This window comes from Silurus aristotelis (assembly GCF_946808225.1).
Source record: "Silurus aristotelis genome assembly, chromosome: 12".
NCBI lineage: Eukaryota > Metazoa > Chordata > Actinopteri > Siluriformes > Siluridae > Silurus > Silurus aristotelis.
This window is the reverse complement of record NC_139585.1, coordinates 16,702,342-16,990,699: the sequence shown is the minus strand read 5'-3', so window position 1 is coordinate 16,990,699 and position 288,358 is coordinate 16,702,342. Positions and strand designations below refer to the sequence as shown.

Genomic DNA, 288,358 nt, shown 5'->3' with positions numbered 1-288,358 from the left:
AATTTTATGTACTGTGTACAGTATATGATCTAAAATATCTAAATATTTCACACAGATCTCACTCTCCACGTTCAAGTTCATGACCCTTCTTCCTCTCTTACAAGAAACAAAACCTGTGAAATATGAGTGGATATAAGGAAATGTGATGTAACTTCTAAGTGAATAGGATAAGAGAGAAAGCAGAGACTTGCTGTTTTCATCAAATTACCACTAAAAGAGGACAGGAAAAGTATAATGCAAAGTACCTTTAGTGTCACATCTCTGTTTATTCTTCTGCCACTGGCCTATAAACTCAGTGCAGGTTTAATGGCAGCAGGAAACGTCTTGATAATGTTACATTTTCTCAAGGATTTTTCCAACTGTGACACTTGTTTAGATTAATGGGACATGGTTCAACATTTTACAGGTACAAAACCTAGTATACTTTTTAAAGATTATTATTTATTGTAGGTTGAAGCATTTCATTGTAGTATGTTTTTTTAGTGCAAAAATGTGCTCTTGATTTTGTCAAAATGGATTGCAGAATACTCCAGAACTGGAAAAAAACATTGTAACAATTTTTTAAATTTTTAAATATCCTGTAAAATATTTTATCTTAAGCTCCTTTGATAAGTTCATTTCTATCAAAACACTGTCTTAGCCTTAGTATGTTAATTTTTTTAGATTTACAGCACATTTTTATAGGCTGTGTGAATTAACTTGCTTAACCCATTGTCTCTCTGTCTGAAAAGACATCTTAAATTGTCTGTAATCCATTCTGGGCCTTCTCTTAAGCCAACATTTCCTTGTCACCCTGGTCGGCATGGGAAAATAGGAGATAAAGTGCCCCCCCCCCCCCCCCTCTTTCTGTGATGCATGTGGGAGGGCTGTTAATTTCGTTGCAGTATTATAGTAAGAGTAGGCCTTTTCTCTCCTTACGTCCTAGACTGGTAATGTATAATTACCTGAGCTTAGGTTTCAGCCATGCCTGTTCAGTCAGGTCTGCACCCACGACAATCAACACATAAACAGCTATAAACACAGGCTGGGGCTCAGCTGGAAGAGCACAGCTGCTGCTGTTTACCCTGAGCGGCCTAGAAAAACATCCTGTACCGCACAGTCTGAGAGCTGTGGCTGCTCCCCTCCAATAATAAACAGCAGTGCAGTGCTGCTGCGCAGATCCAGGCCCCACGCATGTTAAGACTGCTCATGGTCCATTCCCTGACAAATCCATCTTAACACAAAATGGAAATGTTACTCTTTTAATGCCTGATAGGTATATAGATCTGATAGGTCTGACCATAAAAAGTACACTTACTTCAACAATGTTTAATACATTCTTTTTTCATAAAAGAGCGATTTCCCTCCTTTGCATCAATGTTTTCACTTTATTTTTCTGATGATATCATCATATTTAAGCAGCGTGTTTGAGATTACAGTGGGGGAAATAATTATTTGATCCCCTGCTGATTTTGTAAGTTTACCCCCTTACAAAGAAATGAACAGTTTAGAATTCCTATGGTAGGTTTATTTTAACAGAGAGACAGAAAAAAAAATCCAGAACAAAACATTAAAGACAGGTTATAAATTAAGTTGTATTTGATCGAGTGAAATAAGTGTTTGATCCCATTCCAAATTAGCAAGAATTCTGACTCCCACAAAGTACTCCTTATATCAACTGATTATGTGTATAAAAGACACCAGTCCCAGAATCAATCTTTTCCATTCAAACCTCCTCACCACCATGGGAACGACCAGAGAGCTGTCAAAGGACACCAACAACAAGATTGTAGACCTGCACAAGGCTGGAATGGGCTACAAGACCATCAGGTTGTTGCCTTGACCATATGTTTTTGCTCATTGTCATGCTGGAAGACCCATCCACGACCCATTTTCAGTGTTCTGGCTGAAGCCAGGAGGTTCTCAACCAAGATTCTGCAGTGCATAGCCCCGTTCATGTGGTAAAGTCCTCATGTACCCCAAAAGCAGAATGTTTCCTCCTCCGTGTTTGACAATGGAGCCGGTGCTCATGGGGTCATATTCAGCATTTCTCTGCCAACAAACACGGCAAGTCGAGTTGATGCCAAAGAGCTCAATTTGGTCTCATCTGACCACATTACATTTGATTGACATATTGTATTTCTTCCATTTTTGAATTATCACATTGGTCTCTTGCTTACCAAACTTTTGCTGATGGTCTTGTAGTCCATTCCAGACCCAAAGTCTATAATCTTTGACAGCTCTTTGGTCTTTGCCCTTGGTGGTGGAGAGGTTTGAATGGAAGAAGTTGATTTTGTGACAGATGTATTTTATACACATAATGAGTTGATATTAGGAGTTCTTTTTTAAAGGGACAGGAGTAATTTGGGTGTGTGGTGGTCAGAATTCTTGCTGGTTGGTAGGGGACCAAATACTTATTTCACTCGATCAAATACAAATTAATCTATATATAATAACCATCTATAAACTTTCTTTTCGGCTTCTCCCGTTAGGGGTCGCCACAGCGGATCCTCCGCACGTTTGATTTGGCACATGTTTTACGCTGGATGCCCTTCCTAACGCAACCCGGGTCGCAGCGGTGGGAGCGCTGCATCTTAACCACTAGACCACCAGGGGACCTATAATAACCATCTATAATTTTGTTATATTCTTTCTCTCTCTGTTAGAACAAACCCATCATAAAAATTCTAGACTGTTCATTTCTTTGTAAGGGGGTAAATTTACAAAATCAGCATGGGATCAAATAATTATTCCCCCCACTATAAAAGAATAATGTATTTGTTGACTGAGCTAAAGCAAATATTACTTTATACCACAATAATATACATTTAACACAAAAGAAGGTGCATTTTATGATTGGCCACATATACATGACATCACATGCTGAGTTCGGGATTGAGGAATCCTTCCCTGACTATCTGAATTTAAGTTTGTTTCTAAAATATGAGTTCTCAAGTTGCATTTTTTTTTATATTTCAGTTGGGTAAAACATTAATTAGCAGGATCTCAGATTTAAAGAGTGGGAATTATTTATGTAGATCCTGCACCACTGCAGTTTCTTCTTCGAATAAAAACACAGAATTTAATAAATGAACATTTAAAGTAGATATTAAGATATCATTCTTTGTCAATTATCTTACAAAAATACAGTCAGCATTTTCCCACAATAATCAATTGGTAATCATGGCATACATTGATTATCAAGCACTTGTATCAAACATAAATATTGTAAAAAAAATAAATAAATAAAAATAAACAACTGCACACACACACAAAAAAAAAAAATCATCTCTTTCTGTGCTGCTGTATGTGTATTTCTAAAAAAGAAAAAGACATGTATCTTCCACAGATAAGCTGAGCTGATTATGACAAATCACTGGAGGAGATGTATGTTACATAATTGCAGAATGACTAAGGAATTCTTTGTTTACTGATATCAGTGTTCTGGGCTAAATGTACATTGTGAGGTTGAGCATTCATTGTGAAGCTTAACAACATTTAATGGCTCACCTCACTTTCAATGTTCTAACCATGAACAAATGGTTGGCATAAAAATTGTCTATCACTAGAGTTTTGAGGACATGAAATATATAATCATCTGCTTGTGATGAAGAATGAAGATAAATGAATCAGGCAACACAAGGAGTGTCTGAGGTGTATTGATGGTCTTGGTATTTACCATGATGTAGGAATGAGAACCTAACCAGAAGTTGTGATGTATGTACGTGTGTCACATGTCTCCAGTCTTGTTTTGGTCCAAGGATTCATTGAACAAGTCTGGTATTTCCAGTGCAGACAAAAGTATTTGTTCTAGGGCTGCTCCTTGAGCTTAAGAGGGCTGCACTGGAATGTGGCTATATTAATGAACCTGCTTGTCTGTGTTGCAGCAGTGGCATTCCACAGCCCGCCGGTGAAGATTAAGAAGGAGCCTCAGAGCCCGGGCTCAGACCCCAGCCAGTCGTGCAGTCACAAGCAGAGCTTCAGCTATCCTAGTGGAGAGCAGTGCCTTTACGCCAGGTCAGCAGGCGTTCACAAGTTTAGACTGTGCTAAAGGAAGTACACTCTCAAATAGGCTAATGCCAGACAGCAGGATTATTGTATTGTATTCATGTGTTTGAATGGGGTTTAATGCTGCTTGTCTTAACAGTGCCTATGAACAAAAGAGAGCAGCAGCAGCAACATCAGCAGCAGGACCCAAAACCTCCTGCCCTGGCACTCCTATGTCTCCCATGCAGCATTACTCCCCAAAACCAATGGTGGGCACCCGTCCAGAAACGGGGTACATGAACTCTCCTTCTGCCAGTCAGTCACACCCCAGCCACGGCCAGACTTACCCCATGAATCCCAGGTAAAACCACCTCTATTTTGATTCATTCCTTACCTTCTGTTCAGAAAAAAAAAAAAAGAAAAAAAAAAAAAAAATATATATATATATATATATATATATATATATATATATATATATATATATATATATATATATATATATATATATATATATATATATACTTTAAAGGGCCTCTCTCTCTCTCTCTCTCTCTCTCTCTCTCTCTCTCTCTATATATATATATATATATATATATATATATATATATATATATATATATATATATATATATATATATATATATATATATATATTTATAGAAACTGACCTAAGTACATGAGCAAAGCATATACATTGGTGGGTTTGGATGAATAACTGTACCATACCATACAACATTGTTTGAATGCAAAGTACTGCTATTTATCTTTAGTGGGTAGCTCGACAAGTAAGGTTTTTTATTCAAGTTCCAGGATATGCATATTCTTATGTAACCCCAAAATACCAATTAATTATAACAATTAATGGTGATGTATATACTGTATAACTCTATGTCTGTATAACTCTTTCTTGGTTGATACTTTTTAGCTCTAGGTTTCCAACAGGCTCAGGAGAGATGTGTGCCCCATTTGGACCTCCAGGTCAAACTCTGCAGCGTATGCCCTCTAACCCTGCAGGAGGTGCAGGCACTGGGGGCAGCAGTGGGTACCATCGGCAGCACTCAGACCCCTGCATGCCCTACCTCCAGCAGAGCTTCAAGCAGGAATTTTTGGACCCACTGTATGAGCGAGCGGCCCACATGGGCACAGTGGCCCCTCAAAGGTTCCCACCAGCTCATTTGATGGTCAAGCAGGAACCTACTGACTACAATTATGAACCTGGTGAGTGTACATGTGGAACAAAATGAAAGCATGGGTATAACTCACAAAATGCATTATTGGAAGTAAAGCACAATGACTAGGAAGCCACAACTAAGAATTACTCATGCAGTAATCTTACCATGCTAAAATCCAATAAAAGGATTATGTATCTCATATGTTTATTTAAGTCTAAAGATGTTTGAGGCCACTACTGTAGCTGTAGCAATGAATTCAAATCCAATTTCCAAAACCAATCTGCTCTCTGTAACTTTTTATATTTTGTAAATTTCCTTTTTCTAAATCCATGACATTTTTTAAAGGTCTCAACTATATTTGTCAATTTATTATTTTCTTTGTCTTTTCTCCACCTCTCCTTTCTTCAACTTTGTGAAAAGCAGTAAGGCATAGGAATTTCATTGAGAAAATGGAGGGCACTGGAAAGACTAGAATCCCCATTGGAGTGCTTCAGGGTGTTGGGTTGCAGCAGCAGCTTCCTTTTTCTGCAGGCAGATGAACTCATAATGGAAAAACAAGCGTAGCGGTGGTAATGTGAGCTGTAGTGGTGGTGGGAAGGGGGCATAAATATGAGGCCAGGGGGCAGGGCAGAGTGAGGTAGATGCAGGAAGAAAAAGTCCATCCACTTTCAGCATTAGCACCCTGCAAGTGCAAGTCGGTGCAGTTTCTGTGCTGTGTCACTGACACTGCATGGGCAGACGTCTCATTCGGGACAGAGCACAGCCAGCAGATTTTGAGCTTCTTTGTTCTTCCCCAAAACACCACAGGGTGCAGTCAGACAAACAAAGTTACAGTCATAACTCATAATAGCAACTAAGGAACATCTGAATTGGGGTAATCATAGCTTTCTTCAGTATTTCTGTCTTTTAAGTATTTTGACTTTGACAAGTCATGATTTGAAACTTGATTGGAAGATTTCTGTCAAATTGGAAAGCATGAAGCATCATTAGGAGGATGTGCTATCTAGGATGACTCCCTACTGATAATCATTAGAAAAATAATTCCTGCTTTAGCCAGCTATTGTTCTTGCACTGCTACATGAATGTTTAGGAAGAGTAAAAAACCCGTTAGAAATCTGTTATATCAGGATTTTAAATTTAACCAATCAGTTGCCTTTATTCATATGAAAAATACAATATAGGAGCATATTCAGTAGCCATGCTTAGAGATCTTTAACCTCTAAAGCAGGAACACTGTTTTCCCCTGTGACATCTTATCTTGGCTTGTGCCACTGCATTCCCCAGGCATGAGTAACTATACAGACGCAAGGCTGCTCCACCTTACACCCTCCACAGTACTTATTTGCTCATGCTGAGACAGAGCTTGTTTTGATTGTTTGGTGACTTAATAGACTCTAAGTTTGGGAGGAAATCAATTGCTATAATAGCAATAATAATAAATTTGTCATTGTGCTTCTTTTGGTAATGACTTGAAAAGATTGTGGTTGACAGGTGATATGATAAATGCATCTTTTGTCCTTGGGGCATTCAGTGATAGATATTATTGCATCAGCAACTTCACAAACCTCATTCCAGCAGAATGAGAGTGGTGCAGATTTTATTTTGAGCTGAGCAGTATGAGGCCTAACATTGTAATTCAAGGCCATATTTCCGTTTTTTATACCTTACAGATGTGCCTGGGTGCACCTCTATGTACCACCACAACGAAGGCTATCCTAATACCCAGCACAACAATGAAGGTAATGTATGGCCATCACTGCTTATTATTGGAGAAATTTTAGTTCCTGTCTTCACTGTGGGCATAGACAAAATTTCAAGTTTAGAAATTGTGTTGCTCACACACATCAGTCATAGTTGGCTGGAATTGGCTAGGGCTGTGCGGTCATTGGCTAACCAAGTCAGCGGGTCGGTGTTTCCACTGGCACCAGCACACGTCTTTTTGCTGCTTGATGAAGTCCAGGATAAATATTACTACTGGACAAGGCCAGTATTTTTCCTGCAGCAAAGAAAAATAACCCACTTCTTTGCTCGCCCAGAACCATTTATCGCACAATTTTGAGTCATTTTAGTCACAAGCAAGTCCTTAATGACGGATTAATTATAGACATTTAGTCACTTCCTTCTCTGAAAGCGTAATACATTAAACATAATGATAATGTAATTACTCCATCTTTTGACATGCTTGAAAATGCCTGGTAGTGGTTGAATGGCTATGAAACTGTACAATTATGTCATTATCTTGCATGAATTTCGAAGGCAGACAAAAATAATTTCTTCTAATGATAGCCATTAATATTTAACATGTTCTGTTTAGCCTGTATTAAACCCTGTACTGATACAAAAAAATTATCAAGGCAATGAAGCCTGTGAACTTACATTCCTTTGTCTTGTTTTTAGGCTACATGTTTGAAAGTGATGCCCGTGTTGTTCCAGAGAAATTTGAAGGTATTTCAAGCACATGATCTTCACATTAATTTTAAACATATTTATTTGTGTTAACTTTCACAATGTCACTGAGATTTGCATTACAGTAAAAGCCAATGCAGACTACCATTATGGATAAAGAAATACAAGTCTTTACATGAACTTGAATCATTCCAGTTCTTTCTCTTTAACATCATCTACTGTTTAAAAGCATTACATTCTGTCCTACACAATAAGAAGTCTGTGTTATCTTGAGCTGGGTCTCTCTAGAGTTTCTCATGCATGATGATGTCCTAGGCTCTTGTGACGTGGTGAAGGAAACAGAGCTGCCAGTTCCCATGGTCTGGGTGATTGATGTGTCTCGAATAGCTGTAGATTATTTCACTGGCTGAACTGGTAGAAGCACCATGAAGTTGTCATTTAGTCTGCAAAGTTCTCACGGTCTAATTTTCTGTAAACATGATTGTTACTACCATAATGAAGCATGCATAAATATATATATATATATATATATATATATATATATATATATATATATATATATATATATATATATATATATATATATATATATAAAAAGCTCATTCAGAAAGGGCATTTCTGACAACCTTTTGTTTTCGCAGCTAAGGGCGTATATATATATATATATATATATATATATATATATATATATATATATATATATATATATATATATATATATATATATATATATATATATATATATATATGCGCCCTTAGCTGCAAAAACATTGTCATGTTAATGATTTGGTTTTTACTAGGAAAATAAAATGCAAGTGTTAATGAAAAAGATGCTGTTACTTATGGTGTTACTTAATATTATGTATGTTCAAGTAGTGTTTAACATGCACTGTATTAAACTATGTCAAGTGAGGAAGCTTAATTCAAAGTAAAAAGAAAATATTTACACTGAAATAGATATAAAAACTGGCACAGTATAAATAATTACAATTATATGATTTAATTCAGAAAAGAGCCTAAAAAATGTTAGGTGAGATTAGACAACTAACTTTAGGGTAAAAAATACATGGTGATAAACTCTGTTGTTGATGACTAATAAAATTAAATAGTATAAAAAAAAAAAAATTAGTAAAATATATAACATGAAATATATATCTCACAATTGTCTGCTAACTTAATGTGAAATATCTGTTTATGCATAGGTGAGGTGAAACAGGAAGGCAGCAGCGTGTTCCGTGACGGTGCCCCCTATCAGCGGCGTGGCTCTCTACAGCTCTGGCAATTTCTGGTCGCTCTTTTGGATGACCCTGGCAATGCACACTTTATTGCCTGGACTGGTCGTGGCATGGAGTTCAAACTCATAGAGCCAGAAGAGGTGAGGGCTTGCTGAATCACCTGTGCCTTCAATTTAATTTAAACAGTTTTTGGTGAAGCAAAGTGGTGCAGTGGGTAACAATGTTACCTCACAGCTCCATGATGCTTGCGTAGGTCCTCTATGTTCTGTGTTTTCCCCCTCACTGTTCATATAAGTTGGAGGATTAACTACTTTAAATTGCCCCAGGTGTGAACAAATGTGTGCAAGGTATTTCATTCAGGGTATTTGCCTTTTTCATGCCCAGTGTTTGTGATATAAGCTCTAAAAAACCACTCTGACCCTGGTAAAAATAAATCAGTTACTGAAGATGAATGAATAATAGGACTTACTGTTATTTCACAATGGAGAAATTGGAGATTATTTCACAATGTCTTTTAAAACTGTCAGGTCAACACTTCTGTATTTAAGGCAGTAAAATACATAAGGTGTTCTCTTCAAGATTATATAAATGTTTACCTTGGTATACATATAACTTTTTTTTTTATTAACCTATCACTGAGTTGTTGCACAGACATTTTATTAATGTTGTGTTTGTAAGTGAATTTTTGTACAGCTGTTCATCTAAAGATTTTTTTCTGTGATCAGCATGCTGCTCCCCAGGGCCTACCCACCCACACAAAGTCTGCCTCCATTAGTAGCCATGCATTATTTACTTCACTTAACGACAGAGGGAAACAAAATGGAGTGTGGCTCCATTACCAAATATTACAGACCTCCACTTTGGCCGAGTCAAAGCAAGCTGTTGTGGTTGAGGCATGAATGTTAACCTCCTATTGTCTGTGATCAGCAGACGGCTAAATAGCATGAGTCAGCAGACGGTCACAGAGAGATGCCTCCATCAGACTGGCTCTACTGTACAACATTAATCATTCATTAGTTCTGGGGTATTACTATTCCAATTAGACCTGGGAGCTCTCAGAAAGATCAGACAAAATCAGCATCTCTGGGACAGCCTCATAAGTCTCGAGTAGCATTTGTTGAACAGTTAAGACATGAGTATGTTTTACTAATTTATGAAGGGATAATTGTCAGATGCTTAAGTCTGCTACAGAATTGCACAAGCTTGCCTGTTTGTACAGAGAAAGTAAGAACTCTACTACAGTATCACATTTCTGATTAAAATGAAGAGAGAGAGAAAAAATCATATTGGAATGTTCAAACGTCTTTAGGATGTTAATAATAAAGTTTTAAACAGGACACAGCCAGTAATGCCCTCTAGTGACGGGATCATATTACATCATGTATCGTTGTGGCGTGTCTTGAAGCTTGCATATTTTTAATAATGCAATATGTAAACGTTATAGGAATGCATGCAAAGGAAATTATTAATTGCCATTTTGATTCATTTAAGCAGAAAAAAAAGACTTGGAATATCAGATTAATAAGAAATCCAGTAATAAATGGTTAACAGTGGTATGAGGCGTGGGTACTAGTGGTAGCATTTCTTGAACAGTTTATTAATATTGGAACCAATCATGGCTCATAAAGTTGTTTCTAATGTATTTTCTACAGACTGAGACTCCTTTTGTCTTTCAATTAGCAGTGAAAGACAATGTTCCTCAGAATTCTGTTTCTCACTGAAAAGACAAGAAGAAATGAGTGTTTGTAGTACATTTTACAGTAGAAGAAATTTCCATAGCAACTGCTTATATAAATCCTGTTTTTTTTGCTACTCTTTATTTTAGGTTGCCAGGCTCTGGGGGATGCAGAAGAATCGTCCAGCCATGAATTATGACAAATTAAGTCGCTCCCTGCGATACTACTATGAGAAAGGAATTATGCAAAAGGTATCAGCAGGACAAAAATAAATATTACTTACTTCTATACGCTATTTCCATCGAAGAACATTTTTTTAATAATAATTTTCTTGTGTTTAGGTGGCGGGTGAGCGCTACGTTTACAAATTCGTGTGTGAACCGGAGGCACTGATCTCCCTCGCATTCCCTGACAATCAGCGGCCTAGTGTGAAGGCCGAGTTTGAGCGCTATGTCAATGAGGAAGACACGGTGCCACTGTCTCACTTGGACGAAGGAGTGTCTTACCCCTCCGAAGCCGCTGCCACCAACTTGGGCCCTCAGCCCTACTCCAAAGGCTACATGTACTAATGCCACCTACAGCCCCGATATTCCCCCCATGCACCTATTGCACATGTTGGCCCCATCCACTTGTATATATAAGGCTATGGTGTTTTTTTTTTCTTGATTTGTTTAAATTAATATCATTAGGGATGTCCTCTCAGCTCTGCGGCCTATTCAATACAAACACGTGCCTGTGGTTCAGCAAAGTGCTTAATAAAAAGATCCAGTTATTATTCCTACCATTCCCAGAGACCAGATTGTTTTCCCACTTTGGTATTGAACATAAGCTTAATGATATGGGTGTTCAAGATACAAAGGTGAGGAAAATATGTATGATTTAGTTATGCAACCAGTGATCACTTAATCACAAAGGGCTCTTTTATGAACAAACATAATATGTAAACAAGCCATATTGCAAATCCTCTAATATATCAGCTCACCAAAATGTGAGTAGCATAAACTCTTCACTAAATACATCACTTTCACGCAAATATTTCCCAGTGTTCTTGAAATCTTCTTTGTTATAGACAGCTAAACCCAGAATTGCCTTCCAGGATGTAAATATTCCGGTCACATGACTACTCATTCAAAGAGCCGACTGACCTTTGACTCGTGACCTGAATGATGCGCTGGACCTGGAGTCCTGGAGGGCATTTCTCTAAACAGTAACATTATAATCCAAATAATCTGAATAAAACTATAAATAAATACTACAATTATGTTTATCAACCATACTCCAGTGTTTTCTTTTCAAATATTTTATACATATTTAAGATGTTAATGATACGATTACTGATTATTTCACTGAAATAAAACTCTTGGTTTTACAGGGATTTCTGCAAGTGATGATTTTTTACTTTAAGAGGGCTGGTTGTTTTCTTACAGTATATATTTACTGCTGGACATCTGGTTATAAGGAAACTTATAAGGACTTAAATGGAAATGATATTGATCTGGCCTTTTGAACTTAAGTTTAATATACAACACAGGGATCCTAAATGATGAAATACAACGGAGGATTGAAATAAAAACTTGGACAAATTTTTAACAACTTCCTGCCATGAAATGCAGATAAAACATAAATTTTGTGAAGACCATAATGGACGTAATGGGCCACAATGGTTAATTAATAAACAAACAAGAATGGTGTGAGGCATAAAAGAAACAAACCAAATCTATTTATTCCAATCTCCTTATTTTGTGAAACATTAATCACTGATGATCTAAAAACCAATCTTTCAATGGGAATGAACGACAGAACCAAATATACTCTCGGTACATTTTTTCCCCATCATTAATAGATCATGCCAGGAACTTAAACAAAAGGTGTTACATAATAGTACAATACAACAAAGTTGTACATCTATTAATTTGAAAATTATATATTTTTGTCTTTAAACTGACAAAAGGTCCCATGAGTTATACAGTTACAGATTTATGGAGGAACATTCCAAAGCCCAATAATAAGTACTTACAAAAAAAAAATAAAAAATAAAAATAATAATACAACAACAACAAAAAAAACCTTCAAGATCTGTCCAGATGTTATTAATGGGTCATCAGCAGCATAAAAGGACACCACAAGACCATAAGCACATTGTAAGTGCATCATTGTTCTAGCGTCTGCGGAAAGCTCTTGAAATTCTCCAGGCGTTGGGCTCCTCATAACGGTTATAGAGAGGCTCAAGTCGCTGCTGTTTCTTCTGCTTGCTGAGGCGAGTCGGGTCGGACACTTTGAAGAAGGCCGGAGCGAACTCCACCAGCCAACGTGGGTCGATTGTAGTTACCTCTCTCATGTACTCTTTGGTGGTTAGCACCAGTTCATGGTATACCACCCTGAAAGCAAATGAAGACGCGTGTTATCAGAGAACAGAGAGACAGAAAAGATAATTACAGAATGATTAATTGGTCAATGTTAACGCATACATACCACTCAGGCTGTCGGTTGAATAGGGCACTCGAGGGGTGAATGTAAACCACCTGCTGGTCTATAAGCGTCCTGTAGCCTTCCTGAGGGTCTTTCTTAGCAGCGTTACGGAAGAATCCACTGCAGATTGCCTTTTGCACACGCACTGTGGCCTTACCACATGATACCACATCCAATTTGTGCCTAGAAAAATATGAGAGATAAGGTGCCTCTTCAATACCTATTTTTTATGCACTCAAATCGTTTCAATGCACACCAAGTTTCCACAGAATAAACTAATTTCAAATTGTGTTTTGATGCAATATAATGTCCATAGAATTCCTTACCGGTCCATGATGCCCAACATCTGTTTGCGGATATCCTGTCCACGCCGTAAAGAGCGAGCCTGGATGAAGTTCTCGTAGCACCAGGGATTGGAGAACTTGTTGTTCTTCCAAGAGTTGTACACAGCCAGTAAAGTGAGGTGGTCTCCCTCAGGCTGGTGGAATTTAGCCTTCTTCTGGTCAGCTAGAGCCTGTTTGTCCTAAGATTCACCACACAGATATAAACAGTTATTTGTATTGCTTTAGAAATATAATACTTTTGTTCTTTCTCAGGGTGCTGATTATAACACTGACTATATCTAATAACCCTGAGCACAAGATAACCAGGGGTTGACCATGTGCATGCTGAACTCATGCAGCAAACCGATGATGTATGACAATATTTGCCATTAAATCCACCAGAAGACAATATTTACAATATTTACTTATTAACTTTAAAGATTTCTCACTGGATTCTTGGCAATGGTCCCAAAGGATCCCTGGCTTCAAAGAACAGTTACAGATTTCTTACCTTCTAAATGGCAATGGTGGAGAGAATCACCAGAGAATCTGGATAATGTAAGTGAATAGGGTCCTGAATGGCCTACTCCTTGTTGGAGAGTACATAGGGGCAAATCAATTAAATAACACAATATACTGAAGCCAGTGGACAGTGTGGAAGGCAAAGCTATTTTGCACAAATCCCAAAAACACTGGAAGGCAGAAAGAGAGAAAGTGCAGAAGGGTACAACTTTAATGCCTGTGCTTAAAAGACAAATATTAAGAATGTGTCCTAGAGTGATGTGGATATATAAAAAAAAAAAAAAAGGGTTGTGCATGATTCCTTAGCCTAACTTTTCCAAAGTAAAAAAATAAATAAAATAAAATAATGGATCTGTTGTGTGAAGGGAAAAAAACCCAGAAAACACAACTCCACTGCCAGAGCCACGAACTAATGGAAATCCAGTAGACTCCACAGTAAACAGTGTGCATGGTACGTTGTGGGAAAATGTATTAATCTAGCATTAAGTAGCCATGTCTACTCAGCTAGACAGCAGCAGGGAGACAGCCAACTAAACAGAGCCAGCAACACTACAGGCCTGCTAGTCAGCTATACAAATATTTGGGGATACCCCTGTAACTGAACAAACAGGGAGCATGAGAGCTAATAACAATAGCTTTGCCAACATAGCAGTGCTGGTTTAAAACTGAAAGGAGGTAGTATTAAATAAATAAAAATTAATTGTACATGTATTAGGGATGAACAATTCTTTAAGTAACGAGTAATTTCAATATAAAAAAGCACAGAGGGAAACTGTGTTTTGTTAAGTCCATTAGACTAAAAACATGGAGCAGTGCATATAAACATGGCTGGAAACGTGCGTACGCCACTTTCTGCAAAGGTTGAGCACACTCACTCTGTCGCCAATTCCCCTTCTCGTCTTCTGTGTTTCCACACTGTCCATACGCAGGGCACACTTTCTCCTGTCAAGTTTTATTTTTTAATAATCATAACCTTTTGTGCAATTGCAAGTGCGTGAGCCAGGAAAGTGCACGGGAAAAATGGTTGCATGTCTGAAGTATTTATGGCAAAAACTGACTTGAAATTCAATTAAACTTCTGTAAATCTTGGAACACACACTAAACCTTCATTTTACATGGTGAGCTATCCAAGACAGGGAAAAAGGAAATAGACAAATTAACACTGGCCCCCAGAATTAATCATTAATAAGTGTTATCAATGATTGTTACCTTTGGCCTATAGAAGACATTCTGCACTGAGAGCATGGACACTATGGTTAGCATCTCTTCACTGCAGCCCAGGTGGACAGACATGATGAGCATCTTACATAGCATGGGCTCTAGAGGAAACTCAGCCATCTGAAAGGAACAGAAAATGAGAAAATGCTTCAAAATACATTGTAGTGTTGTGTAATTAAACACCATTTCTTTTTTACATCCAATTCTTTTTTTAATTAACAGAACATACACACAATATTTGATAAGTCGTACCCTGCGTCCCAGACGAGTTAATAGTCCTTCATCGTCCAGAGCTCCTAATGTGTACAGCTGTTCCATTGCTGTGATCAGTGTCTCCATCGGAGGAGCGTCCATGAAGTCAAATGATAACAGGTCATTAATGCCCATAGCCTAAACAGGGACAAAAATTGATTAGTAAAAATAGCATGAAAAAAATACATATCTACACAAGATTCAAAAGTGTGCAAGCATATATTTAAACACATTTACTTTAAGGGAGAGCACAGTGCTGGCCAGGTTAGTTCTCTGGATCTCAGGCACATTGGTGGTAAGCATTTCATCTCTATAAGCACGTTCTGTGTACAGTCTGTAGCACTTGCCAGGCCCTGTCCTCCCTGCACGGCCTGCTCGCTGCTTAGCCTGAGCCTACAACACCACAACAATATAATTTAAGTCTTTACAGATCTATAGCATCTAACTGTTTTTGCTATGGGTATGTGCGTGTGTGCGTACCTGAGAGATGGGGGTCACCACAAGCTGGTCAATGCCGGTTTTTGAATTGTACACCTTTTGCTTAACAAACCCTGGATCTACCACATAATAGATTCCATCAATGGTAAGAGAAGTCTCAGCAATGTTTGTTGCAATGACCACCTAATAAGTAAATCATACAAGTGAGTCATAATTAAACAAATGCAATCGAGAGGTTGAAATATATAGCTACTACATGACAGAAACTGCTACCTTTCTGCTGCCAGGTGGAGCCGGGTCAAAGATCCTAGTCTGCATCTCACTGGGCAGTGCAGAGTACACGGGTAAGATGATCAGCTCTGGAACGTCGGGGCCTAGTGATTTCATTCGCTCATACAGGATCTCACAGGCTGTGTCGATCTCTTCTTGACCAGTCAAAAATACCAGAATATCACCTTTGGATTCAAACAAAAGTTACTGATGTGATAACTACTGACTTAATTCTCACTAATTAGATCAATGATCTTTCCACATATTTTATGTACATAATAGCAATAATATGAAGTCTTGATAAAAATAACACAAATTACTGTGTGTATGTTCAGTAAGGGTGACCACTCAAATATTCCTAGATAAAACACTTTTGCTTACCTGGTGGCTCAGTAAGGTGGATCTGCATGACCGTGATCAGACTGGCATCCAGGTAATCTGTCTCAGGCTCTTTAGTGTAAAGAACCTCGACTGGATAAGTACGACCTGGGATAGTGAAAATGGGCGCCTCGTAGAAATATTGTGAAAACTTTACCGCGTCCAGTGTAGCAGACGTCACAATCAGCTTCATGTCTGTTCGTTTCTGTACCGTCTGCACAAGATCACAATACAACCATATCAAACCAATATAGCCACATTAACATAATTAACATGAATTATGGTGCACATAATTCAGTAGCAATTTTATTAGCCTAGATGTTTTTATCTCAACTTTGCTGAACTAATTAGGTTCACAGAGTGTTCGAAAATCAATCATTTACAAAGTACATCATAATGGCTCTACCTTCTTGAGCAAGCCAAAGAGCACATCTGTGTGGATGGTCCGCTCGTGAGCCTCGTCCAGCATAATGATAGCATACTGGCCCAGATCAGGATCAATCAGACACTCTCTCAGCAGCATACCATCTGTCATGTACTTGATGACTGTGTCTGGACTTGTGCAGTCCTCAAAACGGATAGTGTAGCCCACCTGTGTAAACAGGAAGAAAGATGTTATGATTATATGAATATGACTCTATATCCCAGGCAGTACAAGGCTTAACTAAATAAAGGCAACAAATGGATTTGGCACGCAAGTGGGCTGGACATCTTAAACGCACAATAATAATATAGCTTCTTTACCTCCTGACCCAAACAACAACCATATTCTTCAGATACTCTCTTGGCCACAGACATGGCAGCCACTCTTCTGGGCTGTGTGCAGCCAATCTTCCCACGTGCTGTGTATCCAGCCTCAGCCAGATACTGAGTGATCTGTGTGGTCTTCCCTGATCCTGTCTCTCCAATCACAATCAGGATCTGGTTATCATGAACAGCCTGCAACAACACCAAAGCATAATAATTGTCACATGTTTCCAGTCCAAATGATGGAAGATAGTTGGAAGTTATAGACAAAGAATCTGCACACTCTAAACAAAGTTTTTTTATTATTATTATTATTATTATAACCATAAATCAGTTTTTAATTTAATAATTACACCATGAACATAAAACACAGACCTGAATGAGCTGCTCTTTAAGCTTGTAAATTGGAAGACTCTCTCGCTGCTCAATGATGGACAGCTGAGTCTTCTTTCCGTAGGAGGCCTTGTTCCCACCAAAAGCGTGCTTCTTCCACTCTGGGATGTCGTTGGGCATCATGCCAATGCCCCGCATGTTTGCGGCGATCTGCCTGCCGTCGACTATGGGGGTGTGGAGATAAACATGAGTGCATGGAGGAACAGAAGAGTGCACATTCTTTTTTGACAAGCAGAATAGTTGCCAGGCCACATGGCACGTCGTTATCTAAGTAAACTATAGATCAGCCTTCGTGCTCCCTTTTAACAGGCTGCAGGAAACCAGATGGCCATCAATCCTCATATTTAGTCACACAGAGTCACACAGAGGCTATTCTTGCTTGATAGGGGACGTGCTTAACATTACATAATGTCCAAATCATTTTATATGCTCGGTAGCTGCACTGAAAATGACAAAAAATACTCAGAAAACTAATACATTGGCCTACAGCAGTCTAAACACATATTCTTAAGAAGGAATATATTGATTATAAAACAGTATAGCTGTCCTGAATGATGTCACGCTATGCACTGCACTAAAAAAAACCCTAAGTGGCCTCCACCTAAGCAAAGCAACAGAGTCATACCATCCGGTAGGGGGTCAACCCAATGTTTGTTGAGGCCCATAGGAATAGAGTCCATCTCAGCCTCACGCTGAGCCTGTTTCACTTCCCGTCTCTCTTTAGCCAGAGCACTCTGCATCATGGCTGCCTGAGACAGCGAGCCATCAGGGTTCTTAAAACAAAATAATAATAATTTAATTCATTCATTAAAAAAGACAAAGCATTCGTTTCAGACACATCTTGTGATAATACATCATCTATTTAGAAGGTTTATTGACCTTCACTATTTTCACAGGGCTCATATCCATGCTCTGTTTTGTGTGTCCTCTTAGGAAAGGTGGCTCCTCTTCCACCAGTTCAATCTCCAGGTCCTCATCTGAAAGAGGGACAATTTAAAGAAAGCAAAAGGTACTGAATGTAAAATGACTGGTTATAGTGCTCAAGAAAGGAACAAAAATGTGTGTGAATAAATTCAGGTCACTCTAGCATACCCTCTTCATCGTCTACTTTAGGAAGGATCCCAGTCTCCTCATCAAAGTCTGGAAATTCTTCCTTGGAAAGCACATTGGCAGCAATCATCTGGAGACATTAATGAATCATGAATAAATACCCACACATTACTAACAAACCATTCAACAGATTTTTAGTGCAGTGGAACAATCTTTACTAGTGAGAATAATGCTGCCATCTACTGGACAAATACAAGAAAGAAGCTTAGCAGTAGTATAATGTTTTTAGCCAAACCATCTGTTCCAGAATGCATACTTGTTTAATCTCCCACTTTTCAGGATCAGAAATCTTGGTGAGTCTCTTGCGCTCTAGTGTGTCATCCTCCACCTCAGGAGCATGACCCAGGTTGAGGTTGGTGGGTCTATCGGGATTCCTCATAGCCGACTCCTCCTGACCCTCTCCACCAACATTCCTTCGTCTGTTTGGATTCAAGTCTTCACCTGTTTCCTGTTCAACATCCTGACAAATGGAAAAACAAATATAATCAAGTAAGCATATTAAGCAAAAGGTATTATGATTTTACTTATGATAAACAAAATATATATATTTGTTCAGATTTGACCACTATATATTCATATCATTTACACATATAAAGTTTGTCAGTAGTGGTGTCCTTCTAAGTTCAGAGTGACCATACATCTTTTTTGATAGCAAAAGAAATCATTCAGCATGGTGTGCGAGACATTGTGTCTATACTCATTTTCATAATGTTCAAAGTATTATGTTTATACAAATAATAATAATAAATAAAGAAATACAACTTATGTAAATTAAACTAGAGGTCTAGAGTATGAATGCAAACAGAAGATAATTTGTTTCTTTGGCTTATTACCTTCATGCTCAGGCTGGTCTTCGAGCCTGTGAAGGACAACACCTTGACTTTCACCCTCTGACCTTTGCTGACCACATCTGCCACATTTGCCACTCTGCCTTCTCTTCTAAGTTCAGAGATATGCACCAGGCCCTCCCAACGTTTCCTATATCCACATATAAATATAACCATTAAATGACAATATAAGATCTTTAAATTCATGTATGCAAAAACGTCCCGTAATAAAAAAAGAAAGATTCCATCAACATGTAAAAAAAAAAAAATATAATAATTATAATAATACTACATACAAACAAAAAAAAAAAAGGAACAATATTATTCATTCATCATTCAAATGCAGACACAAGGTAAAACACAGAAACCAACCTCAACCCTTCAAGCTGCACAAAACAACCGAACTGCATGATGCTGGTCACTTTGCCATTGTAGATGTCACCTACAGCAGGCTCCTCTGGGGGCGGCCGGTCCACATGTTTATCCCTCCAGCGGTCTGATCCTTTCTCTCGGTCAGCTCTGTCCCCTCGGCCTGGACTCTTGGACCTGCTGCGAGAATGCCAGCGAGTCTTGCGCTTTCTCCTTTCCCTGTCAGGAGAGCGAGATCTGGAACGCGAGCGAGAGCGATGGCGTCTCTTCCGGTCCCTGTCTCTGTCCCTGTCCCGACTTCGGCTGCGACTCCTACTTCTCCGGCTCTTCTTGCTGCTGCTGGCTTCAGATCTAAACAATGCAGAAATGAGAATTTATCCTTTTACAAATAAATATTTGGTTTTCAAAACATTAAAGCTCCTTTCTTTTCTGGAATAGTTTTACCAAGTATTGTTCTTTTATTTTAATTACAGTTACAGCTTATTACTTATTAAGAGTAGCAAACGCATAATGATCTGCTGCATTATTGAATGTTGTACTTTAGGAACATCTGGAGTATCAGATGTAATCCGAGTAAACAGTACACTTATATTTTATCTGATCTGAGTCTGATTTATTCAGTCATTACTAAATCTTCTCTTTTAAAACTAAAACGAACAAATTAGTCTATAAGAACAATAACACAAAAAAGACAAACATTAATAGAGCATAAATCACACCTCTTGCTGCTTTTAGACTCTGTGGCCTTGACACTGGGCATGAACATCTCCAGCTCCTTCATAGCATCATTTGCAACCTTCACATCATCTTCATCCAGCATGTTCTGGTCAACAAAAAAATTTCCGTTACCAGAAACACGGTTTAATTTTATATTCCGTTTTTATTGTTTTATAAACACATTTATATAAAAAGGAGAGGAAGAAGAAGGAGAGGAATGACTCACTCTGGTTTTAGGATTATCGGCTCTGCACAAGGCAGGAAACAGCTCCTTTAACCGTTCTTTTTCACACTTTTGATTGTCCACAGGCTCACTGCCTACAAAAACAAAATACATAAAGTATTAAAATAATTTGTCTTTTTAAATGTATTCATCTTCATTTTAAGGTCAAACTAATTCACTGTTTACCTTTACTTGTGGATGCTTTAGTGGGGGGTCGCATGGTCTGAATGAGACGGAGTAAATTGCTAACAAGTGAGTCCTGTAGAGAAAATCACATATGAACCATAACTATATCAGCCAATAGCTTTAATATGTATAGAATTTTTTTCTGAAGGATAAACTCTAATAAGCAATTATAATATATTTTAATATTTTAGCACCGACACATTGCTCTTAATAATATTGCAAAACATAGGGAAGAAAAAACCCTGCACTGTTATTATACATGTTATAGTTTTCAACCAATCATCATCATATTCATTTATTTTATAGACACAACCTCATATTCAACTCAAACTTGAAGCTTACATCAGCACCAAAACAAACTTAAAAATAAAAAGTAAATAAATACAACGACTTACTGTAAACTCTGCTCCATTTTTCATCAAGACTGACTTAAAACTTTCAAATGTTGGGTTCTTTTCTGCAAGGCTGATGACAAACTCCGCTGTAAACAACAAGCAAAAAAGTTATGAGTAAAAGACACAGAGAAAGTCACCTTCTAGCTTTTATTGATGCTGTCATAGCAAGTCTCGCTGGAGTCATTACCTGCAGCATAGACTACATTACAAAAAAAGACATCATAATGCATTTATTTTTCACTCTGTTTCCACCCCTATGTTGAGTTAAACATGCTTCTGAGATCCCAAAGATCTTGCCTCTTTCTTCTTTTCAGACCATGTTAGATTCATCCTGACAAACTGCCTATGGATCGAGTCCTTTTCAATCGGAGATGACTTGCTGCTGCTAAGGATGCTGCTGCATTAACAGATGCACAACGTTACCGTGGAGTTTAAACCTCAGAACTATGAAGCTGGATTTGGACTGTAGCAGTGTGTAGCAGTGTGCTGCAGTGGCTTAGATTTGCCATTAAAATGCCTTTTAAGCATCCATTACAGCTAAAAGCTGATAACCTCAACAATGATGGTACTATGATGAATGGACATTACAGGTAGTCGTCGAATTACGACCACGATTGGGACCGACCGGTCATAACACGAATTGGTTGTAAGTAGAGTAGGCTATATGTACAGTACTGTGAAATGATGCCGGAAGCTGGTACGCACTGTCGTTGCTAGCGAGTGTGGTCGTAAAGTCGACGACTACTTGTAGGTGCAAACAGGATGAAGATGGGTTCCCTTGTGTGTCTGGTTCCTCTCAAGGGTTCTGTCATACCATCTCATTTTAAGTCTTCTTGACTTGACTCAGGGAAAAATTCCTCGCTTATTAGGAAAAACTTTAAATGGATAAACTTATATAGACTGATTTATTTTTATTTAACAAAAATAAATCGATACATTTAAACGTCATATTCGTAATCTTTTGAACTCTGTTAAGCTGATTTGCAACAATATACATTGTTAAAAATGCTACACGCATAAAATATTAGAGTTAATAAGAACTCTTCTAATTAAGATAGACCATGGTGGTGAAAACATCTAACATGCAGAAAACGTTAACCATTACACCACCTGGAATAGATTTCTGGTGATTTGCAGTGATATACCTTAAAAAAATACTCTTACATTATCTAACATAACACATACATTATACACATATATATTGTATACATATAAACTAGCAAACCGACACATAATAAATCCTAAACGGCTGCTTACAAGCTGTACAACTACACTCTACCGAAATCAAACAATAATAATAATAATAATAATAATAATAATAATAATAATAATAATAATAATCTCTAAATCATACATAGTCGACTACATGTGCGACATGAAGCGATTTCATATTCGGTAGCCACCGCGGCTAAGTGGCTCAGTAGCTAGTGCACATCATTTAGGAAGAAACATCTCGTCGTTCTTAAATGTTGTTTTTTTTCCCCCTCACCAAGATCCTTGTCGCTGATTCCCAAGTGGTTGTCAAGCTCGGTGCACACTTTCGACACTAAAGACAAATATTCGAGCTTTTTGAGCTCATCATCTCCGAGATCCGCCATGTTGCACCGTCTAGTTTGTTGTTACCACGAGAAACAGGAAGTAAAAGCGTTCCATTTGCAACACCTTTACTTCCGGGTGTTTTGAGCGGGGATGTAATATGGCGCCTCCTTGTGGACAGGAACCATTATACGTTGCAATACAATAAATAAATAAATAAATAAATAAAAACGGACGCAGGTACACATCATGATATCCGAGTTGATTTACTCACAATGTTGATTTTTTTTATACGGTCATGTATCATCTTAATATCATCAATCATATTATATCATATTTAAGACACTGAAATTGGTGTATAGCGGTTATAGCGACCTCTTGTGGCCTATTTGCAAAGTTCAATTTGACAGTGCCGGATTTAAGATTCTCGGGCAAGTTGTGTTGTTTTTGCGGGCTTTATGATGCTCAGGTCATGCTGGATTCGCTCCCTGTCATCTGCTGCTCTACCCGCAAAGTCCAATCTGCTCTCTGGAGCTTTCTATAGCAAAGAGACCACTCTGAGTCTGAGTTCTGCACGGCGGGACTGCGGACACACACCTCCACACTACCATAGACTTCTTTACTGCACTGCGTCTCGGGATCGCTTCAGGTAACAAATATGTCGCAGGTGCAATCACCAAGATCTCAGTGTATAAGTGCAGTGTATTGGTACAGTACACGCTTTTTCATGCTGTATGTCCCAAAACCTGAAAGACACTGTGTCCCAGTGAGCAAACTACCTGCTTTTCCAGCTGTTGTATTTTGCATGCTCTCTAAGAGTTGTGATTACATCGAGGACACTGTCAGGAAACTCATTCAGCAAAAATCTGAAGTCACATCTTGTATAAATATTATATTATAAATGATCTTCCAGTGATAGATCAGCTCACCAACACAGTGGCCTCCTGGTCAGAAGAATGAGATCAAATCCCAGCAGCACCAAAAGCTTTACATGCAATGTATGTTTATGTAAACACTAATAATTAGCACCTAAATGTCTTGTCCTCAGACTGTCCCTTATTCTTTACATTAAAACAGCCTTACTAACATGTGCTGATCTAATGCTTCTAATGCAGTTTCTTTAACAAATAAATCCAACATTGTGACATGGAGCAAACAAGGTTGAACACTGGGGACACTTCTGGAAATACAGCGTTTTATATATATATATATATATATAATCCTGTATGTATGTATATATATATATATATATATATATATATATATATATATATATATATATATATATATATATATATATATATATTTAAGCAAAATTTATATTGGAGCCCCCCGGCCTCCTTCCTTCCACCTTTCAGGAAGAAATAAAAAGCACTTGAAATAAATTTTTATCTCCATTTTTTTTTTTTTTTTATATATACAAATCCTGTTATCAGTACTTTTATATATTTACTTAAATGTGTATATTAATTTAACCTCAACTAAGGTCCACATGAAAACATAAAAAAAAAAAGGAAAAGGTATGAAAGGTCATCTGGAACAGCTTCTTCTTCCTTGGCGATGTCATTATCTCGACTACACTGTAAAATAATTTGTTTTAATAATGTTTTTCTCATCACTTTAAAATCCTAACTTGAGTAGGTTTTAGATTATAATATTATTAAATATAACTCACATAGACACACTGACTAAATCACCCAGGACTAGTAATGAGTTCAGTCATTTATTTACGGTGACACACTGACCCACTATTTGGATTAATGAACATTTGATTGTAGCATCTAGATTCTGAAGTCGTCACGGCGCCCGCGCTGTTCTGAGCTCAGAGTAAACAGGCTGCAAGTAATAATCCATCTTTAAATGGCGCTGAACAAGTGTTTTGGTTTTGTTAGTGTTATGGAGGCAGTTGCCTACTCTGCCTTTAGCTAACGCCGGCCCTGCTCGTATAGATATTACCCATTTACATTCAAGTTGATAGCATTTGGCAGACACCCTTATCCAGAGAGACTTACATCTGAGCAGTTGAGAGTTAAGGGCCTTGCTCAAGGGCCCAGTAGTGGCAGCTTAATGATGCTGGGATTTGAACTTTTGACCTTCTGATCCAAAGTCCAATGTCTTAAACACTGAGCAACCACCTGCCCAAATGATCCCACACATGTCCACAGCGCAGTACGTTTACATTTGCGTTAATGGCATTTGGCAGATGCCAGAGCGAGATTTACAATTATCTCATTCATACAGCTGAGCAGCTATAGGGTTAAGGGCCTTCCTCAGAGGCCAAGGAGTGGCAGTTTGGTTTGTCTAAACTTGCGACCTTCGGATCCAAACTCCAATGCTTTAAGCACTAAGGTACCACCTCTCCCTTCATTAACAGTCTGAAGGCCTACCTCTGTTTGACCCTAGGCTTTGTGGAGCAGCCCATTTCAGTATGGCATCGGGAAGCGATGGACGAGAGCGTTTACGCCTGGCCAAACACACAAATCACCTGAGCAAAGAGAAATCCCCATACCTACAGCAGCATGCCCACAACCCTGTGGACTGGTGAGGAAATGCTTTTGAATGGATAAGAAACAAGTTTTATCTTTCTGTATATATTTTTATTGTATATTAAGCAGGGGTGACCCCCTACTTCACTAGGAGGAGCCTGATTAGACTACCAATCTCACAGTCGAATCCACGTAGAGGTGCTGTGGAAAGAGGATCATCCCATTTTGGTTATATGGGGGTGCTCAGTGTCGTGTTTCACACAGAAATACCAGTTTTCTTCCAATGAGTTAATATACAGCATATTATACCAATGTGGGAAATACAAATGTGAAAAGAGAAAAAAATAAATAAAATACAATAAAGAAAGAATACATATATATATATATGAATAAACCCAACCATCCCTGTGACAGATTTAAGTTTCACTTTCCATGAGCCGTGACCATCACAGGAGCATCTTGATGACAAGTATTTAAATATGTAACAATATCTATAAAGGTATATTCTGTTCTAATTTAATTCTGTAAATTTATATTTATTGTTTTTTGAGCAATCGATGTTGCACTGTACTTAGAGCCTGCTCGTCTGACACACACGATTTGACCAGATAGATCAGTCGACTATGGGCAAGACTTGGCTATTCTGATTTGTCTATGTAAATCCTTAGTCAGAGACACCCCTAATATTAAGTATGCGCACGTCTTTACGTAAAATTGTTTGTATGATCTTTTCAACTTTTAGGTTTCCCTGGGGTCAAGAGGCCTTCGACAAAGCAAAATGCGAAGATAAACCTATTTTTTTATCAGGTAAGCACACAATTATAAACCAGAACTCTTTTCTGTAAACTTGTCCATTTTCACATTCATATAAATGTATTTTTTTCAGTGGGCTACTCGACTTGTCACTGGTGTCACGTCATGCAGAGAGAGTCTTTCGAAGATGAGGAGGTTGGCAAGATCCTCAGCGACAATTTTGTCTGTATAAAGGTTGACCGGGAGGAAAGACCTGATGTTGACAAAGTCTACATGACATTTGTACAGGTTTGATTCAGTCTGGAAAAATCTGCCTTAAGTTACAGTGTAGCACAGCTGAGTAGTAGCAAACTTATACACTGACAAATGAAGCCACATGTTTCTTAATATATACATGCATTTTGTGACGTCAGCGTTACTCAAAGTATGTGCAGCTGATGGGATATAAATAAATATATAAATATAACATTTTTAAATAATCATTATTTTTTCGACATCTTTTATAAAACCTCTTATAAATGTTTTTACAGAAATATTAATAGGAGCTAACTTGTTTTCACAGACACTACATAACTGTAAATGGATAAAAAAAAAAGCAACATTATTTTGTAGTTAATGTAGAACATGTGTAATTGTTGCCAGATTGATGTATTTCAAGAAGAACACTTCAGTCCATTCTTTTAAAGGACGTTTAGCAATCTCAGAGTGCTAGCAGACTTCATTACCTTCTCTATAACAGCATGCTTTGATATGTTTATTCCTCACATAGTACTTCCTGTTGCTATCGTGTGGTTATTATGAGTAAGTAAAATACACATCAGAATTGTGTCAAGTGTCGTTTTTTCTCGTGTCATCACCAGGCAACTAGTGGAGGCGGTGGCTGGCCAATGAGTGTTTGGCTTACTCCAGATCTAAGACCATTTGTTGGGGGCACCTACTTCCCTCCAAGAGACCTTGGAAGAAGGCCTGGATTTAAAACCGTGCTTTTGCGTATTATTGAGCAGGTACAGAAAACGTTTGAATTTGTGAAGTACATTCTTGATGTGCTTCATTTTATGTTGTGTGAGCTGTTTGTGTTGTGTTCAATAGTTAGCTGAGATTAGGTCAGAAATAGAATATAGTGTATATATTTTTATCACTGTGTCTACATAGAGATATAAAGTACCATAATTTCCGGACTATTAAACGCACCCAATTATAAGCCGCACCCACTGAATTTGACAAGGATTTTTATTTTTAACATAAATAAGCCGCACCTGTCTATATTGAAACTAATGAACTTTACAACAGGTTTTAATGAAAGACAGTGTCTGTTACACGGCTTGTATCTAAACAGTAGACTACCAAGAAAGTCATTGTTCACTGTCTTCCTCCTTCCGTTCACAACATTTTCTCTAAAAAATTAATCTTTTGCCATCGTCGTGCGTTTAAAAATCACCATCGGTAAAGCTTTTCTCCCGATGCCAGGCAGTTCAGAACACAGGTGAAGTGCATTGTTTTCAGCGTGACGAATGATTCTCCTTTCCTGTTGACAGTCCGAGTGAGGGGCAGGTCAAACGTCAGAGGAACCTCATCCATATTTATGATGTGGTGCGGCCCGATTCAGTGGGAGCGCATCTGATTTAATATAAAAAGTTTCATTGGTTCATCTGAACCTGTTCTGCAATTTCATTGGTCTAATATTATGGGGTTCAGTTTTTTGGCTTGAAGCTTGCGAAACCGGAAAAAACCCAGGAAAAATCCATAAATTAGCCGCTTCATTGTTTAAGCCGCGGGGTTCAAAGCGTGGGAAAAAAGTAGCGGCTTATAGCCCTGAAAATACGGTACATGGGGAGGCATTATGACAGAACACAGATACAAATACAGGGCAACATGTACCAAGAACTACACAGAGGCCAAGTCACATAAGCGTAAAACCACAGATTATAAATATAGTATAATTAACTTATTACAAGCTGTGTTTATTTATTCTATAGTTATTTATGGTGTATTCACAGTAAAAAAAATGGTAAAACATTGTTCAGCATACTGCAGGGTGTACAATGAGTGCAGCAGAAGCAGCATTTGGGTTGAGTAAGGCCGTAAGGTTAAATTAAGGCTATAACTGCAAATCACTGATTATTATTTAAATCGCAGCAAAATAAGCATCCAGCATTAGTCTTATATATAGATTTAAATAAACATAACTAAGAAATAGTAGATTTTAGAGGTGAATGTTTTCTTGTCTGTTTTTCTCCTCTACACTCATACACGATTCAGTGGCAGAATAACCGAGAAGAGCTTGAGTCCAGTGGGGAACGGGTGATGGATGCTCTGCGGAAGGCCACAGCCATTTCCGCTCACTCAGAGCAAACTCTTCCCTCAGCTCTAGATGTGGCTCGCACATGTTTCCAACAGCTGGCCCACTCATATGAGGAGGAGTATGGAGGATTTAACAAAAGCCCCAAGTTCCCCACGCCAGGTAACCAGACGCTGGAATCTGAGAGAAACAGTTTCTAAGAGCTGCTGTTTCTAAAACTGGTTTTGGTATGCAGATGTATTGCGTTTACGCCCAACAAATCATCCAGCTGTGGTTTTTCGTCTTTGCTTTACTGAATGCATTTACATGCATAGTGGCACTAATTCTGCATTCTAGTAAACCTCATGTTCCTGATGTCATACTGGTGTGTAAATCGCACCTCCTTGGAGGGAGCAGAGGCACTGCAGATGACCCTTCACACCCTCAGAATGATGGCTTTAGGAGGAATTCATGACCATGTGGCTCAGGTAATTTACAGGCTTTGCCAAGACCTCTGGTGATAAATGTGGAAAAAACGAGACCATGAAACTGCATCAAGCTCTGTAATCTGTCTTCCTACCTCCTTCTGTCTGTCTCAGGGCTTTCATAGGTACTCTACAGACTCGTCTTGGCACGTGCCGCACTTTGAAAAGATGTTGTATGATCAGGCCCAGCTAGCTGTAGCTTACATTACTGCATATCAGGTGGGTCTGTGCGAATATATGTGTATGTATGTGTGTGTGTGTATATATATATATATATATATATATATATATATATATATATATATATATATATATATATATATATATATATATTCCTTTACATACTCCTTTTCCACCAGCACGTTTTTATTAACTGATCCGGATGGAGAGCAGTGCAAGTTGCAAGCTTGTTTTAATACAGCATGGCATTACTACATACTTCATTTCGTGTAACAGCTTGCACAGGACTTGTATAGCAGACAATTCACACAAGTGATTTTATAAACACCTAACTGTGATATTCTGTGAGGAGATATTTATTTTGTATGTATGTAGCATAAATTTGGTTTCAGTAGCAAAAGAAGTTGTGAAGAAGCCTTTTTCGTCCTACTGATTTTATGTCGGAGAGAAAAGAGAGGATGGTAAGGAAATTAATCAATGTTCATATGTTATTTCTTGGTTAAATAAAATGTTTAATATGTTTAAATTAGCTTTAGATTATGTCTTGTGTCTGCCATTAAAAGTCCCAGTGAACGAGCTGTTATAATGTGTTTTATATTTTTTCCATATCATGTTAAGTAGGTTTGTTATAACCTTTTAATAAAATAACCATTTAACTAATGTGCTGTGTTTGTTTGTTTGGTTACTTTTATAGATAATCCAGTTATAAAGGTATAATCCGGTTATAAAGCCTGGTACTCCGTTAAAACTAGGACTTGGCTCAGCACACAGATGATGTGGTACTGTTGCTGCTCTTTATTACAGGTGTCTGGTGAGCGCTTATTCGCAGATGTGTCCCGCGATGTGTTGCACTACGTCTCCAGAGACCTCAGCCACCAGGTGCGGCATCGTCCTTCTTCTTCGCTCTTACTTGCAATTGCCTTGCTGAGTTACAGTAAGACGATGCAGGGAAAAAATCATTACACATTTTATGCTCATACCTCGTTCATGCACTTGTAATGAAAAATGTTTTACTGTCAGTGAATGAAAGCCAATTAAATTCCTTTGAATTAGGGATATATATTTTTTTATATTTATGAAGTAATTAGATCTCCTCACCCTAATGTACCACGTGTTTTTATTATTATATATATTTTTTTTCCATGAGCTTTCGTGGCAGAGGTCAGATTTCATTCAGTTTCACTAAAAGGATTGAGGTTATATCACGTGGGTCAGCAAAAGCTTCAGTCTTGTAGGATCCATTTTAATAAGGTGTCCTGGGATTGTCTAAAGCTCTCAGAAGATCTATTTAAATAAATCCACATGTATGATGTCCTAACTACTTTTGAATAGAATAATATAATTATTATATTGTTTTTTTGTATTAGCATAAGTGTATTGCAAACGTGTATTTTATATATATATATATATATATATATATATATATATATATATATATATATATATATATATATACAGTGAGGAAAATAAGTATTTGAACACCCTGCTATTTTGCAAGTTCTCCCACTTAGAAATCATGGAGGGGTCTGAAATTGTCATCGTAGGTGCATGTCCACTGTGAGAGACATAATCTAAAAAAAAAAATCCAGAAATCACAATATATGATTTTTAAACTATTTATTTGTATGATACAGCTGCAAATAAGTATTTGAACACCTGTCTATTAGCTAGAATTCTGACCCTCAAAGACCTGTTAGTCCGCCTTTAAAATGTCCACCTCCACTACATTTATTATCCTAAATTAGATGCACCTGTTTGAGGTCGTTAGCTGCATAAAGACACCTGTCCACCCCATACAATCAGTAAGAATCCAACTACTAACATGGCCAAGACCAAAGAGCTGTCCAAAGACACTAGAGACAAAATTGTACACCTTCACAAGGCTGGAAAGGGCTACGGGGAAATTGCCAAGCAGCTTGGTGAAAAAAGGTCCACTGTTGGAGCAATCATTAGAAAATGGAAGAAGCTAAACATGACTGTCAATCTCCCTCGGACTGGGGCTCCATTAAGGATCTCACCTCGTGGGGTCTCAATGATCCTAAGGAAGGTGAGAAATCAGCCCAGAACTATACGGGAGGAGCTGGTCAATGACCTGAAAAGAGCTGGGACCACCGTTTCCAAGGTTACTGTTGGTAATACACTAAGACGTCATGGTTTGAAATTATGCATGGCACGGAAGGTTCCCCTGCTTAAACCCGCACATGTCCAGGCACGTCTTAAGTTTGCCAATGACCATTTGGATGATCCAGAGGAGTCATGGGAGAAAGTCATGTGGTCAGATGAGACCAAAATAGAACTTTTGGGTCATAATTCCACTAAACGTGTTTGGAGGAAGAAGAATGATGAGTACCATCCCAAGAACACCATCCCTACTGTGAAGCATGGGGGTGGTAGCATCATGCTTTGGGGGTGTTTTTCTGCACATGGGACAGGGCGACTGCACTGTATTAGGGAGAGGATGACCGGGGCCATGTATTGCGAGATTTTGGGGAACAACCTCCTTCCCTCAGTTAGAGCATTGAAGATGGGTCGAGGCTGGGTCTTCCAACATGACAATGACCCGAAGCACACAGCCAGGATAACCAAGGAGTGGCTCTGTAAGAAGCATATCAAGGTTCTGGCATGGCCTAGCCAGTCTCCAGACCTAAACCCAATAGAGAATCTTTGGAGGGAGCTCAAACTCCGTGTTTTTTCAGCGGCAGGCCAAAAACCTGACTGATCTAGAGAAGATCTATGTGGAGTAGTGGGCCAAAATCCCTCCTGCAGTGTGTGCAAACCTGGTGAAAAACTACAGGAAACGTTTGACCTCTGTAATTGCAAACAAAGGCTACTGTACCAAATATTAACTTTGACTTTCTCAGGTGTTCAAATACTTATTTGCAGCTGTATCATACAAATAAATAGTAAAAAAATCATACACTGTGATTTCTGGATAATTTTTTTTTTAGATTATGTCTCTCACAGTGGACATGCACCTACGAAGACAATTTCAGACCCCTCCATGATTTTTAAGTGGGAGAACTTGCAAAATAGCAGGGTGTTCAAATACTTATTTTCCTCACTGTATATAGTACAGACCAAACACACCTTGTGTGTCCAAACTTTTGGTCCGTACTGTATATATATTATATATACAGTATAGACCAAAAGTTTATATATATTATATATACAGTACAGACCAAAAGTTTGGACACACCTGCTCATTCAAAGAGTTTTCTTTATTTTCATGACTATGAAAATTGTAGAGTCACACTGAAGGCATCAAAACTATGAATTAACACATGTGAAACAACTGAAAATGTCATATTGTAGGTTCTTCAAAGTAGGCATCAAGAGAATGCCAAGAGTGTGCAAAGCAGTAATCTAAGCAAAAGGTGGCTACTTTGAAGAACCTACAATATGACATATTTTTAGTTGTTTCACACTTTTTTGTTATGTATATAATTCCACATGTGTTAATTCATAGTTTTGATGCCTTCAGTGTGACTCTACAATTTTCATAGTCATGAAAATAAAGAAAACTCTTTGAATGAGCAGGTGTGTCCAAACTTTTGGTCTGTACTGTATATATATATATATATATATATATATATATATATATATATATATATATATATATATATATATATATATATATATATATATATATAATGTAAATATGTAATAGTAAAATGTAAATATGTAATAGTAAAATGTTAATACAGTACAGTACTGTATAATAGCATTTTTGGGGTGGCGTCCGTTTATAGCGGTTTTTCGTTTATCGCAGGCGGGATTACTATATATATATATATATATATATATATATATATATATATATATATATATATATATATATATATATATATATATAATATAAACTATAAACGGATGCCACCCCAAAAGGGCTATTTTATGTATAAAGTACTGTACTGTATTAGTATTTTAGTTCATTTTTATAATTAATAATTATATTTTTATTAATACATTTCATTATTTCAAGATAAAACTCCAAAAAAACAATTCCCTATAAGTTTTCTGTTTTATCGTGCTATCCGCGAGAGACTTGGAAAATCAGCTAAACAAAATAGTTAAGGGGGGGAGGGTAACTGGTGATTACTGTATATGTAAAATAGCTGAATAAATGTTATTATCCTGTGCTGCCCCCTGCAGTCTGGTGGCTTCTGTAGCGCTGAGGATGCAGACTCTCTGCCCACGGCTGAGTCCAAAAAGAAAAGAGAGGGAGCGTTCTGTGTGTGGACAGCTGCAGAGATCAGGAAGCTGCTTTCAGACACGGTGCAGGAGGCAACTGGGGGTGCAACGCAAGCTGACATCTTTATGCATCATTATGGAGTTAAAGACCAAGGCAACGTACAGCCAGAGCAGGTCTGGTTTACTGACAATTAAATATAAAAGGTTCAGCAGCGTGCTGTGTGTTGAGAAAAAAATTATCCAAATACAGAAATAAAAATAAAATACAGTGAAATGAATACATGAGCACAATTTGCACATATACTCGCGTATTACACACAAGTACTTATATAGTGCAGCGACTTCAGATATAAAGACGCGAGTATTACACACAATTGTTTCACAATTGTCTTTTAAATGGTTTAATGGTTCATTAATTCATGGCTTGTTAATTGTGTAAAATTTTCATATGACCAAGCATTAGAACTCCACCTATAGAGGCGCAAGCAATTTTAATATCCATATAAGTTAATCAGTCATAGAGTTATATAGGTCATAACTCAATTATAAATGTGAGTGAAAAGTCGGTAAGCATTGGTGAAGTTCCTGAACAAACCAAGAAACCCCATGGATCTTTACTAGTCCCAGAATTCTGTGCAAAAGTCATGTGTCCATACTAATACATTTTGGAATATTAACAAAAACATTTGTCCTTTCGATAACATTTTTATTTATTTATTTTTTTTCAATAAACGTGAACTTTTTGTGTAACATCAAGAGCAGTCTAATTCTTTAATTAGATCATTCCTATTCTCACCCACTAGGCAGCTCAACCCTTTTTTGTGTGTAATGTAACATGCTTCCTCACCTGTCCATGCCCCTGCATCCACAACAGCATACCACATTTACTAAACTGCTACATTACAGGGCAGCATAACACACTCAAGGAAATCTCTTCCTCATACACACCTTTTGTTGTCTAGTGTCACTGTCTGAATCTATTCCACTCCATCCTGTGCTGAGGCAAAGTCAGAATTCACAATCTCCGGAATGCTTTTTTTGTTGTTCCATTTGGAAACCACCTTATACAAAACCTTAGGATTTGTTTGTATGTATATGCACACATCATCTGGACTTTTGTTCCTCTTTTGGTTTTGTGTGTACCTGTAGGATCCACATGGAGAACTGCAGGGTCAGAATGTGCTGATTGTGCGATATTCAGTGGAGCTCACTGCTGCACACTTTGGCCTGAGTGTGAACAAGCTGAGGGAAGTGCTGGCCAGCACCAGGGAGAAATTGGCCGATGTGCGAAGATCACGGCCTCCACCTCACCTGGACACTAAGATGTTGGCCTCGTGGAATGGTATGATCCAAAAGCTTCTTAATTTTTTTCTGTATTAGTCTTTTTACTGAGGCTTACGCAGCGATTAATGAAGGTAACCAGACTCAGTTAAGGCAATGGTCAAGTCAAGTCAAGTCAAGTTTATTTGTATAGCGCTTTTCACAACAGACATTGTCTCAAAGCAGCTTTACAGAAAACAACAGTGAAGGTGAATGGTGTGCGTTTGTCCCTGATGAGCAGCCGTGGCGACAGTGGCAAGGAAAAACTCCCTTAGATGATATGAGGAAGAAACCTTGAGAGGAACCAGACTCAAAGGGGAACCCATCCTCATATGGGTGACATCAAAAGTTTGGTCATAAATCTTTCAACAATGGTCCCCAACCCCCCCCCAATCAATTGTTACCGGGCTGCACAGAAAGAATACATAAATTACATTATTTCTGTTTCATTTATTATCTGATTCTGAACGAGGTTTTATTTTGGAAAATTACCAGATTCTCTTTGCCACATCTGTCTATGATTTACTCTTGATGCATGTCAAGATGCATGCGGTCACATGTCTTACCTCCATCCTCTACCTTCTTGAAGGGGCTGCTCCGGCAGGTAACACATAATACATTACTGCAAAACTGAAACCCCCAAGTTAGCAAAATGAACAAAAAAACAACACAGTGGATTCAGAAAATACCAGTTTTTATGCCGGTCATATCATTTTATTTTGTTGTATTTATCCACCACACCTTAAAGGCCGGCCCTTAAAATTATTGTCTGATATTAAACTGGTCCGTGGCGCAAAAAAGGTTGAGGACCACTGAGTTAAGGCACAACACTACAGGCACAACAACTTTAGTTGCGTGAATCCTTTTTCAGATAGTAATATGAGAAATACAAATATTAACAGTGTTTAATAATTTTCATCTGTTTGTGACCACTGTGTCATTTAAAACTCTTTAAGCCCCACCCATTTAAATCAAACACATCATATAATATATGGCTAAAAAGTTATCTTTCCTTTAAATCACAATTTTTAAAAACTCAATTATTAACCTTCATTTATTTAGCCATTTATGATTATTAAGCCAAAATACTTTATACTTATTTTATTTATTTACTTTATTTTTTCATTATATTCTATTTCTATTTTTAATGTTTACGGGTTGGACAGTCACAAAAAACATTTCACTACATGTCATACTTTGTATGAATGTGTATGTGACATGAAATTTGAATTTGAAATGACAACAGATTACAAATATCAAGAAAAAAATATGATCCTACAAGCTGTTCTGTAAGCGTCACTCTACTTGGCTTCATGTTGAAATGCACATTTTAATTCTAACATTTGAAATAAAAAAATAAAAAAAGATTTATCTCTATTAAGTATGCTAATTTATGGATTTGTGGATGTGGTAAAGGAAGACATGCAGGTAGTTGGGGTGAAGAGGCAGATGTAGATGGCAGGGGGGTATGGGGACGGATGATCCGCTGTGGCCCCTGATGAAAGAAGCCGAAAGAAGAAGTATGCTAATTTATGCAAATCTGATGACACGAAACATTTAAACAATTAGACAAAACATCAATAAAAAATACACTTGTAAGAAATTTAGTAGTTGATGAAGATTGTAATATCTATTGTTACTATTGTATTAAGTGCAATAGCACCACTATTGTGCACATTTTCTTGAGACTACTGCAGTGCCACTTTTTTCTTACAATGCATTCTGTTCTGTGCACATGCTGAGGTAATGAAAGGCTATCAACACCTTTATAGGGATCCTGGTCCTTTTAGGGCTCTGCATGTGATTTTGGCTCCTGTTGAGATTAATGAAGTGATTTTTGTTTTTTGAAGATATATTAGATATTGTTTAATTAATATTGTTTAGTCTTGGGTCCAATACATGCCATTACTTTTCTAATTCCCTAAGGTTGTATCTGTAGTTAAAAAAGGAACCTGCAGAAATCAAGGAAGACATGTTTTTTCACATATTACATCAGCTCTTAGCATTAGTGACAACTTTATAAACCTTGTGTTTACTATCATCTGTGTAAAAAACAGTTTTAATAAGCTTATCTGCAAGGCTGTCAGGGATTCCCCTGCCACGCCTCCCTCGGCCGCTGTCAGAGATTCCCCTGCCACGCCTCCCTCGGCCGCTGTCAGAGATTAACCCTGCCACGCCCCCCTCAGTAGCTGTCATGGTTCCTCCTTATACTTTGCCTGCCAGGATCACCGACAGCTGTGGCTCGTTAAGGACTAGACTATATAAACTCACGTTCTCGAGTCACAGGCTGTCGGTTCTTGAATTTTCATGCTGGTCATCTCCTGTTCCCGCGACCGCCAGCCTGCCCACTGGTTCTGTTTCCAGACTCTGTGTCCATGTGCGGATTACTCTTTGCTGTTGCAGTTTACTTTCGTTTTCGGACTCTAAGTTTTGTTTTGGATTACTCGTCTCAAGCGGATATTCTTTTTGTTTTCTCGCCACGGCAACTGTGAGTGTTTTTTGTTGAACTGACTGAATAAACCATGATTGAGTTATTTCCGCTTCCGCGTCCTGTCCATCAGCCTGACAGAAGAACCGACCGAAACCGAAAACGGAATCGCCCTCCCGCGATTTCGGCCACGATGGATCGGCAGCTGAACCCGGCTTCGGATTTCTCCCGGAAGTTCCATGCCGCTCCTCGCGGTTCACAGCCACTGACGCCGACTCATGCAAGCGTGGCTGCGCCACGCCCCTCGGCGAGCGCAAAGGATTTCCCGGCTCGTTTTTCCGGAGAGAGCAGCGAATTGGGCAGGTTCCTGAGGAGCATCGGCGAGTATGTGGAGGCAAATTCGTCCCAGTTTCCCTCCGAGCGAGCCAAGATCGCCTTCTGCGTCTCCTCCTGTCTGGTGACGCTCTCTCTGAAACCAGCAAATTATGGAGCGCCAAAGGGGGCAATTTTGGCTCACTCGCCGAATTTTGCGAGCTTCTTCTGGGGATGTGTGGGATGGAGGTGTCGGATCTCCACGAGAGTCCCCTTGAGGATGAAGAAGCTTCGTTCCGAGGTTCTGCAGAGCACTTGACTCCGATTCAAGGTCCACCAAGGCAAGCAGCTCTGGTTCAGGGGTTTTCAAGGTTTTCCTCGTCCCAAGGTTCTTCAGAGTGCGCGGCTCTGGTTCTGGATTCTCCATCCCAAGGTTCTTCAGAGCCGCCTCAGACCCGTCACGAGAGCGCCGAGCCGCCTCAGACCCGTCACGAGAGCGCCGGGCCGCCACAGAACCGTCACGAGAGCGCCGGGCCGCCACAGACCCGTCACGAGAGCGCCGGGCCGCCACAGACCCGTCACGAGAGCGCCGGGCCGCCACAGACCCGTCACGAGAGCGCCGGGCCGCCACAGACCCGTCACGAGGGCGCCGCTCAGCCACCGAGTTCCGCCGAGGGCGCCGCTCAGCCACCGAGTTCCGCCGAGGGCGCCGCTCAGCCACCGAGTTCCGCCGAGGGCGCCGCTCAGCCACCGAGGTCCGCCGAGGGCGCCGCTCAGCCACCAAAGTCCGCCGAGGGCGCCGCTCAGCCCCGTTCCAGAGTCCCCAAGAGAGCTCAGCCCCGTTCCAGAGTCCCCAAGAGAGCTCAGCCCCGTTCCAGAGTCCCCAAGAGAGCTCAGCCCCGTTCCAGAGTCCCCAAGAGAGCTCAGCCCCGTTCAAAGGCCGCGAAGGACGTCGCACGGCCGTGGACATCCACCGAGTTCTGCCGTGGACGTCGCACGGCCTCTGGTCTCCGACGAGGGCGCCGCTCAGCCACCGAGTTCCGACGAGGGCGCCGCTCAGCCACCGAGTTCCGCCGAGGGCGCCGCTCAGCCACCGAGTTCCGCCGAGGGCGCCGCTCAGCCACCGGGTTCCGCCGCGGGCGCCGCTTAGCCACCGAGTTCCGCCACGGGCGCCGCTCAGCCACAGAGTTCCACCGCGGGCGCCGCTCAGCCACAGAGTTCCACCGAGGGCGCGAAGAAGGGCCTCCAGGTTCCCCGCATGATGACGTCGGTCCTCCAGGCCCCTCTGACAACGGCAAAGCTCTCCAGAGGCCCTCCGAGGGTGTCGTTACGGTCCAACGTCCTGCCGTAGGTGCCCCTGTGTTCCTGGTCTCCGCCGTGGACGTCGCTCGGCCTCTGGTCTCCGCCGTGGACGTCGCACGGCCTCTGGTCTCCGCCGTAGACGTCGCACGGCTTCTGGTCTCTGCCGTGGACGTCGCACGGCCTCTGGTCTCCGCAGTGGACGTCGCTCGGCCTCCGGTCTCCGCCGTGGACGTCACTCGGCCTCCGGTCTCCGCCGTGGACGTCGCTCGGCCTCCGGCCTTCGTTGTGGACAGCGTATGGTTCAGGTTTGCCTTGGGACGCCGCTTTGCCTTTGGCCCCTTCCGATCTTCCCCTGTTCTGCTGCGATGCTCACAGGGCCTCCTTTGTCCCGGGTCGGTTGGAGAGGCCTTCCTCAGAGTGCCCCGGCCCGCCTGGCGTTTGTGGGTTTTGGGGCGTCAGGGATTCCCCTGCCACGCCTCCCTCGGCCGCTGTCAGAGATTCCCCTGCCACGCCTCCCTCCCTCGGCCGCTGTCAGAGATTCCCCTGCCACGCCTCCCTCGGCCGCTGTCAGAGATTCACCCTGCCACGCCCCCCTCAGTAGCTGTCATGGTTCCTCCTTATACTTTGCCTGCCAGGATCACCGACAGCTGTGGCTCGTTAAGGACTAGACTATATAAACTCACGTTCTCGAGTCACAGGCTGTCGGTTCTTGAATTGTCATGCTGGTCATCTCCTGTTCCCGCGCCCGCCAGCCTGCCCGCTGGTACTGTTTCCAGACTCTGTGTCCATGTGCGGATTACTCTTTGCTGTTGCAGTTTACTTTCGTTTTCGGACTCTAAGTTTCGTTTTGGATTACTCGTCTCGAGCGGATATTCTTTGTTTGTTTTCTCGCCACGGCAACTGTGAGTGTTTTTTTGTTGAACTGACTGAATAAACCATGATTGAGTTATTTCCGCTTCCGCGTCCTGTCCATCAGCCTGACAATGGCAAAGCTATGCCTTTTTTTTTTTTTTTGTTGAGGAAATAAGCAATTGATCAGAGTCTATAGGTAAGAAAGTGCAAAATTGGCATCAGGATTAAAGATGGGGGAATTTAAGAGATGAGCTAGTTCAGAGACGGGCTAAGCAAATGCTTAAGATTATTTTGGGCGTGTAGTCAAAATATGCATTCATCTGCCTTTAAGTGCCAGATTTTCTTGAGTGTATTAGGAGTAACATTAGTCTAGACCATTTCCTTTAATCATAAAATATGTCTGTAAAAGAAAATATTTACTGCAAATAAACAATTTTTTTTATGCTGTCAAATGTGATATGATGTAATTTACAAATAAAATGTTTAATATATGATGATATATAAATGAAAAGATAGCAACCATTCAAATGAATAAATCTTGTTTAAATGAAAAGTCTATTAGCTGTCCAGCATATTTCCAGTATATTGCTATGCTAATTGCTATGCTAATTGTTTTTGCTGTAATTCTCACAATATTTACTGTGAAAAAGCACTTGATCCAGCACTATTATTTAGTTTATTTATTAATTTGTTATGTGTTAGTTTGTTTGTTTGTTTTGGTAGACACTATGGTTTAACAATCAAGCTGATGAAATTCGAATGTTGGTTATAAACTATTATATCACACCATTAAGAAGATTTTCCGAGTTGTGGAATTATAAATTTTTTTGTGTGAATTCATATTAACGTGAAATGTGATTTTGAAATTGACAAAAAGCTGACTCAGCATTCATCTAAACAATTTATGGTTCACTTTTTTTTTTTTTTTTTTTTTTGTTAAATGAAAACCTTTTCTGGACTTTTGTAGTTTAGGGTCACTTAAATCTAAGTAATTATAACTAAAGTCTGAATAGCACTGTGTGAATTCTCTGTAATTAACCCTCACTGTGTGAGGTCAAATCTACACATGGCTGAGTGTGTTGAATAGGTGATTGACATTTAGCTTTCTATATTGTATTAGGGCTGATGCTGTCAGGATTTGCCCGTGTGGGGGCAGTATTAGGAGACCAGACTCTGCTTCAGAGAGCAGAACAGACTGCACAGTTTCTCCAAAGGCACCTGTGGGATGAAGAGGGCCAGCGCATGCTGCACTCATGTTACCGAGGTGACGACATGGAGGTCGAGCAAACGTAAGGGACATTCCTTTATTCTCCCCCAAGACTAGATTTCACACTTGCAGAGAAGAGCAGTAGATGCAAAAAAAAGCATTATCACTGTGTTATACACAAAGGTATGAGATGACGCTATCATTAAAGTGCTGTTTAATTTACTTAGTTTGTGAAATGTGTGTGTCTCACAATACACTCATTTTTATTCTAAAACTGTTTGATGCTCATTAGAAAGGGAAGGTTTTTGTATGGATCTGGTATGGTAGTATGTAGTGAGTCCAGACTGTTGCAGACAAAATGTGTTTTTGTTTATTGAAGAAAACTAGCACACATTCCATACTGTTTTCAATTGCACTCACTATTCATAATTGTCTTTGTAGAGGTAGAAATAACCCAGATTCAGTCAAAAACAAATGCACATGTCATTTTCAGTCTCTTTTCTTGTTTTTCTGTGCTTTCAGCTAAATGCTCATCAAAGCGTTATATAAGACTACCGACCTTGGTCCACAACAATTTCAGTCTTTTTGAATTTGTTATTAGGTTTGGCATCAGTGATGTGTGTGATGTCTTTGCTAAGTTTCATGTTAAAGTCCATCACAACCTTATGCCAGCGTTCATATCCAGCCATTACAAAGAACCCAATGAGTTCTTCTATTGTAAAGCTATTGTTAAAGGCTGTTGGAAATATACATATAATAAAGATAAAGTATGAAAATGTTGTAAGACATTTTCCTAAAAGAAATTAAATTTCTGCTATTCATGCAGACTTCTGGGACAGCCACAATTTGATTTGCCATTGTCTGAGATCAGGATCTGGACAACAACAGTCAATTCTATTTGAATTATTTATTGCGCTTCATTGTGTATGGAACAGCAGATCTTTTTTCTATACATAATAATGATGCTGCATTAAGAATAAAAATATATGTTTCTAGACGCAAGGCCCATAATGATTTTAGAACAAGAACTATGTATTTTGCACAGTTGGATCTTAACTCTAAATCTTGGTATACAACTGGCAATGCATTTCATTTACATGATACAAAATAGGCTTTCATTTTGGTTATTTCTGAGTATGATGTGTAGGGGAAAACACTAAGGAAATATAAAATACAAATAGTAAGGTTTTAGTTTACAAGTAAGATACATTTAACAGGGGACCTCTAAATACTACTACTATCTAAAGTAACAAGTCTACCATAATTTGACAAACACCCCTTTTGTTTGAACAAGTAAATCATCAGGAAAATAATAAAACAATGAAATAGTTTAATAGTTTAATATATTTAAGTCTTGTGGGTAAGCGTTTTTACAGTTTTCAACAGGAAGATGTGTCAGTCATTCAATTTAATGTTGATAGCTTTAAACTGTTGATGAGAAGTTTTTTTGTACATTTTTGTATTACTTTTCTTGTCCACTTTGCATTAGTGGACAAGAAGAATATATAATAGAATTTCCTGTTTCCAGCTTTTTCACAAATAGTTAATTATGGCAAAAATAAAAGCGCAAATGGTGGCTAAAGAAGTGCATTTGATGATTTTTCTGTGTAATGTTTTTTTTTTTTAATGATTTGTTATCATGGCCATTAAAGTATTAGTAGCAAGTATTTATTATTCTAGTATGCAAAGTAGCCAACACATCCCTTTATTCCTTTATTCCCCAAACACAAAATGCTTCATAACCTGTGGTTGAAATTAATTTTTGGCAAACACTCATCTTCTCGCCTATTTTTTTGCACTTATATGCACAGTGTGAAAGAAGAGGAAGATGCATAGTGGTTTTTTTTCTCAGGACAAAGAAAATGGTTTTGAGCAGTCGGTTTATCTCAGGGTTTCATGCCAATTAATAATGAATCAGCATATTTCTCTTCTTGTTCAGAGCAGCAACAGAGATTTTCTTGGCTGAGCACGCTATTATCTAACTAATTTACACCCTGAAGTCTGAAGATAAAACAGATTACAGTTAATAAACAATAGTATAAATGTACTACTCTGAAACATCTTGCAGCTCTCAGTGGTGAATATTTATTTTTCATATTCTGGAATTTACATAAGTGCCAGGCATATTTTGGAGCTTATGCAAGTAAACAAATTGATATTAATGGACACTGAGTGTCTGGTTATGAATATTCAACAATAGTGGGCATTCTCAGTGAAACAGGCTGAGTCCGAGAGGCCAAGTTTTCACAGTACATTCTGGATAGTGCCTGTCAAAAGTTTGAAAGCGCATAGTCTTTTATTGTTGTTGTGGCACATTCATGTTCCTTCTGTTTATATGCAACAAACTAGCTAAAAGACAAAAACACACAAAAGTTGTACAGTGAACGAAAGTTCTGTGAATGGATGAATCAAAATCTTTTTTTTACTCTAACAGAAGGACTAATGTAAGACAAAACAGGTGAAAAGATGTTACAAGACTGAATCATGCCCACACTCAAACATTTAGATAAATGCTTTATGGTTTTAAATTGTTTTGGAGCAGAGAAGTTTGGAAACTTATTTCAGGTTAAAGGAATACTGAACCAACATGGCTACCATTCCATACATCAACTGCATGCAATTTCGTCTGGAAAGTGGCTAATGGGAACCAACTTCACAAAACAACAAGACAAAACCTGAAGCATATGTGTCTATATTAGTAACAGCCTGCCCAGTCTCTGCACCTAAATCCTATTAAATTGCTATGGGATGAACTGGATTGCAAACTCAGACATAAATATCCAACTAGTAAAGAATAGCTTTGACAAGTTTTATAAGAGGCATGGCAAAGTATTTCAGCTAAATTAAACAATCTGTCCATATGCAGAGAGTTTGTAAAGCTTTTATTCATGCTAAGGGAGATTTTTTGTAATGAATATGAAGTTTAAAATGTGTTCAGTTTTAGTATATTTGTTTGGTCAACATGAATCTTAATACCATTAAATTACCCAGTTTGTTGCATACAAACTAAAATAACATGCATGTGTCTCTTGAAAATCCAAAAAAGACTTGTTGTTTCCAAACTATTGACTGGACAAAGTGTGAGCATGTTTTAGAGAGTAAATGTTCATAGATACATGAAAATATGCATTTATATTCTATTTTATAATGTTGTACTTATTTTAAGAGTATTCAAACAAGGAAGCCCCACACAAGGTTATATGCAAATAGGTAGCAAACGTTGCAAAAAATTAATATATGTAGATTTTTATTTCCAGTAAATTGTTGACACACATCCCGCCTTATGGTAGTTGAGTGTACTCAATTGTTAATATATAGACTCATTGTCCAATTTATTAGGAACATCTGTATACCTGCACAGATACAGGCCAAGAGCCTCAGGTAATGTTCACAATGAATATCAGAGTAAAAAAAAGTGTGATCACAGTGACTTTGATCGTGGCATGCATATGTCAGAACCAGAAACTGCTGATCTCCTGGGATTTTTAAACTGAACAGTCTCTAGAGTTTACACAAATTGTGAAAATACGAGGGGTCGTAGAAAATGACCAAATGGGTGGAAATACGAGGGGTCGTAGAAAATGACCAAATTGGTTTGAGCTGCCAGGAAGGATACAGTAACAAATATATTTACCCTTTACATCCATGGTTTGCAGAAAAGCATGCACAAAGCATTAAATCTTGTGGTAGACGAGCTGTAGAAGTGTAGAAGACCACATCAGGTTCTATCCCTGTGAGCCAATAACAAGAATCTGAGGGTATCATGCTTACATGGTTACCAAAACTGTGCAAAAAAATGACTCATTGTAAATTTGTGAGATTTTTTGACAAATATTTGTGGCATTATGTGAAGGTTTTATTTTGCCTATTCCAAAATTGGTATGCAGACTAATACCAGATTTGCCAGACTTTCAAATGATGAATTGTTATTTATTATGGAACTGGGAGCCACTCACACAGTTGTGCTTGTTTGTCCAAAACACACACACTGAGTTATTTGCTATTCAGACTTTAAATTTAAGTGGTGTTTTTTTTTTCACAGTATTCACTCTGGCTAAGAGCGCCAGTGTGCCATTTGAGGGTAATATTAAATTTACAAATATGACATTATGAAATATGAACTAAATAATAATATAAATTGTCCAAAAGCAGGCACAATGTTTCCATCTCCATAAATAGCTCACTGTCCCTGTCTGTGTGTTTACTAGAGACCTCAGAGGTGACCACATTTAATTCCTGATATGAAAATATCATTTATCTACATATAAAAATGATTTATCTTAGTGTCTTTTTTATGTTCTGGTACTGTATGTGGGAGTGAATGCCATATCACAAAATTGAGATAGATTTGTGGAGATGAATATAATTATCATGCCCATTAGAATTAACCATATTTTCCATGCTGTAGAATTTTGTGTCTTATTGCATATAGTATTCAAATCATCTGCACTCACGCACACACACACACACACACACACACACACACACACACACACACACACACACACACACACACACACACACACACACATCCATTTCACACCCTTTATCACCCTTCTATGTGTGTGTATGTATGCGTATATATATATATATATATATATATATATATATATATATATATATATATATATATATATATATATATATATATATATATATATATATATATATAGTGAGGAAAATAAGTATTTGAACACCCTGCTATTTTGCAAGTTCTCCCACTTAGAAATCATGGAGGGGTCTGAAAATGTCCACTGTGAGAGACATAATCTAAAAAAGAAAATCACAATGTATAATTTTTAACTATTTATTTGTATGATACAGCTGCAAATAAGAATTTGAACATCTGAGAAAGTCAATGTTAATATTTGGTACAGTAGCCTTTGTTTGCAATTACAGAGGTCAAACGTTTCCTGTAGTTTTTCACCAGGTTTGCACACACTGCAGGAGGGATTTTGGCCCACTCCTCCACACAGATCTTCTCTAGATCAGTCAGGTTTCTGGCCTGTCGCTGAGAAACACGGAGTTTGAGCTCCCTCCAAAGATTCTCTATTGGGTTTAGGTCTGGAGACTGGCTAGGCCATGCCAGAACCTTGATATGCTTCTTACAGAGCCACTCCTTGGTTATCCTGGCTGTGTGCTTCGGGTCATTGTCATGTTGGAAGACCCAGCCTCGACCCATCTTTAATGCTCTAACTGAGGGAAAGAGGTTGTTCCCCAAAATCTCGCAATACATGGTCATCCTCTCCTTAATACAGTGCAGTCGCCCTGTCCCATGTGCAGAAAAACACCCCCAAAGCATGATGTTACCACCCCCATGCTTCACAGTAGGGATGGTGTTCTTGGGATGGTACTCATCATTGTTCTTCCTCCAAACACGTTTAGTGGATTTATGACCCAAAAGTTCTATTTTGGTCTCATCTGACCACATGACTTTCTCCCATGACTCCTCTGGATCATCCAAATGGTCATTGGCAAACTTAAGACGTGCCTGGACATGTGCTGGTTTAAGCAGGGGAACCTTCCGTGCCATGCATGATTTCAAACCATGACGTCTTAGTCTATTACCAACATTAACCTTGGAAACGGTGGTCCGAGCTCTTTTCAGGTCATTGACCAGCTCCTCCCTTGTAGTTCTGGGCTGATTTCTCACCTTCCTTAGGATCATTGAGACCCCACGAGGTGAGATCTTGCATGGAGCCCCAGTCCGAGGGAGATTGACAGTCATGTTTAGCTTCTTCCATTTTCTAATGATTGCTCCAACAGTGGACCTTTTTCACCAAGCTGCTTGGCAATTTCCCCGTAGCCCTTTCCAGCCTTGTGGAGGTGTACAATTTTGTCTCTAGTGTCTTTGGACAGCTCTTTGGTCTTGGCCATGTTAGTAGTTGGATTCTTACTGATTGTATGGGGTGGACAGGTGTCTTTATGCAGCTAACGACCTCAAACAGGTGCATCTAATTTAGGATAATAAATGTAGTGGAGGTTGACATTTTAAAGGCAGACTAACAGGTCTTTGAGGGTCAGAATTCTAGCTGATAGACAGGTGTTCAAATACTTATTTGCAGCTGTATCATACAAATAAATAGTTTAAAAATCATATATTGTGATTTTTGGATTTTTTTTTTTTTAATTATGTCTCTCACAGTGGACATGCACCTACAATGACAATTTCAGACCCCTCTATGATTTCTAAGTGGGAGAACTTGCAAAATAGCAGGGTGTTCAAATACTTATTTTCCTCACTATATATATATATATATACACACATGCATACATACACACATATATGCATACATACAGAAGGGTAATATAAGGCTTGAAATGGATGCAATTGGAATCTTTTGCAGAAGGCGTTCTAATTAACAAAAATGTTTGCCAATCTCAAACGGAAGCAAGTAATTTTAATAATCTAAATGGGCAACCCAGAAAATCAGATTAAGCACCTGCGTAGGTCTGAATGTAGAGAATGTATCCTGCCTATCTATTAAATTATCTTTTAAATTTAATTGATCGATATAACTCTTAATACAGCCCTTGAGGTGCAATATGCTTTTGTATTGACTCTTTATTTTTTCATAGCAAATTTTCCTTCTGCAACACAGAAATCTAATGTATCGTCAGAATGTAAATATGGTTGAAAGAGCTGACTTGCTGTTGTGCTTTCGGGAGCCACTACACGCACTACTCTTTGTCTATAGTGGCAAGAAGCTGAAATTCTGCACATCAAGCTGCTCTTAATTTGCCCTGTTCTGCTGCTGGAGGACTTTTTCTTCTCTGAATCTGAAAGCAGAGGCAGACTGGTTGATTCGATTACATGAAAGACGACGCTGGAGCACGTCTGTCAATTGTGTAGCTGCTCCACTTGATTTCTTTCTTGAAAAAGAATAATTTCCTTTCTCTGCTTAACCTTCTGAATGTTCTACATGGCAAATCAAAGTCAATCCGTCAGAGTCACACTGGGGATTATTTGACAGGTGAGGAGACAGTTGAAAAAAAAAAGTAAATGGAAATCCTGTATGAGTGGAATGGAATTAGAGTCAGATTTTTGCTGTAATGTCTGAGTCAGATACTATGATGGGAAGTGTACAGGAAGTAAATAATTCCTTATATATCTGATTATTCTATGTAGCATGTGTGTTGCATCAAGAAGAAGTTAACACATGCCCTATGATATTTATTTTGCGTTTACATACCATACCTCAGACCTTGTGTAGAGACCATGTATACAGACTTTGAATTAATGGGTACACTCTCTACAGGAGAAAGATTTGTCTGCATTTTGAGGAAGTTACATCAACAGAGGCCGGAAAGGAATAGACAACAATCATAGCACTGACCGCTCATTTAAAGATTGACTGGATAGGTTTGATGTAATTTTACAAAGCTAAGGCGCAACATCCACTTTGGGCAAACTACAAAAACAGAAAGTATGGTTTCTGGGCTCTGCATAGAGCAAAGAAACCATTTTCCATTGCTGTGCAGCATGATGTTAAGATGGTTTCAGACAGTAATTAATATAAACAGTTTGCTACAATGGTTTAGGGCTACAATTGCCATGAACTGTTCTGCACTTACTGATGCACTTCAGTCCATCAGTAAACAGTTGATAACCTGAGCAGTGATGGCACTATAATGAATGGACATTTGGTGCCACCAAGATGAGGTGGGGTTGCTTTTTGAGTCTTGTTTCTCTCAAGGTTTTTTCCTTATACCATCTCAGGGAGATTTTCTTGCCACTTTTGCTACTGACTCACTAATTAAGAATAAAAGTATTGTGACTAATTTATGTCGCTTAAATGTATATTTGCAATCTATTTAATTCTGTAAAGTTGCTTTGGGACAGTGTTTATTGTTAAACATTATACAGAACAATTAAATTGAATTGTAGATGAGAATTAAATAGCAATTTGATTTTCAGTACTGGATGCAAAGACATGTCTCATGGCAACATCCTCTCTTATGATTTTCGTACATCGCTATACATAAAAGAAAAAAAATCTCAGTTTTTTTTTAAATGACTTCAATCAAGCTAAATGGAGGACACACCAAGCACCACAGCTCCTATTTACTTCCTCACAATAGAGTTTTATCTTCAGTTCTGTCTGTTTAATTTCTTGCACACTCACTTAGCTGCAACGCCACCTCAGTGGACATGCCTGGGAACTGCAGATGAAAGGTTCCTGATATATTCAGCTGAATTGACAAAGTACTTCAAAGATTGTTAATAGATATCGGGCTTTGTTATTAAAGTGCAGCTCTACAGCTTTTACCTTATCAAAGTCCTGTAGCTTGTGTATTTTTTCCTTGTGTATTTTTCTCCAAGAAATTCAGATTTTTAAGAAGAAATCAAATTCAATGTGAAGTTTATTTTCTTTGTGTATCTGAAATTTTTTTCTTGTTTTATAACAAAGGACTATAGCATAAGGATAAGGATAAATTCTATATTCAGACATGATGTTCTGGTAGGTTTGCCAGTGAATTGGAGTGGGAGGTTTGTTTCTGGAAACTAGTTGCAGGACTGAGGTTACTTTTCCACGTTTTCACAGTGTTAGTCCAACAACAACAAAAAAAAAAATTTAAGAGTCTAAAAATTGTCTTCTTTTTTATTTAAAATAAATTAGTCTATTTGTATATTCTATATGTATCAGTAGTAGATTGTACTGACAAAAGGTTTTACAGGTGGTAATAAGAAAGCAAAAAAAAAAATAATTTAAATCTTTTTTATATCATTTTTTGAGATGAGCAATATTAATCAAATATTCTGATATGATTTTTCATTATTTTTCTAAAATGAATTACATGCTACTGTAAAGGCTGCATTCAGCTTAATGAGTTTAAACACACTTAATAACATTTTTAAATACAATGCATAACTTAATATAAACAATATTTTTAAAACATAAAAGGTTTTCATAAGAGTTTTAGTCTAGAAAATGCTCTTTTCAAAATGATTTGCACACCCATAATTTATATTTTGCAATGAACCTTCCTATCAAGAACTCTCCAACAAAGTTTCATTAACGTGATTTAGAAATGATAGACCACTCCTTCAAGCAGAACTTATTAATCTCCTTTATTTGATTGTAACAGCATTGTCAGTAATCCCTCTTGCATTTTAGGTTTACACCCCAGTGAACATGATAACATCAACAGGGTTCCTAAAATCCTTATTTGCATTTCAGTTAAAAAAAATATTTAATTTATTCATTTAATTTATGGTGCTATTAATTATAGAGCTGTAAGACTAAATAGCAACTTTGAACACTGTATATCACACGTCGCACTTTTAGCACATTAGTATCAATGCAGACTGCACAGATGGTCCCAGAGAACAGCGTGTACACGAACAAAGAAGCTGTGAATTATCATGTGCATCAAAGATCCACTTTATCTTTACAGAGTTAAATGATTCAAACATTTTTCTTTCTAACAAGTGCTTTTAATTTAAACAAAACATAATGATATCTTTTGAATATGATATCAGAGTTATATTTAATTATTATACATTTTTATTTTACATTTTTCTTAATTTTTTATAAAATTGTTATAAAAACAATTTATGCCTAAAGTTATACTTCAGGATCTGACATTGAGATGTTAACTAAAAACATTAAGGCAAAAATCAATTATGGATTAAATAAGAAGTTCTTGAAACCTTATTACATTTTCCGCAGTACCACTGGAAAAGAACTAGTAGAAATGCAGCACTATCAACATGGCTGTCAACTCAAGTTCATAAATGATCAACTAGAAATGTTAATCACTTGAATTTAAATATTTGTTTGTATATATTTGGTTCAATTTTTCAAAATGTAAACAAACTAGTTAATAAAATATAGCACAGTAAGTCTGACCAGGCAGTTACTAACGATGAATGAATAAATAACTGCTGTAAATTCATTGCCTCATATTCATATTAAAGAATGTTTGTTTTAAAAGCTTCATATCTGATTACTGTCTCACAACCACATAACAGTACAAATATTGAGCAAATCTTTGGGTTTTGTCTTGTAAAATAAGAAGCTTTTAATAATATCGAAACCTTTTTGGAGACATGACATGTATTGGATATACAATTGGGTTATCTTATTAATGGATACAGATTAGTATATATTTGTTAACCTGTCTGCTACATGTTTGTAACTTTCTGGTACATGCTCTCTGTACTTTTTTTTAGCGCCTCAGCCATTGCTGGCTTTCTGGATGACTATGCTTTCGTTGTGAATGGTCTGCTGGACTTGTTTGAAGCTACCAACAGAGCTCGGTGGCTTCAGTGGGCTGAGGAGCTACAGCACAGGCAGGACCAGCTGTTCTGGGATGCTCAGGGAGGTGGCTACTTTTGTAGTGACCCTTCAGACCCCACCATTCTGCTGTCCCTTAAACAGGGTGAGACAATACGCAATTCCTCTTATAAATAAAGTGCACCATCCATGCAGCATAATGGATAGTAGAATGAAACAAACTGAGACAATTGTTAGTGATCATAAAAACATTTGCTTTACCCTCCTCAGCCCTGCACTTAGTTGTTATGAGCATTTATAATTTATCCGTTCTATTTGTAAATTGTAATATTACAGTGGGATTACTAGGTTCACATAAATCTTTTTTAATTGCATCTTTCTTGGGGATATGAGATTCATCTTTTAATAATGATGCACATGGTTTGTATAAAAATGTAGCAATATTGTAAGACCTTTGGTGATGACATTTCTTGCATAAAGTGTGTCTGTAATGCGGATGGACTGTGGTCTTTCAGATGGGCTGACTGCTGCGGGGGTGTGTGGGAATATGAGGGAGTGAGTCATTTGGACTGGGTGATGCAGATCCCCTGCTGTCACTCAGTGTTCAGCATCACTCCACTGCATAGCACTCCCATCATGCCACTGCTGATAGAATGCTAGCAAAGTCAGAGGAACCCTTCAGTACTCGGCTACCACCTTTTCTAATGCCCCTTCTCACATCTTATTTTGGCACACCCTCTCACTTTCATCTTTAAAAGCAAGCTGAATTGATATAATTGTTTCCTTCCTATTCCTTCAGTTACTTCTGGGCAATAAAAAAAAGAAAAGTGTTGCTGGGGGTTATTAGAGATTAGGTCTGATGTTCTTAATGACTCAGTTTCATAATCTGTCACAAAGAATTGGACGAACACGCTGACACTAACACACAGACATGCCACTGATCCTTGGCCTGCGACTAATGGCAGTGTGAAAATGACACTGACATTAAGCAGATATGGATGAAGGGGGTGGTGTCTGATGCTTTTGTTGCTGGTGCTGATAAATGAAATGGGACGTAAAACGGATTTGTCACATAATGGTGCAGTCTGAGTGACTGCACCATTATATAATGATTCCAGCATGTAAAGTTCCATTAGGAGCTGTGGGGAGCTGTAGTGTGTCAGGACATTGTTCCTCCACCACATTGTCACAGGAAGATGGATCACTTCACTGAGCACACGTCAGGCTCTATTTCATGCACTGTCCAAACACAGTCATGTAGAATCCCTCTGTTCCCTTTAGCAGCAGCATAACTTCAGTTCAGATTCAGTTTTGTTTTATTCCTGTGTATGGGTAGTATCTTGGTTGAGGGTTTCCATTTTGATCACAGTTACTAGTTACTCTCCTTGCAAAAAAAAAAATGCTAGTTAATACGCTATGCATGTAATGGATTTTTTTGGACAAAAACTAAGCTTTATCCCTAATTAGTCAAATTGTCGGTTGGTTCTCTACAGATACTTATTCCCTGAAAGTTAATTACATATAGACTACTGACTTAAAAGTTTAATGCATTCAACTACTTTACATTTATTATATAGAAAAATCTTTTTGGCTGCAAGAGTAGCCTGCATCATCATATTTTAAAGTGTGTAATAATAATATAATATGGGAGCACCTACTTGTGAACTTTGCCATGTAAAATATCAGTTATCACCTCAGTTCCAGGTGTCACTTGCTCATCCATAGACCTGTCTGCATGAAGTCAGAGCACAGAACACACACACACACACACACACACACACACACACACACACACACACACACACAATCACTCAAAGGAGATAAAACCATTCACACACCTGCGATATCAGACACTTTAAGCCCTGTCCAGCCTGATAAATAGGCAAAGGTCAAATAGATAATTTGAATAATGCATCATTGCAATGACACTTACTTTCCTGAAACAGGGACATTCATATCAGGCTGTGAAAATAGCCTGGTTGTTGTTGCATTTTGGGGTCCATAATGGTCACTATGTGTTTTTTCAGACCAGGATGGTGCAGAACCGAGTGCAAACTCCGCCTCTGCGATGAACCTGCTCCGCCTCTCCCACCTGACTGGCAGACAAGAGTGGGCACAGCGCTCTCAGCAACTTCTGACTGCCTTCTCTGACAGGCTTCTGAAGGTGCCAATTGCCCTGCCTGACATGGTCCGTGGCCTCATGGCACATCACTACACGTTCAAACAGGTAATTAGTGCTGAAACTGGTGTTGGATTGATTAGGCATGCATAAACCATCATAACATTATTTCCCACCAAGCAATAACGGCAGTTTCTATGTGCTAAGAAAAAAATAAAAAACATGCCTTGGAGTGTGCAAGGAAAGCCTAAGGCCAGTTGGTTCATTATGTCAATAAACCTTTAAATTCATAAGGCTCATTTAACACGGAAACAGTTTAACAATAAAGATCTAAGCATGAAACAGCTGTTTTGAGTGGCACAGTGGTGAAGTCAGTAATGTTGCTATCACACAGTTTCATTGTCCCTGGTTCGATCCTAAACATACTATCTGTGTTATCCTTTGATTTTCTCCTGGGTCTCTGGTTTTCTCATGCTGGCAGGTGGATTGCCTGCTCCAAAACAACCATACTGTTGTATCACCATTCTGTGATACTGGTTTCCTGTTCAGGGCATATTAATGCCTTGGACCCAGTGTTCCTTGTTTAGAAAGGAAGACAAAGAGATGTGGTGGTGGAATGAGGAAGTTCAGAAGAGCATAAGGAGAAAGAGGTTGGAAAAACAGAATTGGGATCGACAGAGTGATGAGAAAAGTAGGAAGGAGTACAAGCAGAAGCGGCAGCAGGTGAAGAGGGATGTGGCGAAAGCCAAGGAAAAAGGCATATGAGGAGCTGTATGAGAAGTTGGACACTAAGGAAGGAGAAAAGGATTTGTACAGATTGGCCAGGCAGAGGGACCAAGCTGGAAAGGATGTGCTGCAAATTAGAGCAATTAAGGATGGAGATGGAAATGTGTTGACTAGTGAGAAGAGTGTGTTGAGAAGATGGAGGGAGTATTTTGAGCAGCTGATGAAAATACTCCCTCCATCTTCTCAGAGAGAGAAGGTTGAATGGTGTGGAGATGATGAAGCAGGAAGTGAATAGGATAAGTAAGGAGGAAGTAAGAGCAGCTCTTAAGAGGATGAAGAGTGGAAAGTCTGTAGGACCCGATAACATACCGGTAGAAGCATGGAGATGTTTAGGAGAGATGGCAGTGGAGTTTTTAACAAACAGGATTTTGGAAGGTGTGAGGATGCCTGAGGAATGGAGAAGGAGTGTGCTGGTAACGTTTTTTAAGAATAAGGGAGATGTGCAGACCTGCAGCAACTACGGTTGAATAAAGTAAATCAGTCACACCATGAAGTTATGGAAAGAGTAGTGGAAGCCAGGCTGAGAGAAGGTGAAGGAGTTCAGGTACCTGGGATCAAAAGTGCAAAGAAATGGAGAGTGTGTCAGAGAAGTGAAGAAAAGAGTGCAGGCAGGGTGGAGTGGGTGGAGAAAAGTGGCAGGAGTGATTTGTGATAGAAAAGTATCTGCAAGAGTGAAGGGGAATTATTCAGATTTATTTTTATCAACATATTGAACAAAAATGTTCATTTAGGCAAGTTTACTTAGGGTTATATATAATGGAGTTAGTTAAACAGTTCTTTCTTTCTTTCTCTCTTTCTTTTTCAAATAAAATTATAACTATAATAATGTATAAATAATAATAATGTAAGGGTTTCTCTTTTTCACCACAGGCTTGTGACATGAGAGTTACCTGAAGTATAGTTACTGCATACCCTGGATCGGTGTCACCACATGATGAACGAGTGATGAAAAGGATTGAAAGAATTGAAAGTACATCCTGTCACTTTCCATGTCAAGTAGATCTTCCTAAATTCCCTCCTTTGGCCATTAGTTAAAACTTGTGAAGATGTTTCAATCCATCAGAGCTTACCTGGTCAGGAAAAGGTTATCTGCAGGACAGAAATAACAAACTGAAGATCCAGGGCAAGGGCAGTCTGAACCTCAGCATCGCCTACATCATTACTACAACAGAAAGACATAATCCCCTTTTCATTTTTTTTAGATTATCATCTGTGGCCAGCCTGATGCAGAGGACACAGCCAGTCTAATTGCCTGTGTCAACTCACTGTTTCTTCCCTATAAAGTAAGTCTTTTTTGGTTTTAATTTTTTTGTAAGGATGAGGAGAACAGAACAGAACAGAAGAGTTTTCCTAATCATCAACATCAAATGTAGTTGAATGAAATTGGATTAAAAACTGATTTTAGAAATGTAGTATTTTTCATATTATCCTGAGATCATTTAAATCTGACCAGGGTGGTCTATAGAGTCTGTGTAGAAAGAATAACAGGGGGATGGAGAGTATTTTATCGTTCAGGATTCTGGCTGGGTGCTTCTCATTTTATGCTCCAGACAGGACAGTTTTAACGCCACTTTAATTGAGTCCCAAGTGTCTGGAGGTTGCTGCTGCAGTAGGCTTTGTTAGGGTCAGAAGCTTGAACAACATCCCTCGACCATATAGGTTCATAATCATACTGAAAAAGGAGTGTCTTTTTAGTAGCCTTCATGCTTTCATTGCAGAGTTGCTGATTTGTCACTTTTTCAATTTGCTGAACTCACAATCTTGTGATGTGGTCATATGAGATCCTCCTTTTTTTTCTTTTTGAACCACACACAGATCAGAATTCCATGTGAATGAATGCATAGGCAGAGCACTTATGTAAAAGTATGAACAAAGGTAATTACGCACAAAGTTCAAGTTGTTGAATTACAGGCACACTGTGGAACATGGCAACTGAAGTCAAGTGGCTTTATTGCCTTTTTAACCATGCTGTACAGTTCACACTGAAATGAAGCGACGTATAAAACCAAACAGAACTGCACACACTACAAGATAAGACTATGCACCCAGGATTACATAAAGTACATGTTTGTGAACAGCACAAGGCAATAATGACTCAAAAAAACAGGACAGTAGGCACAACGAAGGACATGTAAACACCAATTTAGTGTGGCCTCAAATGTGTAATACAGAAAAAAAAAATTACATTATAATAATAAATCCTGGAGCTAAAAAAAGCATGCTTTAGCATTAGTTTGCAAAGTTTTCTTTACCAAATTGGCTAAATGATTTAGTAGTAATTGTAGGAAGCATTCAGAGGACTGACTTTGTGCTTTTTTTCTTTAATATAAAGGTCATCATGGCTCAGAGAGATCATTTTCACACATTTGCTGCCCTTTTCTTAGGCGCTCCGCATAAGGCCACTCACTCAATAGCTGTGACAAAGAGAGCAAACACATGCACACTCAGAGAATAAGCCTGGCCTTTGGGCTTTTACTGCTATTTAATGTACTCGTAGAGAATCCCCACCAGGGGTGTTCCTTTCTTCATTTATTTCTAATCTGTTTACCCTCCTCATGGGACTGAAGCCGGCTCGCCAGGGAAATCTAATATCGATATGGATGTGAGTAAAACTTTTAAGTAGACATTCATCCTCTTTATTAGCGAAGCGGAGAAGTTTAAGGGATATAGATAAAGCGGAGTGCATTATAGATATACAGGCAGCAGCTGCAGTGTTCTATTATCCATGACTGCTTTTGTGCTTCACTTTGATGTCTGAATGGCGTGTGTACAATCAGTGAGTATCCATGTCCCACTTTTTTTTTTTTCTTTTTTTTTTTGACGTAGTAATTTAACAGACGTCCTCATTTCATTTCCGGTCACTCAATCAAACGAGACTCCACGCCGATTTTAACGAGTGATCAGAAATTTCCCTTAGCATGACACATTGAAAATGACTGCTGTTTTGCCTTGTACTGAATTTAGTGTGTCCTCAGCTAGGAACTGGCTCCAGGTTGTTAACATCAGACCCTGGTTTTGACTCGACTCATAGCTGTCAGTGTTCACTATGTGGGACACAGAGTGTCAGCTCCTATAAGCTGATTGTGGTGTAGTGACAGTAGCACAGAGCTGTCCCCTGTTCCATTGTCCCGCTGCCGTCATTCTGATTAGACTCGTCTGTCTCTACTTGTCTTGTCACTACAAAATGCTCTGTAAGCTGGGAAAAAGTTGTTATTGTTTTCTTGTTCACATAACTTAAATGGTTACAAATAGCATGAAGACTACAACTCAACTTACCACAAAAGTGAGTTCTGAATGTGAAACAAAAACTTTTTTTTCTCTGCTAAAAATATATATTATTATAGAACATAAAATCAAGAGACAATTGTCTGTTAAATAAAACACAATGAAAGAAAAATCTAATAGATGAATAGTGTTCATAGTATTATCAATATATTTGTACATGGATTGTCTTAATTGGGTAGTGCTAGTCATATTTTTCACATTGGTCAACCAAATAGCACACTCACTTTTTGCGAACTTATAAAGTAACACTTGTTTTTAGCAAATTATAAATTTTTGTACACCAAAAACAATTACTGTAGTAGTGATTTTGTAAATCAAGTACATGCGATTTTAATGTGTGTTTGTGTTTATGTGTGGGATGGAGGTAATTTTATCACAAAACCATACCTGCAGTTTAAAGGATAAGCTGACTAAGCACTCTTCTGCAATGCAGTTCATTTTTTTTTTTTATGTTAAATCATAACTTTATCTGATAAAATGTCGGTCCCTAAGCAAGATCTCCAATTAAGATGTCATCTCCTCTAATGTCCTTTGTGTGTAAAACATAGGAAGTGGTAGCTCAGTGGTTAAGGCTCTGGGTTACTGATCAGTCAGTTGTTCAAGCCCCAGTATTGCCAAGCTTCCATTTTTGGCCCTTGAGCAAGGCCTTCAACACTCTGGGCTCCAAGGGCTATTGAGCAAGGCCCCTAACACACTGTGCTCCTGGGGCCTTGTATCATGACTGACACTGCACTCTGACTCTGAAATATTAGAAGAAGAAATGTTACTTTGCTGTAATGTATATGTGATAAGTAAAAAGCCTCTCAATTCTTTTAAATTTGTGATGCTATTAATTAAATGAGTGTTAATAGTGTTTATGTATTTCATGTTCATATACTTGTTTAAATGTTCAAATAACTTAATTTGCTAGTCTGAATACCGACGTGCCCTCCTCACTATTTCCGCATATGTGAGAACAGAAACTCAGAATAGATCTGTTCACCTGTTTTGGGAGCTTATGGACTTAAATAGATCTGTCATCTTCAAGAATACAGAGGTTTCTAAGATACAATTGGCCCCCAGGATATTTATAGATACAGACCACGAATACATTGTTGCGAAATGCAGAGAATTATATTTTGGCCTGAATTCAATTGTGCATTCTCATGTGCTCGGAATGTTAATAGGACTCACGGTTCCATTGGATTTGATAATGGGAAAACCTCAGACTGTTGCCTAGACACAGCTGAGCATATGGTTGTGGAAGCTGGCAGTAATGAGTTAGTGATGCTAGTTAAAAGGAGATTGAATAGAATTTCATCTGCCCAGGTGATGATAAAGAAATCAGGCAGCCCACATAGGTGCCTATTCTGCAGAGACTTAGCCTCAGATGGGCTCGGGCCTGAATTGTTTGTTTAATTGACTGAGATATGACCGCCAATCTCATCACCCTGCTGATTGACCCCTTTTGAAAAATAGATGACATTCTCTTATTGAGCTGAACCTGCAGGCAAATCATCATCCAAACCTTAAATCCTTTGGATATGGAGCTTTTCTGAGAGAACCAGGGAAAATGCTGTTATATTTTGGCATCAAGTTAACTGTTGGTGTAGCGCTGTTGCACGACATGATCCATGTAGTGCTTAATATTGTTGTTTTGGTTGAAATATATACAGAGACTTCTAGCATGACTGCATGCATACTGTATGTAAATGGAAACTGATGCCTAATCTAATTCCCTGTTACAGAAGAGTATATACAAGGAAAGATTATTAAAATTACTGATGCTTTTCATGTGCAGAGTCAGCACCAGAATCCAGTATAATGGAACTCATTGACTTTATCAAGGAATCGTGGGCTAATAGAGTTCTGTAGGTAGTGGCTGCAGTTTCTACAGTGCTAGAGCTATTCTCTAAACAATACCCTCAAATCACTCATTACTGTCATATATTTCCTCACAGATGAGTTATATGTCAAAATTCCAATATTTCTAAAAATCTACACACCTCTTAAAACTATTGAGTTCTACTTCCGTGTGCAAAATAGGAAATTAAATTTAAAAACCAGAAGCCTGAAGTAAATTATATTTTATTTTCACAAACTAAATTTCGGATTACCACTGGATTCTCCACCACACGAGCAGCTGGGCATTAGTGACCTGAGACCTTTTATATCAGACATTGTCCAAACTGTCATTGGGATTTATGTCCATGATGGACTAAACTTGAACACAATGGGCTGACTCCAGAAGCATCGAGGCAGAAAGATCATTGTTCAGTGGTAGAGCGAGCATCACATACTTTTGTGGAACTTGACCTCAAATATTTTTAAACTAGTATCCCATCTTCCCCTTTACCTTTTGTAAAGCCCTGCATTGACACACTTACATTAAAATATTAAACTTAAATAATATTCAGCATACACACCCATGCTCATTTCCAACACTAAAACATTTGGCCTAATTACCACCACAGACTTAATCAAGTTAGCATGGATAAGAGTGTAAAATTCTCTCTATGTGCTAATTGCTTGTTCAACCCCAGTGAACTCATGGCCCAAGTGTATTGAGGCTTTATAAATGGTAAACCTTTAGAGCACTGACTAAACGTTTTTCACAGAGAGAGCTAATAATGCATTTTGCTCGATACATTACCCAGCCATATTTGAGAATGCGTTTTAATTTAAATCTAATTGTACTCATCTGTTCATTCATTTTGAGACACAGGGTATAATTGCAAGGAATGATCTAAAGTACATGACACTCCTCAGCCTCTTTCATCTCATCTGTGCATATTGATTTAATTCAGAATTTCAGCAAGACCCCTGAATCCAGACCAAACCCCCTGCTAAATCAGTTTATCACAAATCACAGTGTAGAAAATTAAGATTGATTAAAATTGCCGGGACGAATCTCTCGGTGCTGTGATCAGGCTGAGTATACCGTGATTACATGGCCAAAGTCTCACGAGATGCACCGAATAAGCAGCATTCTGTCGCCCTGATAATGGTAGCCAGCTGTTGGCTGTTCTAATTTGACTTCTATGTCCAGAGACAGACAGGGCAAGCTTTCATTTATCACCTGATATTATAGTAACACATTTAAGTTATGCTTTTTGCCTTTGAAACGTTTAATTCATGAGGGTTTCAAATGTTTTGGAGCCAGTGGACCACTGTAACTGAAAATAAATGCCATGGACAACAGAATGTTAATATTATGTAAATATGGATGAATGTAAATATTTTGTGTAATTTATGAATGGAGCTTTATGTGACCCAACTCTCTACTAGCAGAGCACATTAGGTCTATGTTGACATGAATTGTTTTAGGGTTACTGAGGTTTGGATTTAACCTATTCAGTAAAGTGATGAGTCAAATAGGCTTGTTACTGTAAGAACTTGATCATAAATAACACTTTGTGAACCTCTCTTGGTTCCTGACCCCACTTTGAGAACTGTTGGCCCCAGACCCTACTTTCTGAGCTAAACCAATAGTGGCACAAAATTATCCATTATAACTATTTTGTTAGTACCTAATAGTTCAGAGCAGTCATAGGGTTTCACTATAAGACTATTGTTATTCTTTTTTATTTATGTTCCTACATTGGGCTTTAACCAGGCCCAGAGGACTTGACTTGCAGTCGTGACTTTTAAGGATTATAAGAGTGTTAAACTAAGTAATTATAGAGATGAATGGATGTGTTTCTCTAACAAGACCTTAGAGACATGACAGCAGGCAGAGAGGTTCAGGGTAAAATCTCAAGCAGCAGCCAGGGTTAGCAAGAGAAACGGTTGAGAGCAGGCAATCGGATTGTTTACGCAGGGCTTACAGACTCAACAACACAACAAAGATTTGCTAAAACAGAAAGCAATGCTGTTCATTTTCATTGATCTGATTAACAGGTAGTACTATACAGAATATAATACATTATTTGAATCTTATACTTAAAGACAAAGAATATCCATAAACTGTTTTATTTATATCATTCAATCTATTGTGTAATCCTCTAGTTTAAAACTCACAATCACACATTTAAAATTTACATTCCATGCTCACTGACAGGGAGTTAAATCTGATCAATCAGAAATTTGTAATGTCCTTCATATACATAACCCCATTAAAATACAGAAATAATTTATCCAGTTACTGTTTTTTTTTTTTTTTTTTTTTTGCAAGAACACCATTACCTATTTCACATTATTTAAACAATTGTCTACAGTGGAGGAGTTAAGACACTCTTCCTATTTAGGGAAATCTGATGAAACTGTGAAATATGATTGGTCTGCGGTTGTCTCGCTGCATTAAAACACTTCTGTGCCTAGGTGTCTGCTGATCTGTGAGGTATTCTGCTTAGCTCTGAATATTATTTCACTTTGTGTTTTTCAATTGTTAAAGCCACCATTACCAACAGTAAATGCTGAATATATAGCTTATACCTGTCTATCTATCTATCTATCTATCTATCTATCTATCTATCTATCTATCTATCTATCTATCTATCTATCTATCTATATATATATATACATACACTGTATATATATATATATATATATATATATATATATATATATATATATATATATATATATATATATATATATATATATATATATGATGCTTTATGCATCTTTATGTTTATTATTTGTGAAACCAGACTCAACATAGAGCATTAAGACAAAATAATCTTGTAAATGTTTTAAAGTAATTATGGTGTTTTAAATTATATAAATCATTAGGATACCAAACGGAACGTTGGCTATGTTTCCAACGGACGGTTTTGATTGCAAGAGTGTGCACCAAGGCAGATTTTGGTGCCTGATTTGAGATGTGGCGCATCAGTAAAATAAATGTTTAGTGATAAAAAAAAAACTTTTAGTGGAGTTAAAAAAAAATTCTTAGTCAAGAAAGGACGCCATGAATAAATGTGTGTTGTGTTCAAGGTTTTAATTTAAAGGGCTCAGCGCCAATCCTTGATGCAGTCCAATCGTCACCTTGAACCAGTCTGTCGTTCCTACTGCACATTTCACTGCTGTCCTACTGTCCTCATACATGTCCTGCACCACCCTCACAAACTTCTCTGACACCCCTGACTTCCTCAACTACCACAACTCCTCTCTCAGCACCCTGTCATACGCTTTATCTAAATCTACAAACACACAATGCAACTTCTTCTGACCTTCTCTATACTTCTCCATCAACATTCTCAAAGCAAATAATGCATCTGTGGTGCTCTTCCTCTGCATGAAACCATACTGTTGCTCACAGATGGTCACCGCTTCTCTCAGCCTCGCTGCTCCACATAATCCAACCTTCTCTCTCTCTTTCTCATCTCATATGATCTAATTAACTGTCCCAGTTATGTCAGCATAGTTTAACAAATGTCTTCATTCCTTCCATCCTTCATTTATTCACTCCTTCGATATTTGGAATTGTCAGGATTTTCTCCTTATCTATAGTGCAGGGGTCACTAACCTTTTTGAAACTGAGAGCTACTTCTTGGGTACCGATTAATGTGAAGCGCTACCAGTTTCATACACACTTCTGAAATAACAAATTTGCTCAATTTACCTTTAATTATATGTTATTCTTAATAATTAATGATATGCGTCTATGTAAAGACACTGATCATGTTAATGATTTCTCACAATAATTAAAATTGATTTAACAAGGTAGGAAACAGATAAATATCAATATGCAAAACTAGCAAAACAAAATCTACCGTAATTTCCGGACTATAAAGCGCACCCTTATATAAGCCGACTGAATTTTACAAATATTGTTATTTTTAACATAAATAAGCCGCAGCTGTGTATAAGCCTGTCTACACTGAAACTAATAACCTTTACACAGGCTTTACCGAAAGACAGTGTCTGTTACACGGTGTAACGGGTGAAATATGTTGTGGCTCCTTTAAGAGCAGAGCGGCATTTTGGGAATAGCAGGTCACTGCATTCTTCCGGTATTACTGCGTATTACTGCGCGTGCGCGTGCGTGGAGACTGAGGGTTATGTGCTCATTATTTTCTGATGCTCATTTCTAAGTTTCTTTGACTATCCCATAACGCTGTTGCCAAGAATAATAAAAAAGCACGAGTTTTGGAAACCTGTCTGTGCTTATATGATTTCATCTGCAACTGGAGTTTTAGTGAGCTCTCCCTTCACCCAGTCTTAACGCGCTACAACGGCTTGTATCTAAACAGTAGCCTACCAAGTAAGTCATTGTTCACTGTGTTCCTCCTTCCTTTCACAACTACTGTATTTCTCTGGGGAGTTTATCTTTTGGCATCGTCGTGCGTTTATAAATCAACACCGGTGAAAGTTTTTTCTCCCGATGCCGTGCAGCTCAGTACACAGGTGAGGTGCGTTTTTTCCGTTCGGATATTTTATTGGTCTAATGTTATGGGTTTCAGTTTTTTGGCTTGAAGTTTGTGAAACCGGGAAAAACACAGGAAAAATCTATAAATTAGCCGCTTCGTTGTTTAAGCCGCGGGGTTCAAAACGTTCAAAACGTGTAGCGGCTTATAGTCTGAACAATGTCTTTTTTATACACCGGCACTGCTGTGTATGTTTTCAAGTTAAATAATAAAAAATGCACACTATATATATATATATATATATATATATATATATATATATATATATATATATATATATATATATATATATATAAGTGCCATCTGCCCTTCCTTCTTCTCTTTTAATGTCGCTTCTGTCAGATTAAACAGGATCTTTGTTTTTGTTAATTATTGTCATAAAGATTGGCCTGCATTCTCCACCCACATATATTTAGAGCATCTCATGTCCTCAAGTGCCATCTATTTCTTTACTCTCTGGCATAAGAAAACAGGTGCAAGACTTCTGGAAAATGTATTTCTGCTTTTAGATATTTGTCTTAGAAATAGTTTGAGGTGTGTGTGATTTCTGCAGTCGATGTGAAGAATGGCAAATACTGAGTGAATAGCCACAGTGACACAACTATAGTTTTGAAAATTCAATAGTTAAAAAAAACCCAAAACATTATATTGCAGAAAACACACTGATTAAAATTAGAAAACAACAATGACTGTAGCATGGAAAAAGATTACAACAAAATTTTCTGAAGGTTACAACAGTCAGCAATTAGTAGGAAGTGTACAGGCCTCTGCTCTGAATGACTTCAGCACATCTGCGGCCACAGGACAGCACTAGTCTCTCACACTGCTCTGGTGTGATTTTGGTCCACTGTTCTTCCAGTCTTCTCCACAGTTCGGGGACTGTAGTGGGTTTCTTGACCATAACTTTGTCGCCAAGGATTTTCCAGAGGTTCTCAATTGGGTTGAGATCAGGACTCTGGGCAGGCCATGTCGTTATTTCAATGTTTTCAGTTTCAAGGAACTGCTTTACCCATTTTGCTGTGTGACATGGAGCGTTGTCCTGCATGAACGCTGCAGGCTGATTGGGTGATGAACGCAGGGAAGGAACCATATGTTGTTGAAGAAGGTTCTGATAAACATTTGCATTCATTCTGCCATGTAGCTGTATAAGAGGCCCCACTCCTGCTGCAGAACACATGCCCCAAACCATGACACTTCCTCCTCCACTTTTCACTGACTTCTTTACACACTTTGGGTTCAGTCTTTCTCCAGTTTGTCGCCGAACATAATGTTTCCCATCAGACCCAAATAAATTAAACTTGCTTTCATCACTGAAGTGAACTTTGGACCAGTCCTGTGTCCACACAACATGCTCCTTAGCAAAGCTTAGTCTAGCCTTTTGATTCTTTCTGCTAATGAGAGGTTTGGTCACTGCAGAGTGGGCTTTCAGTCCAAATGCTCTTAAACGTCGAGACACTGTATGACGAGACAGATCCTTACCCTGTTCAGCGCTGAACTGGTGAGCAATTCCAGCTGCAGTGTGGAAACGATTGCCCATTGAGCTCCTCCGCAGTATCCTGTCCTCTCTTGTATTTGTCTTTCGTTGACAACCAGCCTTCTTGGCGGACTTGAATGAGTTTACGATGTTGTAAAGATTAAATATTTTTGAAATCACAGATTTGGAACGACCAACTTGTCTTGCTATGGCTGATGGGGTCATCCCTTTGGCCTTCATCTGGACGACCTGCTGCCGGCGGCTTTCATTCAATTTAGAACGGCCCACCATCTTGCAGAGTCAGTGAAACTGGAAGTTAGGCTGCCATTTAAATAGGAGTTGACAGATAATCAAGGAAATTAGCACAATGTACCAGATTAACACCAATAACTGGGAGGTATCTGAACGTGTTCTCTAATGTTGATCAGTGTGTTTTCTGCAAAATAATGTTTTTTTTTTTTAAATGCCTTAGTTAATTTGTGGAAAAGGTGTTCACGTAGCATGGTATAGACAGGACAAAAACTCCTTCAACTTTTGAGCAGTGAAGATTACATTATTTCTTAATTGTTCAATTGTTTTTAAATTGTTCTCTAATTTTGATTGCCAGTGTGCATATATATGTGTGTGTGTGTGTCTGTGTGTGTGTATATATGTGTGTGTGTGTGTGTGTGTGTGTGTGTGTGTGTGTGTGTGTGTGTGTGTGTGTGTGTGTGTATATATATATATATATATATATATATATATATATATATATATATATATATATATATATACACACACACTCATCAATTTAATTTGACACAAATTTTACAAATGATTACTTTTTTGTTATAGACTCTCCTTAAATAAATGCTACACATCCTTTTTAAAATTATTTATGCTTCTATTACCACACTCTACTGAGTATTCTTATGTAATATTATATAGATTATGTAAATCATCTGCTACTCACTTTTCTCTAATATAAATACTATAAAAAGGCACTAATGTATTTGAAAAAGTGCATTAAAATAAACCATCATTTAAATTACATCTGACTGTCAGAGCTAAAAATGAATCAATGCCTTCTGAGCAGTAAGTTTCGGGAGTTCAACAGTGTTGTGGTATTAGATCCTGTTAGTCACTTTATTATCCATAAAACCTTTGAGTTGTAGACCTGCCACTTTGATTGTGAAAGGTCACCTCAGGAAGAAAAAACATCGAGCAGTTTGAGCTTTAACCCTGGATTCGTGAGAAAGCAATCATTATCCCCAACAGAGCATTCCCTCAAGTACTCCCTCTCAAAGGAAAAGGCCGTTTTTGCTGCAGTATGAAATCTAGTCAGCAGTTAAGAAGAAACCCTGGAGAGAGTTGAGTAGTAAAGAGCTAAAGTGGCTGCAAACATTGAAAAAGCAGCCAGGTCATGGACAGTCTTGTTTAAATATGTTGTGGTATGCTGTGTGCCACTGCAGGAAATCATTCAAAGAGTCCTAAATTATACACTTTTATGATTCCAGGCAGCATTAACTATGTAAAAAAAATAAATAGACAACCCATCATGTTTTGTGTTGCTTTTTAATTTTCACATGTTTATACTCCATGTGGATTTCAGTATAACTGTTTGGGTGAATAAAGAAAAGAAAAGAAAAGAAAAGAAAAGAAAAGAAAAGAAAAGAAAAGAAAAGAAAAAAAATCTTAGATCATTTTCTTTACCTGAGAAAATACCTAATATGATCTTTGTGACTGAGACCATGATATAGTTGTTGCCACCAGATGTATTAGTATTTATTAGAATTTCAGAAACTCAAATTTTAATTACAGAAACCGATCTGCTCTGATTTTCAGTTACAGCATTTTACAGAGTGCTGTGGAAACACAAACACATCCAGTGAACAACAGTTATGTGAGTGAAAATGCCTTATTGATTAGCTAGATCAGAAGAGATCCATCGAGCTGGTTTGAGCTGACAGAGAGTCAATAGTGAATCAAATAACTACTGTTTACAAATGCCCTAAACAGAAAAAGATTTCAGTACACACTAAGGCGGATGGTCAGCAGAAGAACACATCAGGTTACATTCTAATCAGCCAACAGCGGTGTACATCAGGCCTGACCAGATAGAGATTAGAAAATGTTGTTTCTTTTTTTTTTTTTTTTTAGATTCCCCTTTGTGATGTTTGATGTGAACCTTAGATAAAGCTCTTGACCCATCTGCATGATTTTATGCATTACACTGCATCCACATGAATGGTTGATTAGATAATTACATTAAATGCGGGTGAACAGGATATGGCTATTAAAGTATGCTGTGTTACTGCATTTTATATAATATGACATATGTGCTGCATCTACAGTATTTAAAAAAATATCAGGTTGCCTTTTATGATTACAGATCAGCCTTCTGTCTCTGGAGAGGTTAATGGAGACAGTGGGAAGAGGTTGACATGCGCCATGCCTCATGCACTCAGAAATAAACTAACAGCAGATAATGAAATGAGTAATGGCCATGTGCTCCACCTGTGTGTGCTGACAGCTTCAAGCTCTCTAAAGCAGTTCCAGTCTGCTAAGAGACAAACCTGATGAAATTCCCCAGACAAATTGACTGAGTTTGTGTGTGTGTGTGTGTGTGTGTGTGTGTGTGTGTGTGTGTGTGTGTGTGTGTGTGTGTGTGTGTGTGTGTGTGTGTGTGTGTGCGCACAAGAGAATGAGCTGACAGACTAGAAGATGGATATCACAGTGTGAGCGTAGTGATGGAAATCATGGCTTAGATAACTGAAGGGAATTGAGGAGCACTACTAGGTGTTGTGTGTGCAGATCCTGACAGCTTGGAGATGGGAATCACTTTTTCAAAGATAAGCATTAGTGAGAGGTTAGACAGGGAGTGAGGTGTAAGAATGGGTAGATTCCTGTTCTCCAAAAGTAATGGAAAATTTAATGAGTCATAAGACAATTCAATTGATGCCTCTAATTGCATTTGGTTGCTGGTCTTCTGGTTGGTAGAAGAACTGAGATTAAGAACAAATTGAATGATTTATATTTATGGTATTTCAAAATTGTTTCTTCTGATTCAAGTTCCCATAAATTCTTTATTAGAATTTGTTGAATTACAGTCAGAGAATCCTAAACCCAGCATATATTTTAACAAAGGCTTGTGTGAGATAATGTTTGACCGTCAAAGCAGAGTTATGCAGATCTCTGAGTAAACGGGCTTCTTTTAAAACTCGAGTATCTCCACACATTGTGTTTGTTCTGCATATTGGTTTTTTTTCATTTGCTGCCTTGGTGGGGTGTTATTACACTCCAAGTCTGGCTCCTGACAGCCCATGTGATGCCCACCCGTCTGACAGGAAGCTGCTCCAGGCTTCTAGTGAGGAGGTCATGAAGTAGAATTCTCCATGGCCTCAATATTGCAATAAAGTGAGAATCCTTAACACAAGGCACAAGCTTTGCTGCTTGGGTGACTTAAAAAAACAGCTTTTACAAGGTTGAGTTGCTACCATGACTGGCAAAAGATCACAAAATATAATTTTTTTTTCTTGGCCAAGAGAGGTAAAGAGAAAGCAAATAGATTTGTTGCTTTATGCCTGACTAGATGCTTCAGCTCACAAGGTTTTCTCTGCAGTAACCCCCTGTCATATTCTGCTATATGTTTCCACGGGTGGATCTTTTTTTGTGTGTATTTCCCTCCAGCCACTCTCTGCTCCTGGGTAGCTCAGACTTCCTTTCTGTGCCTAAGCATGCTTGTTTCCCTCCTGCTGCTTTTGTATTGGGTGGAAGGTGAATGCCAATAAGTTTTCTCTTCTGTTATTGGAGTAAATACTCAGTGTGACTACCCCACTGGCCATCCCTGCTGCTGTGCTAACTGGACCTGCAGCAATGCATTGACTGCCAGCCAGCCCCCTGATTGGCTTCATCCTTGATTGAGTTATTTTAGGCTTTTCTTTCTCAATCAAAATGGTGAGAAGTGAAGCCGCAGACAGAACCCAAACCTAGACAATCAATAAAACTGAATTATGAACAGTTGGCTTTTTTTTATTGTGTTGTTTATTACACCAATTCCACAAAGGCCACATTGTTATACATTGACTTTACATTGTATATACACTGTTGTACATTTACATTTACATTATGCATTGTTATACATTGTATATTGTCTAGAAAGTTGTCTGACCATTAGAGATGATCTACTAAAGCCTAATGCAGGGGTCTCCAATCTTGTCCAGAAAGGGCCAGTGTGGGTGCAGGTTTTTATTCCAACTAAGCAAGTCCACACCAAATTCCTCCTGTTCAAATCTAATGATCTTCATTTTCAATTAATATCATGTGTGACCATTGATTGGTTGGAATGAAAACCTGCACCCACACTGGCCCTTTCTGGAAAAGATTGGAGACCCCTGGCCTAATGCATGCTAAACTGTTAGTCACGAATTCCCAGTCATCGACTACCAGCTCAGTCCCAGGTCTTGCTTGGTGGAATGGCATAATTTTCAAGCGAATTTATTAAGTTAGAAGTGCAATAGCGTAAACCCTCTGTAACTAGTAGCAAGAACAGTGCTGAGGAAGAGCAAGTGAGAGTTCTATTCTGCTACTCTCATGTGTAGCACATTCCTGAATTGTAAAAACCATCGATTTATGTTGAGGTTTAAAGGCAAAACATAAGCATAATAATATTGTTTTATAAGTGTTAGGGGAAAAAAAAAAAAAAAAAATCATGAAGTGATTCCTTGCAATGGACAATATTAATACAATGATATATATATATATATAACAATAATACATTTAGTGTGGCTTTTTTTTTTTTTTTTTGTACTATACCACCAGTTGTTTTTAAGGACAGACAATCCACACTGCCAGCATCTCCCCTGACAGTCCTTCCTCCACATTTCTATCTCATTTCTCTTAAGCCACATGACAGACAGTTCTTGGGTTTATTCTTGTAAGAAAGAAGGATGTGATCATTCGTCTGCAAGACAATATAGTGTGTGAGCCTTGTGTGCAAGAGCCCGTGTTGTGTGCACAGCCCCACCTCCATCAAACATCTGATGGCAAGCAATTGAAATCAGATGGTGCATGTGGGTCAATGATTATGACATGAATGTGACATTTTGAAGGTCATGTAGCGTGCACTAGGTGTAATGGAACTGTCAGTGTGATTTCCCTCCTTTGCAATGTCTGTCATTGTTTATCACTAACCAGAGGCATATAAAGTTTACATAACAATCATTGTTATGTCTGTCCTGTCTTATTTCTATCTCCTGAATTCTTTGTTTAAACCCTTTCTTGGTGTTGTTTATCTTTTTTGCTCTTTCTCTAGGTTCTGATACTGGCAGACGGTATCACAGAAGGTTTCCTCTACCAGAAGCTGCCTTTCCTCTCATCGTTGATCCAGCAAGAGGGAAAAGCCACTGCATACGTGTGCCAGGACTTCACCTGTGCCTTGCCTGTCACATGCCCACAGGAGCTCCGGAGACTCCTGCTCGAGTAATGACTGATGTGCTGAAGTGACATTATAGGTTATCATATTTTTTTCAAGACAGTACGGATGGTAAGAGAACTGCAGGGTTGCATAACTGGACAGTGGTCAAGAAACTCTGATGAGGTACTGTGATTATAATGGAATTATGGGTTTATTAAAAAAGCTGCTCTGTATTGCCTTCTCACAAATAAACATAACCTTAACCCCAAAAATATTTACTTAATAAACCAACATGTTTTCATCATGTTTTCATTTCATCAGTACAATGACAGTGCTCCAGCGTTGGTTGTAACCCACGTTGCTTTTCTACATTAGATTTAAGACCAATATTTAGAGCTGTGAAATATATTGCGCCTGCATACGCTAAACTCTGGTTTGAAAGAATCCTGAAAAATCTCACTGAGCGGCTTTCGTCTAGCAAGCAGTCTGCCTTTTGTGTATGCCTGCTGCTTATTATCTATTGATGGATAGAATTGAACATGAACACATTTTCTTAGTATGGGTGGGATTCATAATTAAAAAGATGCTTCAGGAGTACAAGTCACATTACTCTAATAAAGCTCCAGTTTCTTTGCACTGACGCAAGCGTTGTGTAATACGGACAGACAAAAGTAAGTCGTTTGTTCAATCTCATTCTTTCTCTATATCAGGGTCATTCCCAAATCTCTTGTAATTTTTTCATCTCATGTCTGATCTGGACTTAATGTGATTAATTTGAGCTTTAGTGTGATGTGAATAGATAGATGGCAACACAGCTGTGAATAAACAAATGGGAACAAAAGCAAGGAATTAGAAAACAATGAATACAACTCTGGCACTGTGTCTGCCACAATCTTTTCACTATAGACACGGAACAAGAGGCAGGCAAAAAGTCTGCCCTACTCATGAATAATAGCAGACAACCCAGACAAATTCTCCATCAGTAGGCTCTGATTGTCACTGCCAACGCTTTCCCTGGCATCCCAGGATCTGCTGGGAGCCACATTACCCAGTAAATGTGAGCTGGCAAGCAAGCTTTCACAAAGAAACAGGTAAGGAGGGGCTTTGTTCCAGTTCTGTCCTGTCTTCTCATCAGTCAGCGCTTGTCAAGAATCAATTCATCTCAGCTTTACTCTCATCTTTCATGTCAGGTTGTTCCAGTTTTTCAGCCGATGGTATAAAACCATGTGTGCTTCAATGATGCCCATTTCATTAGAAGTCAATAAAACACTAAAATTTCAATCTTAGTAAACACAGCAGATCGGGGAACATAGTTTGCAATATTTTTTTATCCCAAACAATCTCCCTTTTTTCTTTTACAAAGCATTCGGTTTTCTTTTTTTTCTAATGGCATCATTATTATGGCATCAATGATACTATATTTGGTAAATTATTTTCTTTTATTTCATTTTTAATAATAAAAAAAATTAAATGTATTTTTATTTTATTTAAATTTAATTATATATTTTCTCTTCGTCTCAAGTCACTAAGCAACAATTCCTAATCATATTTATCTATGTTTATGCATAGATTGAACTAATAAACAGCATTTTAATAGTCACGTTGTATCATGGTTTAATATAGTAATCTATTTCTATTATGACTCATCCACATGTTTCTCATGCTGTCTTGGGAGATAGTTCCCGCTTGTAGTGTGTGTATAGCAAAGAAAAAAATAAAAAATAGCATTGTGTTTACCACTAGTATCTGTTTTTACTAGCGATCTTAGTTTTCTAATAATGCATTCACCCTATTTTATTGAATGGCTATTTTCCAGAAATGGACACTAATTGTACTATAACAAATTACTGTGTAAGGCAATTACAGAATTGACAGACACAGGCTTCACATGTAAGATTAGAAAATAATTTAACAATTATCATCATTCATATTTTTATTGACCTGATGCCTTGATTTGGCTTTTCTTTATCCTCAAGCTTGAGTCAAGTGTGACTTCGGTCAATGTCCCTAACGCAAGAACCATCACTATGTATAAACTCTAAGATCCTTGATCTCCCACCCAGGCTTGGAGCTGTGGAAGTGTAGGTCTCCTTGGAGATAATTACCTTGAGTGGGTTTTAGATCAGTGCCTCCTTATCTTTAGCCGCTGCTTGTGTAATAAGGCCACACGAGGCACTGTGTACTGAACTGGGTTCATTCCTCCATCCAAATGTGGAAATGCAGCATCAATGAGAGACTGAGCATGGAATGTCTGTGTATTTCTTTGAGCTTCTGTAATAGTATATGAAGTTCCACAGCTTTGAAAAAAATAGTCAGTGGAATAGAGATTGTGCAATAATTTACAATTCATACATATTTTATATGTAGTATAATAAATTGGTCATTTGTATTCGTTCACTCACGCATGCTTGTACTTTCATTTATTTTAACCACAATTATTTACTGGGATTTTATTATTTTTTTTTAAAGCGGAATGTAAATTCAATTACATTTTACAGCTTTACAAAATTAAATAAATTGGAAAATATAACTTTTAAATTTATATTTCTGTCCGAATAATTTTATCCCTGTTAATTTTAGGCAACTCCCTAAGATGTTATTAGGAGGAAACCTTGAAAGGAACCAGATTTAAAAGGGAACCCATCCTCATCTGGATGAGACCGAAGGTCCATTCATCATAGTTTTCTCATGGTTGAGGTTATCAACTGTTCACAGATGGATGTTTAAATGCGAAAACTGTTTATGGCCACTCTACTCCTAAACCATTGTAGCAGACTGTTTATATTATTTACAGTCCCAATCTGTTTTCATTGTTCATAAGTTTAATCCTGCTCAGTAACATCATGGATCTTTTATAATGCAAGGGACCTGACTTATTACCAAGTTACTATTAATTCACCCAAGTTTACCAAAATAAGATCTCTCAAAGAAGAAGGCTCTATTATCCACACCTCTTTTATGTACATCATGTAGATACTTATGTACAGAATGTAGCAAAGATGCGTGACTTAGATTCCAGACTTGAGTCAGAAGAAGATAACTTCAGACCTCCACAAAATAAATAAAAACAAAACATTTACAAGTTTTTAAGTATCAAATAAAGTATTTAAAAAGAAAAAGAATGGAGACAACAAAAAAAAAGAGGCTGGGAACATGTTTTCAATTATTCTTAGCTTCAGTTATAAACAATGTGCCGTTATCAACAACAATAAAATTGCACATGGGGAAAAGATCACAGATGGAGGTTCAGCAACACTTTTTTATATTCTAGGCTAGATGCAGATGTACTTGGTCTTTCCATGTATGAGCAGCAACATGGCATCTGTTTAGATGATTTGCTTCAATGAGCTGCAGCTAGTGATTTCCAGGGATAAACCTGAGCTCAGGCGATGCCTTGGACACTACTCTGCGTTTCAAATTAGGTTTGGTCCCACTAGGTCTTCCTCTTTTGTGTGTCCCAGTATTAATAAATGCACAGGCTACAGATGCATTGAAATGAAGAATGCTATCTATGCCTCCCATGTGTTTATTGTACAGCCATACTGAAAATAGCCTTGGGATGTTCATTATTGTTATTTTTCTTTCTTGCTCCATCTCTGAGCCAAATCCTATGGGAATGGACCAGTGCAAGATAAAGCAATGTGGATAACAGGACAGTCTAACCATACAGAATATAGCATCCACTTACCATCCAATTTTTGGAAACACCTGTAGATCAGCTAATTGTCTTTCACCCACAACAGTCGCTAGGGTTTACGCAGAATAGTTCACGAAAACAAACAATAAAAATATCAAGTTAGTGGAAGTTCTGCATGCGAATACCCATTGTGGAGAGAGGTCAGAGGAGACCAGTCAAGCTGATTAAGCTATAGTAACATTAAAGGCCACTCTTTAGTGCATAGTGAAGAGAAAAGCGTCCCATAATGGCTAACAAATTAACTCTTGATAAATTGATGCTAGTCCATTGATTGTCTGCATTGATGTGGCTGCAGACCACGTCGGTGTTTCACTTTACTCAGCCAAGAACATGAATCTGAGGATACAGTGGGCATGGCTATCTCAAAACCAATCTATCCAATACTTTTGCAAACTTATGCTGTTCAACTGACCAGGAATCGAACTTGATGTAGTCATCTGCTGTTTGATCCATTCTGCCTCACAATTTGGCATCTTGTGTGTTCTGAGATGCTTTTCTGTTCATCGTGGTCAATTTGCTGTCAATTTCTTGTACCTTCCTTGTTTCCTTCACCCCTTTAAAACAGGAGCTATTGTGGCAGTAAGGAAGCAGCAAGGGAAAATCTGTCATGTGCAATTGAAGAAATAAAACACCCACTCTATATGGTTCCAAAAGGAACCTTTTCCCCAAAAGGACAATCTAAATCTATTACAGAGTGCTGTAATATGTAACTTTTTTTCTAAAAGTGCAGTGTTCTTGCAATGCTATTTATTTTGTGACTCTGACAACACAAGAGCCTTTCCCTTTGTCAATATTCTTGACTTTTTTGTAGACTTGTTAGCATGAGTGAGTCAGTTTTATAAAAAGGAATGCTCCCAGCAGTGCAGAGCCTTCATCAGACTTTGTGTAAAGCAGGCTGGAGAGATTTGCTGGAGGACTGCTCAGGAGGTTAGGCAGCCATTGATTTCTTCCTGTGTGTCTTATGGCATATTGGCTGATGATCGGTAGGGTATCTGCCCCATAAGGAGGTGGTGGAACACACTGCTCATGCCATGTTGATTATAGATCCATATTCTATTGATCATTTGAGCAGGAAGGTAACACTCTAACAAACAAATGGGCATCATGTTTTATGACCTGTGAGTCATGAAAGAAACTTTTGATCAGCCGTGTTTTAATCAACTAAATTTGCAGGTGAGCTGGCATGTAAAACTGCTTGTGGATTATGGTAAGATTGAACAATGACTGTAGACAGATTATGCACTGCTGACAAAGCTTTTAATAGTTTCAATACCACTTATTATAACGGTTCAAGGTTTAATTGCCTAAACCATTTTCATGTATTGCCCTACCTCAGAGTAAGTCAGTGCCCGTTTTGCTGGTTCATCATGCTACCCCAAATGCCGTTTGCTGAGGAATGTTTCTGTCCCAGATCTGTTGTTCCCATGGGATGCAATTAGCCATCCGTCCTGTTCTCTGGTACAAGCTCACACTCCACTGCATGTAGCTAAGCAGCTAATGGCTATTTAATCAATAGCAGAAAACCTGATTTTTAATGTCAGTGTCTCTACCCTGGGTTTCTTTGATTGCCCACATGTGTACAAACCCCATGAGAACAAGTGCAACCTTTGAAGCCCACAACCTTAAATCATCACTATAATATGGTTAACATCAAAGGCATAACATATTATTTTGTAATATGTTCCAGGAAGCTGCATCAGGTGGATTGCGTGTTATCCCTGCTGCACTGATCTGATTTTTTAGTATTCTCAGTTGCCTTGTTCAGAGATAAAGCTGATGGAGCTGATACTGATGCTGAGGACAGGAGTTACCCATCAATATTTAAAAGTGGGGAAGGTCAAAGAAAAGGAGGAGAGCAAAAAACACAGGGGACTGTGCTTATGTCGTAAATTCACTTCACTGTGGTGCCTGTGTAAGATGTGACATTGCATAGCACCCTAAATGTGCCAGCCTGAGGGGAGCTATCTGTCATTTTAGTGTGGCTAAACCCCAACTGCCTAATGCTGTGGATGTAAACAACTAGTCCCTGATCGGGAAGCTGGGGAGAGTTACATGCACACAAATCATAACTGACAATCAAAACAGTCAGCACTTCATGGCCACCTATGTTGTATTAAACTGTTCTTTCTTAATAAGAGACTCATCATAAAGGGACCATTTTAAACCTTAAAGAAAGGACAGTGCTTTTTTTATTATGGTGAAAACAGATTCTTCAAATCTCTTGGATTTCTCCGATGAGATTTTTCAAATTACTTATGTCATTTGAAGCTCTAGTAACTACTATTATGTGGTAAGTGTACAAATGTGTGTATATTATCCACTCTGGTTGGCGTCCCATGTGGAGTGTATTCACGCTTCCAGTAAAGTGTTATCATGATCGCCTTTGGATCCACCACATCCCTGACTAGGAATAAGTGGCTACTGAAGATAAATGAATGAAACTGACAGGGATCCGTTAGTGGAAGATTGGCTGCAAATGCAGTAAGTGCATAATGTCTGCATTTGACACTTAAGTATAATTTAAATATGAAATTCTAATACATATAAAATATTTTTCCTCACAACCAGGACCATGATACTCTACCTTACCTCCTCAATGGCTTAATCAAAGTCATATTTGTTCTTCAAAATCCCCTGCTGTTTAAATATTTTAAATTAAGGAAGATAACATTTCTGTCTAAATTTTTTAGACCTGAAATAAGAATTCATAAAAACACTCATCTAGGCTAAATGCATTCCAATATGCATTTGAAATCCAAATAAAAATTGCAAATATCTCCTGTTTTTCCTTAGTGTTGGCTGACTGTTAACTCCAACAGTCAGTGTATGTTTTTTGACCATATTTTCTAGAATCTAATCAGTTAGCTTCTAAAATGAATAAGGAGAACTGTAAGAGTAAATGACTGTATTCCTGTTCGTTTGTTAAATTACTCATTACTGCAAATGGAATTCGCAAGAAATCTACAACTCTTTAAATCTGCTGTGAGTAGAAAAGCATATCAAAATGCACAACATATTGACCCTGGAAATAAACGGGCTACAACAGCAGATGACCATATCTGTTTCCAGTCTTGGTAACTAAGCACAGGAATCTCAGGGTACATTGAGCACATGTACACAAAATTAGGACAGCTGACTTTAAAAAAATAAAAAAATAAAAAATCAACTAGTCTTTTTTATCAACTAGTCTTCAGTTTCAATGCGCTTCATTAAATCTTCTGTTGTATTTTGACAAGAAAAGCAAAACATAAAATAAGGTCAATGTAGAACCATATATTTTTTAATAATTATTCATCTAAATTATTAAAATGTAACAAAAAAAAAAATGAAACTCCCAATTCCTACAAAATGCTGAGATTGTCTGTGTTTAAACTGTCTGTCGGAGAGCAGGTAGTTTGGTAACCAATATTCTTGCAAAGTTCCTACACTGCATTTACACTAAATGATCTGTTGAACAGTTGTATCCTTCATACATATAGACAGAATACAAATTTGATATAGATGAATCAAAGATGACAAAAGTGTTTAAATAACCCAGATAACCTACAAGAACTGCTTCACTGCATTTTCCGAATCCTTGGCCTAGATTTTACAAATCTCTTGAACCGTTTTAGGGCACTGAACATCAGTCTTTCACAAGAAAGTTCCTCTGCTGATACTGATGAAAGTGGTAGAAAGCAATTACTTACTAGTAGATGTTTGCTTTGATTGACATCTGACTGCAAAAGGCCAGAGTGTTCGAATTGGAATCATCTTCACATGCTACAACCCCTTCAGTGAGCACTGTGTATAGGGAAAAATCCTAGAAGAGACAACTACCAATCAAGATAGATCAGAATAACTGTATATTGAATCCAGTGACACTTCGCTCTGAAATGAACTGAAACTATGTAGCAAAATGTTGCCGACTGCACAGCAGCCACTGATGTTATGGCCCAGACTAGGGTTAGACCACACAGCTGATCTTCTACTTGGTACAGCTATTTAAAAAGCTTTTTGAAAGCCCAATCTTTGGTATTGGCCCAAGTGTGACTGGGTTATGTATCAACTTTTTTAATAAAACCTGATGCACACTCAAATCTACATCTTAGCTGCAGCCTGTGAATTGAGCTCACACACAGCCTGCAGTAGAAAATGCAGAAGCACTAAAGATGAGATTAATGCCTCACTGATGGTCTCACGAGAGGTACAGACTGATGAAGTCCTGCACATAATTCAGTGTGACACGCAGCTGAATATAAAAGAGCTGACATATTGGTTCATAAAGTGTATGACGTCGTCCAAATGTGGGTTTTATCCCTAAAACAGAGCACCGTATGCTTGGCCCTTAACAAGAAAAAGCCCATAAATGCAGTATTAATAGTTACAGGAAATACTTAACAGGCAATAGGAGATGTAGCAGAGAAGTGCTTAAGATCCCTGGAAATGTGAATACACATTATAAGGGAAGTTTGTTACAAACCCACTGTGCCATCTGTTGCAGGTCTCTGGTGCACAGACTGAGGATGCACTATATCCTTGCGTCCTTCTGTTAAAAAAGCAAACATTTATAGCAGCAGGTTGTCTTTAGGTCTTTGTCTGGCATTACTAAAGTTCTTGAGAATATTTATTAAATTAAATACATTTTTTCTGTTCAGTTGAATAATTTGTTTAGTGGTACAGTTTGCATTTAGACATTTAATGAAATTATATATTTATCTATAACACTATTGCTGTTATAATAAACTTTTCATTTTTTTTTTAAGTAATTAAAATTTGTTTTAAAGTAGTTTTAATGTTTAACCAGATTTTTGGAATGTGGTTGTAGAGATTTGTTCTTATTCAGCAACAAAGGCAATAGAACAGTAAGGTACTGATGTAGGGTGGGAAAGCCTGGAGTGCAGTGTTCCAATGTCTTCCAAACATATTTAGTAGGGTCAGAGCACTATAGCAGCCCAATCAAGATCCTCCACTTCATCCCATGTTAATCATATCAGGAGCATTGTCATGCTAGAACTAGGTCTGTTAGTTCAAGTAAATAATTTTTTTTACAAAATACAATTGTGTACCTTAAGCTTTGTGGTAACAGTTTTGGGAAGAAAAACATATGCCTGGAAAAGCCAGGTGTCCCGATACCTTTGTCCATATAGTGTTTATCCTACATGAACCAATACCCAGAATGCACACTCAAATCACACTACAATCTCATATTTTTCTTTAGATTTTTGTGTTCTTTAGCATTTAGTCTTCAGTTTACTTATATATTTTAAATATCTAGTACACCACACAGTGATCAGAGCTGTGATCGGTGGTCCTTTCTAAGACCCATGTTCTTCTAAAAGAGTAACAAAGCACATGTCTAGTATTGTGGCCTGTAAAACTTGAGAAAATCCAGGCAACATGTATGATTTATTGCACTGGTTTTAATAATCCAGCACAATAGCCAGGGTCTCAGGATGGATAAAAACAAAAAAGCTGTCTCTGTTGATTTCCATAGTGGAGACACTATGAATATTCAAATGCAAAAGTCAGTGTACATGTTTTAATGAAGGGCTTCCCAGGTCCAGGGATGGTGAATTTTCTGTTCTAAAACACATACCAAAGCTGGCATTTAACAAGGGAATTGAATCAAGTGTCTCTGACCGGATAATTACCGAGCTTGGTTTGGGCAAACCTGTTTATTTTCAAACAGGGAGTCAGACAGAGTGGAACATAACAAAATTCTCTTTGTGATATCTTACAAAACTCAGAACAACACTTTGTGTATGTGCAGAACACATCCACTCTGTTATTCAAAGAATGCATGTTGGTAAGAGGCTTGATGGTAGTGAAAGGCTTGTATGCTTTTCATCACAGTGGTGTATGCATCCCTTCTAGCTTTCTGTGTTTCCTCCATATCTGTCATCTCTACAGCACTATCAGCTTTTATCTCACTGGTGGAGTAGTATAGATACTGCAGATCAAAGCAATAGTAGTGTTGAGACAGACACACAGATCTACATCTCTTACCTGTTCACTGTATTTATTACGCAAAAAGAAGGACAAACATTCTCAGAAACATAAATCCAGTGTATAATCTGTTTAACCTAAAATCGTGCTTCCCAGCTTCCAGTAGTAATCAATACAAAAAACACATGAGAAAGATTTTTTTTTAAGCAGAAAAAGCACAAATATCAGTAACATGCATTTACATACTAACGGCACTTAGCCAGTCTTTTTGGTTGGATTGTTTCCTCGTCTTCATGGTTGGTGGCATCCTGACTCATTTAGTTTTATGGCTCTTGATCATGATTTAATTGCTGTTTATTTTTTACACAGTGTCAGAGAACAGCAATCAAATTGGAAGATGAGATGAGCAAATGCTTTATTAGCAGATGCTACATCATGTGTGTCCCATTTCCAGATGCACTGGAAATTAAATGAGAATGCCATTGTAGATGTGCAGTGATTGCTTTGCAGTTTTTATTTTTATTTTTTTATATATTGAGCATCCAGAACAGGTTTTGAATCTGCTGCCTTTGCTATCTGGATCAATGGGAAATAGTGGCGAATAAAGGTTCTAGTTCATCATGTTAGTTGTGTAAAATCAATCCTCCACTACATATGTAACACTGGAGCTCTGGACACATTACACATGTCACACATTCACTGCTAATAACCCTACATGCAGAGCCTGACCCTTTTTCCCACTGACACATTTCTATTTGAGTTTTTGCACACAGTTGCAATTCTGTGGATGTACTTGATCATTTAAAAGTACACCTGCTAACCTTTTCATTGGAGGGACTGTTTATCAATTACATTCGTTCCTTGGGGTTTAAAATATGATTTATTACTGTAATTCTATCACCTACATAATGTTTGCCTTATGGTCTATGATGCACTGGTGGTGGGCTGCTCAGCTATTTCTGACAAGTCGCGCTATTCCGAGCCTATACTATGCAATATCCATGGAAACAAAAAGCACACTCATGTAACTGTACATCATTACCATTTACTATACATTTATACTTTTCATTATTTCTGTTATATTATCTATAATTTGTACTTCTCATTTTTATAATATGCAAAATAATAGATTTTCCCTTTACTAGTAATCCATACTAATACTGATATTTGGTATCCATCTGAAAGAAAAATCACACTATTACTAAACAAAGTTATCGTATACCAAATATTTATACTATGTGATGCATAAGCCTGGCATACATTACTGAGTTAATGAACAGATGAGACCCGAAATCACAACAGTCTGGATGTATTAAACGGTCAATTATGTCAGTAAAGGAACAACATTCTGAAATTTCTGTGCTCTTTGAAAATGTCAAGTTTAGCTCCTGGATTTGTATAAAACAAGTAAGTAATAAATAAAAAAATCCCCAACATTAAACTCAGCATGAGAAGGTAATTGTCAATAGACAAGCCTAGGTAAGTGAAGTCAAGTCAAGAAGCTTTTATTGTCATTTCAACCATATATAGCTGACACATTACACAGTGAAATGAAACAGTGCACCCGAATTGTACAAAAAATATAAATAAATAAACAAACAAATAAACAAACAAACAAATAAAGTGTATTTATATTTAGACTGTTGTTGATAATCTAATTTGTGTTAAATGATAAAAAAATGCCAAATTGAAGTGAAGCAGATTTTTTTTTACCAGTGGTCTCAGTTTATAAATGAAAAATACTTGGAAATGCGAAGTTTATTGATAAACATAATGGGAGAAGTGAACAATCAGGTTAAGTGGACAATACATTCAATTTTATACATAAAGATGTTAAACATTTTGTTTAATAGTAATATTCTGCTCAGCTACAGTACTTTTACCTTCAAGTCAGACATTTCTACATAATTTCTGAAATCTTTTAAACCTTCCATGTGAGCATTGTTTTGTTGTAGTTTTTTCACCACTTGGATGAAATGAGGACACTATGGTCTGAGGGAGTTCCAGATTACTAACACACATTGGCACAGTGTCCAGCGAACATGCGCTACTACAACCAGAAATGCGCTGGCCAAACTAGCCCTTGACATTTCCTTGACATTTGTTGACATTTCTGGACACATGTAAATTGGGGAAATAAGAACTTAATCAAAACTCAGCAAGAATATTGATGCCCAAATGTCAACATGCAGCACCATCTGCCATCTCTGGCTCAGGAAGGATAAGCAGATGACATGGATCTGGTCACCTTCAGGTTGGATAAATGTATACTCAAAAATGAAGACTTTATCTATGGCAACATTGATCTTTTTGTGCAACGATAGGCCAGACATTCTTCTTGCATGCGCTCTAGTCATTATTTTGCTGAAATTAAAACCTCGCTCCTGCATGAATGTGATTGAAATCATTTCAGAGACTTTAATCTGGCTAAACTCATTATTGTTAGCAAATGTTACAGTATGACTCACTCATGCTTGTTGGATGTATAGCCCAAATGCATGCATGTGTTCGACTCCCCAGAGACCTGGATTGTGAGACGGGATCTAACGATATGGTTAAAAACGGCTCGAACTAATCGTGTGCAATGATCTCAGGGAGAAAATCACTTCTCTTGGAAACACTTCCCTTCTCATATCACTTTCGTCTGAACCTATGCCTGCCAGCTACTTCACCAAGTTGGCGCACTGAGAATGATCTTTATTGATAACATCAGACCCCTGAGTAGTGTTGGAGATCAAGCTGCAGATGCAATACATTTTCAAAAGCAGCCCTATTTTCTCACTATTGTTCTTCATGATTCAGAGGCAGTTCCAAAGTTTGTTGTTTGTGACTTTCTTAGGTGCAAATATGCAAGTGGGTATCGAAAGTATGACAGAATGAGACAGAACAATTTTTTTTTTCTTTTGCATATGATTAATTGCTCCACCTATTAAGTCCAATCATAAATTCCTCATTGTTTGACCCTGTCTCTCACCCAAAGTGCTTTAGAATTGTGCAACTGAAAATGAGTAAAGTGACAAACACCATCAACACACATACAAACATTAAGTTTAAGTTCAAATGTATTTCTATAATGCTTTTCACAATGGAAATTGTCTCAAAGCAGCTTTACAGAACTTTAGAAGTCAATTATGTGTGTTTATCTCTGATGAGCAGTCTGGGGCGACTGTGGCAAGGAAAAACCACCTAGATGAATGAGGAAGAAACCTTGAGAGGAAACAGACTCAAAAGGGGAACCCATGCTCATTTGGGGGATATCAAGAGTCTGATTATAAATCTTAAATACAATACAAAACACTGGAGAGTGAGAACGACCATGAACACCTGAGTGTGTGTGGTTATGAGTAGTGTCCTTTCGACAGTCTTATACAGTCAGATGACATTGTGGAACAGGGAGCTACTAAGCAAATCATAAAATAGCTTAACATTTGAGATCATCATAGATTCAACACCAACTCCTCCATGCCAGAGCCTTCGAAGATTCAAAGAGGCCCAATGTCCAAACGCTATAGGAAGTGGGATCCAAATGGCACTGGTATATCTCTAGAGGGTTAGGGATGTTTGCGGGGTTGGGATCTACTTGTTTGAAGGTCCATAATTTTTTATGAGGTGATACACAGCTAGAGCTGGCGCAACCTCGGGATGCTTTAGGATAGGTAGGAAAAGAAAATCAGTGGAGAGGAATTAGCGTAGCTGCTGTTCATAATATTAACAAGCACAAGATGATAATGTGCATTCGATCAGATGTACTGAAGCACAAGGTTATAATATATGATGTGTGTTATGTGTAGGACTTGTTAAAAAGATATGTCTTTAATCTGTGCTTAAACTGGGAGAGTGTGTCTGAGCCCCAAACACTGTAAGGAAGCCTATTCCGAAGTTTAGTAGCTAAATGTGAGGAACTATTAGAAGTCCAGAGTTTTGAGATCTCAAAGAGCGTGACGGATTGTAGCATGTTAGAAGACTGGATAGATACGCGAGAGCTAAACTATTTAGGGCTTTGTAGGTAAGTAGCAATAGTTTGTCGTCGATTCGAAACTTAACAGGTAGCCAGTGTAGGGATGATAAGATTGGGGTTATATGGTCATATTTGCTTGACCTTGTGAGAACTCTGGCTGCTGCATTCTGAACTAACTGTAACTTGTTTATTAAAATCCCATACTGTAAAATCCCATACTGTAGGACCAGTTTTGGTCAAACTACCTTCTCTGTGAAGAGCTCCAAACTCTGGAACTCATTACCATCTGACATTAAGACTATACTGGACTTTAATGTGTTTACTTCCAGGCTAAAAAACTGGTTAAAGACAAACCAAAGGTGCACTCATTTTTAACTAGTAGGTAAGAGTTGTATATGATATGTGTGTATGTAAACTTTATGGGTAAATCTCATGGGTAAATTTTATTGTGTATGACTAGGGACGGGAATTGTCTATATCATGTTATTTGTTAAAATTAAAGTACTTTAGTATGTAAATTGTACTGTGTTTAGAGCCCAACCAGGGACAGGAGTTAAAAATTAGCATTTGCTATAAACTTTTTATGTAGCATTTCAGTGACAAGCTTGCTTTGACACTATGTATGTTGCATTGTCCCTGTCAAATAAATAAAATGAAATGAAAATGAAATGATGCAGGACAACCACCTAGTAATGCATTACAATAGTCCAGTCTGGAGGTCATAAATGCATGGATGAGCTTCTCTGCATCAGATATAGACAGCATGTTTCTTAGCTTAGCAATATTTTTAAGGTGGAAGAAGGCTGTTTTGTAATGTAGGTGATATGATTTTCAAAAGACAAGTTGCTGTTTAAATTAACTCCCAGGTCTTTTGCTGTTGAACTAGTAGTTACAGTACATCCTTCTAAATGCAAGTTGAATTGCAGGACATTCTGTGTACTGGTTTACCAACATTATAGACTCCAAAAATAGCTGCATTGTGTGCAATTGGTAACAGAACAAGTGTCACCAGTTCTCAAGGTTCCCCCAATTCAAATGCCATTCACAGATATGTTTTCAACTGAGACAAGCATACCTAAGGGAGGAGATTATTCAGTAATGTAAAAATAATTTAAATAAAAAAATAACAATATTTGATTTGTACACCTCAGAGATCTAGACAAAATATAATCATTTAGGGGATATGTAATCTAATGTGGAGCCAGGTTGTGTAGTTATTTTAAAACCAATAATAAAAGGTAAAAATCAGTCATAAAAAGTCCCTTTTTGTGAAGGATAGCCTTAAACCTTTTACATTAACCATACAATATTATGTGGTGACAGTGGTAGTGTGGTCAAGCATCAGCTGTGTAACGAGTAATAATTCTCACTTGCAGCTTGTTATAGCCAGTCTAATTAGCCATGTCTTTTTGAGCTTTCAGGGTCATCTTTAACCGGATAAAAAAAGGAACCAGAGCAGCATTTAGTTGTGTTTCATTGAAAACCTGAATCTTAAGAACACACTCTTAGTTAACATGCTACATGAGTCTTGCTTCAAACTGTCAGGGAACCACCAGCCACACCTCCCTTCTGCACTCAGCACACTCGCATTTGATCAAACATATGGTAATGATTATAAAATATATATTAAGTTTACATCACGGTGTGTCACACTGATATTCAGGATTGTTCAAAATTCACAGCACATTAGAGTTCTTTCAGAACACAATCTGGTACTTTGCCAAGTTCCTACTATCACTGGATGTAGCTATTTCACTTACATTGCAAGTGAACAACTATATTTACTTACTTTTAATTACAATCTTTTTAATTAAACTTTCGCATTGTTCTGTTGACACTCTGCATTTAAGTGAATTTAACCAATAAACATTTCCCAGCAGTGACGTGGGAAGTAGCAGGAGTGGGAGTAATTTCTACTGTTTTTTTTTTTTTGTGGTAAATTTTTCAAAAAGTTGTATATGACCATTCTAATGTTCTGTATCAGCTTTGATAGTTTGCTTATTTACCTTAAAGCCAATGTAAATGTGTAACTTAATGCTACAGGGCAGACCACACACACATGCACACACACACACACACACACACACACACACGGAAGCAAAACAAACATTAAAAATCCCGTTTTATTACCTTAAACTCACTGCATATTTTCACAACTTTGACAGAGAAAAGAAGCTGAAAGATGATGTGAAGGAGCAGGTGTAAGTGCGTGTGTGTAATGCAGATTATATGCAGCACCTATAACATCTGCTCAGCCTGGTCCATGTTCTCTGAACTGCTTCCAATTTACATTCCTGCATGGTGATTTCAATCAGTGCACTTTGATAAATCATACAACAATTTACATAAAGGCAGGCCCACGCATAGAACCACACAGTCACGCAAGCCCAGTGACCGTAGCTGGCCTGTAGTCCAGCAGAATGAGAACAGATGGGCACAGCAGCTCGAAAAGAACAGGCAAGCGAAAAAGAACAAGGGCAGAAACACGCATTCTCTTGCTTCATGGTGTGTAACCAAGCTGACATTAGGCATTTAAATGGGACTCATTTGAATTCAGAAACCTTAATATTTAATGTATAGTGATATTGTTGAGTAATATTAGACAGCAAGTAAATAATTATGACTTTTAGTTCTTATTGACTGTACATAATATAGCAGGGTGGGAAAACACAGGGTGCTGGTTTTTAATTCCACATGTATAGAGTCTCAGTCTACAGTGTAAAATTAAATTATTGCTTTATCTTTTTGCGTTAGAGTAAATGTGTAATAATGTACAATGTAAATAAAATAAAAATAATTAGGTAAAAAAATAAATAAAAGGTAAACTACATCTGCTGAAAAATGTTCACCTTAATCATCACCTTAACTGGCTCATTTACCAGAATTATTCTATATCATCACTTCTTTGACTCTGTTTCTGACTTTCTGTTTTCTGAATAAGTCTGTATCAACACTAAAAATTATGTATCTGATTCAGTCTATATCGTCACTTTGCTAACTTTAAATTATGTAACTCTGAATCATTACTTTGTTGACTCTCATACTATACCTGACTCTGCATTTAGCTGATCCTGCAACTGACTTTGTGCATGACCCTTTCTCTACTCTTAATCTCACTGTCTGTGTGTATGAATCTGTATCTGACTCTGACTCCATATTAGACTGTGTCTGTATGTGACTCTGTATGTGACTCTGACTCTTTTGAGTGTGTAACTGTAGAACTGGTAGCTTAATAGTTATAATGTTAGTCTTCTAAGAAGGTTGAGAGTTCAAATGCTGCCATTACCGGTAATTAAATGCTGGGCCCTTGAGCAAGGCCCTTAACCCATGGCATTTTTTTTTTAAATATGGGTGTCTACCAGATGCCATAAATGTGTAGGGGTTATTTGCGCAGGAATGAAGTTGTTAAAGCGTTCTGTTACAACATACACTGAATTTGATTATGTATTGTTATTACTCATACAAAGCATAAACCAAATGATAAATCATTTTTTTGTTGTTGTAGGCAGCAATTCATTTACCTAAATAAGCCATTTCACTGACATTACAGATGACAAACCATGTTTACTCACATCTAAATATTTCAAACTCTGCTATTCAAAACTCTACTAGCTTCTGTTAAACATAATGCTTAAAATATTTTTCATTTGTACCTATATCTTGTTTTGAAAAGCTTATTATGTTAGATTGTTTATAAGCAAGTTATGTTCATGAATGTACACATACTGTATATTGAAATCCAAGGAGCTGAAAGGGTTTTAAACCTTGTGGTAAGCAGACTGTACAGGCGACTTCTGAAAACACTGAAAAAAATTTAAAATTTAAAATTCTGAAAGCTAAATAATTGGTCATTCTGACCTTTAAAGCCTGTCGCTTAGTTAACTGTAAGTGCACCAACCAGGAAAGTGCACCAACCAGGTTTGTATCAGTTCAAAAAAAGATCTGTTTATTTGAAAAACATATCCAAGACATCATATTAAAAAGAGGCAATGAACTTGATAGATATAAAGCATTTGCCTACAAACTATGCATGGATAGATTATGTGTCATTGTGTGATAAAAAGCCATTAAAAACAGATATTGCTACTCTTAACATGCATGATGAACAGACCATACAGCACCCCTACCGATAAAAACCAAACACCCCTGTTCACAGTGCACTCTGAAAGTCACATAATGTGGAATATTTATTCAGCAGGACTGAAGATCGTGTGAGCTCGTGGTCTCTTTAATATTTGCATGATCTCTGGTACATGCAAGTGGGAACAACATAGCAGTCATTTGGCTATGGGTGAACACAGGGGGAAAAAAAGAACCCTAGCTTCATCTGTATAGATGAATGGTCGCCCTTGACAGTCAGGAAGGAAAGCTATGACCAGATCTATTTTTTGACAGGTGAAGATTATGAAAAGAAAAGGATTGGCCTCTCTTCTTTCATTTGGAAACACACAGCTGAGTCCCATTAGAGCCCTGCACCTCTCATTGAATTAGGACAGAGGCAAAGGGTTAAAGGTCAGAATAGCCCATTGCCTATCAAGGTCTCTACACTTTACTTGTTCAGAGCGCTAAGTGAGAGGCAAAAATAAATTGACAGGAAAAATTCTGTATTTCTTTCTTCAGCAGAGAAAGATAAATACAGAACAGGGAGACTAAAGAGAGCTCTTAAGCAGAAACCTCTTTTGTGTTAAAGTAATCTGATAATAAGAGAATATTATAATACCTGTATATGTGTCAATTAAGAATGATAACAGGAGATTATTAATAACCTTATCAGTCTAGTATAGTAATAAATAAAGCTAATTTCTTTTTTATTAAAAGTCATGGCATAAGGAAATTACACATCTACCCTGGGGCAAAAATCATTGCTGTTTTTAAAACTGTGCAGTCTTTTTCTTGTAGTATTTATTTTTATTCATTCATTTTCTTTTCAAAATAACTATTATTAAAGCAGTATAAGAAGAAATGAAACCCAAAAGGAGAACTTAAACCACTTCATTGATCTTTTCCATAAGTACATAACAGTTTTCATGTTTGAAAGTGTAATCAATGCTTTGCATTTCTATTATAAACTCATTTTCATTAGATAATCTAACCATCCCAGAACAAAAACACAATCCACAAGCTAACATATGGCAAGTTGACATTTTAGTAAATAATATAATAAAATACAGTGTTAGGAGTAGGAGATTCAATGATAAAAATCCCAAAAAAATTCAAGTAGTCTATTTTAAGTGACGGTAGGTAATGGTTTTTTTTTTTTCCTTAATTAATTGCATTTGGTAAAAGTGGCAACTGTTCAGTTGCTGACCACAGTTCAGTATAAAATGGGTTCAGAGGGTTTAGATTTATTGATATATAAAAATAATAATAATACTAATATATACAGTATATATATATATATATATATATATATATATATATATATATATATATATATATATATATATATATATATATATATATATGCTCATAACAACTTACATACTTAAATAACTTGCATACATAAAGCTGCCATAACACCGAAGAAATTTTTAATGTATCTTCAAAAGATGTTCAGCATTTAAGAGAAAAGACACATTGATAATGAATAAGGGTTTATTTTTAATACACAGAATATGTTAAAAATCATGAGCTAGCTCAAATGCTATGAATAAGCTATCATTTTGTGTAATGGGTAAATACCCAATTCTCTTGTTACTTCGTAGTTACTTCCACCAGTAACCCTACTGTCTTTCCTGGCCATGTCTCTGTCTAAAACCCTGATGATTTGTTCAGTCCAGTGCTTTGTTCAAGGTGATTAATTTTATGGCCAGACGGCATGGTGTGCTTAATGTGATTCTGACAAGCCTGCAAAAAAATTCTTACACAGTTAAGGTGAGTGTATTTCCCTGTGAGGTAGGAAGTCTTTTCTATCTTGCCTCCTGAAAGTGGCTTTTTCTGATAGATTTTTAGGTTCAGGGTATTTGAAATAAAAGGGTTACAACTTGTCAATGAGCTGCCATGGAGAAAAAACTTATCACTCATTTTTGAATATGAATGGTAATGGCAAAAACTTTAGTGACTAGTCACATGTTTTATAATAACTCAATGTTTTTAGGAGTATAGAGAAAACGTCTCTAGGTTATGTATGTAACCCTAGTTTGCTGAGGGAACAAGATGCTGTGTCGCAATGCTTTGGGAACACGACAGTGTTGTCCACGCTCTGTAATAATGTATGTAATCAGTCAAAATTGGACTCAGGCCATCACCATCAGGACCAGGAAGTATAAAACGCACATGGCATGAAACCGGCACCAGGTTGTGTAAAAGAGAAGGAGGCGTGACAGGAATGCCGGCAGTGTGGCATAGAGACGCAGCATCTTGTTTCCTTAGGGAACTAGGTTTACATACTTAACCTAGAGATGGTCCCTTTCAGGAATTAGAGCTGCATCGCAACGTATCTAATCACGCCAGACTGACCAGTCCCTGACTAGTGTGTAAGGCCATAGCTAGGTTGAAGGACAGAGGGTCCAGGAGTGGCACTGAGGTCCAGGTTCAAAAACCGGACAGTGTTGCAGATGTCTTGGAGGGGCACTCCACAGGACCAAGCCTTAGAGGCTGGTTGAGTAAGCTCTGAACTCAAATGGAGCGGGGAGACCAGAAGACTGATAAGAGGAGGATGCATAGATTTTAGGGTGGATGGAGCTGCTCTCACAAAGAAGAGCTTTCCCTGGGCTCACAGGAGGATCTGATGTGCCAGCCTGTATAGGGGGTGAAAGCGTGGACCTCCTTGATAGTTGATGTACGAGACCAACTGAGGTGTTGTCCAAATGTATCAGCATGTGGTGATCTCTGAGGTCCAGGAAAAATTGCTTCAGTGCTAAAAGCATGGCCAGCATCTCTATGCAATTGATATTCCACAGTAGATGGGGCCCTTTCCATAGACCTTGGGTGGAGCGGCCACTCATGACTGATCCTCACCCCATGAGGGACGCATCCATCATTAGCTTTATGCGATGAAAACTCCCAACACGTGGCCTTGAGAAAGAAACCCGGGATCTCTCCAAACTTCTAAGGCACCTTGATTGTATGGAGAGGGTGGCCTTTCCGTGAGAACCCATGGGTCCTAAACCACCACTAAAGTCATCTCATGTACAGAAAGCCAAGTGGAATAACACTGGACACAGCTGCCATGAGACCTAGCAGTTTCTGGAACTGCTTGACAGTAAAAAATGTTTGTGAGAAGGAAGGATGGATACATAGAAGTATGCATCCTTTAGATCTACCGTAACAAACCAGTCCTCGGATCTGATCTAAGACACAACCTGCTTGAGGGTCAGCATTTTAAATCTGAGTCTCATGAGTGAGTGGTTCAGCTGACGTAGATCCAAGATAGGACGCAAACCACCATCCTTTTTGGGAACTATGAAGTACCGGCTGTAGAACCCAGACGCTTGCTCTGATGCAGGGACCACATCGATGTTCTTCCTCAGGAGAGTGCTTACTTCCTGTTTTATGACCAGAGCCTGCTCAGTTCCCACCAGAGTGGGAGGGACCCCGTCGAAACGGGGCGGACGAGACCCAAATTTAATCGAATAGCCTCGCTCTACAGTGTGCAGGACCCACTGAGACACATCTGGCAGAGCTTTCCAGGCTGTCAGGTACTCATAAGGGTATCAGTTTCTCGAGGGCCCTAGGAGCCTCCAAGGAGGTGGTGAGTTCTCCTGGACCACTATGAGACCAGGTGGAAACCGCTGGAGCTGGCCGTGCCCTAAAACACATTCCACGGCAGGGTTAATGGACCAGGTCCCTTAGGAAACCGAGATAGGGCGGGCACCGAGTAATGCGGTGCAACACGCCCCTTTTTGGTCAGATCCCCAGAACGGCCTGTGTCAGGACTTTTTGGTCAAAGCCCCTTCCTGGGGCTTCGATGCAGAGCACCACACAGGATCCCTGACAGGGGGAGTGCCAGCTTTACTTAATGTGCGTTTTATAGTTCCTGGTCGTGATATCACCCCGCCGGTGACAGCTCGCGTCCAATTTTGACTGGTTATACACATTATGTCAGAGCGTGGACAACGTGGTCACATTCCCAAAGCGTTGCGACGCAGCTCGAGCTTAAAGGGAACTGGAGCACTCAGATTTAATCTATGCACATACCATTAAAGATCTTATTAATAAACTCTGCACAGACAGTAATCTGATCTCAGGACAAAACCCTGGAGCTAAATGGCACCAACACTATCTTGTGTGTCACCACACTGTCCTTTTTTCATCGGAATGTCCAGTGAAACGTCTACTGAAATATATTATTCAAAGCATCTTACATGAATAATCCTGAAGTAAGGAGAAATGAGTGAAAACTGTGATTTCAGGTTTCCTAAAAGTGTAATCTCTCTTGCAATTTTTTAAATCTTATTTTTTATATATGTTTACGCTATTATCTTTTGTTGTTGAAAACTAACTGTGGTTAGAAACAAAACAAAAACCTCAAGTGCTCTTCAATTTAAGGATTGGTCTTAGCTAACCAAATGTGGAAGCATTGAACCTCTTGTTTTAGAGTCCTACATGGTCCCCTAAAAAAAAAAAAAAAGTGCCCTTAGCCATTCTACATTTAACCTTTTTTTTCTTAAAGTGTAGGCAGATATGGAGCTGTAATTGTCAGAATAATATGACTGTCTGGAGCATCTGAAATGTGTAACATATTGGGAATTCAAAATAAAATAAATAGATGTTGCTGTTCAAGGTTGTTTTCACAGTGAATTCCTGACTTCTTAAGCCGGGCCTGTGATGTTTCCTACCCCTGAGAATAAGATTTAACCACAGCAGAGTATCCTACCATATTACACAGAGCAGTGGATTCACAGAGCATTGACTAAAGGGATCTGGAGGCAACTCACAAAGACAGATGAAAGATGATGCTTTGAGGTGCCTCTGCTCTGTTTCTTCCTTTCTGTGCCACAAACAAAACTCTGCCAGTCTGTTTGTTCTCAAACATATCATCCTAATTAACAGAGGAAATCATACAACACTGAGGGCATACTGCCTCCAAGGTGATCCACCAAACAAATACAGTTGTGGTTGGAGTGCCGAAAAAGTCTTTGACATAGTGTAGTGTTAGTATAGTGCAGTGTAGTGCAAAAAAAATAATTCCTTATAGGCTCATGGAGTGCTTACCTACATCTAACTAATTGAAACCTACTGTTCTAGACACAATCAGTAGTAGGAAATTTATATAAATATTTATATTTAAAAAAATCTGATAAAGCTGTGTAAAATGTATTTTCACTACTATATGTTATTCTGATATCTGTTTGTTTATATACATTTTTATGCTAAATAAAATAACATTAAAATTTCAGCTTTTTGATGATGACAAAGTGAACTGATTAGGGTAAATAAAAATGATCATAATCAGAAAATGTATGCAATGCAAACATACATTTAATGCATAAAATGTCCTTTATCTTGTTGCTATAGATAGAAGCATTACTAAACATTAAAAAACGTTTTCTGGGACATTTCAGTTTAAGAACATAGCTTAGGGAAGGAAGAATTAACAAAAGTTTTAAGTCCAAGATTTTTCCAAGATTATTTTCCTCATTATCTAATAGCAGGCCCTAAAGCTAAAGTAAATCTTATTTGCTACTGTGTTATATTGGAGTAAGCGTATCCAATGCAGTTGCATGAATAAATCCAACACCAGGTGACCTGAAGATATTGCCTCTGGGCCATACTCTTATCTGCTCTTTTCACAGTAATGTGCCTCCTGCTGCAGTTCCCTGTAGCATGCCACGGTAATCAAAAGATCCCTAAAAGTCCCTTTGGCTTTCAGACTGGACATTCGGTCACTGTTTATCGCTCAGAATACCAACTTCCTAATCCTCGGATAGAACACGGTAACATTCCATCAATAAGACAACAGCATGTTAAAATCAAATGATTATAGGAGACGCCTATCTCCAAAATTTTATTGCTTTATTAAAAACAATAAGAATAAGAAAGAATGGTAATAAATATGTAAATAAATAGCCAGGCATAATGAAATGGAAACATACATTATATGAACAAACATTTCTAAGATTCGTATCTGCTTTTTATTCTAGATATTCTGCTAGATTTTAAAGTGTGGTTAGGAAAAGTTAAATTCATCCCTAAAGTGTTCAATATTGTTGAGTTCTACATATTACTCTAAAGATCAGAAGTTAGTTTCATTCCATAATTGATTTAATGTATTGGCTGAGTACTACATTTACTACAAAATGATGCAGATGGAAGATACCATCAGTTGTCCAATACTGATGACATGGTCAAGTCAAATCAAGTCAAGAGGCTTTTATTGTCATTTCAACCATATACAGTATAGCTGACGCAGTACACAGTGAAATGAAACCATGTTCTTCCTGAACCCTGGTGCTACATACAACAACAATCATAGAAAACAGAAAACACAGGGCTAAGGACTAGTAAGTGTCCTCACCACATAAAGTGCTTCGTGTGCAACCTGGTGCAAACAGTGCAACAACACAAGACAGTGCAAGACAATACAGAACAGTGCAAGACAAATACACAAAACACAAAATACAAAATAGCTCCACCATTAAACCTGTAATATATTACACACTGTGGTGTGTAAAAGACATAAAGTGAACAGTAACAAAATGTAAACAAAATGTTGTGCAAAAGAGCAATAGCAGCAAACCAGAAAAGATGTGCAAAAACAGCATGTAAACAGTTTATGGTAATAAAGTGATGTAATGTGAGTGGTACTGAAGACATGGGTGTGTGAAGTAAGTACAAGTGTGTGTTGAGTCTGGGTTGTACAGATCAGTGTGTGTGTGTGTGTGTGTGTGTGTGTGTGTGTGTGTGTGTGTGTGTGTGTGTGTGTGTGTGCGTGTGTGTGTGTGTGTGTGTGAGTTCAGTTCAGTGGCATGGTATGATTATATGACAGATTTATGCTTATCCTCACTCATATCGACTTAGTTATTTAATAATAATTAAATTATTAAGTATAAATCTAAGATGTGTATTGTTATAATACATATACACATATATTACATTGTTATAATATGTGTTTATAATGCATGTAGCATCAAGTTGTACATAAAAAGGTCAACGTTCTGTTGTCACCGGCAGTCATTTGTATTAATAATAACGAATGTCATGTTCTACCTACATTTTAAACACAAACATGCAAAGACATAATGGAAAATATTATGTGTATATTTGCCTTATTATAATTCCAGTCCATTTGAAGCAGTATTTATAAGAAAAATACCCCTGTCTTTTTTGTTGAAAAAACGGATTGTGTCTTTGAAGTAATATTAAATTGCAAACAAACATAATAAAAAAAACACCTTTTTTTATTTTGTTTGATGGAAATAATCTCCACAGGCTATATTTCACACTGTTTTGGTAGATCTTCTTCTGCAGTCTGAAGCACTGTGATGTGTTATGATGATTTATTTTATAACGAAGGACAAAACTGCTCACCTCAGTCTCTTTCTTCCATCAATATAATTCTTTTCCCCCTTATTCTCCCCGGTTATGCTTGCGTAAATGTTTTTCACCATAGGTGGCAGTGTGGTAAAGCCTCAGTGTGGTGGTCCTGCTCTGCTGGTAAGTACAGTGTCATGCTCCATCAACTTGAAAGTTTCATTGCCGGTGTGAAATGAATCATAAAACTGTTTCAGTTCATTCAGTTTGCTGCACTATGTTCTGGTTTGTTTGGAATATTCTGTTTATTCCATCTCCATCAGACTTGTTTGTTGGGATTACCTCGCTTTCCCCCTTGTGTTATTATACTGGGTGTGCTGTCACGACATATTTTCACCAGATGCCCAAAGACAGTAGACTGCTCGAGTGCATCAGATAACATTCCAAACAGTGAATTTTATTTTTATTTATTTATTTATTTATTTTTGCTATAGATAGTATGTATTTTTGTCTTTGTTTAAGGACATTACAGAATATACCACGTACAACTTTAAGCATAAAACAAGCAAAGGATACAGTACATTGAACGGCGGTACATGAAGTACATATAAATGTATTATGGCGTTTTGCACTAATAAATAATTAATTAATAATACATAAGTAGTTAATTAGCCCTTGAATTCCAGAATGCACCTACAGGGATTCCTTACGAATAACAAGCGTTATCCAATCATAAATTTCTCCAAGTCCAATTAGAATTCCGCGCTTTTTATTGGCTGCCGGTAAACTATACAATTCCAGATGTGTCTCGTTCGCTATGCGCGTCGCGGGTTTGGTTGGCACTTTCTCCAGCCTATTAAAACGCGCGCTGACTTTTGGCTGCTTTTAATTGGCTGATGCGCTCGCAAAAAGGCGGGGCCTGAAAACTAAACCCAAATCCAGCTGTGCATAGGTTTGGATGGGCGCTTTCGAGCTCCAGAGCGTTTTTGCCGACTCGAGGAGAGCGTTGAGATTTTGTTTGGTGCATATTTTCGCAATAATGGACCACGATTTTGTCTAGAAAACAAGCAAAAATGTCCCCCCTTTTTCCGTTTGCGTCGCCACACTTTGTTGGACGGTGTGGAGCCCGCAGAAACTCCGCACCTTAAGAAAAGAACATGAAAATATCTTATGTATTTGTAAACATAGGGGACCATTTGGATTGTATGCCATCGATGTTTCAGGAGAACAAATAGTAATTAAGCAAACAAAAAAACAAACAAACAAGCAAACAAAAAACTTCGTGTCTGTTCAACCTGATGTTCCATGAAAGAGCGCGCGCTCGGCGGAGAAACAGTGGAGCTCGCCCTGGAGGAGCCGACAGTTTTCGGACAGTTGCTTTGCTCATCGTTGTCTCACTATTCTCCGAGGAGTTGCGGGCTTCTTCTTCGGATTCCCATCGCTCTGCCGAGCAGAAGCTTCTCGCGGTGAGACATCGCTGAGCTCTGCGCACTTTGGAGGGCATGTGGCTCTCGCGCGACGTCCGGAAACGCGCCTGCGCTCCAAGCATCACCTGGAAGCTCCGCGCGCGAACCTGACTTTTCGCCAGCTTTCTGTCTTCAGGCTACTTTTTTTTGTTCTTGCCATCGGAAACGATCATGCGATGAGTGAGTTTCGTCTGGGGTTAAAACCAAAAGCAATTAAGCCTACAGGTAAGAAAACGTTGCGCCATCTGACACCCGGTTGTGTTTAAAGCGCGCGCGCGGTGCCCGTCTTGTTCATTCATCATTCTTATGATCGCTTGTACACGCGCATCAAACAATCCTCAGTTCCGATGGCTTGCTTTAATATAAAACATTGTTGAATGTGTTGTTTAACATTGCACTTTTGAATAGACCTGCATTGACTGCACCCAAATGGCTTTGTTTAACAGGATTTTCCTCACTGAGGTTCGTTTAACTTGCTGGCAGCGGTTATTATAAAAAATAATGACTGAATTGTTTGCTCCTGCTTCTCCCACTGAAAACCCTTTGCTTCTAATAACAGTTTACATCGAGTATAGGCTTAAAGAATACTCCCACTCATATCTGCAAGTCAAAAAAAAAATATATAGTTACATTAACAGGAAAATACTTTACATATTAAAACAAAAATATATGAATGTCTTGTTTAGTTAAAAAAATAAAGTACAACTGTTCATTTTTTTTCTTACAAGGAAAAACTTAAGATGCCCCATTACAGGTCATTTGCCTCATTATTTATGATTATTTATTATTTTTAATTCACACCCATCATCCGACAAGGAGGTGAATGATGGCTGAGGATGGAGGAAATATTTCCGAGGAACACCCAGCAGAGGAGGGAGATGCTACATCCTCGCTGCCCAGGACCTTCATCCGACTGAATGATTTGTCTGGTGGTGGAGGAGAGCAAGGAGCCGATGATGAAGCTCATGGTGGAGCAGAGAGGAGGGAGAGTGCAGGAGGCCCACTGTCTGAAGAAGCCACTTCACCGGAAGAAGGTGAAGAGGCATTGCCCTATCCCTCACTGGCACCTGTTGTTTTCTTCTACCTGAAGCAAACCACACGTCCGAGGAGTTGGTGTCTGAAAATGGTCTGCAATCCATATCCTTTTATTGTCAAAGTATAAGATCTGTTTGCCTCATGTGGCTGGGAAAGGAGGTGTGTGCCAGGCCATAAACACACCTGTGCAGGTATGGTGCATGACTAGAGTATAACAAATGTGACTCATTTTGTTTAAATTATAAGTGTGAAGATGTTTAAAAAAATTGTGGCCTAAAAGCAAAAACATTATGAAAATGCCTTTTTTTTTTTTCTTTTTTTTTTTTGTGCATGCTTTTAAAAGAGATGCTTCATAAGGCAAATGCATATTTTCCCTATGCTGTCTAATTTCATTGTATTAGATTACTAATAGTGTAGAATACTAATATGACTGGATATTGGGCATTCATGGCTTAAGTGATTGCTTATAATGAGTTTTTTTAAGCTTTAGGCATGTCTGTCTCTGCAAGGCAAAAAGACAGAGATGAGATATTAGATTTTATGAGTTTTGCCTGGCACAAATATCATCACAGTAGTTTATGACCACTTGGATAATGCTGCATTCAAGCATAAGTCTGACAGACAAGCCAAGGGAGGTCATTGTACCTCATTAGCCAACAAACTCGCTGTCTGTCTGTGACTGTTCATGAAATCTCCTCAGTTGTCAGTGTCACACTGATGAGCTCTGTTGCTGACTGGGTGTTTTCATTGTCATGAACAAGGGATTAGAGTGGACACTTTAAATAAATCAGTGTCATTTTCTGCTACTTATCCCTGATCCCTGTATGCTGTAAGAATTTACTGTCATTGGCTTCTCCAGTCTCTGTATTAAAAAATATTTTCTAGGGCCCCTGTTTTTCTGTGGCATCATCTTGTCCATGCACTCAGCCATCACCTTTCAGTATCCGTACTGTACCTGCTCGGTTGAGAACGTTAGTCAGGCTGCGTATGAATCACAGCTGCTTTGCTGTAGTGTGACTGTCTCACAGGTTTCCATAGAGGCTTTTCAATGAGACACCTGCTGTCTGGCACCACGGCTTTCTCCTCAGCACAGGAAAATGAGGAACATTGCCTGTTACATTATTTACATAATACTCCACTCAGGCTGAATTCAGAATTTTCTGCACTAGGTATATATTATCAACAAAAGACATGAAAGGAAAATGTTAAAAACGACAGAAGATGAGACAATAGTCGGAGTTTGTAAATAAAGATAATAAATAGTAAAAAAGTTTGTAATAAAAGATAATTCTGTTGTTTATTGTGATGCATGCTTAAGTAATTGTCTTTTAAGCCAATAGACATTTAGAATCTCCATTTTCTCTTTTTAATAGCAGTTTAGTGGTGGCAGAAAAGATGTCATAGTTTGTGCGGCTGGTGCGAATGCAGAACTCTTTGTGGTTCACATGTGAATCGGGGGCATGCAGGCAGTGGGTGATGCTTCTTAGTGTAGGTGTTCTGTTTGGTTTGGGATGGACTCACAGCAGTTTCTCTGAAGGAAAGAATGCCTTTTTGGACAGGCGAGCAGGCTGGACCTGATTGTGATGTCTGGGTGCAGATGCTTTGTTTTTCTTCGCAGCGAAATATGATCACTCTTGCGGGCTCTGAAAAGCTGCCCAATCAAACACACTTGTCTTACTCTTCGCTTGTTTCTCAGTCGTCCTCACGCTCTTTCCTTTACCACAGAAGCCTACATCTCTGCAAAATGGCTGTCAAAGGCCACCACTGGCTTCAGGAAAAACGTGTGGTTCTTTTGGCTTCAGCTATTACAGAGGTATTGGACGTCTGGGATTCCTCAACGATAACAGGGCCTGTTTGCTTCACCGCATTTCCATATCATTAAAAGGCCACAATTTTTTTATCGACTCCTTTGCTTTTAAGGTCCCATGCATTTGTTTCTGCAAAAAAAGACCCAAAAGGGACCTCATTAACTGAGCTATAGGACATTCATTGTCCCAGATTCATCCTCCTACTCAGATACATAGGCAGTGTGTTTGCTCATGTGAAATGGTGTCTGATTGAAGACTGCAAGTGTGTGGTGTATCCCAACAGAGTGACTCGCTTCAGCACTCAAAGAACATCTATCTAAAAAGAATACTCAATTATCATTAAAATGTAATTAAACAATCTAGATTTTCATTCAGCACTTGGGTTGTACAGGATGTTATTTTGACTGAAAAACTGTTTTATAGTATATGTATCATGTAGACAATGAGTATCTCTTCCCTATTACATGTTCAGTACTGCTCTATACTGTGTTCACATTAATCAGTAGTTCACATGGACATTTCGATGCTTGACATCAATGTGTTGATGTGAGCTGTGACACAAATTCTGAAGGCTTAATACAGAAAGCTTTTATTGAGATGTACATTGCAAATATACAGTTTACTTCCACTGGCTATTGCATAAAGGTCACTGTTTTAAAATACTTTTATAATGTAGCTACAGTATGACTGATTAGACACTCTAATCATTGGAAGCAAGTAACAATTCTCTAAATTCTCTGAAGAGGAAGGACCCTTAGTCTCAATGTGCTATTTTATAATTCCCAGAGTTTAAATGCTTTTTGATGATTTTTTTTTTCCCGAAACCTTATGCAGTATGGAAATAATCCTGCATAATTGGTGTACACATTCATGATACACTGATCAACTTATGCCCTATGATTCAATTTGTTTGTATCCACGCTTTATTTGCTCACTCCTATAGCTCAGTTCCTTATGGCATGTTATAGCTGTAGCGGTTGTCTTTTAGTTGTATTCAAGTTCTGCCTAATATTTGGCGCTTGCGGTGCAGCCTGTGTGAGAGAGTTTGAGTGCTTAGTGAATGATTTGCAGTTTGATGTCTGGAAAATCTTCTCTAATGGTTCTACAAATGACTGAGAAATGAGCGTGGGGCAGACATACAGGATTCCTTTAGGTGTCGCCTATTATTCTGGCTAGCGCCAGAAAAATTCTCTTGGCCGTGCTGGCAGTTTTACTTAGACTAAAATTACGGATGTATAATGGACTTTTAAAAAGTTTGGAAAATTGCCTCAAATTGTTCTTTTTTTCTTTCTTTCTGCCAGTTTCCTATGTCTTGCTTCTATCTCAAGAAATAAATAGTTGTTGGCTTATCTAATCAGTCTGTAAAATAGAACATGAAGCGAACACTTACTTAACCAGCAGAAAATGTCTGGCCTGCTCGCTCACAAGTATGGAGCATTTACCATATCCAAACTTTACAAGGAGTAGTGTGACTATGTATTAGAAGTATGAAGTGCTTATGCCTATTTTTAAAGGAAATTTTCCTGTCTGATTTTATTTACACATGAAATACCTACTAATTCCAAACATATAATGTGTGATTAGAACATGTAATTAGACTATACATAATACAGACATAAAGCTGCTGAGCTCAAATGAATTCTTATTTGCCTTGCCAGAGCATTCTGGAAGCTCCCCGAAACCCGCGTTGTGTGTATGTGCTTGTTCTCCTGTCTGTGTGTTTTGGCGCTGACAGCAGGACATCTTCCTGATACCATCAGGTTGTTGTAGATCTTCACATTTAGTGTTTGAAAATGTTCAATACCATTGCCTCTCGATTCGACAAACACAGAGAAGCTTTTTCCCTTTCCTCTGTGTTTACTCATTTTGCGTTTAAGGGAGCCTAGCAGAACTGTACTCAATCTCAGGAAATGTCTATGCTTTGCTTCTGTGCTAATTCAAAGTTCTTGTCTGTTCACACAATTCAAACAAATGCCTTTTTTGTTCCAGGGACATGATTTAGCGCTGGTTGATTTTTTCAGGATGTGGAATGGAGCTTGTAAAGAGGTCAGTTCATTAGCAAACATTCCCATCATGAGTGCAAAATTTTCATTCTTTTTGAAAGTGCTTCAGCTGTTGGCACCTCCTGCTACCGTCTCTGTGCTCTCATAATATCACCAGCGCAATCAGCTTGGCAGCTTTGTGCTTCTTATGCATTGTTACTCCTGGTATAATTGGTACCTCATTGCCAAATGCTATCATATTGGTGATTTATGAGAGATGATTTCGACTTCTGCAGCATTCATGGTCTTAATTATTGCCAATTAATCACGATCAAGCAGCTAATTTCACATTTATACAAAAAGTCTAAAAGGGTTTTTCAAACAATTTTTGTCAGGCAGAAAATGCCATTACTTTCTATTTAATAATTCATAATTCTATGATTCCTTTTTTTCCTTTCCTTTTCCTTTTCTCTCTATAAGACATTTCAGGCAGGAGATCATACATGCCACGGCCTTGAATTAATGCACACTCATTATGAGGCCCTGTCAAAGCTAGTCATCTATAAGGCAGGAGTTTGAAGAGGAAGGGTAGATATAATTACACATCAGCTAATCTGTACTTTAAATTACTGCTGTTTTCATGTCTTACTAAATTCTCAGTAGACAAGCTTCTGTCTAAGCATAGTCTTATATTAAATCTAGTGCCATTACATCACTGCATTTCAGCATGAATTTTGTGTTTTAGTTTGAGATGCATTATTTATCTTTTTTATTCACACTTACGTAAGAATGAGTGCTTGCGTAAGTTTTTTGGCATACTGACTGATCAGCCACTTTAATGTGAATACCTTCTCTTTTTTTATTCAGATATTAAAACAGTTATCGTCATGTAGCAGCAGCACAAAGTATACAGTCATGCAAAAACAAGGCTTTAGTTAATGTTTACATCCAACATCAGAATGGAGAAAATGTCATTTTTGAGCATGGCGTATTTGTTAGTGACAGATGGAACAGTGCGAAAAACAACACAACAACAAAAATAATCCTGTGCGTGGCAGTTTCACAGGCAGACACGGTTGATGATTGCAAAAAACATCACCCTTTTGAAACTCTAGATTTGGTGAATATAAGCCTGTGCTCATTGTGGCCTCAGATTTCTCTTCATATCCTGTTCTTTCCCATTCTGTTGGTTGATGTGGACATTAACTGAGGCTCTTGATTGGTAATATAATGATTTCATGCTTTATATAGTAATGTAATATATTTTAAATATAGCCTTACACATTTTTTTTTTTTTTTATATATATATATATATATAGTTGTGTGTCTTTGCAATCTATTTCTCTGGTTTCCTTATTAATAAACCCTCCTTATCCTCCTTAATTCTGATTGGTCACAAGGTTCACATTTTGTTTTGTGAAAGGCAGCAAAGTAAATCACAGGCTTATATGAATGTGCTTATATTAGGTTAAAAGTCTTAAATTGAATTTCTAATTCTCAATAAACACAGTAATAAACAAGTCTTGAGCTAGAGTAGCTGTTATGGTTACACATTCTGTTTGTTCTGGAGAATGTTTATTTCACGTTTACGGAAGGAGCCTCCACATCAAGTGAAGCTTTGAGGGGATTATTACACTGTGGAAAAGTCTGCAGGGCAGATGACTTTGTGGTTTGTCAGTAAAATGACAAGCTGCATTTTATCATCTGTAGATCGAGAGAGAAATGAGAGGGAGAGACGAGGGGCGGGTGAGAGAACGACTGTTTATAGCTGTTACAACACATGAAAAAGGAACGGACTTGTTTTGTTGACAACAGTAAATGCAACTATAAATTGTTTAATTTTGTCATATGTCGTCCTTTAATAAATATAAAGAATATAGTAGTTGGCAAATAACTGTGGTATAAAAGGAATAAAACTACTGAGGGGGAAAAACAATATTTTCCTATTATAGCATGCCTTGGCTTTTTTTATTTCTTACACAAACAACAGGATTGAAAATTGGTGTGGAAGTGTTTAAAATGTGTGTGTGTGTGTGTGTGTGTGTGTGTGTGTGTGTGTGTGTGTGTGTGTGTGTGTGTGTGTGTGTGTGTGTTAAAACGGAGCAGTTCATCTGTTGAAAATTAATACATCCATTCAGTTTACTTGTAAAAGCTGCTCCATATGATAAATGATATCTTGCCATTAGCTTATAAGACAGCAATAAGAAACAAATACTATATGTATCATGAGGAAAACTGCCATATATGATAGAAGTGACATGCTTATTCTGTTTTGTTCATTTTCAGAACTTTCTTAACTTTTGTTTGATCTCCCTCTTCTCTGTTTCACTCCTTCCTACTTTTTTTTTCTCGCTTTCTCTCTGGGCTTTTCCGTGAGATGTCTGTAAGTTTATGTAGGAATCAGGCCAGGATTTTCTTACCAGCTTTTTCTCATTAGAGAATTGGAGGAGACTTGGGCTGAGAGGAATGGCAGAGAGAGAGAGAGAGAGAGAGAGAGAGAGAGAGAGAGAGAGAGAGCACGAATTGGAAGGTGTGGGATGTATGTTGGCCAGCTTAACCAAATTCCCATATGGCCTCTGAAGCTTGTTACCTCTACCATTTCTATTCACTTTCTCTTTGTGCTATGACCAGTGAGATTGAGCCTCAACTATCCTCTAATACACTTTTCTAGAGCATAAGTAACAACCTCCTATATAATCCAGTCACTGTCACAGTGTCACACGTTTCTCATAGTGGCCTGGACTTCTCTGCTTTTAGATCTGATGTGACTTTTTCACTTTATTGGATTTACACCTATTTTACAGTCTTGGTTTTTATTTTTTACCCATCCATCTTCTTTGTGTACTTTTGTTCAGGCACCATCATGAATATGTGTGTGTGTTTCTGTGTGTATGTTTTTGTATATGTGTGTAGTGCGTGTGTGTGTGTGTGTGTGTGTGTGTGTGTGTGTGTGTGTGTGTGTGTGTGTGAATGTGAGGAGGGATTGTCACTCCTCAAGAGTTGAGGAATTCCTGATTGTTTATCAATCTTCACTGGCCTGTCTAGGATTTTAGGTGGCAGTGATAGACACCAGGACTGACCAGTACTTATTTCTAGCCTGCATCCCAATAACAGCACCGTTTTCATTGCCAAATGTTTTTACATACCCAAAAAATAAAAAATTTTCAGCATGTGTGAATGAAGAAAACCAACAGAAAATAATATAGACCACATAATTAACTATTTGGAAATTTAGCATCAAGTGAATTACAAAAAAGATTTGCATGCATTCATCCTATACATATTTTTTTAAGCTTCTTAGCTGTTTAAACAGTCCCCCAGCATGCGAAAGTGGTTCTGCAGCAGCACAAAAAAATCAGTTTATTGTGTTTTTAATCTTTGGAGCAGATACACTATATGGACAATATGTGGTTCTTTCCCAAACTGTTACCACAAAGTCAGAGTCACACTATCATATAGGATAGCAGTAGCAATCTGAGTAGTGGTTTATGAAGACTCCTTATATACATTATATTGACAAAGGTTTTGGAAGACCATCCAGCTATTTGTGGCTCTTCCCCAATCTGTTACTACAAAGTTCAAGGCATACAATTTTATAGTGTTGCCATTTTTCTTTACTTGAACTAGTGTTCACACAAATCTAAGGGCCAGGCTTAAAAAATATAGTGTATCTCTAGTAGCAGATTTTACACAATGTATTATTGGCCGCTAGATAAACAATTGTGTATTAACTCAAACTCTTCTAGCTCTGCTGTACCTCTAATTCTGCTTACTATTGAACTCCTTTGTGTTGTTGTGATGGAAACCATTTTTTTTTTTCAGTTTCTTTCGGTGTCCTACACACGCTCTTGATTTTGTAGTAATAATAACTGATTGGTTGTACATTATCCCTTACACAATGCCTTTCCAGAGGAACACCTATTTAACATTATAGTTTATGCGGTCACTGCTTTGCCAAACCTGAATTGCAGATGGGGAGGGGGAGCGTATGTGGAGAAATCTTCCAAGAATTCCACCACTGTACACTAATTACTATGTAGCGCTTCATTGATTTTTACTGGGACGTGTTGTGCTCTTGCAGTGGCAAACAATAAGGCAAGGCTTTGTGTGTTGCTGTTACTGCAGGAGTTGACATGAAAAAAATGGTGACATTTACAGTTTTCAATCCATTATTGCTAAAGACGGAAGGTGATGCCACTGACTCTAAATAAGCATGAAAGATCATAGAGAAACCTCACCCCTGAATGTTATGTCCTCACCTGGATCATTCTCTACCCTTTTGTGACTGTATTCTTGATGAGATCGCATATGAGTGACATGATTAATTTAGAAAAGGGGTAATGTGTTAAAAATAGCACCACTTGGGGACTAAACGGAAAGTCCTTTGTGTATGCAATCATGTCATGATATTTGTTTTTCATTATCCGCCATTTGAATTGCCTGCTTGTTTTTTTTTTTTGTTTGTTTTTTACTTTTTGCTTTTTTGGTTCAAGGACATCACCAGTACGTGGTAATTTGGAGCCTTGCATGCAACAAGTGTACAAATCAGTCTTTGTGATCTGGGTTAGATTAAGTGTTGCAGTCAGGCTTCCCCAGAACACGTCTTAATTTTTATATGGTTTCAGTTTTCTAAACCCCAACCCCCTATGCTTTATTGGAATCCATTGTGGGGCTGTAATTTAGTTGGAGGAGTTGTGTGTGTGCCTTGGAGAGGGAGTTGCAATGTTCTAATGCTCTATGTGAGACAATGTGTGTGTGGGATATGTGCATGTGTGTGTGTGTTGAGAGAAAAAGAGAGTGAGAGAGAGTTTACTGGGGCTAGCCTTCTTGCCTGTATGTGCTGCTGTCACACTGAGTATGAGGAGGGGGCAGACAGTTCTGGTGGTTTTTTGTGTCTCTCGTTAACATTTTCTGTTCAGGATTTCCTACAAGATGTGGCTACAAAAACAGTTCCAGACCCCCTCCATCTATCCTACTTGCCCCCTCCCTCTGTCAGAAGACAAAAAGGAGAGAAAGAAAGAAAAAAAAAAAACTGGGCGTCTGCTTCTAATTTTCAGGAGAGCAACACCCTAGTGGAGTGAGTCCACCAGGTCCTAACTCCCCCTGATATTTGGCAAAGCAGACCCTCAAAGTTATTGAGGGAAAAAATGAACAGAGAATTGAATTCAGGCCCTTTTTGGCAGGAGACTATTGTTGTGAGAGTTTTTATTGTGTACCTCTTCATGGGGTCTGATTTCAGTCCCAGTGTGTGTAGGGTAATGCAGAGAGTGTCATGCACTATTCTGGGCTTGCCGTCTAGCTGCACATTAAAAATCTTTGCATTTTGGTTTCTTGGGAGAGTAGAATCAGATAAGATAGTTGTAAGGAAGTGAACACATGAACACATGAAAGTAATTAATGTTTTACATAGCGAAAAACAGTGTGCCGGCCCTTGCTTTCTGGCCATACAGTGGCTCAGTATAGATTTATTTTAGAGTTGAAATATACATTTATTTTAAACGTATTTCAATGTGGCTACACCAGAGTACTCCTGGTTTTTATGTTTTTATTTTAAAAAATCACTGATTTATTTTCCCTGTGGTATCATAAAAAAAAAATCACCCCATTTATATGTCCATCTGTTATGCAGTGAAGAATTGGATATGAATATCGCAGAAACAATGATGTGGGACATGATGATCTTTGGAGTTTTGCCCCAAGCAAGATTTGCGAAAATCATTTGTACAAAATCAACTTATGCATTAAATTTGATCATTTTACCAAAATTTTTCTTTTTTTTTTGTCATTTGCCTAATAGTTATTTTGAATAAATGTAGAAACTGAAGATAAAAATTACTAATAAATGTGTACATGTAATCAAAATGCACAAGATATGAATGCTAAATCTATCACTTGATGTGCCATGGGGTTTGAAGGTTTGCTTCAGTGTTTGATGCATTGGATACATTATTTACAATTTATACAAACTCATAACCTATCCACACAAGAGAAGCATAGTATGTGTTCAGGTTTTGAGAGTTTAATTTATAGCTGCCTGGCAGACGAGTAGGTTCAGAGGGTTTTTAATATAGTGGTTACAGTATGTATGTTTCAGGAACTAGAAAAAAACAACTCATAATTTGCCGGGATGCAGGGAGGCTAATGAGGATGCATGTGCAGATAATTAATAATTTTATTTACATTGCAAAAAAGAAACAGAGGCACAATCCAAAACTGATTGTAAAACAGGCTATGGTCAGGGTATACTGTAGGTAAACAGCATTGAAAAAAAGTTAGTCAAGAACATTGGGAAATAAAAAAAGATTAAAGATTGAAAAAACAAACAAAAAACTGAAGGTGTATTATAGGGTCAGAAAGGCTTGTTAGTGAGTTATATAGGTGTGTGTGTGTGTGTGTGTGTGTGTGTGTGTGTGTGTGTGTGAGATCAGTTATCGAATGAATGTGTTTTTCAGAGGGTCTGAGTGTTCTAGTGTACCATATTTGTAGGCCAGGTTGAATTCGGTACATGTAGTTAGACAAAGATTCTGGTGCTGATTTGTCGGGGGAGAAGGTAAAGAATATATATAAACAGAGTTTTTTCTATAGAGATTGTATTATTTATTTAGAGAAATCTGATTATTAATTTTTAATTGGATTAATAATTTAGTCTGGCTTGTTTGAACAACTTTTTTGTATTCATGCACTGTACTAGCTAACTACACCATCTATTTTTGAGATCAATTATTATAGCCAAATATTGTAGCCTAGAGTTTTAAGTAACCAAAACACAAGACTGGGTAAGTGCATTGGAGCTTTCATTTGCCCAGTGGGTTTGCTAATGAAGTTATAATTTCGTCCAACCCTGCACTTACCGAGATTAGTATTTGGCTGACTTGTTTTCAATTGTGTGCAATGTGCATAGTGTTCATGATCATTTCATGGATGATGCTATTATCCCACAGGGTTATCATCTGAGATTCCAATGATTCTTGTGGTTTTGCATTAAATGAAATTAGCTGTTTTTTTTTTTTCTAATTATATGTGGAAAATAATAATTGAGAAGAATTTAGATATTTTTTCTTGTTGTATGCTGGCAGAGACATGACTACTAAAACTAGAACTAGCACCAGTGGGGCCAAACTCAAAATTTTGCAACACAACCCTTGTTATTTGTGAATGATCAATAAGCTGACGGTAGCCTAGAGATTTGTTTTGACATTTGATTTTACCAAAATATTCATAGATAATATTTTTATAATATATTTTTCTAATCATAAAACAAACAACCTGTCAAAAGAGGAATAGAAAAAAGCCACAGACTTTTTGTGGTATATACACACACACACACATACACACACACACACACACACACACACACACACACACACACACACACACACACACACACACACACACACACACACACACACACACTGTCCCATGGGAAGTAAATGGGAGGCTTGGCTAGAATGTCTGTCATACCACACCATTTATCTTGTCTTGTGGAATGTAATCATCAGAGTGGTGTGCAGTGAATTGGGAAACACCAAGAGGGCTTCTGCTTAAAGCTGGACCTTGGTGTGTGTCATGCTAGGGTCACAGAATGGGATAGATGATCAAGTTTGTGATCAAAACCCTAGCTTGCACAAAAGTTTAAAAGTGACTTATATCTCACTTATATCTCATATCTAAGTATCTCACTCATTTAAATTTTGCAAATCTAAGCAACTTTTGCAACTTGTAACTTTTACTATTATTTCATTATTCATTTTTTCAAAGTCGCCATTTGAAAATTACCCATTTGGAATTACCCATATCACCTCATCTTTTATTATTATTATTAATATTATTACTATTATTATTATTATTATTATTATTATTATTATTTAATCATTCATTCATTCATCTTCTCCCGCTTATCTGTAATTCGGGTCGCGGGGGCAGCAGTCTTAGCAGATTCCCCAGACACTTCTCCGTGTCCAGGGATCGGGCTGTCAAGGCCCCCGCCTTCGACTGCTGCCCAATCCTCTCAGCACCGGTCCCTTACGGTCCCTCCTGCAGGTGGTGAGCCCACGGGAAGTATTATTATTATTATTATTATTATTATTATTATTATTATTATTATAATTATTATTATTATTATTATTATTATTATTGGTAGTAGTAGTATTTAAACTTACTTAACAATAGAAAAACAAAGACAAAAACTCCATGCGCTTCTAATTTTCCAATTTTTTTACTCCAATATTTTCTAAATCTTCCAATCAAGATAATTGCAAAAAGAGTAGTATGGCTGAGCACCTTTTAAAATGATGTTCTAGATAAATGGTGGTTAACCATGACCACTAAACAGATCCTTTGAAGGTGTGTATAATCAGAACCTGCCTTGAACTATGACTGTAATTGCATCTTAGCTCTGTGCTGATATGATATGAAAGTAAATGTGTGTAGCAACTGAGACTAATCACCTCACCTTCCACCTCGAAAGCAGCTCTAAGTGAATATAATAGGCAATAACTGATGTATTGGTTTTAATGACGAAAGCATTCTGAAAAACAAGAGCTGTCTTAAATCAAGCATAAACGTGAATTATTAAGCTGATCTTTTTCCTCCAGAAAATCTGAACACAAAGAGAGAAGGACAGTTGAGTGAGCTTTTGGCAGTGGCCAGTGGCAATGCAATATGGCAGGGTTTGTTTTTTTTTTCCCATTTTATGAATAACAAATTTGTAATTTTTTTCTTACAATATTTCAACTATTTAAAAAGTTAAACCTTCTCCTTTACATGTCTATTTCATGCAACCTTCTGCAATAATGATAAGCATTAATAAAAGATCCCAGCTTTCAAAGGCTGAACAATGGGCAAATACCATACATTTATGGGTTACCCAGACCACTTTTTTTTATCTGTCTCTCTGTCTCTCTGTCTCTCTGTCTCTCTCTCTCTCTCTCTCTCTTTCTCTCTCTCTTTCTCTCTCTCTGTCTGTATTTTTTTGTCATGTCCAGCCAACTCTCTTTTTTAATCAGTTTTCCTCTTCAGAGAGTTCCAAGTCTGGCAACCTTTGGAATGAGTAGACATATAATACTGTACATTGAGTATTTTTCCTTCTGCTATTCTCGCTACTCACCATTACCTAGCCAGGGTTGTCATGGAAATCAGATCTCCTTTATGAAAAAAATTTCTCCATTACTCCTCCTGCTTTTCTTCTCAGTTTTATTTTTTGTCTCGTTCTTTTATTCTCCCTTTTTACCTCTCCATATCTTTGTTGCTATGGTTTCATTCAGCATAGTTAAGGTGTGACAGTCCTCCCATATGTTGAGGTTTGTGCTGCCCCTCAGCCTGACATCTCCATTGACCATCTCAGTTTGACAACACACCAGGGAAGGCGCTCGCTTGGCAGGGTTGACAAAGCGTGTGCTCACAGAGCTACTCCATTTTACACTCAGGGCTTTAACAAATCAGGGGACCAATACACATTCCCTCTTTTTTCAGATTACTCAGCTTTTTTTGTCTATTGCTTTTTTGCTGACCACCTCTCTGGAGATCATCTAATTTGAGACCACACATGGCTTCTCTCTTGGCCAACATGTGACCAAAATGGCTAGTTTAAGTTAAATGACCACTGGGAATACATATCAGTCTCAGTCTGCATATTAGGACTTGTGCAATTCACTAAACTTTTCCAATCTTTTTCCTATATATGATCATATTAATCATATCCCTGAAAAAGTTCATTGTTGTTGCTCCTATTTTGTCTGAATAGTCTGTCTGAATAGATTATGTGATAGATACTGACTTTCTCTCTACGTTATATCTGACTCTGCTGCAGTGCATCTTATTGGAGTGTATATCAATATGCAACATATTACTGACAGGTATTATTTTTTGTTTTTTTATTGCAGTCTGTTTGATAAAATTTGTATAAAGGAATCGTTTTTGTTTTCTCGACCAGGCCATTTCCCATTGACTCCCCTTTGGACTCAGATCGCATTAATTCAAATCTAAGGGTAGTTGGAAAAGCAGAGAAGTGAGAGGTGCAAATGTGACCTATGGGACTATGGAAGGATGTCAGAGGAAGACAATACCACCACACACACTTCAAACCTCTATTATCCGTAATGACAGTTATCTGAATTGTGTGTGTGTGTGTGTGTGTGTGTGTGTGTGTGTGTGTGTGTGTGTGTGTGTGTGTGTGTATGGGTATGTGTGCATATGTGTGTGTGCATATTGAATGGGGGAGGGTGTTTATTTCTCCCACACACCCTTTTGAGCCACTAATTTAGCACAGATGACTGGTCGTCTAGGATTTGGATATGGAGAATGTGAACCATATAATGATGCGCTAAGCCATGCCTTTGCTAATATTATACATTAGTGAGTTTATTAGTATATCATTGCCTTATGCATGAAAGCAAAGACAACAATCTAAACCAATTTGAACTTTAACACATGTTCCGAATATTTTCTTCAGTCTTTCGTTGCATAGACATGATGAAGGGAGCAACACAAAAGCCAAAATTATATCAACAAAGAGATGATTTTAAGAATCACTCATTAAGATATGCATACATGTGAACTTTTAGCAATATATTCAGTATATAGTGCTAAGAGTATATATACTGCATATTATATGTGGTTAAGGCATTGGATCTGGGGATTTTGGGTCCTGGGCATACCAGGCTACTATTCTCAGGCCCTTGAGCAAGGCCCATAACCCCCATAGGTGCTCAGTTGTGGAAATGGGAATGGGATCCATGGACATTCCCAAGCCCAGCTGGAAAGGAGGAGGGTGGGATTGGGCTAGAAACGCAACCCGTAACAACAATGCTACGGAAACCACAATTAAGCCATCAGGCCCTTGCCGCCTTATGCGCCTCATGGCTTGGGAGGACTAAAACAAAATACAGTAATACCTCTGTACTCATTGGCTGCGAAACTCGTCTATATTTAATGTACTCTTCAGATTTACTGTCCTCTGAAAATAACTCACTCTGAAAATAACACAGCCATTATTGTCAAAATAACTGGCAACAAAAGTGAATACACCCTGAACAAGTGAACAATGTCAAAACTGTGTCCAAAGTCCCATTTTGTATGAGCACCATTGTTATTTAGCACTGCCTTGCTGGGATCCTCTTCCACTTCTCCATAGTAACATCACAGAGCTGTTGGATGTTCCACTCCACATTCTGCTTGAGGATGCCCCACAGGGGCTCAATTGGGAGCTGAAGACATACTTGACCACTCCATCACCTTCACCTTCAGCTTCCTCAGCAAGGCAGTTATCATCTTGGTGCTGTGTTTGGGGTCATTATTATGTTGGAAAACTGCCGTTTCGACCCAGTTTCTGAAGGGAGGGCATCATGTTCTGCTTTTAGAATGTCACAGTACATGTTGAAATCCATGATTCCTCAATGAACCGCAGCTCCCCAGTACCTGAAGCACCCATGCAGCCTCAGATCATAATGCTACCACCACCATGCTTGACTGTAGGCAAGACACAATTTTATTGGTACTCATCAACAGGGCGTCGCCACACATGCTGGACACCATCTGAACCAAACAAGTTTATCCTGGTCTCATCAGACACAGGATACATGGTTCCAGTAATTCATGCTCTTGGACAGGTTGTCAGCAAATCGTTTGCGGGTTTTTTTGAAGCCAGCTTCTGCATCTGACGCACAAAACGAGGATTTAACTTCTTAGATGGACCCTTGCGTGGCATTTTCCGAATGGAACCAATTTTGTAAAAACATCCGTATGACCTTGGCTACTGTACTGTAATTTAGTTTCAGGGTGTTACCGATCTTCTTATAGCCTAGGCCAACTTTATATAGAGCAATAATTCTTTAAAGAGTTTTTAGGTGCCATGTTAAACATCCTACATACTACAAGGAGATAATTGTACTTAAAGTTTTTCTTACTTTAACACAATCAGTGAAGGCGTTCTCAGTAATCCCTGTGTGATATCGCAAATATGTATTTTCATATAAATGTGTATATACAATACATTGGGTGCTATTGTTCTAAATTGCGTGTGCTGATTGCCTTCCACTCTCTTTGAAGGATTGAAAAACTGCACTAACAGATATTGCAGCAGATGCATGAGCATGAATTACACGTCAAAGAGGATAATGTACTTCCTTTCATCCTTTTCGTACTGTGACTTGGAAATATTGTTGATAAATGAATTAATTTTACTCAACATATTCATATGAGAAGCCCTTGAAGGTATTAAACCATCATACAGTTATGTAATTCACTCATACTGAAATGTTTTCAGCGATGAAAAACTGCAAGTTGGTAGAGACGTGCAATAAGATTTTGTTTAATATGACAAACTTTATTTGGAACTGAGTGTCTTTCCTCATAATGTAGTGATCCTTACTCCAATGGGAGGCCTGAGCTACTCCTCTCTAACAACACAGGCTTCGTCTGCATTTCTTTTAAATTACTTTTTAGGAAAACATGAGGGTTTTGAAACCCCAAGCTAAAACCTCGATCACTCTTATCTAAAAGAGAAGTGTGCCTGTCTAACTCTTTGTAAGAGCAAGCAAAACCCAGAGAACACTGACAGTGTGTTTTACTTTTATGTTTTGTGTTTATAACAACTCTACATCGGTTGTCCCCCGAAAGTTTGAAAAGGTCTGAGTGTTTACATGGTTTGTCTCACCAGAATCTCTCAACAGGCGTCTTCCTTCTTCCTTCCTTCTTATGCACGTTAAAAATATTACAGCTATAACCCTGGGTAATTTTAGTCATAATTAGATACTAATTGTTTTTGTTTTGTTCCTAGGCACTTTTCACTTTTGTTAAGGGATTTAACAGTATATATACGTATGTACTGTACGTTATATATATATATATAGATGGTATGAATGGAATTATAGGATATCTGTGGAAGTGGTAGCAAAGTTAGCTCCATGAAGATATGGTTTGCATGGGTTGGAGTGGAAGATCAGGTGTTGCAGGAGTATATCATACTAAAGTTTAACTTTGTTGATTTCTGAGGCCATGATGCCATAATGATTTAAGGCTACTCTTTAAATACAGAAAGAACCTGGATGTGTGAAGAATAGTACAAGTTAGCTTCGGAATTGTTAATGGTAATACATAAACAACATTCATAATTAAATTATAATGCCATTATGTACAAAAAAGTAAATCCTAATTGAGAATCGTTCATAAAATTGAAAAGAATTCCAAAGGCCCTTCCTTAATGCTGTAATTATTTTGTGAATAATGAAGATGTATTCTTCCTGTCCAAGTTGAGCCATTTCTGTCCAGTATAATGAAGTGTGGATGCAGAAGCAGTTTGCTTTACAAAGTACACCGCTGGGAACTTAAGATCTCGGGCTGTTGTTTTCATCAGTCCTGACGGCCCACCACCGTTTTGGAAGACAAATACAAGGGCCAGTAAGCTAGGCTAACCTGTGTTCCTTAGCCGCCCGCAGATGTTGTCAAACTATGAATTCAGCAGATATGTCGAGGTGGTGCTATCCATCATAAGCCTGTGAAAGTGGGCCAGTGTGTGCCCTGCACACATTTGCTATGTGTCTCCGAATCCTGGTCATGTTGAATTAAAGAAATCTAAAACTTCCTAGTATAGATTAATTGTGAGTATGCTGTATGGTCTGTGCTGTGTTTATTACTTTGCTCTTTACAGTGACTGTGGTGTGTCTGTAAGCCATTATATAGAGACATTCAGTGTTGAAGAAAAAGGAGTGGCCACTTGCTGCAGACTCATAGGGCAAAATAGGATATTAAAATCTTGTTAAAAAGCAGATCAGGCCTTGTAAAGCAATTTGTTTGATTATTTATATTTTATTGTTGGATGATAGATTAGAGTAACCAGTTAGAGATAAGCAAAAAATAATTTTATCTGAAGGACATACGTAGGAAAAAACTTTGAGAAGAACCGGATTTGGAGCCCATCTTTCACTGGCAAACAAATTCATATAGTCATATATTACATCATATATTAATTCATACAATCATAAACTACATCCAAGTTTCATATTCTCTATCTAAAACTAATGTTGTGCTTTCAAATAAAAACATGTAGGTAACAGATCATGTATGTAATAGGTAGTGTAGCATAAAGAAAACCACATAGGACTCACCATACCTCTACATCTGCCTCTTTCAAACCAACTACCTGCATGTCTTCCCTCACCACAACCATGAACCTCCTTCTCTTTTCCTTCTTTCCGATAGCTCCACCCTCAGCATTTTCCTACCGATATACCCCATGTCCCTCCTCTGCACATGTCCAAACCATCTCACCTCCCTCACCTTGTCTCCAAAACGTAGTACAATGCGCAGTCCCTCTTATAAACTCATTTCTAATCCTGTCCATCCTCATCACTCCTAATGAAAACCTCAACATCTTCAGCTCTGCTCCCTCCAGCTCCACCTCCTGTCTTTTACTCAATGCCACTGTCTCTAAACCATACAACATCGCAGGTCTCACCACAGTCCTATAAACAGCAGTGTCAGAATATAAGAGACAGGAAAAGCAGTGCCTAAGTGCTCAGTCAGTTTATACAGTACTGAAGATTGTGGACAAAGCCATTCTTTTGTTGCAATGCCAGTCAGAAACCCCATACTTGTGACAAACAGTTAAGTAATAGAATTTTTGTGTGCTTTGTGAAACAGTTATATGTAGACATAAAGTAAAGAATACTGTGTGGCATTCGAAGCTGTTATAGTGCATCTCTCTCTAAATATACATGTATTTATATACATACATACACATATATATACACACACACACACACACACACACACACACACACACACACACACACACACACACACACACACACACACATATATATATATATATATATATATATATATATATATATATATATATATATATATATATATATATATATACACACAGTGAGGAAAATAAGTATTTGAACACCCTGCTATTTTGCAAGTTCTCCCACTTAGAAATCATGGAGGGGTCTGAAATTGTCATCGTAGGTGCATGTCCACTGTGAGAGACATAATCTAAAAAAGAAATTCCAGAAATCACAATTTATGATTTTTAAACTATTTATTTGTATGATACAGCTGCAAATAAGTATTTGAACACCTGTCTATCAGCTAGAATTCTGACCCTCAAAGACCTGTTAGTCTGCCTTTAAAATGTCCACCTCCACTACATTTATTATCCTAAATTAGATGCACCTGTTTGAGGTCGTTAGCTGCATAAAGACACCTGTCCACCCCATACAATCAGTAAGAATCCAACTACTAACATGGCCAAGACCAAAGAGCTGTCCAAAGACACTACGGGGAAATTGCCAAGCAGCTTGGTGAAAAAAGGTCCACTGTTGGAGCAATCATTAGAAAATGGAAGAAGCTAAACATGACTGTCAAACCCCCTCGGACTGGGGCTCCATGCAAGATCTCACCTCGTGGGGTCTCAATGATCCTAAGGAAGGTGAGAAATCAGCCCAGAACTACACGGGAGGAGCTGGTCAATGACCTGAAAAGAGCTGGGACCACCGTTTCCAAGGTTACTGTTGGTAATACACTAAGACGTCATGGTTTGAAATCATGCATGGCACGGAAGGTTTCCCTGCTTAAACCAACACATTTCCAGGCACGTCTTAAGTTTGCCAATGACCGTTTGGATGATCCAGAGGAGTCATGGGAGAAAGTCATGTGGTCGGATGAGACCAAAATAGAACTTTTGGGTCATAATTCCACTAAATGTGTTTGGAGGAAGAAGAATGATGAGTACCATCCCAAGAACACCATCCCTACTGTGAAGCATTGGGGTGGTAGCATCATGCTTTGGGGGTGTTTTTCTGCACATGGGACAGGGCGACTGCACTGTATTAAGGAGAGGATGACCGGGGCCATGTATTGCGAGATTTTGGGGAACAACCTCCTTCCCTCAGTTAGAGCATTAAAGATGGGTCGAGGCTGGGTCTTCCAACATGACAATGACCCGAGGCACACAGCCAGGATAACCAAGAAATGGCTCTGTAAGAAGCATATCAAGGTTCTGGCGTGGCCTAGCCAGTCTCCAGACCTAAACCCAATAGAGAATCTTTGGAGGGAGCTCAAACTCCGTGTTTCTCAGCGACAGGCCAGAAACCTGACTGATCTAGAGAAGATCTGTGTGGAGGAGTGGGCCAAAATCCCTCCTGCAGTGTGTGCAAACCTGGTGAAAAACTACAGGAAACGTTTGACCTCTGTAATTGCATACAAAGGCTACTGTACCAAATATTAACATTGACTTTCTCAGGTGTTCAAATACTTATTTGCAGCTGTATCATACAAATAAATAGTTAAAAAATCATACATTGTGATTTCTGGATTTTTTTTTTATTATGTCTCTTACAGTGGACAAGCACCTACGATGACAATTTCAGACCCCTCCATATATATATATATATATATATATATATATATATATATATATATATATATATATATATATATATATACACACACACAGTATCTCACTAAAGTAAGTACACCTCTCACATTTCAGCAACTATTCTGAAGGGACAATAATATTAGATTAAACTAGGATATATTTTAAAATAGTCAGTGTGCAGCTTGTATAGCATTACAGATTTACTGTCCTCTGAAATAATTCAACATACAGCCATTATTGTTAAAATAACTGCCCACAAAATTGAGTACACCCTAAGTGATAACAGCTGTACGTAGTGTAACCATGCAAAGCCACATATCATGTTTTTTTTGTCTGCTTGACAGGACCATAAAAATCAGTGTATATTGTATTTGACCAGTTAAAATTTGGTGCTTTTAGTACAATTCTCTCATACTGACCACTGGATGTTGAACATGGCACCCCATGGCAAAGAACTGTCTGAGGATTTGAGAATTAAAATTGTTGCTCTCTACAAAGATGACCCAGGCTATAAGAAGATCGGTAACACTCTGAAACTGAGTTAAAGTACAGTGTCCAGCGTCATTCAGAGATTTTCCAAAATGGGTTCCACTCGGAACAGGCCTCACAAGGGTCTATTAAAGAATTTGAGTCCTCGTGCTGTGCGTCAGGTGCAGAAGTTCGCTTCAAAAAACAGATGCATAAGTGCTGCCTGCATTGCTTTAAAGGTTGCAGAAGCGGAAGGTCTGCTTGTCAATGCTCAGGCTATGCACTGCACACTGCAACGGAGGTTTTCATGGCCTCTTTTGAGCTGGCTCACAAGAAAGCCTGCAAACAGTTTGCTGAAGACAACCTGTCCAAGAGCATGAATTACTGGAACCATGCTGCAGTTCATTGAGGGAAACAAATTAGAACGTACATTGTGACATTCTAAAGCAGAACATGATGCTCTCCCATTAGGCTGAATGGCATTTGTCCAACATAATAACGACCCCAAACACACCGTCAAGATGACAACTGCCTGCTGAGAAAGCTGAAGGTGAAGGTGATGTAATGGCTAATTATGTTTCCAGACATGAATCCTATCCCATGAGCACCTGTGGGGCATCCTCAAGTGGAAGGTGGAGAAGCACATCTAACATCCAGCAGCTCTGTGATGTCATTATGGAAGGCGTGGAAGAGGATCCCAGCAACAACCTGTGCAGTTCTGGTGAATTCAATACCCAGGAGGATTAAGGCAGTGCTAAATAACAATGGTGCTCACACAAAATAGTGACAGTTGTGACAGAGTTATTTTGACAATAATGGCTGTATGTTGAGTTATTTTTAGATGACAGTAAATCTGAACTGCTATACAAACTGCACATTGACTACTTTAAAGCATATTTAAGTTTCATTTTTATAGTATTGTCCCTTGAAAACATATAATCAAATGGTTGCTGAAATGTGAGGGGTGTGTGTGTGTGTGTGTGTGTGTGTGTGTGTATGTGTATTGCAGTGTGAGGTCACCCTTGATTTAGGCATAGCATTTTTTTATCATGCCATATCAGTGCTAATTTATGTTGGCTTTACACTGAGTACACAGTGGTATTGAGGGTATAAAAAATTCTGTGTGTTTTGGCCTCACTACAAATGTTATTACAACTAACATTTAGATCAAGTTTAATGTTTTTTGCTTCAGCTTGTGCACATTCTGCCCTTTGGAGTCTAAGCCACAACTTAAACTCTGAGATCAGTTTGCGATATTGCGATACATATGTCCTTCAGCCAACATTTTTGTGATAAAACTAGTGAAAGGAGTGATCAACAGAGCAATTGCATTGTTGTGGCGTGAAGATTGTTGATATTAGTAAAAATGAAACAGTTTCTGGTTTCAGTGCAAGAATAAGTTGTTTTGGTTATAGGGAACAAGTACAGTAAGAGCATCTAATCACTACTTAGCTCACCCCTGTGCATTGTGACAAAAAACAGCATGTTCTTTCTATAGATCTCTGGCTTCAAAATCAAGATTTTCCCAGTATGACATTGACTAAAATATCTAAATTATATAGCTTTAGACGACTCTTCCCTTTAAAGTCAAGATTTTAAGTCAAATTAATTTATTTTGTCCACTCAAATTTTCTGTGTATACTTAACACCCGTTTAACACCTAATTATTTTTTAATTAGTCATTTTTTCAATTTAAATTGTTATATACACTCACCGAGCACTTCGTTAGGAACCTTACACTAGTCTTCTTTTTTGCTATCAAATTCTCTCAATTCTTCAGAACAAGATGTTCCTTTGAGATTCTGGCTCATGGTAATATGATTTCATCACACAGTTCCCACAGATTTTCCAGGTGCAGATTCAAGCTGTGAATCTCTACATCCCCAAAAATGTTCATGAATGTCTCCAACTTACATATGTAACAATGGCTCCCCGAGAAAATGAGACGCCGTGTCAAAAATGCTTTAAGAACACTTCTGCAATGTCCATACTCTGAGTCATGTGTATAATCAGTTCAATGGAAAGCACGGCGTCACCGGCGGGGTGACATCACGACCAGGAACCATAAAAGCACATGGATTGAAACCAGTGCAGGGATGCAGGCAGTGTGGCATAAAGACACGGCCTCTGGTCCCCTTTGGGAACCATGGTTGCATACATAACCTATAGATGTTAACCTTCAGGAACTTGAGCTGCGTCAAAAACGCTTTGGGAACAAGAGTCCAATCAAGCCAGACTGACTAATCCCTGCCTAGTGTGGACGGGCACAGCTAGGGGGAAGGATAGAGAGGCCAGGACTGACACTCCAGAGGACAAGGCCTTAGAGGCAGCCACACTTCAAATGGAGTGCGCTATGACCCCGGAAGGACTGGGGAGACAAGAGGACTTATAAGAGGAAAAAATAGCATCCACAATCCATCTGTGAGTGGCTGCTTATTCGCAGGTAGACCACTCCTCGGAGGGCCATAGCAGACGAACAGCTGCTCCAACTTCCTGCACAGTTCTGTTCTGTGGTTATATATGTCCACTGCTTGCAAGTGAAAGGCGTACCGGTGTGGCCTCTGCCAGGCCTGTACCATGGCATCCAGCCCTAGAGGGGCTGAGGTTGTTAGGGAAAACCAGAGGGGGCAGTGCGATGCCACCTAAACTGTGTGAAAATTTTCCCAGATCTGCTCCACCACGCCCTTGCCTCAAGAAGGCGTCTGCCCCCTCATTTAAGTGGATCTGACATGCCAGCTTGTACCTGAAGTGAGATCGCAGACCCTTCTGGTGGTTATTGTAGGAAACCACCGAAGTGTTGTCTGCACCAACCATGGTGGCCTCTGAGGTCTAGGAGGGAAAGCCTCAGAGCTTGAAGCATGGCAAGCATCTCCATGCAATTGATGTGCCACATCCGTTTGAGCCTCCCCCAGAGACCTTGAGCCAAGCCACTCCCCACCCCATTAGGAATGCATCTTTTGTAAGCGTTATGTGGGATGGGGCCCTGGGTCAGGAACCCGGGATCTCTCCACACATCTAAGGCATGTAGGGCTCGCCACGTATCCTTGATCGTACGAAGTGGATTACACCTCTGAGAGAATCCTCGGGTCTTGAGCCACCACTGAAGGGGTCTCATATGCAGAAGGCAAAGTAAAAAAACAGATGCTGCTGCCAACAGACCCAGCAGTTTTTTAAACTGCTTTACAGTGAATGACTGGCCTTCCCTCACTCTCTTGACGGCCACGAGGATGAACTCGACACGAGTAGAGGACAAATGTGGGCATATGGGTCGAATGCCATACAATGCCTAAGTAAAAGGTTCTCTGTAAAGGAGAAATCACACTCTTTTTGCCGATCCGCCTTAACCTCAATTCCTTCATGTGTGTTTTGGCCTCCTGAAAGGCAAGCCCCTGTGCGGAGGCACTTAACAGGCAGACGAGCCTTCTGCTGATCGGCTGGCCAGTCAAGCTTGATCTTGTTCCAGCAGCGTCTTATTTCCTCAGGGAACCATGGTTACATACCTAACCTGGAGACTTTAGTGAACGTAAGTGTTCTTTTTAATGGGCATCTGGTCAATGGACCTATACATCTTTGGGTATGGAGGGATCCACAGCATGAATCTGCACCTGTAAAATCTGGGGGAACTGTGTGATGAAATCATATTACCATGGGCCAGAATCATTTCGTACTGAAAATTGAGAGAATTTGATAACAAACAAGAAAACTAGTGTAAGGTTCCTTACGAAGTGAGTATATAACAATATAAATTAAAAATGACGAGGTGTTAAAAGGGTGTATAAAATTATACACAGAAAACAAATGTGAGTGGACAAAAAAAAATTAGCAGCTCTAGTTCCTTAAGGGAAAACCAGTTTGCATTATAATACTGAAAGTAGGCATTAGCGCTGGATAAATTGTAGCCACAAAGTTGCATTAGCTGCAACACACCTAAAATACGTTATGGCTATGCATTCAACCAATGGGGAAAACATTCCTCACACTCTATTATACCACCTCTACCAGCTTGGGGTGTTGACACAAGGCAGGTTGAGTCCATGGATTCATGCTGTTGGTGCCAAATTCTGACCCTCTGTGCACCTGGGAAAAAAAAAACAAGTTTTAGATTAGGTAAAAGTTTTCCAGTCTAAAGTTGACTCCAGTTTGGTAAACCTCTGATCACTGCAGCTTCTAATTTCTTTTCTTGGCGGACACAAGTGAAACTTAATGAGTTTTTCTACTGTTGTGGTCCATCCGCCACAAAATTTGACATGCTTTTCTTTTCAAGTTGCTTTTCTGCTCAACACAATTGTAAAGAGTAATTATCTAAGATCCTGTAAACCATTGTGTTTACCTCTCTCATGTCAGTCCACAGAGCTGCCGTTCACTGGATGTTTTTTCTTTGTTGCACCATTTTGAGTAAACTCTAAATACTTTTATGTGTGAAAGTCCCAGGAGATCAACAGTTATACACATAGGGAAACCAGCCCTTCTGGCACCAACAATTATGCCACAGTCAAAATCACTGAGATCACGATTTCCAACAATCCAATGGTTGATGTGAATATTACTTAAAGCTTCTAGTCCATATCTGATTGATTTTTTTTTGCAATGCACTAGTGCTATGTGATTGGATATTACCTAAATAGTTAATTGCATAAACGATAAATAGATGTGCAAATGTTCATAACTGCTCAGAGGGTACAAATTTTTTTTAATTAAGCTATATAATAAGAAATAATATCTCTCTAAATTTGTGTTTTTCATAATTAAATGTGTAACATTTTATTTTATTACACAATTCATTTAATTTGACCGATATCCTGCATGTTTGAGATCAACACCCCCCCCCACACACACACCACCACCACCACCCAACCACACACACACACACACACACACACACACACACACACACACACACACACACACACCCTTCCCAAACACACAGCACAAAATAAATTGCACCAAATCTGGTAAACACATCACAAATATTTGGGAGGCACACTTATTGCGGTATTCAAGGTCTGAGAAAGTAGTGGACTCGTCCCTTACTGGATATGCAGTGAACTTTCTGTGTGTGTGGTGTGCTGGCTGGAATTTCACCCAGCTTTCCATCTAATCGATTCCACCAGCAGTCAGTTATGAGGGACGGTGAGCTAGCAGTACAGTGAAGCTCATACTTCCTGCTTACGATCTCCTTATTGATGTGCCTCAATTTAATACTTCTGAGGATTGATGTGCCTTTTCTCACCTTATAGGGAGTCTTTTCTTGCTTTCTGAATTAAAAAGAAATCTTTGTGTGTGCTTATTTCAGCCCCTATCCTTCTACCCCTTTTTTCTCTCCAATGCCACACTGCTCCATCCCTGGTGCTGAACACTGCAGAGGCATGGAAAACAGGCACTTTGGCTACTGAGTTATTATTTGTTTGACTATGTTGGTATAGATAGTAAATATCTCAGCAGTTGCACAATTTCAAGAAAGAGGGATCCTGTACAGTGGCACATTGGTGGACTCAAAATAGCATTGCTGGTTTAGCCCACTCATCATCCCCTCTCTACAACACACAGAACCGCAGTTATGTGCCCTGCTCCTGCGCTTATAGAATGGTGCAAGGTGTCACTTGTTAGTCATATAGCTTTAACTTCAGCACAAACACAAACATATATATATATATATATATATATATATATATATATATATATATATATATATATATATATATGTGTGTGTGTGTGTGTGTGTGTGTGTGTGTGTGTGTGTGTGTGTGTGTGTGTATATATATATATATATATATATATATATATATATATATATATATATATATATATATATATATATGTGTGTGTGTGTGTGTGTGTGTGTGTGTGTGTGTGTGTGCGTGTGTGTGCGGGTATAAAATTATGCTGTTAAATCCTTGCATATCTGCGTAATGTTGTTCACTGGAGGCCAGTGATGATGTCTAAGCAGTCATGAGAATGATTTTAGCATGGGTTCTCTGGAGAGGTCTGCGTATTGCTCCTGTCTTTTCCCCCCAGGGGACTTGCCCTGTATGTGGCCCGAACTGCTATCTATCCCCATGCTGTGGGATTTCGTCTGTTTTCTTTTTACGAATCTATTTATGCATGTCTGTTCTCTTTGCAAGACAAACACAGAACAAACACAAATGGTAAACCTAAAAAATAATACTGTCATGATGCCTGTATCAGTGATTATTATCATCCAGTATATATATATAAGTGTTTTGGATGTACCTAGATACCTACACCTACCTATTCCTATGACTATATCTATACCCAAACCTTATATTATTTTATAAATATATTATTTTATATATAAATTATATCAGCATTTATCAGCCCAGTATCAAACTATCATATAATAGCATTTGTAATCAGCAACATAGTTAATATACTGTTCAAATGTTTGCACCATTAAAAATGTTAAAACACAATTAGATAATACATTTAAACTGAAATTTTCTTTCTTTTTTTTCTACCTTACTTCCTTCTTTTCTTTTTTTTCTACCTTACTTTTTTCTTTTCTTTTCTTTTCTTTTCTTTTCTTTTCTTTTCTTTTCTTTTCTTTTCTTTTTAGCTGAACAACTTTTTTTGTACATTCTTAATCAGACAATGACAATGGAATGAAAGTAAGGGATAAGTGCTATGTCTACCAAAACAAAAAATAAACAGTAATGAAAGATTCAAGTGTGTAAATATAGAATTGGGTGATGTAATGATATAAATATTGATGTCATTGTTTTGCAAGAAATATATATCCTCATTTCTATTATTATTATATATATTTCTATTATAGTTACAAGATTTTATTTGATGTGATAAAGTTCTATAACTTTTTGGGCACAAGAGCTTTATATATCAAAAGCATCAGTAAGTAAATATCATAAAACGTATTGTTTTTTACATATATCCACGAACTGAAGTATAACATGGTATGTATGTGTATGAAAATGTCTCACATCGTCATTTATTTTATCTACTAGCGTCGTTCCCTATGTTCTACAAACAACATTTCCTCGGGTTATGTCACACTCATTCTTTGTGCCCCATACTCTGTCTTTTCCTCTGTTTATGTCTGGGAGTGTTTTCTAGCCCTTTGCCCTGACCACTCAGCTGAAGAACCAGTCTTTCTCAGACTGACGTCATTTTACTCGTCTGGTATTGGTGCATCCGCAGGGGTTCAGAGGTCATGCATTTAGGGCTGTCTGGGGGATTCTGAGTCTTTTCTATATGATTTAGCCTCACTCAATGAAGCAGCAAAGGAACTTAAATATCCCAAGAACCCATATCGGGCAAACCTCTGCTCTTATTCATTAACTTTTTTTTTCTTCTTTTACATTTACATTTACATTTAGCGGCATTTAGCAGACGCCCTTATCCAGAGCGACATACAAAAGTGCTTTAAATCTCTAGTAATGAATAAATCTACACTGGTACGCAAGATTACAAACTTAATATTAATATAACTCGAATTCTACAAACTTGGAATGATCTTGGTATGATGTGTCTGTTTTACTTTATGTCACACAGGCTTATCTGTCTGGCCTTATCAGAATGTCTTTTACATATCACTTTATGAGCTGCACACTGCACAGTTTGTTACTGCTGACCAGCGGGACAATTCAGATAAGTGAAGTGGCATGGAATGTCGATGGCCAGCTGCACTAATGTATGTAGTTGTCTGCTTATTGTATTTCACAAAAACAAAAAATACTTTATACAATACAAATTGTACATTACTTAAAATTATGACATATAGTAAGTTGTAAGTACAAGTTAGAGTTACATGTGTTACAATGTAATAGTATATATTTGTATAAACTGCTGGGTTGCCATTAATACCTTTCTTCTGGATTTTATTATCAGAATGTGTATTATTCTGTACATAATTAGGGTAATTACACTACAGTTGCCTAGTAACTGTCAACTTATTCAGCATTTAACTAGCCATGCTAGATGTGTAACATAGAAACTCAACAAAAATGTCTGTATTTCAACCAAATATTTAAAATAAAGGTATAGGAAATGTGATAAAATAATACACTGCAGAATGTTCTGCAAGTTATAATATTACAGCAAAAAAACTGTGTTAAGAGAAAAAGAACAAATTTGCAAACATTACAAACATTTTTCCTGTCCATTTTAGCTACTTCACCATTTCAGCTGCTTTAGAGGCGAGTCTGCACATAGTGATATGTTTAGTTTTTTCATGTCAATTCTATTATCTGACAGTAATGTTTGATTGATAGCCAGAGAAAAATGACACGGCTGTAAATATTTTGACCTGCTGTGTCATACCTGGTTTTTATTCACCTGTGTTATGTATAATTACAGCTGGCATACTTCAGCTGTCCCAGTCTCCCGTATTTCATTGACCTAGTGAGGATATTTGGGCTTTTGTTTTCTTTATGTATGCAATGTGGAATGAACAGAAGGTTTATTATTTGCTGCTACAATGACACAGGTGTGAATACAGCTAACCATATTTTCCTCACAATATTAACATAAAGTTACACTCTGTATAGTCAGTGGGAAGGTAGCATAAAACTACAGACTGACATTTCAGTTAGGGTTGCACAAGCAGCTAGCTGAATGTTAGCTAATTTGACATCTCCTGGGTGGCTGCAGTTTAATGACCCCAAAAGAGTAGGTAATTCCACACATCCGGTTACAACCAATCAGGAAGAAAAGTCATGTTGGAAAACAAGATTATAAAGGTTACCCAGGTTATATGAGTGCAGTTACCTGAGACAGTGAAATTCCTGCTACAAATGAGACCTGTGTTCTTAAAAAAAGCCAGTAGTAAATTTACTATTAGCATGTTATTGCAGTACTAGCTATATGTGCTAGTTCACATCCTTGTTAGGTTCATTATAGTTTAATGTGTAGTTTCTGTGTTATACAATGGCATTGTCATGTGTCATACAACGGCATTGTTGGTCATGTGACGAGTATATATACTCATTGTGAGTCATGTCAGTAGTCAGTGTCTTTGTACAGACTTTTCGTTCTGCATCAGCACACTCAGCCACCCCCAGCCTGCCTGGATGGAGCTTGGCATTTCCCAATATGCACTGCATTATGTGTAGCTTTCTCTCTGGGATTGTCATGTCATAAGCATAACACGAGTGTAAATAGTTTAAGTTAAGCAGGGTTAAAGTTAAATCCTGCTCTGCTTCCTCAGCATATAGCTGCCACAGCACTTGTGCCTGTCTCTGGGTCTTTTCATCAGTTCATCAACTCTGTGTGTGCCATCACCAGACTCTCTCACTATTCCTCAGAGATGGGCTCTGTTTCTGGACAGAGAGTATGATATTCTGAAGGGCATGAAGCTGAAGGCCAAAGCCGTGTACTGAATGCTGCAGGCGTTCTCCAGTATTTTCTGAATGATCACTGACTGGGCACTGATCTTCCCCCTAGCACTCAAAAGCTCACCATTCAATTTGGATTAGGAAATGTTCCTGGTACCTCTTTTAAATGTCACAGTAACATGACATGTAGAGTGAACAGGATAGGCAGGGAGGACAGCAAGTGAGCTGGGATGGAGTCAGGGATTTGATAGAGAGAGGTAATGGGCACAAACACTGGGAATGTCCTGTGGGAGAGATTTCTTCCTCCCCGCTCTAGCCAAGTCATTCTATCTCTCTTTTCCATATGTAGTCACCTTATGCAGGCTTTTGTCTTTGTTTTCCATTTCTCTCTCCATGAATAATTTCTTTCCCCATCAGAAAACATCTTGTGTAATGCTGCTCGTTATCACACTTTCTCCCAAACACCAGTTAGAAATGGGAGGATTTGGACAGCTTGCTGATAGGATGTGTGATAATGACTGTACTGAGAAACAGTTTTCTGTTGGGGGTCATAGCTAAATTTCACATTATTCAAAGAATCTTTTGTGCAGCTTTACTGTTAGTTGCCTGCAGTTGATATAAATAAGGTAAATTTATCCCCTGAAATCTGGTGTGTGAAAAAAAATATGCCAGATGGGACAGTCCAGAGTGAATGTGCTTCATGGAAAATGCATACAGTTGCTTTAAGCATATCACTACGTTTAGAAAAAAGTTTCACTTGGATGCAATTCTTTACAGTGAGGCACACTGCAGATATTTCAGACTGAATAAATGATAATTTACGCATAAATAGCATTGGGAATCACACTAATTGGCTGTCACCGCCAGATTTGCACCCGACTGAAACACACATTTTAGCTTGCAAATTTGTTAGCTACTTAACAGCATCATATGGAGGACTTTACTGAGGTTACTGAGGATACCAAGATTAAGGTCAAGGGATCAGCAAACAGACATAAAATAAATAGGACTAAATCAGTACAAATCTAGCAGGATAAAATCAAATGTAATATTTTGTTACAGGAATGAGACTCTGCAAAGGTTTGGCATGTGGAACATTATTATTGTGTGAAGGACAGACTAATAAGTAATAAGTAAGAAACAACACATGGGCTGTGTTGTTATGAGAAAATAATCCATGTCATCTACACAAAGTTGATTATTCTATTTACATCACAGTGATTTGCCAGTGAGTAAAATGATTTACTCATAAATGACACTAGACACATTTTAACTACTAACAAGCCCAGTTGTTATAATGTTATGGTTTGCCTTTGAAATTAGTCCAATTTTCTGTTATCACCTTATAATGTTACCAAAAAGCTTCAAAATGCAAAGTCTTCTGATCTAAAGATTTGCCACTGAAAACTTATTGAAGCACCGACACTCATGACTCAAGTCTGTTCAATAAATGTTACACATCTACTTACAAAAGGCCAATGGACAATGTATGATTATGAATTTTTTCTCTGTTATATAATAATAGTTTCCCAATCTGTTTAAAATTAGCCTAAGATTATTTGCAGTGAATGCCATTCCAAGTCCTTGTGAATGAGTTATTGCTATAGAAATGACAAAGATAGATGTAATCATTTATGTTACAGCAGATTTGCTGTCAGAGGTACTATTGTGGAAAATGAAACTCAGATTTAATTTAATCTGTTCTGAGAAATCACAAGTGCTGTAGTATAACAGGATATAAGAAATATGTTATTGTAAGAATTAAATGTAATTTTCAAGATATTTTAGGAAGCTCTTTTTAAAGTTTTTTTTTGTTTTGTAGAGTTGGATCATTTCTGCAAGTTTTCTGCTTTTGATTTACAGCTTAATTAATTCTTCAAAATTAATTCTGACACTAAAGGTGGTCCTTGTAGTTCAATCAATGCGAGAACAAGCCCCAGTGAAAATCTGCACCATTTTGCCACTAACAGCATAGCTTTCTACCTTTCACATCTGCACAGATCAGATTATAATCATAATGACAAGCTTGATTGCATGCTTTGAATATGGGTTATCTCCATCTTAAACAAAGGCATCCGATTAATCTGTGAATGTAGAGCCAGTGTTGTGAGATATAAGTGTTGTAAAACTCTCACAGAGCACTTTCACATTTTTTCACTTTCATGTTTTTCATGTCATGCTGTTGCCTGCTTGTTAAGATCACAGCTATGTTAATGAGGCTTGGCCTGCAGCCATTTGCATTAGCAGAGCATCTCTGTGGCCAGCATGATATCATAGCTGGAGTTGGTGAGACCCTCTAAAGGGCAAGACTTTTACAGAAGGCTCTGAAAAGCAGCCATGTTGAAAACTTGGTGATATCATTAACAATGTCATTAACCACATCGTGCAGCGTGTTTCTTTTATATGTGTATATTTATGCTTAACTAATGGAAGGTAGTGTATGGAGATATTCATGTTGTAGACATGGGTTATGTGTCATTGGGGGATTTGGTTTTTTTATTTATTTATTCTATAACCAGATGGTGCAATACCTTTTAAATTGTTTAAATCTAATAGCATGTTCATGTAGTGCTCCCACTATCATCACGGCTCAAGCATTTGTGCTCTCACCAAGCCACTTCTGTAATGGCATCTCATATACGCTCATCAGAGTCAAGATGAATGAACACTGCACTGAAAATAACCATAAAGAAATAAGAGCCAGACAGCCTTTCTCTTTCCTAATCAACTCCCCACTCTAAAAGCATGGGCAGGGAAACTCTAGATCTCCCTCTTGTGTTTTGCTGCCTTCTTACTTCTCCTCTCATCTCATTACATTGACTATCCTGTTTAGCTACAATATATCAATTAGCATTACATCTTTGCAGATTCTCTGCCCTCTTCCAGTTCTGTAATATTCTGTATTGTATACAGCTTCTAAACATTTTGTGTTATTTGGAGAAATAGTTTTCATAGTAGCATTTTAGATAGCAATCAGAGCAACATCCAATAACTTTTTAGGTATAAATTATTCTTCCTAATTTGGCATTGGCTAATTCTCACCCACCTATAATACAAATGCTACAGACTGGAGAGGGTGAAGCCTAAAACATGCTTCCTCTAAGATATATGCATATAGCAAACCAAACTACTGCTGGTTTGGGCAACATAACACACATGAAAAGGGAATAGTTATCTGCCCTTTTCCACACACATTGGTTCACGTTGGCTAATAGCTCAGTGGTCAAGATGTTGGACATCTCATCAGAAGGTTGTAAGTTCAATTGCCAACACCACCAAGCTGCCAGTTTGAGCAAGAACTCTTAAATGCTCACTTATTCAAAATAGGATAATTATAAGTGGGTAAGGATGAACGTAAATGCAAGTGTCACCCTTATGAACAGGGGATAAAGAGTGTACAATCCCATCCATACAGCAGGTTTAGACAATTTAACTTTCTGGACTCTCAGTTAATGCTCACTTGCAGTCCCTGTATAATAAAGCAAAACGTTTTCTATCACTAACAATGTAAAACTTGCTTCTGTGGTTAAGGGAGTTGATGAAATATATTAAATAGTGTAACAATAGGTATAACTACTGTAAATGTATATTAAATAAAAATGTACTGTGCTGATGCATTAGAAGCTTATCTTTTTCTTCTCAGAATTATTATGTTCTTTATTTAGGTCAATATATAGAAGAATATTAGACTATTCTACATTTATAAATTCTAGTTTTTACAAAATTTTAAGGATCAGGAAAATGCGTAATTGTAAATTAGGCTATTTTTATTTATCAGCCTGCTGTTTATTGGTCTAGCTTTGTGCATTCTATCTTGTTTTCCCAGGCAGACCTGGCAACCTTACAAATATCAACAAGAACCTGTCTTTGTCTCATATATTTCTTTAATCTTTTATGTTTTGTTTGTCTTTCATATCTTCAAAGTGGTTGAGTCAACAAAGCAAGAGGCTTTATGCTCTTGACCAGTGCTCTGTTGTCCAATCTAAGATTCTGCTGATTCTATCTAAGTGAAGTTATCTGTATTGTTCAGAGTAATCTGAGTTACCACAAATGAATACCCTGCAATAGATTTCTCCACTCAGACAAACTCTTCTTGGCACCAGTCATGTGACTTTGTGTTTGGGATGTTTAATCTTCACCCCAGTGTATATGTTGAAGTTTTAATCAGTGTAGTTCGGATGTTTGGGATGCACATATGCCTAATTGTTAAATGAAGGTTCATTTATGTCTGATTAGTATTTTTGCATTAAAGAGGTAAAAAACATTGCTGTAAAATTGTTCATTATCAGAAATATGAAAAGCAGTTATTGGTACATTCTGTCATTTTTTTTTAATCAATCTGACTTCACACCATCATCTTTTTAGTTCATATTTGAGACCTCATTATTCGAGTTAAGGCTGAAATCATCAAACGTCTATTTCTATTATATATCACTCTCATCTATGTGTACAGAATAAGAGAGAACGTGCACATAGCTTGATGGGTTTTTATCAGCCCTCGGAATCAAATTTTTCTTTCAAAATGGTGTTAAATTGTCTCAAATCAGCTTCACTCTCAACCAAACGTGTCTCTCAATGCCTCAGGTTTGGAAAAAAAAAGTGTAAAAAGGAAAGCAATAACCAAGCCTTCTCTATGCAAGCAAAAGATCACAGATATGGTGGCTCTAGCAATTTATAATTTGTTTCACATGAACCTATGTTAAATCTGTTCCAACACAAGCCTTGATACCAGTACACGGAATCGTTTTCTGAGGGTGCACTATGACCAAAAATGTTTTTGTGTTTGTTAAAACTTTGCATCATTTCTATACTCCATCCTACTTTTATATCAAAAAGCATCTCTAAAGATTTGTGTGATAAATAAAGCATACACAAAATGCCAAATGGTGTAAGAAAACAGGGCTTAACTGATGAATATTGACAGCTCTGGTGCATATTTGCTTCTGATCTTTTTTTTTTTAAATTCCCTTTGAAATGTGCTTATTGCTCTTGAGAATGTTGTGTTTGTTCTCGAGGCTTACTAATAAGAACCTTGGTAAATCAATAGTCTTTTTCTTCTTCTTCTTCTTCTTCTTCTTCTTCTTCTTCTTCTTCTTCTTCTTCATGATAGTGACAGTTTGAATTCTTTTTATTTCTCGTTATTATACTCGTGATTACTTTTTTAAAAGGCCGACAGATATTGTGAAGAAGAATATTGAATATTGCTGATGGATGTGATTGTGTGCATCCAAATGTCTGTTGCCGTGTCTTTATACTTTAGCTGCCCTTCTATGAATTGGGATCTAGTCTTTGAACAGTCCTTAAGTGTTTCGATAGTGGTTAGAGGTTCAGCACACCTCTTGTGTTTCACCTTAGTCCCACTTTGCACGAGCAGAGGCCTGCATTTTCCATGCTTCTCGAAATGTAATGTCTTTTAATGGCTTTAATGGGGACCGCTCATCAGGTTGGAGCATGCTTTAATCCTCGGCGAGGGGCTTAGCCTCTCGCTAAACAAAAATAAATAAATCAGTGTCGGCTAATTTAGCCATGTTATGAATTGCAAATGAGGATCTCATCATGGCTTTGCTGGTGCATCATTACATAGTGATAATGTGAGCTGTGGCTGTTTATGGCCTCTGGTCCGGGTGTAGTGAGGACCGCCCACACTTCCTCTCTGCCATCCCCACCCAACCAGGCTACTTCTATTGTCTTTATTGTTGTTGGGCATTTTTCTGGCACACTATCCACATTGGTTTTCTTATGTTCCCTCTAAGAGAGTCTTGGATGTAGGCAGTGCATTGTGGGCCATAATCATATTCGCATGATAGAAAAGTTCAGAAAGTTTACGCTCCTAAATAGACCTTTTTTCTTTGTTACATTTGGATAAGGATGATGTTTGAACCTGACTATCAACATTGCTGAGAGATTAACGTAATAGAATGTTGACTGTTCTATTAAAGACATTTACCACACATTCTGTCACGTTAACTGAACTGCACTTGTGTTCCAGCCAGGCTCACATCCTGTACTCCACCTCCTTTGTACTTTTTGGTTGCTTTTAAAATCCTTGTGGTTCTAGATTGAGCCCCAAAAAGAGCTGATTAAAGAGTGAAGTATTTAAAAGACTAAACCAAGTAAGCCTCCTGTCAAAGTTTTGTGTTCTGGTTTGATGTTTTGTTCAACATATGTTGCTCTGATAATGCTCGCACTAAGCTTTTAATGTATCTATACACTCCTGTATGATGTGGTTCGTGTGCTTCATTTGCTTACAATGTAGCAAGAAATATAACGGTGTCTCCTTCAAGCTGTGTGGTCTGGTTTATTCCTACTGTAACTCTGTTATGCTAAATCTGTCTCTGTGCATGCGTTTACATCATCTTCTGGACTTCAGCATGTTTGGAACACTAATATTGGATTTTCACACAATGCACTCACTCTAGCTACATTTGCATTCAAAACAACTAAAAGAGCCAACCGACTCAACCCTCAGTGGAAAATGTACGCTATCAGTGTTCATATAGATTTTGTTATTACCATTATTATTATTATTTTTTTATTATGTCTAGATTATTTTGAATAAATAACACTGCAGTTGAATGACCTGCTTTTTTCACTATTCATCACAGGGCAACAGTTGATCCTGTGCTTTTCTCCACAAGACTTTTGCAGTAGGTAGATGTAGCAAACAGACATAAGAAGACTGTGAGAGACTGCGTGGGTGAGGAAGTGTTTAAAATCATGCACGGAGGGCTTGATTAGTACTTTTCACTGGAGCCGAATGTGTCTGTGAGGACAGCTTCACTTGTCTGAAGTGTATATATATATATATATATATATATATATATATATATATATATATATATATATATATATATATATATATATATATATATATATATATTTCTTTTTTTATTATTATTTTTTTTTTCTTTACTAAAAAAACATTTCTAAGCTGAGTACACTAAAATGACAATTTGTAGACAACTGCTAGATTCAATTCTTGGGTAATTAAATAAAAGATGAAGGTTGGGTGTGTATGGTTGTCTGCTAATGTTTTACTTTACTTGTCATAAATGTATCAGTACATTTGTTTACTATATACTAAACTCATTGTTTAATACTGAACAACATAAGACAAGCAAATTGTCTATTCAGGATGTTAGTTTTGTTTATTCATAGTTTACTGCCAGACAAATACTAAGTTATAGAACTAAATACTCAGTACTAAGTAATAGTAGTATAGTAGTATTTTAGGAAAGCAGTAATTAGCGTTTTCTCACACCCACTACCCTGAAAAATAAAGCATATGACTTACTTTTACAGATCACTTTTACTTGATACGTTTGTTTAAATGTAAAATCTTTACTATGTATGTTTCATAGTGGAGTGACAGTTTTAACATGTTCTACTCATTAATGCCATTTGTTAGATGCCCTTATCCAGGCATATAATTATTTAATTTATACAACTGAAAAGTTAAAGGCCTTGCTCAAGGGTCCAGCAGTGGCAGGTTGGTGGTGCTGGGATTTGAACTCATAACTCTTTGATAAAAAATCCTAGTATTTATTAAATTGTTTAGATCTGCATACATAGATCTAATATAAAAACATAGATTCATACATAGTTTACATTGAACTACAGATAACTAGAGTATATTGTCAGTGTTCAAATAATGTTTACATTTCGGTTTTAAGGCAACCAAAACAAACTTTGTAGCACATTGCAACTTTCACATTTCATTCGGCAGGCTAATGAATCAGTCCCTTTCTGTATTCAGTTCTCCATCTTAAAGAATATTACTCAGTACCTATGAATAATTCAGCCACTACAGGGAAACTAATGAGCAAAAGTTATGCAGCTACAGTATGTCATGAGTCTGAAGTTTGAAGTCTGATGCTACTGATGAGTTCTGAGACTTTAAATGGTTAAAAAGATTCTTTCACATCTTGCCTCATGATATATGAAATCCGCAGTGGCACCTTGGCAACAATATAGCCACTGTCATGAACGTTGAAGCATGGCTCCTGCTGAAACTCCTTACACCAGGAAGATAATGTGGTACCATAGGATGAATAATTGCTAAGCTTCAGTGACTGGGAGATGACAGTTTTTCTCTATCTAAGAATATGGAAGCACTACAGAGCACTAAGTTTAGGATGACACAAAGTTCTGCTGTAAAAAAAGAAAAAAAAAAGAAAAAAAAAAGATTTTTATCTGACTGGTGGGCTAGATGCTGGTGGAAGTGGTGTATATACTGTGTGAGCAATTTTTCTTCCATATAACTTAGTTGCACTGACATCTTCAACAAACATCATTAGTGTGTGTGAGATTGAGAGAGAGAGAGAGAGAGAGAGAGAGAGAGAGAGAGAGAGAGAGAGAGAGAAAGGAAAGCTCTTCTTATGGTATTTAAAACAGATCCATGCCATTATTTGTTTGTGTGTGTGTGATAAAGAGGTAAGTAGAGTGGGCAGACAGAGAACAGAGTTGGAAAGCTCGTCTTTTGGCTCCGTCCTGCTGCCCTACTGTTGTAAGTTTTATTTCTAGTAGCCTGTTTGGGCCCTCTAATTGTCTCTACGGAGCATGTGTAGTTACCTGAGTGCATTACTCTACTGCAACAATCCCACATCTGTGTGACAGTGAATTCCCAGATAAATAAATAAAAGTCTATGAAAAAGTGGATGTTGTAAACGAACAATTAGGAAATGTGTAGTCTGATTCGGAGAGAACTCATTTTTTAAGGCAAATAAATGTGTATTTATTTATTTTACATTTTCACGTTTTTGCGTTACTGAGCGACCGAGGTCAAAATTGCCTTTGATTTCATTTGCAATGCGCGTCGCATTTGCAATCTTTCTGAAGTCGCTATCTCTGTCTTATGTTCGTGCCTGCTTTGATTAGGGCTCTGAAATCATTTTCAGGGGGTAAATGGTTTTGTTTTGAAATCATTCTTTGTCCAAAGGAGCAAGCGAGAGAACTATTACGTAAGCAGCCAAGAAAAAAAAGAAAGCTAACTATTTCAGCAGAGAAAATCTGTAGTCAATCTCAGATGATTGAGTCACGACACAAATTGTTGCTCTGCCATATGGCTGCTAAACAAACAACTACTTTGGCTGTAAGTACAGTAAATTAGTGTGTTATAATCGTCTGTGTTGTGATCGTGTTTGTGTATCCATGGAAATCTAACTGAGCAAAACAGTTCCCACTCAAATGCTTTAAAAGTCAACACTCAGTCGGACCAAAAATAGTTGCCGAGTAGCACAACTGGGACAGATGTGATTTCGGAGATATATACCTCATGTACGTTTCAGTAAAAGAGATAAATCTTTGTCATGGTGTCAACAAACGCTAAGGAGGATGTAACAAAACAAAACGAAAAGGCCACACTATATAAGTGACTTTCCAGCTATCATGGTTTATTCTCTTCTCTCCTCTTAATGTTTGCTTCTCTGATTCGCCCAGAATCTTCGAGCAGCCACACTTATGAATGAAGCGACAGAATAACGCTTAAAGGTCAAGAGACAGGGCTGGATGCATGCACATGTCTGTCGCCTCTCTATAGCTACTGGAAATAGCTATTTTTCATTCAGAGAGGAGATAAATTAGCGATCAAGAGATATTCCTCTTGTCCCTAGACCTCTCCTCATAAATATTGCAAAAAAAAAAAAAAAAAAGTCTAAAACTTTAAATGGAGAAGAGGAGGAGGAGGGAGAGAAGAATAGAGCTGATGATGAAAGTAGGGCAGAGAGGAGAGAGTTCGAAAAGCCTAAAGTAATGATGGAGGGAGAAATAGGTGCTTATTAGAGGGGTGCGTGGATGGCAACACTTCACATGCTTCGCGATGCTATTATTGTAGACATCCTGCATGTGCCTTCATCATGAAGACTGCTGTGAGGAAAAACTCTGAGAAGCACTGTAGAAAACACTGTGTTTATCCTGGTGGATTAACATTACGCTTTATGACTAATCAGTATGGTCACATGGTAACTTTTCTTTTTTCTAACACAAAAAAAACCTATAAATCAGGGAGCATTAGAGAAATTGTTAGAAATTTTGTAAAACAGTGTTTTTATATAATGTACAGAAATAATACAAGTATATTGTAGTTTTAAATGAAGAATGTTTTCTTCTTTTTTTCCCCCAAAGGCTGCTCTGCTAAGCATTTCCAGATCACTTTGACAATAACCCATGATCATTTTCTAAATCTTGCTATAGAAATCTTACATTTAATGTTTCCACATTGTGGTAGAAAGCTGAAGTAAAGCTTTTTGTTTGTTTTTGTTTTTTTGCTTAGTTGGCTATAAATGATGAGCCATGTTTTATTCACTACACTGTGTGGGTGTTTTCTCATGCAAAGATATTACCACTATGTAAACTTGTCTAATTTGCTTCCAGAGATATCTAGGACTCTCACCTCATGTGTGTACCATTTTAAGGAGCATGCTTGTACCTCAGACATCTTGCATGACAGATTGAATACGCTCATTTTATATGCATAGTGGTATATCTTTATTATATTCAGTGTTCCAGCTTAGGAAATAGCAATTTTTTTGGTGCCTTCAAAGACGTTCAGAAAAACCTTTTCAATGTAGAGGGGCAAAGCAATTTCACAAGCATTGCAGCACTTCCTCTATTATTAGGCTAACTGAGAAAAATCCACCCAAAAATGAAAGCAATGCAAGCAGTGTCTGGATTAATGAAAAGACTAATTTAGTAGAGCCTCCCAAAGGCTGAAATAAAATGGTGGCCTGTCTGCATACTTCTTGTGAGCCACTCGAGTGGCTGTTGTGTTATTTCTGTACATGAGCATGCTCAACAGAACAAAGAACATGCTCATTTAATATTTCGATGTCTTGCACAAATCTGAAAGCAGGTAAAATTTCACATGATTTACTGACTAGTCAGTTCGCAAAAGTGTGCAGGCATTGCTTTTAGCCTACATTGATATTTTGTCATGCAATCAGAAGACTCTGATAAGGTCAAATAAAGAGGAATAAAGAGGTCCTGTTTAGCAGCTCAGCAGTATTAGTTTATTTTGAGCTAAGGAAATAATGAACACAGTGGTCTGGGTGCATCACAGCCCCTCAGAGAGATAGGGAATATATTCTTCCCTTTACTTACTACTGAATCCATTATGTATTAACTGTTGTGTGTTCTTTTATATGAATGGGCTTTTATCACATCACGATGATGCACATGCAGCCCTTTAGACTTAATCACAGGATTGTTATGAGCCTATGGGATGGCGTTGATGAAGAATGTGTAGCTTAAACTAGGCCCGAGCCACTGATAAAAAGCATAGTGAATGAGTTCACGCTTTTCAGCTTTTCCTTACTGTGTATCTAACAAGATCTCTTGCAAAAATTATAGCAATTTAATGAGCAGAAGTGATTTCAAGTAAATGAATAGCAGGAACAGATACAGTCCCTAACACTCTCACTATTTTTATGTATAAATTTTTTAAAATATATATATTATTATTATTATTTTTTTTTACAGTGATACATTTCTCTGTTTACAACTTACTGTAATTTAGTCTCAAATTAACATTTATTTTAATTTATGTTGAAACACGGAAATTAACAAGGGCAAAAAGGTTCATCTCTTTCATCTGATTCAATAAATCATAATGCCAATATACTGACACCTGCAGCACGATGCTCAATTCAGGATTTGCTGGAATTTATTGTTCAAGAAAGTTAGAGGACACACAGTGGTGGTGAGCCCTAGCATGTAGTAGAGATACTCAGATAAACTTTTTTTGCTTACAAGCTGAGCTAATACATTGTGAACATCTAAAGTCTGTCTATTTGAATGACCCAAATCTGTTATGAGACAGAGAAAGAAGCTGGCTGAAGCCATTTAAATATGAATACATCTGTCTGGATACAGAGTTTAGACAGCTAACTTGCTGAAATGCTGAGCGTGCAAGGAAAAGTCACTGCTGAACCTCTTGACTGAAATGAAATGCTAAGGAATGGATGACTTCCTAGTGGCTGAATATGGTCATTTTTAGTAAATTGCTGTAAATTACTGTTTCTGTTACATTTTGACTGTGTTTTAATGTTACATATGTTAAATGTTCATGCTCATGGCTCATAAATGACTCGGCGAAACAACGTGTGAATTGAATTTGTGTGTACATCCCTCATAGTAGTAAACTGTGCTTTACTGGTACCATCACCTCCCTTCTTTTCTCATATCAGCTTATTATTCATAGGAAGATCATTTATGCATATCTTTTGTGATGAAGATATGCTGAATGTAACATGTTTGGGTTTTTTTTTGGCATTTGGAGCCGGTTGTATTCTCTTTATATGGGCCTCGGGTGCACTGAACTTAATGGAAATTCAAACACCGCCAAAAACCTTCTCCTCATCCTCATTACAGTGTACCACAGACTCTACTGTTCAGTCCTGGCCTCTACTTCAAAGAGTTGCCACACACACACACACACACACACACACACACACACACACACACACACACACACACACACACACACACAATCACACACATTTGAACAGTCAGAGTGTACCCACTTTTACATTTGTGTCTCTGAATTTTCGTTGGTTTAGAGATGTGTCTCAATGGTTAAGATGATAAGAAACTTTGTGTATATAAAATTATGGAATAATCCAATATTTAACTTGTAATATTGTAATATTTTCAGAAAAATATTACTTTCACACATAGTTCTTTGGCAAATAATTTTCATCCTAAAACCATCTGAAAACATATCACATTTCATTGTTTCATAAAGGCATTTTTTGAGTTTCTTTTTTGTGCCCAGTTCTTCTTTCAGTGTGCAAACGGTGAACACTGTGCAAATGTAAACTCACTCATAGGGGATGTCCTGCTCTAGAAGAATCCCAAGCTCTCAGCGGGCTTCCACCTGACCTCCGTTCAGCTGTATACAGTCTACACGTGGACTCCAGCTGCCAGAGTCTCAGTCTGCTAGTGTTTGTGCACTCGTCTGCCCTGTAATAACCCTGTGAAACACTTTAGCTCACTGCACCTTCCTCAGGCTGCAAAAAGCTGAGCCTTCTTTTCTCTCTACCTAAAGCCGTTACTATTTTGGCTAATTGCAGATCATATGTTGAGTGAACTTTATTTGTGAAATGACTCATCCTCCAGAGTTAGCTGAACTTTGAAAGTTTGGCCGCCATTCTGATGTTCCAGAATTTGCTCTCACTGCGCACTAGGGGGTCTATTACTGGGAGACCAATAAGAAAGAGAGGCACAGCTTGTTCTCGGCCAATAAGTGTTGAGAATCCTTACACTTCCCTGTGGATCCTGGGGTAATGCAAACCAGATGAAGCCAGCATGTGCTGCGTTAATGACGCTTTGTGAACGCAGGCTTAAAAAAGAGCAGGCTTTGCAATTTTGTAAAGAGTAGAGGATCCTCCGCAGAGTCGTGCATTCCTTTAAAACCGCACTGTTCCTGTGTGGTTGAAATATTAATCAAGGCGATGTCTTCAGTGTCTAAAGCTTTAATCAAACATTCAGCCTTTCTCAAAGCTAGCCAAGGATGTGGGTATAAGTCGCATAATGAGCAACACACAGAAGAGAATCAAGTGCTGGCTAATTACAGTTTTTATTCATCACTGAGTATTAATAATTCCCTATTTTCTATTCTGTGGAATGTAAAGGGATGTTGCTTGTTGATATCGCATTTTAAGTGCATTGTTTGCATGAAGACCAAGTGAAAAACTGTCACAGACTCTGCTTTGGTGAAATTGTTTGATTTTGATTACATTCTTAAGCACGAAAAACACATTAAAGATTGTTGCTTATTCTTTGCGGTGTTTGCATAGTTTGATCATGCAGATGTTGTTGAGATCATAACTTACATTTACATTTACATTTGCGGCATTTAGCGACGCCATTATCCAGAGCGACGTACAAAATTTAAAGAAGTACTGCTTAAAATTTTCTGTACACAGTCTACCACTACTTGCTCATACACAAAGGCTGAACAGGTCGTGTTATATATATTGCATGAAGAAATCATTAAAGTGCTCCAGTTTCAGATGATTTTCTCAGTCCGCCAAGACCAAATCTCCGTTCTGGATTTCACCTCTCACTACTCATGGTAATCCTTAAGCCAAAAAGATATTCCCTATGTTAAATCACGATTGCATTTTGAAGCAGTGTGGAAAAAAAAAAAAGAAGCGATCTTCACATGAAAATTGTTAAATGGGGTAAAAAAAAAAAAGGTCAGCGTTATCAAAGTAGATTCACATGTGCTGCTATACATTCATCACCAAGAAACAATAACTGTATCCCCCTCAAATGGGAAATCCGTGCCCTGGAGGCAAGCCGGATACTGTCTCTCGCTGGTTTCCAGCCCTGTACCACTCATTACGGCTTACAGTAGCTTCCCAGCCCTCAGGAACTCCTCTACGTGATCAAAGCGCCAATATTCATCTGCATTGCTTCATCTTTTCCCACCAGCCCATAACATATAATAGTAATTCCTCTCCAGACCTAAAGCCAAAATTCAATCAATACATGTGATTGTGCATGCATTGAGCAGATGAATTTCCAACTTGAACCTTGAAATTTAACCTCTTTCAACCCAAGTGACTGCTTTAATAATTTCAGAAGGGATGGAACTCTGCCATATGGAGGCTAGGAAACCAAATAAGAACTTTGTCCAGCTTTCAGTACATTAAAATCGCGTCTTAGTTCTCACATTTTCTTGTGGACCCTAATCAAATGAGAAAAAGTGCTGCAAACTGCATCACTGGCATTATTTGAGCCAATTTGTTCATTTTTGATGGGGGCAAGCAATGGTCATTTCTGCAGGATGCAGAGAGAGGCCATGGGTTCTTAACCTGAGATGGACTGTAAAGTATTGTCTATGTGTAGAAGGATAAAATGTAAGGATGGTTCATTATAGACACTCTACAAACTAGTCCAACACAAATGTGAAGAAAAACACAGATAAACAATAGCCCTTCATATCTAAACATGAATATACATTTAGAACCGTTAAAAAATATTATGATTGTTTTATTTTTCCTCAAGAAATTCTATCAACTGTATAATAGCAATCTGCACATTCAAACAGTTCCATAAAGCATTCATAAATATGGTTTATTATCCTGGCAGCTGTATTTACGATATCTTTTGTAAGAGTAAAATCAATATTTTTTTATGTTCAGTACTGTATTTCTTCTCTACTTCCAAGAAGCCGCATCAGGAGTTGTAAGGGAGGTGTAAAACCAAGTAATTTTCCTAGCAATCTAAGAATTTTCTACCTGGTTAACTTAGTTGAAGAACATTACAAAAATGCCTCTTCATGGTATTTGTATAAAAACGTTTAGCTTTCTCAATTTTACCTACATACTAACAGGATTCTCACTCATGTTTCATTGTTAATGTTATATCTCAAATCTTTCAGTACCATAATGTTTTGTGATTACTTGTTGCATTAATAAATAGTTGATTCGATAGAGCTACAGGGGAGTACTGTTATTCACACTAAAGAGGTCATAGCTACAGTGGCTTTTTAAAATATATCTGTAATTTCTTCATAAAATCTTTATAATAATTGTCTTTATAAAATCTCGATTATGATGAGTACTGTCTTCTCATACCAATCACATTTTTGTTGAAGATATGGTTATTAGTTATATATATTAGATGGAATTAGTTGTCATGGTACGTTAGAATGTAGTATTCTCAAAGTCAGCGTTACAGCTTATCTGAAACGTGTTCAGTAGTGTTGAGGTCAGAGCTCTATAGCATGCCACTCATGTTTCTCCACACCTACCCATGTAACTCAAGTTTTGTGCTCAATTTTTGCAGAAGGGCATTGTCATGCTGGAACACATTTGGGTCTCCCACTTCAAGTAAAGGGAGAATTTAAGGCTAAAGTTTGAGGTAACAGTTAGGGGAAGAACCACGTATGTATGGCTGTAAATGTCAGGCGTTTTAATACTTTTGTCCTTATATATATCAGCATCCATATGGCATATAGCATAGCATTAAATATATTGTATGTATATAGTATATTCAGTATATTGTGATTATGCTATTTTAAATCTGGAACACGTTCCCACTTTTCAGCTAACAGAGAAGAACCCATACACACAAAACTTTGCTAATTTATCATCTAAAGACAGGAGATTTAAAAGATTAAACTAAAGCACACAGGTTGAGGGACTGCCCAGAGAGAGAAAGAGATATACAGTAGAGATGTGGTAATTATTGCTGATAGTTTCTGTAATGATTGTAATGGACTGCTTGTAAAAAGGACACTTTCCCCAGGCCTCCTGCCAGACCAGGACTCCTAACAATATTCTTCTAAAGGGTCAGAAAACCTTGTTTTTTTCGTACAACCAATGTGCAGAATAATAAATGCTGTATCGGATACTTTATCCTTAAATGGAAAGCTCTAGGCCATATAAAACTAAGGTGTATTAAGAACACTTAGTGGAAAGTGTATATTAAATAACCCCCCCTCTGTTTGTGTGTGTGTGTGTGTGTGTGTGTGTGTGTGTGTGTGTGTATGTGTGTGTGTGTGTGTGTGTGTGTGTGTATGGTGGGGGTAATATTGTGTTGTGCCCTGCAATGGACTGTTGTGTCAGTGTTACCCAGTGTTGCCAGAATATCCTGACCCTGAACAGATTCTAAATAAATGAACTACTCGTTCTCTAGTGTAAGGTTCACTGTCAAACAATTTAGACTTTTAGACTTAGAGTTGGCTCCAAAAAAAAAAAAAAAGATGTAAGTTGTCTTCCTTGCAATGGAAAAACAGAAAGAAATCACAATAAAAAAAAAAAAAGGGATTCCCCAAGAAAGCACTACAATAAAACAATATTGCTCCCACTCCTGCTATGCTGACAGCTGGATGGTTAGGGTTTTTACCTAGCTAACTTCCTATTTGTTCTTTAAAATTGAATAATAAATTTTACCAAGATATCAGAATCCACACGAAATATGAGTAGTCATGCAAAGTATAAACTGAACCAAATTACTTAAGACCAATAAAATTCTGCAATCGAGTTCCATTAGGTGCACTTCATATCCTGTACAGCTGGCATGAAAAGTGCTGTGCAGTTGATCTTATTCCTGTAAAACCAGGCTTGCAATCTTCTTCTTCTTCTTTCGTCTTCTCCTATTAGGGGTCAACATAGCAGATCATCTGTCTCCATAACCCTCCTTGTCCTCTACATCTGCCTCTTTCAACTCAACTACCTGCATGTCTTCCCTCACCACATCCATATACCACCTCCTTGGCCATCCTCTTTTCCTCCTTAGACGTGGCTCCATCCTCAGCATTCTCCTACCGATATACCACATGTCCCTCCTCTGCACATGTCTAAACCATCTCAATCTCGCCTCCCTCACCTTGTCTCCAAAACGTCCTACATGCGCTGTCCCTCTAATAAACTCATTTCCAATCCTGTCCATCCTCGTCACTTCAAACAAAAACCTCAACACCTCCAGCTCCACCTCCTGTCTTCTACTCAATGCCACTCTCTTTAAACCATACAACATCGCAGGGCTCACCACAGTCCTATAAACTTTTCCTTTCACTCTTGCAGACACTCTTTTATCACAATTCACTCCTGCCACTCTTCTCCACCCACTCCACCCTGCCTGCACTCTTTTCTTCACTTCTCTAACAGACTCTCCATTACTTTGCACTTTTGACCCCAGGTACCTGAATTCCTCCACCTTCACCACCTCTTCTCCCTGCAACTGCACTACTCCACTGCCCTTCTTCTCATTCACACTCATGTACTTTGTGTTACTCCTACTGATTTTCATTCCCCTTCTCTCCAGCACATAACTTTACCTCTCCAGGGTCTTCTTAACCTGCTCCCTACTCTCACCACAAATAACAATATAATCCGCAAACATCATAGTCCATAGAGACTACTGTCTGACCTCGTCCATCAACCTGTCCATTACCACTGCAAACAGGAAAGGGCTCAGAGCCGATCCTTGATGCAGTCCAACCTCCACCTTGAACCAGTCTGTTGTTCCTCCTGCACACTTTACTGCTGACACACTGCCCTCATACATGTCCTGCACCACTGTCACATACTTCTCTGACACACCTGACTTTCCCATACAATACCACAATTTCTCTCTTGGCACCCTGTCATACGTTTTCTCTAAATCCACAAACACACAATGCAACTTCTTCTGACCTTCTCTATACTTCTCCATCAATTCTCAAAGCAAATAATGCATCTGTGGTGCTCTTTCTCGGCATAAAACCATACTGTTGCTCACAGATGGTCACTCTTGGTCACATCACATGGTTCTCTTAGCCTGGCTTCCACTACTCTTTCCCATAACTTCATGATCAACTTAATTCCCCTGTAGTTACTGCAGGTCTGCACATATCCCTTGTTCGATTGGTACCAGCACACTCCTTCTCCATTCCTCAAGCATCCTCTCACCTTCCAAAATCCTGTTATACAATCTTGTTAAAAACTCCACTGCCATCTCTCCTAAACATCTCCATGCGGTATGTCATCTGGTCCAACCGATTTTCCACTCTTCATCCTCTTAATCGCTGCTCTAACTTCCTCCTTACTAATCCTATCCACTTCCTGCTCCTGCACATCTCCACACCATCCAACCTTCTCTCTCTCCCATTTTCCTCATTCATCAGCTGTTTAAAATACTCCCTCCATCTTCTCAACACACTCTCCTCACTAGTCAACACATTTCCATCTCTATCCTTTATTGCTCTAACTTGCAGCACATCCTTCCCAGCACGGTCCCTCTGCCTGATCAATCGGTACAAATCCTTTTCTCCCTCCTTAGTGTCCAACTTCTCATACAGCTCCCCATATGCCCTTTCCTCCATATACTTTTCCTGGATATTCAATATTTCTCTTTCTCCTTATTCCACAACTACGTCTCTTTGTATTCTTTTCTATTTCCAGATGTCACACCAAGTACTTTTCTAGCCGTCTCCCTTATCACTTATGCAGTAGTTGCCCAATCATCCAGCACCTCTTCACCACCACTGAGCCCCTGTCTGACCTCTTCCCTGAATCTCACGCTACAGTATTACTCCTTCAGTTTCCACCATCTTATTCTTCTTTCAGTCTTCACTCTCCTCCTCTTCTTCTTCACCTCCAAAACCATCCTACAGACCACCATCCAATTCTGTCTAGCTACACTGTCCTCTGCCAACACCTTACAGTCTCCAATCTTCTTCAGGTTGCATCTTCTACATAGAAAATAGATCCTCCTTCTTCTTAAAATAAGTGTTCACCGCTGCTGATTACATCCTTTTAGTAAAATCTACCACCATCTGCCCTTCCATATTTTTCTCTTTAAAGCAATCTTTCATTCCTAGGTACACCTTCTACCGCTTCATCTAACTCACTCCAGAATTTTTTATTCTCCTCCATCTCACAACCCACTTGTGAAGCATAAGCATGATGACATTTGTTATCGTCCCTTTAACTTCCAGCTTTACGTTCATCACCCTATCAGAAACTTTCTTCACCCCCACTACAGTCTTACTGTACGCTTCCTTCAGAATGACCCCTCCACCATTTTTCTTTCCATCCACACCATGAAAGAACAGTTTAAACCCACCTCCAATGTTCCTGGCCTTACTCCCATTACACTTGGTATCCTGAACACACAACATATCTACCTTTCTCCTCTCCATCATATCACCTAACTCTCTCCCTTTACCAGTCATAGTACCAACATTTAAAGTACCAACCCAAACCTCCACTCTCCTACACTTCTCCTTTCCCTGCTGTCTCTGTGGAGATCTTCCTCCTCTCCTTTTCCTCCTTTGGCCAACAGTAGCCCAATTTCCACCGGTACCCTGTTGGCTAACGATACCTGTGGCGGTCGTTGGGATCCGGTATGAATTTCTCTTTCGTTATCCGCATATTTGATTTGGCACGTTTTAGGCTGGATGCTCTTCCTAACGCAACCCTTCCTATTTATCTAGGCTTGGGACCGGCACTAAGAGTGCACTGGCTTGTGCATCCCTAATGGCTGGGTTTAAAAAAACAGGCTTGCAATAATGTCACATATTAAACAATATAATCAGAACTTCACATCTGGGTTTTAATCTCCTTGTGGATTGTTTGGGGTGTAACTTCAACCAATCAATCAATCAAACTTTATTTATAAAGCGCATTACAACAACCAACAGGAGCACAAGGCGCTTTCCAGTAAAGCAAAAAATAAAAATTAACTTAATTATAGTATAACAAATATGGCCAGCTTAGGAAATTAAATATATATCTGGATTGTTTAAATTTATGTTAACTAATAGTCCATTAAAGAGTTATCTTTACACTATCAGGAAATTGACAGCTCTCTGCCCTGGAGTAGATGACTCATTTGCTTTACTCTCCTCTTTTTTCCCTTTTTTGTTTTTCTTTTCCCTCGAATAACTATCAAAGCTTTTTCACACATTCCCCGGTCTTCTGTTTATTGGATTTTGGCTGAAAGAGACCACAAGTGAGTGAAAGAGGGATTAAGTGGCTTGATTCTTAACAAGAGAAAAAAGAACATCCCTGTGGAGAGTAGGCCCAGATGTAAAAAGGAATTGATTGCTACTGTCCTGATGTTCACATAAGCTCTTCTTATGCTTTGTTATGGTTGATTACTTGACTATTTACACCTGACATTTCTAGCCATATGCCATATTCTTTCTCCCTCAAAATGTTACTAGTATATTGAAGGCACACAAATGTATAGGATCTTAGAATGTAGTAGCAATACATTTTCTCTTCACTTAAACTAGGAGACCTGTTTCAGACCAAACCTGTTTCAGCATGACACAATGTGCACAATGTGAACTCCATGAAGATATGGTTTGGAGTGTAGGCTATTAGGATTGTAATGTAAGGTATACATGGGTTAGAATGGAAGCTCCTGAGTGGCCTCCAATAGAGCTCTGACCTTAACCTTATCAAACACCTTTCGGATAAATTGGAATGCTGACTTCAGTTCAGGCCTCCTCAACCTATTACCTGACTTTATTAATGCTCTTGTGGCTCACTGAGCACAAATCTCCACAGACAAACAACAAAAATCTAGTGGAGCATCTTCCCAGTAAAGTGCAAGTTGTTATAACCACAAATAGGGACTAAATGTGGTATGGGTTCTTCAAAAAGCACATATGAATGATATGGGCTGGTGTCCACAAACCTATGTTAATATACCATGTTTGTGTGTGTGTGTGTGTGTGTGTGTGTGTGTGTGTGTGTGTGGTGTGTGTGTGTGTGTGTGTGTGTGTGTGTGTGTGTGTGTGTGTGTGTTTGTGTGAGAAATATAGAAAGAGAGAAAGGATGTGTATGTGTTTCAACACCAAAACACTTACAAGACAAAGTATTGTACACGCATGGGATTTATTAAAGTTAGGGTGCATACATTGCCTTTTATCTTGTGTGTCTAGAGGTATGGGATCCAACCAGTGGTTGCGTCGACTACCAATGTGCATGTCCTGTGGGAATGAAAGTGACATTTAGACGAGGTGTATGCACAACATTGATCAAATCTATTCTAGCATATGAATAAATATGTGCCAAGAACCTTAGTAAGAAGATGCTTGCTGCCACCTTCATGCTGTCTAAATATAGACATTATGTACCATACACTATGAACTATTCAAGTGTGAAAGACAATAAGTACATGAATGTATTTAAAGGAGGTGTTTATGCAGGTGTTGGCTAAAAATGCTTGTTTACCTCATACATTTTTAAATGTTTGATTTTTCTAACAGTTTTTATATTGCAGTATTTGACTAAATCACTCCTATGCAGTTCTGCCAGATGTATGTATTATTTATGGGACCAAAAAAAGAACCACAGAGCCATTGACATATAATAATATTTAATTTAATAACATTTGATAATTTAAGTATTAATTTTAAATTGTATCAATGTTCCATATATAAGCATTAACATGAGTATATAAGTATTAAATAACTTTTTGTAGCTCACCAGCCAACCTTACTAGTTGTTACAGTGTTGTTAAGTAAATCAACCAGTTAGGATTTCAGGCAGCATGCTAGTTCAGCAGGTAGTGTTGCTGCCTCACAGCTTCAAGGTCCTTGGTTTAGTATTGAGCTCAAGTTATTATATGTTAAGATTCTCTGCCTGTTCTCCTTGTTTCCTTTGGGTTCTTATGTGTCCTTCCACCTCCAAAATACAATAGGTGAACTGGGTAAGAAGAGAAATTCCCCTAGTTTGAGTAAGTGTGTAAATGTGTGTGCACTCTGCAATGGACTGGTGTCTTATCCAGACTGCATTCCTGCCTCATTTTCAGTGTTCCAGAGATCAAATTCATGATGATATGAATGTGAGGAAAAATCAGTTGAAAAAATACAGCACTTCTATTTTCAAAAAAGAAAATAATTGATAAATATATGTAAATAGTTATTAGTTACAACAATTAACATGATTAGTTATGTGATAAAGTGTTGAGAACTTCATAATCCAAAGCATCTTTCTATGAGTAACACAATAATTTGCAATCCAAAATATCTTTATGCAGTCTATATTATTGGTTATTCTTCAGTGAAAAATTATGCCTTTACGTAGCAGATGGTGGGACTTCATGTGAACCCATGGTATACAGAGAGGTTTAATTATATATTTTTTCCCCAGAACCATCTTGCAGACAGGATTGTCTCTGTTGAGTTTTCTAGCTGTGGACAGCAGCTGTGCTCTCAGATGGTTCAACTTTGAACTCTGATGATTAATTTCTACAAAAACACCCGTCGCTGTTCTATAAAGTCACCAGCAGGTGCACTCTAACATCCTCAATCCCATTGGCACTCACTGTACCAAGACTCTCCAAGTTAAACTTTTCTCAAATTTGTCTTGTCCCTGGACATGCTTACATCTAGTTGTCCAGGACTGCGGATTCTCATTTTACAGGAAGTTGCCAGATCACAATGAAAATTAATGGTCTTTGGTTGCCTTGTTGTTAGATTGTTACTATGTCTTCTTTTCAGACTTCAGAGCTTGACAAAGATTAGAAATCCTGTATACTGCATTAAATTCTCCCTGTAAATACAAGTTTGTCCAAATAATACTGTATGTGATTGAGGTTTTTAACTCACCCTACAGTACTTGTTAATGAGCTTCGCCCTTTTTTCTACAATAGTCCATTTTCTGGTGATGATCTGCTGTGTGCTCTGTAGCTGTAAATCTTCCACTGATGATCTGCTGTGTGCTCAGCAAATAGCTACTCTGCAAGGTGACATATCACTTTAACTAGGAGGTGCTATATTTTTTATATATAGCTCTATCTATATTCAAGTTTTTTAACCCCTGACAATGTGTGTGGTTCAACAGAGTGGCATCTCTTTATACAGTCAATAAGCTTACAAACCTTATTAGGAAATTAAGCATTGTCACAAATGTTACTTCCACTCAACATAGTTTCTCTCTGTCACTCCTCCGGTTCTGCCTCATCCCTGCATTTTTATTTCCCTGACTGTTTGCCTATAGGTTGCCTATAGGAAGTAATGTTATGACAAGAGAGACAGACTGAGACACACCAGAGTAAAAAAAACTTTGATTATTTGGTTCTGGTTAAAAAATAAACTTGGCAAATATTTGTAACTGTTCATAATTTTCTTTTTTATTTCATCCTTTTATTCGTCCAATAGACATCTACATGGATTACTTTTGTGTACCTCAATGAATCCATTCTATTTCTGTTTCATGCACAGGAAGTGTGTTGCTTTTTTGCCTGTGTTCACTGTGTTGTCTGCTTTTGCCTCCCTTCTGTTCAATCTTCCTGCTGTCCTCACCCACGCAGCTGCTGTGCCCTGAATCTCTCAAGATTGTTTAGTCAGATTGCATATTCTGTCTGCATTACCTTGCTTAGTTTCCTCTATCAGCACATCTTTCCTTCCATCTCTTTGGTCTTCTGCCTCTTCATCTTCCTTGGTTTTCTCCACACGATCCTCTTTACTGTTTGCTTCCTCTTTTGCTTAGCATTGTTGTTGTTTGTTCCATGACTATTGTGTTGGATGATTTATAAATCCTTTACTGCTTCCACATGATGCAGATTGTCAGGTCCATATTCACATGGTTTCTCCTTCAGAGGACAGTACTGTACAATTGGACTTCACGTGTACATGCAAACAATCTTATATATCCACAAGTGTTTCGAACCACAACAATGAGTGAATGTTTACATTATGGTCTTGCTTTCAGAAAAAAAAGGTGGTATCCTATTTGCCTATACAAGTGTGATGCAAACATTAATGATTTTAGTATTTCTGCATAGCTACAACGTGACTACCTAAAATAAGGAGCGACGGTATACGTGCAACAAATTACCATAGAAACTGGATCTCCTAACAACCAGGATAATGAAAAATGACCAAGTTTTCAGAGTGTAAACATACTGTCAAAATCGACTGTGTTGCCATGGCAAGTCACTGTACGTTTACAAGCATTTCCTATTCGCTAAAATTGAACCCAATATTAGTGTATGTGTGTGAGTGAGTGTGTGTGCGTGTGTATGTGGAAGATGAGGAAGGAGACACATAATGAACTGAGAGAGTTTGAGCTGTTTTACTATTCCTCGAAACAATCCTCAGCATTGAGTATAGTCTAGTATCAATTTGTGCTATTTATAAGTGCTGGAATGCCCCTTGATGCATGATAATAACTTTTAATCTACCGATTTTGAGAAAGCCTCATGCATCTGGAATAGGTTTATGGAAAGCAGAATCCCAAATTAAAACTTTTTTGGCCCATCAGTGCTTCATTATAGATTTTGTATATTGAATGCCAGTTATAGAGAGACTACATCATCACAGAACCAAAAAGACCAAGTATTTCTTGTCATAAAACACCCTCATTAACTTACAAAAAACAGGCCTTTAGTTTATGTGTTTCTTAATAAGACTCTTGGATTGGTTGTAGTGAAACCAGACACAAAAGAAACAAAAATGGCAGATAGATCAAAAATATCATAATATTATAATATTATGATCATAATATTCATATATATTAAAGTAATTCTTTAACAGGACCTTCGGCTTGTTGATCCTGCTTCATATTCCTTTGTCTCTAATAAAAAATATTTGTACCAGCTGACATTTTGTGCATTTTAGCTATTACACACTCTTAAGCAGTGGTCATGCCGGACTTTTACCATTTTATTATACTATATTCTGTGTAGTGAAACCAGACACAAAAGAAACAGAAATGGCAGATAGATCAGAAACTGATCTATAAAATAATCCCCCTTCTATAAAACAGCCCATAATAAAAAAATGACCCACTGTGATAAAATTATGTCTGCTTAGACCAATGCCATGATTTTTTCAAATAAAATTGTGTCTCCCTTCTCACTGAATAAACAAAGTCCCAGCAATGCTATGAAAACAGTGGTGAACTCATTCCAGCACAGGGATTACCACTCAATTAGGTAAAAATAAATGGGTAAAACACAATGGGGTGTTCTCTGATAGAAAAACAAAACAGGTGTTCCTCAAAGTGGATTATTTTCCAATAACACGATGTCCCCATCAGCATGTTTTATTCTACTTATACCACTAAGATTCGCTAAAGATTTCAATCTTTTATTTAGTAATGCACAACCCATTTAAGTTATAGTTTTATAGTTTTATAGTTTGTGGACCAACATGAGAAGTTAGTTCTTGTTATAATTTACTTCATAGCATTTATAAACCTCTTCTTACCAGATTTTTGTTTTCTTTAAAAACATATATGGCTAATAAATTAAGTCACTATCCTGAAGAAAACATACAACACACTGACACAGACTATTCCTGTGTATGAGTCCACTGCCTCTGATTTTGGAATTCAACAGCACTGTGTTATAAAACATAGTACTAATAACTACTATGGAATATTCCGGAACGCCAGTAACAACAAGAAAAGTAATATAGTTGCGTCAGTAAGGAAGAATGTGGGAGTGTAAATGGATAGTGCTATGAAATATCTGAGTGTTTCAGAAGGTGACCTTTTAATCATAAACACTTATTTGCTGTTATGATTATTTTAATCTCCAGCTGGGGTCATCATTTGAGTCTGGTAGTATCTTTTCAGTCTTTTATATGTGCACACTACCCAGTGATTTAGTTCTTACTGCATATCCATCTTTTGCCCCCTCTGGTTTATTTAGTTCTTTAGGAAAGCTACCTGGAGTCGTTTTTACTGGATCACAGGTTTGGGATTTTTCAAAACATCTCTTTCCAGAACAGATGGATGGGATGAGCCTTTTCCTAATAATGAAACGCCAGCTATGTCTCTGGACAGTAATGCAGAAGTCATATGTGGTTTTTCATAGGCCTACAGAGCTCTGTGTAATGTAAAAGACCACCCAGCCGGTCCTGTTCATCATCACTCACCCCACCTTCTCTTTACTGTTAGTGGTATGAAGCCACTGAAATAAAGCTCCATGTCAAGCAGATGGCTCCACTGCCAGAATTCCTTTGCTGCTTTTCCTAAACCATGTGCCAGGGGAATTAGCAGTGCTGTTAACATATTAACATAAAAACTGTTGCTATTTATACTTAAAAAAATAAATAAAAAAAAAAAACCTGGCATGATAATGCCTTAGAATTTGGTAGTATAAGAAAAAAAAAATAAAATTAATATATATATATATATATATATATATATATATATATATATATATATATATATATATATATATATATATATATATATATATATATATATAAAATAAAATAAAACATGTACATACACAGTGCATTCTGAAAGTATATTCATTGGAGTTTAAATAATTTACAAAAAAAAAACCTGGCATGATAATGCCTTAGAATTTGGTAGTATAAGGAAAAAAAATAAATAAAATAAAATAAATAAATAAATAAATAAATAAATAAATAAATATATATATATATATATATATATATATATATATATATATATATATATATATATATATATATATATATATATATATATAAAATAAAATAAAACATGTACATACACAGTGCATTCGGAAAGTATATTCATTGGAGTTTAAATAATTTACAGAATAAAAAAATACACTTTTCACCTTATCATTATCTGAGTGTTGATCAATGAGGGAAAAAAATCTATTTAAACGATTGTAGTCTCAGGCTTAACCCTAACAAAATGAAAAAAGTGAAGGGGGTCTGAATTCTTGCTGAATGCAGTGTATATATGTACGCTGAAAGCTAAAACAGAATCTATTTGACTTATTTTGAATATATTTAATATTTATTAATATATATTCATAATATTCATATATATTAAAGTAATTCTTGAACAGGACCTTCGGCTTGTTGATCCTGCTTCATATTCCTTTGTCTCTAATAAAAAATATTTGTACCAGCTGACATTTTGTGCATTTTAGCTATTACACACTCTTAAGCAGTGGTCATGCCGGACTTTTACCATTTTATTATACTATATTCTGTGTAGTGAAAATCAATTTCATTCATTACTTTTTTCATTTCCCTGTGCTCTTATACCATTCAAGTGAAAGTGTATAAGTGAAACAGGCTACCAAAGCAGGAAATAGCCTTTAGTCTGCTACTGCATCCTAAAACTCAATCTATGTTTGTTCCATTTGCTAATATGTTTTTTTTTTTTGTTTGTTTTTTGTACATGGATGTACACTCTTAGCATTCAGAGTGATTCTTTGTTTTGGGGGATGGCACCATTAGTATGCAAAAGTCTTATGCAAAGAAATGGTATTTTCAAAAAAAGCAGGGATAAATGATGCTCCTGTATGAGAATAACCAGTAAGCAGCCTAAAGTAAATCATTTTTTGGCATGGCAAACTTCTGTATTTAAATTGCATCCGTTGTTCAAGATGCACTTCATGCAGTTTTATTACAGCTTTATTTTCTAAGAATTTACAGTTTTTCTAGAGACTTTAGTTTTTCTTTTACTCACTTGACAACCTTCATGGTAACCTTTTGATGTTTATTTTTTATGTACCTAGTAAAAAATTTAATTGCATATGTATGATAATAAAATATAATAGGGCACCATATAGAATAGCATTAGATAATACCCATTACTTAAAATTCAAATGCACTTTAAGAAGTAAAAAAGGTGTCTTTTTTTTTAAAGCATTTTTGACTTTCGTTTAAATGCTGACTAATTATTTTATACGTTATTATAAAAGTTTATTATATTGCCATTCAAATATTATTTTAATTATATATTATAACAATCAGGCAGGAACACAGTTAGTGTCTGAAGTGACAATGCTTTTTTGGTTTTGGCTCATTCTGTTAAATACCCACATGCCACTTATATCAGTTCTCGTTTATGATTTTACATGAAATGATTAGACACAGCAGTGTGATTGTTAAATAGTAAGCAGGCAGTGGATACTCAGTTTCGATGATTATGGAGGCTTATTATAATAAAAATCTTCACTCGAGTATGTCTAAAGCTTTCCAGTGGCTGAGTTGGCACAGAGAGCATCGCCTCTCTTCAGTGCACTGTGCTCTTGTATTATTATTTTTTTATTTTTTTATTTCAGTGTTAAATATTTTGTTTGAGACAGTGTCTTCCACAAAGAATCCTGAGGGCAAAATTCACAGCATCATCACATTTGATTGTTTTTGATCTGATCATCTGCTATTATATACCACTGGCAGTGCTATAGCGTGTGTGTGTGTGTGTGTGTGTGTGTGTGTGTGTGTGTGTGTGTGTGTGTGTGTGTGTGTGTGTGTGTGTGTGTGTGTATGTGTGTGTACATGTGTGTGTGTGTGTGTGTGCATTTTATGTGCTCTGTTTCAGCTTCAAGAAGACATGATTTCTTTTCAATCTATGAAGGCCTAATCTGGCCAGGTCAGTCCGTCTGGTAGAATCATCAGGGCCGAAAGGTTTATGGTAAATGGATTTGATGCCAAAGGCTGCTTTTAGGATTTTTTACTTATTTAATCGTTTAAGTATTTCCCAGTTTCCTATTTTTCCCCCGAAAACAATACTTTGTCTCAACTTTTTGTCTCTATTTGTATTTAACTACTATATTTTTTCTAGACAGATTTATTGTGAAGTTAAACATGTTTTTGTAAAAAAAAAAACTTCATATTTCCTTAGACTTTAAAACAGGTTAAATATGTCAAGATTAAAATATCACATCACAGAGTAATAATGCTTATGCAGGTACTATAGTTGTGTTAAGGAGAAAAAATATTAACAATTGCAAACATATAATAATATGGTAATCAGGTAAAAAGTGCATTATATAAGAAATCCAAAGTAAAAGTATCTGCAGAATACAGGACAGAGATACGATGTAGTTGTACATTGAGTTGTACATCGAGTTGTATTATATAGTTATAGCTAGTTAAAACAATGGCAGTGAAAGTGGTATTAGCATAAAATGTGAAGTCATGGTACTTTTTTAAATGACAGTATATTAGTGGGTAGTCAAACAGCATTATGAAAAATGGAAAAAAGTAAAAAGAGAACATGATAAAAGATGTAATAAAATTAATAATTTTATTTAATAACAAAATGCACTTTTGATGCCAATCAGAATTTATCATATCACATTAATTATAAATATTCATAAACAATGTGTGTGTTTTACATTAAATAGGTAAAAAAAAAAAAAGACTGTCTTTCAATTTTGTGACATTGGCTAAACAATGTACACTAAAATATTAATAAGCAGAATACATTTACAATGAATTTTGCATCTGTGCCCAGTTTACAAGGTTTGGTTTTGCACTGCAGCGTGTGGAAATGGTAAAAATAACTCCTTATGAAATATGCAGGTTGTCCCTCTGGCTGGATTTAACCTCTTACATGCCACTAAACTTCGGACAGTTACACACTTCCACCGCTTAGCCTACTTCACTTCTAAACTGATATTAGCTATAATGAGTTTGTACTGTTTTCCTGGTAGTTCAAAGAAGTTCCTGGTAGTAAAATCACTGCAATGTTGATTTCTCAAAACTTAAAAAGGTGTCTAAATGAATGTGCTTGTTGTAATATTGTCAATGAACCTTCTCCCTTGCCATGTTTGTGGCAGCATGTACACAGGAAAATCACATGACAAATATGGTATTGTTTCTATAGTAACAGATCATTCACAAGAACTTAAGATCTGTGGTTAAAAATATACCGTTTTAAAAAAAATGAAGCAAAGTATATTTGTGATATGGCTGATATGGAGGAGCTTTCTGTAATCAGACGAAAGATTCTTCAAGACAGATGATTTAGGGATATGGTTATGGAGAGGGATTTAGTTTCACAGTAGCATGACAGGCTGCATTTCTTTAATAGTCTTTTTCACTCTGGGATACTTGCAGGGATTAAATATATCCATAAGCAGTTGAAAAGCATGACCTGTCAATCATTAGTAAACGACAATGTGTAGTTAATTGCAACATTTGCCTCTGGTATAAAGGAAATAATCGGAAAATAACCATTTGATGGAATGGTGTGATGTGATCTGACACAAAGTAGCAGTCATGTTTAATTCTTATATGCAACGCACTGTATAGGCAGTTGTTACCCACCCTTCTATGATTCTCTCAGCATTGTAAATTTGTATGCGTTTGCCTTGGTTTCAATTCAAAATCACTGTTTCTACATAAAGAAAATCCCCAAGCACCCAAGAAAAACAATTCCCATGGTTTTATCTTCGATCTTGTCTTATGTGGCTTTGTATAATTTGAGCATATGTGCGTACTGCAGAAGAGATTCTGCACACAGGAGAGCAGTAGCAGAAACAGCTGCTCGCTGAACTGGGACCAGTCTGCTTGCTCTCAGGATCCTCTACGCCTTCTTCTGTCTGCACTGTGAGGTAAAAATAGCTGTGTGCTTCCCTCACATGTTGGCACAATGTTTCTAAATGAGCTTCTCTTCATACTTTGGCTTCAAATGTTTTATTCATCTCCAGCTCAGGAAGAATCTCTAATTTGTTTCCTTCTCATCTGCTTTGTTGTAATCTTGAGTTGCTGAATTTTTGTGCCAACTTCTGGTGTAAGTGAAGGAGTCATGAATATGCTGAGAGCATGCGACCTACAGTAGCATTGCACTCCAAAATATCAGCCCACTCAGATGGAATTTTTTTTATTTATAGTAAAATCCGTAGACAGTTTTGATGTGAGGGGGTGGAGAAAACCAGGGTTGCAGTTTTGACCATCTAAGATGGATGTTTCAGAGAAGGGATTGCTTTAGGCTGTTGGTACGTTTTGTTGATGGTGTTTGGATGAATTGTGTGACATGAAGTGGCAAAGAAATTCTAGTAATAGGCTTTCTAGCACACATTCACACATCTGCTCCACTCTTCCTGATTAGTTTTAATCTCTTTGGACTACATCTTGGTACTGACTTTTCATTACCACCTGCTCTCAACTCCTGAACTCATTACCTTCTTGATGTACACTGAGTGGCCATTTATTATGTGTATTTACCTTGTATATGTCCTCTCTGGACTTTTTATCATAAATAATAGATTTGCCAGGTATACTTTATCTTAGGAGTGAAACGATTGATAGGAACTCGAGTAATTTGGATAAAAAAAAAGTAGGCAAATTATTTTTCATGTTGTCAGCCTTGTTTTGTGCAGATGCCATGTTTATAAATGCGACCCTGTACAGGTAAATACAGAAGAAGCTGCAAAATGAAAAAGTGGACGAATGAAGAGAAAACAGCGAGGGGTCAGGAAACGATTTAGGCCAAAGAACACAACAGAAAGTTTCCAAAGTTTGGGTTTACTTCTAACTAAAACATTAAGAAAACCCCAGACAGTGCATTTTTGATGTAATATGGCAATTAATTGCACTAAATGAGTTTAGTTTTCACAGATTGCAATTTTTCTAAAAAGAAAACCAATTACTTGGTCATTTTAAGAGGCCCGTCTTATTTTTGCTTGTATATTTAGTATTTGCTCTTTAATAAAGGAAAAGTACTACTTGTCTGATTACTTAATTAAGCGATAAATTGGCAGAATACTTGATTACTAAAATACTTAATCAAATGGAAAGTTCAAATCTCAATACATTTACTCATAGATTCATTTACAAATATTAGCTTTGTTGTTATGACTAGTTTTTGTAATGTACTGACAGGGTAGTAGGTATGTTTACTACATTTTAGTATATATTTTAGCATCCATTTTTACCAGAGCACAGTGGCATGACAACTCATTATTTTTTTTTATTTAGAGGTCTGTATACAGTGAGGAAAATAAGTATTTGATCACCCTGCTATTTTGCAAGTTCTCCCACTTAAAAATCATGGAGGGGTCTGAAATTGTCATCGTAGGTGCTTGTCCACTGTGAGAGACATAATCTAAAAAAAAAAATCCAGAAATCACAATGTATGATTTTTTAACTATTTATTTGTATGATACAGCTGCAAATATGAATTTTGGGTCATAATTCCACTTTCATTAATTCCAATTTCAGACCCCTCCATGATTTCTAAGTGGGAGAACTTGCAAAATAGCAGGGTGTTCAAATACTTATTTTCCTCACTGTACATGTTTGTGCTGTTTAATATAGATGGCGAGTTTATACTCACAGCAAAGTGAAATATTTGGGGTTTTTTTTACAAGGAATTACGTTATTTTCTTCATTGTACTTAAGACTTTCTTTCGGCTTCTCCCATCAGGGGTCGCCACAGCGGATCATCCGCATGTTTGATTTGGCACTTGTTTTTACGCTGAATGCCCTTCCTATCGCAACCCTCCCCATTTATCCGGGCTTGGGAGCGGCACTAAGAGTGGCTGGGGTTGGTTCCCTGGGCCGCAGCGGTGAGAGCGTCGCATCCTAACCACTAGACCACCATTGGACAGTTCTTCATTGTACTTACTTGTATAATTATTGTAAAGATTTTAAAACTGGAGCTGATTGGTAAATTTGTAGAACAGGGTCTGTGAAATGGATGATTATTAATGGTTTTGAGGTTGCATTTACAAGTAAAAAAAAAAGCTAAGTTTATCTAAATAAGGAAGGAAGGAGGTTTCTCAACCTTTTTTTTTTTTTTTAATAATGAAACATCAACCCAGTCTAATAAACTGCATAACTAAAGCACATACAAAAAGGTTTGTGTACACATTTGCGTACACTTTTGCCAGTATTTGCATTATGAAGGTTTTATTGGAGTGGTTGGCGTTTTTTGTCAAACTCCTGTTTTTACGCATCAGTGAAAAATCCATATTTATGATTTATGTTACTTTGCTTTTCAAGTTTGATGTTAAGTTCAGGTTTTTAAAAGTGCTTTTGATGAATACTGGTACTGATGTACTTGTACTAGTATCTACCTGATTCTCTACAGAAACATTTGTGGCTGATATGAATCCAAAGTACACAATGACAATATCATGAAACACTAAGATTTATTCAGCTGGCTGTGGTAAATAAAATATGAATTACTCCATGTATTTTTGCATTATGTTTACATTGTTCAGCAAATATTTTGGAAAGTGGTTCTACACCCCGTGTTGATATGGCCGATCTGTAGTTTAAGCTCTGTGGTACAGAGAGAGGGTTTGTGTGGTTGAAAGTGTGGTTCCTCTAATTGTAGCAGTTATTTGACTGTAATTGAAGTGGGGTTTTAGTGCATTGTAATAGTTGTGCTGACAGGAAATGCTGATGATTGTGACTCTAATTCTCCTCCCTGCAGCATGTAGTCCTAAGCCAGGCTGTGCCAACTAGTCTGACTCACACTTTCTCCCTTCACATCCATGACAACGTTTCGAAAACACACCCCAGAGACAATAGCACAATATCATAAGCATGTAAAAAAAAACTGGAGAGAAAATTAGGGAAAAGGTAGACAGTTTTCTGTTTTATAATGTCAGAGTACAATTTAACAGAATTATAAGATAGATCCTGGAAATATATCTGAATTTTAAATGTGTAAGTTTGCTTTATACCTTCGAAAAATAAAAATAGAGAGTTAGATACTTTTGCATTTCAAGCATCCGGGAGCATGGGCAGATCTACGGGAGATGACAGAAGTGCTGTCAGCTGCAGGGAAGCAGTTGGAAATATCATCCACTGCGTTCACATACCTCTATTCTGCTTTTTATTACTATTCCTTTTACCAAAACAGCTGCCTCCACTGAGATTCAGATTAGCAATGGAAAGAGTATGATTTCAAGCTAGAGGGCAGCATCTTATTCTTGTACAAGTTTGGTCAGGGAAAGGATTTCAAGCTGCATGGTATTAATAAAGCATGGCAATGTTCCACACAGGCAGAATTCTCTCACAATTATTGCAGGCATGCACACAGTCATCTTGTATAACAAAAATTACATAAATGCATCCACCTGCATTTAAGGACAGTGTTTTTTATTGATACCTTAGTACATGTATTATAATGTGGCCATATGATAAAATGTATACCTTCTTATTTAGCACTCTGCCAGAAAGTGATATGTGTAGATATAATATCAGGAGTGTAATGGTAGGAAGTGAGGGATGAATTTGATCCTTTTATTTAAATTATAATTGATGTGATCAAAGCTGTGTACTAAATGGTTTTACCAACATATTCATATTTGAAAGGAGGTAGAAATGTGCCAGATGCAAGGTTTGCTAACAGTATTTAAAATCCATTCAAAGCAAAAGACACACTTTCTACTTTTAGAACTGGCACAGGTTCTACAATTTGCACACACTTCGTGGTTGTATTGCATACAGCGATGCTCAGTAAAGGAAAACTCTTGCACTGGACTTGCTCGAGCCAGGAAACACCTCTGCTCCTGTGCGCTCTGAAATGGCTGTTGCTAGGCAACATGGAGCTTTCATGGAGAAAGACTTGCAGTTCAGCAAAAATAATATCTCAATTACTATATTCAGATGACAGCCATCTGAATGGTACAACCAGTGCAGATTGCTCCTGATTGAACTTGGTATGAACACAATGCCAATCTTAGAGATCTTTTTATTTGCCATAGATTTGCCTTTTTATTTTGAAGAGGTGTTTCATTTTGAAATGCAATTCGTGTGGAGCTTTGTACCCGATGTTTATTTTAAAAGGTTGGGAACTTCTTGAGTGTTTGTAGATAAATTATTTAGACATTTTCTCAAACAAAAATTTTCGGGACCTTATAGTACAAAATACATATCTCACAAATCTCAAACATATATGATGAGCAAATCATATCGTAGCAGAAACTTTAAGCTATGTAACCTGTATGCACCTGAACCTTAATTTTCAACTTTTATGTTATGGAATATGTACAAAAGAGGGCTAATATTATGTAAATCACTAAGAAAATGAAGAGGCAAAACAAGAAATGCCAGTCTGTTTAACTAGCCAGCTAGTTGTGTGCTAACAATGTTAACTACGGTACACTCCCTCAGGAGCACTGCAGAGTTTAGTGTCCTGATTTTGGGAATCATATTTTTCTCTTCAGACTATGAGTCATTATTTAATATTGTAGATAATAGTAGACTTTATCCAAGCTTGTGGGGGCGAGGAGTGGGGTTAGGATGGCAGGAAGACATGGGGGCATTTCCAATTTGCATATTCATGCATATTCATAGATCTTTGTGTTCTTCATGAGGGTAAAAGTGTCACGATGTAGATTCATGTGCAGTTTAACATGTTCCTCCCATTTAGCTTTCTATGGATGTGAATGGAAATCTAAAAATATATTTAGCATTGGATAGTTAAACATTATAAGACCTGGTTTGATGACTTGAAATAATGAAATATTCTCATTTGTAATACATATTAAGAACTTTAATCCCATCAAAACTGACATCACCTACCCAGGTTTTGTTTAACTGTAAAATGTAGCATTGCTTAAGTGCAACACTACTGTATATGGCCAATGGTTCATGGACTTTTCACACATATATGGTTCTTCCACAGACTATTGCAACAAAGTTGAAAACACCTAATAGTCTGGAACATCATTGAATTCTGCAGGGACCCAATTTTTATTTACTATAAACCTGTTCCAACAAGACAAGATAGACAGCATCCATTAAGACAAGGTTTGGAAAAACCTTTTGGGTTTAATTGGCATGCCATCTGCACCCCAGGGCTTCTGGTGGAACATCATTGCCTGATCTCACTAATGCTCTTGTGGTTGAATTAACAAATCTCCACAGCCATCATTCAAAATCAAGTTCTCAATCCAAATAATCACTCAAATAATTCTCAAAGTGAGAAAAGGCAAGATCCATAAGCTAGAACACCATAATTCTTAAATGTTTGCATTAAAGGCCAGAAGCATGCTTTGTTTAAGCACGATCTGTTGCCAACCCAGTTTTTACCAAAATTGGTGAAATTTCTGTAGTCTGAGGAACCTGAGAGTTGCTAACCAGACAGTTGCTAGTTAATGGGGAACTGTATATATTATACATGTTGGGTATGTACTAGTAGTACATGGTATGCTGAGTATCTGAGTGAAGGCAATGATTTTCTGTACTTTTTATCCAATTTCTATAGAGAGGAATTTCTCATCTTACAGCTTAGTGCTGCCATTTAGCTTTACTAATTGCATTTCTTTTATTAAGACATTGTTAAAAGCAGACCTTTCATGTTTAAACACAGGTATCACATGTAGATCCATATGTGTATCCATTATTGCAATATTCAAAGCAGATCGGTGTATTACAGCCAGGTTGTGGAGATGATCACAGGCAAAGAAAATTCGAAAGAAAACAATGAATCAAAAGATACTTGGTCACACTGTGTTACATAAAACTTGTTTTTTGCCTACATCTGCCTGTGCATAGAAAAAAAATGCTTTGCAGTTTTAAAGCTTCAGTTGCAGAGTTGAGTCATAGGTTTGAAAGGAGCCTGGGCTTTCCCACTGGGTAAGTATAATGCATTAGCCTTTTCTTGTGGCTGTGAGAGCACAGCTCCCTGGTGTACAGCAGAGAGCTGCTTTACAGACTCTCACCACAAAACTCCTTCCAATGCTACAGCACAAAGATGTGACCTAGGTCAGAACAGCTCTCTTTCATACAGGTTAACCTAAATAGGCCTTTTGAATGTGAGGTTTTTCCACTAAGGTTTTGTCAAAAGCACACCATAGCACTTAAAAATTCTAATGAATTTTTTGAGTCCCTCGCCTTTAACTTTTATGTAGAAAATGGTCATCTTGTCCGTATTGGCTCGCCAATGTAACATACATTGGATATAATTTGCCTTTAATGCCTTAAGGCTAATTTGTGTCTTTTCCCTAGCGCTAAATCATATATTGTCTCTATGTGCTTTCATTTGAATCCATGTTGAAATTGTTATACTGCTCTTTGCCAGACCACCTAACAGTTCAACTTAAGAGAGACTTTCGCCCTCACATTGAAATGCACATATGTGGGAGTCGCTCAGGTTTTCTTTACACTAGGTGGCAGTACGCACCTAAAACGTAGCTGATCTATCAATTAAGTATTCCATTACCATTTAATAATATTAGCACTCAACAGTTTCTGCATCTCATGCAAAGATTGTTACACATGCTATTCCTGCCTACTGCAGATTCCACAATGAAGATAGTTCATCTTACTATTTACTAGTTTCAGTTAAATTACAATCCAAAAAATCTTAATGCATGAATCCCTTTTCTCTTACGATATAACATTAGAGTCCACCAGTCCGATTTAGTTTATTTACACTTCCATGGTCTCTCACTCTTTCTCATTTATTGACTAGCAACTTCTGTCTTTCACTGTGTTGTCAGACTTCTTTTGTGCCTAAAGTAATGATGTTTGAAGTAGTTAACACAGCATACAAATTTTCTGCCAGTTCCGACCTGACAGCGATGATACAGAGATGACTGACATGATTACTATTCCAGGAATGTCAGGATTGTCAGGACTGTTCACAGCAGCCCAGGGAGATCCCATTATGGTGCAGTTTCAAATAACTTTAATGTATTAAAAGCTTTGCATTTATAAAAAAAAAAAAGCATTTTGGTAATGAAATTTGTATTAACATAAAACTCAGAATCCTTGTATTGGGATAGCCGAAGTTGACAGCAGGACATGGTCTAATAAAATAAAATAAAAATGTTTTCAGCATTTTACACCCCTGAAGTCAGCATAAGATGAATAGCAGGCCTGAAAACAGAAACATTATTACTTCTGATGCACATTCTAGCACTGTGTCTATTTAACACACTATTTCGAAGCCATACACTTTGTTGCTGCCGTTGCCACATTGATGTGAAAAACTTCAACAACAGCTAGACTTCTTTTTGTTTCATTCCTATGAGTTTCAGATGCGTGACAAATTAAACAAAAAAACAACATAAAATGTCTTGGTGTTGGGCCACCATAAGCAGCCAGAAAAGCTTTAATGTGCTTTGGCACAGATTCTACTCCACTAAAGGGATAAACACTATTCATTTAAAGATATTCACTTAATTGTCGTTTGGATGATGAAAGTGGAACTGACCAAAAGCCCTCATTGTTGTAGCCTCCTATCAGGAAATACATGTTTTATGATCGGTCAGAATAACTTTGTATGGATTTGCAGTGTCGATTTGCTCTATGGGAGCAAGTGCACCTAAACTATAACAGAAGAAAAAACACCACACAGAAGCTTTTTTTTTTTTTTTATCTGTCTCTGCATTTAAGTGTTTTAACAAAGTCTAAGGGAGCATAATGTCATCCTATGACATGGTGTTAAGTAAAGTTTGCTATGCCAGTTTTAAAACTTTAAGGTTTTTCACTTCTTGATTGATAGACAGTCTTTTAAAGAGGGAAATGTGAGAATATGTCAGGGTAAGCAGACAGGGAGTAAGCAAAATCATTAAATATTGACTAGTGTAAGCCTTTTCTTCTCTTTATCCATCTCAACCACCATGGAGATGGTGCAGACAACTGTCTAAAATCTTGGCAGATGTGTTTCAAGTATTGAGCTATTTAGAGTCAAGTCTCTGCATTGCATTATTAAGCCTTGCTGTCATGTACATGTACAAGTCTCTAAATGTGATAAATATCTCTATTTCTACATTAAAACATTCATCATTTTAACAGTTTCATATAAATACTCACTAATGGTTGTGAAATCTACACTGTTAAATCTACAGCTAATTCTTGTGCCATTGTTGTTTCAATTATGTGGCAGCAGTGGAGGACTGATGGAGACTCAGCTGGGTCAGGCTTGCTTGTTCAAAGGCCAGGTTGTTTGGCACAGGCCTGCTGGGCTACATGATGAGGGTCTGGCTCTGTGGCCATGACAGGAAGTGTGACAATCTGCATATGGGAACTGGCACCTCAGGCAAAACACTTAAATTGCCAAGGCCTTCAATTAAAGAGCAACCAAATGAAGAGATTGCCATTGTTCAGGCCAAGCACTGCACTCCACTAGTAATTTCCAAGAGCACAGTGTCACCAATAATGTGATTTCTTAGGCTCGTCTCAAAAGTATTTATCTTTGTAGGATGAGCTTCTGCTCTCCAGTTGCAGGCTGAAATCCCAGTAACTATAACGTCATTCTATAAACACGTGTAATTTATCCAAGAGGAACCAGTTTAGGACTTGACTTACATTAGGTGATTGAAGGCATAATTTGAGCTCTTAGACATTCAAATGTGGATTTTATGACTTCAAATATTTAAATATGAACATTCGGTAGAATTTGAAGAGTGAAATTTGTTCTGACAGCCCTATATTGCAAAGTGAAGAGGTTGTCTCAGATTTCAGTAGTCACAGGCGTGCTGATCCTTGTGCTATTTTAGCCTTGTTAGAGAGTAAGAAAGGGAAAAAAGGAAGAGAATTTGGTTATACAGCGTGGGGTGCTGATGAGGTTTTGAGGCTGCTGTCGTCTGTGATCAAATTCCACCTACACTCTTTTAGTGATGGAGGAGCAGTGAAGGGCAGCCATGTGAGGGAGCCATTGTTTGGATGTGCTTGAAGGAGGTGTAGATTCAGTCAACCTCCTGACACACAGATCTGTGTGTGTGTGTATGTGTATATGTGTGTGTGTGTGTGTGTGTGTGTATGTGTGTGTGTGTGTGTGTGTGTGTACTGTTGACGGTACAGTATATTTCAGGAAATATTCCCTTCAAATAATGTCTAGGCTATTTTTTTTTGCCTTGGTCTTTATACACTAAGTAAATTTTTATGAAAGTCATTTCATACTATAAAAAATATGCACATAAAATATATTGTGTAAACAGGCATACAGACTTCTCTGGTATATCTGAACTTTTTGATGCATGGTTTATGTTCAGTGGAATGGTATGCATCATATAGACTCAATTGCTGTTGACAATTATTAAGGTACTTTAGTTTGTTTCTGATTAGTGCTGCACACTGTTCAAATAATGATTTATTTATTTATTAAATTGTTTTTGCCTTGCTTTCAAAGACACTTGAGCCCATGCTGAATTATAGCCTCTAAATCTATGCCGTTATCAGGCTCCACTAACACTCATCTCGCTGAAACTGCAATATAGTGTCAGGATCAGTGAGGCCCATCAGCAATAGCAGGTTGTAATTAGTTCCTCCTCTGACTTCTGGAGTGAGAAGCACTCTGTCTTGTTACATTATTCATGAAGAATACATTACAGCTTCACCTGCTCTGCACAAGCAAAAGTGTTCAACTTGGGTTACTGTAACATTCTGACATTATCTTTTTTTTTTTTTTCAATGAGAATAAAACTTGCCTCAGGAAGGCTTACATTTTACGTCATCCTCTATTTCAGTTCTGAAAAAAATTAAAGGCTTTCAAAAACTTCAAAAGCTTGCCCTTGTGTAGCATGAAACCTAAGGAATCACATTAATTCTTAGAAATATTCACTAGTTTGGTTCTGTAAACATTAAGTTATTTTACATCCTCTTTTTTAACCACCAGGGGTAGTAAATATTCCCTAGATAAATTTTTGCATTCTCATGCATTCTGAGACTTTTTGTTGTCATATAACCCCCTTTCCATTTTCGTAAATTTAACGAGTATAAAAAGACTCTGTTTGTATACCCTTATTTCCTTGCCAGACAGGATACTTCACTTGTGTTTTGGCTCAGACCTTACAATGTCTAATGGATCTTGCACAAAATTCGATTCAGTTAGTCTACAGAGTCCTACTTCTAGCCCCAAAATTTCCAACCAGGCCTTGGTTTCTAATGTTTTCCTCACTAGTAATGGGAAGCCCAGTTTGGGAGCTTCCTCCTGCAGTAGATATCAGACAGGTTTTGCCTGTGGGTTTGGTCCCCCAGAGAAAAGTACATGTTGAGAACTGTGACCTAGCTGTCCAGGAAATACTAGTACATGTTTCTTGTTTCATGTTTCAGTGGGAATAATTTGCACCCTGTCAATAAAGGTGTATTTGACATTTATTGTAGTGTGGATGGTGTTTTTTAAGGGGTTCATAAACCTATCTCAGACTTTTGGAGCAAGTTTCCTTTATCAGTTAATGTACCTATAATACAACATAGCCCATAACTTTGTTCTAAAGCACTGTTGTCTGTGCCAGAAATGTTCCTTTTAAAAGTTTCTTGTTGTATCTTTTGGTTTGTGAACTTTGCTGTTTTAATTGTGCTTTGATTGTCAGTAATTGAGAAAAATGAGATGATCCTTGCCTGGTGCCACAGTTTTTAGACTGCACCCTGCCAGGATATTAGCATTCCCATATTTAATTAAGATGTAAATGTGTGTACGACCCCTGGCTGGGCATTAGGCTGCTGTGTTCCAGTGACACTTGCCTACCAAGTGATCAATTACCAATTGTCCCCATTGTTCATCTACCATAAGAAAATTGAGAGAAATAATGATTTAAATAATGACTTAAGGAATCATTATTTTCTTTTAACCCATTTAACCAGAGTGACCCTGCTGCAATCTTGACAGAGCAATCTGTTTTTGGCTGCTGTCTCAATTTGATTATACGTGTTTTTGTTGTTATTTTAAATCTTTATGATGTGCTGTGAAAAAGTACGTGTTCCCTTTTGATGCTCTGTTGCATTTATCACGCTTTTTTTTAACTCTATCTTTGGAATAAATCTAATACTGTGTTTATTGTTATTCAATCCCCAGGCTATTTTCATTGAATAATCCATCACTCTTAGAAATAATGATATCAACAAGGTGTTGATGTAATTTTTTTGTCTTAGATTTTACATACTTAATTTAGGTTCAAGTTTTGACATTTTGCTTTAGGAATTTTATCGCAGTTTTCTTTCCGGACTGCCTTTCAGAATACAGTTTCCCAACATTGTACAGTATGTCACTGTTTATTGTAGGTCTACAAGTTAGGTGAGGAGAATAAGATATTAAATTTTTGTTTGATTCATTTAACATTTGATATGATTTTGTTTTTAGAGACTTAATTGTCTGTATGCCCAAGTTTCAGTGATAAATATTTTGTCCGATATCTTATATCTAAAAATAGTTAAAGATCTGAGAGTACAATTTATTGTTTTGTTTGTTTTAAATTCACATTTCAAGATTTTGTAACTCTAGAGGAATGAACACATCTTCAAAGCCACCCAGCTGCTCGAATTGTCTTAGTGTGGATTTCTTTGAATATTTGACACAAAGTTTTTGACTGATTTGTCAAACTTTATTGCAATTTACTGGGGAATAATCCACATACATCCACATCCCAAAAAAAATTTTGCTACTCTTTTATGTAATGCATGTCCTCGCTTTGTCTTTCCGACTGTAGAGTCACTAATATAATATTTCACTAGCTATTATTAATCTGTACCCTGGACAACTCTGTGTCTCTGCACATTAACTATAGATGTAGGTCTCTGAATGTATGATCATGGATTTGTTACCACACTTGTACCACATTCTGATGGAAATCACAGTATCATTGCTCTCAGGAAGTATAAGTCTGAGGTTTATTTTTTTTTAACTTCCTCTGTGATTTCTGGCTTTGTTTTGGAGAAATTTTGGAAGCCTGACAACGTCTGGGAAGATTCGATGCATCAATACACCAAATGTTCTCCATTTGGAGATGATCGCTCTCACTGTGGTCTGGGGGAGTCTGGAAGTCTTAAAATGGTTTTGCAATCTTTTCCAGATCAGTAAATAATGACATTATATATGATCTCTTATAATGTGCTTGCTGGATTTTTTTTCATGCTGGAAAATTGACTTTGACGGTAAGAAGCAATGTTGGTGACATTTATAATGATGGAGGCTGGCTAAAACCATGTCTGGTTACATTTAGTCAGCATACACAATCCTTTTATCTTTCCAAGGTTTTTGGACTAGTAGCCAAAGTAGTTAACAACCTGGCAAATGTTAGGCTAAATATTGTATTGCATAATCAACACCATTAGTCAACGTTCCTAGCCAGCTACTTGGCTAGACACAAAAAAAATATTCAATACTTCCAACAAGCCAACTCACATTAAAACTGATATTGCTAGCACATGTTTGGTCTCATGTTCCTCACTGGTGCCTGTTGTGTGCTAGAATGATAGATAGGTTCTGGGTAAACATTAATGATGACTAAATCATTAATTACTAAACTTAATTTTTTATACAATATCTAAAATAACTTATGTATATACCAATATATAAAATATACTCTTTTCACCCAGGTGAATAAAAACCTCTGTCTTTTTGGTATGATTGTTTTAAACCATCTATTGGTTAGACCCCTGTCTCATCCTGACATTCTGAGAAGTCAGGAAGCCATGATGTGTATTTATTGTGTGTTGTTACATTGCTCTAAATGTTGTTCCTTAACTGTTATTTTCTACGTGGTTTGAACGGGCCAGTATGCTAGTGATCCTGCTGAACTGTGTGACATTAGGCATGTTCCACCCATGTGAGGACAGTGACTGTGACTCAGAACGCTGCAAGATCCTGGAGGTGAGTATTGCAACACACAGAAATACTGGCTGTAACACAATGGTTGAGGGACAGTATAATAGCTAAAGTGTAAAAATAATGGGTTGTACAAACACAGATTTTTTTTTTTATTGGATAGTGACGAGCATGTGGCTGTAGCAAGTTTTGGACACTTTTAGGTTTTGGATTCAATCTTGAATTAAATAAAAGACAAAGCCCTCATATAAGCTCTTAATCCACACGTAACAGTCTGTAGCTCTTTGTTCTATATGGCCACTACCAAAACCATTTGCATGTTCTCCTTGTTATATGGAGCTAAGACATTCATGAGACAAAAACAAGATGGCCAGACAATTCAGAAAAGCAGCCACTTACTTCCTGTCTTTGTTAGGAAGATATAGAGGGTCTCCCAGGCCAATGTGATTCGGATTAACCTCTGCCCGAGATGCAAAGGAATGCGTTTGTGGGATAATGGAAACCAATGAGATATAATGATATAATAAAGTCAGCAAGCGTGCAGGACGCCCATCTTCCCCTCATTTCTTTGCCTGCACAATAACACATCCTTGTGCATTTTTTTCTGTTCCTTTCTCTCTCTCTCTCTCACACACACACACACACACACTCTTTCTCTCTGCTGACAAACCCTCTTTCCTGTACACCTAATAGTCTAAATACAGAACTAATGCTGCTCCAAATACCAGAGGAATCCATCTGTTTACATGTAAAAGAGTTTTCCTTTTTCAGTATGGGTGAATGAATGCGAGCAGCTTTGATCGAGCACATAACACATTCCACAGAATATGTTTGTGAAATGTGTTTAAGCAGGAGATCAAAAACTGTAAAAGAGAAACACACTCTTTTAGACAGAGAGCTCAGTGAAATTTCTTATGTTTTGAGGAAAAAACATCAGAGAGAAGGTATGATCATCCATCAAAACAGCAACCATCCATCAACACTATCAAGGGAAGATAGACATAGCTTTTAATGTATATTAAACTTTTTCTTTCTTGCTCTTTTTTGATTTTTGATTTTTTGCTGTATGAACAACAGCTGTTTGAAATCATATTATTACTCTCCATGAAAGTCGGGCATGCAGGGTCTGAGCAGGATATATGCCTGAAGTTTGAACATACCTTGCCTCATGGGCAATGAAGCAAATAACCTCTTGCTTCTTGTTTTTTTCCAGGTGGAATATGCACACAGCTGTCTTATAGATTATTGCTTTCAGAGTCCAGAAGAGTGTTTATTATTTCATATATTTGTTGTAACATGTCCAATATATGGGCAAGGTGCAAGTGCAAAAGGGGGCAGTGGGCAAATATGATCAAAATTCAAGGCATTGGTCAACAGTCAGACAGTATGTTTTAAGGGGTAATCCAATCATAAACAAATAACACATGTCAATCTAAATTCCAGGTTGACTAGGAACAGGAACAAGAACAGAAAAGAGCCTCAGAAATACAAAATACATTGTATAAGACTCCGCACATCAACAGTGAATCAGTAGGACTAGAATTTACTCTCATGCAATGTAAGTTAGCCTTCTATGTACGCAGTAATGATGCAATCTGCATACCAACTCAGTACAAATATGGGATGAAAGACATTGTCAGTAGAAAAAGATCAGCGGTGAGGTGGTGACCATATGTTTCATTTTTGTGTGTTTGCATGAAATTAGTAAAACGTGTTTGTTTTTTTCCCCCTCGTCCACAAGAACGTATCCATACGCACTCTAATGCTCCATGAATGTGCATGTGGCTGTAAATCTATTTAACCTCTTCCTGACTTGATCTGTTTTTCACATTTTCTGATCTTCATACAGATATTGAATCAGCAATCTGAGCGAACTAATCCAATATTTCATGATCGTTTCAGTAATTTTATAAGCAATGATACCCAATACGCATATTTTCTGTGTTCTACCACCACATAATTTCTGGATTTAGGCCCTTGCTTTTAGCATCCAGATTAGTAATAATAGAGGAACTTGGGATGTGGAAGATGCATTTTCATAGCAGCGTGTGCATGTGCATGTGGTGAGGAAGTGGGTTTGGATGTGAATGAGAAGCAAGGCATCAGTTGCATTAGAAAAAGAAAAAACTTCTCTTCCAGCACAGCAAAAACCTATATATGATTCACCAATGAAGTAAATAAGGATTAGCAGGTAGAAATGGTTGGATGAACTAAGGGACAGAAAAGGATTCTTAATATGGTGAATTGCTAGTGGGTGTTGCAAAGAGAAGCAAATAAAGAAAGGCTGCATCTGTAAATACGAAAGCATTAAATAGTGCTGGCAGGCTATGTGGACAGTCTAGGACTGTTCTGTTGTGGGGTTTCCCCTGTCTATGCTGTTTTTCTTTAGAGAGCTGCTGAACCATGGAGAGGCCCCACACACACACACACACACACACACACACACACACACACACACACACACACACACACACACACGTGCACGCACCATGCTTTATAGGCCTTAAGCAATGCAAGACTGAGAGAACCTCGTTCTTCTTAGAAAACTGTGCCTTTTAAGAAGAAGCCGCTTGACATCTTTTTATGCCCCAAAAATAAAAGCATTTGATGTTTAGTATTTTATATTCACATTTAAAATGACAACGAATAGTTCACCAGTCAAAAGCTGACAGGATTGACAAAAATGAGTTATGTCATATTATTCTAGATGGGAGCATTGGGATATAGCACGATGATAAGCAGTGACAGTTCATTGTGGTTCATGGGCAAGAGGCAGTTTTTTCCCTGCTTTACAGTGGTTGGATCAAATTATATGGTTAAGCATACATTTACATTTATTCAACATCAAGTGGGTAGCCATTTGACCACAGTAGTGCTCACAAGACCAGCTCAATCATGCATTTTAAAGGATGAACTGGCAACTGTCATGATTTACATTTTTACTGTGTGTTGCCGTCAGTGGTGAATGAAAAGAGCAGTAGTTCACTGTAAGGGAAATCAGAAATATGTCTGAAAGCTTAGAGCTTGGCTCGAAAATAATGTGGCGCTTCAGAGCACGCATACCCACTGCAGCTTAATGAACATTCCCTGCATTGTAAAGGCGTCGAAGTTGGAGAGATTTCCTTATTTAAGACTCATCACTAATGCTCGAGCTAGCACTGAAATCCCAGGTGAATTTTCTGTGCAACAACAGTTACTAATTATGACATAGTTTCCCCCTTTCTTATTGCTATCAAAGCCAGTTTGAAAATAAAACTCCCATTTTTTAATTCACTTTTATAAAAACGCTCTTTCAACATTTCCACTGTATTGTTGCTGCTGCTTTTATCTGAACTGCATTGTGTTTATTCCTGCTTTGTTGTGTTCTTTTATTGTGCATGAGAAATAAATGTCTTTTTTTTTTTCCACACGCTACTTTCCATGCTCCCTAATAATCCATTACTCCACCCAAATCCACCTTCATGTGAACACTTTAGTGAGACTTTAAGAAAAAAGTTGAGGCAAATCAGGGTATAATTTTGTATTTTATCGAACAAGGTGGATAATATGTTGAATAATTTGTTAAATAGAAGAATAATTGGCACATACTTGTTCCATATGTTCTGCACATGTGTATTCGCTCAAATTTGCTGACTCACTAATCAGTAATCAGTAAGAAAAAAAATTAATTGATGAAAATAAGCGCATGAACATTGCCAAATGTCAAAATAACACGCCAACTTCATCTCTCATCATTATATGGCGCACAATACAATGTGCGAGGATCCTCGTGTGATTCCAAAATTAACCAATGAGAAAATTGTCAGGCTTCCTTAGCTGGCCAGGCAAGTACAGTTTAATAATACAAAGAATCATACAAGTGAAGGGGAAATAGTTGTGAACTGTGAACCTGCTCCTCCCCTGACCTGTCCCTTCAAATCTTTTTATGACATACAGGCGTCATCTCTGTGCACATTAAACATTATTTTAGTTGTGCGGTCTCATTCAGAGTTATGTCTAAGATGTGTCTTTAGGCAACACGATTCAGTTGACAATCCTCTGCAAACTAAGCCAAATAAAAAAATTGTAAATAATAATACACACATCTTATTCACAATAAGCACACAAATAATTATACACAGTACACTATTTATACTAATACTTAAGTAAAAATTATAATAATAATTAAAAAAAAAAACACTGCTTTAATATTACTCCAGTAAAAAGTACATTCCTTTAACATTACATTTTTTTTTGAAGTACAAAAGTTTGAATGTGCTCAAGTATCAGTAGTAAAATTGTACTGGTGTAAGAGGACTTTATGTATTAATCTATGTAATATAGTGTTCCATTCTCCTGCACATCAGAACTTTTTCTGGAGAGACAACCAGTGAGAGAACACATACCCTGTAGATACTCTCACAGGAACCACAGGGTTGTGTTTGTGATCTTTTTTGTGATAGGTTTTCATTTAATGCAATGTACAGTATGTATTTCCAAACAAGCTAGTGTTTTTTATTTAAATAATACCACAGTTAAATGTAATGATTACATGTTATAATGTACTAAAGTAAGGGTTTCCCAAATATATAAATACTCTAAGTATACATACTTTAAAATGCACTTAAGTACAGTAACCGAGTAAAATTACGTTGTTATTGTCCATCACTAATTGCCAATAATCATGCATTATATTCATACTTGTTCATAAATAATGATCAGACATTATATAGATCCATAGAAACATTTCTAGGTATCCCTGGTTCCCCGAGTTTCCAGTTTAACAATGCTTTGGGAACGCCTTTGTGTGACCATGCACGCAGGGATGCAGGGAGTGTAGCACAGAGATGCAGGGTCTCATTCCCTCATGGAACCAATGTTACATACATAACCTAGAGATGTTCCCCTTTAGGAACTCGAGCTGCGTCAACAACGCTTTGAGAATGAGAGTATAACACCCCCAGACTGACAAATCCCTGTCTGGTGTGCATGGGTACAGCTAGGTCAAAAAACTGAGCGGCCAGGTGTGGAGCTAAGGTCAAGGCTGTAAGACCTGACGAAGGTCAGAGCGGTGGACCAGCTCGCAGCATTGCAGATGGCCTGGAGAGTAACTGTAGATGAAAAAGGCCTTAGAGGCCTTAGACAATTCGGGTCGAGTAAGCTCTGACCACGAAAGGAGCGGGGAGACCAGATGGCTCATAAGAGGAGAAGATAGCATCCACAATCCACCTGCTGAGGGTCTGCTTGTCGGCAGGAAGACCCCTCTTATACAGACCGTAGCAGACGAACAGCTGGTCTGACTTCCTCCACAGGGCAATCCTGTGGACGAATGCAAGCACTGGACACACCCGATTAAACTTCTCCTGGTCGGAGGCTCGAAAGGGAGGGGGATAGAATCCCGGGTCATGGGGCAACAGAGGGAACATACCCGGCCTGTGGTAGGGTAAACTCTAGACAAGAGGGGGGGCCACAAAAAGGGCCTGAAATTCCCCAAATCTTTTTAGAGATGAGATGGCCAGAAGACTTGTCTGCAAGAAATCTTAAGGGCACCTCATGCAAAGGTTAAAAGGGAGGCTTGGACAGGGCCTCCAGAACTATGGAGAGATCCCACACAGTTTGGATTTTTAGACAGATAAGCTGAACCATCTATAGATGACACACACAAACAAAAAAAAACTTATCTTCAGTCAGCTGAATATTGTAGTGGAAAATAATGATTTATTGATTTACTTATTTATACGTTCATATAATTGGTAATTATTTAGGATGCGTTTCTTTTTTTTTCTAGGATTTCGACGACTTCATTTTTGCATTTTTTGCTGTGGAGATGGTGATTAAGATGGTAGCACTAGGCATCTTTGGTAAAAAGTGTTACCTTGGGGATACCTGGAATCGGCTTGACTTCTTCATTGTGCTGGCTGGGTGAGTTTCAACAACTTTCTGCCAGCTTTCTGGCACTTTTCTGTTTCTTTTTTCTTTTTCAGTTGCCTGTTTGTGTAGTGTGATGCATTTCTGTTTAGTATTTCCTTATTTACCCTTTTGTGTTGGTTTTCATTCTTCATCCATTCGCACATGGAAAGCTTGTTGTCTTTTCTGCCAGTTTTTTGCTGAGAAAGAGCAAATTTGTGATAATCATGTGCATTGTAGAGAGATGCACAGGATTATTTGTTGAGATGAAAATTACACAAGCATATGGAGCACGTGAAAGCATGATCCCGAGAGAAATCAGCCAAAGTGAGACAGGCAGTGACAGGCTGCTGGCATGTTTTACTAAGCCACACAGGAAATACAGGCTCCTGCCATGTTGGCTAAATCAGTTTATCAATGCTGATTAATAGCACTCCAGATGGTTACTTAGTATCAACACAGCTTTGCATGACCAAATAAAATAGATAGATTTTGTTAGCGTTTTATCTTTTTTTTTTTTATCTTTTTAATTTTATTAGGGGATCTTGAATAATAGTATCAATGAAAGATGTTTCACAAGTCTTTTTAAAGTGCCCCTGAATTCAAATTTGGTGTTTGAAAGTGTTTTGTGCCTGTGCCTTATAACTGGCACCAGGGCCTTTTCTAGCCTTTTTGGCACTCTAGGCAAGATTCCTATTGTCACCCCACAAATGGTTCTGTCCTTCCATAAACAAAGATTAAACCATTGCAAAATTGGCGGGATTCAAGTATGTAAACATATACTGTATATTAAACTTAAAAAAAAAAAAAACATATTAAAAAGCAAGGCAAGGGTGGCGATGAGGCAGGGGGTGCTCAATGATGGCCCCCCAGCTGCTTGCGCACTAGGTGGCTGCCTAGTTTGCCTTTGCCTAGAAAAGGTGCTGACTGGCACACTGCAGTATAACAGATAAAATTGTTTGAGAGATATTTCTCTTTTAGTTTTATAGTGGGAAAGCTAGCAAAAGCTGATAATTGACATTATGAACATCATATTAGATGCTCTCTAGAATAATATATCTCTAAAACAGTTGCTTTAGAGTAGCATGTGGTGTGATTTTTCGCAGTAGTCACAGCTTTTTTTTTGTCCATGAATCTTTTTGTATGCTTTTTTAAAATCACTTTTCCACTCTTGCCTTTATTTTAAAAAATTAAGTAAAACATAGCTGGAGTTAATTAATTTCAACAAGGAAGAAAAAATGCTCATGGTTATGTGACAGCATTTACACACTATTACGGATTCTCCATCAGAAGAAGTAGTAGTAGTAGTCTCTCTCTCATTATTTTCTTTGCTGTTCTCCATATTTTACTGGCTTGCTATGTTACTGTCGGGTTAGGAGGGGGTGTACATCATGATTGCTACTGGATGTGTTGTAAGTCAGTCAAGCACTGTAACATGAGGCTATTCTAACTTCAAGTTTCAAAGGAAAAACATTAACCTACATAATTAAATAATAACAAGAAAGCCATTTAATTGGGAACTTTAAATCAGGGGCATCATAAAAGTATATAAAAGCTGTTACAGGGTGTTTGGATATGAAATCTTCAAAGCTTAATGCTGAGCAAATCTTTGCTCAGGATTCACACTGGATAAAATATAGTGATATTTAACAATACTTAGTGGCGGGCTGTGCATTTGCTACCTAGGCCTTCAGTAAGGACTTACCCGACTTAATCCACCTCTTAATACCACCACTATCACGTCGCAATTATAGAAACGTCTCTAGGTTACGTATGTAACTCGTTCCTGAAAGGGAACCATCAATACTATACAAAAACCCAATATAACAATGCGTGGCTTTACAAAGAGAGAGGCATTTCACATATGGAGGGTGAATACCATTTTACTAAAGCAATAAGCTCAACCGCAACTGTGCACCTACACCATCTGGAGCAGTTCAGAATCGATATTTGCCTAATAACATGACAAAAACCTAAAAATTTAATGAAATACAACCAACTCACCAGAGATGCTTACTCATAATTTGCACCGCTCCTCACAGGCTCTAAGCCAGTGGTACCGCTCGTATTCACTGGTCTGGGAGTGGAGAACAAACCCTTTCCCGAGCTGAGACAAGCTAGCTAACTTCGGGTTTGGCCGACCTCTCCTCATGATGTCTAGCTTTTCTTCAAAATTTATTTTTATGTATGTCCAAAACCAAATCAACTTCTCTTCTTCCGTAGGCATAAAAAAGTCTAGATCAAATGTATTAATCTGTGCAGTGCTACACACGTGTTTGCCAGTCGAACTTGGCTGTAACAGTTTCTCTCTGACCAACCAATCAGAGGACGGAAATATGCTGATGCTATTCTGGGACAGCTAGCTGACCCCGTGAGGCAAATATGAAATCTGATTGGTTAAAGAAACAAACTAAGGTAAAAGAGCCAGCAGAACAGACTTTGAAGGCCCTGGACAGAGTAGATTGACATGGCGGCACATAGAGGCTGAAATTTGATTGGACAAAAAAATTAACATCCACATACACGTACTGGGAGCAGTGCAGCCAAGAGAAACACTACGAAATTAAGATAAAAAACTGTTGGGAATAAATTAATAAAATTTCATGGAACAGATAGAATTTACAGTGAGGAAAATAAGTATTTGAACACCCTGCTATTTTGCAAGTTCTCCCACTTAGAAATCATGGAGGGGTCTAAAATTGTCATCGTAGGTGCATGTCCACTGTGAGAGACATAATCTAAAAAAAAAATCCAGAAATCACAATATATGATTTTTAAACTATTTATTTGTATGATACAGCTGCAAATAAGTATTTGAACACCTGTCTATCGGCTAGAATTCTGACCCTCAAAGACCTGTTAGTCTGCCTTTAAAATGTCCACCTCCACTACATTTATTATCCTAAATTAGATGCACCTGTTTGAGGTTGTTAGCTGCATAAAGACACCTGTCCACGCCATACAATCAGTAAGAATCCAACTACTAACATGGCCAAGACCAAAGAGCTGTCCAAAGACACTAGAGACAAAATTGTACACCTCCACAAGGCTGGAAAGGGCTACGGGGACATTGCCAAGCAGCTTGGTGAAAAAAGGTCCACTGTTGGAGCAATCATTAGAAAATGGAAGTAGCTAAACATGACTTGTCAATCTCCCTCGGACTGGGGCTGTATGCAAGATCTCACCTCGTGGGGTCTCAATGATCCTAAGGAAGGTGAGAAATCAGCCCAGAACTACACGGGAGGAGCTGGTCAATGACCTGAAAAGAGCTGGGACCACCGTTTCCAAGGTTACTGTTGGTAATAGACTAAGACGTCATGGTTTGAAATCATGCATGGCACGGAAGGTTTCCCTGCTTAAACCAGCACATGTCCAGGCACGTCTTAAGTTTGCCAATGACCATTTGGATGATCCAGAGGAGTCATGGGAGAAAGTCATGTGGTCAGATGAGACCAAAATAGAACTTTTGGGTCATAATTCCACTAAACGTGTTTGGAGGAAGAAGATTGATGAGTACCATCCCAAGAACACCATCCCTACTGTGAAGCATGGGGGTGGTAGCATCATGCTTTGGGGGTGTTTTTCTGCACATGGGACAGGGCGACTGCACTGTATTAAGGAGAGGATGACCGGGGCCATGTATTGCGAGATTTTGGGGAACAACCTTCTTCCCTCAGTTAGAGCATTGAAGATGGGTCGAGGCTGGGTCTTCCAACATGACAATGACCCGAAGCACACAGCCAGGATAACCAAGGAGTGGCTCTGTAAGAAGCATATCAAGGTTCTGGCGTGGCCTAGCCAGTCTCCAGACCTAAACCCAATAGAGAATCTTTGGAGGGAGCTCAAACTCCGTGTTTCTCAGCGACAGGCCAGAAACCTGACTGATCTAAAGAAGATCTGTGTGGAGGAGTGGGCCAAAATCCCTCCTGCAGTGTGTGCAAACCTGGTGAAAAACTACAGAAAACGTTTGACCTCTGTAATTGCAAACAAAGGCGACTGTACCAAATATTAACATTGACTTTCTCAGGTGTTCAAATACTTATTTGCAGCTGTATCATACAAAAAAATTGTTAAAAAAAATCATACATTGTGATTTCTGGATTTTTTTTTTAGATTATGTCTCTCACAGTGGACATGCACCTACGATGACAATTTCAGACCCCTCCATGCTTTCTAAGTGGGAGAACTTGCAAAATAGCAGAGTGTTCAAATACTTATTTTCCTCACTGTATGTTGTAAATGTAGGTCAGTGCTTCTGATAGTGTTTAGGCCAGCAGAGAAGGCTTTGCTGGCTCTGACCGCCCACCACTGACAATACTTATACAGTGAATACAAATGTGTCAACATTATTTTTTAGTCATTTAAATAAAAAAAAAAACAATTACATTTGAAAACAAAAAATTACCTCCTTACCATACAGCAAGAGTATAAAGCTAAGACTTGACTACTATAGAAATTAAAAATGGATATATTTTAGAGAAGTCAATGTGTAAAGCAGTATAGATTTACTGTCTTCTGAAAATAACTCAACATACAGCCATTATTGCATTGATAACAGCTGTACATCATGTAACAACGCAAAGCCACATGTTCTATTTATCATGTTCATGTTTTTGTCTGCTTGACAGGAATATACAAATTTGTGTATCTTGTTTTAGAGCAGTTAAAATAAATGTTCAACATGGCACCTCATGGTAAAGAAGTCTCTGAAGATTTGAGAATTAGAATTGTTGCTCTCCACAAAGATAATCCAGGCTATAAAAAGTTTGGTACACTCTGAAACTAAGTTACAGTACAGTTACCACAGTCCTACAAGGGCTTTACAAGACGGGTTTCACTCTGACAGGCCTCGCAAAGGTCGATCAAAGAAGTTGAGTCCTTGTGCTGTGCGTCAGGTGCAGAAACTGGCTTAAAAAACAGACGCATGAGTGCTGCCAGCATTGCTTTAGAGGTTGCAGAAGTGGAAGGTGTGCTAGTCAGTGCTCAGACCATACGCCACACACTGCACGAAATCAGTTTGCATGAACATTATCCCAAAAGGAAGCCTATTCTGAAGCTGGCTCACAAGAAAGCCTGCAAACAGTTTGCTGAAGACAACCTGTCCAAGAGCATGAATTACTGGAACCATGTCCTGTGGTCTGATAAGATTAAGATAAACTTGTTTGGCTTAGATGGTGTCCAGCATGTCTGGTGACGCCCTGGTGAGAAGTACCAAGAAAAACATGGATTCCAACATGTGCTGTGCCATTCTGAAGCAAAACATGATGCTCTCCCTTCAGAAACTGGGTTTAAGGAGGAGGATTAAGGCAGTGCTAAATAATAATGGTGCTCACACAAAATTTTACACTTTGGGCACAGTTTTATGTTTACTTAGGGTATACTTACTTTTGTTGCCAGATATTTTAACAATAATGGCTGTATGTTAAGTTATTTTCAGAGGACAGTAAATCTATACTGCTATTCAAGCTGCACATTGACTACTCTAAAATATATCCAAGTTTCATTTCTATAGTATTGTCCCTTGAAAAGACGTAATAAAATGGTTGCTGAAATATAATTATATATTCACACTGACGACAACTCCTGTTGTACTACACCTCCCATAATCCTCAGTCTGGGACATCATCACATGGCCTCTGTTCACAGACATCTGATTACTAAGGATACTCACCTGTTTGTAATTACTACTTTCCTTAATTAACCCCAGTCTGACAGGCATGTTTGTGTTAAGTCTTGTTAAGTGCTTACCGTTTATTAGCAGTCTGTCTTGCTTAGTGTAGTGTTTGATTAAGGACTGCTTCATGTTTTCTAATTTTGTCTTGTCTAGTTAATGCCTGTTTAACAATTACATGACCTTTCACCTGCTTTAAATTTTATTTTGCTTGGTACTTTGGATTGTGGTCTTCAAAGGTTTTGCCAAATTACAAAAAAAAAAAATGCTTGTTTCCAAGAGTCTGTAGACAATGGCAAATTAAGATATTTTTCTGATAGTGGTATATTAATTGATTCTTAGCATTAATGTTATTTAGCTAAATTGTGTACTGTATTAGCCATCTAATTCTCATTTATATATGAATATTATAAATATGAAAGCTATATCAAACTTCATATATGCCATTTTAATGTTTGTTTTTGAACACCACTCTAGTTATTTGATAGAAAACTGATTCCACTACAGTGGTTGTATAAATTAGAGGCTAGCAAAAGGTCATGTTTGCTGTGGTGGTCCCCAGTAGCAGCATGTACAAACGGCTCCATCTAAAAAGTGGCTTGTTGATGTTAATTTAAAGAAAGACATTGAATAAGAGTAGTTATGTCTGTAAAGAAAGAATCGACTTGTTTTTAAACCGAAATTAGTATGTCAAGTGAATATTTTTACTGAACACGGTTTTAATTTAATTTGCCAGCCATGCAGAATCTTTACCAGTTTTTTCCCTACTGCTATGCTTCTCTAAACTACTACTACTACTTCTATCGGCTGCTCTTTTCGATCATCCGTCTCTATACCCCCTGTCCTCTACATCTGCCTCTTTGAAACCAACTACCTGCATGTCTTTCTTTACCACATCCATGAAGTTTCTTTTTAGTCTTCCTCTTTTCCTCCTTCCTGTTGGCTTCATCCTCAGCAGTCTGCTACCGATATATCCAATGTCCCTCCTCTGTACATGTCCAAAACATCTCAATCGGGCCTCTCTTACTTTGTCCCCAAAACGTCCTACGTGCGCTGTCCCTCTATTAAACTTGTTTCTAATCTTGTCCATCCTCGTCACTCCCAACGAAAACCTTAACATCTTCAGCTCTGCTACCTCCAGCTCCACTTCCTATCTTTTAGTCAATGCCACTGTCTCTAAACCATACAACATCGCAGATCTCACCACAGTCCTATAAACTTTCCCTTTTACTCTTGCAGATACCCTTCTATCACAAATCACTCCTGACACTCTTCTCCACCCACTCAAAAATCCTGTTGAACAATCTTGTTAAAAAAACCCACTGCCATCTCTCCTAAACATCTCTATGCTTCTACTGGTAAGTCATCTGGTCCTACAGACTTTCCACTCTTCATCCTCTTAATCGCTGCTCTCACTTCCTCCTTTCTAATCCTTTCCACTTTCTGCTTTACCATCTCCACACCATCCAACCTTCTCTCTCTTTCATTTTCCTCAGTCATCAGCTGCTCAAAATACTCCCTCCATCTTCCAAGCCCCTTTCTGGCCTCTTTTCTGAACCTCACATTACAGTATTCCTTCTTCAGTTTTTTATTCTTCTTTCAGTCCTCACTCTACTCCTCTTATTCTTCACCTCCAAGTCCATCCCACAGGCCACCATCCGATGCTGTCTAGCTACACTGTCCTCTGCCAACACCTTACAGTCTCCAATCTCCTTCAGGTTGCATCTCCTGCATAGAACATAGTGCTATGCTTCTCTAAACATGAAAAAAATTCAGATGTACAAATGCCATTACTGTCATATATATATATATATATATATATATATATATATATATATATATATATATATATATATATATATATATATATTTTTTTTTTTTTATTATTTATTTATTTATTTATTTTTATTTTTATTTTTTTTGTTTGTTTCTCACAACATTTTGTGCTTGCGTTTGACATCTGGTGTGAATTGAGCTGGTTCTATTTAATGAAATTAAAATCAAATTTCGATTTGTATTTCTTTTTTCTTTTTTTCTTTTTCATTTCTTTTTATTATTATTATTAGTTTTTAAGCACTGCTACCCTGTACAGGAAATTATTAAGGATGCATAGGCACATTCATATTAGTCATTGTTTGCCGTTTGAGCTTCATATATAATCGCTCGCTTTTACCCACATTAAAGTAGCCCTGATGCACGGCTTTCGTGTTTTTCAGATGCACTCCAAACTTTTCTGACAAAAATAGGCATTTTTCTTTTTATTTTATTTATAATTGTATTTCTACTGCTTTAGAACAAATGTTTTAACCCAAACATTTTGCTCTAATTTTTATTACCTAGTGTGTGGACACATACAGACAGGTTATTATTGCTTAATACTTCTGCAGGCTCTTAGATTTTCTATGATTTAAAGAGGTATAGGAAGAAAGTTTTAAGATGAAGCCAAAAACAGTTCTACTACTCTTCACTTTCCTAAAGCCCTGTTCAGATGGACTCCCTCTGTCTGTGCTGGAATAGTGAACTTGGCCAGTCTGGTTGTCCATGTCTCACATGAACAGGCTGGCAGAAGGGAGTGAGGATTCTGACAGGCTGTCTCTAAGCATTCTGGATCTCTCAGTGAGGCAGAGATTCATTTCAGCATTATCTTCTGGCCCATTCTTACAATTCATTGCAGACTTGAGCCCATCAATCCATGTTGAGGCTGTAATTTGACTTTCCTTCTCAAGAACACTACTGTGGGACTTTGTGGATCTAACCAGTTTCAGTAAATCAGATTTTTACTTTGTCCATCGTTATGTTCTATTGATTAAACATTTAATTGTCAATCTTTAATCTTGAAGTTGTCATATGCAGTGGTTAAGAGTTTATATAGATCGACATGTTTGGCATGTCATAGCAACAGCATTTGTTGTTGTATGATCTGTCCTTAATAAATGTTTTTCAGTCAGAAAGCATGCACAGCCATCCCCACCTGAGGTAAGCATCTGGCTACCTGGATCTCTCAGGATCTCACATGCTCACGATAATGCTTGATTGTAGTAGTTCTTTCAGCTTTGAGAATTTATAGTTTTCATTTTGTTTTTTGTTGATAAAAGTGGATGATAAATAGTGCATGTGGAGTACTCTGTGTTGACTAGATGAGCTAATGTCTGATTTATCTGGATGTTATTTTATGTCCTTGCCAAGGTTTTGTCAAGACTTTAAAGGAACATTCATTTTCATTGATTCAGTGTCTGTCATTCACTTCAGCAGCAACATATGACTAGAGTTAAATAGGGTAGGACAAAATACGGTTTTTCTATCTAGTGAAATTAAATTTTTCAGTGTAACTGAGGTTTGACAACAAACACTGATTCAGTATACAGACAAGCAGCTCATTTTGACTGGATTTAAATGCACAATTGTTTGATATAGCAGGTTTATTTCAAATCCTCTTATACTGAAGAGCTAGCATCTTTAACCAAGGTTGCTAGATTTCAGGAAATCTTACATTCCAACTTCCATTCAAAAAACAACACACAAAAATATATGAAGTTTAACTAAATACCTGTAAAACATTTTTTCCTATGTTTTTTGCAAGGGGAGAAAAAAGTCCACTGTGGTGTGCACACATTTGTTATCTGTGAATATTTTCTACTAGTAAATCTCACTGTTCCTTTGCTATATTTCTTACAATTGAAATGACTCTGTATATCACAGATAAACCGTCTACACTTTGTCTTTGTTAGCAGAAATGTATTAGATTTAAATATTGATTGTTAATCAATCTATCAATCTTTGCTGCTGTAGAGTATTTTTTACACTATCCTGGTCATTAATGGCAGCAAATAGTAATAATCTTTTGTGCCAGTGGAAACCACAGAAACAGCCAGGAAAGAATCTCTTCTATTTGGCCTGAGGAAATGTGATGTGGGGTGTGTCCAGCACTTTCATCTTGATTGCGCCTCCGTTTTGTATTGGGAGGCATCAGAACATCAATATTGGAGCTTTTCACAGGTACTTACAGATGGTTAGGAACTCCCCCTACTTTATTCAGGCTGCACTTCATTTGGTTTGTGTGTGTGTGTGTGTGTCTGTGTGTGTGTGAGAGAGTGTGTGTGTGTGTGTGTGTGTGTGTGTGTGTGTGTGTGTGTGTGTGTGTGTATGTGTGTATGTGTGTGTGTGTGTGTGTGTGTGTGTGTGTGTGTGTGTGTGTGTGTGTGTGTGTGTGTGTGTGTGTGTGTGTGTGTGAAAGGTTTACTTAAAATAGAGAAGTAATATGCATTGCTTTTATTTGTAGTTACTTTTAAAGTAGTTATTTTACAAAAGTATAATATTTTATATATTACAGCATCCAGCAATATGGATAGGTTTGCTTAGTGCTTGAATGCAATAAACATGCATTGAGTACCCAATATTTACACATATTTACATATTTACAATTAATCAATAATGAACTGATCTGTCTTAAAATGTGTGAATATGCACTGTGATATTGTAGTTGTTAAATAACGTAATTTTCACTAATGTTAAAATATTGCTAAACATTTCCATCAAGCAAACTTGCTCCTTTATGAGCTGTTAAAATTGTGACATAATGACAGCACCTTATAGTGGCTTCACTACTAAATGTAAATAGGCTAATAACTTTTGTCAAGCTAAAGAACCTCAGTTTGAGTACTTTAATGTTGCATTACTTTTTTTACAATCTTAAAATATCGAATTAACCCACATTACATGTTTATTACTAAATAAAATTCTGTATCACTTTAAATATTTAATCAACATTTAAGCGTTAAAGTCCACACAAAAAAATACTGTCTGCTCAGCCTGATTTATTCATGTTTATCTGAGCACAGGCTATGTGCTGACAAAGATATCATGAACAAAGGTCATCAAATATTTTCTCAAGAAAAAATACCCGGAAAAGGTCCTACAAATCTATTTATTTTCTGCCCCATGTTCAAATGGCACACAGTAGAGAGCTGCCTTCCTTTCTTGTCACACACCTAATTCCCATGTATTAGCTTCCTTCTTTTCCTTTGTTAAGAAAACACATTTGCTTTACAAATGTATCAAAGCAGACTTATGTCAGACATAAATTAAGTATTAATTTATGAGGCATGGGGGAATGAAGGACTGGGGGGGTAAATACATAAAAGCATGGTGCATTGTTGTGGATGCGAGTTTTCACACTTATTAGTCCATTTTCTGAGTCTGAATTACAGCTTATAGTGTGATTTAGTCTGTTTTGTTTAAACAAACCAAATAGAGAAAAAGGCTAGCGGGTGTTTTAAACAAAAATGTTTAAACATAAAAACAAATCACGAAGTAATCACCCAAGCACAAAGAGAGTGAAGCTGGCGCTCAATAAACTACAACATAATTATGTAAATAGCTAGGTTAAAAATTATTGCATGCATTATACTGTTTATGTTCTCATTTTTGTTTGTTGGTCCAAATATCCAGAACACATGGCATTTCTGCGGCACTTCATTTTAGCAGTTCAAATCTACAGAAAAATGCTGTCCACATCCCAAAATACACAGTATGTTTAGTTCACTTCCTCAAACTGGGTCAATTCAGGGTTGAGGGTTTGATTGAAACCGGACTGAGACCACCTTGGTCAGACAGGCTCAGGGCGGTTGTTTTGGCTGCATGTGAGTGAGGTTGTTGCGTTTACACCTGCCTAAACGAACCACACCGATGAAGACAACACACAAGGTTTTGATTCAGATTTCTCTAAATTCTGAATCAGTGAACTATTCGTGTGAAATATTTTTGCAGAGCTGAGTTTCCTTTTTTATCTCTTCATGTCTTCAGATTAGAAATTGCACTGATATTAAGTATGAAAAAGACGGGTGGGGGGATTTCTTCTAATGAGAGATCGTCTATGTGCAGCGCATCTACTTTTGATTATAATCAGGCAATCAGTCATATTCTGTTAAAACACTGAGCGAGGTCATTATACATCATAAGAAAAATGCCAGCAAGAATATAAAATACTGCATTTGAATGTGTTGACTGGATAAAAGTGTTGAAAGATTTAGCCCCCGAGTTTCTTTGGGATATGATGGAGATGAAGAAATTTATGTAATCATTTGCCCATGGATCAAGGATCAGGGATGATCAGGGATGGCCAGTATTTTTGATACATGTATTTCAAATTTTAAATAGGATTTTGTCATTTGTATTTGATAGGTTTGACTCAAAATACTTTAGTGTTTTGTATTTTTGTAGATGTCTGTACATGATAACATAATAAAAATACGGCCTCTGATTTGTGATCTGATTTGTGCCTACTCAGAAGTTGGTCAAACTTGTTCAGATCAGAACAGAAAATGTATCCATATGGAAAAAGGTGGTGAAGGTAAGAAACGTGCAGCCGACCAGTATTCAAATAGGTGTCAGAGGATTGATAAATAAATGTTTAATTGCCGAATAATGTACCCTAATTAAAGTAGCTGTTTATGAAAGAATATGTTATGAATGACTTGTTTGTCATTGAGTCAGTGTTGCTGATGCAAAGTAGCCCTTTCGCCTACAAGTCATTCTCAAACTGTTAAACATAAAACTGTCGGTTACTTTAAAACTAACCTTCATCTGGGAGATCACACGGAATATGTATGTGAATATTTGGTCTGTTAACTGTTTGCGTATGTCAGATTTATTGCATGACTCAGCCAGAGAAAAGCTGTTGCTATAAACTATAAACAAAAAATATATATTTTTAAAAATACAAAAATACAGTAGTTTAATTTTATACATGGTTACCTGGTGTGACTGCTGCATTTTGTAGTTTATTTTGATACACTTAAAATTTAAGTATTTGGTATTATATTAAAAAATAAATTTTGATGTATCTTTGCCAAACTCTGGCCATGATCAGTTATAGACTGTGATGTGCTGTATAAACGCATCTGTGAAGCACTCAAGAAAGATGTCGGCCAAAGGATAAAGAGTAGGAAAAAATGTGAGGAGAGAGAGAGAGAGAGAGAGAGAGAGAGAGAGAGAGAGAGAGAGAGAGAGAGAGAGAGAGAGCATGTGTTTTCTCTCCACCTCTATTTGAATGTGTCTTTAGGAATGTGTACCTCCTGAAAAACTTGTTTCATTAACCTGCCAGGTAGTTGAAGGTGCCCAGCTCTGTTTGAACTGCAGCCAGGTTTGCTGCTTTTGAAACAACACAACTCAGTGATAAAGAAAAGAAAAGGTTAAACTAAAAATGTATTCAAAACCTCCATTCCACTTCAAGTTCTATGCCATGACCAACACTATACGGTTGATAATTTATAGCTTAATCTAACACACACTTATATGTTTTGTTCTGTTTTTTCATCATGATCCTGGTTTAAACATGGCTGAGCTCACTTAGGGGATTGCATCAAACTGATTCCTGCGGGTCAGACTTGTTTTGGATGCCAGTCCCTTTCCTCCTTCATACTTTTCCTATTATAGTGCCCTCCATGCTAGCACTGTGTATGCTGAGAACAGACATTATTGACTGTGTGGCCATAGTTTTCAGGAAAGGTGTTTGATAATGGCAAAGTGTACAATCCTTCACTAGATCTATGCCATATACAAAGATAAGAGTTGAGTAAGCCAGGTGTATACTGGCCTCTGGCCCAGACCAGACACTTCACTAGCTGTTTATGTTTACCTGTGTGTGTGTGTGTGTGTGTGTGTGTGTGTGTGTGTGTGTGTGTGTGTGTGTGTGTGTGTGTGTGTGTGTGTGTGTGTGTGTGTGTGTGTGTGTTCATTTAGTGCCAGTATGCCATCATTCATGAGTTCCTTGTTTATTTGCTCCTCTTCTATGGTGGATATGTGGAAACTGTTGGATGTAAAGGCATGTTGATGATGTGAACAATCATATAGACACATGTTCATATTGTTTAGGTCTGTGCTGGCTGCCTTGTGTTTTCCTGACTTGGTTGCAGGAGCTTTTGTGAAGTGTCCTCACGCAAGTTCTTTCGACCCCAACACCCCCCACTATCCACCCTCCATGCCAAACATGTACTCTCCTTTATTCCTCTCTCTATCCCAACCACAGTGATCCAAATTCTCTCTCTGTTTTAGTTCAATTTGTACTTTCCAGCCACTCTGGCAGATCTTTTGACATCAAAAACGTCATGCATTTTCCCCCTCTTTTGATATTTTTTTATGTATAGTCCTTCCCTATCCTTCCGTTTTTAGCCCTAGTCACCACTGTTATTATTTTTCTATTCCAGCTTCCAGCTGGTTTCCATCAGACCCAATCAGTGCTCTCGAAAGCTGCTCTGCAGATTTCAGGAGCAACAAAAGCGGAACACATTTCCTCTGAGCTCTGCTTGCTTAATGGAGCTCATACTGTTTGCACATCACCATCATCACTGAATTCACAGAAAATCTTGGGTATTTAAAATACCTTCAATCCGAAGACTGCGTGGCACACAGATAGCATTAGTGCAGATCATCTTCCATCATTTAACAGCTCAAATTATTTAGCTGCAGTGGATGTTGTTGAGTTTGTGTTAACATTGTGTTTGTGTTTTTCTTTTAAATATGTAGCTGTCACATAGCCAGTTAGTTTTGTCAGATATTTTTAATTGACTGAATATGTAATTATAGCTGTTAGCATATACACACGCACACTCACAAGCACACGCACGCACACACACAGAGGCCACATACCCTGTTTGATGGCTACGAAGGAAGGGAATTTTTTCATGCATCTCAATCCAAACTTCACATGTGTGAAGCAGCTGTGTGTGTGTGAGTGCGGGTGTGCTTACGTGTGTATGTGCGTGTATGCTAGCATGTGTGTATTGTTGGAGATCACATTACATTGAACCCTGCTGGATGCTCCTCACTGACTACATTTAGAAGATCCAATTGAATTTATAGCACATGTGCAAGGATAATTCTAGACTATTAGTGCCCCTAGTCAAGATTTTACTTTGGAACTTTACCACACACACACACACACACACACACACACACACACACACACACACACACACACACACACACACACACACACACACACACACACACACTCGCCAAGCTTTTGGTCAGGAGTCCACCAACTTTTGCCAATGTAATCAGCTATTTAATTGCAAAGTCTTGATGATAACATTATGCATAGGATAGCTTCATGTGATGATGGTGATGATGTTTAACCTTATTAATCACATTCTGTTTTTGTTTTAATCATTGGTTCACAGTAAATCACAAAACTCAATTAAAACAATGCAAAAATGAATAATTACATATGCAGTAAAACATTGACAATATTAGCAAACCTGTGGTATAGTGAACAAATACACATCTGTTTTATTGTATGAAACAGCTAAAAATATGTGAGTGTAATATTTTCAAACACATTTACTCAATTTCAGTGACTGCTTATTCTGGTTAGGGTTGTGGTGGAACTGGAGTCTATTCCCAGTAACACACTCACATACTTACTCATACACTAGAGGCAGTTTTTTCTTAGCCAATAGCCATCCACCCACTGGCATGTTTTTGGAGAAAGGAGGAAACCAGAGATCACAGAGGAATCCCACACAGAGACAGGCAGAGCTATAAAGCAGCAATGTAAGCTACGTACTGCACCATTGTGCTGCCTTTTTTGTGTTCATCTAATGTTTATTAAAAATGTTTCTTGCATTTATTGAGTGCCTAATTTTTCTCTTACTGCTTTACTTTGCACTCTATAGGATTATTGCTGATTTTTCAGGATGAATGGTAATATGGGTTCTGCACAAAGAGGGTCATAAGGACTGGCCTTATGCTATGGAGCTCCCATTATTACATTACATACAGTATATTGCCACCTGACAATCACCACCATTCAGAAGCCTTTTACAAACAAAGTTGGAGGGACATAATTGTCTGGAATGCTTTTGTGTTGGTATGCTGCAAAGGTTTTTGAACTCAGCCTTATTGAACACCTTTGGAATGAACTGTATCCTCACTTAGTATTAGCCCCCAATTTGGCTAATTGTGAACAAACCTCTACAGCTTTTCTATGTCAGGATCAGGATTGTCTCCTTAGATTCATTGTCAATTTGACTGGTGTCATGATTAGTTACTTACATTCTTATAACCCATAGGAATATAAATGCTCAATTACACCATCATTGTACAGCAAATACAGTATGTGGAGGCCCAAGAAATGCAGAGGCCCCAAGAAATGACTTATTACATCTAGTAGCAGCCCTGCTCTTTGGACACATTGTGTATTTGTTGGGCACTGCCTGTAACTGCATTATCACAAGAACTCATAAACTACACATGGACGATTCAAGACTATAGAGACAACTCTACAAAGGGTTTTGAAGATGTAAAGACTCCCTTGTTTTTGTTGGTTTGATCTGCGTATATAATATAAAATAAATCAGACAGTATTAGAATGTACAGCACATTTCTTATAGAAGCACTGGTAGATAGCACTATTAAACCAGTGCAAATTGCCATAAATGTGGCAGCATGTCTAGTTTTCCAAGCAGCGAATGCAAACCTATTACACTCCTCATCACCTCAAGCCACATGCTCTCTGTAGCTCCTCGCTTCAGCCGGAATTTCATTTGCTAATTAAGAAATCAGAGATATTACAAGGAACCAGTTATTTTTGAAGACAGGATATCACACTATGATTATCTTTTTGGATGTTTTTTTCTCTTCTGAGTATCTGTAATATTATACATAATCTTAGAGTTAAGAGAATCTGACACTGTTATGACTAACTTTTGAAAGTCATCCAATTGGTATGACTTGCATATTACATTATATAAATCACTAGAATTAAAATGTTTTTCTGTTACAGACACAACTTTGTTTCAAAGACAGGTCTTTTTTTTCTTGCATATTTGCAGGATGCTGGAATATTCGCTCAACCTGCAGAATGTCAGCTTCTCTGCTGTTCGTACTGTCAGAGTGCTGAGGCCTCTACGAGCGATCAACCGAGTGCCCAGTAAGTATTTATACTACCTACTTCTCCTAATCTGTAGTCAGTGTTTCATAATATTCCTGTACCATTTAGGTCTTTGGTAATGGGATAGGATCTAAATTTAGTGAATCTCCTCTGAGACCTACAGTAGTAGTTTTAACAGTTAACTAAATAACTAATCAACTATTAAGTTATTTACAGTTACATTGAAAAAAAAGAATTTATTTTTACTGTTTTGCAGATTTTAGGGGTTAGAGATTAATTTTCAATTTACTTCACAATAATGAAATAGTAAAGTAGTGGGTTTTTTTTACATACAAAATCTAAAAAGGTAGAATGATTTACTTAGTATTGCAATTTGCAGTTTAGAATGCTTAACAGCTAGTCATCAACACTGTTCCTTCTGTACTGAGATTATATGTTCATTTCTGCTCCCATGTAAGAAAAAAAAATCTGAAACTACTATGTGTATAAAAAAAGGTTTATCACCTGGACTAACTGACAGATGTTTGCAGAACAGTACAATCCAGGTAGTTGTTATAATAACTTTGAATTTTTCTCATTGAAAACTAATGTAACACATGCTAAAACTAACACAATTCCAGTGCCACTTACATTTAGTCAAAATCACAAATAATTGAAATCACCTGTTTGATTTTTTTTTACATAGTGGGGCTATTGAGAGTTGTTCACCCAGGCTAGCCAGCAAACTGTCCAGGCAGGGGCAAAGCAGAAATAGTATGCGTGTGTCTCATATTTTTTGCTCAGATGGAAGACGTGTCTGCTCAATAGAAATAGGTTTTGGTCAGCAAGAAATAAATTTAGAGGGCACATTGCTCATGAGTAGTAGTGCTCATTATTTTAGTAGTGTTATGAAGATAAATTCTTAGGTGGTGCTTGAATGTGTCTAAGAATAATAGTAAGGTAGATATGTGAAAAATAGTTGGATTTATGCAGAATAATGAGACACTTTTAGTAGCCTAGCCAGGTAATGTTTACTTGATAGCTTATACACATACAAATATGAATGAATATGAATGACCAATTGTGAAATACAAAAATACACCAAATAAACAATGCTAGGTCCTGTTTATTCGACCTATTCATTAAAGCTAACACATCAATTCTTTTATAATTGTTTTTACTTAAATCTGCTTAACAGGTATTAGGAAAGATAGAAGCCACATTTTCTTTGTTTATCATATTGTCATATATTACATAGCAGTAATGACACATGCATTTAAAAAGCCTTGCCAAGCACAACACAACACAACACAACACAACACAACACAACACAACCTAAGCAGGACCAGTTTTAGAGGTGGTGCCATTCAGACTGAATAATGGTCAAGTTCAGTTTGGATGCTGTGACTGACCCAGCTAGGATTTTGTCTATGGTCCTTGATCTGATTGCTCATCTGTCAGGTTCGCCGGATACTATTCCAGCCAAAAGTGTTTTTTTCACCAGTGCTCCATCATTGTACAGTGAATTGCTCATAAACATTTTGCCTGTCTCAATCCTGCTATCTGTCTAGCACAGTATGAGACACTACCACATCCTACTCCAGCAAAGAGACAATCAGTGTCACTTTAAGCCCAGCAGTCCTGACGTAGCACACATAAGTGTGATGAGTGAAGAGTTTAAAAGAGGGAGCAGAGCATAGTCACTTCTTTCTATACTACTACATAATTAATGCTGATACCATTTAAAGAAGGAGGGGCAGCCAAATGGGAGCAGGCAGCTGTATTTGCTGTTCAAGAATCACTTAGGCTAATTAAAGGCTTAATGGTGAAATTAATTTGGAAATTATTTGTATGTCACCTGCTATGGACTGTTATTTGAAAAGTGGGAGTTGTATGGTATCCCATGAGTCCTATTTGTCATTTATTTTACTTATTTTAAGACCCCTAATCAAAACACAGGCAATGTAATAGGAGGCAAACTTACACCATCCATCATTTGGCTGTCAAACTAAAAACAGAGGCAGTGCTTGAAAATCCCTTGGCAGGAAAATAGAAATCTAAACGGTCAGACTATTCTACCCTACTTATAGGGATTCACACTTTTAAATAAACTAAAAAGCTCCCATTTTTCAATTGTAAGATGCTTCTAAGGGCATCCATGTGCCCCTGATACTAGTGTCTCTGTAAGTGCCATTACCTTTATACATTTATATTCTTGCTTTCTTCTATTTTTGTTCTTGTTCTCCATTTCTGTCACTTGATTGATGAAGGTGTAAAACAACCTGGAAGTCACAAATCAAAATATGGCCATTCAATGCAAGCGATGAGAGCCAAGCAAGCTCTATATTTGTAGGCAGACCAGACTTTATTTTTTGTTTTTCTATTTTTACATAATCATCTGGTCAGGGACGTTCTCTGGCTTAATCTGCAAGAAGTGTGGATTCGCCTTTCTGTAAACATTGGACATCACTACAATAACACCCACAGAGGATTTAGCTGTGTGTATACTTGGAGGGCAGTTGGAGGTTGATTGGAAATTTCTCTGGTCATCCACTAGTGACCCATTATTATTTAGAGTGAAGAAAAGTGCCACAGTCAGCATGTGGCAGGCATTATGGAATGGCAGGAAGCCTGACAGTAATTGGGGCAGTGGACATGCAGATTGATGCAAGAAATGAGAGCATTATGTACAGTAAGAGAGAGGGAAAGAGAGAGGGAGAGAGAGAGAGAGAGAGAGAGAGAGAGAGAGAGAGAGAGAGAGAGAGAGAGAGAGATGAGCCATAGGGTTATCAGTCCTGTAGGTTTATAGAAATATTTTTAGAGCAGTAATACACTTAGGGAAACACAGGCAATGATAGAGATATACTATCTGTGTACATTAGGGTTTGCTTCCTCTGCAATAAATGATAGAGAGGTGTTTCATAATGGGAGCGTAAGAGCCGATAACTAACCTCTGATATCTGGACAGTAAATAGGTGTTTCAGTATGAGGTAATGGTACCAAAGCCAGGACTAACAGACCAACAGATTGTGTGCAGATTAAAACCTGGAGTGGGTGTGGCCTAACCCAGAAGGGTTTCTTTTTTAATTAAATATGATCCCTTCCACTATGCCTGCAGAAATACTTGAATAAAAAAACTTATGTTTAATCCTGTTCATACTGTTATAGTTATTTTGCAGCTTATTATTTTGTATATATATATATATATATATATATATATATATATTGCTCTAATAAATTTTATTGGTTAATTTCATTAATCAATTAATTTAATTAATAATTGTGTATGCCCCACAAGCTTTATAGATTAATTATTTGCTTGCATGTAGCCAGAAACCTCCCCACTTTAGTTATTTCCCCTGGTAGACCAGTCTTTGTGCTTTAGTCTCAACCAGATGCCCTGAGAACTTTCTGTCTGGCAGGATAATAAAACAAAAAAAGAATGGTGTCTTTCCTATTATCTGTATCTGTATTTGAATCTTTTTAGAACACATTATCTGCTCTTTCTGAATATATTATTCTGTTAATAAGCAGACTCTGTGTGTGTGTGTGTGTGTGTGTGTGTGTGTGTGTGTGTGTGTGTGTGTGTGTGTGTGTGTGTGTGTGTGCATAGTGTGCATGAAAAAAGAGGAAATCAAAGAAATCAGAGGCCTGTGAGAAGTCGCAAATTGGGCAATTGATGTTTAAACAATATAACAAAGATAACTGAGTGCAAGAAAAGGGTGATTTATAAAAGCCTGGGAATGTGTATATATAAATCAATACATTTTCACTGTTGGTATACAGTTCATGAATCATTCGCACATTTATTTTCATTTTTCTTAATGAGTGTTGTTTTGAGAGAAAACATATTAACAGGCATCAGATTTGTCTCTTTCCAAAAGTTATTGAATTACTGTTTCAGAGATTAAACTCTTTCATATTGCTGGTTGTCTCTTGTGTTGTACATGGACTCCTTTGTCTGGTTAATTGATGCCTTGGTAGGCTTGAAAGTATTCATTTAATATGAAGTATTTATTTCTAGATCCACATGCTAGCAAAAGATTTACAGTAAATATTGTATGTACTCTATATCATGGGCAGTTCAAGTGACCATGGTTTTAAAAATGCTGATAGTTCCTTCTCCCGCCGTGCTTTTGATATCAGGCTGTTTGGCATATGCGAATGACTCAGAAGTGCAGATTCTCCCATGGGTATCTTTCCGCTGCTTCACTGGGATCTCCACAGGCCTGTCTCCTGGAATGGCTTTTTATGGGAATTTGTATAAGCTAGGGAAGGATATTTAAAGGTCCTTATTAGAGTTTTTAGCAAGGGACTTTCAGAGAAAAAGTTTAGCCAATTGAAAGCAGGACTAACCTTTATGCCTATAGACATTTATTCAGAGAGCTCTTAATGTAATAGATATTCTCTATAAGGTTCCATCTTTCAGTTAACAGTCCTATGCCTAGCATCTGAGATCAATATATAGACCAGATTAAAACCAAATAAATTTTATGTGAGCTTATGGAAACGTTTCTCGGTTACTGTTGCATGTTCAGGATTTAGGTTATGAGACTAAGAATCAATATGGAAAAAAGGAAATCCACTGAAACAATACTGCTTATCTTTCCTCGATGTAAAATCAACTGTGTTCATACATTGAAAAAAAAAATTATATCCCAAAAATGTGATCATTTATCAATACTCTATAGAATACACCGTATAATAAAAAAAATATATACATTAACATTAAAACCATAGACATGTAAGGTGAATAATTGATTATGCAATTAAAAACATTTTCTTATTACTATTATCATACATTGAAAAAAATGGCAAGATATGGGATCTGTGCGACTTCGATTAGAACCAAATTGTGATGTTTTAACAACTTGGTCATTGCAGATTTTTTTGGGTATCTGGGATCTTCCTGGTTTGCAGTTATTAGTACCTACCAAAAGTAGTCCAACTGATGAACAGGTAACAGGGTCATTGGCTTTTAAGGCTCAGTGATACACATGACAGACAGGCAAACCTGTCTGGTCCGATTCCACACAAGATCTACTGTAGCACAAAGTGCTAAAAAAGTTCATGTTAGCTATGAACCTGTAGTGGTCACATTGGCTTTAGGGTATTAAATTATAAACTTTCAAAACAATCTATTATATGTCTCAATAATAATAAAAATAATAATAATAATAATAATAATAATAATAATATTAATATTAATAATAATAGTGTATAATGTCTAAATGTAATCAAGTTTCACCAGAACAGTAACTTAAATCAAATTTATTTTTTTGAGTTTCAGTAATCCTTAATTTATTTGTATATGTTGTTCATGTTTTATTAATCTATCATTTATTGTTTGTTTCCTTATTTGCAAATTAATTCAATATTAATTTATTAAATATTTATTAAGAATATTCTTTCTTTCTTTCTTTCTTTCTTTCTTTCTTTCTTTCTTTCTTTCTTTCTTTCTTTCTTTCTTTCTTTCTTTCTTTCTCAGAAGGTAAAATTGCTTCCCCTTATTTAGCGTTTCATTCCCCCTAACATGTACACTGTTACTGTTATGAAACAAATTTCATGAGAACTGTGAGCTGTCTGAATAATAAATAAAGGCAATGATTCAATGCTTGTTAGATTCTCAGTGGATTGATCTTTTATCTCAGCACAACAGATTAGTGCAAATTACATATAAAAAAAAAAGGCATGATAACACTGCATTTAGTTCTATATACCTTTCTGCATCCATTTTTCCCATTTGTTTTCACTCCTGATAACGCTATACTGCATATTTTCATTCATGCCAATCCAAAAGTATAAGTTACATCAGGCTGCAGTTGTCCCAGTAGTTCCTCTCACATGCCAATAAGAAATGATTGCCGTTGTTTATGTTCTACTCACCTGGCTTTACAGATCCACCCAGGCACTCACACAAGGCTACCAAACGACCTTACGCAGACTCAGCTCAGTGGATATATTTGCTCTGCTAAGATTTTTATGACCCAGTATAAACATGTGGTCTACAATAATCCCCTAAAAACAAGGATGTGATAGAATACAGAGCATTGCACATTTATAGAGCTTTAACAGGGCAGTGTGTTCAGGTGTAGCTGTGTTTTTTTTTTACAAACAGGTGTGTATCAAGTTCTTTTCTTGTTGTGCAGGTATGAGAATCTTGGTGACACTCCTGCTGGACACTCTCCCTATGCTGGGTAATGTGTTGCTGCTTTGCTTCTTTGTCTTCTTCATCTTTGGGATTATTGGGGTCCAGCTGTGGGCCGGGCTGCTTCGTAACCGCTGCTTTCTGCCTGTGAACTTCTCAGTGTAAGTGTCCAGTAAAAAAAACATCGGAGTAGAACATAATCCATATAATGTGTTTTTTTGTTTTAAAGAAATTCTCACATGTATGAATAGTTAGTGAAGTCAATAAGAAATCTAGTACTTTATGACTACATTTTGTAATGACTGCTTTACAACAAATCCTATAGTGTTAAAATCACTGTAAAGAAATAAATAATCCAGGTATCCATGTGCCCCAGATTTGTCCCAACAGGTAATGGAAGCTATTTGCACTACTAATTTGCTGTGTCACTTTCATTCAGAGTTGAGAATGTTTCAACAGACAGCCCAATTATGCTCTGTCAGAGCAAAGCCCCATTAGAGCTATCCCTTACTAAACCCCTTATCCTGTGCAGCTAGTTATATCATTGCAAATGTAAGAGATCCAGAGGTCCAAATTCGATTAGCCACTTGTAGTGATGTAGACAAGCGCTGCTACATGACAGAGTAATCAAAGGCTGCAATGTTCATTCATAAACCAGCAGTCCTGATAAACCAATCCTCTCAGATTTTATAGGTCACAGCATCCCCAAGACACAGCTTAAAGGTTATGTACATACACGCTTGATAACTGTAGCTGCATGTGCACACCCAAGATAGAGCATGCTGTGACAAGTAGGGTGAGATTTTCCTGAGATTTTTCACATCTTGTGGTCAGAGAAATGTATTTTCTCTCAGTGTCTCATCCAGTTGCATCATGTCCTGGCTCATGTATTGTCATATAGTTGATGTATGTGCTTCAGCATCGAAATGTTCAGTAGTACTGCACGACAGTAAGAACAAGTTTTCAAGACTTATATTGAAATGGACAGAATGCTTCAGGTCAGTTATGGTGTTAAATAATTAATATAACATATTTTTATGTATATCAGTCCTCAAAGCTTAGACCTGCTTGGTTACTACCACACTGACGACGAGAGCCCGTTCATCTGCTCTCTGACGGGGGATAACGGCATGCGCCACTGCAACTCTATACCTAGGTTGCATGAAGATGGTCTGCAATGTCAGCTGGACATGGGAGCTTACAACAACACAGATAACACCACGTGTGTCGATTGGAATCAGTACTATACCAACTGTTCTGCTGGGGATGTGAATCCTTTTAAGGGTGCCATTAACTTTGATAACATAGGCTATGCCTGGATTGCAATTTTTCAGGTGAGTATTCACTCTGAATTTTCTATTAACGTACAATACTGACATATTTAAAAAAAATTAATTAAGACCAGGGGGGAGTGGTGGCTCCAGCGGTTAAGGCGCTGGGTTGCCGATCGGAAGGTCTGGGGTTCAAGCCCCGGTATCGACAAGCTGCCACTCTTGGGCCCTTGAGCAAGGCCCTTAACCCTCTATGTTTCGGGGGTCCCTTACGAGGGAAATATCAAGGTCCCTGACGTCGGTGTGACGTGGGGCCGCCTTCCCGTGGGCTCACCACCTGCAGGAGGGACCGTAAGGGACGGTGCTGTGAGGATTGGGCAGCAGTCGAAGGCGGGGGCTTGCTTAGACTGCTGCCCCCGCGACCCAAATTACGGATAAGCGGGAGAAAATGAATGAATGAATGAATAATTAAGACCAGAGTGAAACGACAGTAAACCATTTCTGTTTGTGTAATTAAACAAGAAGGTTGGATACTAACACGTCTCTTATGTCCTTTAGCTCACTGACAGCAAAATGTTGTTGCTGTTTTATTTTGACACGTTATTTCAAATTTGGATCTAACATGCTTCCATTGGGGGTTTTGGAACAATCTGCCATTTTGGAAAAGTTCTTTCAGTTACTAAAAGAGATACAATGACAATGTTCTACTATCCCCATTAACATTGGATAACCGTTTTATCACAAATCAATGCTAAATCTTAATTCTTAAATACATTATGGTATTAAACCCCTGGTTATGTGCTGCAAAAGTCTTTGTGGAAATGTTCAGGAAAAAAAATCAGAAAAGAAATCTATTAAATATTTATGGATACTGCCACAAACTGAGCAATGAGAGGGTTTGAAGGCTTAATCGTCCTTGTGCAAGCTGCCAATATTGTAGCCTGAAAGTCTAATGGCTCTAAACTGAATTAGTTGTCGGATAGCACCTTGTACTATTGCTCTAAAGATTATAGGAGATTTGTTTCTCTGCATTGTCTGATCATTCGAGGAATAACAGATGGGATAAAAGAATCAGAGAGCAGACTCTGAATTTCCCCCTGAGTCTGCTGGTCTTCCAGGTCAAGCTTGGGGATCTCATCACTGCCTAATGATGCGTTTTTGAATCCAGAAACTACAGCTGCACTGTGCCATTTTTATGCTGTGCTAAGTCTGACCAGAGAATCTGATAAACACTTTTATAATGTACTGTAGTAGTAATGGTTGTTAGTAGCACACATTACTATTACACAGAACATTTATTTCCATTTTATTGTACCAGATTAGAGACATGTAATATCATGTAATGAATTTGTAATTGCTTAAAACCTGAATTATTTTTCTTGTCTTGTTTTAGGTCATCACTCTGGAGGGTTGGGTGGATATCATGTACTTTGTAATGGATGCACACTCCTTTTACAATTTTATCTACTTCATTTTCCTGATTATTGTAAGTGGCTTTCAATCCATCGCACAGATTCTTTTTAACAAGATCTTGTGCTATAGCTCTCTTACTCACAATATATTACATGATAAGTAATATATTCTGTGAATACTTAGGCATTAGGAATGTGACTGAATACAAATTTAGATATGATTTAATAATATTAAATCCCTCCCAGACTACTCTCCTCTAAGAATTCACAAGGAGACTAGCCCAAAAATCAGTCAGATTAAATATTACTGTATGGCTATTATTGTCAACTATACAAAATAGTAGCCAAATATTTCCCTATAATACATTATTTTACAATAAAGTATATATATTGACAAAAATATATATTATATTTTGTAAAAACTATACTTTCATACAGATCCGATTAAAAAATCTTTGGAGAACCTGGAGAAATTTTTTAAAGTGGAACATTTATGTCAGAGGAAATAAGCATTAAATTCTAAACGAGACACATTTGCTTGAGTGGGTAAAAGTGTTATTTGTCCAAGGGTAATGTATTAGCTGTAATGCATTTAATGTTTAACACTCAGTCTGCTCCCTACCCGAAGCCTTTCAGCTATTTCATTCTATGAGAAGCATTTAAGAATAAGTAGCAGCAATCACTTGCACTTCTGCAGTATTATGAGCTTTTGATTGCTCTATAATGCTTGCATAATGTTATGTTCATACTAGAACATATTCCTGAAAAAAAAAATGAGCTAAGCAAAACAAAATTGTGCTGATCCTGCTATTAAGTTTTATCAGTTTTCTGCTCTTTCTCTCTATCACTAGGTGGGCTCATTCTTTATGATCAACCTATGCCTGGTTGTCATAGCCACCCAGTTCTCTGAAACTAAGCAGCGTGAAAGTCAGTTAATGAAGGAGCAGAGAGTGCGATTCATGTCCAATGCAAGCACTTTAGCCAGCTTTTCAGAGCCAGGTAGCTGCTACGACGAACTCCTCAAATACCTGGTTTACATTGTTCGAAAAGGCACCAGGCAGTTAGGCCACTTAACCCGGGCAGCTGCCCGTCGGGCAGGCATCAGTATATGTGCCTCACCCACCCCTGAACCTCCAAATGCTAAGAGAAGAAGGCACCAGAAACGGCAAGGCTCCATTCATCACCTTGTGCACCATCACCACCACCACCACCATCACTACCATCTTGGCAACGGGAATATCAGGAGTGACAGTGCCCAGGAGATTGAGGTGTCCTCACGGAACAACAACAGGAATGGTGCAGGAACAGGACGTCTTACTCTCCCCACTATCGTGCCTCTGCAGGACACATCCCCTTCTTGTTCTGAAGCTTTGGGCTCCAGCAGTGTTGAATCTATCCACAGTTCCTACCACATGACCTGCCACTTGGAGCCACATCGCGCCCCCGCATTAGGTCATCCAGTGCTGCAGGCCTACAAGAGAAACTCAGTGCCGTTTGCCGCACCAGTGCATAAGAACTACCCGACACTGCAGCCTCGTGTAGCTCTGGAACAGCTCAGACAGAGGGCATTGGATCCTGGAGGAGCCTTTTGCACTGCCAACATGCTCAGCAACCTCAACATACCTCCACCCCCTGGTAACACATCCCAGCTCCTGTTGGACACACAAGGGCCTGCAGGTAAATGAACAAACTATTGATATTCTTATGATAATCCCATTTTGTTAATGCTATTTTATATTAATAAATGAGTCGCTAAATGTTTTAGTCTTTTGAAATGCATGAAAAAATTAAACTTGCTTTTATTTGTCCAAATTCTTAACATTTCCCAAATTCATTCCAGGGAATGCCTTACGCAAGCTCTCCAATACAAACTGCAGTGGTACAAATTTGGATGCTATGCTGACATTTGACCCTGAGACCTGCCCCTACTGTATCAAACCAATAGGCAATGACTTAGAGGGAACTGAGGTGAACGAGACCGCAGACTCAGACAGCGAGGGAGTGTATGAATTCACACAAGATGCACACTATCGGGATGGCAGAGACCCCAATAAGAAAAACAAGTTTAAATTAGGAGCTCGGGCAGCGAAAGTCGTGCACTTCTGGAGACTGGTGTGTGACACGTTCCGCAAGATTGTAGACAGCAAGTATTTTGGACGAGGCATTATGATCGCCATCCTCATCAACACCCTCAGCATGGGAATCGAGTACCACGAGCAGGTTAGTGCTTGTCAAGCTATATAAACCAGTCCTGTTTAACTGTACTCCTTAACATCGGTGTTTGACATTCAGCTGAAGATATAGTTAAAAGCAAAGCAAATTTAAAAATTGTATGTTTAACCTGGTCCTATAGTTTGATGGAGTAGTGTGTAATAAGAGTGTTATAAGGACTGAAACAGGTGATTGCTTAAATGTGTGGACAGTCAGTGCCAATAATTTGTGATAAGTTGATTAAATGACCACTGGTGCTTTTTGAATTACTTGGAAAACTGCATGCTAGATTTGTTTTCTTGTTGACATGGTTAAATGATCAGACTTGAAATACAGTTAAAAATATTTTTTGTCTCAGAAAAAACTTTTTTTCCCCCAACATTTCTAAAAAATGTTTTATGTGTAAGAGATTTTATGTAAATGTTATTATCAAAATCATATTTCTATAGTAATTTGGGGTTTAGAATATTTGTACATAGGAAGTGGGATAATACAGTTGTTATTAAAAAATACAGTAGTATTATTTTCATCAACATTAAATACATATGTCTGTAAAGATGACATGTATTTGACCTTTTTTTAAATAACCAGCAGAAATAACCCAATGCAATACATTTCTTGTCCATGTTGATAAAGTTTCTATTGCTTTTCTTCAGTATAAAGACTCTCCAGGAAGCACTCAATCTTTTTTATTGTCTCCTGAGAAAAACCAAATAAATACAAGTATTGACTGAATTTTAAAGTGATGAACTATAAAAGATAGACAAGGTTTTAAAGGACTTTTTAGAGAATTAAAGCCTTCAGGGGGTTTAGGTAAATGTTGGAATTGCTAGCAAACCAAAGCCAACTGAAATGGTATTGCCCTATGACCTACTAATGATGTGCAACTTGCCTGGGCATGATTCCTTTTACCACCATCTATGATAAATAAACAGATATTAATATTAGGTGTATGTATTTGGCATGAAATCTTGCATAAACACCTGCTTTTCTCTTGTTTAAACAATTGTTTGTCGTGCAGCTTGACCATGCTTTCAAGTGGCTTTCTTTAGCACTGTGCTTAACAGACATATTTACCTCCAGCTTTTGTGCTTTTAAAATTGTTGATTCATTGTGTAGTGTGGGAAAAAAATTATGTTTAGTCTAGGTTATCATAATAAAATGTTTAAACAATAACACCCCTACTCTATACATGGCAATATGGAGTTGTGAATAAACAAACTTTAAAATGTACAAAGCAGAGTTTCAGAGTATTGAATATATTGACAGGCAATACAAAACATCAGCCAATGATGGATTAAACATGTCCATGTTCCACTGTGTCCTGCTTAAAGTGTCTTTGAAATGAAAAGCAGCAGGTAGTACATCTCTCATCTGCTTAATGGCTTGTGGGATGACACACTGCTGAGAAATGAAAGGTCTTCCTTTGTTACGCAAAGAGACACAAGGGAAAAATAGGGGATGAGAGTTATGCATTAATCTGTTCATTGTGGAATAACAGAACCGGTGTCTGTAATATATCGCCTACATTTAAAAGTTTAGGCAACACAACACCTCACACTTTCAAAGGTCCTCTCAGGAACATGATTCACACCCCAGCTGACTGTGGCAGCAGTTCAGTAACATTCACACTCAGCAGAGAGACGCAAAGCTCTGATAATTCAACGAGCAAAGGCTTGATACTACGGCATGGGTACTGTAAGTGACGGTTGCTAGATGTTTGTGCACAGATGGAGTTCTGATCTGCACGCTATCAGTGGTTTCTTTCTCCCTGCCCTTTGTATAACTTTTCCTGAGGCTTGTGGAATTCCAGGCTTTTCACGCATCTTATGCTCATGTTGTTTACTGTAGATGAGTAATTTGGTCCATACAGGCAGAGGAGCACAAGTGTGAAGGCTGAATTGGTGAGAGAGCAGCTGAGCCACATCTGAAACTCATCGTCCCGTGTTTACACAGTGTGCTTGCATGCCTTGCAGTCTTCCACATCATCCGGGGGGCACGCACTATGGTTCGTTCATACCCACTTGCTGCTTGAAGTTGCTGCCCCAGTGCTTGGATGCAAACAGAGAGGAAAATTATCTGCCTTTCACAATGTTTTAAGATTCTGATAAATGTGATGGTGGTTTTTTTCTTATTCCGAAAAGTAATTCCTGATCAAGAAAACATCCATAATTTTCCTGATTTATTTTAATATGAATCATATTTAACAACCGCTTATTTCCTCATCCCAAAAGTTGCTGCTCAAAGCATGTGAACTTTTGAACCTTGCATGAGAGCTGCTTGGTTAACTGAACTGTAGTGGTGTACGATAGCATGCAACTTCTTGTTTTTGAGTGAATGTGCTGGACCTGAAAGAAAGGCAATATGAGCTCATGCTCTTCATTGGCTTTGCTACGCTCCTGTGGCGCTAGCGATAGCCTGAGGGAAGGCAGTACGCACACATGGATGGTGTTTCCCTTCTCTGTATCTACTCTTGTGTTGACTGCTAGAGAATTCTGGCAGAGAAGCTGCCTTTATCTTGTGGCCCATCTGGAAAACGGGAGACGAACTAAAGAAAGAATGCAGATTTACAAGGTTACTCTGGTTCTTTGACCTAGTCCCTGAGCAAATAAAACTTGATGCCAACCTGCCTAATTGCATATGTTCTCTTACCATTGATGAGGTTTTATTGCTCTGTCTTTCTCTTTCTCTCTTACTCACTCTCTGTCTCTCTCTCTCTCTCTCTCTCTCTCTCTCTTTCTCTGTTTATTTATATTTACTTCTTCACTGCCACTGTCTTCTTATCACTGCCTTTTCTCTGTATGCTTATTGGCCTGGATTGGGATAAGGCCCTGTGTTCTCTTGTGGAGGGCTCTTTAAACCTCTGTTAAGCAAGCAATGGATCTACAGTGATTTTGGTTCTTTCATCTTTAACATTATGCACCACTTCTTTAACAACACTGTTATCAGTCAAACTCTACTCACTTAGGTTGGCAGTTACGTTTGGGATGTGACTAGGGTACTACCAGGGTGGCCTCTGCTGGGGGCCTTTTTGTTTGAACCAAATTTTCTGCTTTGTTTTCAACTGTAAAATTTTGCAACTTCTTAGTATTTTGTTTGGTTTAAAAAAAAAAAGCATTTCTGAGTACTTTCCATCCATATGTGGGTCTTCCTCAATTGTATTTGTATAGAATGTTTTTGGATGTGGTATCATCAAATTTTCCTCTCAGTTGAAACTTATTCCAGCATGGCAATGGCTCTGTGCACAAAGCAAACCCCATGAAGATGTGGTTTTCTTGAGCAGCTCGCTGACAAATCTGACCTCAACTCTACTAATCAACTTTTAGATTATATATATATATATATATATATATATATATATATATATATATATATATATATATATATATATATATATATATATATATATATACATATATACATACAAAACATATAACAAATAATTTTTTTTTTTTTACTGAACATTTGTCTCAAATCAAGCACCAAAATCCGCCATGATGCACACATCCAGCAATTAAAACCATCCTTTTGAAAACATAGCAAGTTCAGTTTGGTGTTCTAGTAATTTGCGTACACCATAATTACTTAAAAACATTTACAAGTTTACAAGTTACAAGAGAGAGAGAGAGAGAGAGAGAGAGAGAGAGAGAGAGAGAGAGAGAGAGAGAGAGAGAGAGAGAGAGAGAGCCTATCGGAAAATATAACATTACTTCACTAATACAGTACTTAATGCACTTCGTTTCCAGCCACAACTTAAGCATGCTGATACACTCTAGGATGTAGTTATCCTTGACTAGATACAGTTTCCCCGCATAATATTACTCTACCCATACAAAGAGTAATTGCCTGTTTCCACTATTCATGGATGATGAATGTACCATATCTTTTAATTTAAATGAAGTGCTTCTATTATGCTTGCACTGTTGTAGTTTTATTAGCCGTTGATTTTAGCACTTGTGCCCTGGCTAAAGTATGGACTCTTCTCTCAGGCTTGGCATGGAACAAGGTTCAATATTTGTCGGCCTCTCTCAGTGGTACTGATTATAGGAGCAGTTTATGAGGCCACTTCTAAGTCCTTTTCATTCTCATTCCTAACAGGTTAAATATTGATGCATGAGCAGCTTTTATTGTAAATATGTAAATACATTTTCTGGCCAAGAGTTGAATCTACTTGTTATAATGACTTTATGTATATGATAATATAATGGTAATTTTAAAATGTAAAAAACAAGATACAAGATTTGACTTCTCTTCTGACAAGCTAGTGGACAGTGATATCAGAGCTTTAGTATTTAATTATTTAAAAACTTAAAAACTACACAAACTACAGTTTTTACATTTACAGTTACATTTATGGCATTTGTCAGACAATCTTATAGAATTCTTAAAGAATTCTTTAAAGTCTCTGTTAATAAATACATTGTGTTCATTAAGTCAGAGACAAAGAACACCATCAGTCTAAAATCTCTGTTGAAATGGAATATAGTTAGATAAGCGATTTAAAAAAAAATGTTTTACAATGTTTTTCTGCAGTCAGTAGGTTCACCCCCCCAACATCTTGACTCATTCAACAATTTTTTTTCCTCAACATCCTAAGTAAATATCTTTCACAGATTTTGTATTTATTATATCTAACATAAGCTCGACTACAGGTTAGACATTAAATGATTTTTGTAATTGTTGCATAAATTAAGATAAGCTGTTCATTTATAAATCCAAACAATGCTGTAGTTCAATATCAATATAACCACTACATGTTTTATTATGCTCTTAGCATTAATTTACTTTTTCCTCTGGAGTTTTTACTATTATTTCTGTTTCTTCACTCTACTTTTTTCTAGGTTCTTCTGCTATATTTGACTAACTGTTTCTACTTTTGCTTTTATAATATTTAAAAGCATTTTAAGTTATTTCAGTTCTGGCCTAATATTTTTGCAAACATCTGGCTTATTGATTTGAATGCTAAAAAAGCATTAAACAAAATGTTCTTGAATTGTGCCCATGCTTATGTATTTTAGGTCATATGGTCAGAAGTTTAGAGTTTAGAGACCGAAGAGACAATTCTTGTTTTTTTTGTTTGTTTTTCAAACTTATATCAAACTGTTTTTTATACTCTACTGTTTTGTATCAGAAATATCTTAAAGAGTGTAACATTGTGTTTTGTTCAATAAGCCTAACTACACAATGTTGCAGAAGCATCAACCACAAAACTGTGAAAAAGCTCAGAACTAAAGAGGCAATGCCATAATAGAACAAAAATAATGTGTTAATAATTTATTTTTAATTAAATAACACCAGCTCCATAGCCCATCTTTACTTTTTAAAGGCTGAATAAACCCAGCTACCACCACATTCTTCAGAGGGACTATTGAGTGCATCCTGAGCAGCTGCATCACTGCCTGGTTTGGAAATTGCACTATTTAGAATCACAAGACCCTGCAGCCAATAGCAAAAAAAGCTGAGCTCATCGGGGTCTCTTTTCCCTCCATCAAGGACATTTTCAGTACACGCTACATCCAGGAATCCTCCAGAGTTGTGGATGACAATTTATAACTAGTGATGTGGCTGTGTTCAAAAGGAAACAATTATATTCAATCTCATGTTCAAAAGTAGTCATTATATAACTGTCATCAATACAATAATGTTAATTAACTCCAAATAAAGATCACCTATTTCTGTAGGATTTTCTGCACTGTCATCCGACTGCTGAATCCATCGACGGTGAAGAGCTACAAAGCATGACTGGTATCTCACTTGTTGAAAGTATTCCTTTAGGAGAGAGGTATACAGGATATCCCTATAAAAAGTAATAGGACAAAAGAACAAAACAAAAACCAGGGAGAGCACTATGAGACCTATGCCAACAATAAATCAGCTGGAAGTATATCTGACAAGTGCTGATTACTCTCTGTATGTTACAACAATCTCCCATGTCTAGGTTACAGGATAGTGTGGTCACCCAGAAGCTCTTTCTCACAAGAAACATCCAGTTTAAACTTAAACAAACATATTATTGAAAAAAGAAAAGAAATCAATAAAAAGACCATCGTACAAACAGTGAACCTTTCAACACAACATTGACCCAAAGCATGGATCCAAACCAACAAAGGATTGTCCTAACTAAAGCATGATAAATGTTTTGAATGAGCTAACCAAAGCCCTGATCTGAATCCAACTAAAATCTGTGAAGTGACCTCAGGAGTTGCCTATACAATTTGATGTCTTTCGAATGTTTTTACCAGAAATAGTGGAAAAATGTTTTTCAAGAAGTGCAATGCTGAAATATTATTAACCCCCCAAAATAGTGATTTAATAAAATCAAAATACAAAATATTGTAAGGTGTTTCAACTTTTTATAAGTTGGCATTTCACAGTGCTGGTGGAAAAGTTCTGAGATGATTTATCTTCCTTTCATCTTTTCACAAAAACCTGCCATTTTTACTGGAAAGTGTTGTATATGTGGTATGGGGAGTGTTGGTTCAATGGCTAAAGTGTAGATAAAAGTGTCAGCCAAATGAGAACATGTAGAATGAATATAAATAACCCATAGTGAAAGTTAAAAAGGAGTCTAATGCTGAGGCAAATCAGTGCAAGGCATCACTGCCTACACAGCTTAGAGCGAATGACTTTACACCTGATGTAGCAGCTGATTTACACTTAGTTTTGGCAAAACTGGCATCTGCTAAATTTCCCCATTTCTTTACCTTTTTTTGTGATGATTTTTATTTATTTTGTTTTAGTACCCCCTTAGTTCTATAAGTACTGTATCCCAGCGAGAAGTGAAGTGTCAGTTTTGTACATAGTTTGCAAACAGATTATATCTGAACATGGGTACAAATAGCTTATAACATCAGGTTCAGTTTATTTAGAATGTGTCAGGCCACTGCAACCCGCCTAATGCTCCAACGAAACGTACTGACAAGTTTCTAGAGGTATGAACACAATTCTTCTGAAACACTTATTTTTCTTTCAAACACTTTCTCCACAATCTCGCATAGGTGTTAGTTGGGTGGAGACTTGGTGTCTGTGTATAATGTAGTATCTGATCTACATCATTTTCATGATTAATTAACTCCCCTTGTTCTCTGTGGATGGGATATCAGCAACTCAGAAAAGGACAATCCCTAAAAAATATAATTATTTTATCAACTTTAATAAAGATGAAGATATGACACTGACAAGTTGCACTACACCAGCAAAATGACACACAGCATAATTGAGACGTTGTTTTTTTAAACATTTATTTAGTAACAAATGTAACAAGTCAGCCGCAGCAAACAATGATTTATTTGTACGGTATAATGCGGTAATAGCATGAACGTTGCCTATAATAGTTTAATTTTATGAATGGCTTTCTGTGTTCTGATCTGCCCAGACTGTTTTCAGTTACGTGCCATTTCAGATAATTGCATAATAAATTTGTCAATTAAACATTCATTAGCTCAATTATCAAACTTGTAAATAACATTGTAAATAAATGTTCCTTCCAAAAGCTACTGAAATGGAATGCTGGATTCAGGTCTTTTATTGGGCAGGGTGTGGTTATTGTGAACAGAGTTAATCCTGGTCATCTGTATCCTCCTTCCTTTGAACAACTTTTCCTTTTACGGTCTCCTGACGGAATGCTTGTCTCTGTGCCAAAAATGTGGCACATGATGCTTGGCTCCACGTACTTGCAAATGCTTGGAAGTTCAGTATGAACATGGTCATTAGAGGGTTTGCCTCCAATAACCGGTTTACTCCACTCCCTCTCTCTCATTTCCCGCTTACTGCTGTTCATGATGGGGCTGTCATTGTTATTGCTGCTCTGGCTGAGCCGGCTGATGGTGGTGGCGTCTGGTTTGCATCAAGTGCCGGCGTGCTGCCAGGAAGAAGCTGATGCTGCTCACGCTGGAGCACACTGAGGATGATTAATACTCTACCCAATACTGTATCGGCCTTGAGTCATTAGATCAGGTGCTGAGGCTGTGATAAGAATGGCCAGTGTTTTTCAAGAGAGTTTATATGTTGGGTGTGCTGTCTTTTGTTCACTGTTTTTAGAAACTGGATTCTCATGCCTTTACACAGTGTAATCATATGAGCTCATTTGTTATCAGAATCCACAGTTATTTATTTACATCTCAAACCTCAAGGCCACAGTCATGTTTATTGCCTAATGCCTTTAGAGCAGTAAAATCAAGAGGTTTCTTTCCAAAGAAATAGGCACTATAACTGCAAAGACTCCGTATAGTCTCTGTGCGTTTGGCAGCAAAAAAAATAACACCCCATCAGTGGTCTAAGGCTCGTCTGTTCATCTTTTTATTTCTTTATTACTCACCCTGTGAAAATTTTCTCCTCAGAACAGTGGAGCTTGTGAAGTGTACCAAACACTAGTGAAGTGTACCAAACACTAGTCCCTGCTTTCCCACTGGTGTAGAACACTGTGTTTCCCACAGTCGTTTATGCAACACAGTGCTGTGTGTGTTACCTTCATAAATTCCAATGAACACTAAAAGAGAAGCAAATCTTCACACTGGGGTCCTATTCCTTTTCTGACTGCCCAGTTAGACATTTAAAGCTCCAGGGCATCTGGCTTGATCTTCAGCTCAGGTTACTGCCTGTGTGCAATTTCATATGGTTTCCTTGTATATATGTGGGTTTTCTCCTGGTTCTTCAGTGTTCTTCCACCTCCCAGAAACATTTCTGTAGGTGAATTGGCTTCGCAACATTGTCTGTCGATACGAGTTTGTTTGCTAAAGTTTATGCAATTGGACCCTATTTCTGCCTCACTCCCAGTGTTATTGGGATAGGCTCCAGATCCACCGGATTAAATACTTACTGAAGATGAAAGGCTGAACGTATAAATGAATGAGCAATAGAGCCATGGCAGTTAATGGGTGGTGAGACATGGCTCTTAAATGCATCTGAAGTAAAAAAATCTGTATTTACAGATATTCGTTTTCTACCATAGGGCATACTGAACTTTCTTATTTAACATTTAAAGAGTCTGCAGAACAAAAAGAAATGGAGAGTTTGTACTTTTATTTTTCCAGGAAATTTTCTTTAGCTCCCTGCAGGCTTAAGTGTTTTATTTGCTTATTTTTTCCCATAAGTGGTCTTGATGTGATGTAAAGGGCTTCCTGTGGCGTCGACTTTGCGCCCAACATGTCAAACACTGCAGGACCCACAAACACCACAGTTTGTGAGTTATTGGACCTTGACACAATTGTTGCTGTTTTGGCTCAGGATTCAAAATAAAATAATAATATTGAATATGAGGTTAAATTGCTGAACATTTTCAAATTCAGTGTATTTACTGGATGAATGTTGGGTGAGTCACAGCCATTTTGTACACATTGTTTTATCTCTGGGAAAACTCGAAGTAATTGCAGGATTTTAAATGTACTTTTATCCTGAACTTTTTGTATGACCTGGCTGTTCTCTTCTAGGACATTACCAGTGGTTTGGTTTTCATAGTAAACTGTCTGATTGTTTTCCTGATGCTGATGTGTTCCAGATTTTATAGTCGTCTTATGATTAAATACTTTTTGTGTTTTTAATTTGTATATAACTTTTATATCATGTCTGTTCTACCCAGAATGCATTGATTAATCAATACATATTTAGTGTATCACTTTCAACCTATTTATTTATATTTATAAATCTAGTTTGAAACATGAATTTGCACAAACATAGCTGTAACTGAGTTTTACAGTACCTACATAATAGCTTGTTTCTCTAAAGATGTCACTTCATTTGTCTTCATATTGAAAGACTTCAATATTAGATTCAGGATGCCAAACTAGAATCAATGCTTGACCCTTTTTTTAATCAATATTGTGAAGTGACTGAGGATGTGAGACACTGCTGGCTAAGAAATAGCATAGCAGTACAGGTGATTAGCCCTTTGTTGATCATGGTTTACTAAATACAACTTCATACTTCATCACAACAAAATTCAGCACAGTTAGATTACTCTATTACTAGGATTACTAGGGTGTTTCAATACAATACATTGTCCATCAAAATACAATCCATAATAATACATCACTGTGGATTTAAGACAGAATAGATGTATACTCATTAGTGTAGTGTGTGCAGAGTACATTAATTATTCATTCATTGTCAAATTGGGTATAACGATGTAAGTTGTAAATCATTTGCAGGCGCAATCACACACACACACACACACACACACACACACAAATAAATAAATATCAATAAGGCAAAAAAAAAATATTTAATTAAATAAGGCCAAAAAAATCCAGCAGGGAAAAATAATCAGACTAATGCCCCTGCATTTCTATAAATTTACATATTACATGACTTTAATATGAACCTGGGCCGACTGACTATGGATATTAATGTATTAGTGTGTGTGTGTGTGTGTGTGTGTATATATATATGTATATATATATATATATATATATATATATATATATATATATATATATATATATATATATATATATATATATATATATATATATATATACCAGTGTATATATATAGCTTATTTATTTCAATTGCCCCTATAAAATTTATGGAAATGTTCTCAAATTCTGTAGTTTCCTATAATACTAAAAGAAAAGTAAAATAAATTCTTCAGTTAAGACAAATAAAATTGGATAAAATACATTTCTTTGTGTAAAAGGAGTCAGTGTATGAGCTGTAATTGCTGACCTGCTTTACTGGAAGATGTAGCACACTCTTGCCTTGTTAATCTTCCGGATGTTAAAAGTGCAAAAAGCTGGGTTTTAAAGGGAAAGTCAGGGGTTAAAGCAAGGTTTGCACTAATTTTCCAAACAGGATTTCTTGTTAGAAATTATGTCTGACCCTGTGAGAATAGCACCACCATTATATCTCAGTAATTCTTCTTTCCAGGTGAAATGTTCTGGATATATTTGCTTAGCGTGATGCTGATTGCTCAGTTCAGTGGGTCTCTAAACAGAGCTGCTGTGATAAACAGAGTGGGAATGTTTGTTACTGTGTGTTACACTGATGTTATTAATCCTGCAGTGCTTATTTTGTTAATTCTACTACTAAATACAACCTTCATTTATCTTACATGCCCTGAGTAGCAGGACACTTCTTTTGTCATTTACATGTGGACTAGTATAATTAGTTTTACTGATTAATTGATAGAAATATAATATTTAACAATTTCAAACGATTAAGATTTGATTATACTGTAGTTACTTTTTATATTATGGGTTTATTTGTATATCATTTCTTAACGGTTAAATCAGGAAATAATGTTTTCGAGTTGGTCAGTGTCCTTACACCACTGACACACACTGAAACCTGCAACATTCAGAAAAGCTCATAATGATGTAATGCTTAGCAATATCAGTATCACCATCACATTGTCGTCCTTCTTACTCCAACATTACAGTATTAAAAATGTATTAAATATCACTATATTGAAAAATGCTGTGTGTGTGTGTGTGTGTGTGTGTGTGTGTGTGTGTGTGTGTGTGTGTGTGTGTGTGTGTGTGTGTGTGGATGCCTCCATGAACAAGATGGTTAATGATGTTATTATGGTCCAAGCACCAAAAGCTTATTGCTTTTTTAGATTATGAGCTAAGTTTCGTATTATTCAAAACCCCAATTTTAAAAACTAGTCTCAGGATTTTTCCACAATCTTTACACATTGTATGTAAAATTCAGCAGTGTGTGATCCTCAATAATGAAGAAAAACATGATTTTAGACAATATGACTGTCTAATTTTTATTTTAATAATGTCATAATAAAATAATGGAATAACTCATGATTGGTTGCATGGATTTAAACAAAAGGTATATAGAGGACAAGATTATGAGATCACTTGAAAATGACAGACTGTGCTAATACAAGGGGGTGCTAATCTCTAAATGGATTTTTGGTCATGGCCTGAAGTGATAACTGGTGGAAGTATTCATTTTTTGCTGAAAACATGGGAACATATTTTGCCATATCTTCACAGAGTTTGTGCCACTTTATTCACCACTGTCTGATTCTTAATATTGATAAAAAAACGTTAAGACCACCACACTACTCAAACGCTGTAACTCTAAAAGCATAGACACAATCATAAATAAAAGCATTTTAGTAGTGTGAGAATTACAATTGAGTACAGATGACCATTTAGTACATTTATCTATATTTTCATTTATTCACTTATGCAACTTGCCAAGAATTGGATATTGTGGTAAAGCTTTTGTAGGAGCTGTTGTGGGAGCTCACTGGTTAAGACTTCTGATAGGAAGGTCATGAGTTTAAATCCCAGCAACACCAATGTTCAAGGTTCAATGTTCCTTAACTACTTACTGTAGATGTGTAAATGATATATTTGTGAGTTTCTCTGAAAAAAAATTCTGCCAAATGATGTATATTTTTTTCTTTATATACTATTGTATTGGTATTAAAACACAAAAAAATCCAGTGCAGTAAACTACATTGATAAAGTAACCACTTTCAGTGTAAGCCTATGAGGAAAAAAAAGATTGATTTCTTAATCTGTTTTGCTAGAAGGTTTTTTTTTTCTTCAGTGTGCGGTCTGTAATTAATTGTTTGTAATATAAAATTCCCATCTCTGCCTGAACAATTTTAAATGACATTTTCTTTCTGGAGCTGTTAGAGCAGCTTTGCTTGTTTTAAAGTTAATGTATTTCTGATTTCCTGTCCTCCTTGTTTTTGTGTGTGTGTGTGTCTCAGCCTGACGAGTTAACCAATGCACTGGAGATCAGTAACATTGTGTTTACCAGCCTGTTTTCCCTGGAGATGCTCCTGAAGCTGCTGGTGTATGGTCCTTTTGGCTACATTAAGAATCCTTACAACATTTTCGATGGCATTATTGTCGTAATAAGGTATGTGTGTGTGTGTGTGTGTGTGTGTGTGTGTGTGTGTGTGTGTGTGTGTGTGTGTGTGTGTGTGTGTGTGTGTGTGTGTTGGGGGGTGGGGGGTTGGGGGGGTGGGACGATTGAAGCACGCTGTCAGTTTCACTGCAGCTCTAATATTTTGTCATGTTCATCACCATTGTTCGAATTCCTTCTGGCAGTTACTTCAAAATAGTGGCACCTTGACAAATTGCAGTCATTACTGAAGCTGTGACAGCTGCTACTGTAGCTGTTCAGTGTAGTAACTGTCAGCTGTCAAGATGATGATTTTGATTTTATATTCATACACTGATATTTATGACACTGTCGAATTTGCTCCTTTTATGTGATACTTGAATTCTCAGGAGTTAAAATTATTGTATGTATATCGTAAGTTACAAGTTGTCTGTGTGTTTGTGTGTGGCCCAGTGTTTGGGAGATTGTGGGTCAACAGGGTGGGGGTTTGTCAGTACTGAGGACCTTCAGGTTGATGCGGGTGCTGAAACTGGTGCGCTTCATGCCGGCGCTGCAGAGACAGCTTGTGGTCCTGATGAAGACTATGGACAATGTGGCCACTTTCTGTATGCTGCTGATGCTCTTTATCTTCATCTTCAGGTCAGAATACATGTTGCCTCAAATTCAGATCAGCATAAATGACAGCATCAACTGTAGACTGACACTTTTCAGATAATTTGATGATTTTAAATTATTGAGCCATAAAAATGTGACTCTTGATATTTTAGTTATTTTGTCCATATTTTAATTTTTGTACATATATCAATACTTTGACAGAATATTAAAGGAAGTTTTACACAGTATATAATTATTCCACATTATTAAAATTAACTGTATAAAATTAATGAGACTAAAGAATTTCTCTTTGTTTGAACAGTATTTTGGGAATGCACCTTTTCGGGTGTAAGTTTGGCTCAGAGAGAGACGGTGACACAATGCCCGACCGCAAGAATTTCGACTCTTTGCTTTGGGCCATTGTCACAGTGTTTCAGGTAATTGTGCCCAATATAGTGTGGAAACATTATTGTTTTTGACAACTCAGCTTTGATTTTACTATCCATGTAAAAATAGAACAGTGCTGAGAGCTAAATCTCTGACTGCCATCATTAGATCCTTACCCAGGAGGACTGGAATAAGGTTCTCTATAACGGCATGGCCTCCACCTCACCTGTGGCTGCTCTTTACTTCATCGCCCTGATGACCTTTGGGAATTATGTGCTGTTTAACTTGCTGGTGGCTATATTAGTGGAAGGCTTCCAAACTGAGGTAGGGCAATCCTCAAACAATCACTCTCTCCCTCCATTACATTCTTTTTTTGTTTGCTCTCTGTCTTTCTATTCTGCTTTCCTCCTTCTCTAACCACCCTGTCTTTCTCATTCTTTCCATTCCTCTTTACGGCAGATCATATTCCAAGTCTGTCTTCTTTCCCTCAGCTATTCTCTGTCCTCCTCTTCTAATGGTTTTCATTTTTTCAGCAGGCATTGATGAGTTCCTCCTTGCGTTTTTACTGTGGGAGCATCAATCTCATGCCAGCTCCATGCTCTTGCTCACCTCAAAGCACTTTGTCTCACATTCCTCCCTTTCATTTTCCCCTTTATTATTATTTTTTTCTCTCACTGCTCTTATGCAAGCACTTATCACCCAACACATAGCAACTATTCCTCAGTGGCAGGTATACAGACAGAAAGAAAACAAAGGGAAGAAACGGATAACCCCTGGATAAATCGCAAATGAAGGCTATACCCATGAATCATTTTTGCGTAGAGGGGGGTTTTCTTTTGAAAAGTGGTGCAGACGAGTTTCTACGCCATTTTAATTAAACACCATCTCTCTTTCTCTCTTTTGCCGCAAGCTGTAAAAACAATGACTTTGATCTTCTTGTTTTAGACAGGCAATGATGAAGGGTGCATTTTTCACATTTAACACTAAAGTGAAAATGGAATCACAAAGTGAAAAAGTCAGTCTGACATTTTTATCATTTTCAGCTGCAAGATAGTATAATAGCTTAAATTTACATCTACACATTTGTATCAGAAACTTTCTACCAGAATCTGTGAATCCGGTCACAATATTTAGCTTGATTTGGAAAACATTTAAACACTTCTTTACTGAAAAGATTGATAGATCAGGGCCTAGTGATTTCAAAACTTTCATTAATTGCAGAAATATCTCATTGAGGAACAATGTTAATTATCAAATAGGACTTTATATTCCTTTTTTAATATCGAATTTGGTTTATTAATCATTGTTAAATGTCCTGAATGTGGTGGTCAGAGCTCAGAGTGTCTTCACTAATTAAAGTGAACAAGCTTGTGTGCCAGACTGAAATAGCTTTTTTTATTGCATAATGGCAAGGGAAATTATTTTAACCACTTTAAAGATTAAAAAAATAAATGCTCTATTATATAATTATTTTCATGAAATTTAGCTGGATGTTGTTTTCTGCCTTGCCATTGCTAAATAAGTACACGCTGAAATACCTCCATTTTTGGCTTAGTTGCTCCCCTGCCAAAGCACTTCTTTCCCTTTGCCTAGAAGATCCCTAAGGGTTTATTTATTTTTTTTAAAACACATCATCTTCTTCAAACACAGTGATTATTTTTTTGCTGGCCAAACTTTGCTGTTTGTTGAGGTTACCAGGGAGACCTTCAGATGAATGTGATATGTTAAAGAGAGAGATGCAGGCTCTGGACCGAAGTCCTGGCAGCACCACACTGTCTCCGCCACAGTTTCAAGCAAATACCTCAACGCAATCAGTTCATAGAACTGGGTGCGATCTCAGTTACACGAGCGTGTAATGTCAATTTCCTGACTCATTCAATCATTCAGTCCAAGTGAGCCGGTACTTTTTTGGTGAAGCCTTTCATTGCAGTTTTATTTCAATATGAGAAATATTACTTATTGCAGGGAGTACATTTCTGAATTACTTGGTCTTGAAAATTTACAGTATGTTAGCAGCAAGTATTCGTATATCAATCTTCCTGTCTGTCTTTCTGTCTTTCTACTATGGTTATTTATGTATCTGCTTCTAATGAAAGATATTTCTCCTTCATACTATGCTGCTTTCTCTTTCTTATTAACGACTTTCCTATCTGTGGTAGAAAAAAATCTAACACATCTTCACTTTAGGAACTGACCAAGAGGGAAGACTTGCATGGTCAGCTGAGCTGTATTCAGTTGCCAGTAGAATCAGGGGTATGTAGCACTCTCTCGACGTAACCCACTGCGACTAATCAGGAGGTGCCTGTAGTTTGTGCACGGTGTCACTTGTGGTTGTTTGCATTGAAGCAGATTTGTCTTTAAAGTCCCTCTTCAGGTTCACTTGCTCGATGCCTGCAAGCAAAAAAATCCAAACCTTGATAAGCCTCTTTATTTTATCTGGCTTGTAGAGGATGTTGTTTGGGGCTTATGGAAAGCCACAGTGAAATCAGACAAAGCCAGCCAGACTACCAAACAAAAGCAAATAAAAGCAATGGGAACTCACTTTAAATGGACTTAAAAATCACTCTGCTCAAGACAGTTTAAAATATCGTCCATCCAAGAGTGATTTGCCCTACATTATTGTTCATGTTGTTTGTAATCATAGCTTTCACTCCATGCCATCATTGGTAATACTACCAATTCTATTAGAGGTTTGGTAATTAAGCGCTTGATCCTGTTGAGGAGACTGTCTGTTCATTATTCTGCCCAAAATCCCTTTTATTTTTTCCTTGAGCACCTATGCAGCTGTGCTAGGTGACACATGCAGTCAGAGGTCAGAATGAGAGGTTAGCTTCAGACTCACATGTCTGTATCTCCGCATCATATCTTCCATGTTAACGAGTGCAAAGTCACCTCTTTTTGAAACAGTAGTGATTAACATATTGCAGTTCATGTGAGGATCGCTGATTATAATCCTTCGGGGAAAGTCTAGTCTACTTAAAATGAAAAACTACTCTTGTGATCAACCTAAATACATACCCCACTTAATATAAAGCTGATGATATTAGTTCCTGAAATTATTGCTACTTTCAATAAGCTAGGATGACTCCAAAGAGGTGTTTAGCTGACTAGGCATTTATAATGAAGAATGTAACCAATTGAGGTGACTAAGGATGTCAGTTAAAGCTTCAAGAAGCAATGAGCCCTGAAATATATCTTTCAAGTCCACCTAGTCTCTGACTGCTTAGAAAGATCACATGGGACTTAGGGCTTAAAGGATTTTGAAGAAAAATCACAATCACATAGACATTTGCCCCAACATTACATGTACATAACTACACATAAAGAGTAAATGCACATGCAAACAAACAATAAGTGTGGAAAATGTACTGCCACCTACGAACCTATCACAGCTGTGCTTGTTGTGTCTTGTTCTTCACCGCATATCAGGCAAGAGCTCTTTTTTTCAGTTTAGATTTTTTCAGATTCACAAATTGTTTCAAGTTCTTTTGTTTTTGCTCACATTGTACTTGATATTTCGCCCTCCCATCTTGACAAGTCCTGTTCAGTGTTCACTCTTTTTTTATTTAAGCCATGGTGAGAAATAATTATTGTTTTATTGTCCAATAATCCCACTGGTTTCGAGTTCTTTCACACATCCATCACTCAGCTGTCACCTTTTGTTGCAAAGACAATTGCTCAAAAACTTGGAGTTCGGACTGGATTGTTTTAAAGTGAAACCAGTGGGAGGTACTGACATTCAATAGAAAGGTTTGTCAGAATAGTTTTCTTTTTCTCTCTTTCTCCTGGAATCTTTCTCATTGCTCTGTTTGGACCTTACATTGTTTTAAGTATGAAAATATACCAAAAGGGAAAAAGAAAAATTATTATTTTGGCACCAGTTTTATGACCAAGTAGTCCACTGTTAATTGGCTTGTTCATTAGGATGCCGTTTTATCCAATCCAATTTGCTGTTTTCATCCAGATGGTCACTTCAGAAAGTTGTTTTAAACTTGGTAAAAACAAGATGGGGGGGGGGGGGTGTTGGGTTAAGATTTTACTAGCTAAGTTAAACTGATTGATATAAATCTATAATCTATAAATGTATTTATTTAATTTCATAATTTTTTTAATAACTTTTCCAGTATTTGTGTATTTATACAATAAGGAAAAAAAAATAGAGTGGTGTTGAATGGGAAAGAGAGAGAGGGAGAGAAAAAGAGAGAGAGAGAGAGAGAGAGAGAGAGAGAGAGAGAGAGAGAGAGAGAGAGAGAGAGAGAGAGAGAAAGAGAGATTCTTAACTAGTATTGCTGTTCTTACAAACCACCCAAGGCTGAAGATTTGCACTAGACCACACTGAAACACTGAGTTTATGGAGGATGTAGAGGAAGGGGGGAATAGAAGCAAAAATAAAGAGACACGAGCCAGTGATAAAAATAGCAGAGTTTATTTCTACAGTGCGATTATTGAATGTGTCTGTTCTACTAATGCTGTTCTTCCAGTGGGCCGGAAAAAAAGCCCCCACACATTTTCAACACCATGTGGATTCGTATTTACACAAATAAAGCAGATGGTCTAATCATGAGATCATCTTCTGAGAAGTATATGTGAGTGATGCATTTGAAAAATATTTAGACTATGTATAAACAAACAGCTAATTCAGTGATGACAGTGGTTTCAGAGTGGTGCTGCACTGCAGACTGAGACTGTCCATGCATGACTTGACTCTCCCATGGATCACAGTCGCTCTCTGACCTTTAAGGTGTGAGGGCTGCTGGGATTGGAAGGCTAGACCTGCACTGAATTTTCCACCTATGATACCTGTTTCCACACTGCCCTGACTCACTCTTGTCCTCCACTAACAGTTTTTTATTTTCCATGTAAGGGGGATGGCTCCAAGTCCGGATCAGAAGCAGATTTCTATACACAAAGCATTGATGATGTACGCAGAAGCAAAAAAGATGTGTCTGCTTCATCTGGTGAGATCTTTCATGTTCTCTGTAATAATTCTTTAAATTAGTATGATTAATGAGAAAGAACATTGAATTAGCAATTTATTATGCTGTTTAGCAGTCAGTAACAGTGCGAGCTAACATATCTGACTTTATTTTCTCTCTTGTTTTTTTTTTTGTACTTTGCACTTCCCTTTACTAAGGGCTAAGGCAATGCTTAAACATTTATGTCAGAAAATGTACCTCATGTATTTTTCAGCTATCTGCCATGTCTTCTATAGGAACCCGATGTTCACTTACTGCGTCCTACCTTTTTTGTCGATCTTGATTGTAGTAGTGCCCATCAATGGCCATGTGGATCTAAAGGCCAGCCTTACACCTCCACTTATCACTCACACTGCTGCAACACCCATGCCTGTGCCCAAGATCTCAGGAGGAGAAGACCTTACTTTGGGATATGAGTCACGCAGGGGCAGCAATGTTTCTGTAGAGCCTGGCTGTCATGAAAAGACTCCGGTCAGTATCATTAAGCATGTTCAAAAGCATTTATAAGGACAGGACAAAGTGAATTTTTTTAAAGCTTGGGCTCAAATTTTGTTGTTATTTTTCAGAACAGTGGGTGGTTTATAACTTTGTAGGTTGTCAACCAAACAATGGAGCTTTGTGTTAAAAAGCTAGAATACAGACGAAAGCAAAGATTTTTATCCGTTGTTTGGAATTTTTACATAAAGCTGTAGATAATACAGGTTTTGTTTATTTGGGGCAAAATAGTTGCTGGGATGTAAGCTAAAAGTTACTCTACAAAGCATGCAATTTAGCTTTCTGTTCTTTTGAAAATTCGTACTTGCAGACATGACAAGAATAACCAAACTACAAGATTAGAATATCGAACATTTTAGAGGCATTGATTGCAATATGTTTTACATGTTCCATAAACATAAAAAATGATCTTTTTAAATATTTCACAAATAAAATCTAATAACTTTGTCTCCCCTTTGCATCCAGCCATTGGATCTGTTCAGTAGTAAAATACAAGTCTTACTCAAAAGAAACTGCCTAATTTTCTACCCAAATTTGTTATTGTTTTTAGTTTGATTTTATTACTTAACACAATTCAATAAATTGACTCAGATGTTGCTAAGCACTGCCTGTTTAAAAAGCAGCTACACTGTCTAACCTGAATAAAGAACAAATTAACAGTACTTCCAACAAACACCTGCAAATATATATTTTGTTAGTTCATCATGTCAGCAGAATATTCAAAGCTCCTGACAATTGCTAATATGCCCTTTATATGTCATTACTGACTACTTGTTGTGGAGGTGGGTGGCATGTTTAGGATTTTCTATTTCTGAGGAAAACTTTTTATCACCTTCCTCTGTAACCTCTCCTTCACTAAAGTTATCTTTCACTTTCTGAAAGAAGAATAAACCAGCATTCAGTCAGTTTGAATATAATTTAAGGACTCGAGCAGTATGCGCTGTGAAAGCAAACATGATAGTCTCTCCAGTTGGAGATTTCCATTTAAAGAAGTTTTGTGTAAACGATTTTATGCAAAAGGTCTATAGAATAAAAAGTTTCTCCTCTTGCAGTCCAGTGTGCGGAGCTCACCGTATGCCCCCTGGAGCTCCAGCAGCAGCTGGAACAGTCGACGGTCCAGCTGGAACAGTTTGGGCCGAGCCCCGAGCTTAAAGAGGCAGAAGCGGCAGTCGGGCGAGCGACGTTCCTTGCTCTCCGGAGACGGCCACTCCAGCTCTGATGAGGATGGTGCTGGAGGGGGCAATGGGGGAGGAAGGATGTTGGAAGGTGATAATACTTCTCTCAGCAGGACAGATTCCTTTGGCCAAAGGCCACGGCACAGGCGCATGGAGTCTCTAGAGACACGCAGTTCCTTTGATCTGCCTCCGGACACGCTGCAGGTGCCATACCTGCACAGATCCGCTAGCATCCACAGCACACGGCCACCAAATCTGATCAGCAATGGCAAGAGCTCACCCACGGGGGCGACCACACAACTCTCTTTAGATGATCATCATAGTGAGGATGACAATGCTGATGAGGAGGGAAACCTGGTAATAACAGCTGCAGTGTTGATCTGCTACACATTAAGAGCTGATATTGAGGAAATGCTAACTCTACACAAGGAAGAGAGATTTTCTCTTTATGTATAACTCACATGGAATGTACATCCTTGTTATCTTTATTTCCCCACAGAGTCGACGAGCACGGTTGTACCGCTGGTTGGAGCGAAAGCAGCCTGAATGGTGCAGGCAGAGGACCACCTGGTCTCTCTACCTGTTTCCTCCTGAGTCCAGGTGATTCAGCCGTATAAATGCTGTGTCTGCTGTTTGCACTGACTGTCCATTTAGTCGCATTTGCCCTTTTCCTATGTGTGTTGGAGTTTAAACGAGACCAAGGAAAAGCTTTCAGCTTGAACCCTCACAGACATAGACCACTGTTTCGGTCCTTCCCATCCCTACACTGCGTTTTATAGGGTACTTATTAGAGATAAAAAAAACAAAAAAAACAGGGGAAGCAAACCCAGCTTTGCACAGTGCGTTCTGCCAGCACTTTTACTAATTAAACATCAGTCACACATCCTCCTTCTCATGAAGTGTGCCCAAAAGGATGCAGATTCTCACCACGCTGCACATTCAGAAGCTGATCTCATTATCCTCTCTGCAGAGCAATGTCGCTTAGATGCATGCATTTATGTCTATAACCACAGTTAAGGTTATCAAGACAGAAATTTCTGTCCTATATACATCACATTATAGAGGAAGTCTAAGAAGTGTTTTGCACTGTGCCTTTTTATTTAGGAAATGTCCTGTTATGAATCTGGAGCTCTGTCTCAGGTGCTGTGGGCATGATTAGTGCAAGTGGGTTCATGCATATCTGAGATATAGTGTGCTAATAATAACTGGATTATGGAATTTTCCAGAAAAAGCATGGGCCATTGGAGATATTTTGCAAGTACTTTTGTGGTGTGTTCTACTAAACAGGAGCTACATAATGAATTCGATTTCTGTTTATATCCTTTAGTTGGCATTTTTTTAGCCTCATTAATATTTGACGAAATACTCAGTTGTCTATACTGTACAAGTGCATCGCGCATAGTATATAATATTGTATGCAGTGCATATGTGTAGGTGTTCTAACTAGCACTGTAGTTACAGAGTGAGAGATGAGAGCTGGGAAAAGGATTTTGGCATGAAAACTTGTTGGATTTGTTCCTAGGACTGGGTAAGATGACGATATGAAAAAAATGTGTGGACACCTGATCATCACACCCATATGTGCTTTTCGAGCTGCTCTACCTAGTTTTATTCCCTCATTTACTGTGTTTATCAGCTCTACTCTTCTGGGAATGACTTCCACTAGATTTTGAGTACGACTGTGGGGATTATTGATCATTTAGCAACAACTGAGTTTAGACATAGTCATTGTGGCACATACTATAGTCAGCATTTTGGTTCCTGCAAAAGATTCTCAGTGTGGTCAAGGTCAAAGAAGTGCAGTTTAATCGAATACTTCACATTGAACCACGCAAATCCAAAATAAGTTTGGATCTTATTTTGTGCACAGAAGAATTTTCATGCTTGAATTTGTTTGGGATTTTTAGTTCTAGTGAAGAAAACCTTTACAGCATACAGACAATTTATAACTCTGTATAGATAAAAAAATTAAGTTTCTCCAACTAGCTACTAGTCTCTAGTATTAAAACATTATTTTTATAATGCATAGTTATGCATAAAAAGATTTTTTTTCCCTTCTTTTTTTAATTACAAATCCAAACTAACAATTATAGATGACAAAGCATAAACACAAAGCCTCTTGCAGGGATTTTCTAATGATTCTTAAGCATTAACAATTTTGCAATTGATGCTAATATCAGACAGTCTGTGCTCCCCTACAATGACATAATTGTTGAATAATCTGCATTAATTCTTTCATGCTGTATCTGAATTCTAAGAGCCTGACTTGATCATATCTTACAGGATTCGTGTGAGCTGCAATAAAATCATCACGCACAAGATGTTTGACCATGTGGTGCTTGTTATTATCTTTCTCAACTGCATCACCATCGCCATGGAGAGGCCCAAGATTGAGGCGAAGAGTCCTGTGAGTGCACATCAACAAAAACACAGAGTCACATTTGATTAGAGGATCAGAAGATTGGTAAAGCTGGTACTGTGTGATCTCACAGGGATTGTTAGTGCAGCTTGTTTCTAAGGCAAACCTCACACTGTAATGATAATATATTCAGTTATCTGCAAAGGCTCTCCTTTGCTAATTTGCAAAGGATGTGCCAGGAAATGCTAATAGATCGGGAGATGATCAGGAAATCGACACACAATTTGCCTAATGTTTGAACGACAAAATGCTACACCAAAACATAGCCACAAATTTAATAATGTGTATTTAATTTGTGGCTATGTTTTGGTGTAGCATTTTGTAGCGTTTTTTCACCACATTTCAGTAAACGGAACCATTAAACTGCACATGAATGGAATTTTGTATTTAATAGGTGCACCATTTGCTGTGGTTCAGCCTCATTAGAAAGAACACATTTGGCAAATGAGAGATTGTGAAGGATTTAGAGGGCGAGAGCATAAAAGTGGAATCTCTTTCTTCTTATCACTTCTTCTCAGAGCCAGATGAAAGATTAGCTCAGTTTAAGAGTTCATTACAGTTATGAGTTTGACAGTTGCCCACACACACACAGCACCAAAATAATACAAATGAAGATAGAGGTCTCTGAAATTGCTAGCAAAAGGGGGTTTCCTTCAGACTGTGTTTCCTGATGTTGCAAAAGAATTCATCTTGGGGTGTCATAAGGAGATGCAAAAATATTGAAATTGTATAAAAACTATTGAGACTTGAATCACTTTATATCAGAATATACAGCAGTTACAGCAGCATGATTGTTTGTTTTAGGTCGTTATGTAAAACTGTTATGTAATTAGTTTCCTTAGTTAGTTTGAATACTCCATTTATTTTCTTGACAGTATAAAATATTTCGATTTTAATTGGCTTATTTACAATGCAATTATTTATGGCGTGCATTTTAGCCTTTGATGAAAATATCTAGGATTTGCCCTTGCTTTTTTTGCATTTATGTCCCCATGTCAGTAGGATATCTTTAAAAAAAAAGCAGCCTTGATATTTTGCTATTCTTTTCATTCAATTGTAATTTCAAAAGAGGATAAACCCAGCTGATGTTACTAGAGGGCCTACACATGCTTAATCTAAATACTGGCCAAACGAATAGCTTTAAGCTTTCATAACCATTAGGATCATAAAAAAGAATTTACAGAGACAGTATAGATTTGCAAATTAACCTGCCAAAACTGCACTAAGATGGCTCAGGGGCTAGTTTTTAAATCCTGGTATAGTGGAGAAAGTAAAATTAAATCCTTTTTTTATTATTATTATTACATTTAGTGATTGGTCTGTGAAGTTGCAATTATGAACCACTACAGTTGTACATATTTGTAAATGTCAACCCAGTTGTGGTTTTGCCTAAATTTCTGCAATAGTGCCTTGGAACTAAAAAGCCAGTGAAGCGTAGGGCAATGTAATGCAAATGATATTTCAGAGTACATGCTTCAATATAAAAAAAAATAATAATAATGTAAAAATAATAATCATGGACATCTCAATATAAAATTGTATTTTATTAAATTAAATAACGACTCTGCATTGTTTCTGCACACATTAAATATTTATGCCTTCAAATATGAGTGGAGATTAGACTAAAGTAGTCAAGTGAAGACATGCACTCTGAAACTTTATTGTGTTTTGTATTTTGTGTTTTCATAAAACATATGCAGAAATAATTTTGTTTATGCCAGGGGACTATAGTAAATCAAGATGTACCATCATTAAACTAAAGGAACAATTCTTCTTTATATATCATATGCAGAAGGCATGACTATATTATATTGTTTGAAAATTTTTGTAATCGAATTACTTGAGTTACTTGAGGAATCGTTACAGCACTACTTGTATGCTAGTCACAGCTTTATTATGAAGTCTCTTTATGGTATTAACACGTAGCTCAACTTTTTCTTTTTTCATTTTGATAGTAACAAATACCATCTGACTTTACACCTGAGCCTTAGTGTGTGCCTTTTAGCACGTGTGCTGTGTTTATAATGTAAAAATTAATAGATTGGGGTGAAGGGGTTGATGTGGAGAGGTGAAGCAAGTGAAAGTGTAGTAAGATTTATTTAATATTGAACACTGTGCTTGTCTGAAATAAAGAGAGCAGAGGTTTAATGTCTAAAAGCACTAACAGATTGAGCTAAGCTGGAGGTGATTGACCAAGACCATATGGCAACCAGCATTTAAACTCTCTGGCATGGTCTTCCTCATAACCAAACTCACAAATGCACACATTAAACACCAATAATAAATAAAAATGTGTTTACAGCAGAACTAGGACAGCTAAATGCTAGATATATAATGTGAGTGTGACACCCAGTGTGAGAACATTACAGAGCTGAGGTTTGCTGTATGTAGATGCTGTAAGATGCTGTCATTGTGTCTGCTGCTTCACACAAAAGAAAAAGCAGAAGAAATAAGCAGGAGAGAGGAAATGGCCACATCCATGATGAAATGCTTTTTTTTCCCCCTTCAACCAAGTTAAAATAGCATCTCTCGTTCCTTTAATTATTGTTTCCTGATTGTTTCTCAGGTCCTGTGCCAAGTTTGTGACAACTATGATAAAAGAGAAACTCCTTTTTATCATCATCTTTTTGCATAGCCTGAATAGTAAATGCATGTCTGAACTATTTTTGTAGGCCACATAAAAAAGTGAATGCTACCTGAAGCAGTGCAGTCATCAGCATGCGATTATCAGGGAGCAAGAAGAGTATGGAGCTAATCATCAGGGCCTTTATCCAGGACAAAAACGGGATGGATAAAGGGCATGGTGACGAGACATTATACAGTATACCTGACATGAGATGAGTTAATGTTTAGGCAAGGATTTTCCTGTACTTTTTTTTTTTACCACAGTAGCTGGCTCGATCTTTCAGGCTGTACTGCAAGCGACTGCAAATCAGTGATGATTTCAGTGGATTTGACAAGACTGCTTTATGTATTTTCCACCTGAGAGCACAGACGAAGCATGGCACAGAAAAGAAAGAATTTATACACGCCTGGTTTCTCTTAACTATCTGAGGATTATAATTAAAAGTCAATGAAAAAGTATTAATTAAAATAGTTGCGTGCAATCGATCGTACCACCATAAAATGATAAAGGTTCAGCTGTGTTCTGCGTATGGCAGACGGCTGATATAAAATGAAGCGGGAAATCCTAAAGTTGCTGGGATTAAATAAAAATGTAATAAGTGTTAAAACATAAAGCATTTGTAATAGGATCTTAAAGTTTCAGGTTTAGTGTGTAATCATGTGCTCACTTTGCTTTTCTTTCATACTGTACACCCACTTTCCAACGAATCCACACATCTGACCTGCTTGACCAGGATACTAAAACTACGTAGGTGAATAAATCAGTGATTAGTTATGAAAATACGCACTACATACTGGTGAATTCTTAGATTTGACTTCTGAGAAAGTGTTGATTAATATTCTATTACAGCTTTGGAGTGTAGTGTCACCCACAATTTAAAGCAAAGGTTTAAATTGCAGTCTAATAAATTATTTAATTTGTTTTATTAATTTACATTTTTATGACTTATCATTGACAGGATAAAGATCTCTTATCTTTAAAGAAAAAGTTTTGTTTGCACTGTCAGTAATTATTTTTTCCATAGGAATTAGCATGTTTGAGTTTTTCAGTAACATAACATGCGGCATTTTGTCGCTTATAACAAGACTTAACTTGTGTTGTGGAGATAGCAAAACTTTAAATGTAAATATGCAAAGATAAATTTGTGAAAAATCGAAATAAAAAATAACATTGCATCCTCCCGTGATCAATTATTTTTCTATAGCATTATGTTTACTTATACAGTGGTAGAGGATTTTCACTACAGTAAACTGTATCACTCTGTCTCTGAGCTTGTGAGATCTGAAGTAGCTGTAGTGTGGTCTTGGCATCATATGCGGTTGTCAGTAATAGGAAGGAAAAGTTCACAGAATTGGCTCTCAGTGGCATTTGAGTGTTTTTGGCAGTTCCTGTGTTCTTTTTTTTATTTATTTTTGAAGAATTGCCTGTTTCTTCCTATTTTTTCATCTTTTCACACATTTGAACATTTCCATTTGTAATCTGTTTGATTCATGAACTGCAAAGTAACAAATAGGAGCTGATTTCTTTGGGGTAGGAATACTCCAGTCCTAATTACCTGCTGAGATAAATAACATTACCCATTGAGTCTGATAAACAGTTTATCATGTACTGCCTGTGTGCATGTGTTTGTGTGTGTCTGTAAGATGTTAATGCATTTGGAGTACTCTACGCGTGGGCCGAGTCACAGCTCCATAGCTAGCTTCACAGGAGGCACCTCTAATGTGTGATGTGGCTCACATGCTCACACACATAAACAGTGAGGACTACATTATGTGTGATACTGCAATGACTAAGCCGTCTCTTTCTTTCCTTGTCTTGCTCTCTCCACAGGAGCGTATATTCCTGACGGTGTCCAACTACATCTTCACAGCCATTTTCGTGACTGAAATGACAATAAAGGTAGGAGGTAACGCTGGCATTTTCTTGGATGTGTGCTCACTGGTCTTCTCTGTTGGGGAGTGAACCCTGACTGATGTGAGCACTTGTAAAATAATGCCCGATGCATTTCTGCTTTTGATCAGCAGCCAATCCAAAGTGTGGCATTCATATATTCTTGGACAAAGGCTAAATTCCTTTTTGACACCTTCAACTTCCATCTAATAGCCAAATTAAAAAAAATTGAACATACACAAGACAGACTTCGGATAAGGTAGCCAATGAGTCCACATTTAAGATGTGCTTCCAACTCTGTGGTACGTTTTTTAGCGCTCCGCATAACGGATTGTCTGCCAGATATTCAAATGACTAGCATTGAAATGGATGAACATGCCGAGACCTCTCAAGAGAAGCCAGTAAAGTTCACAGGTGTCATTTAGTGAGGTCTAGGATTTCTATTTTGGGAGCTGCTATATGCCAGGTCACACCCACTCAAGAGATTTTAAATGAAAATCATGCTAGAGAATAATCATACTCACTGGAGGTTAATTAACAATGCCTTACAAAAAGTGTCTAGGGCAAAGAGTGAGAGAGACAGGAGGGGTGCTGCAGGGGTGCAGCTGACATGCCTTTGTTCAGGTGAGGGTTTGATCATGTCGTTTTTTGATATATTTATGTGCAGTGCATTAGGAGCCTTCTCATTTTTCCTGGGAAAAGGCTTTTTTGAAAAGATGATCCTATTTTTTGTCTGGATTTGTTTACTTCTGCTGCTGTGAGCTCATCTTAGATTGGATTTGTGTCATTAAGTTACTGCAAAACTCAGCTCATAACTGCCATTGTATTACAGCAAAGATCGTAAAAAAAATAGAAAACATTTTAAACACAAGATTATTGTAAAGTTTCAGCTGAAATACACGTTTGCTTGCTGTCAGGTGGAAACAACGCTTTGGGAACGCTTCTGCATTGTCCACGCTCTGAATTGTGTTCCTGCAGGAGCAGTTCGCCTCAGGGTCCTTTTACCCTGAAAGGTTTATTGTGTCCGCTATTGCAGTTTATTGTGCTCCGCTTGCTGAGCAGTCGCTGGGTAAACACCCCTTGGTGACACGATTACTACCCAGTTTTCTACCTCCTTCTTTCCAGGTCCCTGACCAGGAGAAGCTACACCAACTGTGTCCTCTGCGGAAGAATTCCCAAAGCGTTGTTGATGCAGCATCTCGTTCCTTCAGGGATCTATGGTTACATATGTAACCTAGAGACGTTGTGTGGCATTGAAAACCGTGAAAGAGTTTGTGATGGCTGTTGGGTGACGTGGCCATGTTTAGGAGTCGTAGTCAGCATCTATACTTGCAGGCATTACTGTGTTACTTGGAGTAGGAAGCAACAAAAAAATGAAATGAAAGAAAGTTAAACAAAGTGTTAATATACATATAGTATGTTAACACATAATACTGTATATAATGCAATATGATACACTATAATTTTTTTAAATCCCTTTCCACACTTGCTGTTATAATAACCTCCACTCTTTTGGAAAAATGTTCCACCAGATGTTCCATTTTAGAGTTTAATTATGGGTAAAATAATTTTTCTTAAAGTCAGGTACTGATGTAGGGTGAGGAAACCTGGGGTGCAGTTAGTGTTCCAATTTATTTCAAAGGTGTTTGAAATCAAGCATCTAAACCCTATTTTCATGGAGATTTCTTTGTTTTTTTTGGTCTCCTAGAGTTTAAAGAAGAAGCACATATATCCAGGAAAATTCATCTATCCTAGTACTTTTGTTTATATACCTGTAGTATCCAATGATACGTTTATATGAAAGGATTTGGATTGAGACACTGCACATTATGGTTGTAACTGTACACAAAATTCACTGTTCGGGACGTATCTCACTATTTAGGTCACAGTTCGGTTTTGAATGCGAAACCTAAAATTACTTGTTGTTTTTATTAACACAGTTTATTATTATTAAGATTTGTGAACATCAACAGTTTACATTTTTTTTTATTTTTTTTTCATAAAATTCCTGCTTGGTTAAATAATATATAAAATAATATTTAATAATATTTAAAAAAAAAAACTTTTTTATTATATTGATTAAATTGAGTAATTAATAAAAATTCACAAATTAGATTAAATAAAATTATATAAATGGAAAGAATAAATAGTTTGTCAGAAGCCTTTTGGGTAATACAGATGTGAATATAAGTGTGTGTGAGTGTGAGTGTGTGTGTGTGTGTGGTGTGTGTGTGTGTGCGTGTGCGTGTGTGTGTGCGTGTGCGTGTAAGAGTGTGTTTTTTACATTTAATATTACATTTTCTAAAGATACAATCTACTTAACTGTTATACTTATTTCAGCATACTTTGACAAATGTCTTCATTCCTTCTATCCTTCATTCATTCATTCACTCCCTCGATATGTGGAATTGTCAGGATTTTTTGCTTTTAAGATAATTTTTTTAAAGTTGGACATAAAACGCTAAAGAATCCATAGCCCTAGCCCATTGCATTCATGCATGTATTTATGCATGCTCAAAACAAATCTTATTTCCGGTACGGCGTGAGCAGACACAGTGACAATGCGGTAACTCTAGTTTCTTTTTTATACCCCTGGCATTGTTGTGTATGCTTTCAAGTTTAATAATAATAAAAAGAAAATGCACTCAAAGTGGTAGGCGGACACTAACCAAACTTATGGTCCACCACTTTATATTTTCCTGAGGGAACATTTGATTGTGTACCAAACTGAAAGCCCTGTACCGGAAGATTTCAGTACAAATGTGCGTACCTTTACACCCTTACTGCACATAATATAAAGACAAATAATTTTATTATTGATAGCTTAGTGATTAAGGTGTTGGCCTTATGATACAAATGTCATGAGTTTTATTCCCAGCTCCTGGGCCCTTGAGCTGCTATAAGTCATAACAGGAAGTCACTTTTCTTGCAGATGTTTCACAGCATAAAATTTAATTATTAAACACTTTAGGGTGTGGTCTTAAAAAACAATCGACTTTAAAGTTTTAGTATGATTGTGATTTGTGTAGGAATGTTTCTTACATCCAAAGAGTGGATAAGTTCCCAAAATTTTACAGCCTGCCCCATAGTGTTTTATTCCTTTCATGATATAGTATAATAATTTTTATTGAAATGTAATATATCCTGAGCAAGGTTAGCTTAGCTAGTGATTGCTCATCTGTGTGAATGTCTGTGTATTTGTCTATATGTGTGTATGTGTGCAACAAAGGTGGTGGCCCTTGGCTGGTGTTTGGGGGAGAAGTCATACCTGAAGAGCAGCTGGAATATTTTGGATGGGATGCTGGTGCTCATCTCAGTCATTGACATCCTGGTGTCTCTGATCTCAAACAGTGGCACTAAGATATTGGGTATGCTGCGTGTGCTGAGGCTACTGAGAACTCTACGCCCCCTCCGGTATGTTCTTATACTGCGGTTGTGCTACTTTTGCTCTACTCTAATGCTCATGCAAATATAAAAAAAGTCTCTTTACCCCATTCCAGTAAACATAAAGCAGATGTTAAACCTTCAATAAAATAATTGTTATTATTTTATTTAGACATAATGTTAAAAATTTTTTCCAGGTATCTATAAGATGCCTTTTATGTGCATGTGCAAGTGCCTCGTGCCTCACTTCTTATGAAGAGAATGTTTTGAAGCCAGCTAGAAGATTAATCAAATATTCAAGAGGAGCATGAAATCTAATATTCATCTAATTTGCCTGCAAAATGCTTCTACTGGATCTACCCTCTCATTATTCATTCATCTTGTTCCTGCAGTGATCTTGCTTCTCCTGTATTCAGTTTCTCAATTGGCCTTTGCAGAAATATCCAATCAAATATATTGTGTTATTCTTCTTGTGCTTGGGATACAAAATTATAATGATGAAGGGTGGATTGAACATCATCATAATCATCATCATCATCATCCTTGTTGTTGTGTTCCTGAGGAAATGCAGGAAAATGAACTGAAGAGAATTCCACTTGTGAGACATTGTGTATTTTGTGGGACCGCATTCCAGCCGAGAATTGCATTCCATGTTTGTTGTTGATTAGGTAGGGCCTGTGGTCTATGAGTGAAGGTTGTGGATGATCATGCTTTCAGAGAGACATCACAGAGGAAAATCTGCATGTGTCTGAATTCATTTTCATGATGTTGTCCATTAGAGAAAATTTCCCGAATGGTGATGTGAGGCCAGCATTGTAGGTAAAAGTGCTGAGTAAATCTTTCTGCCAGTTACAACTCATCTAATTATTAGCACTGCTTTAAAAAAAGGTTAGGTCAGTGAAATTTAAATTTTTTTGCTCTAGTATATGATTTTCTCAGATTCTGGCAGCCATCAATAAAAAAAAGACAAACGCTTGTCTGTGCAAATGTAGTAAATATCAGACATACTGACCACCAACATTATTACTCAGGAAAAAGAGAAGCCTTTGAATGTATTATCATTGATGATGCCTTTTAACTCAGAAAGCAACAGCTTTGCACTAGCAGCCATATGCTATAGCTCAGGCAGTGTGTGCTGTTTGGGTGTGTTCAGGGGTTGTGGACTTATGGGGAACACCAGCTTAGATTTTAGTTTTAAAGCTCCCAAATTCTGCCAGAATCACTGGTTATACATTTAAGCCGTGTTTATAGGACCTGCACTACACATCCACACAAACACACACTACATTCTGTTTTTCTTTCTCTATAGCCGCTATGTCACTGGTTTTCTTTACATTTATGACATCGCAGTTTTTTACGAGTACTGTTCTGGGGGTGTGTGTGTGTGTGTTTTTGTATGCGTGTTCCCCATTATGTGTAAGGGCACAGTTCTCTGTTGTACACAGCAGGTTCCCTGAAGTAGCAAAAGCCATGTGAATAAAACATGTCGTGCCGTGTGTTGCCGTCTCCAGCTCTGCCGAGTTTACATTACAAAGGTGTGTTATTCTCGCTCAGAGTTGAGCCAGCCACCAAAACGCTCTGCTTCAGAGCCTTTTACTGCTTGCATGCGGGCTTTAGCATCACTGGACACCTTTCAAAGTTTTACTTGACTTTTAAACCTTTCTTCAGTCTCGGAGTTTTTATGTTAATACACTCGACCATGGAGTCCAAGTTGAAATCAAAAGAAAGACAAAGTCATAAAAGGTCTCTGCAGCACAAGCTCAGTTGCCCCAGTAAAGATGTGCCTGGTGCAGGGAGGGCTGGCTAATCTACACCATATGTGGGCTGCTTGGTGATGCAGATAGCAAGGTAGAATTATTTATCAGTGTGTTAGGATTTAGTGGAGAAATGTGTTGTTTTGTGACTGCTGGTGTGTTTATGAGAGAGATATTGACATTGTCGCAGAATGATTTATCTGATATGCGTGCAGCAGATCCACAAGCTCTCCCAGGTTGCTAGATATTACACAAAATGCCACCTGTGTGTCTAAATCAAGCTTAACAAGAAGTGCTGATCTGTGTGCTCACATTCATTCTTCTCAAGAGCATTGGCTCTTTTAATATATTTTAAGGATGAGTTTAATTCAACCATGGATATATAGTATGATGTATAGTTCCTATAGCCACCCTCTGCTTCACATTTGTTCTTGTTAACCCATTGTAATAGATATTTGCCTCTGATTCATCAGTTAATATATCTTCACCAAATGTTCTGAAACAAGTCAGTTGTCCTGTATTGCGTATTTGCTATAATTACCAAGAGAAAGAGCAACAAAAGGGAAAGCACACAGATGGGTTCAATTGCTTTTGTATTGTGGTCTGATTAGTTGCATCCTCAGGTTCTCTTGAGAGGCCTTTAATCCGTTATTGTTTCTGGGTGATTGTTTTCTCCCCTAAAATGGCAATTTCTCGAGATTTATTTAGTGTGTTGGCAAGTGAAGGAACAAGACAAGAGCGGAGGATAGATGTAGCATGTGACAGAGAGACCATTAAATTCTTCCCATGCTGTATCTTTACTATCTATAGAGATTTGTCTTGACAAAATAAATGTTTGAAAAAAAAAATGGGGATGAGCGGTCAGACGTATAGCTTGTAGGACAAACAAATAGTTTTCATGTATTAGCTAGGTTTATTTAAATGATTATTAGTGGTCATAATAATTTGTTTATATTTTGGGAAATAGATTTTGGGATTTTGGATATTTTGGGAAAACTTTAGTTTTAAAGATTTAAATCGGTAATTGTGTGAGTAAGATTAACACATAATCTTAAATTTAGACTAATTCTAAATTGTCCTTTTTTCCCTGGGGGCATGTTTGTACAAGTTTTTTCTGACTGGTTGAGCCTTTTTTTTTTTTTTTTTTTTTTTTACACGTTTAGTTATGCTGTGTACCTTTGCAGTGTGTAGTATGTCCATGTGTGTAGAACAGTATTGGCATGCTCTTCTCTCTCTCTCTCTCTCTCTCTCTCTCTCTCTCTCTCTTTCTCTCTCTCTCTCTCTCTCTCTTTGTCTTTTTTGCTGTTCTCTCAGACTTGTTATCCTAAACAGTAAATGTAGACAGGACTTGTGTAAATACTTGTGAATTCAGTGATTAAACGAATGCTCATCATGTTTTGCAAGTGACAGCAGAAGTCAAACTGTTGCAGCGAGCCATGCGAACAGAGTCAAATTCAGGAGCCTCTGTTTGTCTGCCAGTCCCTTTAGGCTTGGCCGAGTTATCCTCATACTTTCCTCTGGGATTTGCAAACAAGTGCTTACTTTAAATTCTTGTCTGCTTCATATTTATGGTTACCCCCGCACTGGGGCAGCACATTAGGGTTGACTAGAAATGATTCTCTATAACTTCTGGTATGTTATGAACTGCTCAATAGAGTTCTTGCTTAGAATTCAAATCCCTTAGGGTGTCTGCATCATGCCCATTGCTCTCTTTAAACATCTTCATGTGCTTTATGTAATCTTTACAAATCTTGTGCTTACTCTTTCTTAGCAGGTCTTAACATTGCAGGCAACAGTGCCCTCTACAGGTACTGGCTAAAATCACAAACAAAGCAAATGCCTGAGGGTTACAGATCAGTAAAGGACTTGGCCCGTTCATCCTTAACATCATCAGTCAATTACATGATTTCTCACATCCAATCGAACAGCTTCTGATTGTCTGATCCAATATAAATGCTTGGCATTTCTGGAAAGAAATAATCCATTATTGGTAACACCCCCTTTTTTTTTCAACTGATTGCTTTGACTAAATCAGATTTGTCTCTTTATTATGGTTTTTCTTCTCATCTTCTGGCAATGATATAATCACAGGCCACTTCTTTAGGAGATCAAAGCCCAGGATCAAATCAGGATGCTCTTTAGCTTAGAGCTCTACCAGGAAATCCCTGTTGCTAGATGAAAAGTAAAGCAGCCTTTATTCCTTAGCTTAACGAGAGCTGCTGTCATGTTTCTGATGCTGCTATACTAGAATCTTGCAGAACTCTTTTACGCGTTGTTAATTGCTGGGAAAATTGCTGGCATGAACAGTTAAAATAACCTAATTTATATGTATGAAGATGTCACACACCACTCACTCTCTCTCTCACACACACACACACACACACACACACACACACACACACACACACACACACACACACACACACACCCACACACACACACAAACACACGTGTTATTGTGTGTTTTCTGTGCATGCTGGGATGACAACTCTGCTGTTGCTCCAGCTGCTTTGCTGTTAATAGTTATGCCACATTGCCACACTGTCTAATGACTGCCTGTTTTTTGTCAGAAGTGACAAATTCAACTAAAACACATGTAATGTTGTTAGCAGACTGAATGTATAAGTGAGTGGTCATGTTTACTGTGTTCTTTATCAACTACATTCCCTTCCCCTTATAGCAGGTTTTATAGTAAAGAAGAGATAATAGTAGTAGTGGGAATTCAAAGCTCATCATGTTTCATTTTGCTGGCTGAAATAGGACTACTGATGGAGAGTGGGCACAGCTCATTTCTGGACAGTGGGCATCCTCATGCCATCTGCACACACACACACACTTTCCCTTGGCATGTTCATTCTGTAACTTACATAATGAGTGCGTGTCCTTAAATACATCTGCTTGTGTAGACTAATGCAATCACTTGTTCTCTAAATATTACATAGTTCTTCCTTTTCCATTGAAGATAAACTCATCCAGTACTCAATCTCTTTTTACATAGGAGTAAAATTATTTTTTGGCCTGTCTCCACTTTAGGGTGATCAGCAGGGCTCCAGGGCTCAAGTTGGTGGTTGAAACATTAATGTCGTCTCTCAAACCAATCGGAAACATTGTGGTCATCTGCTGCGCCTTCTTCATCATTTTCGGCATCTTGGGCGTTCAGGTGACCTGCTATAGTGTTTTGTTTATGTAACGCACCACATGCAATGTAATGTATGACCACTGCCAAATGTACTGTACATACCTATCAGTATCAGATGTTGTATACTGTGTGAATCGACAGCTTTTATGCCACAAGGTTTGCTTTAGTACTATGGCCTACATCAATACATCACCACAGTAATTTATCATAAAAGTCTAGAGCCATTAATTACAAGGCCCCCTTGGGGTTACTCTATAAGATCCTGTCTTAAGGATCATTATACTGACAAAAGAGGTACATGAGATGAACATATAGCTAGGGCCCACAATCCAGCCCTTTGTATTCTAGTATTGACTAGTAAAGAATTATTTTATCATTCCACCCTCCCTAAGCATAATTTGGAAATCCTGCAGCTCTTTGTCCATGACTCTCTGCATTAATCTTGCATGTATTGTTAGTGGTACAAGTGACATTTCTTTGTTCTGGTTTTTTTTTTTTCCATCCCTAATATTAATCAGTCAGTGATCAGACTTCCCATTATTAATAGTTGGTTTTCTAGTTGATACATTAGCCATGTTGAACCAATGAGATGCTCTTTTTATTTAGGCATCGATATGCTTCTATAGTGATCAGCACAATTTATAATAATGACTCATGGCAAAGCCACGGTGTAATGTGTCATTTCATACAAATGAGATTGGTCCTCAGTGTAAATCATCTGAAGATGTAAATGACTATACTGTATACTGAACAGTTGTTCAAAGGAAAGTTCTACGTGTGCTATGGGGAGGACACAAGGAATGTAACAAACAAGTCAGACTGCCTTCTTGCTAAATACAAGTGGGTTCGGCACAAGTACAATTTCGACAATCTGGGACAGGTGAGCTACACCTTTTTTAAGCTTAACTGATTACTCTAAATGAAAATTCAAGTTTTGTATTGTGCTTTTTTGTGCATTGACTGCACTTGCTTTGTTTTGTGTTTCATCAGGCTCTGATGTCTCTTTTTGTCCTGGCCTCTAAAGATGGCTGGGTGGACATTATGTATGATGGACTCGATGCAGTAGGGGTTGATCAGCAGGTATCTCTAAGCCCAATACACTTTCATCTAATGAGATCTATTTTACAGTTGAGGATTTTGAAACTGTCCTTTTTTATTAGTTCTCTCATTTCTTTATATTAGCTTTATTCTCTTGCCTTGTATCTGATAAATTGGCTGCTGGCTCATTGCTGTTATAGCAGTAGCCAAAGCATTCAAACATTTAAATCTGGATATTTAATATTATTATTGTATTTGTGTAACTGATGTCTATACAAGTTCATAATTGTTGTGATTACAGGCAGACACATTTACAGTATATCCTAAGTTGATTCTTATAGACCTATTTTTCCTAATGTGCTGTAATGTAACATTTCTACGTTAATTCATTTTATGTATCTGTATGTTTCAGCCTATGATGAACCACAACCCCTGGATGCTCCTATATTTTATCTCTTTTCTGTTGATCGTGGCTTTTTTTGTGCTCAATATGTTTGTGGGTGTGGTGGTGGAGAACTTCCACAAATGTCGGAGGCACCAGGAAGCTGAGGAGGCCAAGCGGCGCGAGGAGAAACGCCTGAAGAGGATGGAGAAAAAGAGAAGGAGTAAGGAGAAAGAGCTGGCTGGTCGGTAGTCTTTCCACATCTTTCTGAGTCCTGCTTGGCCGTTAGATTCGACGCTAAATTACACGCTAGTGCTAATCAGAATGACCGGCGTGCAGTGAATGAAATGCCCGGGCTGGCGCGTAGCTAGGACAATCCCCCCTTGCATCCTGATCCCCTTTGCCTGGGAACGTAGCTCAAGCATGTTCCATGGCCTGCATGCCAGCCTGAATCCTGACACAGAGCAGGGTGTGTGGTATATTCCTGTCCCAGGGGTCTGCCAAGTCTGCTCTTCCCATGCATGTAGTAAACAACTTTTTTTAGTATTCACTGTTTGGTGAAACAGTTGGCTAGGTCCAAGATCACAAGTTTACAATATCGTTTTTTATTTATTTATTTATTTTTTGTCAACTGCCTACTATTTTCAGCTCTAAGACCCCCTGAGTGTGATGATGGAAGTTTGGCAGCATATTGCTTGACAAAATGATAGCAGACAGTTTGCACCCTTGAGAAATACAGATGAAAATATATCCAGTGGCAGGTGATGAGTAACTGAAAAGTTGTGGAACCACTGCACAAGTAACAGAAACACACAGAAGCACAGAGAAATCTTAGTACAGGACTAGCTGCCAGTCATGTTCTGTTCCTTCTTCATGACCACTGCAGGAGCTTCTGTTTAAATCCATAATGATTCCAATTAGTTTTTTGCTTCTTCTTTTTATTAAAGTTGTTTAGATGTTGTTTTCATTCCTTCTGGAGTTTCAGCTTCTTTGTCTTTTTGTTGTGACTTTTCCTTTTCATTTCAGGCATAAGCTTAGTGCGAACTATAATATGAGGTTTTGTTTTAATCAATCTGGAGGATGTTTAGGTGTTTTTCTTGTGTTTCAATTGTTTTTAATTAAAAACACATCTTCTGGTTGTACAGTGTCCCAATGTTGATGCTGTAGTGTGACTACAATGGACACTGACTAAAAAAACTTAATTTAGTTGTTTGTGTAGACATCAGAAGATGATTGGTAAAAAGGCCTCTTTATTGTAATAGCTTTAAGGAAGCAAAACTCTAGTAAAACTTCTGATAGCTAGAGTTGGACTCAGAATAATTGGAAATAGCTACAGTACACACAAGACTGTTTCACATTCTCACACATTCTCACTGAACATCCACTCTCCTTTTTACTACTTATACATCAGCTCCTTCAGCAGGCTTCCCAGGCCCTGCCTGATTAATATGGTCTCATTCTTTTAGATATAATGCTGACGGGTGTCAGTTGGTCCAGTCCTGAGAGCGGAGTGACAGGTACAGAGTATTTCTGGCATGTCTGTGTGTTCACCGTGGTGGTGTTTAAGGGGCTTTGGCTGTAGGCCAGTATGAGGGAGGGCACCTTCACTACTTCAAGGCCTCACCTCATCTAAGCCAGTGAGAATTGTCTGTGGACATGTGTGTATGTAAATTTATCCACAACTCATCAAGTGTCCACCAACATCACCAGCTCCTACCAGCTAAACCTCACGCTCACACTGGGGAGACAGACAGATAAAGTGAAAAAGACAGAAAGAGATAAGAAAGCAAAGGAGGTGAACTTCCTACAGTAAAATCAATAGTACTTTGTGAACTAATACACATTATGATGTAGCTTTTAGCGATTTGTAATTGAATGGAGGAATAACAGTATCTCAGACTATAACCGTAATGGCTTTGAGTGTAATAAGTATGCATCAGTCTGCAGTAAGTGCTAGATAGAAATACTCTTGCTATTTGCCCCCATTGTGAAGCAACGTGTCTGACTGTGAGAGGAATAGAGTTTCACTGTTCACGTCCAACATTATGTAATTTGTCTGCCTCTGATATATATGTTTTTGGGAGTCATTGCTCAGTGCTTGCTTTGTATTGTGATGTAATCTGTTTCCACCAGTTGTCACTATTTTCATGATTCTAGTGATGTGATGTAATGAGTTGCACCACTCATTGTTGTTCAGTTGTTTAGACTGCATGATTGTGTAACAGCTCATTTATTAATGTTATGTGCATATGTGCTTTAACCAGTAAGGTCAATGCTTTCCTGCAGTATGTTTGATGCTTATGAATTACTTACATGAACTATGTATCACTGCATCAAATCTAGAAGGAAACAGTAGATTGCAGTTCTGACTGGTCAAAAGAGTAAGCATTTGACTTTTTTGGCTGCTGGTGAAGAATGCATCCTTCCTAGTTGCATGTTGAAGCAAGGGTTTATTGTCAATAGCTTACGAAAAGCTTTTTATACGGATCACTTGACTGTGTGCTGATTATATCGTTTTTAATATTAAATATCTCCTGATTACCATGTCATGCCTGGATAATACATTGCAGATTGGCTAGTGAAGTACATGGCTACTTATAGATACATACAGTGCTGGTGTTAAAATGCAGATTGACGCTGACATTAACAGTTAATTATGTAACACGGCAATTATGTGAAAAAATATGAGAAAAACAGCACTAGTAGGTGCTAAGATCTACATCTGGTCATGATTTCCTAACATGATGTTAAAAGTGTGTCACAAATTTGCTGTGTACACCAGCCTACTCTGTTCAGTCCTAAATCAGTTTGGTATTATGTTTTTTCTTATATAGTTTAAGTAAGTTATAAGTTAATATTATGTACCTGATATTTCTGCAACTAGTTGTACATACATATTCAACTTGCAGTATACTTAATGATTTGCTTTTGATTTTATGTATTATTCCATTTTTAAGTATAATTTATTCACTGTACATGTTTTAGAAAAAGGAAAAAACATTATGATCTAACCTGAATTTTAAATGTAGTGATTGATGCGTTGTTAGGAATAGACCTAACTGAGATTTGTATGGAATGCTTCTTGTAATGCTGATTTATGTGGATTTACTGGCTTTGAAAGATCAACAGTATGCTATCGTTTTTTTCAGCCTTCACAAATTTGTGTGCTGAAAATCCACTAGCTACCAAATCTTCTGCTTCTTAAGCTCACTCTCCTGTTGCAGGCAAAATAACAAAACAAGAAATAATACTAAATAACTTTGCAACTTTATAATTTTTTTCGGATATAAAAACGTTTAGTTCACTTGTGTGTGCAACATTCATACTAATTCTATGATGAGCAGCTCACACATCTTTACCAAACACACATACAAATACATACTCGGCCAAAAGTAAGTGATACTAGAGGACATTGAATGAAATATTTGTTGGCACTAAAATGAAGGGCTCTTATTATAAAATATCAATAAAATTTTGCGGATTTTATCAATGTCTTTGTAGATGGTTTATGAAGACATGCTCAGCACCTCCTGGTGTTCTGGCTCTATTCACTGCTATTACATGCTACAGCGGTAAATGTGACGGCATGATTTTAAATGTAGCAGTTTCGCTAGAAAGTTGTTTAAATGTATAGCATATACACTGGCAGTGTTTTTAGTCAGACTGCTCTCTCTGTCATTGTAAAGTGTGTGGGGAACTTCACTTTTTCCACTGCAGCAATCCTCCATAATCTCACCCTCCACTGCACTTCTTTCAATTACTTTGCCCTTTTCTCAGTTCCTTTCATCTATGCACAGCCTTTCTCTTAATTCCTCTTATTCTTTTGTCCTTTTGTAACTATACTTTTATTCTTTGAGTTTCTAGTATACCCAACACAACCACAATTTATTGTACATATACATCTGCATGATTGTGCAGGTGGGTTATAGTGCATGTGCATGCTGTATACAAATAATATCTGAATCATAGCTTTGCTCTCTGAATGGACAGCTGACAAGCTCTGTTTTGCTCCTAATGAGCAAACAATGTGTTAATTAGCTTGCCGTCTTCTTACCTTGAGCATGTTGAAGAATTCCGCATGGGTTCTGTAGAAGAGATTTTCCGACCCCAATCTGTCTCTGTCTATTAGCTCCTGTTTCTCTCTGCTTTGCCTGCTGCAGCTACTGTGGGCTTGAGGACACTTCAATGTGTAGATTAATCAAGATTCACTGAGGGTGAATCCATGTGCTGCTTTTCTCAATGTTGGTTGCACACTAAAGCTGCTCATCAAAGGTCTGTGAAAAAACAGTGCTAGATGACACATTCATTCACGTTGTGTCTATTTACATATATAATATTATCTCTTCTCACCAGAGGGATGTCTGTGCTCAGTATTGAACACATTTGCTATATCGCAATTCTCAGTATAAGCTTATGGTTCATATTAAAAGTAGATACTCAGCGATTTAAACATTTGCAAATTTCAATACATATCTCTGTTTTTACATAGCCTTCTAGGATTAAATGTCATCATTTTTATTGTGGCAGTTTTACTTTCTAATGCACTTTAGTTGTGCTGTAATAACTCTGTACCAATGTTCATGTAGATAGATGTGAATTGTTTCCCCTGCATACTAGCAGAGTCATAAAACTCTACATGTAGAAACCCAACAGTGTTCTGACTAATCATATAACTACTACTACTACTACTACTACTACTACTACTACCAATAATAATAATAATAATAATAATAATAATAATAATAATGATAATGATAATAATAATAATATATTTATTCATACTAATTTAAAATGTCACATAAATTGATATCCATTCTGCAAATATCAGTAAATATATAATCGTTTTAGGCTTGAGATTAAGTCTCTATAATGTCTGTTGTATAAAATGTAAAATCCACTAAAAGGAAATCTTATTCTGCAATAGCTTTCATTTCTAGAAGAGGATTTTGTGCAGGAAACTGAATAATCAAAGCTTATTTTATGAGATAAATCTCTGTTGTGGCAAATGGAGCATGGTTATGATTGGCCTTTTGAGGGATTCTCTTAATAGTAAGGTGTGCACTTAGCTTTATGTGCTTATTTCCTCAACACGTTACCTCATTTGTTCCTGAGTAACTTGCCTGTAGGCAAGCAAAAATGTAAAAGAGCAATGCTAGATGATCATAAAAGCTTTCATTACTTATATTCTTTTACTATATTTGGTATTTTAGAATAATATTGCCTTATCAGCTAGAGGTAATAACATGACCAAGCTAATATTCTTGGCAGAATGGTGTCATCTATCAGCTTTCACCATCAGTTGTATTCTTCAAAGCAACCCATAGCATTTGTTTTCTTTATGTTATATAACAGACTGCTTCATAAAATGAACAGATGGTTAAAAAAAGGAGGACGTTCTCTGTAAAAAGAATGACATTTTGGCATGTCAAAGTGTTTTTCATGTTTGTATTCCTCTTAAGATATTCCTAAAGGTATCGCATTTATATTCTCTGAACTAGCATTATTTTTGCTAAGGGTTTACAATTAATCAATCCAGATGTTAGTATCAAGTACTGTTAAGTGATGTGTTGAGCAAGTTCTCACTGCTCATTATTATGAATGTATCACCAATAAATATTGAAAGTAACTAAAAAATCATTGAGGTTTACAAAAATATTACATATTGAATTAGTAACTTAAAAGTCAGGTAAATATCAAACATTTATTGTTGGTGTCATTCATTAATCTTTAGTCATAATAAATGTATTCATGTAACAGTTGCTAGATACAGTACCCTGTGAACCTTAATATACAGATATAAATTATCAGAGAGTGAACAACTATATTTGTTAACATGAACTTCAAATATGCTAATTAAATATTGTAGTAGCTTTATTTATGGATTTCTTTTTTGTTGGAGAATTGCAGTCTGAGTAAATAATTTGCAGGTCGGTAAAATTCTGTTCATCGCTATTGAATAAAACTCAATAGGGAACTGAGTTGTCTTATTTAACTTGGTAACCAGAATAATATCGCATAATTCTGTTTGTCAGCACATCTGCATTCACATATAAAGTGTCATATTAATCTTTAAAATAAGCATTTTGTATTTTTAGATTTAGGTTAGATTTAAGTGCAAACAAATTTTAAATGTACAGTTACAGAAGTGGAACTATTTATTTAAAAATAAGACATTTAGAATGATCTTTGGTCACAATTAATTTCTGCTGTTGTTTGTATCAGGATAGATGCTGATGGTACAGAAAATAACAAATACTTTTACAACAAATAAAATGACTATTGGTAGAATAAAAATACTCTTTTACGAATACTGGTTTGCTGATTTATATATTTTCCACCAAAAGATCCACTAAATCCGTTTTCTTTTTCTTTCTTTTTTTTTTTTTTTAATTATCAAAAAAATACTGGTCTTATGGAATACTTAGTCTTTGACACAGCATACAATAAAATGCAGATATGCTGCCAGGCCTAATACAGTCTGTTAAATATTTTTTATTTGTTATTACTTCTTACTTGCACCCATCTGCAATTCTTCATTCTCAGCAGTAGTTCTGCTACATGGGATAAATAAAAGTTATATCCAAGAACAGTATTCTGAGCTGTAAATAACTAATGCCACAGTTATTTTAGAAACAGAAAGACAGATATTCGAGTTTATATACATCTGTTGTGTCCATTCTGCATTAAATATATTTAGAACCAATTAAGAACTGTTTTACTTTAGTTTATTCATTTCTTTACCTATCATTTATTGCACTCAGGCATTAAGTTCAACAATATATATATATTTTTATTTTATTATTATTATTTTTTTTTTATTACAGGAATGAGACTATATTGCAGCCAATAATAAATGATTTAGAGACAAGGTAAAAGTAGCCATATGCTTTTGGAAATTTAAGTAAAGATAAACAAAAATTATTATTGCTCTTCAGACTATTATCTGTTTCTAGCATCTACATTATTACAGTCTTATTATACACCACTGGACTAATGTGTGTGACTAGTTATTGCACTCTTTCAGCTTTAAGCGAGAGCTCAGAGGAGTCAGAGACGTGTACCAAGACCCAGATGACTATACAACTTACTAAAGAATGAACGAGACAGTCCAGTGAGAAAACGAGTTTGTAGTCTATGACAGTTTTAGTACATGCTTGATTCAGAGCAGTAGATTTTTTCTTGGGACAAGACAGAAATCATTCTTCTTGGATGCTTCATGACTTAGTGATTGATGGCTGTAGCTACAAGTGAACTGTTAGAGATGTGTTTTGCAGTCTGTTATCTGATACATGTTTATGCAGTAAGGTTATCTTTTCTGGAACTTTTATTTCCACATATTATTACCAGTAAAAAAAATCTGTTGTGTTGCTTGATTAACCCCCAAACCTACCAGCTTATTGTTCAATATTTTTTATGAGGCATGTTCTTTATTAAGAACAGTACAGCCCAGTAAGTACTGTATACAGTTATTAGTGAGGAGTGTATGTCAAGGCTAGGCATGTGTTACGGTTCTTATGGATTAAACAAGTATAACGATTGTGTGAAATGGTATAGACGGTCACTGCTCTGTGCAGATCATCACTTTTAATTTGCATCCCATCCTCCACTCCCTGTGTTTGTTTCACCATACATCCTTCATCCTAAACGGCCATCTCACTCAAGTCAGACTCAGAAAGAAAGTGTGGTTTGTCTGCCATGTCTAGCAGCATGATATTTATATGTTTCTGTGTGTAAATGTGTTTGATTCTGTCTTCATTTCTATTGTATTTTGTTGTGTCATTACTGTCATTGATATGGCATGGGATTTCTTTTTTTTAATATTGCTTTGTCTGGACTCCTTTATTTGCTGCACTATCCTCCTATCTCTTCTTTCTCTTATTTATCTGATTTAAAAGGGCAGAATTTGGGACATCCAGCCGAAACGTTTGATAATTAAGTTAATTTGGCCATTTTTTTAACAGCTGGCTTCTGACTCAGTGTGTGCTGGTGTATTGTGTAATACAATAACATAAAGGAATTCACACACTCTCAGCAAGAATGCCTCTTATCACACTGAACCAGTGACCAACAGACGCTTACTCATTCTGCGAAATAACTTGAAATATTGCAAAAATCATCTGGATGTATCATTAAGTTATATGGCCATTCCACAAATTTATTCATTTATTTTTATTTATTATAGACATCCAGGCTGATATGTTTTTCTTGCGTCCATAGAGTTATTCAGTCTCCTCATTCCTCATGCATTTCACCTCACTTGAACTTTTAAGTGCACTAAGCAAACTCTTCAACGCACACACACACACGCACGCACACACACACGCACGCACACACGCGCACACACACACACACACACACACATACACACACACACACACACACACACACACACACACACACACACACACACACACACACACACACACAGTTTTATCAACTACAAGAAGCTGTGGTTCCCTGCCCATGAAAACTCTGCATCATTTTGCTATATTTAGATAATAAATATTGAATACACAAGAAAAAAATAGATGATAAGATAACAAATGTCACATTGAATTGGCAACTGTAATTCACCCTAATAAATTCTACCCTCGTTAAGTTTAACTGGATTTAAACTGAAAACTTTTTTTTTACTTTTAGTTGCTTCTATGCAGATACTGGTCTAAATCTTGGCACATGCACAAACACACAAAAGGTCCACCATCTGCACAGCTGAGTCACTAGCAGTCTTCAAACAACACCTAAAGACCGACCTCTTCCAGAAGTATTACATTAACACTAAACCAGATTCCTGAATGTAATTATTGTTAAAGTACAAAGCGCTCTGGATAAGAAAATTTGCAAAATGGCATTAATTTAAACAAAAAAAACAAAAAAAAGAAAGAAAGAAAGAAAGAAAGGAAGAAAGAAAGAAAGAAAGAAAGAAAGAAAGAAAGAAAGAAAGAAAGAAAGAAAGAAAGAAAGAAAGAAAGAAAGAAAGAAAGAAAGAAAGAAAGAAATCTAAATACAGAAAACATGAAAATCCACAGAATTCTAACAATAATTTATGGCCATGACAATATATTATACATACAGCATTTATATTATAAATGGAAGAGTAAACCATAAATTACATTTACATAAAGACTAGAACTAGGTAAAGAAGCCAAATAATAAAAAAAAAAAAATCAATGAGCAAATCGATTTTAGATTATTCTCTAAACGTTTAAATATGTACGATTCTAAACAATATCATATTTGCTATTTTGAATTCATAACCTTTAATAGAACATTATAAATCCATGTGAACCACATATATAAGCAGGGTTTTAGTGGGCGTGGTCATCACATTAATAAAAGTACTTTGAGTGTACTCTAAATCTAATTCTACTTTGTGCTACCCGTAAAAACCATCATTTATGCATCTATTACTATAACCCGATTACTTGTCTTTTTTTATTATTGTCTGGTAGGTATAAATTATGACAACGCATCACACTGTCGTGTCTGTATTTCCCAAATGTCCAAGCTCTTGAGGTTGGAGTTGATGTTCAGCATCTCTATGGATGCATTGCTTCTGTGTACAGTGGCCTGATTTTCATTTTGAAAAGAATGTTGGAAATGTGCCTATTTTTTCTCTCATAAACTAAAACAACATCAGTGTTAATTTTTTCCACTGGAAGTACAATTTATTAGTCTGGCAACACAGCTTGCTTTTTACACTGATCCCAAAGAGGTCCAAAGCCCTGGGTTTAAATAGGGTCAGTGTTCTCTAAATGCACTGAATACACCAGAGGCATCAAACTGAATCAAAGCTCTTCGCTATAGGCTTTATGGGTATTGCACTAAATGACCTAATGAATGACCAAAGTTTTGTAACTCATGCTTGAGTGTAAGACATTGTTTTTTTATAAAAAAGAAAATGTATGTGAATGGAATAAAACTTTTATATAAGCAAAAAAAAAGAAAAATGCCCATTAGATCACAGTCATGGTATCATTAGACAAAAATAGAGAGCTGTTGTCCATACCACTGATTCCTTCTCTCGCAGTGGTTAAAAATAGTTTCAGACCATTTCCCTTTTTTAGTTTAAATCTCCTTAAAGCTGACTTGGCAAATATTTATATGGCCATTTGCTTTGAAGCATTTCAATAGGCTGACATCAGAGTGGCATCTCTGCCAAAAAAACACAAATTTAATCCATTTTCCATATGTGGCATGCCAAGTTTCTCACCCTCTCCAGGGAGTCGAAGTGAGTGGTTGGGCTTTTAGAGGCTAATTTGGCTCTTCTCACCTATGTTTCTATTCTTTTGTCCTTTTTGGCAAGCCACAAAATGGCTATTTAATATGGCATGCCAGTACATAAGAATCGTATGTTCTTGGTGCAGTACTCATTAGCCAAAAGTACTTTTGATTGTAGTGAAATCTCTTTCTCAGCTCTTTACCAGTGACGCCTCTATATGAGAGAGCGTTTGTGAAGATTTATGTGTGCATGTTGTGCCAGAAATGAAATAAGAGAGGAAGAGCACCTCATCAAGAATGAAAAGAGTAAGGCAGAGCAACAGTGAGGTCATATGGGAGCCGACCTGTTCAGAAGCAGCCAGGTGCAACCTGTAAGCAGCTAATCATCCCCGCTCAGAGACGCTGTGCCCTGCTTCTGTACTGTCTCAGTAATCGAGTACCCTAGAATTGGAGCAGTCTGCCCTGCTTTGTTTGTCTCTCTGGATTTTAAAGTGCAGTGATCACAAAGGCATGTATATGTTTGTGAGGTCTGTTCCATTCTATAAAAAAGGAAGGTAAAAGTTTTGCCCATGCTGTACCATTTAGTTTGGAATACTAAATTTAAATTTTAAAGTCTGCACATTTGATAGCACAAGAAACATGGGTCCAGTTAGGTAGAGTATAGGCCAGAGTGCATATTGTAACCCTGTGTTAATTATGCACATCGGATTTTCTAGCTGGTATCCTGTTCCAAGCTCTTATGGTTTGTGCAATCCTTAAATGCATGCAAAATTCAGACATATTAAGCTCTTAAGGCAAAACACCAAAAGACACTGACACATAGAGGCTTTTTCCTTTTGTCTGTACTCAGCTGCAAGTTAGCTCTCATGCAGAAGTAGTAGAGGTGGCTTCGGTTCAGGGAATCACAGCAGGACCCTCTGTCATACTGATAAATCCGCATGGAACATTAATCCCCAGACATTGATGTATGCGTATATAAAAAGTGTTTGTCTTTGCGTGCAATGTGGATGACTTTCCCTGCAAGGACCATTATCTCCTCAAACTAAATTTGCTCCAAATTACCCTCACTCAAAAAACACTAAATACAGCAGGGAGCAGCTCATACAACTAAGCGAATATCGTTGATGTGGCACTATTTAAAAAAAAGCACCTGTTCTTGCAAGTGGGCACATGGTGCTAGGGCTTTAGGGATAGTCTGCATAGTAGGCTGACAAGAGAACCGGGAGCACAGCTGCTTCCAGGAGCCCTGCCTGTGAACTGGGGTAATCAGCCCCATGACCCCTGCTGCTCTGCGAACCCTCCATGCCTTTCTGTCCTGGTTTGTCCCATGCCATCCTCACCTTAAATGTCCAAAAATGCAGAGCCTCGTTCATGTAGAATCATATAGGATTTTAATGAAAGAATTTGGTCACACAAAACCTTCCAGATTAAAGAAGCGGATACATCTCTGGAAAGCCTATTTAAATAGTTGGGTTCTGAAAAGGTGTACATGTTCTTAACATGGTAGAGGGTTAGGGTTTGAGTATTCATGTTCATATGGACCACTCTGCTGTCCTGGACTCTGATCCTGAGGATTGTTGAAGGACGTTTTCTTCTGTTTCTTTCTTTGCTCTGTGAGCTTCTCCTTTTTACTCTTTTTCTTCTTCCTCTTTCTCATGGGTATGTGTGTCTTCTTCACAAGTACCTCTGTTAGTAACCTTTTCTCATGCTTGCTCCCCGATGGTTCTTCATCACAGAGGCTCAATGTAAGCCTTATTACTCGGACTACTCTCCCACTCGTCGGCTTATTCACAAGATGTGCACTAGCCACTACCTGGACCTTTTCATCACCATCGTCATTGGCCTCAACGTCATCACTATGTCCATGGAGCACTACCAGCAGCCCAAGGTAGGCCCATGGAGTAAAGATTATTTGAAAAATCTATTTTTTTTCATAATTGTTGATATCCATTTAATTGGGGGAACCAATACAATACTGTTCTGTCCTCTTTATTAATATTAAATTTATGTGTTAATCAAAATTTTTTTTTCAAAGTTTTGTTGCAAATTAGCTTTCCATTTTAAATTGTATTATGCTTAGGTGCTTTTTCCTTAATTTCTAAAATAACATTTTGCTCATTTAAATTCAAGAATATTTAAATAGACCAACCTTGTAGTGTCAGAGAGATTTCATTTTTGATCATAATTTTGCCAAATGTTAAATGGAACATACAGTACAGAACTTATTATAAGGTGTCCACAAACCTTTGTCAATATATAAATCCTAATTTTACACCTTTTTTAAGAAATGAACAGTGATGATGAAAGGATTATAAAATGTGAGAAAACTGGCAAAACCAAGCTTTAAGCTGCTTGTAATTATACATCAGCAGAGAAAGTTCTTTGACATTCACGAGCTTATCGTTCATAGTTATTGCACTTAAGTAGAAACTAAATGGTGGGTTACTGGTTATCCAGATGACTGAGCCACTAATACAGTGGCAAAGCTGCAGCATTTGTCAGGGAGTTTTACCAAGCCTGCTGGTATTTACCTCCTCCTGTTAGTGCTCATCAATGCCAGAGGGTTTCCCAGACTCTGACCCTGTTGGTAATTCTTCCAGAGTTCATCCATGCTGACCAGCAGATATAAATAGATGGCTGTTTTTGTTAGCAGTATACTGTGGGAAGGGGAACAGAATAGTTCATTTTTGTTTGGGGTATAATTAGTGTGTGGTGCGCTGGTACAGTTGTTATGGAGCATTTCCTGCTTTTAGTGCCAGGCAAGTGATCTTGTCTCTGACTGGTGTGTCTATTAGCACGTTCGTGAAAATGGACAAAAATGCATCAATTATGCATATAAAATACATTATGCATACAATAAGTGATATTTCAGGAACTTTTAACTTTATTTTTAATATAGTCTTAAGTAATGAGGTGATTTAAGTAATTACTTTCAAATCTAACCGGAATAGATGTTCTTTCTTAAGGAACACTCGCTTCATCCACACATCTGAGTAGAACCTTTTTCTACGAGAAAGCGCCAGTATGGGTGCAAAATTTTCCACAAAAGTGTACATATTTGCTAGAAAGTGAGTTTGAGCAGAGCAGATAAAAGTTCTACAAACAAAGGCTTCCTCTTATTGCAGTCTTATGTCTTGTACATTATAATAAAAGCAAAGCAGGCTAGCATCAGATTACAAGCCTTTGAATTCTCCCTGGACTTTTTAGTACTCTTCATTTTCTTAGGCAGTTTTTGTAGAGTAGGTTGTTGCTGCTAACAGCACAGAAATGTTTTTGTGATTGATTAATACATTACATTTTACGTTGCTGATTACAGAGCCTAGAACAGACTTTTTCTTCTACACACATTTTGTCTTAGTGATAGTTATTGCAACATATCATAAAGTGTTACTAAAAATAAATGATTTCACTAGCTAAAAAAATTCTCCCAGATTTGAAATGAAAGAATATTGTCTTTTGTTGTTCAACAAACACATTTAGAATCTCATATGCTTAAATGTTTTCCAGGTGCTCGATGAAGCATTGAAAATCTGCAACTACATTTTTACTATTATCTTTGTGCTGGAGTCTGTCTTTAAACTCGTGGCATTTGGATTCAGACGTTTCTTCAAAGACAGGTATGAGATATAGAGTGGGGTTTTTGCATAAAATGCCCCCGATTGCCTGGGAAAAGCAATGTTCTAACAGTAAAATGATTCATATCTTACTAATGTTAATAGCTTCTTAGATGTTTTAAAGGTGAATTAAATAGATCAATGAAAATGCTGTAATTAGCTGTATTAATGTCAAAATCAAGTAGGCCTATATATAATGTCAAATTTAAACTAATTTGTTCTTTCTATGGAAATAAGGCATACATGTCACTAAAATAAATATTAACAAACTCTATAGCTATAACTCTATTATTTGAATAATGAACCTACTATTAAAAAGAATTATCAAATGGATTGTACAGAGGATGGGCAGTGTTTGTAATTGCAAAACAGATGCCTGGTTGTAAAACTAACTGTTCCCTTAGTTTAAGGGAAAGTGGTAGCTCAGTGGTTATGGTGCTGGGATACTGATCGGAAAGTGGATGGGGGGGTTCAAGCCCCCGTACCGCCAAGCTGCCACTCTTGGGCCTTCTTAGCAAGGTCCTTATCCCTGTATCATGTTGTATCATGGCTGACCCATCACTCTAAACAAGCTGGGATATGCAAAGAAAATAATTTCACTGTGCTCTAATGTATATGTGACAAAGGCTATTCTACTAACTAACTAAATAATTTCTTAAATATGAGTAAATAAGAAAGCATATATTGGGCATATGGCTAGAAAAGTATTGGGACACCTGACTTTTCCAGCCATATGTGGTTCTACCCCAAACTGTTACCACAAAGTTGGAGGCACACAAGTGTATAGGATGTCATTGGATGTGATAGCATTAAACTTTCCTGTATTTGAACTACAGTAACCCTACCCCAAACCAGGTCCAGCATGATAACGTCCTCATGCACAAATCAAACTCCATGAAAATATGGTTTACATTAGTTACAGCAGAGATCTTGAGTAGCTTGCTATTGAGCTCTGACCTCAACCCTACTGAACACCTTTCGGATGAATTGACTTTACTTGAATTAGTATGATAACTGCACCTAATGCCTTCTCACCCTACATTAGTAAATGACTGCAATAATGCCCTGGTGGCTGAATGAGTACCGGTAAGTTTGCTTGTGCTTTGCTTTTGCAGTGGCTACACAATGTAGTGAAACATCATCCTAAAACAGGGTATGTTATTAAAACTGCAAATGGGGACTACTCTTATCAGCTGTTCACAAACCTTTGTTCATATTCTGTGTGTGTGTGTGTGTGTGTGTGTGTCTGTGTGTGTGTGTGTGTGTGTGTGTGTGTGTGTGTGTGTGTGTGTGTGTGTGTGTGTGTGTGTGTATGTGTGTGTGTGTGTGTGTGTGTGTGTGAGAGGGTTGTCCTCTTGAATAGGCCTCTAGTTACAGGTACAAGACAAGTCATTGTAATGTAAAGCAAATTATTCATTAGAAAACCAAATTGTTCTTGTCATCTTTACACTTTAGTTGAGCACTCAAACAGAGGTTGGGTGAAGCATGTGTCCTTAAATACGTATAATGATTCATAGTCTTTCTTAGCTACAGTTCTAATGATTTAATGAGCTAAATATTTGTATTTATTAGGCTCAGGCAGACATCACTCCAAAGCACATAGTCACATTGCACTGTACCAAATAACAGTAACCACAATGCAGACACAAGCCGAAGCTTTAATAACTGTATGATTTTAACCGAATCAGCAGTTGTCATGGTACATTTACAGATCATGCTGTATAACTGCATAATGACATATTTACTGAGTTTAACATTTTATTAAGTACTTGTAAACCTACTGACATTTTTCTCCATTTGAGCAACCAGGAATGAAGGAATTAGTGGCATTTAGTATTAGTGACATGCTGAATATTTAGTTCAGAAATTTACCGTTGTAATGCATTGCATCTTTATTTAACTACTGTTTGTGAGACATCGGACACATCAGTGGTTTAATGCAGTGGTCCCCAACCCTGGTCCCCAACTGGTCCGTGGATCAATTGTTACCGGGCTGCACAGAAAGAATACATAACTTACATTATTTATTATATTATTTATTATTTAAAACAATGTTTTATTTTTGGAAAATTACCGGATTCTCTCCTCCACATCTGTCTATGACTCACTCTTGATGCATGGGAAGATACCTTGGTCACATGTCTTACCGCCTTTCGCTACCTTTTTAGAGGGGCTCCGGCCGCTATCACATAATACACCCACAATGAACAAACAACAACACCGTGGATTCACGTTTATTATTAGATTTAGAAAATACCGGTTTTTATGGTCGTATCAGTTTATTTTGTTGTATTTATCCACCACACCTTAAAGGCCGGTCCGTGAAAATATTGTCCAACATTAATCCGGTCGTGGCGCATAAAATTCTGGGGACCACTGGTTTAATGGATCCAAGCACCAGCAGCCTATATAAATTCATAAAGAATTTAAAAGTTGCTGAAGAAATTATCAAACTTTTTGATTGACACTGATCAGTGAAATGTTCAGATGGACGTAATATATCTTGTTTGAACAAAAAAGAGCATCGACTCCTATATTGAGTTATTTTTACATCTAGCAGCACTGTAACGCTTTAATCACTGTTACTCAATTGTTCTCATGAACCAATTTGTTGGTCATGTAAAAAAGTTGCATGCTGCATCTGTATGTAATATGTAAGTGTGTTTTAAGAATGATATCTTGAAAACATATTATTGCAATTGGCAAATGTTAACAATGGCAACCTCTCTAGTAAGGTTATATCTGCAAGATGTTCCGTACACAAAATCTGCAAAAAAATAATCACTTTGATCAGAGCACGTCTGGTAAACAGGCGAAAGTAAAATGTAGAAAGGATTTGTGTTATCAGATATATAAAAAAAATGGAGCAAAAACTGATAAGACCCCTTTTTCATGGCAACAGGCCTTTGTGAATTGGCTTGTCTTAAAACAGACTTTAGGCAACACTTCACCTGTGACAATGCTGAAATTCATGACCTCAGAGGAAGATTTATACTTGGCACAGAATCTTACTGACATGCAACAAATACTTCTAAACTGCTGAAATATAAGCGTTATTCTGAGTTCAGCTAAAAGGTTTTACATCACACTGTGGTTGAATAATCTTGAATAAGGCTTTATTAGATTATGAAAATTGGATTCTCATCATCTTTTTGAAATTCTCATTTGATGCATTGTGCTGAATAATAGGCGCCTGTGTTCTGCAGGTGGAACCAGTTGGATCTAGCTATCGTGCTGCTGTCTATTATGGGGATAACTCTGGAGGAGATCGAGGTCAACGCTTCACTCCCCATCAACCCTACCATCATACGAATCATGAGGGTGCTACGCATTGCTCGTGGTGATTACCCATCTCAGTCTTTTTGTCATCTCTACATTGCTTCTAATAAATTCTGCTGCACTGCTGATTTTTTATCTGTTTGAAAAGAGCTCAGTTCTTTTACGGCTACTCTGTTTTGAGCATTTCAGCATCTGTATGGCTACTGTTTAGCAGTTGCACATTCTGTAAATGGAGAACAGATGGCTGCAATGAGAAATTCAGTCCACATAGCCTGTCTGAATCGCAAACACACACACACACTGAGAATCTGGGGCACTCATCTATTTTGGCCAGTTTTTGTGCTCCTAATGAATGATGTGCTTTGGGAGGGTTTTTTTTATAGATTATACCATCAACACAGACAACCAAGCAAATATGCAAAGAGTATGTGTTTGTATGTGTGTGAAAGTGTGAGTGCGTGTGTATATGTGTGCGTGTGCAAATCTGTGCACACGTGCATGCCGCCCCTTTATTCAAATTCCTAGAGACACTCTCTTAATTAAAGCACCAGCCGTTTTCAACACATGCAGCAACAGGGGCATCTGGCCTTCTGCAACCCACTTACAAACCATCATTATCATAGCCCTAATATTAATACAAGCCTGCTACCTATTTACATACAATTTAAGTACCTCAGAATGACAGGGAAATTAAATTCTGTGTGCTCGCTTAAAGAAGCCGTGTATCTGGGGCATCTTCTTTTTATAGCTCTCTAATCCGTTCTTTAACTCAATCAGCACATTAATATTCTCACCTCTCACCTCAGCGTCACAGAGCAGTCCATGAAAAAGCTTTTAAAGTGAGGACTTTTCACTTTGACCACTTTTCACTACCATTATTCTATTCTTTTTTTTACACAAAAATATACTTATTTATTCACGATAAAAAACCTGACCTCATCAAACCCTTTTATATATTTGAAGTGTTGAAGCTCTTGAAGATGGCTGTGGGAATGCGAGCTCTGCTGGACACAGTGATCCAGGCCCTGCCTCAGGTAATACCACCATTCTGCTGTCTGTTTATCATCCGAGCCCATCTTAGTTTGTTCATTTTCTCCAAACCCAGTTTCTGTAGACCCTGTTGTTTTTTTTTTTCACTGGCCTAATTTCCATACCCAGTGAAGTAGCAACGCTACATATGGACCGATGGCAAGATAATAAATACAGCAGGAGTCAAAGGGGGGGAAAAAACCTTCAGGAGCTCAGCATGCTCCCTCTAATGCTGTTGGGCTCTGTGGCTCCCTGACGAAGACCTTTTGATATGGGTACATGCTGCACCATGGAATACTGTTACCATTTCAATAAATAATTTAGCAATTCTGAATGAGTAATGTGCTTAAATAATTGCAAGTACTCTGTGTTCCTGTTTGGGTTACTTCATGCTGAAAAAATTGATCTTTACTTGCTAGAACTGAGCATTGCAGATGATTTATCACCTCCAACATACTAAAGATCTGTTCATCCCTCTGTACATGTCTGGAAGCCACTGGTTTCACATTCGTCATGCCCAGATGGGGACATAAATACAAGTGTTCAGTGATCCATAACCATGTCATTCTCTGAAATGTACTGTACATGGAAATAGTGTGCTTTGTTAAAGTTGGATAAAAGCCCATCAATGAAAACATTTCTTTTTTATATGTAACTCTTTGCCTGTAATGACGCATTTTCAAGTTTATTCACCCTTTTCTTTTAAAACCTACATCATCTTGTCCATGTGTTTGTACATGGTAACTCTATATGTTTAGTCTATGAAGTCCATTCAAAAGGACCTTGCAAACTTTTGAACTTTCAGCTCTAATCACTGGGAACGGGCCTAGACTTCTCTCACTTCATAGCTCTCTTTTTACTTGGCTCTCAAGAGGTGATATTTCTGGATCTGTTCTTTCTATCCTTTTATGCTTTAGAAACACTGATCTGGCTCTGTTTCTGTTATGTGCTCCCCCCTTTCTCTCTCTCTCTCTCTCTACAGGTGGGGAATCTTGGTCTTCTCTTCATGCTTCTCTTCTTTATCTTTGCAGCACTGGGAGTAGAGCTGTTCGGTGATCTGAGTAAGCATAAACCCATCTCTAGACATTAATAGAGTCTAGCACTTAAGATAGAGTGCTCATGACACACCATCTGCGTTTTTATTTCATTAAAGATCTAAATGGCCTGCTTGAATCACTTAATTAAATGCACTGAATATGTCAATTGGGACGATTGAGTTAAATTGGTTTGTTTCTAATGTTTTAATGTTCTAATAGTGTGTAAGCATATTTAAAAAAAACCTTTTAACAATTTTTGTGTACATACAGTATGAATGAAAAGATGTGAAACTCAAATTCACAGTGAGCCTTAGTTAAAAATATGAAAAGGTTCAACATTACATATCTGGAGAGACAGGAAAACATGCACAATTGTAGTCAGTTTTTCAATAAATATTGAGTTTGGCCCGTGACTTTGTCCCAAACTCAATATTTTTTGAAACATTGACTGCAATTGTGCATGTTTTCTCTTCTCTCCAGATATGTAATGTTAAACCTTTTCATATGGAAACAAACTTTAGTTTTGCGTAAACATTGAATCTGGAACAACCAAAGCTTAATATTATAAACACGTGAGAAATTAAATTTCAAATAAAACACACATCAGTGATGTTGGTTTCTTATTATGTCTCTCTCTATCTGTAGCCTTTCGAGTTCCTTTTTAATTAAAATCTTTTTTCACAGGCCAACAACAAAACAACCAAAATTTCCTTCAATTAAAAAAGGCTTTCTTTTAACTATTAACAGTCCATGCCTTGGAGTAGAAAAAGTGCATAAAGACAACATTCATTCAAGCTCAGTTTTTACACTCTGATTTACTCTGATGCACATTGGTTTGAACCAGATACCTGGCATCTCTTCTTAAATGCAAGTGCATCAATGTCTGGCTTTAGGCCCTGAGCTGAGGAAATTCTCAGGATTAAGTGAAGGTGTTCATCAGTGAGACTCCTGAGTGATGTTTTGTTCATCTTCATCAAAGAGAACAGTTGCTCACATAGATATGTGCTGCTGAACATAGAGAGCATTTGAGCCGCTTGGGCAGGGAGTTGGGCAGTGTGTCGGAGAGGAAACATGGAAACTGTGCAGCACACACAGAGTCGTAATTTGACTCGAGCGTGTATTTCCACTGGAGTTTAGTCAGCTCCATTTGGAGGTTGGTTGGTGCGCTTTCCACGTCAACCACAAATGGATTACTGAACAGTTCAAATCTGCATTTCTGGGTTTTAAAGTCGGAAAATCGCCAGGTAAAAGTTTCTCAGCGGTCTCGACTGACGTGCCAACGCACTAACAAAGCATTCTGCGATTTGTAGTATTAGCGGTGTATGCACTATACACTGGCGGGCCAGCTCTAATGCACATTGGATATGATCTCGCGGGCCAAATATAATTATACAGAGGGCCAGATTTAGCCCGCGGGCCTGAGCTTGACACCCCTGGTGTACACTATTGCAGACAAAATAACGTTCAAGAGTTTGTAAAATCTTTACATTTCGCTGAAGATACAAGCCAAAGAACCATTTAGGGTTTTAGATTCAACTTTTTTATTGTGGAAAGAATTCACTATTACATGGGGCTGAATGTAACTATATGTGTGACCCGTGTTGAATTATGTGTATGAATTACAGTATGTGATGATTTGCACCCCTGTGAGGGCCTTGGGCGCTACGCCACGTTCAATAACTTTGGCATGGCCTTTCTCCTGCTGTTTCGTGTGTCCACTGGGGACAACTGGAACGGCATTATGAAGGTACATTTATTATGACTATTTCACCATTTTGCACATCATCTGAACTTTAGCTGGGGTTCATAGTCACTTTCACATGCTCTTTATGTGCCTCAATTGGGGAGCTATAAAAGTCATTGTTGTCCTCACTGAGGCCTGGATTTAGGAAGATCCCCAATAAAGAAGTTTTATTTCACTAGTGTTCGTTCGTTCGTTCGTTTTCTCCCGCTTATCCGTATTTCGGGTCGCGGGGGCAGCAGTCTAAGCAGGCCCCCGCCTTCGACTGCTGCCCAATCCTCACAGCACCGTCCCTTACGGTCCCTCCTGCAGGTGGTGAGCCCACGGGAAGGCGGCCCTACGTCACTTCGACGTTACGGACCTTGATGTTTCCCTCGCAAGGGACCCCCGGAGCATAGAGGGTTAAGGGCCTTGCTCAAGGGCCCAAGGGTGGCAGCTTGGCGATACCGGGGCTTGAACCCCAGACCTTCCGATTGGCAACCCAGCGCCTTAACCGCTGGAGCCACCACTCCCCCATTTCACTAGTGTGTTCTGATAAATTGCATATAGAGTCAGTGGGTGATTTTAAAAAATAAAAAATAAATAAATATGTAAATGATGTCTATCCAGTTATTGATTCTTGTAAAAAACATTTAAATTTGTTTATGAACAGTGAGTTCACAGACAAATAAATCTTAATACATGAATGAAAAATTACCTATTAAGAATAATAGTTAATTAAAGATAATGTCTTAATAACATCACAAAATGTTTAATGCAATATAGTATGTACAGATATATGTCTGCACTGCTGAATATTTTATACTTTTATATTTTTTTATATACTAAATATATTGCACTGCTTTTATTTTTTGCAGTGTGAACAGTGTCATTGACAATGTGTAGAATATATTAAATCTACACTACAAAGTCCTTTACTTTTTTATGGCATTTTGAAACTTAAATGGTTTGGCTATACCTAACAAATACAAACATATTTAATATTGACCTTACTATCACTGTACTCTGTATCTACTCCAGCCATGTAAAAATTATTTTATTTAAATAGACACTGCATTCTGAAATGTTTAGGTTTATTCTCATATGTATTAAGGAAACTTGACAAAAGAAAAAAGATATGCTATTTTACACATTGTATAGACAGAACCGTTTTCATAATTGAGCTTGAAATGAATTATGGGGGTGTAGCCAGGTTTGCATGAAAACACAAGTGTCTGTTTGTACATTTCAGGACACGCTGCGAGACTGTGCTCATGACACAGGAACATGCTACAACACAGTAGTGTCTCCCATCTACTTTGTGTCCTTTGTGCTGACGGCTCAGTTTGTGTTAGTCAACGTTGTAATTGCCGTTCTCATGAAGCACCTGGAAGAGAGCAACAAAGAGGCAAAGGAGGAGGCAGAGCTAGAGGCAGAAATGGAGTTAGAGGCAGTTGGGGGTGATGAGGGGATGACTGGGGGACACATTTCCCCTCTGGCCCTGCGAGACATAGGTGGACCTGCAGGGTCCCGCTGGATCTCCAGAGATTCACAAGACAGAGGTTATCCCCCAGACAGCCCATCAGCAGCCATACGCAAAGACTCAACAGCACACAAGATGGACCAGCCTCAAGGGATAGAGCCTCTGTTACAGGTGAGTGGAACCAGCACTATATTATGTTGGTGGATCTATATGACTCTGTAGGCAGGACACTGACATTAACACAATTTGGCAGATATTAAGGGAGCTTTGCTTGCTCAGTATGGGCTGGCAGCTGTGCGTACTTGCACAGGGCCATTACCCAGTCAAGCCCAAGCCTGTGAATCACATGACACATAGAGAAGGGTCCAGTATACTGAAAAACATTGGCTAGGTTTTGAATGCTGAGCTAAGCCTCAAGCAGGGCACCATGTGAGATGTGACAGCTATAGAGAATGAGCAAGCTGACCATTGACTCTCATCATCTGTCTGGGGTACAGCACATTGCCAGCCGTTGAAAGAGACAGCAGCTCTCTCCCCATGTGCTAAGCCCTGCTTAGGAGGCATAAACTCATTGTCCTTTCCTAGTAGCGTTAATGACAATCTACATGAATGGACAAAAATACAGTAGATGTTACTATGAATGAGTTCATCTTTCACTCTGTCTCTGCTTTTTGAGCATCACATTTCAAGTTTAGTTCTTATTTGCTCTTATAATTCCCTTCACGCTTCTGGGAAGATGATTCACTAGATTTTGGAGTGTGCTTTTGGACATTTGTGGACATTTTTTTATCTTTCTTTTTTTTTTCTTTTAACAGCAACATCATTAATTGCTCCTAATATATCATTTCAGAGTTACTTTCATGTTGCTGGTATCCTGCCTCTTTCTCTATCTCTCTTTTTTAATTTGCTGATCAGCTGCAGTTCCTGGTTTTGTGCTGTCATTTAGAAATGGCCCTGCTGCTTCCCTTTTTAAATGCAAAGCAGCCAGAGGTCATTGTGGTGCCATGGGAAAGCACTGATACATCAGCTTGTTTTTGTTGTGCCTGGCTATTTCTAGAATGCCATTTTTTTAGTAAATGGTGACCTTCATATCATCATTTTTCTATCCCTCATTTCATGTTAGTTTAAATCAGTGTAGCACTTTCCTGCTGAGGTCTAGCTGGTTTGCATAAAGCCGTGGGTAGTCTCGATGGAGTTATTGTGCTCCCCAGTGGACATTTTGGGTAGTACAGGATAAGCAGAGATATCTCGGTTCAGGTGGAGTGAACACAAGAACCAATTTTTCTTTATTGCCTGAAATTATTGATACAATTGAGGTAAGGGTTCACTTTCTATTAAGTGGTTTATTTTTTTGAGTACCATGTATCTTTTAATTAAGGGTTTACTGTATGTTTAGTGTAGTATGTTCGTACATACTAATTGTTACACATCAAATATCATTAGATTAAAGAGGTCTTGAGAACCATCAGGACATTAATTACATATGTATAAGTCAACATGCTTATACTCACGTATTCTTATACTCATATTCTTGATTAGTGTTAATATGTATTTATATAGTTTATAATATATTATAGTTATTATTTGTTACTAACCTATGAATATTAGTTGGCACAGACAGAAAAACAACTTTATCTTGTTTTAAAAAATTCATAATTCATAATCTTACAAATTACAATTTAACAAACTTTTACATAATTCATACAAATACTGCATATCAATCTACCTTCAGATTTACAATAGTTTCTCTAACGTTTATGCATCCCTTACTCACACACATGCAGATGAACACAATCACTAAAAATGTTCCAGTTGTGTTCAGTTGTGCATTTAGTGCCATTCTGTTAAAAACTCTAGTTTCGTTTCATTCATTTAGTTTACAAATGAAAAGAAATTCATCTCTGGATTCTAATATCTGAAATGTCACTAGGAGTCAGAGTTAGTCTTTTTCACTATCCTATTAAGCTGAACTGGTAAAAAGACCTACCTCTGTTGTACAAGCCTTTATTGTGTCTCAAATCACATCCTTAGCCGTTCCAATCACAAAGAACGTTTGAATTTGAGAGGAAGGTCTGTTTTGCATAGCAGCCTTTTGGAATTTTTGGGATATTAAATACTTTTAAATGTAGATTCAGATGTCTGTTAAATGTTTGAGATGGAAGCCTATCAGCAGTCATGAAGACTGCAGAAATCCATTGAGAGACAGAGCTTGTTAGTATGTTTAATATTGCAGTGCATAAGAGCATAAAATAAATGGTACAGTTTTAACTGGTAACCAGATGGACTGGGATGTTTTGCCTCTGATGTGCCATCTTGTGGAAGTCACTGTTCATCATCCTGATGTACATAAGATACACAGCGAGTGTGTGAATAATGCCACTCGAATTGCTGCTGTTTCTGCACACCCATGCAAAATCATAGTGTCAGGCCTCGCATACACACACACACACACACACACACACACACACACACACACACACACACACACACACACACACACACATGCACACACCCTGGCAATAGACATATTTTACTGACATAATCAAATGTTACAAATGTAGAATAAGTGCAGTATGTTTTCTAATGCCAGTGAAATTACTATTCTGGTTACTATTCTGTAAAAAATATGGATAGTTTTGCACATTACCAATGTATATTTTACGGTGGTACATTATTTGTGTTCCATATTTGTGCTTTGTTATTGTAAATGTGAGACTTAAATTTAAGGAAAAGACTTGAATACAAGTCTTAAATTGACAGTTTGTGCATATGTAATCATTTCTCTGTACTAAAATCTGTAAATGAATCACACTGTAAAGTAAGGAAATGTAGGTGACCTTTATTCGTTAATATAAAAGGTTAAAATGACTGTATTCTGCTATCTTGGATCTCTAACCTCTATATGGCCTCTTAAACTGTTGTCTAAGAACTTCTCTCTTTTCCTTGCTTCTACTGTCTGTGCACTGTTGCTTTCACACTACCTCTCCTTTCCTCTGCCTGTGTCTGTGTCTCTGTCTACTCTCTTTTTCTTTCTTTTTCTGTTTTGTTTTTCTCTGTCTGCAAATGGCTGGGTCTGTAGAGGAGGCCTATGTTTGACTCGGTATCCCTGGTGATCCAGGGATCACTGGAAGGAGAGCTCAGCCTAATGGACAACCTTTCTGGCTCCATCTGCCACTACTACGCTCTGCCCCCTTTCCCCAGAAAGTACTGCAATGAGAAACAGGTCAATGGCTTCCCTGTGCACCCTGCTGCCTAACACCATGTTTTTTCTATCTCTTTCTGTCTCTGGCCTTTCTGTCTTTCTCTGTGACAACACTTGGGTTTGTGTTCACTGAGTAAAATGCATTTGCTTCTTGTCAATGAGAGGGACATGTTTTAATAAAAACAACATCAAAATATTGACTATTTATTGAAATATAAATATTGATAATTTTAGTTTAAAACATAAACTATTCTGTAAGCTGTTTTTTTTTTTTCTTTACAGCTTTTCACCTAAATGTCACATAATTTGGATCAATGAACTGGCTTGCTATAAAAATATGCTTTTGTACCACTTTGCAGAAAACTTTGGTAACTTTGCAAAATGTGTGATCTTAAAAGGCTTTTGATATAATTGCTGATTATTTAATGTCTTTAGATTGCATTTTCGGCCATTTGTTTCAGTAAGTCAGCTAAAACTATCTGTGCCAGTAAAGCACTGAATCTGCCTGACACAGCAGTTCGGCATTCTGGGAATCTCAGATGGGTAAAAAAGCCAATAACAGAAATCCTGCTTTACATAAATAGACATGTGACATATTGGGTTTTTTCATAATGATTTTTTTTTCTATTAAATTACAGTACTTTAATTCAATATTCAGTTTCTGTAAATGCAGTCAGAACTGTGCCAGTGTTTCTGCACTTGTGCTACATACTGCTTCTGCAAAAAAAATAGCCTACGTCAAACGACTGAAAATGGATCATTAGAAATGAATTCTTAATTCTGGCACAAGACGTTCCTGTGTGAGAGTGACGGTATGTGTCTCTAATTGAATGTGGCCAGATGGGCTCTGTTCTCACCCTGGCCTCATCTCTTCCTCTTTAGATCCCCCTAGCTGAGATGGAAGCTCTGTCTCTGGCATCGGAGAAATCCTGGTCCTTAGCTCTGACGGATGACTCTGTCCCTGATGATTTTAATCCCCTCTTACTAACCAGTCTGGAGTGCAATGTACTTAACAGTAGAGCAACGTTCATTCATCTTTGCGGGTTCTAGGTCTTTGCTTGTAGAGCTTCCAGTGAATTGCCCCCATCATAAAAGTTGTTGCAGCATTTTATAATGATGGGGAAAGTATTTGATGCTATTGTTTTAGTTGTTGAATATACTTCGAGTGCCTGTAACTTTGTATTTATGAACAAAAAAGTATACACAGTAATCCCTAGCTTTACCACGGTTCGAATCTCGCACCCCTGTTTTATGGTGGAATTGCATTTGTCGCATAATTATTTTGTTTAGCTGATTTTCCCGGTCTCTCGCGGATATGACGATAAACTAAAAAACTTATAGGGAATAGTTTTTATGGAGTTTTGTTGAAATAATGGAATTTAATAATAAAAATATAATGATTAATTATAAAATAAAGTAATACAGTACAGTGTTGTATACATAAAATAGCGTTTTTGGGGTGCCGTCTATTTATAGCGGTTTTTCGTTTATCGCGGGCGGTTTTGGAACGTAATCACCAAACGGCAGATTACTGTGTTCACAATTATAAAAAAAAATATATGTTTAAAACATTTTACCTGATTGGAAAAATTAAAAGCTGCTGTTCGTATTTACAGTTTCAAAACATCTATGGTCTTCTTAGTACAGATGCCCCCATTAGGGGTCTCCACAGCAGCTCATCAGTCTCTATGCTACTCTGTCCTTTACATCTGCCTCTTTCAAATTAGCCACCTGCATGTCTTCCCTCATCACATCCATAAACCTCCTCCTTGGTCTTCCTATTTTCCTCTCTCTTGTTGGCTCCATCCTCAGCATTCTCCTACCAATATACCCTGTGTCCCTCCTCTGCACATTCTCAGTCTCACCTCCCTCACCTTGTCTCCAAAACGTCCTACATGCGCTGTCCCTCGTCACTCTCAACGAAAACCCCAACATCTTCAGCTCTGCTACCTCCAGCTCCACCTCCTGTCTTTTACTCAATGCCACTGTCTCTAAACATTGTCATCCACAACATCGCAGGTCTCACCACAGTCCTATAAACTTTCCCTTTCACTCTCTCAGACCCTCTTCTATCACAAATCATTCCTGTCACTCTTCTCCACCCACTCCACCATGCCTGCACTCTTTTCTTCACTTCTCTAACACACTCTTCATTACTTTGCACTGTTGACCCCAGGTACCTGAACTCCTCCACCTTCTCCACCTCTTCTCCCTGCAACCACACCACTCCACTGCCCTCCCTCTCATTCACACACATGTACTCTGTCCTACCCCTACTGACTTTCATTCAAAACATCAATGGTATGAAGTTATAAATAAAACAAGCAAAAATAACCTCACATTATAAAATAAAGATGATTTGCCAAGAGGATTTGAACTCCAAAGCAGCAAAAAAAAAAATCACTTTATATCAAAACATTTATGGTATGAAGTTATTTATTCAGTTCCGCTTGGCAAATCATCTTTATTTTATAATGTGAGGTTATTTTTATTTGTATTGATAAATATTAACAGATCACTTGGCTTGCATCTGCATGATTCTATGCATTGAGGTGCTGCCACGTGATTGATTGATTGATTGATTGATTGATTGATTGATTGGTCGGTTAGGTAACTGCATAAATGAGCAGGTGTAAAGCTATTCCTGTTAAAGTGGGCATTGAGTGTATGCACTGGAAGTATATTAAATAACAAAAACAATACTGTGTAAATACCAATTCTCCCCTCCCTATGTATGAGATGATTCAGGAAATTAACTTTTAAAAGACGGGACAGAGACAGATTTTATCATTCAGAAATCCTATGTCCAGGTGTCTTTGTATTCAACTTCTGTTATTCAATTATGCATGTGTAGAGTTTTTCAGTTGTGTCGAGACTATGTCTATTAATGTCAAAGAACAATTTTTAACAATACATTTAGCCTAGATTTAGCATAGAAGCAAAATGAACTAAAAAAAAAAACACTTTATGAATTGGCAAATTTGACAAAGAAGTCTAAATAACTGATAATAGACTGAAAGTGGTTTTGGGGGGTTTGGGGATTGTAAGGGTTTGTGAAACATAGCTACTGTAAGGTTCTGTAATTAAATTGTGTTACATAATTAAGTCACATTTATACAAATTACAAATCAACAAATCAGTAATAATTTAATCAAATTTGTCAAGTAATAATTTGCTCAAAACGATATTTAATATCACGCTTGAGTGGTATTCCATAACTCCATTAACATATTTATAACCCAAAGCATATTTCAGGGTGAAACATTTCGTAACACATCAGGATATTAGTAGTCTTTTCCAAAAAAGAACCTTTTTTAAACAGGAAGTGGACTTTTTATCGGTATAGTCTATAAAATGATTGGTCTTGAGAATATTCAATTGGTCTTGCCGTGGTTGGTTTAAAATACTTACATTTTGACTGGAAGCTCTTGAGATTCCTAAGCACCCGCTCAGCTCTTGCTCGTTTTTTTTCCCCTTCTGGCCATGTCCCACCAGCCCAGTCTGTGTCTAGTCCAGTAGAGTAGTTCTGCTCCCTGCTACTTTCCTGACATCTCGACTTTGTCTTACATTGGGTGGTTCTGTCACTATCATTTTTGTGTGTCAGTATACGTGTATTATTATGTTCAAGTTCCATGGTTCTATCATAGCTTTGTATTTGTCTTGACTTGTATTTTGTAATCATGTTTCTCCACAACACCATGTTCCTGAATTTATTTAAAAAAGCATACGGGTTGGCTTCTCATTCTGCTAGCTACAGTAGTAAAGGCTCTAGATGTGGCTTTTCAAGGGAGGAGCCTGACAGGAATTATTACCCAATAACACATTTCTAATTTGGGGGAAAACAAACAAACAAATGTACACATTGCCATCCACATAGAAGACAACAGTAAACAGCATAAAGCTAATATCGATTACAACTGGTTATAAAGCTCAGGCTCCTCCTTATAGCCAGTGTACCTTTTCATTTCAGTGTGCTAACCTGTCCTGTAGGTACTGTGTATATGTTTGTAAGGGCGGTGCACCGGTTCTCATATCCCTGACTCGAACTTGCTGTACAGCTCTGTTTACGAAGCTTTCCTCTGCCCATCAGAATGAAGATCCTCCCAAACCCTCAACAAAGTCTGGGCAGCAACATGAAAGTCTGGAAGAGCACCTGCTATGCGTGAAGAAGACTTCAGTGGGGCGTGCACACTCTTTACCCAATGACAGCTACATGTTCCTGCCTCACCAGCCCATCCCATCCTCAACAAACCTCATGACCTCAGCGCAGCAGATTCAGTCAGGTGCAGCACAAGCACAGCTAACCAAGCCAATACTTACCATAGAACACTACCACAAGATAGCATTCATTTAAATCAAAAGCTAAATAGTGCTAGCTGGCTGCTAATGATGAATTACATCGTTTCATTGTAAATGAAGTGAAGTGTTCACTGTACAGACATATATATTATAGCTACGTATATGACATGAATACTTCAGACAGTTTGGTGTTGTTTATACTACACATGCAACTAGCATTTAAATCATCTCATTTTTAAAAAACTAGTGTGTCAGTAAACATTCTGAAAACTTGTGACATTGTTCCTCCAAGAAATCATCACAGAAATGTAGCATATTAAAGAAATTAAGACAATACAAAATGTGCATTTGAATGGCAATAAGTACCTTCTTCTTCCTATAAAAAGATTTTGACTGATGACCATACTCTGCATGGTCTAGAGATGTGCATCAGGACTGCGGTGTAAAGCATATTGGATACATTGTGATGCTCATGCAGCTCCGTGTTTCATGTTTACTGTGTTTACTGTGTTACAGCTAAGGCATTTACTTTATGCTGGTCAGAGCCACTGTGATTTAAATAATTTATTTCTTGATATTTTGAGTAAATAGGACTAGGTTCATTATAAATATTTTCATCGAATGTGTTAGCAAAAGACACAAGTGAGAATAAATAATTAATCAATCTCATAACACACGTCTCAAATATGAATATGTATTTTTATTATTTTTTTTTTTTTTCAGAAATTCAGGTCTTCATTTCGCCATAACGATGATATTTGTTCCATATTTGTCACATAACATGACAGGTTCATTTCTATTCACAGGCTCTATAGGCTCTGTACAGTCTCAGACAGAGGAGCCCGCACAGCACCTGACTGTACCTACAGACCTCTTTCGGCCTATCAGCCCTCATAGCCTGTCTGACTCAGAGTGTATTCCCCGAATCCCACCCCCTCGACGGGGACACCCATTGTCCCGCACCCTGCGCCGACAGGTGAGCTCTATCCACACATTTCACGTGACAAATTTACAGATTTCTCTTAAAAGACTCAATGACTGTGCTACATCAGCGTTTTTTTATGAATTCCTTCTCTGCACCTGCTACTTAAATGTTTCTTGTCTTTGTATTCTCTGTCTTCTATCTTCTGTCTGTTTTATGTAGTGTAGTTGGAGACTTTATTTAGGCTGACACCTCTGCATGACAGACCTGTCCTCTGGTCTAGTCTATTGCCACTCATATTTCTTCCTCAATTCTCTTCTCCCTCCCCTTCTTTTCTTCTTGTGCCCTGTGTATCCACTAATGTGACTAATCCTGATCAGATCAGCATGGTACAGCACACACAACACACCAGCCTGCTCCTGAGACACAGATACTCTTGCTGCTGAGAGAGCTTGAGTGGTAGCCTCCAGCATCTTTCACATTTGTTTTTGCCTACCTGTATCCTGACTGATTCCATAATGCCCTTTTCCCTTCCTAAAGTCTTATCATCATCCCCATGCCCCACTACATTTGACCAGTGCTACTCTAAGGGACAAAATTCGAAGGGTTAAGATCAGGTATCAACTTTTATTTAAAGCGTTTATATTTCCAACCAGAAAAAGTGTGTCCCATTTTCTCAACTCCAGGGTTCCCATTTAAATTCCTGAACTCTGTTTACTGATCTATATGAAGTTTCACATATTCTTCTTGCATTCATATGGGTTTCCTTCAGGTTCTGCATTACATTTCCACTTTCAGTACACAAGTGGATTGGGTGTGGATATGGTTTGGCTTTGTTAAAGTGCACAAAAATTAATCATGTGTGTGTGAAAGTGGATGTACATGAAGCCCTGTGATTAACTCGACCTTTTCTGGACACATTCCTGCTTAATACCCAGTGTTCATGGGATAGACTCCAGAATATTAGAATTAAGAAAGAATGAACTTTAACAAGTTTACATTTTATCATTACCTCGTTACCTAGTTTCTAATGCTTATTTAATTTGTAGAGCCATTTAACATCTTGCCATTTCACTCAGGAAGTGTATTTAAGCAATTGCACTTAAGCTCCAGCAAGTGCCTACAAAAATTAATATCAGTATCTAGTGGACACTAGATGGCAGTGATGTCTAGATTATGCTGTACTGCTTTAGAAACATTAGGGTGGTAGTACACACACACATTTATTGCTTGAATCTGCTTGATCTTTAGCCCTTCTTTGGAATTCACTACCACCACATTTCTCTTACTGGGCTTGTGAGCAGAAGGTACCCTTATAGCCAACTGATTCAAAGCTTGACCTCTGCACATAGCCCTTTCTGAAGAAATGGGGTTGTTTTGTTGTCTCTTACAGTAAAGCCCAGTGGCTCAGAGTGCAGTCTGCCAAACAGAATAAATAGAATTTGCTTAAGGGCCCCTGCCCTAATTCAGAAGTGCTATTTGTATCATCAGTTGTTCCACTTAATGACATCTATATCCTATGTATTTCAATTAAAAAACACAAATCGGCAGATGTGTAATGAATTGAGAAAGAGAAGGGAGAAATAAGAGAAAAGGGCAGATATTGATGTTGCAATCTCTGCCTTGCACTGAACATTTTGATCTAGTCAAAAGTGCACATACCAGTTTCAAAGCATTATTGCTACAATAAAAGAGAAAGGATGCTCAAATACTACAAAATATTGCATATTTTCTATCTACTTCTATATTTGCAAGAGCACAGAATAGATTCTTGACTTGCACATGGTGAACTCTACTCTAAACCCACTGCTCATTTTTCCCAGCTCCAGTCTCATTTTAACAATCTTTTTTTCTCATCTTATCATGCCTTAAACACTCTCCCACGTTCCCTTCCTTCTCACTTCCTCCTCTCCAACCCCTGCTTTCCTCAGGTGGCAGTGAGCACTGACTCTCAGGAGGCCTTGTGCACAAAAGGGGGGGAGAATGAGGTCCCCAAGGGGTTTGGTGATCTCTCCACTCCTCCCACTACATTCCCAGCACTGCAGCAGTTTCCCCAACCGTCACTCTTCCTCGTTCCTGCAACTCCAGGTGCCTCTCCCAAACCAATGCGTGGCAGTGTGCACACGCAGCACAACCCCCATGATCAGTACAACATCTGCTCCAGACACCAGTGCTCTCCCCCTGCGGACGATAAACCTGCTGATGAGGACTCAGTGGATCAGGAGGTGTCTCAGATAATCCGATCAGGATTTGAAGATCACAGAGGTCAGGACTGCATTAGAGGAGGTGGAATTGGGGGAGGGCTGTGTGAAGGCCATGGCCCATCTCTTAAGCAGTTGAAGAAATACCACAGTGCGGACGTGCAGAGTAGGCGGGCACCAGTACAACTGCCCCGGCCCTTTTCCTGGCTTGATGACCCACGGCGCCACTCTATTGAGGTGTGTCCTTCGGGGGAGAGCAGCCCCCAAAGAAGCTCAGTGTCCTCTGGTTTTGTATCACGTGCAGACAGTTTACAACAGCCCTCGCCCCGGACCCGCAAGAAGAAGAAGATGAGCCCTCCTTGCATCTCTGTGGATCCTCCAGAAGGACTGGTGCTTCCAAGGGACTTCCAGCTAGCGTTGGACTCTGGGATAGGCACAGTGCCACCCTCTCTTCCCAGCAGGGACACCTGCCTGAGAAGGAGAGCACCCTCCAGTGAATCTAAGGACTCATTCGATTTGGGTGGAGGAGGAGATGGGTTGTCCCAAGAGGGGGTTTCTATCCCCAAGCTATTAACTCTGCCCAACTTCTCTTTTGAAAAAACAAGCTCTGAGCACTGAACATGTACACACACAAAATGCACTAAAGTTGCATACAAATTCATATATGCCCATGCATAAATAGGACAATGCCCTCTGTGTGTTTATGCCAGTGATAATAGTAATAATAGCATAGAGAGTTATAGTGTAAAACACAACAATGGTAAATAACCAATGATCATGATGAATAGTGACCATTTCTTGTTTTTGTTCTGTACTGCCAAAAAGAAAACAAAACGACACTGTAATAAGGACAAACCTGGCTATTAACAAAACTGTATCTCTTCCATCATGCCAGCAGGTTTTTGCTGGAAATCCTATGACCTCCAATAGAACGTTGTTCTTGAGGCCCACACAGGGCTCCTTCTGGCTGTTTTGGAGACTTTTTAGCACAGCTCTTTTTTCCTTAAGAGCAGTGGTAAAGGTACAAAGCAATATGAACGTTTTAGAGACACTATTTTCTTAAATTATTGGGCCATAGTATTTGTACAGGATGTAGATATTTTTAATTTCAATATATTTTTATTTGTGTCCCTTTGTGACTTTTCAATGTTTAAATTGTTTGCGGTTTTGGTTTATATTTTCACCATAGGATATTTTTAGCTTTAGGGAGGATTTAAAAAAGAAAAGAAGAAGAAGAGGAAAGATTTTTTTCATCCAAGATCCATGCATTTGTATTAATAATGTTAATCATATATATATATATATATATATATATATATATATATATATATATATATATATATATATATATATATATATATATATATATACATACAAAAAGCAAATAATCTTGGTGGGTTGAATAATCAGCCTTATTTATGTTTGATGCCCTGAAATGCATTACTGTCAACAACATGGCACAGCCTCATTACTTGCCCATTCATCAAAAAGCAAACACTATGTGCGGCCATCTGTTTATTTACATGTATGAACCCTGTGACATTGACATGTGATATTGGCATACATGCATTTAGTTCTGTAGTCACTTTTTTTAAAGAAATGTACAATTCACCTTTATTAGGCAAAATACATTTCAATACCAAAATAATATCCAAACCTTCTGTTTTATTGGGGTTTTTTTTCATCAGCCTTCAGAAAGTGAAACATTTGTTAAACCTGTTGACGTATTCTTCTACTTTGCAGGTTAAAATTAATCCTATTTTATTTATTTTTTATAATGTTTTTTTTTATTATTATTCTGTTTTACTTCATGTTTTGATTTCCTCTAACTCTTGGGGAAGTTGCACACCCTTAAATAATAGCTAAAATTTCTAAATAACAGGAAGTCAGTTGGTTACCTCCTACAATTATTCTGTTTATACAATGAGCAGTTGAGGGTTAAGGGCCTTGCTCAAGGGCCAAGTAGTGGTTCCTTTTGACCTTCCAATCAGAAACCCAATATGTGAACCACTAAGCTACCAGGTAAGTGATAAATACTCTAAGCAGTATTTGAGTAAACAGTGTCAGTGTGAGACAGTGCAGGAGGGTTTTAAACAGATTATTTTTTCACATGCAAATGCTAAACATTTTTTCATTGTGGTTTTAAATACCTTGTCCAAGTGGCTGACATCAGAGACACTAAGCCATTATGATTCAGTAGCTTTGACAGCACATCCCTGCTCCATTCATGATATTTTACTGTGCCAAAAGAAATACATAAATAGCAGTTTATCGCCTGCATCTTTGGCCTTTAAAAACATTTGACTGTGATAGTGAAATATGAAGCTGTTTCCTAACATTGTATGTTGAGATTTTCATTTAATATCTTCTGTTTACATTGTGCTTGTCTTATCAAGTTAGAACTCTACTGTGTAGAACACCATACTGTTTATTGTGTGTATGGTGGACTGGGAAAACGTCTTTTGACAAACAGACAAAAGTCATGTCGTGAGCAAAACTTTTTTACTTTCTTTTAATGGAAAGTCATAATACACTAGAATACCAAAAGTTTGTGACACCTAACCAAATCACATTCATATATATTTTTAAACATCCCACTACTGATTTAGTTGCCCATTAGCTTCTTGATCTACGTCCACCCTTCTGAGAAGCTTTTCCACTCAATTTCACAAACCACGCCTGTGTGGATTTGTTCATTCAACAAGAGCATTAGCAAGTTTGGGTACTGCTGTTGGATGAGGAGGCCTGGGGCACATTTAAGGATTTAGTTAATCACAAAGGTGTCCACATACAGTACATTTTGGCCATATACAGTACATTTGGCCATATAGCTATTTCCAGAACAACATGGAAATATATTTATTTACTTTTTATTCTTGCCTAAGCTTTCTTCCTGCACATGTCCTGCTGGGTAGGGAGCCAGTATAACTCCAACACTCTCAATAACAACCAAGCAGTCTTAAAACATCTGAAACCTTGATATGTGTGCTTTATTTACAATTAATGAAAGGCTTAAAACAATTTGCTGGATAGCTGCATGCCATATTGAAAGGGGCATAAGACTGTAATCAGATCCTGACTGGTAAACTCTGTCTAATGCTTATGCACCACAATCTGCAAAATAATTCTTTCTTCTTCTTTTAAATTAGATTTCTCTCCTTTTACCTTTGGGATGTACCAAACATTAAATGCTAGACCTTTTTTATGATCAGAAAAACCTATAAATGTTTATAGAAGAAAAAGTCATAGTGTAAGCACATGCCAGCACACACATGTCCAGCATTTTAACCCTTCATGTGGTATTACATGGTTTAAATTGCATTGCTGAACATTACAAAAAAGCTTTTTCCAATACCCTGTTATTATGCTACTCCATAGTCTAGATTAAAATATGAATTTGTGATTGGAGTCAATTCAAGATCATTTCACTGTTAATAATAAGATAATATTTGAACATAAACAAAGCTAGGAATTTCTTGCATTACATCCAATTTCTTAGCAGTTCGATATGGAATTTGGGATTCACACGATTTGCTTGAGTTCATTTAAGCAGCGGCATACCGTAGTTATTTCATCGTTGTGACGATTGCTTGCCACATTAGAAAAGGAAAGGAAATATTCTCTGCTTTCAAGGAAATTGTTCTCTTGCTATCAGATCTTTATAAGAATGCATGAGGAAATCCTTATCAAATTTAGATGAGAATCTCTTTTTGGAATAGAATATGTTTTGCTAAATTCTTTTGCATTCATTTTAGGTGAATTGATTATTTCATAACATTTCAAAGGTTTTGATAAATTTTCATTTCTGTGTGTGCATGATTGTGATCTTAATGTTATACAGATTTGCTTGGTTTATTATTCCAGCAGAGCGCAGACCATTGAGTTCTGATAAACGCAGAGAAATTTCACAGATGATCCTCTCATTCGATGCATTTTTATAAAAATTAGCCATTCAGCCATCAAATAGATTCTTGTATTAAATAATAGGACATTATGGATTATGTTGAATTTGATGTTCAATTCACTTCTATTTAATATAGATGTTACACTTATGGGTTGAGAAGACAATGAGGAAATGAAAGGCAGGCTTGGGAACAACTTAAAAGGGCTATTTATTTTTCTTTTCTGTTCTATGTGAGTGCTTTTTAATGCTTTTTGACTTACAGTCTCTAGACTCAAACACAAACACACGTATATGCACAAAGCTCAGCTCTCGCTGCTCACTTCCTTGTGGCTTTCTCCATTTGTCTTCTTGCCATCTCTCACTGAAATGCTGAACCACAGGCACACACTCATCAATAACGCTTATTCCTATGAATGCAACCCATTCACAAAACTGTGCTTGACCATGCCTCTGCACCATAATAGCACTTTTAATAACTAATATTGTCAGAAAGCAGCTTTACAGAAAGCTGGATATGAATTGAGATTTATAATGAGCAAACAGAGATGACAGTGGTCAGGATAAAACATGTCTAATGACATTAAAAAAATAAACCATAGAGACACAAAGAGTATCCCAGCCTCCTCTGGGTGACAGCAGATTATTATATTATGATGATGAATAATGACCCATCACTCATCCACAGCTGTACTACAAACAGGATTAAGTAAAATGATTACAGAAAGTGTTTATAGCTTAGTAGAAATATGAAACCTATGGTATTACAGAAGAAGTTTATTGCCTCAAATATTTAAAGAAATGCCTTTCTCTGATAACCTGGGTTTCATAAAAATCTTTGAAATAATATGTACACAATTATTTTCAGTTATTTCTGAGACCTGATTTATTTAATAGAGAATATCGTATTACACAGGTAATCAATAGCCTTGATAATAAGCTATTTCAATGATGATATTAAGCTTATTCATGCCCAAGTCTGTTTTAAAGATGAAAATAAATGCTTGAACCTTCACAGGACATTGATAAGACACTGTTTGAAGTGCATTACATAAGGATTGGTTTAAATTTGCATGAAAAATGTTTTAGAAGAGTTGCTTGATTGTCTTCTGAAAACATGACAATTATGTGCCATAAATCAAAGTGACATTTTAGTCAATCTGAAATGATCCTCACTGTTTATTTTAATTATTATTATTATTAACACTGTTTTTTTCATCTTGAAATTTTCTGAACCATGAAAAACCCAGTCAACTGCATAGGAATCTATAAAAGCATTTGTGAGTTGAATGTTCATTTTGCTTTCCATTGATATCACAAGTGTTTCACATTTGACAAAAGCGTTTGTAAAAAGTTGGAATAAGTAAAGATGAAACCAAAGGTACAGTCAGATCATTCCCTCCTCCAATCCTGGAAAACAGCTTGAGAAAAAGGTACAGATGTACCTAAAAGTCTACTTAGGTCCACTTGACAGTCTTCATCTCTTCACTTCAGCTTTCAGTGAAAAATATCAATGGGCTTTTGGCTCACAATAAGCTTTTGAATCAAAACAAAAACAAAGGATGGATTGCCACATCATTCAAATTTCGCATTGTTGTGATGTAGGACAACAACAAAGAGAACGCTTTCAAAGACCAAAACTAAAAGCTATTGTTTACTTCGTTTTCCAGGAAGTTATTTACCTGAATCCGGACCCTTTAGGAGGTCTACTCTTTTTGGCCAGCTCACAGATGACACCGTGTTTTCATTAGAGATGTACGGCTTGCACACTAAAAAACGCTGTGACAGATCATTTCTCCATAGTAGACTGATAAGTAGAACTGCACGCCCCAGCACATCATGTAATTAGAGTCTTGAAAAGCAACGACCCAGGGGTTAAATACCTGTTACAAACACTCACGATTTTGCAGGCTGAATAATAAACTGTTTGGCACAAATCAATGGAGTCAACAAGAATAAATGTTCTTTCAATCATTGTTCATTTTGTTGACAAATTCGAAGATTAAAAATACTTGCAACACGTGTGTTACACTGACAAAAACTAAATGATGATAATCCGAATTCAATATTCAAAATATATGATAAAATTAAAAAGGGTAATAATGTAGCTGTAATTATCCTTAATAAAAGTTACATTAGCTACAATGAATTATGCAGTGAAAACATGCCTTTTCTGTGGTGTGTTTCATTAAAGCTCATATATAATTTTATTTATTATAATACATCAGCTGTGTTAGCAATAGCTAGCAATTGATCAATGATAATCCACTAGGCATTACATAAAAGTAAAATACCAATGAAGGTCCTGTTGTTATTCAGAATTTTTATTTAGACAGGTAAAGGAAAAAGGCATTAATAAGTCTCTTATGGCAATGTGCATTTCGGCAGGTATTTAAGATTGCGCTGCAATTTTTGCATTTGTGATTTTGTTTAGGGAGTTAAAAAAAATTGTAAAAACTGAATTTTAAAAATATCCAAAGTTTTCATTTAGGACTAAAACCATTTAGAGAGAAATAGCTGTGTTTTATTATATTCTTTTCACTAACAATTACCAAATATGACTACAATGTACTTTGAACAAAAGTCTAAATCCCCCAAACTAAATTCAAACCTACATCTAAAGCCAAGTTTCAGTAAAACTGTTGAAAGAGCTATTTGTTGGTCTATTCAAAATGTTGTTAATGCACATAAGGTAATGAAGATGGATCCAGAGCTGAAGTGAAGCAGTCTAACACAAAGAATCCATAAAGGTGTCTTCAAAGGGAATCTTAAATAAAGAAAACTGTAAAGGTGATATTGTGCTACTGTATTAATGGAAGCATTTGCATAATTGAAAATTGCTTTATGTTGCATATGTTTTATAGACTTCAAATATTTCTTCTTAAAATAAACATTCTTTGTGTTTTTCATTATTGTTTTCCTATTTTTGTATCCATTTCAAAAGTCACAGTATGTTTTTTTAGGTGCATGTTTAAAAGAATTGTAATGGATGGTGCCAATATAACATGTAATATGCATACTTGGAATTCAACTGACAAATGTGCAATGTTTTGTAGGGAATAAGCCCGGAAGGAGATTTTTTGCATTAGTGTGCCATGATTAAAAATAAATATTATAAAAATATAAACAGACAAACAAACATCCCAGCAATCTGTTATGCCTTGATTTATTGTCAATATTCTGCCAGAGCTATTACAGAGCTATTACATGCTGCTTGGATGCTCTGCCTAGTCCCCTGTTTAAAACATGACTTCATTGTTTAGTATTATCAGTTACTTTGTTAGTTGATTGTGGTACACAAAACACATGTCCTGCTGGACCTGACTGCTTTTTACACCGTATCCCTTATCACTACAGTTTGGATTAGATCTTATCTCCTAGACAGTACCTCGTAAATTGTACATTGTACTGAGGTTCAGCTGTCAGCTTGTTGCCGTTTATTACATTCACGCTTTCCTTCAGTAATCGGACAGCATGATTTGCAATTCTACTACTATGCTGTTAATACAGAAAGGCAAATACTTACACTTTCAAAATATATCTGCTCTCACTCAAGTTGTTTGCTTTTTCTGGCTATGATGTTTAAAAAAATTAACAAGAGGTTGCATCCCTAGTCCGCTAAGGAAAACCAAACATCTTTTACTTACAAATACTGACTTTTATTGCATTCCTTTACATTCTAAAAATCCTGGCATCCTTTTATACTCCTTGCTGTCATTTTTTATCTTAAAAACATTATCCCCCACTTAACAACTCTAAAGCTGTGAAACTATGTTGTTTGTTACTTACAAACTGTTCGATACCCGACTCATCGTGTAGTAATGTCTGAGGTAATGGCTAGTTTATTATAAACTAAGATGTACAGTACTAATCAGGAACTAATAATGTGCAAAATGCAAGTAAAGCTGGAGTCATGATGATTATTTGTTATTTAGGGCCTTAACTACAGTGGTAATCGATGCATTAATTAGCACCTATAGATAAACTTAAACAAATATACTCAAACATTAAACGAGGAGTACACAAACATAATTTGATCTGAACGACCCTGATATGAATAAAAAAATGCATAATTTCTTTAATTTTGACATAACATCTGCAGCTGTGGTGCAGTTTATATTCGGTTGCTACAGTGCTACAATTACATATCGCTTTTTCCAGTCAATGCAAATGTACTATGTGGAAAATAAAACACTAATAAGTATAACAAACTAATAACATGTGTTTTGTGTTTTTCCTGTGCATGCTGAATAAATGAAATTTGCAGCACATAAATACTAATTGAGTGCCAGGCCATTTTAAAGGTGCCATGAAGTGATGAATTTTCCCGATATATACCTTATTGTACTTTTTATAACTCAAAATTTCCTCTTCAGCCATAAAAACCTTTATTGCTTTTAATCTGCAAAAACAACTTATGTTGAAATCACCACCATCATAACATTAGGATGTGGTGTTTATTTGAATATCCACACCCACACAACATATGTAATCATTGATATAGGATTTCTCCTCTTTATGCAAAAAAACTGTTTTACATTACATTTTATTGGAAAGTTTTTACAACTATTTAAACAATATTTATGAATGGATTATGAAATATCTGATACTTCAGTCCATAAATATATTTTAATAAACATACAATGTGATTATAACACATTTATAATCATAAGGTTATTGAATATTACCACTATTTGCCACTATGTTTGGTTACATTGAAGAATCACACACACACACACACACACACACACACACACACACACACACACACACACACACACACACACACACACACACACACACACACACACTCAACTGATTCAAGTAAGCAGTTCATTAGTACACAGTCCAACACCTGAAATATATCCACATTGATCCCTAAAGATCCTAAATCATCATTTTCATTTTAATATCACGGCTTTATATCTACACTATATTGCTACAGGTATTGGGTCATCTGGTCATAAGTGTGGTATGTGATTTTTGAGCATTGCATTCCACATTTAGTCCCAATTTGCTCTTATAATTCCCTCCACCTTTCCGGGAAGCTGTTTCACTAGATTTTGTAGTGTGCTTATGGATATTTGTGGTTATTAGCCACAAAGGTATTATGAAACGCAGGTACTGATGTAGGTGAGGAGGCCTGGGCTGCAGTCAGCATTTCAGTACTATGAAAGGTGTTCAGTAGGGATGAGATCAGAGCTCTATAGCAGGCCACTCAAGATCTTCTTCTCTAAATGTAAATTATATCTTAAAGAAGCTCATTTTGTGCACAGGGGCATTGCCATGCTGGAACAGGTTCGGGTTTCCAAGTTCAAGTGAATGCAAACTTTTATTACAGCGCATCTAAAGACGTCCTGTACAATTGAGTGCCTCCAGCTTTGTGGTAACAGTTTGGAAAAGAACCACATATAGCAGAAAAGGTCAGGTGACCCAATACTTTTGGCAATATAGTGTATAATAATCATACTCTTAATCCATTAGCTAACAAACGTGTTAACGTAGTAAATTACACAGGAACTATTATGACTCCTGTCTTTGCAGTCAAAGCTTTGTGCATGATCAATTCCTAGTTAATAATTAATAAATTATGAATTAATTATTTATTACATTTTTAGATCATGATAAACTAACCGTTAATTCAGACATTAATACATGATGAATTGACACCCTTATATGTGTTACCAAGCTTAGTTGCATAGGCAAAACTGACACGCATCAACCTGACAATTAAACACCTACAGGACACAAGTGTGTGAAATCAACATGCTGTTTATAAACGAGAGAACAAGCAGACAACAATTCCAGGGTAATACATAACCAAGTACAGCTCAAAACCAGTAGGTCTTACTAGAAATACCAAACATTGGAATTAAGAAAAGCAGGAAAACAAGAGTAAGGAACATATGATAACATCAGTGAGACCCAGCCAAGGTTTTTAGACACAGCAGTGTATTAATGGGAAACTGATAACAAACTAATACAAAACATCTGGACACAATCAAGTATTAAGCATATGACAAAATCGGATCGGAGCAAAAACAAAAACAAACGTGAGCTTATTTTGCTTGTTGCCATGGGAACTGTGACACAAATTGGGTTAATTCTGCTTAATTTATAAAATACTTGTTTTTCAGATTTTGTTTGGCCCATCGGCATATTTTAGTTGCCTTTTTCGATATTCATCCATTCCCCTGGCACCCACCATCTCTCATCCCTTTTCTCTTTGCCTCACTTTCTTCAATTTAAACACAAAACTCATCAATGTTTTTTTTCTTTCCCACTAACATAAAAATGAATGCACAAACGTATTCTACAGACTTCATGCACAGTTTACATTATATGTTTATCTTTCTTTGACCTATAAATATCTATAGTATCATTTACATATATTATTTCACGTTGTTAAATCGATAGCCTGATAGAAGCCTGCATTCATGAAGCATTTCTTAAGACACTGTTTATTTTTTTTTTTTGCAATGAATACATGCTGCATACTTTATTGTTGTTAGGTTTGCTGCAATTGAATTCACACACACACACACACACACATATATATATATATATATATATATATATATATATATATATATATATATATATATATATATATATATATATATATATATATATGCTGAAGGTTTAGGGACAGTAATCAATAATGAACTGTATCTTTTGAAACTTATAATTAACTGTAGATTCTTGTTCAATTAATTAACATATCAGAAAATAGCCCTGCTATTCGCCCCAGAATTAATATCTAATCCTTTGAGCTATGAGACTTTGAACCAATGAATCAATGTAGTTTTTAGTTTCATACTTTGTGTTTTGTTTACACTTTCTAAACCATTCATTTCATTTTTGTCATTATTAAAAAAACAAAGTAATTTGTCCATATTAACACCGTTAAAATATATCAGATATCAGCAAAATCACTTTTTCGATATTAGACCTTTAGCCTGAAGTCAGTATATCATTCACTGACAGACTGGTTTCTGTAGATTTGGGAGGAAATGTTCGACTTTAGCCAATACAAATATTGCTTCCAAGATCTATTTGTCTAAAGCTGCATGTCATGTTGTGGATTAAATGAACAATTGTGATCGCCTCCAGCTGTCTGTTGCAATAAACGCATCAAGTTTTAAGACATGGGAAAGGATCAGAGGCTTCAGAGGCAAACAGGCCTGATGGTGTGGAATAATTGAATGCTTTACAGCTCAAACAAAAGAAATCCATGGCAATTAGAAACCCTTAACCTGTTGTTGGTATATTCAATAGGACATAGTGAAGGACAGAAGGATGAAGAGTTTGGAGCTACAGAATGCTCATCTTCGTATGGTAACTGCCAGTCTTTCACGACAGCTGACTATGGCATAAACAGGAAATAACAACATAATGTTTCCTGTAATCGATATTTTACACCGCGCACAACCAAGGTTTAGTGTGGCGATCATAACAGCAGGTTTGTGTACCTCGCATCACAGTTTGATGGATTTGGAGCAGAGAGTTCAGAGCATTCATCAGTTAATATTAGTTATTTAGTACAATAATTACTTTTCTCTCTATTTTAAGCAATTCTTAATATTGAATATTTATAATACTCTTTAGCTGTGTCAGTTATTTTAAGTTTAACTACAATATTGTGGGTAAGACTAGTGCAGTTAAGGCATGTAATCGCTCAATAAACTTTCCTTTCTAATTCAATACACAGGAAAGCAGGAGGACATGCTAACACTGTTAACCTGAGTGTTTATGTAGATTTCTTCTTTTCTAGTTATCAAATCAACAGAAACTTTATTTGGAGTCGTGACAAACATTGATGATACTTAATTTTATCAGCAAGTTATTTTGATGTTACTTTTGCTGAATGCATGATTAATATGAAAGCAGATTAAATTATTGAATTCAAAAACTGGATCATCTTAATGGCTTCTCTAATCTATGTAGCTTTTACACGGATATCATGCATTGTCGTGTCACCTCGTGAAAAGTTGGATTGTCAGTAAATCACTGACACATTGCTATTACAGCTGTACACCTGTGTTTGACTTTCCCAGTAAAATATACAGACAATAAAGCCACTTTTAGATAATCACCACCTGCGAGATTTACTTTGTCACGATTAGACACAGCTTCTAAAGTGTGTTTTAAAAAGAACAGGGGGTAGCACAGTTTAAAGGTGGGCATGCTCTGATTTAGTCATTTACATTTTAACAATATCCTAATGGAGATTCTGCTATACTTTGATACACATTTAAGTTTTCATGTTAATCACTCCTGGCATTAAAGGCAGATGACCCCTCTCTTTCATGCTGTGGCAGTATGAATCATTCAAAAACTATTGTCCTATTTCAGGTTTCTGAACCAAATTTCATATGTACTTAATTCAAAGCACCCCCTTACACCAATGCAAGAATAAAACTTCAGGGAGCATGAGATCTAAACATACTTGTAAGATGAGCTCTTTGTGTGCCTAAGTCCTGATGTCTTGGTGGTGGAATAAATCCCTCGTACAGTCCAAATGGCTCAATGTTTCCACTGCTTTTACAAAGGGCTGAAGAGATAAATCTGCAGACAACATCTAGGGGGAAAAAAATAAAACATTGTTGTTTGTCCCTCCACTGTAGGTACATTCTGAGGCTTTGGAGCTGTTATTTTGTCTATCTGGTGCACTGACACACACTAATATTGGTTCACAAATATTCTTGAAGTACTGTGCGATTTTAAATATTTTTAGTCATTCAATAAGGACGTTTATTCAATAATTAGATGAACATTTAAATGCAAATTTGACCTGTTCTACCATTTACAACAATTCAACAATTATCAAGAGACACCAAGTTGGCTTGGCTTTTTGTTGCAACACTAAAAGCACAGGATTTTCTGATGATCTGATAACCCAAAGCAGTGGTGCAGCCCAAGAAGAAGGAAATTTAAAAGTTAAATTTTAAAGTTATTATCAATGCACCTACATAAGGCTATAAATTCACTGGCCCTGGATAAGGTACCGTTACCTTTTTAGGTGGTTAGAGATTCCAGTTGCAAAATGTTTGGCATTTAGATTTCAGTTCTGGGAAGTGCTACACTAGCATTCAATAGATTTCACAATAAATCTTGTTACATGTTTTGATTTGGGGATCTAAGTAGGGAAGTTTCTGCCATTATAAATAGATCAAAGTGAATGACTTGGCAAAACAAAAGAATTCTTAATTTTTTAGATGACCTCTGTAGCAGGCACGGAGTGATAGAAGCTCAATAGCTCTTATTGTGCTTGTAGGTGAAAATATTGAATTCATTTTGGATAGGGTAGATAGGTAGGTCAGGCTTTATGCTGATTTAAATGATTGCTTTACAGTAAATGATGTATGGCAGTTATTACATTGTTTGCATTAAACCTGACTAAACTTTTTAGTTTAAGTGCTAAAGCAGTAGTTACAACTTACAACTTAAACATGTGGGTCAACAATGTTCAAAAATATATAAAATAAAGTACTACCCAAAAAAGTAAGCATTTACATTCTGTGGTAGAAAATGTC

At 37.5% G+C, this 288,358-nt stretch overlaps 4 protein-coding genes and 1 long non-coding RNA gene across 32 annotated transcripts in view; 4 read left to right on the top strand and 1 right to left on the bottom strand.

Annotated features, from left to right (window-relative positions):
* The window catches only part of etv4 (ETS variant transcription factor 4), a 25,639-nt gene extending 13,913 nt beyond the window's left edge, over nt 1–11,726 (top strand). For 5 of the 9 annotated variants that reach the window (XM_083556007.1, XM_083556008.1, XM_083556009.1 and 2 more), the window contains 8 exons: nt 3,867–3,996; nt 4,127–4,327; nt 4,892–5,184; nt 6,809–6,877; nt 7,536–7,583; nt 8,747–8,919; nt 10,605–10,706; nt 10,797–11,726. In XM_083556007.1, the coding sequence (XP_083412133.1) occupies nt 3,867–3,996; nt 4,127–4,327; nt 4,892–5,184; nt 6,809–6,877; nt 7,536–7,583; nt 8,747–8,919; nt 10,605–10,706; nt 10,797–11,024 (1,244 nt within the window). In that variant the 3' untranslated portion in view covers nt 11,025–11,726. Of the gene's footprint in view, nt 1–276; nt 407–3,866; nt 3,997–4,126; nt 4,328–4,891; nt 5,185–6,808; nt 6,878–7,535; nt 7,584–8,746; nt 8,920–10,604; nt 10,707–10,796 lie in introns of those variants that run through there. The other 4 variants (XM_083556012.1, XM_083556011.1, XM_083556014.1 and 1 more) reach the window with 2 other exon arrangements.
* A 420-nt stretch (nt 11,727–12,146) lies between these two features.
* On the bottom strand, nt 12,147–22,943 carry dhx8 (DEAH (Asp-Glu-Ala-His) box polypeptide 8). Its single transcript, XM_083556006.1, has 23 exons — nt 22,782–22,943; nt 21,293–21,378; nt 20,898–20,970; nt 20,715–20,806; nt 20,491–20,594; nt 19,775–20,122; nt 19,409–19,553; nt 18,832–19,035; nt 18,558–18,645; nt 18,345–18,442; nt 18,091–18,238; nt 17,448–17,629; nt 17,070–17,264; nt 16,732–16,917; nt 16,329–16,539; nt 15,951–16,132; nt 15,720–15,860; nt 15,477–15,632; nt 15,240–15,377; nt 14,979–15,107; nt 13,251–13,447; nt 12,928–13,107; nt 12,147–12,833 (listed from the first exon to the last, which is right to left on the bottom strand). The coding sequence occupies exons 1-23, from the start codon at nt 22,888–22,890 to the stop codon at nt 12,614–12,616; spliced, it is 3,612 nt and encodes a 1,203-aa protein (XP_083412132.1). The 5' UTR covers nt 22,891–22,943; the 3' UTR covers nt 12,147–12,613.
* Nucleotides 22,944–23,208: 265 nt separating this feature from the next.
* spata20 (spermatogenesis associated 20) lies at nt 23,209–70,544 on the top strand. 2 transcript variants are annotated; one of them, XM_083557726.1, is made up of 16 exons: nt 23,209–23,477; nt 25,232–25,369; nt 26,057–26,121; nt 26,201–26,355; nt 26,928–27,071; nt 28,333–28,528; nt 28,703–28,833; nt 28,945–29,049; nt 29,815–29,889; nt 33,163–33,375; nt 34,351–34,543; nt 40,536–40,704; nt 50,800–51,008; nt 52,891–53,090; nt 54,971–55,051; nt 70,171–70,544. In XM_083557726.1, the coding sequence occupies exons 1-16, from the start codon at nt 23,287–23,289 to the stop codon at nt 70,339–70,341; spliced, it is 2,436 nt and encodes an 811-aa protein (XP_083413852.1). In that variant the 5' UTR covers nt 23,209–23,286; the 3' UTR covers nt 70,342–70,544. The 2 variants fall into 2 exon arrangements, with proteins under 2 accessions (XP_083413852.1, XP_083413851.1); XM_083557725.1 differs by having other exon boundaries at nt 28,327–28,528.
* Nucleotides 70,545–96,220: 25,676 nt separating this feature from the next.
* cacna1g (calcium channel, voltage-dependent, T type, alpha 1G subunit) lies at nt 96,221–276,147 on the top strand. Of its 19 annotated transcripts, XM_083556193.1 has the most exons (40): nt 96,248–96,961; nt 97,553–97,873; nt 171,307–171,418; nt 177,141–177,274; nt 193,763–193,860; nt 199,950–200,109; nt 200,997–201,282; nt 202,613–202,705; nt 203,483–204,308; nt 204,472–204,851; nt 217,519–217,670; nt 218,109–218,294; nt 218,572–218,686; nt 218,805–218,960; nt 220,824–220,889; nt 223,501–223,594; nt 223,902–224,083; nt 225,160–225,639; nt 225,782–225,882; nt 227,566–227,689; nt 232,158–232,226; nt 235,447–235,631; nt 240,389–240,515; nt 241,249–241,374; nt 241,485–241,574; nt 241,945–242,137; nt 243,381–243,431; nt 253,872–254,023; nt 255,643–255,752; nt 258,956–259,089; nt 259,992–260,062; nt 261,040–261,118; nt 262,720–262,841; nt 264,067–264,468; nt 267,377–267,520; nt 268,382–268,504; nt 271,590–271,782; nt 272,605–272,774; nt 273,101–273,179; nt 274,652–274,770. In XM_083556193.1, the coding sequence occupies exons 2-39, from the start codon at nt 97,560–97,562 to the stop codon at nt 273,164–273,166; spliced, it is 6,666 nt and encodes a 2,221-aa protein (XP_083412319.1). In that variant the 5' UTR covers nt 96,248–96,961; nt 97,553–97,559; the 3' UTR covers nt 273,167–273,179; nt 274,652–274,770. The 19 variants fall into 19 exon arrangements, with proteins under 19 accessions (XP_083412312.1, XP_083412316.1, XP_083412319.1 ...); XM_083556195.1 differs by lacking the exon at nt 273,101–273,179 and having other exon boundaries at nt 223,905–224,083; nt 274,652–276,147; XM_083556184.1 differs by lacking the exon at nt 273,101–273,179 and having other exon boundaries at nt 274,652–276,147.
* A 1,595-nt stretch (nt 276,148–277,742) lies between these two features.
* On the top strand, nt 277,743–283,037 carry LOC310734342. Its single transcript, XR_014536014.1, has 2 exons — nt 277,743–280,106; nt 280,297–283,037. It is a non-coding gene; the product is annotated as an uncharacterized lncRNA (long non-coding RNA).
* The last annotated feature ends 5,321 nt before the right edge of the window (nt 283,038–288,358 follow it).

Bases quoted from the DNA above. Each gene is read 5' to 3' on its own strand.
- dhx8 (XM_083556006.1), bottom strand. From the start codon at position 22,890: ATGGCGGATCTCGGAGATGATGAGCTCAAAAAGCTCGAATATTTGTCT. The intron at 20,971-21,292 runs GTAAGTCGTTGT...TTTTCTCTACAG, and splicing joins AAAATGGAGCAGAGTTTACA to GACTCACTTGTTAGCAATTT. The intron at 13,448-14,978 runs GTAACAATCATT...GGTGAATCTTAG, and splicing joins ATGTCTTCTATAGGCCAAAG to GACAAACAGGCTCTAGCTGA.
- spata20 (XM_083557725.1), top strand. From the start codon at position 23,287: ATGATGCTCAGGTCATGCTGGATTCGCTCCCTGTCATCTGCTGCTCTA. The intron at 34,544-40,535 runs GTATGATCCAAA...ATATTGTATTAG, and splicing joins GATGTTGGCCTCGTGGAATG to GGCTGATGCTGTCAGGATTT. The intron at 53,091-54,970 runs GTAATTAGTGCT...CATTTTTTTTAG, and splicing joins ATCACTACACGTTCAAACAG to ATTATCATCTGTGGCCAGCC.
- cacna1g (XM_083556184.1), top strand. From the start codon at position 97,560: ATGATGGCTGAGGATGGAGGAAATATTTCCGAGGAACACCCAGCAGAG. The intron at 225,883-227,565 runs GTGATTCAGCCG...CATATCTTACAG, and splicing joins CTGTTTCCTCCTGAGTCCAG to GATTCGTGTGAGCTGCAATA. The intron at 227,690-232,157 runs GTGAGTGCACAT...CTCTCTCCACAG, and splicing joins AGATTGAGGCGAAGAGTCCT to GAGCGTATATTCCTGACGGT.